General features: G+C 39.8%; 6 protein-coding genes, 1 long non-coding RNA gene and 1 pseudogene across 18 annotated transcripts; 5 read left to right on the top strand and 3 right to left on the bottom strand.

The window, feature by feature from the left end:
• Positions 1-10493: 10493 nt before the first annotated feature.
• On the bottom strand, positions 10494-17334 carry LOC111756275 (uncharacterized). Its single transcript, XR_002790751.2, has 2 exons — positions 16247-17334; positions 10494-14359 (listed from the first exon to the last, which is right to left on the bottom strand). It is a non-coding gene; the product is annotated as an uncharacterized LOC111756275 (long non-coding RNA).
• Positions 17335-26921: 9587 nt separating this feature from the next.
• Positions 26922-42100, top strand: CUNH4orf54 (chromosome unknown C4orf54 homolog). 2 transcript variants are annotated; one of them, XR_010051378.1, is made up of 3 exons: positions 26922-31487; positions 37725-37834; positions 37953-42100. XR_010051378.1 is itself a non-coding variant. In XM_063260533.1 (2 exons), the coding sequence occupies exon 1, from the start codon at positions 27062-27064 to the stop codon at positions 31454-31456; it is 4395 nt and encodes a 1464-aa protein (XP_063116603.1). In that variant the 5' UTR covers positions 26922-27061; the 3' UTR covers positions 31457-31487; positions 37725-42100. The 2 variants fall into 2 exon arrangements, 1 of the variants encoding a protein (XP_063116603.1); XM_063260533.1 differs by having other exon boundaries at positions 37725-42100.
• Positions 42101-48078: 5978 nt separating this feature from the next.
• Positions 48079-97321, bottom strand: Mttp (microsomal triglyceride transfer protein). Of its 2 annotated transcripts, none has more exons than XM_003468040.4 (19): positions 97178-97321; positions 95215-95325; positions 89832-90019; positions 88332-88475; positions 83452-83559; positions 82126-82242; positions 81680-81819; positions 79884-80034; positions 77541-77698; positions 75631-75799; positions 74690-74797; positions 64069-64281; positions 62071-62282; positions 59778-59875; positions 59566-59687; positions 57951-58178; positions 52437-52561; positions 50387-50557; positions 48079-49072 (listed from the first exon to the last, which is right to left on the bottom strand). In XM_003468040.4, the coding sequence occupies exons 1-19, from the start codon at positions 97191-97193 to the stop codon at positions 48901-48903; spliced, it is 2751 nt and encodes a 916-aa protein (XP_003468088.2). In that variant the 5' UTR covers positions 97194-97321; the 3' UTR covers positions 48079-48900. The 2 variants fall into 2 exon arrangements, with proteins under 2 accessions (XP_003468088.2, XP_063116604.1); XM_063260534.1 differs by lacking the exon at positions 97178-97321 and adding an exon at positions 95536-95559.
• An 11855-nt stretch (positions 97322-109176) lies between these two features.
• On the top strand, positions 109177-242647 carry Trmt10a (tRNA methyltransferase 10A). Of its 8 annotated transcripts, none has more exons than XM_063260537.1 (8): positions 109177-109327; positions 113717-113924; positions 114748-114910; positions 115523-115594; positions 116629-116703; positions 119106-119255; positions 121270-121375; positions 242421-242647. In XM_063260537.1, the coding sequence occupies exons 2-8, from the start codon at positions 113737-113739 to the stop codon at positions 242525-242527; spliced, it is 861 nt and encodes a 286-aa protein (XP_063116607.1). In that variant the 5' UTR covers positions 109177-109327; positions 113717-113736; the 3' UTR covers positions 242528-242647. The 8 variants fall into 8 exon arrangements, with proteins under 8 accessions (XP_063116607.1, XP_063116611.1, XP_003468084.1 ...); XM_063260541.1 differs by lacking the exon at positions 242421-242647 and adding an exon at positions 122963-124390; XM_003468036.5 differs by lacking the exon at positions 242421-242647 and adding an exon at positions 122838-124390.
• Positions 139591-171108, bottom strand: CUNH4orf17 (chromosome unknown C4orf17 homolog). 2 transcript variants are annotated; one of them, XM_003468020.3, is made up of 9 exons: positions 170973-171108; positions 168303-168515; positions 162833-163042; positions 160549-160613; positions 147881-148024; positions 143744-143825; positions 142282-142480; positions 141329-141372; positions 139591-139932 (listed from the first exon to the last, which is right to left on the bottom strand). In XM_003468020.3, exons 2-9 carry the CDS (start codon positions 168460-168462, stop codon positions 139736-139738), a joined length of 1101 nt encoding a protein of 366 aa, XP_003468068.2. In that variant the 5' UTR covers positions 168463-168515; positions 170973-171108; the 3' UTR covers positions 139591-139735. The 2 variants fall into 2 exon arrangements, with proteins under 2 accessions (XP_003468068.2, XP_063116605.1); XM_063260535.1 differs by lacking the exons at positions 168303-168515; positions 170973-171108 and adding an exon at positions 163255-163364.
• Adh7 (alcohol dehydrogenase 7 (class IV), mu or sigma polypeptide) lies at positions 170286-196714 on the top strand. The gene is given in 17 exon segments (XM_063224378.1): positions 170286-170474; positions 179938-180074; positions 180188-180370; positions 185532-185607; positions 187395-187446; positions 187449-187495; positions 188327-188483; positions 188791-188887; positions 188966-189042; positions 189045-189166; positions 190252-190456; positions 190459-190513; positions 191622-191652; positions 191654-191756; positions 194539-194589; positions 194592-194676; positions 196606-196714. Coding segments are annotated over 17 exon segments (1776 nt in total).
• Positions 211239-242647, top strand: LOC100732559 (IST1 homolog; annotated as a pseudogene).
• Positions 242648-258267: 15620 nt separating this feature from the next.
• On the top strand, positions 258268-273896 carry LOC100732008 (alcohol dehydrogenase E chain). Of its 2 annotated transcripts, XM_063260532.1 has the most exons (10): positions 258372-258460; positions 259680-259705; positions 262009-262110; positions 262481-262619; positions 264343-264430; positions 264520-264739; positions 267432-267692; positions 269474-269609; positions 270397-270535; positions 273474-273896. In XM_063260532.1, exons 4-10 carry the CDS (start codon positions 262481-262483, stop codon positions 273496-273498), a joined length of 1008 nt encoding a protein of 335 aa, XP_063116602.1. In that variant the 5' UTR covers positions 258372-258460; positions 259680-259705; positions 262009-262110; the 3' UTR covers positions 273499-273896. The 2 variants fall into 2 exon arrangements, with proteins under 2 accessions (XP_003468082.1, XP_063116602.1); XM_003468034.5 differs by lacking the exon at positions 259680-259705 and having other exon boundaries at positions 258268-258460.
• Positions 273897-287215: the final 13319 nt, after the last annotated feature.

Below are 287215 nucleotides of genomic sequence, written 5' to 3'. Positions count from 1 at the left end.
CACATCCATCGCAATAGCATCCAAAAAAATGAAATACTTAGTATTCACTCTAACAAAGGAAGTAAAAGATCTATGTATTGAAATTTAAAGTACTCTAAAAAAGGACATTGGAGAGGATATCAGAAAATGAAAAGATACAACTTGCTCATGGGTAGAAAGAACCAACATTATGTGGCTATGCTCCCAAAATTATTATACAGATTTAATGCAATTCCAATCAAAATACATTAGCCTACCTCACAGTACTAGAGAAAACATTCATAAAATTGATTTGAAACAAAAGAGACCTAGAATAGCAAAAGCAATCCTGAGCAGCAAAGGCAAAGCACGCAGCATCACGATCTCTGACTTGAAACTATACTACAAAGCTACTGTGATAAAATCAGCAAGGTAATGGCAAAAAAAAAAAAAGACACGTTAGAAGATGCAAACACAACTAAAATTACACTCAGCCATCTTATTATTGACAAAGGACTCAAACATGTTCACTGGAAGAATGATAACTTTAATAAATAGTGCTTGAAAAATTGATTCTCTACATGTCAAAGACTAAAACTAGACCCATGTCTATTGCCATGCACTAAATTAAAGTCAAAATGGATCAAAGATCTAAATATTAAAATAGAAACACTAACTTTACTGGAAAAGAAAGTTGATAGAAATCTTGAAGACATTAGTGTAGGTAGAGAACCCATGAACAAAACCCAGACTGCATGGAAAATATTTCAAATAATCATCAACTGGAATCTGATCTTATTAAAAAGCTTTTGCACAGCAAAAGAAATCACCAGTAAATGAAAAGATGACTCACAGATTGGAGAACAATTTTAGCCGATTATCCCTCAGACAAAGTAATTCTATCTTGAACAAATAGAGTTCAAAAAGCTTAGATCTCCACATTTGAAGACCCAATCCAAACATGGGCATCTGAGATGAATACACATGTCTCAGATGAAGAAATACAAATGACAAGTAAATACACAAAAAATTTTCAGTGTCACTGGTCACTTGAGAGATGCAAATTAAAACAACACTGAGTTTCCACCTCAGCCCAGAAGAATGGCCAACACCAAGGAATCAACCATTAACACATGCTTGAGTGCCCTGGAGGATAAAGGAACCCATCTTCCTTGTTGGTGGGAGTAAAGGCTGGTGCAATCACTGCAGAAATTAGTGTGGAGATCCCTCAAAAAACTAGGATTAGGGGTCCACTTTGCTATTTCCCTTTGGATATCTTCCTAGAAGAATTAAAAACATCATGTCACAGAAATTTATGTGCACCCATGTTTATAGTGGCACAATTTATAATAGCTAAATCCTGGAAATAACCCAAATGTTAAATGAATATAAAAAATGTGGTATTTTTATACTCAGCCATAAAGAAGGATAAATTTGAAACTTTTATAGGGAAAGGGATGCATACTCGCAAGGGAAATAAATCAGACTCACATATGTGAACATCCTAGTTTCTCTGTGGTGTGAGAAACCAAAAGAGTAAATAAGGTTTAAAATGTACTAGATATTGTGAATTGGGAAGTCACTGCTCAAATTGAAAGAGAAGCTAAAATGGGGGAAAGGAGAACGGACAGTACGGAAAAGGGAAAAAATGCAAATCAGTTACACTATTACTGTATTTTAGTTCATTAAAAAGGAAAGTTTGTGCTAATGTTGATTGGAGAAATTTTATGCCCGTATCTTGTAACCTATGCTACTTTAAAGATAATATGTAATGTAATGTATTAACTATTGTTATTCTCTCATTATTTTGGTGTGAGATTTTGTTTTACCTTTTTCCACATAATATAGAAAAGATTGTCCTAATCACATGGAGATAACGACTGTTAATGTAGTTAGCTCTGAATCATATGCAAATGTCTTGCCTCTGACAACTTCCTTCTCTTTATCTTAAAGTGGAAGTAATCATAGTGTCTTCCTCATGTGGCTGTTTTATTTCCTGTATATATAAAATATTTTCCACAGTGACTTGCGTATCATTAAAGCATATTTACAATTTTTTACTAATTTTAAAACAAAGTGGCATCAGTCTCTATGTTGCTGTTTACCTGGTGTTTTCCTGTTGCACAGTGTTTGGGGGTCACGTTCTTTACTGTGGTGATGGTATATTTCCATCATCTATACTTTAGTTAACACTTGTGCTGCTTGTTAGGATCCAGCTGTCCAGGGAAATGAGACCATGTTAAGAGTGATAAAGTCTATATTTCTAATTCTCTTTCAACGTTCTTTTGTCAGACTTCTGGCTCTCTTTCAAGAGTTTTCTTCTCATTCCTAGAAACCCCAAAGGACTTGTCCATTCAGTAAATGAACAAATCTTGAGCAGCGCCAGGTGCCAGGCAGCGATCTGGAGATGCCACAGGGAGGGGAAGGTGACTCAGTGGCTGCTCTCTTGGCTTCTCCCATCTTAGAGGAAAAGCCAGGTCCACCTAAAGCAATCACCTGGACACTCAGGGAGGACAGGCGAGATGCTGTCAGAACTAGTGAGGGCCTGACCCACCAGGGCTCTCAGAGGGCCCTGCAAAGGCTTCCAGCAGACCTGGGGAGGGTTCAAAAGGGAGCAGACATTTCTGGCCGAGTGGCAGGTGCTTGAGGATGTGGGGAGATGTACAACAAGGAAAAAGCGTGTGCCGGCTGTGCTGGTAGCACACCACACCTCACTACAAGTGTAAGATTTGTGATTCAAGAGTGGTGCGGCCAGAAAGCCAAGAAACAGTTGTCACTGAAAGGAGAAATTTTTCTTCCTCCCAAGAGGAGGTCACACAACAGTGGAGAAGCCATGTCAGGGAGCTCCAGGGCCCACCAGGGCGCAGACGGGTGAGGGAAGTGTGCAGAGCCCCCTTTCCATGGGAAGGACTTGGCACGTCTTGGAGGAAGGCAGCCTTGCCATCCAGGATGTGCTGAGCATCCCAGTGACGTGATGGCTTCCAGTACAGCCACATCAGTGATGCTCAGGGACACTTGTTTAAGTGTCCATGTCCCAGAGGGAGTGGGGCCATCAGTTAAGCTGGCTGTGACCCTCACAAAAGGATTTTTCACTAATGATGCTGCAGCAGACATATTGTATGCATTATTTTTATAATTTCAATGTCAGCCTCATGAAATGTCTTGTTTTTCTTCTTCTTGTCTGAGGAATGGAGGCTGAGAAGCATGATTAATTTGAGCAACAGATATCAGTCAGGGTAATGACATTGGTGGAGGACATTAACTGGTACTGCTTGTGGTCTCACTGAGCCTAATACTAGCCATGAATTTCATAGAAAACAGAAGATTCATCGTGCATAGATCTATTTCTGCTCTCAAACAAATTTCCAACCCTCAGGCGCTGGGTCCATCCCCAACCTTGGAGTATCTACTGTACGCTCAAACTTTTTGTGGTTTGAAAAAAACATTCTAGCCTTCTGTATTGTTTGGTGGTGTTTTCCACTGTGCCCTTATTCTATTATAAAATAAGACCTCTCTTGCTAAACAACCTTCGGTAAGGACATAGCCTTGTGAACACGGTAAAGAGCAACTATGACTGCAGATGTAACGGCAGCAGTGAGGGGGACAGCAAAGTGCAATGGCCACCCCTTCCCGGAAGCACCAACAGGACCAGCCGTTCACTCATGGAAACACGCTCAGAGGAGCAAAGAACCAGATGAGGGACCACAGCGCCTACAGGGGCACGAAGAGGGTAAGAGAGAGCGCTTCACACTGCCTGTGCCATTCGGCCCCAGCCTGCCACCACAGTGTGGAAAGAGATGCTCTCCCCCAGCGGAGGGAGGCTGAGTAAACACCGGGCTGCCCACCAACCGTGTCTGGAAGTCCAATGAAGCCCAGTCCCACGGCCATCACTGGACCAAGGCCATGGGTCTGGTGACTCATGGAAATGGCCTCAGTCTGTCTCTGCAGACCCAGGATCCAGGTAACCAGCATGTACCCAGACACACACCACTACAACCAGAAAAGAAATAATGACAGGAAACTCCCTAAATCTCAATAAGAAAGTGAATATCCAGATCCATAAAGCCCAAAGACACCCACACAGATAGAGAGATCTTCACCTTCAGGAGAGATAATGGAGTTCACCACTGGCAGACCTTCCTACAGGAAAGGGAGAGAGGTTGCGATCCGGAATTATTGTCACAAAGGAAAACAGCAAGAGAGAGAAAAACAGTAAAATGCAAGAGCACTCATAAAGTATTTAGAAGGAAATTAAAGACTAGGGCTTGGATAGGTGTTCCTACTCAGGGAAATCTCCATCCTCAGCCAGTGGTGCTATGTGCAGGCTGCTGAGCCTCTGGTAAGTGGCGGAGCTTGGTGGAACGTTGTCAGGTCTCAGGACGTCACCTGCAGATCCCGGGAGCTCACTCCTTTCCATATCCTGGGCACTCTGGCTGTGAAGGAAATGGTTTTAAAAGTGCCTGTGCCATGATAAATCAACTCACAAAAGGTTAAGGAATCAGTCCAGACGCTAGTGGACCATGGACTGAAATTTGTAAGCTGAAATAAAGCTTCCCACTCTTTAAAGGTGGTTATCTTGGGTATTTGGGTACAATAACATAAAAAACAGTACTTAATGGCAATAGTAAATCCAAATGTAAATGGGTTAAATTCCCTAATTGAGAGACATAGAATGGCTGAATCAATAAAAAGCAAGATTCAACTATATGCTGCCTACATGAGACTCACTTCACCTTTAAGAACAAATTAGACCAAAAGTGAAAGGATGGAAAAAGTTATTCTATACAAATCAAACCCAAAAAACAGTTGGGTGGCTATGATTATATCAGACAAAGAGATTTTAAGTCAAAACTGTTATAAAAAGGTCACCGTGTAATGATGAAGGGTTAACTCATCCACAGCATGTAACTGGGAGTACCCAACGTCAGAGCACTTAAATGTGTAAAGCAAATGTTCACAGAGCAGCAAGAGCAGGCAGCAAGGCCCTATGAACAGCAGATCCACTTCTAGGGATGCAACCTTCGAGTAATGTGGGCATTGGGAGCCCCCTTCTAACGGTGTAGCTGAAAATAGTTTTGGCTCCTCCTAAGCTATACCACCAGCATGCTGCCAATCAGAAGCCTATGAACACGAAGAGCTAATAAACACTGCTTTGTGTGTTTCAGGTGTTAGATACAGTGAAAAACTTGTGATTAACCATGAAGGGTCGCTTTTTACTACAATATGACGTTTACCAGAAAAGCAAATTGCTCCGATGGAGAAGACTAGCATAACAGGGCATGTTAATCTCACCACAACTGCAAGAAGAGTTGGCCGTGACTCTATGACCATGGCACAGGAGACACAATTCTGAATTTTACCGAGTTGTGAGTTAATGCCAGACTTTTATGTTTGTTTACGTTGCTCACTATGGTGAATAGTACCACATACAATGTATTTGTAGGCAGAAGTTTTGATACACTTACCTTTTTGTGATAGATTTATTTATCTTTTATGTAGCAAATTATAAAATAGATTATAATCTAGATATATTTTATATGATCATAAGGTACTTAATCTTTTGCTCAATTTCTTTGTTATTTCTAGGTTATGTGGTTTATCTATGATTTTTTCCAAACTGTCACAAATCTTAAAAAAGTCTGCATATATGTTGACTTTGACAGATCAAACTCATGGTGTCCAGGGTCAATTATATATTAAAAAAAAGATGAAGTCAATATCTTAAAGAGATATCTGCTACTTTTTTTTTTTACTGCAAATCAAACTTAGGACCTGATGCTTGCCAGGCAGGTGCTATGCCATTGAGATATATCCAGGTGAATAAGCACTGAAGAGATCTCTGCACTCTAGTGTTTTTTGTAGGATTACTCAACTTATGTGTCCATCAGTGGGAGGATGGATTTTAAAAAATGTGATGCGTGATACAATAGAATATTATCCAACCTGAGTACTGAGAGACACTTGGTAAACTGACAGCACAGAGGGTCCTTGTAGACATTGTGCTAAGTGAAACGTGCCAGGCACAGAAGACGAATATTGCCGATCTCACATAGATACGCACTCTAATGAAAGCGAAGTCATAGAAGCAGAAAGAAGTGACTCGAGCAAGGGCTAGAATGTGGAGGAAATGTTAGGCAAAGGGTCCGGGTTTGGCTATGCAAGGTGAATAAGTCTGGAGAGCTCGTGCACACCCCAGCTAATCACAGTGGGAATGTGCACAGTATAGTCAGATAATAATGTGCATCTGTGGTTAATAACACTACATTTTACAGTTAAATCCGACATACTTAGATCTTAAATGCTCTCACCAAACAAAGGCAACTAAGTGAGATGATGAAAATGCAAATTAGTTTGATTGTGTTAATAGTTTCATAATGGGGCAAGCTAAACCAAAAGCTCATGGAAGAGAGGAAATTGTACCAAGATCAGAGCAGAAATCAATGCAATTGAAACTAAAGAATTACAAAGAATTAATGAATCAAAAAGCTGGTTTTTTGAGAGAATAAGCAAAATTTACAAACCTCTAGCCAACCTTATAAAGAAAAAGAAAGAAAAAATGCAAGTTCACGCAATAAGGACTGAAGGGAGAAATTACGACAGATCCCATGGAAATTCAAAAGATCATGAATACCTACTCTAAAAATCTTTACTCACATACAATGGAAAACACAGAGGAAATGGACAGATTTCTAGAAACATGTGAACTACCAAAGCTCAACCGGAAAGATATAGCAATTGTAAATAACCTAATATCAGCTGTTAAAATTGAAAACCATAATTAAAAACTTACCAACAAAGAAAAGCCCAGGTCCTGAGGGATTCACGGCTGAATTTTACAAGAAATTTAGAAAAGATTTGATGCCAATACTCCTTAAATTCTTCAATAAAATTGAAAAGGAAGCAATCCTCCCCCCCCCAAATCATTTCAGGAGGCAAAAACCAAAACCAGAGAAAGACCCAACCAAAAAGGAGAACTATAGGCCAACCTCACCGATGAACACTGATGCAAAGATTGTAAATGAAATACTGGCAAATAGAATGCAGCGAATCATCAAGAAGATTATACACCATGATGAAGTGGGATTCATCTCAGGAATGCAGGGATGGCTTAACATACGCAAATCAGTAAATGTAATACACCACATCAACAGAGCCCAAACCCACACATCAATAGATGCAGAAAAAGCTTTCGATAAAGTCCAACACATGATCATGATAAAAATCCTTCAGAAACTCAGAATACACGGTGTCTGCCTCAATCTTATAGAGGCCATCTATGACAAAATAACAGCCAACATTATAATAAATAGACAAAAACTGAACGCCTTCACTTTAAAATCAGGAACAAGACAAGGATGTCCACTATCACCACTCCTATTCAATATAGTTCTGGAAACACTAGCCAGAGCATCAGATAAGAGAAATAAAAGAAATCAAGATAGGAAAGGAAGAAGTTAAATTATCACTATTTGCAGATGACTTGAAACTCTGTATAAAATACCCAAAAACCCCATTAAAAGACTACTAGAAGTAATAAACAAATTCAGCAGTATAGCTGGATACAAAGTCAACCCTCAAAAATCAGTAGCATTCCTGTACACAAACAAAAAGCTCACTTCAGTGAGAAATTATGGAAATATCACCTTTCACAGTAGCATCTAAAAAAATGAGATGCTTAGGAATCAACCTAATCAAGAACATAAAAGACCTATATGCTGAAAATTATACTACTCTAGAAAAAGAGATTGAAGACGATATTAGAAAATGGAAGGATATTCCTTGCTCTTGGCTAGAAAGAACCAACATTGTGAAACTGGCCATACTCCCAAAACTGTTATACAGATTTAATGCAATCTCAATCACAATACTATTAACATACCTTACAGCTCTAGAGAAAACCCTCCTCAAATTCATTTGGAAGCAGAAGAAATCTAGAATAGCAAAGGTGATTCTGGGCAACACAGGCAAGGCAAGAGGCATTTCAATTACTGATTTGAAACTATACTACAAAGCCACAGTGATAAAATCAGCATGATACTGACAAAGAATACACCTGAGGATCAATGGAACAGATTAGAAGATGCAAGCACAAGTACAAAGACACTCAGTCATCTGATATTTGACAAAGGGGCTAAACATCTTCACTGGAAAAAGGATAGCCTCTTTAATAAATGGTGCTGGAAAAACTGGCTCTCCACATGCCGGTAGACTGAAACCAAACCAATGCCTATCACTATGCACAAAACTAAAGTCTAAATGGATAAAAGACTTAAATATTAAAACAGAAACTAAATCTACTGGAAGACAAGGTAGGCAGACATAGGGGTAGGCAGAGAATTCATGACCAAAACGCAAACTGCACAGGAAATACTTCAAAGAATCAACAACTGAAATCTCATATTATTGAAAAGTTTCTGCACTTCAAAAGAAATCACCAACAGAAAAGAAAACCTAAAGAATGGGAAAGAATTATAGCCAGCAACCCCTCAGACAAAGGACTTATATCCAGAACATATAAGGAACTGAAAAACATCAAGCCCCCAAATTCAGAGACCCTCTCCAAAAATGGGCATCTGAGATGGACACACAGTTCTCAGATGAAGATATACAAATGGCAAATAAATACAGGAAGAAATGCTCACCATCACTGGTCATCTGAGACATGCAAATTAAAGTAGCACTGAGATTGCATCTCACTCTGAAAAGAAGGGCTGCCACCAAGAAATCAACTGATAACAAATGTTGCTAAGGCTGTGGGGAAAAAGGAACACTGCTCCAGTGTTGGTGGGGGTGTAGACTGGTGCAACCACTGTGGAAATCAGTATGGAGAATTCTCAAAAGACTAGGATTGGAAGTTCCATTCAGTCCAGCGATTCCTCTCCTGAGTGTTTTCCAAGAAAAACTCAAAAGGTCAGATCACAGTGATATATGTGCATCCATGTTCACATCAGCACAATTTGTAATAGCTAAATCTTGGAAACAACCAAGATGCCCATCAACCACAATGTGGATGAAAAAGTTGTGGTATTTTTATACAATGAAATATTACTCAGCTATAAAAAGGATGATCTTGAGGCCTTCATAGGCAAATGGAGACAACTTGAGGCTATCCTCATTAGTGAAATAAATAAGAATCATCTTTATAAATATCACATTGTTTCTCTAGTGTAAAAAGTAATAAGAAATGTAGGAGTAAATAAAACCCAAAATGTGTAATTGCTCTTGTAAAAAAGAGAGGAAAAGAAAGTGCTCTAAAGGATATAACTGTGTGTATGTTTAAGTGTGTAGGATTGATAACCCTATTACTAAGTTCTTGTTGGATAGTTGAACAGAACTGTTTGCAGTCTCACTGTTTGAATGCCACATTGTATGCTTCACTTTTGTAACTTGAACACCTATTTGTAAGAGTACAATATGTCATTATCAGCTATTGATTTCTTACTATTTATTTTTTGAAATTATTATTTCTACCCTTTTTCTGTTTTGTCTTTAAAAAAAGTTTCATAATGTAGATGACTATTAAATATCATACTCCACGGCATAACTATTATGTCAAATAAGATCAGTTTTACAAATGTTAATTATATCTCAATAAAAAGCATAAGACAAGTGGCTGAACAGTACAATGTAGAAACAGTGATCTTAACCTTTCGGTATACATCCGGACTGAGCTGACAGCTCTGGCAGGAGGAGGGCAGAAGATGGGCACTGCAGGGCATGCATATAGGCTGCATTTGCTCTCAGAGTTTGGAGGACCCACCCACCTGGGCCCTTGTGGGGGTAAGAAGGCTTGTATGTGTGATTTAACTAAATTTAATGTTAACTAAAGGCTGCACTTTAATTGCAGATACTCTTCCTAATGTAAATTATTAGTCTCCTATGAAACTGTTGGACACACCATGGGCCTACACTCCATTTTCAGAAGAGCATACACAACTTTCATGAACTAATGCCCATCTTCTGCTTGGTGCGTGCCCAGCTGACTCGTATTTCTGTTGACGCCTGGCACTGCCGATCTTGTAGTAAACAGTTACCACGGTCTCTGGAAAGATGACTGTGTGTGGCTGGCACACAAGATAAGTCACTCAGGTCGGTGGCACTGAGAGCTGACCAGGATGTCTTTGTTGTGCGGGGCTGGCCACGTGCTGCTGTCTGGCACTGAGGACACGCGGACTGCAGGCCACACTGCTCACCACACCTCTCTACTCAGTCTCCCTTCTCATCCAACTTTTTTCCATTACCGTACTGCAGTCTCTGCTGAAATTTAAGAAAGACTGAAAATCAGGGACACCTGTTGTCGTTGGACATGGCCGTGTTGTCTGTGCCGTAGTGGCCATCGGGCCTGGCACACCTGTTCAGAGCAAGGCCAGTCAACGTTCACTTCAGCAGAAGAGCTCTCCACTAGGAACCACGCCAGTGACTTTCTGATCCTAGGGGTTGCTGGGGGTGGGTTGGCTTGATTTTCAGAAAGGACATCTTTACACACACTGGCAGTTAACTGAGAAAAATCAAAATGAGAAATTATAAAAGCAATGTGCGTCTATGGAAATATTTTATTCTAAAGTCTAGAAACATGCTTATTGCCTCTTTTGGGTGAATTCCACTTCCAATATCTGATTCTGGTGAAATCAGAACTCCAAAATAGCTGTGGAACTGTCTGAGTAATCTGTGCATTTTCATAGTGTTTCCCCAAAGAATTAACTCATCCATTTGTGATTCCACAATAATATTTTTAGTGATATGTTTCCTCCTGCTAACACTCTTCAGTATTCACAAAAAAGAGCTCTTTTCACTGTCTTTCATTGACTTGTATAATATGTACATAAATGGATTTAAAGCACCTGTGGCTCGGAGATAAAGTTCTTCGCGGACCCTCAACACGTGGACCTTACCTGAGGGGTCAGGGCAGGTGGCACTGACAGCAGCCGTCACCTCCCCACGTGTCTTCCCTCTGGAGAGCAGGCTGTGTGGTCTCCATTTATGTCTCTCTTTTCAGATTTCCCGTGTATCTTAAGCAGCAGATTTCCTGTATATCTTCACGTACACCTTAACTGAGAACAGGACAATCTGTCCTTCTTCTCAGCCCCCCGGAGGAACATCTGGAATTCCAGAGTCATGGGAGGCCCAGGGCGACAGCTCAAGCAGAGTCCAAGACTTTCACATTAAAATGATAACCAAAGATCGAAACACGCTGCGGCCAGAGCTTAAGTCTTTCTGATTCCTGAGCTCATGCCTGTTTCGACTCTCTCTTCAGTCGTTCTTCTCCCAGGTGACTTGCAGGTGCTTTGGGGGCCCTTCCATCATCTGCTGTCTCTGGGTAGCAGCTCTGGGCATCAGATGCCCATCTCCTTGATGTTAGTCCTGGCACTTGGCCTGAGTCTGGGAGGAAGCTACAGCACAGCACTGCTGTCCCTCTCTGGACTTGGCTAACACTTGTGAATCACGTGTGTGGAGACCCAAGCATGACTTTCTACCAGAACTTTCTTAGCGTTGCCACTTCTCAATATTCTGTGGGCCTAAGAAGTATTTTCCTTGCTAAGTTCTTAGTTCCTATTTTTGCTTTCAAATAGTTCTCCAGGGAGGTGATACCCAGGCTGGGCTGGGCCAGGAAAAGTACATTCTAGGAAAAGGAAGAGCACGCTGAAAAGGCGCCCTTGGGAAGGTTTGGTAGTGCTAGTGAAGAAGGGAGGAGCAGGAGCCAGAAGAGGCAGGATCTGGGGTCCAGCCCGAGGAGTTCGGATTTGTGCTGAAGGCTTGTATTAAAGGCTTACCAGTAGGGAATTGTAGGATGGAATTGTGGTTAGATGGTTCACCTTGTCAACACAAAAAATGGGCAGGATGGAGTGGAGACTAACAGGAAGGAGACAGGAGATGGTTACCATGACTCAGAAGAAAGAAACTAAAGACCTGAACAGGGCAGTGACAATGTGGGTGGAGGGGAGCAAACAGACCCCATGGCATTAAACATGCCTGTACCTGGAACGCTTTGTGATGCTGATTGCTGAGCTAGATTAAAATGGCTAAAACCATTTTAGAGCTCATAAAAGACAGTAGATTTCCTATGTGATCAAGCTTCAGGTTTGATTCAAGGTGTATTTCCGAGCTTCTGGTTTTCCTCTCGGAGAACTAGAGAGTTCTAGAGTGTGACTAGAGAGGCCGGCGTGGTGAAACTCCAGCTGAGCTACGGGTGGAGGCTGGAATGTTCTCAGAGCCTGGGACCTGTGCAAGGCCGCAGCCCTCTGCTCTGGTTCAGCACAAACATATGTCCAGAGGTTGTCTGTGTACTGCTGGAGAATGGTCAGGAGAGGTACAGAAGTCCTAGGATCTGGTCTAAGACACCGAAAGACAGTCAAGGCTCAGGCAGCTGGGGAGGACCCCAAGGAAACTCTGAAAGTCCTTGGCATCCAGCAGGCTGTGACAGAACCTCCCTAAGTGTACTGTTGCCTGAATGCTGGAAAATGTCCCATCAGGGCCACTAGCCGGAGCACCCAGTGACCAGGTCAGCTAAGGCCTACACAGGACCTGCAGAGGCCTCAGCAGGGCAGTCCCTGATCTGATCTGCACTGCAAGGGCACAGGCATGTTCTTCCTTCTGTCTGCAGAGGCAGAGAAACACGCAGTTCCCTCACCTCCTATTAGCTCATGACAGTTTTCCATCTTCCAGGAAGCCCTGTGCCCACCCTTTGTGGTGTGGCCAAGCATGTGCAGATGTGGATTGGGAGCAACTTGCCCCCCACTTTACATAGCAGGTTACTTTCATTTGATCCCCATAAGTCTGTAAAGCAGGTGTTATTATCTTTGCTTCATGGAAAAGAAACAGAGGTTCCAGGATCAGCTGACTGAAGGGCTCAAGGTCACAAGCGCCTGTGGTCTGGGTGGCATTAGTTCAGACTCTTTCATTCTTTCTATCACGTGGCAGCCATTTGTAAAAGGTTTCTTCTGAACAATTTGAACTTAAAGCCACTTGTTAAGCATTTCTCTTATAAAAAAGAAAAACGTGCCCTACTTGTCTTTTGTAAAAGAGAGATTTTACGAAAGTGGTGCTCTCATTTTATAGATGCATGAAATCTTAGTCTTCACTTATTTTGAAGATGGAATGATTGACCACATCAAGAGTATGTACACAGGCACCAGCTACAAGAAGAAAAGGTTTTAAAAAGCAGAACACAAAGCCACAGTTCTTTGATTCCACCTGCCCTCTTTGCCCTGTTATCACTTCTCTCACATTTGGATGGCGCTACACCACATCTATCCCATTTCCTATCTCCTTCCAGACTGAAAAGTTTGCTTCTAAAGTTGTTATTCTGATGTGTTTGGTTGGCGTGGTAAACTAAGGAGGCAGAAATTGGCAGAGAGGAGCAAAGGAACTGTCAAGCAGCATTTTAAAAAGGTGGGTGGTGGGAGTCGCGCTGCCTGGGGTCCCGAGTCTGCTCTGTGTAGAACCCAGACAATACGTCCTGAAGCAGGAAAGCTGGCTGGGGTCACAGACGACAAAGCACAGGCCCTGTCCCCCTGGTGCTCGGATTGCTGTGTCCTCTCACCATGGGGACCTTGTCACACTCCCCAGTGGCTCCTCAGGGAGACCTGCTTCTGGTTCCTTCCCGAGCCACACACTGGTGCTTTCTCTTCTGGTCATCTTTAGCAGAGGGTGAATACAGGCCCAGAAATAGGTGCTGGCCGCAGAAAGGGGACCTTCAGTCTCCTTCAGTACCAAAGGTGAGCAGATAGCAAAAACAAGGACCGAACCAGGTGGCCATGAGGCTCCATTCAGTGAGATGCGTTTTTAATAATTGTGTCAGTGGCCACTGCTCAGGGAATTTGTCTAAAGCAGTACCTGTCTCAACGAGACAGGGCAAATCTGTTTGACTGAGAAAGTGACGGCAAGATCAGCATCTCTCAGCTGCCTGGGCTTGATGGCATCTGTAAGGCCACAGGGAGCCTCACTTCGTCTTTGCTTAAACTTCACTCTCATCTACCCTGACCTGAGTCAGAGCTCTTTCTAGTTAATAAATCAGAAGCACTGAGCAGAGGCTGATTCGATGCCAGATTCTAAAATAAAAGTGAATTTTCTGATTGTCAGTTGATAAAGTCTAAGACACAAGTACACACAGGCACGCTTGAGCTTCTGGTGGCAGTGGCCCTGTCTCCCTGCAGGCTCACGATGCTGTTTACTGGAGTTCACTATATTTAGAACAGGCCAGGTGATAGCCGGGCTGGAGACGCCGGAGCCTCTCTTTCGTCAAGGTGCTGGATGAACACGGCAAGTCCGCTGTGGAGAAATAACCGCTTCTACCGCGTGTAGCTCCACTCTTGTGCCCCCGCGTGGGGCTGGTCTCCCCAGAAAGGTTTTAATGAAAGACGTTGATTTACACTTGATTCTGCGAATGGGCCACGGAGCCTGCCTGGCAGAGCGAAAGAAAATAAAGGGAAATTCTTGGGCAGATCTGGCCACCTTCCAAACGCTTCAAGTGACAGGACAACTGGCTTAAGCTGATCTTGTAGGGCTAAAGACCTGCTGAACTTTCAAGGCTAGAAACCCAGGGCTTAAGGGGCAGGCTGAAATTCTGAAAATTTTCTGGTTAAAAAAAAGATATGCTTGAATTCTGCATTTAAAAATTACAAAAATGATGACCTTTTATTTTTGCTTTAATCTATTTAAAAATTATAAAAATGTATGAAAAAACTTTCTGGTATTTGCTGTTGCCTTATGATTCAAGTTGTTTAAAGCAAAAAGATATTTATCCCTCTTGGAAATAAAACGAACTGAAGTTGAACTAAAATAACTGCTATTTATTTGCTAACCATTTATCAGAGATAAGCATTAATCTCAGGTTAGGTATATAAATAAAAATCAAAAAACATTGCTGGACCACAAGGCCTCACGATCTAGAAGGGAACACAAATTGATGCCCATGTAAAGATATGTATCCTAAGGTTTATACTATGGGCATGATGTTGTGGAAACAAGAAGTGGCAACACATTTGGCTGAAGTTGCTGAAGGTTTACCTGGATATTAACATCTAAATTGGCCTTTAACAGAACATTTCCAGGGGCTGGGGATGTGGCTCAGCGTTAGAGTTCTTGCCCTGCATGCACAAAGCCCAGCACCACCAAAGAAAGAAGAAGAAAAGAGACAGAGAAGGAGAGAGAAAGAGAGACAGACAGTGGGACAGACAGAGAACACCAAGAAAGGTTGGGTCAGAGTTGGAGCAGGGCTGGATAGGGACATGGCATCCCGCATTTGCTCACTGCAGTGGGCCCAGAGGTAGGAGCACCCCGCTCCTGCCCACCACTTGGCCATGGCCCAGGGCTCCCACCTGGTCTCCGGCTTCATCCTGACCCTTGTCCCAGAGGCTTTTCTCCACAGAGCAGGGTGGCTCATCCCTTTAATATAGGGCCAGGCTTTTCATAACAGGAATGCACAGGGTGCCAGCTACCTATCAGGCAAGACTTGGAATCTAGACTGAAGAGACACAAGCACAGGAAGTCTCACAAAGGCTGGTAAGCTTCAGGGGCTCATCCTACAGCCGAGGAGGAAGTGAGGAGAGAAAGGACATGGAGAGCAGTGGGGCTGGGAGCAGCTGAAGCTGTAGACGGGACTGAGGATGTGCTCAGCAGCACAGCACCTGACTGGCAAGTGCAAGGTTGTGAGTTCTATTCCCGGAGCATTTGTGGAGGATCCGTATTTCAGGGCAGAACTGAAAAGAGGGCAAGGAGCCAGCCACAAGAAGGATGAGGGCCGGGTAGGAAGGGACAGCCCAGGAAAACAGCAGTGGTGCTTCAAACAGGGCAGAGGCCACCACGTTTTGAGTAATTGGCAAGAGGAAAGAAGCCAGGCTGAGGGGCAAGATGCAGGAGGACCCTCTCACAAAGGGCCAGGATAGCTGAAAGCCAATGGGTTTACTTGGGAGGGAAGAGTTTTAAGAGGAGCAGTGGCATGTTTTGAGTCCTGCAGGGGAAAGGGGGATGCTGGGTGACAACAGCAATCCAGGGAGGAGAAGGAGGCCAAGGAAAGAGGAGCAAACAAAGGAAGTGGTGTGAGGCGGCCAGGGCCCCAGGGCCTGGCGAGGCTGGGCCACGGGTGAGAGCCGGCAGCTCAGGGCACGCACCTGGGCTTTGGCCTGAGCTTCCAGAAGGCCGGGCTGGCCATCTGTTGAAATGAGAAAGACAGCAGGTGTAAGGGGTTGGGGACAGGGTAAGGAATTCAACTGGGAGCATGCTGAGCGCAGGCACCCTCACAGAGACAGGAGTCTGTGTGCACGGCTAGGGTCAGAGCGGGGATCCTCACCTGAGAGTCTGGTGTAGACACTGTGCTGAGTGGTGGAGCCCAAGGTGAAGCAGAGTAGAATCACCTGAGAGCATGGAACTCGCAGGAAAGGCTGAGGAAGGGCAGGTCCTGAGGTGGAAGGGACACCCAGATGATGCAGCATCTTGGAAGTGAAATGAAATTTATAATCAAGATGGGTGAATTCTCTACTCCGCCCAGTACTGCTGGAAAAATGCGCAGACCCAACTGTTGCATGTAGCAATATGCAGCTTATCAGTCATGGTGCTCTCACGAGAGCCGTGTTTGTGGAGCCAGGAGGATAAAGCTCTGGGAGGTAAATCACTCACAGATTCCGCTTTAGACTCGTGACCTGGTGCTCTTGTTCCTGTTTGTCAGGGATCCTCTTGTCTACCTGCTCTGAAGTTCTCCTTTCTAGCTTCCTATCAGGCTCTACGCGGGTGCATTTCCACAGTCACAGCTTTGACTGTTCCCAGCCACACCCTCAGACCGCCTGGCTCAAGCTCTCCTTCTTTCTGGCCCCTGGTTCATTGCTCCTGACTTTGCCCTGGCCATGTACTGCAGGGACACAGCCTCCTGTTGAGTTTCCTTCTCCCATTCGACCGAGTCTGTCACATTTGCCCTCAGGTGTATTCCCAACTTCACTGGTGACAACCGGAGCTGCTCTTCCAGGAGGCTGGGACTGGCCTGTCTTAAACTGGCCACAAGGTCTGATATCTTTTGGTGGCCACTGTCTCCCATGAAGAGATGTATCTTCCTCTGGATTCCAGTGAAGCTATTTGGTACTTTCTATCACAAAAACCATTTCATATTCAAACTTCCACTAAGTTCTGGTTACCAAGAAGAGTTGAGCTATTAATTTATGTTGCTATATGTCAGAATATGCTCAAAGCTAGAGACATACAGATGAGCAGTTGTAAGGGGTTTTCTAAAAGACATTTGTCCTACCAGGAAGCACAGAACTGAAGATCCCTGGGAATGTGTGGCCATTGCACTTTTTATGGATCTGTTAAATATCAGGGTGGGACTGACAGGACAATGGTGGTGAGTGCAAGGATCTACATTTCCTTGCAAATTCAGAGAGTGAGGAAATAAGAATAGAGCATTGCCACACGATTGCCAAAGAACACTTTCCAGGCAAAAACTTAAACTAATTTATTTTTGTCCATGTTCTTTAGTGCAAGAAGTGTATGAAGCTTCTTGAAAATAAACACAATGATTTAGCATGACCTTAGAGAGGCTGGGGATTTAGCTCAGCGGCGTAAGCGCCTGCCTTGGAAGCAGGCAATCGTGAGTTTGATCCCTGGTACCGATAAAAACGAAAAACATACACACACACACACACACAAAAAGAATGACCTTAGAGAAGGTAAACTTGGCTGTGTTCACCTTGTAAGCTATGCTAGCTTTTCTTCACTATAACAAAATACCTGATACTCAGTTGTGGAAAGAACAGGTTTCCTGTGGCTCATAGTTTTAGAGGTTTCAGTCCAGGACCAGTTGATCCTGCTGTTTTGGCCTGTGGTGGCCCACCATGAGGGAGCGGCCCTGGGTCTCACAGCGCCCTTTGGGGACACACCCAGTGATTCATTGTTTCATTTTTTCTTTTTTATTTCTTTTCTTTTTCTTTTTTTGATACTGGGAATCAAACTCAGGACCTTGTGTTTGTCAAGTGGCATTATGCCACTGAGCTACATCCCCGCCCCTCCCCCAAGAGATTGAGAGTTCTTCCATGAAGCCCAATTTGACATTTCTACCACCTCCCCGCAAAGCCTTGCTTTACAAGACCCCGTCACCTGGCCTTGGACTGGAACCCAAGCGACTCTGTCTGAGGTAAAGGGTGGAATCTCTGCAGCCGTGTGCTGTAGTGGCCTCTGTTTACTCCTTCTTACACATGCAAGACTGCGGCTACAGCAACCCTAACTTGATTTCACCGCATCCCACCACCCTCGCTCCTGCACCATTTCCCTAGCCCGTGATGACGTAGGCATGGTGCAGGCATACTTATGACAGCACCCCAGACCAGGGAGCCAACGCAGACAACATTTTAGTGATGAATTTAAGTGTAGTTATTATTTATATTCCTATTGAGTACTCCTTTTGCAGACATATGATCTGGTTTTAAGGTGATAATGAAACACATATGTTACTCTTTATGGGAATGTTCAGCTATATGTTTGGTCAAATATGTCCAAATGTTTGAGGCTAGCTAATGATCCATAGTAGGACTGACTTTAAAACTATATGCAGTTCACTTTAAGAAAGAATAGATTGAGTTTTTGTACCATTGTTAAACATGATTTTGGTTTTGCTTTCTCTACTGAGTTTGACAAGTAAGGAAATGCCATTATCAGTGATCATGACCAGTGTTGTGACCTTGATGCCTATCTTGTCCCCAATTTTATCACCTATAAAGTAAGTGGACCGAAGTAAATGGAATATGGAATCATTATTCCTCCTGATTCCTACTCATCCAGCAGGAAAACTGTAAGCCCACCACTTCTGTCCCCTGCAGGCTAAAAGCTGAAAGGTGTGGCTGAATCCTCTTTGTTTCTGAGTGTGTAGGGTGAATGGCAAGTTCTACTCAGCTTCTTGGATTACTTTGCAGTATTTTGGGTGAGTGATTGACACTTCACCAGATTGGCCCTAAAGGTCTGAAGTCTTCGGATGCTCATTATAATAATGGCAAGAACAGCTGGCCACAGCTAGAGCTCACAGCATGCTGGATGACAGGTTTTACCTCCTGTAACCTTCCCTTAGACCTCTCAGCCATCTCTTCCCCACTCTACAGGGTTGTCCTGTGTCTTGGTAAGGGTCTATGCTGTTGCTTACCAGACACAGGGTGAAATGTTCTTCAGCTTCTCACTATGACATGAGCCCAGCCACTGGGCCATCAGCAATGTATTTTCTTTGACAGTAGCAGAGGAAGGTGAAGAAAGTGAAGCCCTACGAGCAGAAATGACAAGACCTCCATCCATGGCAAAGTGCCAAAGTATGTGGAGGAGTCCATGCCACAGATCTCAGCACTCTGTCTAGGGCTGTAAAACCGAGTGTCCCCCACACTCCACTCCTCCTACACACACTTACACGCATGTAAACAAGGAACTCATACCAACCTCTTCTGTAATTTAAATTTGATTGCGTACCACTAATTAAGGAATAGAAAGCGCAATAGCTTTTTAAAAAACTCTAATACTGTACACAAATTTACTAGGTTAATGAATCATTTTACAGACTAAAAGAAGTAACTAATAGGAATTTGACAATATCAGGGCTGTGGCTGGGAAATAAAAAATGATTTGCCTTTGATAATAAGATGGTGGAGCCTAGATAGCAGCTTCTTGTGGTTGACTTGTCTAATATGGTCAGTGGTATTCCTGAGTGTTTTCACAGAATCAGTGTCTAAGATGCCAACTGTTTCCAAATGGACTTTCCCATGCCTACAGCCGAAAGCAAGGCCTCAGGATGGAAGCTGGAGGTCAGCGGGCATATCCAACTTCTGAGGCAGAGTACTGTCTTGAATTCAACTGCATTTGATTTAGGTAAACTCAGCCAGGGTGGAGTCTCCATAAACGAAACATTTAAAAATGTTACTTTACAAATGTGGTGCGTTCTTTTTATTTTAAAGGGAATAAAACCAAGCAAAATAAAACAATAAAGCAAACAAAACAAACCAATATAAATGACCTAGGACTTCAAAACAATACAAAAACAACAATGGTTACCATAAAGCCCCCTGTTGTCTTCAAAATAGCTGCAGATACATTCAGACACTGTAAAAATCAAACAAAGAGCAGAATAGAACCAATTAAAACAAAACAATGAATGCAATAGAGGACTTCAAAACAAGACAACAGTAAATCCAAAATGGCTACCGTAATATATCTTGATATCTTTGAAATAGCTGCCCAAACCATCAGATATAACAAAATCAAACAAAACAAGAGAATAAAACCCAACCCAACAAAACAATGAAAGTGATACAGGATGCCAAATCAAGACAATAGGGAATCAACAATGGCTACTACCTTCAGAAGGAGATCCTCCCAGATGCCACACTGTGTATACTATTATCCTCTGAATAGACGATCACACCACCGGCCCTAGATTTGCAAAGTCAGTGAAACACCAAATACCACAAGCATCAAATTACATTTCACCCCAATAGCTACCATCTCAGCCTGTGTTTCTTGGGATAAGCCAGTTGCTTATGGGGGCTGGGGCCACGGTTTCTGCTCTTCTTTCCCAGTCCTTGTGTCAGAAGGGACTGGGGTCTGCCCAGTGGCGGCAGCCGTACATGGTACTGATTCCCAGGGAGGGCTTGCTTCTTGGTGGATTCTTGTTCTCTTCTCTTGCAGTCTGCAAATGGCGCTGACTCACAGGAACAGGCTGGGGTCTGGCTGTCCGCCCAGCAGTGGAGGCCCGTGCATGGCACTGGTTCTTAGGAAGGGCTTGCTTCTTGGTGACTTCTTGTTCTCTTCCCCCACAGTTCCCAAATGGCCACAAATGTGTTCATTACCAAATAAGCTTGCGCTATATTTATTGTACATAACTATGTGCATTCACATGAGTATTACATGGGATTGTAAACTCAAAACCCTGAAATTAGACTTTTGAGAGCCTTAAGAGATTTCCAAGGGTAGTTCAGACCTTACTTGATTTTTATTTTAAATTGTGTCTAGGAGTCCGGCCAGTGAGCAGCCTGTAATACAATTAAATGTGAGGCAGAAGGTCCATTAGATGGCTTAAACTGGTTTCAAGTGCTAATCATAACTTGCTTGTTAATAAGTGGAGTCTTTCCCAGCCAGACACTAGAATTCCCAACCAGAAAGAAAACAGGAAGTGAGCAGCTTGTGAGTGTTTTGATCAATTGGAAGGTATTCCCCAGAACTGAGCAGAGACCACTTCGGTTACACTAAGACACTGGGGAGAAGTCAACATGAGAAGACCTTTTAACTGGGAGATATTCCCAAGTCAATGCAGACAGTTCTGTGAGCTCTGAAAATAAGTGTTAACATAGAGAGAAATGTTTTTCTTGCCTCTGAGTTTGCTTCGTAGCTGTGAGGGGCACAGAGACACAGCCAGAACAGCCTCTTCCTACTTCTATTCTTAGAGGCTGTGTGGATGGTGAATACACACTGACCAGCTCATGTCTTCTGGGAGGGAGCATATGCTTTCAGAGACAAAAATAGTAGCACATTAAAATCAGGCAGGTGTTTGACTAGGGAATGTGAAACCATCTTCTCAAGAGTCTCTGGGGGTTTTTATTTAAATCTTTTCAGCAAAATAAACTGTTACTAGGAAAACATGTTGTCATAAACATGAGAAGGGTCTGCTGGCCTGAAATATATCTGGCTGATTCCTCTTTCCTTTGTAATCCCACTAAGCCCAGATGCTCAGTGCTCAAAGTCAGATCTCCTGGTGCCCTTTGTCACCTGTGACTGCTGGCAGCAGACCGCTCTGGTGCAGAGGTCCCAGAGAGGCAAACAGAACGATGAAAGTCTGTGTGTTCTCTGATCTGTGTTGAGCTGGGAGGTCCCTACATGACACATGGGCTGCACTGCCCATAGTAAAGAATTCCACTGCAGGTAGTGATGAGGTTGGTGAAGAGCTGCCTGCGCGGCACACTCCAGAGGCCTCGTCTGAATCTGTCTCAACTGTTGAGTTGAATTACAAAGTCATTATTTAAGATAGATGGATTCTGAATGTGTATTACTTGATAATGATGCATTCAGAATTTTATCTTTGCTTAATTTTAAAATTTTCACTAAGTAAATTTAGAAAGTAATCAAGGTCACGAGGGAATTTTTTTTGCCAACTTTTAAGCATCATTTCTAAGGACTTTGAATGTTACTATTTATAAACAGTATATGAATAATGCTCAGAGAATATAATATTTTAATTCATTATTTGTAAATCATTCTTAGCTACTCAAGGGGACCAGACAAGAGAGGAGACTAAATTGTATTCTCAAAAAATTGAGGTACATTGCCCTAAAAAAGCAAATAATTTCATTTTGGTATAAGTTCTACCTTAAAAACTCATAATGACATTTAATAACCTATTGTTATTGTTTAGATCTAAAATGTCCACCAAAAGTCTCATCCATTGGGAAGGTGATATCTTTGGTTACAGTCACTTTCCTCATGGCTGGTACACGTCTGGCCCCCATAACTTGGAGACCAGGTTGATTCTGGTTCGCACTCTACAGAGATTTCTGTCTGTAGCAGCTGTCTCCAAGGCAGGACGGTATAGGGGGCAAGGAGCACTGCTTGTGACAGAGAGAGCAGAGCAGGATCTGCAGAGGGGACAAAACCTTCCAGGCCACAGCCCCACAACTTGTCTGCCTCTTATAGCCAGAACCCACTTCCTAACTGTAAGTCAGCTATGAGCCCCATGATCCAATCACTTTCCACAGCCCCCATCTATGAGTACGGGGGTCTCTCTGGGACACCTCATCATAAACTCTTATGGTTGGCACATTCCCTGTGCAACCTGCATCGTGCAGGCCAGAAGTACAGACCGAGGTTTTGGGAAAGATGGACCAAGACTTACAGTGGGGCTATTTTAAATGGTCGTTGTTGCATGGAGAAAGCTCTGTCTGCTAACTGATTCACCTTGAGGGATGAATTTGGAAGGGATAAATTTCCTTTATCCAGTACGATTGGAAACGCTGAGACCTCACAGTTCCACTAAGGGAAAGACAGATTCAACCACTACTGCCTTCAATAACAAGCCACAGACCAAGGGAAGAAGAGCAGTGGGGTCAGGAGGAGGGGCAATGCCTGGAGAGCTTTCAGAAAGCAGGAGGTGGAGAAGGGAGGGCAGAAGAGACAGACTCGCTGATACCCCACTAGAAAAGTAAAGCCCGTCTTGTGCCCTCTTGCCTCTGTGCAGCCCCAAGTGTCTGCTAGCAAGTTGTATTTCTGGTAGTGACCTGCTCCTTCCTGCCCTTCCAAGTTTTAAGGTCACAGCTAAGGGGTTGCATCTGCAGCATGCAATTCTCCAGAGATGTTCTCTGTTGCACACAAGAAGACAGTGCTACTTGTTTATCCTCAGGGCTCATGCTGTTTTTCTGCTCACAGGATAGTTTCATACTAATCCCATCTCTGTTTACTCTGTTTCCTGGACTCCGAGGGTGGAGGCAGCTGGTTGAGGCTGTGGAGTGGTATCAATGGCACCCATACACATGGCCCTGTGACCTCCACATCATCAACTGGCTAACAGAGTGTAGGCTGGAGCCCCTCAGAGCTGGGCTCCAGCCTGGGCTCCTTACTGATCATGTAGAGTCATAAAGGGTTCATATCATATCTTCACTCAGCCTCCATTATTTTATCCATAAAATGAGAATAACAACTTTTTCACAGTACAATTGAGAGGACTGATTATTGCTAATACGGGAAGCATTTGTGCCATAACTAAACACCCTTTGGTAGCCTCAGCACGGGTGCTTCTCCTGCAGACATAACTCCTGTATGTGTGCCCACTGGGGCCAGGAGACAAGTAGCTGAAGAAGTAGGAGAAGAGGCTTCCTTCACATTCGAGTGGGCAAATAGCTGTACAGATGTTTTGGAGTTACACAGAACATAGGCAAGGCAAGAATTCCCGTCACCCATCACACCTCAGAAACTTGGAGATGTCCGTGACTGGTGAGCTTCTGTCTAAGTCCAAGTTTTAGCCCAAGTTTAAGTATTTTCATGGCTAGCCCAGAGTTTTACCTTGAATGAAATGGCCTTCTTTTAGAGTGACATCTTGAGTGTACTATGCCACTCTCGAGACCCGAAGTGTACCCATATGCTTTTATAACTAGTGATGTTCTGGCCTTCATTCTTTACGTGTTCAGTCATTTTAAAGTTTTACATACTGTGATGTACCCTACAAGACTTTCAGGGAATGCTAAGAAACTTTCTCTATGAGCATAAAAGTGAGGATGCTGAGTCATTTCCTTTGTTGCTCTTTGAATTCCCATATAAAGTGACCGACCAAGTGTACCTTGCCTGTTCTAGCAAGGGTACCTGCTTACTACAAGTTAATGCTGGCGACATTAGTCACTTTCAGTTGCTCAAGAGCTGAGGTTAGACTGGCATCACTGAGTTCATCTGTAAGAAAAAGATAACACGTCATAGGGAGGGATAAAAGGCTCAATGGCTAGACGTTACTTCAACATATTTGACAGCATCTGTTTTGAGGACAACATAAGTGGACCAGAATTCAGGAAAATACCACAAGACAAGCTGTCTGGAGTTCCTAAGTATTCTACTTTGCTCCCCCTGAAGCTGGTCTTTTGTTTTTCAATTGTGGCATTTTTTTCCTTTTAACAGATAGCCTAATCCAAATTTTCAGCTTGTCATATTTTTAAAGAGAATTTAAGTTTTGAAGTAAAGGCAATATTTTGAAATTTACTTGAAAAAATTCTTCCTTCAGATATTTTCCTACACGGCACTTATTTATGAAGAAAGCAGAAAAGGAGCTGCACTGGCGTCTAGAGGTGAGTACCGGTTTTTAGAACAACCTCTCTGTTTCTTCTCTGGCAGGGGACTAAGGGGCAAGACTCTCGACTGAGATTCTCCTTCCAACTCTGGGTACTCAGTGATTAAGGCTTGACCTACGCCCCACACATCTGACCTTGTAGTTTTATAGTTTTCCTACTGCAGGGCGAGCTCTGCTGAGATCTTTGTGCTATCTTGACAGACAGGGGCATATGGAAAGTGCTGGAACAACTCTTCCCTGGACTGTGATTGCATAATGAGCAGAAACTCTGCCTTCCACTCAGCTACGGAGCGTGCGTGCCTCCCGGAGCTCAAGCCCTCATCAGGTTTACTGGTCTAGGCACTGTCAGCCTCAAAACCAAATTTACGTGGGAACTGAAAATATGCTGCGCTCCTGAAGGTGCCAACTATAATTTATTTATAGGACCATGTTCCTTAATCCCAGAGTTCACAATGTGTACACAGGCTGATAATATGAAAAACACCACTAAGTTGGTTAATTTGTGGCCACACAGAGGCTAAGTCACCCCTAACTGATGATCTGGGTGTCCCGTGAATGCGGAAGTCGGCAAGGGGTGCAGCATCATGATGAAGACGCAGCTCTGCAGCCAGACTGCTTGGGTTTGAATCCTGCTACACAATTCCCTAGCATTTCTGTGCCTCAGCTTCCCCATCCAAGAAATCAGAACAATTATCAAACAAAACATCAGATTCTTATGAGGATTAAATAAAATACACACATTACAAAGTGCTTCCAGCACATACTAAGCAACATATAAATCGTAAATATAATTATTATTATCACCAGGAAACTAAGACTCGGTGCAGCTTCTTTTTCTTCTGACGTGCTCCACCTTGTGTTGAGCTCTGCACCCGCCCCTTGACTCCTTTTGTCTCCATGTTTACTGACACCATGTTTTCAAGCTGCCATTGCAGGGAGACAGGTAGGTGTGTTCACAAACTCCAGTGTGAAAAACTAGGTGCTCAGTGCCAAGGGCCCAGTGTCCTACCTGCCCACACGCAGAGCACAGGAAGGAACGCTTTTCTGTGTAGGGGAGGCATTCAAGTTGGAAGGGGATGGCTGATGGTGTTATTTTTGTGGCCCACAAATGTGGATGTTTAAAATAGGACTTTATTCAATCGGCATTACTGACACATGAACTATGCATAGCGGCAGAAATGGGCCTGGCAGGTGATGAAGGCCAGATCTCATCAAAACCAGGATGTAGGTCTCCACCGACAGTGCCGAGGCTCTGCTCAGAGTGTGGCCAACATGGACTCCCGCTGTGGGTGCTGGCAGACTTGGGCACAGTCACTGGCTCCTCTGCAGTGCTGCAGCCCGGAGCCCACAAGCATGGCTCCTGGCTCCACTCCCAGGAGCATGCCAGCGGCTCAAGTTTCCTCTTTGAGCCTCCCTCCGAGCCGCACTGTACTCACAAAGGGTAAGCATATTCCTTGTTCTTCCCTGTGGACCTGGAATGCCGCCAGCGTAACCCAATCATGAGCCTGAAGCTCAGGCTATATTTAATTGCAAGTTTATTGTCTTGTATCGTTTTAAAGTTTAAGGAACCATTTTTTGAGATGGGTAAGATATTGTAGGGATTTATAGTAGTGTAAGTATTGGTGTAGGTGCTCTTTTTTTTAGTGACCATTACTTAACATTTACCCAAAGTGCTAAGTTTTAGGTCTTTGAAAACTACCCATTTATATTTTGAGCAATGAGAGTAAGGATTATAAGGGGATTCTCCCTATTTTGGAAACAAAACTAAGCCAAAAAACGCAACAAAATAAAGCAAAACCAATGCAAAAGACAAGTTATGGCTCTCAGAGCATAATTTTGCAGAGAAATAGATGAAATATTTTTTTTTATGAAGTTTCGCTATGTTTGGAACTCATCTGAGTTGGCTTTCCAAAAAGAAAGAAAACGTCCAGATTTTGAGGCAAATATAAAACTATTGTATGTAAAACCGGGATTTTTGAAGTATTTCCAGAGCATCCTTAATTAATTGGAAGCACAATACAACGCTTGATTTGTTTCATAACAAGGGGAAAATCCATTTAAATTGGAGACTTTGGAGAGATGGCAACGAGCAAGGAATGCCTGCCTCTGTGCTGCACTTCGCTGCTGCCACAGGCGCCTTGATTTGAACCGGGGCCCACACGCGTCGCCACCCCCGGCCTCTGTTTCCATCTCTCAGAGCCTCCTTCCTTCTATTCTCAAGTGTGGTTTCGATATGTACAGGGAATGGCCACTAAAAATATTTCAGGAATGACGTGACCCTCTCTCGCCCCATTCAGGAACGGGACAAGGCTTTAGAAGAGGCAGCCCATGCTTTCTTTTCATTTCTGGAAGTTCAGGGGTCGACCTACGGATGCTGCTGCTTCCGGGGCTGATGGCACTCGGGTCTCTGGCGGCACACGGTGCCAGGTCAGCTGCTGGACAGGAAGGCTCAGCTGCAGAAGGCTGGCCGCGGTCTCAGCCGGAGCCGCGGCCCCCCGGTGTCAGAGCCCCTCTGCCGCCTGGTCCCTCCGCCTGGCCCCGGCCAAGACACCGGGGCTGAAATCCTTGCAGGCGGCAGCAGAGCCCGAGGTGCTCGCAGCCCCCGCCCACGGGGCCTCACTGTCCCTCCAGGGCAGCTCTGGCACCTTGTACCGCCTCTTCCTATCTCCGGGAGCCAGGAAAGGACTCAGCATGGAAGACACTGGCCGGGCGGCAGCAGGAGACCCGGCGAGCGGCGCTGGGGACCCTGAGGGGCAGCCGCCAGAAAACGCCCCGGAGACGGAGACGGGTGCGCGGCAGGGGAGCCCCCGGGCCGCGGCCCTGCCCACCAAGCCCGCTTCTCCCCTGGCCAGCCCCGCTCCTCCGGACTCAGGGCGCCGCTGCTCCTCCACCTCTACCTCCTCCTCCTCCACAGCAGACGCAGCGGAAGACCGCGGCCTCCCCGAGGCGCTCGGCTCCCCCGCGTCCCCCGGGGCGCCGGCCACCTCCTCATCCTCCCTGGGCTTCGACAGCGACGGCGAGGCGGCCGGGGGAGGGGCGCGGGGGCGCGCGGGAGGACCGAGCGGCGGGGGCGCGCGAGGCCCCCCCGGGCACGAGGACGCGCACTACATCACCACGCGCGGGATCCAGCCGAGCGAAGTGGAGCAGGACGCCGACTTCGACGTGGGGCTGGCCGCCCGCTGGGACTTCGAGGACAACAACGTGATCTACTCCTTCGCGGACTACGCCTCCTTCGGCGGCAGCGACGAGACCCCAGGGGACGTCACCACAGCCACCGAGGAAGACGAGGACAACAGCTGCTACCTCAGCACCCCGCCCAGCCCCGTCGCCCCGCGCTCGCCCAGCCCGGCCAGCAGCGACCCCGGGCGCGCGCGAGCTATAAAGGCGCAAGTCCCGGGGCGCGCCCAGCAGAGCCCCGCGCGCGCCGCCGGGCGTGCGGGCGCCATGAGCCTCCGCGCTCCGGCGGCAGCGGCTCGCTTGCAGCCCCGCGGCGGGGCCGTGCGCGCCCGGGAACCGGCCGACCGTTCCAGCGGGGCCTCCAGCGCTGTGAGCGAGCTGGACGACGCGGACCAGGAGGTGCGCAGTCTCACGGCGCGCGCCTTCCGCAGCCTCGCTTACCCCTGCTTCGAGGCGCTGCGTGTCAGCTCGCGCGAGTCCTCAGTCGCACTCTCCGAGGCCGGCTTCGGACGCTGGTCCACCTTCTTGGACCTGAAATGTGGCGGTGTTGGTGCACGCGTGGAGCAGAGCCTTCGGGGCAGTGCGGCGGGCGCGGCCGCGAGGCTGAGGCAGGATGGAGCGGAGCGGCCGCGCGCGCAGGCCCGGAGGTCGCAGAGCAAGGCGCTGGAGTTCGTGGTCAGTAAGGTGGAGGGGGAGATCAAGCATGTGGAGACGCCGCTGTGTTTCCAGGACGGGCCACGCGTGGTTACAGTGCTGGAGCCGCTGGGTTTACGCAGTGAGAGCAAGACCACCGCCGGAGTAGGGGGCGCCCCCGCCCGGAACAACGCCGCCCCCCGCGCCGATGGCGCGCACTCCAAGTCCACGTTTGCGTCCAGCCTGCTCAAGAATGTTATCTCTAAGAAAATGCGGCGCGAGCACGAGTTCCGCATGGAGCGTGGCGAGGTCGGCGACACGTCCTCAGAGCCCGAGGCCGGTCCGGGGCCCGAGCGCGCGCGCGGCCTGCAGAGGCAGAGCTCGCGCGTGTCAGAGGCGGGCTCTGAAGTCTCGGGCGGCGGGGCGCGCTCTCCCGTATTCCAAGCCCGTGCGCCCCGCGAGGCCGGAAGGGTACCGTCAGACAGCGGCTCCCAGGGTGCCCTGTTGCGCAGCCGGAACAGCGCGTTCCGCTCCTGGGGGGACCAGGACCCCGCGGCGCCCGAGGAGGACGTGAACGCCGGCGAGAGGTCCGGGCCGCGCGCGGCGGGGGATTGGAGGGCGGACCTTGGGGAGATCTCCGCCGGCAAGGCCACCCTCATGTCTCGCCTCTTCGTGCCCGGCATCCAGCAGGCGCCCAAGGACAGGCCGCCGGGGAAGCAGGCTACCAAGCACGCGGCCGCACAGGGACCCCCGGCCGCCGCCCGGGCCCGGGCCCCCGAGATCAAGATCCGGCTCGGCAGCGTGCGGCAGCCAGGGGCTGACTTCAGCATCGCGCAGCTGCTCACACCGCGGCTAGCAGGCGGCGCCCCCAATCCCCCCAGAGCTGGCGACGATGGAGGCAGAGCGCCACCCAGGGCGTTCCGTGGGGATGGTCTGGACAAGGTGCCTCAGTTCCAGGTGCGGGACGTCAGGGACAAGTCCAAGGCTCAGGGCCCACTCCACCAGGTGAGAGACGTGAGGAAGCTCATCAAAGGATCTGGTGACAGCGGCGACAAAGGCAGCGTCACGCCAGAGCAAGGGCTGGCGGCGCCCCGGCCGCACAGGTCGCTGTCGCCCGTGGTGATCACATGCCAGGCTGTGACGAACCGCAAGGACGATGGCACGGGCCGCACGCCAGGGCAGGGCACGGCGTGCGGCGGGGCGGCGGGCGCGACCTCCCCCGAGGGCACCGTCCTGGTGCACCGCGCGTCCGGCAGGCTGCCTGTGGCCACTATCGCGCCCAACAAGCCTGAGCAGGGCTCCTACCTTCCTGTGCTCAAGATCGTCACCAAGGCCTCGGCCCGGAGGAGCCCCGAACGGCCCCGCGACGAGGACGCGCGGGAGGAGCGCAGGGCCGCGGCCCCGGCGCGCGGTGCCTTGGAAAAGCTGACGGCCGCGGTGCGGTCCATGGAGGAGCGGTACAGCCTGGGCGCGAGCTCTTGGAAGCGCAGGAGTGACCCCCTGCCAGGGATGGCCGACAGCCACGTGCTGCCGCTCATCGCCAGTGAGGAGAGGGACGCAGCGGCGGCGCGGCGCGAGGGAGACCCCGGAAGGCAGACGAGGCCCGCAGGGGAAGCAGAGGCGCGCAGCCCGGCAAGCAGGACCCTGCGGCGCAGGAACTCCAACCCCGGCGCCGACAGCGTGTCCGCGCGCGCCGCCGCCTTTGAGAACCTGGCGCGAGAGCGGCCGCGGTCCCTGTACGTCCCTGCGGGAGCCGAGCGCACCCAGCCCCTCGCTCCGCTGCCTGGCGGCCGACAGGTGTCCACAGTGAGCGCCACTGGGGGTGTCGCTGGCAAGTTTCCTCAGGGGTCCTCTGCGGACAGCATCAAGCCTCAGGACACCCGATCGCCCAAACCTTCTCTGTCCACCCAGGCGCCCCCCGACGAGGCGGCCACCCGGAAGGGAGGTTCCGCTCCGGAGAAGGTCACTGGCGACGGTGATAACTATCTGGCTGTGCCCCTACGAGCCGATCCGCCCGGCTCCTCCGCGACCTCCCTCTGCAGCCTGCCCCCACTGAGTGCCCGCAGCCAGGCCCCTGGGAGTCCCAAGGGCGCTCTGGTCAGCGGGACCGGCCGTCCCGCCTGGCGCACCAAGCCGGAGCGCCCCCGGGAGGCTGCAGCCGCTCCCGCAGGCCCGCGCAGCCCTGAGCGCGCTCCCACGGCCGTGTATCCGCAGCCCCCGCCCTTCCCACTGGGCGCACAGGCACAGGTGCTCTGCTTCTCCCCGCCCGGCCTGCCTGGCCCCTCAGGCCCTGCCGGGGTTCCTGCTGGGGTCACCGCCGATCCCTTTCCGCAGCCGGCGGCCCCGCAGACGCAGCGCAAGATGCTGCTGGACGTAAGCACGGGTCAGTATTACCTGGTGGACACCCCCCTACAGCCCGCCACGCGCCGGCTCTTCGACCCCGAGACCGGGCAATACGTGGACGTGCCCATGACCTCGCAGCAGCAGGCTGTGGCGCCCATGTCGCTGCCAGTGCCGCCCCTGGCACTGAGCCCTGGAGCCTATGGGCCCACCTACATGATCTACCCCGGCTTCCTTCCCACTGTGCTGCCCGCTGGCGCTCTGCACCCCACGCCCATTGCGCACACGCCGGGGGGTGGCGAGCTCACTGTAGCCTCTCAGTCTCCCAGCAAAGAGGTGGCGACTGGGGCGGCTTTCCCCGAAGCGCCCTACTTTGTGGCCGCCGGCCAGTCCCCAGCCTCCCCGTCCTCCTCGGCCCCTTCGGCCGCGGCGCAGCTCGTGGGGGCCAAGGGCTTCACCCAGCTGCACCCCAAACCGGTCATCAGCATCACCTCGCAGCCCCTGGGGCCACGCCTCGTCGCCCCGCCCTCCTTCGATGGCACTACCATGAGCTTCGTGGTAGAGCACAGATGACCAGAGCACCAGAGTGGATGAGCAGCTGCTGGTGAGTGTTTACCCCGTGGATCAGGCTTGCGAGTAGGAGCAGCCCAGCTTCTCTGTTTGCAGCCCAAAACATTCACAGCAGGAAAGGTCGCCCCAGAATCAGGCAATTTGGAAGAATGGAGGTAAAGGCCATTTGTGAAGGAGCTGGTGTTTAGGCAGATTGCACCCACCCCTCAGTCCCAGGCCAGCCTCTCTCCTTGTACCTTTGCAGATTGCCCGAGCTTTCTTCAAGAGAAAAGTAGGAGGGAAGTGAACCTTCCACCTGCTCCTGCAGCCTTTGGAAAGTGTTTGCAGGAGAAGGAAGAGGAGCAGGAAGGAAAGAGGGAGAGGGGGAAATCTGGGTTTGTTTCTGGAGGTAGCTTCATAGCCCTGATCCCTAGATCCCAGGGCACACTGTGATCTGCTTGTTGCCCAGCTAAGAAAGGCAGAGGGACACTTTCCTGTTGAGAAATCTGCAGAAATGCTTCTTTTCTTTCCCTTCCCTGTTGGGCTGCAAATACCTTATATAGAGGATTGTATCTGGTTTTCTGGTGACTAGAATACTTTTCCTTAGGCAAGTCCGAGGTCTTTAATGACCCACATGCACACATGCATGTACATACAGAACACGTGTGCACACATGTGCACACATGCAGTTTGATTCCAGGAGGGGTGATTGGGAGTGCATTTGCCCTAGGACAAAGTGACCCATTGGTCTTGGGGCTGCTGTGGCAGAATCCAGTGTGCTGCTGGCTCATCCCACAAGGCCCGTACTTTTACCTTTAGAAGAAAATTCTATATTAACGCTCTTCAGTGAAACCAGACAGAAGAGTTTCCCAACACTTAGGTTAACCTGCACTCTGTCAGGAGTCCTTGCTGTAAATACAGTCCTGGAACCTGATCCTCGGGAGCTGGGACATCTCAGGTCAAACCCACAGAAGGGCAGAGACCTTCAGAGAGGAACATGAGTGGGTCAGAACTGTGAAGACGGATTTCCCCGTCTTACTGCCTCGCTCTTCACAGCGGGAAAGGTTGACACTGTAGGTGCCTCCAGGACTCCTGCTCCTCTGAAATCACACTGAATGAAAAGAGGAGATGGAGACGAGAGAAATCTCATTTACGTTTCTAAATTCGAGATTGTTTTTTCTACTCCCATGTTCTGCTGAAAAGGAACGTATCATTGCTCTTTCGTACAGACAGCTTTACATTAGGAATTAAGGTCACTGAATTCACCAGCGTGACAAACTAGCATTCTTATGTCTCAGGATGTCTTTCCCTCACCCATGCCTGAATGTCAGGTGTATTTCAAGTCAAGAGCCACTTAATTTATTTATGCATCATCACATTTACTGAATTATAAGACAATTTTAGGAACTGTTCAGATATCCTTGGAACTTTTCTAAGAATTCAGATACAAATACTAGTCTCATTTTAGTTGTAATCTAGAAACTGATGATTGAATTGCTCCTCTCCAAGAGTCTGCAGCAGGCACACACTGTGTGATAATCACACATAAAAGAGAAGTGGCAGATTAAGGATACGGAATGTGTACTTATTTGATGTAGAAAATAAAAATTTGAGTATGTGTAGGGTCAGAACCAGAGATGAAGGTTACTTTTGTCAAAGGAAAAGAGTAGATGGTAGGCAAAAGGGTTCTGGACCCTGGTGTGTGCGTGCACCTCTGGAATGGGAGGTCTGGAAGTGCACCTTTTTTATTTTTAGCAAACAGCCCTAAGGATACAAAGGCAAATGCTGGCTTCTTGGTTTACACAGTATCGTTAGAAACTAAAATTTAGCTTTTTGTGTCAGTATAAACAAAACAAAACAAAATGAAAAAACCTTATTAACTAAACTCAGATATGAATTAAAATTGTTTAAAAACTCACTCTCAAGAAAGTTCACTTCCAAAAAGAAAAAGTCAGATAGGTTAGGAAAAATATATAAAGTTGTTTTCTTTGTATAGGTTTTTAAAGTATGGTGTAACTATTTCAAAACACCATAGGGTGCTCCTGCAGATGGTCTTGGAGTTCTAAGAGGTGGCTTCAGTTCAGCGTTTCCTCTGACATCAGCCTTGTTGCAGGAATTTTCCTAGCTTAGCTTTTCTGGTCCAGCTTTCACTGCAGTTCCACAAATAGCTGGATTCAATCACAGTATTTCACAGAGAAATAAATTGGGACTTGGGAAGAGATGGTTTTGCTGAGGTTTGTGTGGGGCTGGCTTTCCTCTTAGCTGCACCACACTCACAGAGGCCACCCTGGGCATCCCTGGTGGGTGTGAGGCAAGGAATAGCTGGCAGGGTAGTGCAGCGAGCACCCCTGGCCAGCGCAGACACCTGTGCCCGTCCCTTACTGACAGCAGGCCCTTGGATGGCTCCGTCTCCATTTGCCTTTGTGCATGTATGCAAAATGCATATTTGAGGAAAATGCACTAATTTCCCTATTCACACCCACCTTCGCTGCAGCAGGAAAGGACTGATCCCACACATGCAGTAAACCTATGTTAGAGGGCTGTTGTAACCTTTAAGGTTCCTTCCAGCCCAGAGAGCAAGTATTTCCTTGCCTATTTTTAGCCCCCATGGCAGCAGGGAGCTTTCCTTTTCTCTTCCCCGTGTGTTTGAGCATGACCCTCTGCCATTTCCTTTCCTGAATGGCTCTAGTGTGAACATTTATGGTCCCCTTTTCTAAGAGCCTGCAACTCTCCATCTCGGTGCTTCCCCGACCTTGCAGGCTGCGACCCGTGTGAGAGATAATTAGTACTGTTCATCTTGTTAACCACTGCTGTTGAGCCTCTTGCTGCCCACCATGGTACCTGCATATGGCTTGCCCCACCTGGCCAGAGGGTCACAGAAGTGACTGTCTGCAGCACACCCCACGCCAGCCATCCCCCAACCCACTGCAAATGTCCCCACTTTGTTTTGTTGGGACTCGAATGCCTTTTTGCTGAGGCTATTTATGTTTTTGTTTCCCGTGACTCCAGGCACGCAGCTGTACTTTTCCCTGCCCTGATAGACTGCCTTTCCTGCCTGCCTACTCTGATGCCGAATTTTTGTTTTGAAATTTTGAGACTTGATACTAAGTACTATTTTCAAGGCATAAAGATAAAATGAAGGTGTAGTATTAACAAAAAAGAAGTTTGAGGCGCTCCCTTTCAAAGACAGGGTATTGGGCTAAGGGAAGTGCAGCTGTCTGGCTCCTCTTGAATGCTCCTGCTTTGTCCGCTAGAGCTTTGTCTGTTCATTTCTGAAAACTCTTTCGGTTGCTCCTACCTCTGCCTTTCCTCCTTTCTTCTCAGTTACTTCTGCCCTTAGAGTAGGATCTGGCGCAGCCAGTATCCAAAGTGGGAGAGAGAGCTGGGCTCCAGGAGTCATTTGTTCTGGGGGTGGAGGTGCCCAGGGGAGTTCTGAGCTCACCAGCTCCAGCCCTTTCATGTTACCATTGCCAGAGAGGCAGTGGAGGCTCCCAGAAATTGAGGGAGCTTCCTTTCGTGCTGCAGAGCTAAGAGCCTGGATTTGGCACTCCGGGGCCTCTTTTGGCTGCTGGCCTTCCATGTTTTTCTCCTAAGACCAGTGCTCTGAGAGCTGCACTCCTGGCGTCTGAGCCACCAGGCCCAGCTTCTTCCTTGTCATTTGCTTTGCTCCCTCACCTCCCAAGCACTGCAGCTTGGCGGACCTCAGGGCCAGGCCTCAAGCTCCCCTGTTTGCTCCTCACAGGTGGGGAGGCTCTTGTGCTGCAGTCTCTCTCTCTTCCTCCCGCGCTGTCAGCTGCCCCTCTTCCCTTACCTGTCTTTTTTGTGTCAGGCCTTTCTTGCTGCCAGACTTCTCTGAAAATATGTCAGCTTTGCATCTTGTCTGTTGGCCAGTCAGTGTGGCACAGAATTACTTATGTGACCCAGTCTGTCCTTGGGACTGCCCCACAAGCTTTTCCTAAGGCTAGCTTCATTCATAGGAAAATAGAAGTCTTGTCCCAGAGGCAGTAAAGCTCCTGGCTGGTTCTTGGCTATGGAGTGTGTGTGCGTGTGTGTGTGTGTGTGTGTGTGTGTGTGTGTGTGTGTGTGTGTCTGTCTGTCTGTCTGTCTGTCTGTGGTCTGAGACAGAGGCCAAGAAAGCAAAGAAGGGACTCGGCTAAAACACTGACCCTGAATCTGAAGGGTATCCAGTATATACACACTAAGCGTCTACCTGTGTTTTTATGTCAGTTAAATAATTAGCTGTCCTTAATCAGAACACTTTCTGTCCTGAGAGGAATCTGAGCCCGTCTGAGGATGTCAGTGGCTGCAGGGTGGTTCTGTGCACAGAGAGTGGAGCCAGGGTGTGGGGTGGGCATGAAGCAGGGACCCTGCTCCCTGCAGGTGAAGCATTTAGCTGAGCGGGCTGTACAGCTTTGACTAAGTAGGAGCACATTGCCCTGATGCCAGGGAGCCCGGCTCACACTCAAATGCTCTGGATCTCTATCTAGCACAGTGTCTTTCCCTCGGGGAGCCTCAGTACCTTGGCAGGCATTGGGGACATCTTTCAGGAGATGTGTGGAAATGAAGCATGGGCTGGTGTGTGGCACTCAGTAGGTGTTTCGATCCCTCAGGACAGAGCCCCTCCCTGGCCTTCTTTCTTCGTGTGCCCAGGCACAGTCCCCTGTCCTGGCATCTGAGGGCAGGTCCCTTGGCTGTGTACTACACTTTAGAGTCCTATGCGTGGCCTTCAGAGGTTACACAACTTGGGGCCTCTCCTGCCAGCTGTTAGTGGGGATTTTCCAGTCCATCCCGTGCAGGCCAGCCTGCCCAGCATCGTGCTGAGCTGTCACGTTGTCTCGGTTCTTAAGCCCTTCGAAGTCATCCTGCCACCATCCAGCAACAAGTGCAGTCGCCCTTTATCTCTGCTCAGGTCTTCATGATCAGCTGTACCTCAAGACATGCACATAATGCCTCCGACAAGTTTTCCGGCAGTTCTTACTATGCTGCCCTCCTGGGAGCTGGAGAGACTAAAGATTTCCAGCAAATTCTTCTGCGGTCAATGGAAGCAGAAACGATTTCCTGTGAATACCCTAATGCAATATCCTTATGCCCACCTGTCACCGAGCGTAACCCCTGAGATCGAGGGACAGATTTCTCTTCCATTTCTCAGACAGCTCTCATGGGTTTATACTACAGAGCCCCACCCTGCCACCCACCTCTCCTCTCTCATCCCCCCCTTCCTTCTTGGTATTTTTTCACTCACTTCAAGTATTTCAAACCTTGACAAGACGCAGCCAGTTATTGTCAAATACTTGACCACTTTGAACCTCTTCTGAACTCACAGTTTCTTCTGCAGATCTTTCCTGTTGTTGTGTCTCAAGGTAGAAGAGCAAGATGAGTGAATGAGAGGTCTTTAAACGCTGCTAGTGTTTTTCATGCTGCAAGTGACTTCTCAGTGTAAAGTATGAAACAGTAAAACAAACATAAAGTATGTGCATGTGAGCTGTAAAACCATAGTTATTCCTAAAGACTTCTTTTTCTTAAACATACATTTAAACAGGTCTTTCTCTAGACGACAGGGATGATTAAAATATCCCTTGCTTTCCTACTCGAATTGCATGCGATTCGTTAGAGAGCTGTTATTTGATGCTCCGTGGCGCTTGTTTTTCACATGATAGAGTCTTCGTAATCCCTAACCTGGACTCCACTCTGAATCTGTCCTCAAATATCAATTTATTGCTGTTAAAAAAATTCCTTTGGCAAAGTTGTAGTAGATGTACCAAAACCTACAGAAGTGGATAGACTATCAGTGCTGACTTGGAATGGGTTTCACCAAGTTATAGGTAGGTTCTACTTAACTTATCTTATTTGGAACAAAATGCACTGAGATCCCACATAATTTTGTTAATGGTCATTTGCTAAAAAATGCTTAGTGTAGTTTTTTTTCCACCATATTAGATTACTGACTCAAGATAAATTCCAACTGTTTGAATTTCATTTAAAAATCAGTTCTGCATGCTGATTTTAGAAATCTATATATTATACTATTTTATCCATGTTATGAATAATTTCAGTGGAGCTACACATTTAACTTATATGGGTTTGCAATAGATGACTGACTTAATTAAGTCAGTGTAATGTGTGGTAGTCTAGAAACACATTTACCAAGCACATTTTAAAACGTAAACTTCATCATTATTTGTAATGATACTAAACCAGTAGTCAGATTATGTTTTGACATTTTTTCTTGCTTCTTTAAAATTAAGATGTGCTTCTACACTAATAACCTTTTCTTTGATTTTTCTTTTTGTAGGAGCAAGACAGAAATACGACTTGATCTGAAAATTGCATCGTAATAAGAATTCATCTGAAAAAGCTCTTTCTTGTGTATAAATTTTAATTTTTGCCTCTTATAAGCTGTGTGTAAGTTGATATATTTTCCTAAACAACTCTCTTAAGCCAGTTTTTATTATTTCAGTTTTAGGAAGGTGCTTGATTACATCTCCCCTGTACAACCATTTCTTTTTGTATTTTAATGCAGGATTTTGCTCTCTGCTCCCTACCCCAATCCTGCACTATTAGGCGGAGACCCCTCGAAGTATACATGGTTCAGCCACACAACCAACCCCACATCAGAATGAAACGGGCTCTGTGCAGACCAAGACAGCAAGTCAGGCATTTGGGTCACAATTTGCCTCATAGGTTCTAGGACTCAACCGAGCCTGACCCGCAGAGTCTTCACCCACAGCAGTAGGCTTTAAAGACGCTAAGTCTGCACTGAGTCCCCATCAGCCAAATCTCACTCTCGGTTGCACTCTGTCTGTCCTTTTACCAGGCTTCGCTTGATTTCAGGTGTAATTGTGAAAACTGCTGGTTTTAACTTTTGTGCTGTTTTAATTTTTCCTATTTGTACAATGCCAGGACACTGTTTGTTGCCCTGAAATAGGAGGGCTTGAGATACTGGAAGACTATCAGTGCTGACTGATACAGTAGTTGCACTTAAAATTATACTGTTAGTCTGAAAAAGGTGTGAGTATGTTTTCCTCTTCAGAATCGAACCTTTGTCATGAGCTCATAGTTTTATCTTCTTCAGTGATTTCCTCTGGTTGTGGCTCCCCTCGCTCGGGTCCTCTGGGGTATGGAGTGCACCCTGTGGGGAGAGTAGTGTGTGGGCCTATGCTGTCCCAGCAGCAGTGACCTAGCATGACTTCTTGTGAGGCAGTCCTGCAGGATGTGAGCGGTCAGATCTCAGGTCTGCGCTGGCCCTGGGTGTTGCCCTACTTGTCACCCTTCTGAGGGCTGTCGGAGAGAGTATTCCCTTGTGTCCTGGAGAGTGGTTGAACAGATGCCTGTTTAGCCTGTTGTGATCAATAATTTCGTCACTGTATACTCAGCCGACATTGTCAAAATATTCTTTATTACTTTCTAAAGGAGTAGCCCTTCAAAACTTGAACATTTTCCTAAGATTTGTTCATGGAATCTCTTTCTTACTTGTTTAAAGCATTGAAATAATTTGTGAAAAGCGTTGTTTTGATTTTAGTGATCATCCATGCTTAGTTTCTGCTTAAAATTTCTCCTCAAAGCCATAGAAATTTATGCTGCTCTCAAGTATGGTTTATATACTTTTATTATGTTGAGGTCATGCTTCCCACCCAGGCTCTTTTAAAAAACACTCGATTTAACTTTAAGGTCCCTCTCTACAGGGATTTCACTCTTTAAAACAAAGCAAGTCCTCCTGGGTAAAGAGAAAGATCTGAGCAGGAAGTCAGCTCTGGCCACTGTCACTCACTTGCTGGGCCGAGGAGCAGTGACACAGAGCGAAGCTTTACTCTCTGTGAGCCATGACACACAATGCTTCGTCTCTGTATATAGGAGAGATGCCAGGAATATGCTCTCTTTACCTAGAAATTTTAGCTGGGCACCTGAATAGATTCACTCCAGAATGTCCTTGATTTTTCATCATTAGTGAAAAATTCCTCTGGGGAGGAATTGGCCAGTGTGAGGCTACTTCATACGCAAATAGGAAATTAGAAGCCACTTCAGAGATCCTACGTCTATACCACTCAAACAGCACTGTGAAATCTCAGGTATCTGTCTGAACATGACTCTTGAGACTGTTATAGGATGGACAGCACCTGAACTAGTACACCTGGTTTAAAACCCACATTGCTTGGGAAACCCCAGTGGCTATGCTGAATCCTCTCCTTTTGTAAAAAAAAACACACATGAGAACGGACACTATGGACCCACAAATGACCACCATCACCAGCAGATGCAAGCCTTAAATTCACACACTGAGGTAAACCAAGGTAGAAAGTGGGAGAGAAAGAGCTGTTCATTGTTTTGGTTTTTATCTAAGAGGCTGAGCCATTTGGGAAGTTGCCAAATATATAGAAATTGTTCAAGTGTTCTTTCTGTGTTCTATACTAGCTATTGATATTTTGGAGTTCTCTGTGCCATAAAACCTTGCAAAGCTGCTAGGCTGCTCACTACCTCAGTCCCCGGGGAAAGAACATCTTGGTGGCCGTGGAGTAAATCTCAGCCTCACGTATCACCTTGTCATTTCTTGAGGCTGTGTAGACATTTGAACAAAGTAGTCAGAACAAAATAAAACAAGTCAGTGAAGCCCTCTGAAACAAAACTATTAACCTCGGCAATGTCCCTTTCACTACTGAACTGCCCTTTTATGACTTACATACATGAAACTCCTAAAGCAGCATGTCCTCAGAGAGCCTCGAGCTTGCATTTGATCAGATTGCAGAGTCGGGTTTTTGTGCTTTCCTCCTCTCAGGGATTCCCAGGCAGCTCAGTTTTCCTAAGAACCACAGGACAAACTATAGAAATCTTGACCTATTTTCTTCTCTTTTTCCCTATCTGTAAAAGGTTTATGTTTAGATAGACCCTCGAATTTTTCTGGAAAATTGCACACATACGTAACCAGGATGAACATTGACTTCACTGGAATGTATTTTCTTGAAAACACTCATTGAACTCACCCTCAGGATCTAAGGAAGCTCAGATATGCAGATAGTGACTTAGCGTATATGCTCTCTAGATAACTTGTCACTGAGTAAATGAGCTAATATAAATTATACTCTGACAACTTTGTGATAAATCTCAAATATTACACCTGCATTTCAAATCTATCATTATTTCATTAATGAAACATTTCTTTCTCTTCATTTCTGACTTGACTTTGTCATACTTGCCTCTTAAAAAGGCCAGCTGCATTTTGATTGTCTTCATCTATCACAGAAACAGACATCTGTGTTTGCTCTAAGTAGAATGCTCATGCTACCTGAAATGATATTTGGACTGCAGGACAGTACTGATGCCTAAGCAGGCTAACTAGGTTAATCTCACGATAAGTCTATATATGTGTATAGGGAAATACATTCAATAATAGTCTGTATTTAAAAGTACCATAGCATACATTTTCCTATGTGGTGCTTGAGGAGTTTCATTCTACAGTTTACAAGGTGTAGATTTGCACCCCAAATTCTCAGGGTATGTTATTTTACCCAAATACTTGAATGAAAAAGGTGCCCTATATGTTATCAGTACTTTTGAGGGGAAACATTATGTGTAAGTTTGTTTGATAAAACTAGTTATAAAAATCAAAGCCATAAGCTGTTTGGCTTTTACATAATTTCTAAAAAGATATATGTATACATAGATAAGATATATTTTCAAGAGAGTGCTTTTATTCTTTAACTTCTGGGTCCCAAGTAGACCTCACAGGTGCATAAACTCATTAATAAAGCATGTAGCATTTGCTAAATGGTGAGTTGAGCTTGAATGTAAGCAGGATTGCAGACCCTGGTCTCCAGAAAGAATCTGTGGCTGTCTGCCACATGTGTGACAATAGAGTGCAGAGGAGGATTCTGAAAATTGCCCTCCTTCATGGGCCCCATGTCTCAAAAGAGAACGGAATGTTCACAGGCTCATTTGTAAGCTTTTGACCTTCAGTGTTTCATGTTGTGACAAGAGGACATTACCAGACGTATTCCTGTTCAGTTCATAATGGTGCAGAATAACACACACACACACACACACACACACACACACACACACACAGAGTTTGATTTTTTCTAACTTTCTGATTTTTTTTTTACAATCTATTGTTAATGACATAAAATCCTTGCCAGGGCTCCCTGATAGCCCTCCTGTACCCATTTTCTAGGAGGTGGTCCTTTTTCTCATCCCTTTGAAGATGTGTGTCCCTGTATTTACATACGGATTGTATTATTGTATGGCAGAGTGGTGGCTGAAAAGAACGTGAAGACAGTAGAAGCTGTGTATGAGTAGAAGAGAGTGTGTTGTGTGACAAATAAGAAAGGACAGTGGATAATGCTGAATTCCAATCTAGTGTATGGAGAGAATGTGAAATTTTCAAAGCATCAATGTAAAACTTGGTGGAAAAGTGTTCACCTGGGTTTGACATGGTTCAGTAATAAACCGAAGTGAGCTTGACTAAGGAAACTTCAGGTCCAGTTCACCAGCTCTGGAGTTGTGTTTTCAGGGAGTTGCACGTGGAGAAACTACTGAGCAGGATTCTGTGACACTAGCCTACTGAACTTTAATTGCCAACGTTTATAAAATGATTGTGCAAATCTTGTGCATTGGTTTATTTTGATTGTTTTGAATAAAAGTTTTGTTTTTTTCCAGTAAAAGTAATTACAAAGAAAACATGCATCAATTGTCTTTATTTTAGCTCAAAAACCAGGCTTTTGACATTTTCATTTTCTTCTGATCTCTAAGTCTTTTGCTTAATTCAAGTATTCTATTAATATAACACATCTAGGTACTATTCATTTTTCTCTTGTCCACACGTTTAGTTGGTTAAGGAAACACAAATCTGTCACCCGACAGCTCTGGAGATCAGAAGCCTGCTGTGGGTTCTGCCCTGTACCCAGTGTCTCACCAGGCCCACCTCTTCCTGGACCCAGGCTGCCTCATGGAATACATTGCCAGGAGCAGAGTTATGGTTTGTATTTGGATGTCCACTGCCTCATGAGCTCAGACGTGCAGCTTTTGGAAGCTAATTGAATCATGGGCATGTGACCTGAACTTAGGCTAGCCACCAGCATATGAACAGGTTCCGGGGTCTTCACACCTCTCCATCTCCAGTTCCCCTCCCTTCCCTCTGCATCCAGTTCATCACTCTAAAAAATATTCTCTCAGACCCCTCCAACACCTGCCTTATTCCAGGTATGAGAACAAGTCCAACAAGCCTGACCTCTTGGCTACTTTTCATTTATTGGTATTCCCTTCTCTTCTTACTGACTTAACCTTATCGTCCATTTCCTTTCTCTTTCTCCCTCTACACCCACTGTTAGTAGTATAGATCAGTCTACATGGAGCACTGATAAAAGTAGGAAATTGTTAAAATATGTTTCCATGTACAAGATTGATGTATGGTTGGAACGTCAGATGTTGTTATAAGTGGGAGGGACTTCTTATAACAGAGTGACCAGGTCTGACCAGATTAAACTAGGTAGGAGAAGTAGACAAATACAAACAACAAAGTCAAGGTCACATTACTAGGGAGAAGAAACTAAAGAAACCCTATCTTAGCAACAAAGGCTTCCTACTCTAACTGATCATCAGCTCTCAGCATACACACAAAACATTAGAAACATGAGAAAACAAGGCAACAAAATGCCTCAAAAGACTCTCAACTTTCCCAAAAGCGATCCAAGAGTCACTGATAGGAAGGAAATCAAAAACCAAAATGAAAAATAGAAAAAACAGTGCTAGATAAATCTTGGAAACAACCAAAATGCCCATCAACCGCAGAGTGGATGAAAAAGATGTGATATTTTTATACGATGGAATATTACTCAGCTATAAAAGCATGACCTTGAGGCTTTCACAGGTAAATGGAGGCATCTTGAGACTATCCTCATAAGTGAAATAATCATGTTTATAAATATCACATTGTGTCTAGTGTAAAAAGTAATAACTGTAGGAGTAATAAATGTGTAGTTGCTATTGTAAAAAAGAGGAAAAGAAAGTGCTCTAAAGGATATAACTGCATGTATGTTTAAGTGTGTAAGATAGCTAACCATTTGCTAAGTTTTTGTTAGATCATTAAACAGAACTATTTACAGTCCCGCTATCTGAATGTCCACTTTGTATGCTTTAATTTTGTAACTTGAACATCTATTTATAAGATGACAATATGTAATTTATCAACTAGTGATTTCTGTTTATTTTTTTGAAATTCTGTATTATTTCTACTCCGTTTTCTGTTTTGCTTTTTTTCCCTTTAAAATTTTAAAAAATTTAAAAAACAGAAAAACCAGTTCTATCATGTGCTCAGCAAACTCAAAGATGATATAACTAAACAAATAATAGATTGAGCAAACACAAAAACATACAGTAAAACCCTAGTTGAGCCAACCAAAATGATTCAAACTATAAATGATCAGTTTGGCAAGGAATTGGAATCCATGGAAATGTACCAAAAAAAACCTAGGAGATAAAAAACACCTTTAGCTGTGGTTAACAAAACCGATAAACATGAAAAAAGGGTATGAGAACTGGACGACGGGCTCCTGTTGTTAACCACACACTCAGAAATCTGTCAGAAAAGGGGCCACAGAAACGACCCAGTAGTTGCTAAATGACACAAATAAGAGCTATCTAAGATTAATTGGCGTTAAGAGAGAAAAATCAGAAGACAATACAGAAGATACAAGTTCTGTTCACACAACTCATAGCAGAAAACGTTCCAAGTAGGAGAAGCCATTAAAATACAGGTAAGTTGGGCACACACAACCCCAAGTGGCCACAACCACAAAAGAATCTTCCCAGGACACAGCATAGTTAAAATCCCAGCAGTCCAACCCGAGGACAGCATCCTAAGAGGCATTACAGAAAAACAACAAAACCTTGAAAAGTTAAAACCATTAGAATCAACATCAGGCTTCTGAACACAAACCTCAAGGGCCAAGAGAGCTTTGAGTGAAGTGTTTCAAGCTGAAAAAGAAAACAACTTTAAGCTCGGACTAATGCAGCCTGCAAAACTATCTTTCAAAATTGATGCAGAAACAAGAACTTTCCCTGGAAAAGAACACCTTGAGAAATTTATGATCCCAAACCAGCACTCCAAAAAATTCTCAAGAACAACCTAGACAGAGATGAGGAAGCTAATGCTGCCAAAGAGTCTAATGGAATGAACACATCAAACAGGGTGAAAAGTTGGAAAAAATGAAGGAAATGGCAACAGAAAAATAATGCAATGATAGGAGTAAATCAGCACCTTTCCGTACAAACTTTCCATATAAACTGCCTTGACTCCTCAGTCAAAAGATACAGCCATTGATGCAATTAGAAATGGAAAGAGGAAATCACAACGGACACTGCCGAAGTCCAGAAGCCCGTTAGTAACTGATTCTAAATCTGTATTCCATTACACTGGAGAATCATGAAGAAATGGATAGAACCCTAGACACAAAAAAATTAACCAAATTTAATTCAGAAGACATAAACATCTTAATTCAGTAACAGATGAAGAAATTAAGGTAATAATTATAATAATAATGAACTTACTATGAAAAGTTCAGTACCTGATAATTCACTGTTGAATTTTACTCTATTTGTACTTCAGAGAAGAACTAATGCAGTACTCCTCAAACTTATTAATGGAATTCAAAAGGAAAGGATACTACCAAAATTACCGTGAGAGGCTAGAATTACATTAATTTCAAAACCAGACAGACTCAACTAAAAAAGAAAACTACAGGCCAGATGCTTCAACAAACATGCACGCCAAAATCTTCAACAAGATACTAGCAAACAGAATGTAAGAAATGATTGAAAAGACTGCACATTGACCACATAGATTTCACCTCAGGGGTACAGGGATGGTGCAACAGTCACAAATCAATAAATGTAACACGTTACCCATGTAGAAGCAAGGACGAAAATCACACGATCATCTTAATAGACATAAAAGAAGCTTTTGACAAAATCCAACTTTCATTCATGATAAGCACTCTGAAGAAAATAGGTACAGACAGACCTTGTCTCAATCAGATAAAAGACATTTATAACAAAGCAAAGACCAGCATTCCATTAAGTGGAGGAAAGCTGAAAGCACCAAAATCAAGAACAATACACAGATGTCCGCTCTCACCACTCCTGTTCAATACTGTACTTGAAACTTTAGCCAAAGTCATCAGGCAAGAGAAGAAAGAAAAGGGATGTGCCTCGGAAAGGAAGAAGCGACAGCACCTTTATTTGCAGACAACAGGATCCTTTACATAAAAGAATAAAATATTTTACCAAAAGATTCTTAGAACCAATAAATAATTTCAGCAGTGTAGCATTGTAGAAAAAAACACAAAAATCAGTAACATTCTTGTACACCAGTAATGAACCCACTGAGAAAGAAATTAGGAAAACAACTGCATTCACAATAGCTTCAAAAACATTACTTGGGAATCAACCTAACCAAGGAAGTGAAACATCTCTACAGAGAAAACTATCTATAGATCCCTGAAGAAGGGTGTCAAAGAGGCCATCAGAAATGGAGTGCTTTTGGATAACTTGCTTCTAAAAGTGGATCCTAATTAAATGTTACCAGGTTTGAAGTTGTTCACTTCTCCTTCCAGAGTTGGATTCCAGGTTCTTCCTGTTTCAAATGAAGAATTGGATGAAACAAGCAAAAAAATAGTAGCAAAGATCATTTGAGAAAGTGAAAGTGAAAACAGAGAAACTGGCTCTGCAGAGCGGGCTTGGGCAGAGGGGGAGTAAGATGCAACTACACCCCGCCTCTGGGAACGCAGCACTGTGGGAAGGAGGATCGCACCACTCCTGAAGCTAACTTCTTTTATAGTGCCCAAATCTCAGCGAAACATGCAAGAACTTCTACACACGGGTTTTGAGAGGCAGTCTGGGATAGCATGCCTCAGTCTAAAGTAAGGTCTAGGGTGTCCTATTGAAAACCTGCTCAAGTTCACATGCAAGTCTGCATGCTCGGCTTTGGGAACTGTTTTGCACAGGTGTCTGGGATCTTATAGTTAACACTTACTTCCCCAGCCAGGTTTTGCCACATTCTAACTTCCTATCTCAGAAGGATATCACCTGTTCCTGGATGGGTGGAGCAAATACTGTCAAAATTGTCATAACACCAATATGGATAGTATAGATTCCATGCAGCCACAATCAAAATGGTCACTGCATTGCTTCCATAATCTGGAAAATGATCCTAAAATGTATCTGGAACCAGAAGAGGCCCAGTATTGCAAAGGAAATCCTATGCAACAAGAACAAAGCAGGAGCCATCATTATCTCAGATTTCAAACTATATTACAAAACTAGAGTGACAAAAGCAGCATGGCACTGGAACTGGCATAAAGCCAGACATGTTAGCCACTGGAACAGAACAGTGGAAGAACAACTCCATTCACATCTGGCCATCTGATTTTTGACAAAGGGGCCAGAAGTATACACTGGAAGAAAGATAGCCTTTTAATACACGATGCAAGGGAAGGAAGCCCCTGGCTGTGAGCTAGCTGGAGCACAGGCCAAGGAAAAAACCAGGAAAGCAGCTACACTCCCACTGTGAGCCAGCAGCTGTGTGGGCCAGGGAGAGAAGCATAGTCCTCACCTCTCCACCTCTAAGCAATCAGCTGATCCAGAATTACAGGCATGCCTCACTTTGCCTGGCCTCCAGCTATTAGAAATTTAAAATTATTTGACTCACATTATATTTGCTTAGACAATGCGGATCTATAGTATAGATATAATACTGCCTGTTAAATGTGATTGTTGTGAGGATTAAATTAGCCTATGTGAAATGCTTTAAAATACCTGGTATATGATAAACTCGAAATAAGTTTGAGTTTAGCAGTGCTTGAAGGTAGCTAGATCTGGAGAAGCAGGGAGCCTCTTGCTCAGGCAGAACTGCCCCTTGGTACAGGAATGACAAGAGAGGTCAGGCCAGGTCCTTAGGGCCGACAGCATGGAGGCCCAGGGATGTGCTCAGTGACCAACGGTGTCCAGACAGACAGTCCCACCTTCAGAACTGGAGGACGGCAGATGAGGCTGACAGCCACTTTGCTGGCTCCAAATGTACAGTATGTTCCACCGCTGCTGTTGCTACCTTGCACACTTGTTTCATCCTAGGTTCCTGGTTTCCTGCTTCCTTCTGCCTGCTGGAGGGGCCAAATCCTGCAGCCTCGAGGATGGGCAGGCTTTCCCGTGGGGGAGGGGTGTCTGGCAAAGTGCTGGTGTACGGGGCACCTGGTGGTTACTTTTATCTCACACTTCAGAGCCAGTGGTTTGCTCAGGACCAGGCTGAGGCCCTCAGTGTGTGCCCTAGATCGGCCTGCCCTGCCTGCAGCCTCCAGGCAAACCTACCCACCACATGCTGCAGCCTCCCTGCCCTCCTCAGGGACACAGCAGCGAGAGCCAGCCCGGTCTCTGGGGAGGCGAGGGGGCCTCCAGTCTGATGTGCCGGGGATGAAAGATGGATGGAATTCACTGAGATATCCACATATTTATTTTATCACCTGTCATTTCAGTGTGCAGCGATTCGTGGGTGGCTAAACTGCACTGTGTCTGCTGGGCAAAGGAGGACCTGTCATTTGTTTTCAGGTTTATTACATTAAACACATCCATTTTGTTAATAAATATCTTAAAATATCCAACACGGCTTTTTAAATTCATACAAATAAAGAAACTCTTTATTTGATTACATATGGTAAAGTCCGAATTCACCAGTGTGTAAAAGCACTGAAGATCAGTGATCCGGCTATGCCACACTGAGGAAGTTGGGGGCTGCTGGGTGTCCCTTACAAAACCAGTGACCACTCGGAGTCTGAAAGATTTGGCATAAGGATGAACAAACAGTGTTCTCACCCTGTGTGCCAAGGCCAGTGCTTCTGGTGCAGCATGGCCGGTTCAGGGTGCCTCCTCCTGAATGCTTAATGCAACCAATAACAGAAGTATGAACATTAATTCCTGAGGCTGGCTAATGAAATCCCTTTAAAAGCCTTATACCCGCCCTCTCCCTGCACCCACTGACCCCAAGAAAAAGAAAAAAAGAAAAACATGGCCCTTTGCCCCCTGCTTAGGCAATGTTTTATAGAAATCGAGCCATACCTAAGGTTCTGTCAAGGGCTTTCTGTATACACTAAAAGTTATTCAAACAAAATCAGTCTCCCCAGTGGGTGGCTTTGTTTTTCAGCAAGTGCTGGTTTCTTCTAAGAGCAGCATATGTTCACTGTGCTTGTGAGAAGAACCGGGACACTAAGGCTATTGTGTGACGTGATGGAAGTGTCATGAGGTGACTGAAGGGACACTGGCTGTGCCGAGTGGGCCCAGATCTAACCAACTGAAGCTTTTTTTAGCTTTCTACAAAACTCTTAAATATGGGTAAACATGTAAACACCATGCTCTCAGGGAGCAAGCACTCAGGCACAGCACATCGTCTCCCTTCTGGGGAAAGCTTCCAGGGAAATGTCACCTGTCAACTTTCAAAACCATCCACTGGAGGAGCTCTCGGGCTGTGGGGCGAACACCGTGTTGCACATGTCGGAGTTCTCCTGGTGCAGAGGCAGCTCACAGCCTGCCAGGAGGCTTTCTCTTCGCTTCCGAGACACGTAGCCTCTGCCTGTGGACAGCCTCTCGTACTTTGTCTCAAATTGCCTGCATGACAACAACATCACACATGTTAAGTCACCCCACACTACCCCCGTGTTCAGGATGCTCCTGAGGAGAGTGGTCTTTCTCTTCCCCACACTCCTACACTAATAGACACACATCACATGCCTGGGAGTGGGGCTGACTTAGCTATCTGGGGATGAAGGCTGAGTTTCTTTCATCTCTGTTCAGCTCTGCAAGGCCAGCTATGTCTCCCAACCCTCATTCCAGAAGCCTGGCTCTGGCCTCTGTTGAGAATGCAGCCAGGAAAACCATCCCAGGCTATGGGTCAAACCATTGAGCCATAGTGTCCAGGTGTTTTGACTACTGCAAAGCTGATTTTTCTTTTCTTTTTTAAACAAAAAGATGTATTTATGGAAGTTGCTTTTAGATACATTAATATATATTAGTGACAACTATAATCCACACATATTCTGTGAAAAATATAACAGATACATACTTAAGTTATTGATGCCTTTTTTATATGCATCATAAAGTGTCACCAAATTTAAACAGTACTCAGATCTAGTGCGGTAATCACAGGAAATAACATTAAGAAGTGGCTTCCTGCACCTTAGGATTAGGTAGTGTCAAGGAGATCTCAGAAGCCACTATTGAAAAGGCAGTGCCCACCTACCCTGAAATCATCTTGTCTCCACAGGATAGCATTGCTACCTATCATGGTTACAAGAGCCAAAGACAGGGTAATAGCAGAGATGTTGGGAAGCTATATGGATAAGATAATAGATTTGGTTTTTATTCTCCTAATATGTTCAGCATCCCAAACTCAAGCTTGAGCCCAAATTTAAACCAAAGGTCAAGTCGTTGTTGCCCACAATACATAAGGATTATACATTCCCTGGGCCCTCGGGCTGTGCTAAGTGGGTGGCCCGGTGTTTTGTTTTGAACTTTTTGCACAGCAGGCAACTGTGTGAAGACACCAGATAGCAAATGGCCAATTCCTGTAGTCAGTCGAATCACTTTGTTTCCTTGAAAGTAAAAGTAATGGAGCTGGAGATTTAGCTCAGTGGCATAAGCGCCTGCCTTGCAAGCGGGCAGTCGTGAGTTCCATCCCTGGTACCGATAAAAAGGAAAAAGACAAAAAAAGTAAAAGTAATCCCTGGACTAACTATGAACTAGTCACTGGATTTGCTTGGTATCCTAGAAGCTGATTTTTCTTAGTTTTATCGATTATTATTTTACTCCTTTAAAGAAAACTTGTCTTTTACTTGATGTTTTTTTTTTTTCAGTTCTCACACTGAATACGACTTCCTGCTGAGCTGGGTGTTGTCCTGGGTCATCCCCTGAACTGCATCTCACCTGAGTGGAGCATCAGCCTTGTCCATCTGTATGCAGACCAAGAAGGGGTACTGGGAGAACTGCACCGTGGAGATGAACTCCAGGCCCGCCTCTGACTCTGCCCTGGCTTCCAGGCCAGCCTTCACGAAGGAGGAGTCCACCGTGACATCCCCAGTTATCACCAAAGCCACCCTAAGATGAGAGAGAAGATTTGAGGTGTCACATTTCACTGGGTTGGCCTGATACAATTTCACAGAGCCTCAGTCTATGACACTGAGAGCTGGAAAGAAATGCTCAGAAATGCAGAGGTGACACGTGTGCTCAGGCCCATTGGAATCAGGGTGTTGGCAGGCAGGGATGGGTCAGGCGAGGCAGCCCTGCCCTGCCTCCAAGTGTAACCATGGGAACAAAGTGTCTATCAGGCATGACGCTATCTGTCATGGCACACAAAGGACTGACAGAAAACACACCTGGAACCTCCTCTGAAGCCTGAGTTATCTTGAAAGGAAGTGTAAACTCCCCAAGATGACAACTGCCCTTACTGACAAGTTTCACATTAACTATCTCTCTGGCTTTGAGGTGGCTATTTCAGTTCCATTTTACTACATTCCGGAGGTGGAAAAGTGCTTATTATGATACTGGAAGAGTCGTGCCCACAGGGGGGCAAGCACAGCAGGTGCCCCAGGCGGGATGGAAGGGGGTTCGCCCTGTCATCCCGAGACCTGCACAGATGGGACAGCCAGGGAGTGGGGCTCTAATGACAAGGAAGAGGAAGAAGGCTCACCTTTAGGGCCGCTCTAAGAATTCTTTAAACCACAGAAAAGACTTTAACTGAATTGTGGGAAACAACTCCCATGATTAAATCAGAGTTGTATGTTCATACTTTTTAAAAGAGGTACTGATTTTTGCTGTGCAAATTAAAAACCCCTTTACTATTTTTGAAAGTATTAAAGTAGGCCAGAGGCTATTTTAATCCCTGAATCCCTTATAGTACATTCTAAGGTCTTCTAATCAACAAAAAGTTAAGAAATATTTTTTAAACAAAATGAATGAATTAATGACGTGGAAGCTAGATTAGTTGCAAGATGGCTACTGGTGAATTGCTAGGGATATTGTGTCCTTTTAAAAGGCCAGAGGGTTTGTCTGTGGGTTTTTTGTTGTTGTTAGTTAGTTTGTTTATTTGTTTTGGTCACTGTTGTTTTCTTCTCCAGATTACATTGAAAACTCAATGTTTAATTTGGAGAAATTTCCATCCAGAAAATACATTGAAAAGAGAATCCAGAGGGTAGAGTCAGTGGAAAGTTTCACATTATGACTGGCTCCGAGGCCCAGTGCCGTTTCTCATTTCTTGGGTCCTTTTGGTCTTACTAGTTGTAATCTTTCACGTTACGTACGCTACCTTTTGAGTGTCCTTTTGGTTCACACAGAGTTGAATATGAATAAGAAGTTAAATTTTATCACTGTTACCCCATAGCTGCCCATTCTATTTTTAAATATCCAAAAGGTTAAAGAAATACATTTTATTTCATCTTCTTCAATTTTATAATAAAATCTCTAGCTCACAGATGTTGTTATATATTCAGAGTAAAACATTTTCATTGGATTAGATTAGAAAAACTAAAGAGGCTCAGAAAAAGGGATGCTGAGGGAAAAACATAAGAACTCCAAGTATTTAGTTTTAATTCCGCAGATGAGATTCTCTTTTTATTTTAATACACTGAGGAGAACAAAAAAGGACAGGTTTTAAACCCCAACAAGAATAGCAGGCTAAAAAATAGGCTTCAAAATAAAATTTCCTGACCAGTGTGAGACACCAAGAGAAGACAAAGTGTTCACTCTTTGGCACAGCTCTCTGCGCATCTCCAAAAGCAGGCAGGTTCTCAGTGGACTTGTATCAAGTAACTGACCCACTCCTCAGAAGCCATGTTGGAATGGCTTCCCACGGGCACTTCCAACTCTCTGACTTCATGATTGCAAATAAAAAACATAGACTTTGAAAAGCCCAAAGCTTAAACAGCTCCCAGAACATATCTCTGTAGTACTGTGTATAGAGTACTGAACACATACTTACCGATTTTTCACTCGAGTTTTAGACTCACGATACCACAGACTAAACTCCATTGAGCCCGAAATGTCAATAGCTAGACCACCCTGGACTTCTATGTTGGCCTTTAGTCCTGATTGCAACTGAAGCTCCTAAAAGAAAAAAAAAGTAACAATAGTAAGTACAATGCAGTTGTTAGGGACACATCAATGACTTGGGTGGATGTAGGAGCCTTTCTCTAGGCTTGGAAAACTGTCCTCATTTTAACCACCAGAAGTAGACTCTGCTAATTTGCTAAGTTAATTAACACACCAGAGAAGGGGCAATTATGAAGGGTATTTTCACGTTCAGTCATTATAAGGCAAAGGGTCCTGGATGTCTGGTCCTCTGAGGAGTAGCATCAGCATCACCAGGAACCTCCTTGTCCCAAGTGTGGGTTCAGAGGTCCTCCCATGCCTTCCAATGATTGGCCCAACAATCTGCACTATCACACATTCTCATGAGATCCAGATTCCTCTAAAATTGAGAACCACGGCACCAGAGAAAATGAGGGAACCTCCACCAGAGATTCCTAAGACCGCTGCATCCTTCTGACAAAAGGCAACACCTGACCTCTGATTCAGTGTACAGATTTTAGGAACTGCCCAGACCAGAGCAGGAGAAGGAGGCAAGCATTTACCTAACCCCTGCATCCTGCCATCTGCCATCTGACATGATTGTGGCTTAATGATCCAACCCAATATGAACTCAACTGCACTTTTCAGAAGCACAGGAATCATTAACAGACACGGCCTATCCTGAGCAATTTTACAGTTGTCCAAAACACACTGCAGTGCATTGTTTTGCCTCCATTTAGCCTTGAAATTTTGCATTTTCTAGATATATTGGGCAGAATGATGCTGACAAAAACATTTTCAGGTGCAATGAAATCAGATTGCCTAGGGACAGTGTTAAGAGTGATAACAATTCTGGAGAAAAGCTCAGCATCTTTACTTTTGATATTTTCCCAAAGAATGTAAGTTCCTAGCAACTGGCAGCACAACTAACATTTTTATGCAACTGTCCTACTCGGATGGAATGAGCCCTGCACTTGCCATGTGGAAACGGCATGATCTCACTTTCCAGAAGGACAGCGTTGGTCTCCCTGAATTCCAGAGAACACTGCATGCAGTCTCAGACTTTCAGCTTGGACTAGGGGCACGTGTTCCAAGAAGATGTGGCAGTGGTGTGACTCTATTTTGATTCTGAAAGACACTTGGGTGAGGTGGAATCACAAACATGGGGGTACTCATGCAATGCTAAGGATCCATTAGGAGACACCACTAAGGATACTGAGGGTCACATGCAGTCTAGAAGAGAAATTTGCTTGCCATAGGACACAGGGGCTGTCTTATGGATCACAGTTAATGTGAAGGAACACAGCTCACCTTGAGAAGACCTCAGCAGGCATGCTCAAATGCTAACACACAGCAATGAGTTACAGGACTGAGATAACCAGAGGCTGCGTGTGCACTGCAGGGGGGACTATGTGTCCGGCCTCGCCTCTCTTTCAGAATCACCTGAAGGGACCTGAGGTGTAGACCTTAACTTTCTCAATGATAAAACATTAAGTAGATGTCAAAATACTGTAAGTGCTGTGACAAAATGCACTTTATAACACCATAAAACACATCTTTGTAAGAAGATAGCATTTTTATTGCAAGGTGATTTTGAGGAGCACTTTGAATTTCTTGGAAGATTTCTTTTCTTTCATGCCAAGTAATCATGGAAAAAATTTTATATGAAGCTACAAAGGAATTATCTTGTGCCAATTTATGAAGGTAGACCACTGACCCATGTAGAAGAACAAGCTACTCTTTCCCTTATAAAAAGAACTAAATCACATAATGCAGTGGTTCTAATTTTTGAGAGACATAAATTTTGAAGCACTTACTATATGTCTAAAGCTCTGCATTGGGTAATTCATTTAATCCTCATACTAACTTTCCCTAGTAGACATTATATTTGAAGACTGAAAGGAAAAATAAAGGTTAGAGAATACACATATAGCTGGAACGAAGAATCAGATAGTTTCTGAGTGTCTTTCTATAAAATGTGATCAAAGTTTATGATGAAAGTTTAATAATATTTCTTACAGCAAAGACACATTCTCTTAATCCCCCCTAAAATACTGCTTCTTCCTTTGAACATACTTATTCCATCACTTTTTTCATTTTCTGATGCAATTCCAGAAATTCTCTTTTGTGAGAGCCTTTGTGAAGTGTGATTAAAAAAAAAAAATACAGGAAGTGCTGCTGAGTGCCATCCCAGAGAAAGACAGCTCATAAAAACACAACGATGTGTCCTCGTCCACCTCACTCCCTGGATCAGTACTGCGCAAAATACCCATGGAAGGGAAACATTCTGAATCCACTCAGGACATCAAAGTAGTTTTGACAGAACAAGATAGTTATGAGGCACACTCATGAAAACAGACTTCTAGAACTGCTTCAGAAAGTGGCAGGAGTGATGGGATAAATGCATTGGAAGTGAATGTCTTTTGCTGTAATAAATGCTATAATAGATTTTTAAAAAATTGTTTTTTACTATAGTTTTTTTATCACATCTCATACATGGCTACTACAAAATCCTAACTCTTCCATCTCCCCATGTGCAGGAAAATCTGTGCTGAAAAATATTACAAAAAAGTAAGACCATAGGTTAATGTACTTGCTTGATTCAGAGTACATTTTAATTTAAATGTTCACCTGAGAACTAGAGAAATAAGATACTAGGACTTAGCATCCATAGCTCACGTAACACTTTTGATCTTTCACTTCTGATCCCCCAGCTGTTTCTTACAGTCACTGATGTCCTACAAATTATCCCAGTGCATCCGTTTAGGAAGATGGGGTCTTCAGTAGCTGAAGAGGGTCCCTTTATTCACTGACTGCATCATACATCCTTCTCTGAAGAGGAACCCCGTGACAGTCAGGAAAGGAGAGGGAGAGACAAAAGGAATAATTCCATCTTCCCCAGGGCTGTAACAGGCCACCCACAGCCAGCATTTCCTTCCACAGCAGCAGGAGACCTCCAGTGCTTGTGTCTGAAGCTGGGTTCCTAGGGGAGCTTGTTGGTGCAGTAGCCATCAGACTCGCTGAACACTTTACACCTACACACACAGACACTGGTTACTTCTAACAGCCAGGCAACAATGTTTCTCCTAAACTATGCCTTGCTGGAGGTTCCTCACTTACTGAATGTTGCCTCACTTACTGAATGTTTAGATGTAAGAGCATCTAAATCACGAGTTGGGAAGCTGTGGCCTCTGAACTGTTTTTGTAAGTAAAGTTTCCAAAACCTTGTAGGCTGCTCCCCATAAAGTAGTGGAGCTGAGTGTTGCACAGAAACCATGGGGCCTGAGAGCTTACGATATCTGCTTTCTGCCCTTTATAGAACCAGTCTGCCAGCCTAGGTTTGGTTATGAGTTAGGTTTGCATCCAGTTTTGCACCAAGCACTGTTCATGGTAGCTGAACACATGCAGCTAGTGCTATCCTATACCTTAAAACGAGGCCTATTCATCAGTGTGTTCAGGCTGCATTTAGAGGTCTTCTCCATTAAGAGAAGGATAGGACTGTGCAATGCAAGCTTCTGATATAATTTAAGAACTGTTTTCCATGCATGGTTTGAGCATTAAAGGATTGAGAGCCACTGTTCCTTTGCATCCTTGTCTTGATTTGCACGAACAGGAATGCATTTCCATTTGCAGTGTGTCTACACCCATGGCAAAACTACCTGCTTCCCTTGCAGCTAGAGGCAGCCATGTGACGGATGCAGCTTTGCCAATAATATCCCTGACAAGGCTTCCAAAAAGAGTTCTTCAAAAGAATTCAACTTTCTTCTCATCTTCCTCCCTGCATGAGGAGACAGTGCTGGAAATGGAATGGCTATCTGTGTCAGAATATGACAAATCAGAGGTCTAAAGCCATAGTAAGATTCACTGAATTGAAGAAAAAGAGCTTGGATTCTGGTATTTTAGGGTTTCCATATTGGCCCTGGGCTACCTACTTTTATATATTTATTACATGATACAAATCAAACTATTTGGTTAAGCCACTCTTGTTTCTCATTTCTGTTATATACATCTTGAACTGATATTAAAATAATAAAGAATTAATAATATTTAGCTACAGCTATTCATGCTTTGGCATAGTTTTAATAAAATTGGGTGCCTAGGATCTTTCCAGCTCTTAAAAACTATGATTTCAGAACCAGAACCTAACATATGAGAATCTTCAAATTATCTGGCAAAGCAAAATAAAATTAAGAAAATCTGTGGACAATCTGTTTCAAATACTTCACTCCACTAGCAGGAAGTCTGAGTTCAAAGCTATTAAGCAACCGTCCAAAAGCCCACAGCAAGAACATAATGGAGGCAAGACTCAAATCCAGGCTATTGACTGTGAATTTACTAAATGACAAAAACAAATATCTGAAGTAATCTCTACAGTCTATAAATTTTAAATTCAATCTCCTTCTATACATCTTCAAGACGGTAAGATGAATTAGAACGCACAGTGATTCTCACAGAGTTTTTATGTACATCTCAGCCTTCCTTCCTTGCTTCCTTCTTTCCTGAGGATCTGGAGATCAAACTCAGAGCCTCAGGCAAACTGCACAAAGGCTCTACCACTAAACTACACCTTCAGCTCACAAATTTTGACATTTTTAGTGTTAGTTTGCTTACTAAAATAGAAAACAAATCAATATTTTTTCTGAACAATATTTCAAGAACAATATCAAAAACAGTATTTCAAGCATCACACATTCACATCCAAAGACTCTGCAGATTAATCCCCTTCTGTTTCTTAGAAATCCAGGTGCACAGACTACTATCATCTCCTGTACGTTGGTCACCTGAAACTTAGTGCACAAAGGACAGCACTGCCAGATCTTTGCACAGTATATTAAGGCCTGGGAGGACCAAGGAAAATTGAAAATTATTCTGAAGTAGGAGGTCCAAGTGAGAACAAGTACTCCTGCTTTCTAAGAATAAATTAAGATTCGATGAGGTTGAGAATTTGGGGCAGAGTCTCCATGAAACTACTGGAAACTCATGGCTGGTGTCACCGCTCGCTTGTCCTCCACTAATCTGGTAGAATCAAAATAAAGCACTCTGTGGGTTGGTGTCATTGTTGTCAGGTGTCACCAGGAACTTAAGGAAGTCGTGTGGTTTGGTCCTACAAGTCCGGAAACCTGAGCCCCGCGTCCAGGGAAGCCAAGTAAGGCAGCAGTGTCACCTCTTTGCTTGTTACTCTCCCAACTTCCATTCTGTTCATTAGCATCTGCATTTACTCACCTCCAAGTAAGGATAGCTTCTAATCAGCTAATAAGTGCAGGAGGAAATGCTGTTTATCCACAGCAAAGGAAAATAGGCAACAATAACCAAAAGTATCAGCTGCTAGAAAGGTGAACTCCAGGGTGGGCTAATTTTATCTTGTATCATGCAGGCAGGAGCACTGTTTAAGAACCAATAAAAACATGCAGACAGAATGTAATACCTGAGAATGGTCTATTAGCAGAATAAGTCCTTTCACCACACTGATAGGGTCACTAGATGCGGACAGCATTTTAGACATCAAATCACTATAGCCATTGAAGAACGTGACAGGCCTGAGCTGAACATCAAAGAGGATGGCAGACAGACCAGCGTAAGAGTCCAGGTTCTCCTCGCCCTCATCCGGAGTGGCTGCGATCAAGGTCTCCAACCCTTGGGCTTCAATGACCACCTGGGGAAAATAGATAAGAATTAGGGGATTATTCTGACACACTAATTTTCCTGTCTGCTCTGAGTGATGCTTCTGGCACTTTTCAAGGGATCAAAATTTATAACCTCTGCAGCAGCTAAACCAAAACCAAAAACAAAATCAAACTAAAACCTTTATGCCTGAATATAAAGCAGGTTGATTTTCTCCAGGTTATCTTTAAAACCATCCTGTAGGTACAGATGATTTCACCCATTTTGTATGTGAGAAAATGAAAAATGCTCCAAGCTTGCTCAGCCAGTACATGGCAGAGGAGGAATCAAACCCCTGTGTGTGTCTGCATAGACTAGGAGCTTTCTGTCCCATGATGCCATCCTGGAGTGAGTCTCCTCAGGGTGCTCACATAGAATGGATCTGCCATTTCTGGGCACTCAGAAGGGAGGTGAAGAGGTTTGCACTGTTCTAAGGCTGCTGCTATCAGAGGGTCCAGGACTTTCTGCACCTGTCCAGATCAAACTCTTAACAAAAAGAAAAAAAGGATAACAAGCACCATGGTGGACGCCACAATAAGCTCACACCCTGACTTCTGCCACCAATAGGAATGTCACATATTTCCTGTCCAGTGTATCCAGCCTTAACCACAGGGTGCGTGGCATTTCAGAGCTTGTATCAGAAAACATATGGCAAGTGCTAGGGACAGAAGCACCTTCAATGTGCAATGTGTGGTGACTTTGCACTGATGGAGTTTGAGTTTCTGTAGGACAGGATGACTCTTAAAGTTCAGACACTTCAATTATGCAGAAGGTTAAAATGTGATATTCATGCAAATTAAAAAGAACATGTATTTCATAAGCAAATTTTATACATCGACAACTAATTTTTGATAGTACTAATGAAACAGAAGTCAGCTAACTGTCAGATTCTACCCTTTATTTTTTCTCCTAGCAACACTGAAGCTACGTAGATTGGCTTTTTAGAACCATACTCTGTTATGCAGTTTCTCTTATGGGAAGCAAGTCTTGTTGCAGAGACACCACAAAAGGCAAATATATCACAGAATCAAATACTTGGGGGCCCTAAGGAATACCTCTGTGAATAAAAATAAAATGTCACAAAATGTTTGAGTGAGAAATACTGGCATTTCAATGTTGTGGATATGTGTACCTTTGAAAAGACAAATGTATACAGAGGAAGCTAGGCCAATCAGATTATTTAGGTTTCCAAATCTGAAGCCATGTCTGAGACCATAAACCACACAGTCTCTTGCAGTTGAAGGAATCTTGGCAACATATGACAGAAACCACCATTAATTTACATCTACAGAGCTATCATCCATATACATGTGCCTATATTTCATCTTAGGCTGATTTTTTATAACCTTTATTAAGCAGAATCCATAGAAAATGTTTACCTGGCTACCATGCAGATCAGCTTTCCCAATGTACTGAAAGATGTTCAGGTTACTCCTCCTTAGAATGCCAGAACCAGAGTAAAGGATGTCAAGGCTGTAAGTGGACGCTGCGTGGGGGCTACCTAAAGACAAAACAGCCATGTCACTCAGCCACAGTTCCACTGTGCCCACTAGGAAAGGTCAGGGAGAGAACTCCTTTTTAGGTTACGTACGGTCTATGTAGCCAGTAAAGACAGAAGACGATCCACTCTTGGAGAATCGGTCATAGTTGTGAGCAACCATTTCCTTTAGAACTCGGCGAACCATTTTGCTGCAACACATAAAAAGAAAACACTGCACATGTGTTGTATGGCTATTTCCCTTGTCAACTTTGGGGCCAAATTTTCCTCATGCCTCTGTGAGCTGGGAGGAGGTGCCAGCTGCACATCAGCACTGTGTCGAGGGCTTTCTTTTCCATTCCTTGGATATCTGCAGGCAGCTTGATTTCAAGATGCCAAGTCAAGGAAGCCAGCTGTGACATGCTTCAGCTGACAGGGACCACACCTCAGGAGCCGGAAGCACATGGGTTTCAAGGCACTGGACTTCTGCTAGACTCATCACATTTAAGGAAAGCTGCACCAAACCAGGAGGCTGCACAGCATTTCTTCTAACATTTTTTTACACCTTCAAATGTCATCATTGGCTAATGATATGTAACTGTCAAATTCCAGGATTTTTCTATATCTGTGTAGTTTCAGCTATACAAACAGCTCAACAAAACCCTAAAAGGAGCCATTGTCTCCTCTAAGTAAGTCTTAACCTTTACTCTATACCACTGTCTTGTCTTTGTATTTAATGTTGTGAGCTTTCCATTTCTTATTATATAATCCTATCAGTAATAATAAAATGACAGTAACATAGCAAAACAAAGACATAATCAACTAAAGTAAACTGAATCTAGGTCTAAGAAGGAAATTTTTTCCTGTTCGTTTGTTTTGGTACCAGAAATTGAGCTCATGACTTCGTACTTGTCAGGCTAGTGCTGTGCCACTGAGCTACATCCCTGGCCCTAAGACAGAAACTTTTCAAGAAGGAGCAGTAATTTTGTAAGCATCTCACCCAACATCCTCTCTGCTATCATCAGGTGCTTGGGCTGAAGCCTAGAAAACTGAAGATGAGGGATATTGGCAGCTGTCCTCCAATATCCACAGGATGTTTATGTGGATGGGTAATCAAGATTGCTTTGCTAGGTTCCAGAGTGGAGCCCAGGCTAACCAGACAGCTCCACAGCACAAAGACACGTGGCCTGGACACCGAATGACTGCACGGGATTCCCAGAGGAGGTGCACTTCAATGAAGTCTGACACCACCTGCCAGAGGCCAGACCCCCACAAAGGAAAGGACACCAATCAAGGCAGCCTTCCAAGTTCCTTGCAGCTCAGAGGGTTTAGTTCTGAGAATCTGCCTGCGATGGCTTCCTCCTATTTCCTAGGCTGTTCTCTGCTCCCTTGCCCTCTCTTTTGTCCCAGAATCTCCACACTCATGCGACAAAGGCAGCACAAATACCCAGGGCCTGCAAGGGTCAGCAAAGCAACGAGAGAGAAGACGGAAAACCAAATTTGGTCACCTAGAAACATGTGGCTGTGGCCTGGGCTGACCTCCTGCCTCCTCCCCAGGTACCTCTTCTTCCCTGTTTCCTCTCTGTCTGGCTCTTCCGTTGGTTCTGCCTCCCTCAGGTTCAAGCTTTCACTGTCTTTTTTCCCACCCTCCCCTATATCTGTTTTCTTCTTCTATGGGGAAGGCACAAATTTGAACCTTGGTGCTCTGCGTGCACCACAGAGGAAATGTGAATTTCTTCTCTGACCCTCTGACTCTGCGGCATCCCTGGATGTGGGGCCACAGACTTGGCAGCAGGAAGGGAGCCATCCAGAGTGATATGCCCTGTGACCTGCCGTCCGAGGGTGCCTGCCTGAGAGCTCACACTCACAGGGCAGATGCCCTGAAGCTGTGGTAAATGAGTTTCAAAGAGTCCTAACATTTGAAAAGTTAAAATGAAAGACATCTGATGTGGACTTAATCATTCTGTGATGTTATTTATAAACGCAGTCCCACTGAAAAATTCGATTCAATTTCAAAACAGTATTAACATTTAGTAATAGTCGTACCTTGGTCCATGAATTTAATTCTTTCTACAATTCTTAGAAAGAGGGCTATGATTATGTTCATCACCTGATGCAGAGTTCACCAAGGGAAACAAAATTTTGCCAAACACTGCTATTCACAAACCAAATCATTCACAAACAGAAGTGTTCGTGAACCGAGGCATTACTTTATATATTACCAGATTGAATAGGCTTCCTAGAGGAAAGGTCATACCCACAGTTTCAAACCACAAGTTGCCAAAGTGACATTCCTAAAATTTCCCTCTTGTGGGAAATTTGTTGCTCTGGTTTTACACAGCACACACCAGCACTAGGACCAACCATTATTACATAGCAAGCAGAGGGGCTATGTGGTGTATCTCACCTTGCAGGCATTTCGAAATGCAGAATGTCTTGAATCATGGCTAGCATGTATTTATTCATTTCTCTGGGAAGCTCTCCAATAGAAAGCAGGATGTTTTTTACCTCCATGTAGGATGGATTGTTCTTTAAAATGACAGCAGCTGCCGTGGTGCGCACAGTCTTTTCGTGAACTTTACGGTTCTGATGATATATCCTGTTCAAGGTCTTCTTCACCTGTTTATAACATGTTCAAACTTAGTGCACATCCAGATTTTAAGAACTGATATTTCAGCAGGAATAGTGCACATCTTTAATGACGCATAGGTGTTACTATGTTCTCCAGGATTTGCTGCCATTGGGTGGAATCACGTGACTGTCCATAAACATAGTCGTGTGGGGCACTTCTAGGCAGAGACAGGTGAAAGCTGGTGTGCCCTCCCCATGTTCCCCCATGACTACAATGAACTTGTGACCTCACCCCTCACTTCCATTAAGCACAGCATGAAAAATAAACTGATGACCTGCTGCAATCTGAGGTCCACTTGTCACTGTGGCAGATGCTGGTCTAACCTACATCTATGGAGTTTCAAGGGCACTATTGCCATGTGGCAATCTGGGGAGACAAGGAAGGCTCGATGACCAAAGAAACGATTACAAGAAAGTATCTCAGAATTCTTCTACTCCTTTTTTAGATGAATACACCTTATTTTTAGAAGAGCTTTTGCTTCACAGAAAAACTGAGTGGGTAGCACAATCTCCTCTGTGTCACCATCCCACACCATGGTGGATGGGATCTGTATGTGGAGAATGTGCTTCTCAGAGGCTCCTGTGCAGAAAGCTTGGTCCTAGTGTGAGAGAGGAGGCCTTGTGGAAGGGAACAAAGTGCTGGCCAACAGCATCACCCTCAGGAAGGCTGGATTCCACAGCTGGAATAGTGCTTCTAAAAGTGGGTCATGGAGGGGAGCATGGCACCCCTGAATTTTTATTCCATAATCACCACCTGCCACATTTACCTGTGTTTCCTGCCACTTGGTATCATTTTCATAACAGGGCATCAGCACTGTGCTCTCCTTAACCTCTAGAACCCTGAGCTAAATAGATATCCTTATAAAGTACTCAGCCCCAGTTGTTGTGTTATAACAACAGAAAACAGACTTCGATAATCATCTGTGGTACATCTGCCACATTGGATGGACTTGGTTAACATACCACTATCAATCACAGGGCCTATTACAGCTTCTTTTCTAAACAAAACATTACACAAAAGAAAATACACCCTAATAATTACAATATGTGGCCACAAGTAACTTAGTGGTGGCTAGCACTGCCTAACAATACATAATGTGTGAGATTCTATAGTAGGCATTTTAAATTATTTCTTTCAGTTGTATTTTGCTTGACTTTTTCTGTCTCCTTCAAATCTCAGCCTTGTTTTTAGGCAGGTAGCAGTTAAGTATCTCACCCAAGAACAAACAATGAGAAAAAGGCAGCCAGAATTTACTCCTAGGTCTGTGTTTTCCAAAGGCTGTACCTCTATCCATCAAGCTTTATAGCCAACACAAAGCTGTTAGAGGGCGAGTGCTTAAGTGCAAACTAAAAAAAGAAAAAAAATTCTCAGTGTTAAACACTCTTCACAGAAACTTTATCTTGAGGTTTATAAAGTTCTCTGCTCTGTGAAAATTTTAATTTAGCTGGCATCCTAAAATGTAGTTATATGAACAAACAAGATCATACTTAATCAGGATTTTTACCAAGTGTTGAAAAATTCAGTAGCATCTTGAAACTTGCACTAGGAAATACGTTTCTGAAAAGCATTTGTTACTCACAGTTACATAGTATGCTTCACCATTTATACTTCAGGACATAGGATATTATTCAAAGTGTGAGACACTTTAGCCTTAAACATAATCTAAGAGCTAGCTCTAAGCAGGAGAGAGGGGTCACCAGAGGGACAGTAAAGACTTGGGGGGAGGAGTTCGCTTTCGACTGTTCACACTGCCTGCATCCCTGGGGAGGCTACCTCCTGGGTGATAAAGGGCACATCATATCGCTGGAGGGCCGTGGTGGCCAGGTGGCTGATGGACCCTTCTCCGGCCTCTGCGTGCTTCAGCAGGAGCGGGATGCCTTCTGGGAGCAGGGCATTCTTCAGTGCCAGCAGAAACATCTTAGTGTCCTCTTTTTTCATTGGCTTTTCAAGTCCTCCCAGGATTAACTTCTTAGCTTCAATTACTGCCTGAAACATCATACATTGAGGCATAGGTGACTATACACAAAATTAAACTTAGGTAAGAAGACAACAAAAGCTTCAGAAAACTTTTGCATTGGTTGCCTGGCTGAAGCAAACAAGTTTGAGAAAGATGTTGCGTTCTTTAAAAAACTACATAGAGTAACACCTTAAGGAGCACTGAATACTGTTCATAACAGGCATGTTTCATTTTGAACACGTTCTGAATGCATAAATCCATTTTAAAATTCCTTTGTGATTATTTTAAAAACTGCCACTTATTAAATTTCTGAACATATCCATACATCTTTTAAGTTAACAATTTGAGCAAAAGTCCTCTGAGCCTGACACATAAAGTTTAGTTGTTTTAAAAGTGTTTCTATTTGACTGAAAATTTAATTAACACTGCCACACAGTTGAAAAATACTTTTTAATGCCTTCTATGTGGCAAATAAGTTTTTCCAATATGTTCTGGAATTAGGAATGGTGATTTTCCTGACCCAGACAAAGAAAATAAAAGAACAAGTAGAAGACAAGTTAACAGTTTAATAGAAAAGCAAATTAGAAATAGGCGCATTCCAGGATGGTACAGGTGGCTTAACCCGGCCACGCCCAGCCACCTCCAAGCAGCAGGCAAGGTCTGGAATCCAGTCCCCAGCGCGACCTTGCACAAGGGTTGAATTTCAGTGTACTGGGAAAACTTGGAACTCTGCTCTGAGGTGGTAAGACATCGCCCTGTGTCTGAAATCACCAAAGGACACACGGACTCCCCGCAGGCCCAACTGGCCCACACCCATTGAGCTCCAAGTGGCGGGCAGTTGCCAGCAGTCTAACTCGGGAGCCAAAAGTGGGCCAGATGATTCCTAGTGCACTGAGGAAGCTTTGAAGCATTGCTCAAAACCCAGAAATAGGCCTGACTCCAGCCGGAACTCAGGAATGCCATGCCGCCCTGGGACCTTGGTCTGGCCGCCACAGGCTTCCTGCACAACTCTCACTGGCCCTGGGGAACGAGTGCTGCCCTCAGACTTGGCTCGCGCAGCCGCCCACTTCCTGAGTGACTTCAGTCAGCACTGAGGAACACCATGCTGCCCTGGCACCTTGGCTTGTGCCCAGCGAATGCCTGGACCCAGGACATCTGCTGGCCCCTCAGGGACACTCCCTAACTCCTGGACCTAATACTGCTATTCACCTTCAGCTCCCACCATTTCTCCCAGAACCTTGGACTACAGCAGATTAACTGTGCTAGCTTGAAGGGAGATTCAGTGACTGCCTCACTCAAACAGAAGATCTCAGCAGGCTCCAGTCAGTGTGGTGAGTATGCCCCTAAAATAGAGGTGCGCAGTGGGTAAATAGGGCCAGGAGTAAAGCTCCCTCCAACTAACTGTAAGATCTTGGTGAGTCCAGCAAGAGTGTGGGTGACCCCTTCCTGCACAGAAAACATCAGGCAGGGTGAGGAGTGTGCCATTAAGGACTCCCCCAACTTGGAGAAAATCAAAAGGGCTTATGAGACACACAGGCACACAACAGGGACACAGTAGGGCCTCAGCTGACACAAACACGATAGACAGGGTGATTTGGTGACCTGGAATAACCTGAAAATAAAGTAATAGCAGGAACTAAAAGCTGACCTACATCAATACTATTAGGCTTGTCAGCCCAGGAAGAATATAGGACTCACCCAACAGGCCCTTCAGGGGAAAGTCAGGTGACTGGCCCATCTCTTATTGAGGGACCCAGCAATTGACCAAATATCAATCTTACATTAGAACCCCAAGATGCCCACTACCAACAGTTGACACTAGTGAGAGACCAAATATTAACTCACAAGGGGAAAATGACAAAACAAAAAAGCAAATCTCAAACATCTAGTCCACTAGTAGCAAGTACAGGAGACAATGAAATAGAGGACTTCAAAAGTAACACACGAAACATCTCTGAAAAGATAGTGAGTGAAAAAAAAAAAAAAACTTCATGAGGCTATAGAAGAAATCAAATTAGAAAGTACTCTCCCATGAAAGGATAAAAATAACAACCTTAGTAAAGGAATTGTCGAGCACAGCTAAAGAAGAAATAGAGAAAAAAGTACAGGAGCATAGGAAACTGATTGAAACCTTGAATGAACATATAGAAAACAAGCAGAATCCATGAAACATACTCAAAGAAACATCCAAGACACAAAAAATTCTATTCAGACCTGGCAGAACCATTTAAATGAAGCTGAGGATAGGATTTCAGACCTTGAGGACAGAATTTCAATTAGTGATTATGAAAGGACAGAATTTTTAAAAATAACAAAGCAGCATGAAATGACAATCCAACAGCTTCAAGATGATGCCAAAAGAAACAATGTAAGACTAATAGGCATCAGTAAAGATGCAAGAGTCAATGCAAATGACATAACTGAAATACAGAAGTAATAGAAGAAAATTTCCCAAACATGGGGAAAAATCTGATATGCACATAAGTGATTCATAAGAATGTCAGTCACAACCAACATAAATCTACATCCAGACATATAATAATTAAGATCCCAGACATACAGCATAAAAACAGAATACTAAAAGCTGTTAGAAAAAAGACACAACTCATGTATCAAAGAAAGCCTATTAGAATCATGGCAGACTTTTCAGCATAAACCCTCAAGCCAAGATGGGCTTGGAGTGAGATATTTGAAGTCCTGAAACTAAACAACTTCCAACCCAGAGTAATGTACCCGGAAAACTTTCTTTCAAATTTAATGGAGAAACAAAATACTTCCATGACAAAGAATAAGCGAAGAAATTTATGCCACCAAAACAACCCTAGAAAGAGTATTGAAAGATATACTAAATAGAGATAAAAATGACCACAATCTCCAGAACAACAACAGAAAGAAACCACCAGGTAGCACAGCAATTAAACAATGGGGAAAAGCAGAAAACAAACAACTGGAATATAACATGGCACAGTTGAGTCAGTATGTATCAGCTATATCCATGAACGTAAATGGCCTCAATTCACCTATCAAAAGGAATAGGTTGACAGAATGGATCAAGAAACAAGATTCCACAATATGTTGCATACAAGAAACACATCTGACCCAAAAGGAAACTCACAGATTAAAAGTCTAAGGATAGAAAACAGTATTTCATGCAACAGGAACCCAGAAAAAAGCAGAAATAACTATTCTATTTGCAGACAATGTGAACTTCAAAACTAAAATGGTTAAAAGAGATAAAGAAGGCCACTACACACTCATTACTGGAAAAATTCAAGAGAAAGAACTAACAATTATAAATATATATGCACCAAATACAGGAGCACCCAACTATATAAGACAGATACTAATGGACATGAAAAATCAAACACACAAGAATACAATTATAACAGGGGACCTCAATAGACCATTGTCACAAAGAGATCAACTAGACAAAGTCTCAGCAAAGAAATAACAGAATTGAATCATACCTGTAAGTAAATGGACTTAGTAGATGTTTATATACTAGAGTAGATGTTTATATACTTGAGTTTATATACTAGAGTATCCCGCCAAACCACATCAGCATATACATTCTTCTCAGCTGCGCATGGAACATTCTCCAAAATAAACCATATATTGCCCAAAAAACATTCTTAAGTAACTGCAAAGGTATTTAAATTATCCCGTGCATAATATCTGACCATAGCGCAATGAAATTTGAAGCTAATGGCAAAAGAAATTGCAAAGCCTGCATAAATACATGGAAATTAAATAAGAACCTTTTGAGCAATCATAGGCTACAGATAAAATTAAAGAAGAAATAAAGCAATATGTACAATTCAATGAAAATGCAGAATAACATACTACAATCTTTGCGATGCAATGAAAGTGGTCTTAAGAGGGAAACATAGAGCAATAAATTGTCATATCAAGAAAACAGAACAAGCACAAATAAACAACCTAATGCTTCATCTCAAGCTTCTAGAAAAAGAAGAGTAAGTTAAACCTAAACCTGATAAATGAGAGGAAATTGTAAAGATTAGAGCACAAATCAATGCAATTGAAATTTTAAAAAAAATCAAAGAATTAATCAAAAATCTGGTTTTTTGAGAGAAAAACAAAATTGACAAATCTCTAACTAACGTTATGAAGAAAGAAAAAACCCAAATTCACACAATAAGGACTGAAATGGGGGAAATTAACACAGAACCCATGGAAATTGAAAAGATCACGAATACCTACTTTGAAAATCTCTGCTTACATAGAGTAGAAAACAGAGGAAATGGACAGATTTCTAGAAACATATGAACTACCAAAGCTCAACCAAGAAGATATAGCAATTTTTAATAACCCAGTATCAGCTATTGAAATTGAATACATAATTAAAAACTAACCAACAAGGAAAAGCCCAGGTCCTGATGGATTCATGACTGAACTGAGAGAAGATTTGATGACAATATTCCTTAAACTCTTCAATGAAATTGAAAAGGAAGCAATCTTCCCCAAATCATTTCTGGAGGCAAGTATTACTCTGATACCAAAATCCATATTACTATATTACTAAGTTTTTGTTAGATCATTGAGCAGAACTGTTCCTAGTCTCCCTGTCTGAATGCCCACTTCTATGCTTTAATTTTGTAACTTGAACAGCTATTTCTAAGATGATAATATGTAATTCATCAAGTAGTGATTTCTTATTATTTTTTGAAATTCTGTATTATTTCTACCCTTTTTTCTGTTTTGCGTTTTTTCTTTAAATAATAAATAAAAAGAAAAGAAAAAAACGGTTCTCCCTACGTGAGAAAGAGGATACATGTACGAAGTGAAGGAAGGAGAGAAAGCACCTGGTAGTGCTAGATTAGCAGTAGAAGTACTACTCTGCACACACACTCTTGTAAACATGTGTACTTTGTCCACTGTAAGTACCCTAGATGTAACGGCACACAAGTAACAAGATGTATCTGGAGTAACATGGTGCATGTCAGCAACTCACTCCCATGTGGACCAACTGACATAAAATAGAATGAAGCCATGCAAAATGCTGAATAGGTAAATAATTGATGAATCTAGATGCAGACTACACAAAAGTCCTTGACAAATGTGTTCACTGGTCCCAGGCACCTGGGGTTTGCTTTGGACTTCTGCATATAATGTACTTCTAGAATGTTCTAGGATCTCTTGGTTAAAAAGTTGAACCTAAGGACAAGTATCACTATTTAAGTGAAACTTTTCGCAGCTCCCTCAAACAGAAAACACTGCTGGATATTCAGTGTTCTCATTTTGCTTATGTTTCAGTGACACAGACATTCACTAGGGACGCATTTTCTCCAATATTCTCAGCTCACAGTTGGTGAAATCCTGGATGGGGAAGCCACAGGTCAGAGGGCCAGCTGAGTATATCTCTTACATTTGATAAACAGGTGAGGAGTTCTTGGAGGGTGGGAGAATATTTTAAGCATCTTAATATTAAAGGATTAGTGATAGCCTTTGGATGTTTTTATAATGCGATTTCTGTTTTCAGTCAAAATATTTAACACTTAAATTACTGAAGTAAGGCAATTGTTACTCAAATAATTATGAAAACTGAAGACTGTAAGAATTCATAATAATTTGGAATCTTCCAGAACAGGAAATCAAATATCTTCAACGCTCCGTATTTTTTTTTCATGCTCAGTGTACATTTTGCTTAAGGGTTGCTGCTCATAGAACTGCTTGGTTTCAAAGATGCTCTCTAAAATTCTGTTTAATAGCAGGCACTGTGTAAGCAAAATAATGCAGTGCTATCCTTCAGTAGTAGAAGAAAAATGACAACTGGATGCTGGCTATAACTAAATATAGGCAGAAGAAAGATTGTTTTTATATATTTACTATGTTTAGTTTATTTACATTATTGAAAAATGGACTATTTGATTTTAATGCACTGGGATTTTGTATATTTAGTTATGTTTATCAAGTGGGTATTTTGTTTAGTGAAAAAATGTGGAAATTCATAGCTCACTCAGGCAAATAAAGAGCTTACAGCAAAATAAATTAAAAAGTACAAATTATAGGTGATCAGAAGTAACAAAATTTTCACCATCAAAACTCAAAACTGCAAACCACGTTCATTATAGACAAAATTATGCTCTAGGAAAAAGTCTTAGAGACCAATATTTCTTTGCAAACAAGAACTATATATACTATTCAAACCCCAAGTAAGAGAAGCTATCAGATTGTAATAAAAGAAGCTAATTCATCAAGAAGATATTTCAATTGTAAATATGTACCCAACATCAAGGAATGTAAATAAATAAACCAAGAATTAAGGGATATAACGAGACAATAGATTGCAAAATTAGAAATTTTAATACCCCATTTTCAACAATACACATAGTCAGACATAAAACCTTTAAGGAAACATTAGACTTGAATGACACTTTAGACCAAACATATCCAGAATATTCTATCAAATACTTGTGGAATAATTATTCTCCTCAAGTTCATATAGAACACTTTTCAGGCTGTATCACAGAACATGTTTAACAAATACAAGAAGATTGGAATCATATAAAATATCTTTTCTAGGCATATTGGTATGAAATTAGGAAGCAAAGATAAGAAGAATCAAGAAAATTAATAAATATTTATAAATTAAATGTTTCCAAACAACAATTCTATTGAAGAAGAAACTAAAGGGCAAATTTTAAAATTTCTTGAGATAAACGAAAATGAAAACACAATATACCTAAATTTAAGGTTAAAGAAAATTTAAGGGTTCAAGGCAGAGCAATTCTAAAAGGGACATGTTTGTGGCTCAGGCCTGTAATCCCTGTACTCAGGAACCTGAGGCAGGAAGATTGCCATGAGCTCAATGCCAGCCTGAAATTCTGTTTCAAAAAAAAAAAAAAGGACATTTTTATCCGCAAATGCCTATATCATGAAAGAAAAAGATCTCAAGTAAACAGCCTAACCTTATATCTCAGAGTACAAGGAGAAAACAATCCCATCTATAATAGTGTCAATAATAATGGGGAGTAAATTTAACCCAGGAAGTGAAACAAGCCCTATAAACTGAAAACTAAGTAAAAATTCAGTAGAAGTATGGAAAGATAAAGATTAGGGAATAAAGAAATGGAAGAAAAACAAAAGATCAATGAGACTAAATTGTTTCTATAAAACATAAGCAAAACTGACAAGCTCTTAGCTAGAATATTTGAGTCTCTCGTAGGAAAAAATCTAAAATAAAACAGAAAACATTACACCCAGTAACACAAACGCAAACAATCACAGGAGACTCCGATTAGCACTTGCTGTACACAAACTGGACAATCTAGGAGAAATGGCTAAATTCTTGAAACATGTAACCAATATGACTGAATTAGGAAGAAATCAAATATCTGAACAAATCAATAATGATCAAGGGGATTAATCACTAACTAAAAGTCACAAATGGTTTAATAGTAGATTTTTTGGGGGGTGCCGGGGATCAAATTCATGGCCTCACATTTGTTTGCCAAGCAGGCACTTATGCCTGCTGAGCTAAACCCCCAGCCTGTTGACAGCTGAATTCTTCCAGCCATTGAAAAAAGACCTAGTATCAGTCCTTCTCAAACTCTTCCAAAAATTGAAAAGGAAGGGATATTTCCAAACTATTTTACAAAGCCAACATTACCTGACACTAGAGCCAAAAGCACTACCAGAGGAGAAAAGCAGAGGTCAATATCCCTGCTCAATACAGATTCAAAACCCTCAACAAACCCTAGCAATAACACATTAAAAGAGCTATTCACTCTGATTAGTTGGGGTTCATGTTGTCTGGGTTTAAACACATGCAGACCATTAAATGTGATTCATTTGAATGGAGACTAAAACCAATAAGACCATTTCAGTAAAAGCAGAAAATGTACTTGATAAAATTTAGCATCTTTTATGATAAAAAAGACAACTTACATATTGAAGGACTATTCCTCAGTATAATAAAGGCCACAGATTAAAAACTAACAGCTAACATACTCAACAGTGAGAGGTGAGGCCTCTCCTCCGTGCCTAGAAAGGAGCAAGACAAGAATGCTCACTAGCACCACTTCTGTCCAGCCCCATCCTGCAGTTCTAGCCACAGCAGCTAGTCAACAAGAGGAGAGAAACGGCACCTAAGTAGGAAAGGAAAGAAGTGAAATCATCTGTTTGCTGACCACATAATTTTATGTGTAGAACATCCCAAAAAACTTTTCCACATCGCTATTAGAACAGTTAAAGGAATGCAGTAAAGTTACAGGATAGAATGTCAACTTACAAAAATATTAACATTTTGATACAATAAGCTGCTATCTGAACAAAAATCTCTACAATAGCATCAAAAGTGGCAGCAGTAAATTTAGGCAAGAAATATTAGGTATGTATACTGAAAATTACAAGACATTGATGAGAGAACTGAAAATAATAGCAATAGTGAAAAGTCACGCCGTGTCCATGAATTGAATAAATATCATTAAATGTCCATACGGCTCACAGTGAGCCTCAGATTCAATACAATCCCATTAACATAACCAATGGCATTCTTTGAAAAACAACTCTAAACCTCATATGGAAAGAAAAAGACTTTGGTGAAAGCAATCTTGAGAATAAAAAGCTTTAGACATTACACTGGTATATTTTAAATATATTATAAAATCCTGTCATGCAAGCAACACAGTACCTGCATAAATGCAGAAACATGGACTAGGATAGAGCTCATAATAACACGCACGCACCTGTGGTCCACCGATTGTCCACAAAGGTCCCAAGAATGTGTAATGCAGAAAAAATAGTCCTTCAGTAAATGGTGCTGGAAAACTGGACTGCCACATACAGAAGAATGAAAACGGGCTCTTGCCTCAAATTTTACATAAGAATTAATTAAAATGGATTAAAATGACAATATAAGGCCTTAAATCATAAAACTACCAAAATAGAAACAGGGGAAACTCCACGGCATCGGTGTGGACAGAGGGTGCAGTTAGAGCAAAAGTGAACAGCATCAAATGAGACTGCACAAAGCTGAAAAGTTCCTGCGCGGCAGAAGCAGCACTGAGAGCGAAGACACAACCAACAGACTGCGAGGAGCTGCTCCCAAATCACACCCCCAGAGCAAAGGGTGGCATCACATACGCAAGAAACTCAAGGGACTCAAAAGAAGAAACCTAGTAACAGTATCAAAATGGGCAAAGGATGGGAATAGATGCTTCTTGGAAGAAAACATACAATGCAGATGATCAACAGGTTTATGAAAAATTCTCAACCCCCTGCCCTGCCCAGGGTTAAGAACTGTATTCAGGAACTTGCTCATATTAGCAAATGCTCTGCCCCTGATCCAGTGTTCACAATCTCCAAACATCATACATACAAATTAAGACCACAATGAGCTATCACCTCACACGTACTCAACAGCTGAAAGACGAGAAGTTTATCAAGGAGGTGCAGGGAAAGTAACACTTGCATACTATTGGTAGTATTACAAATCAGTACAGAGATACTCAAAACCTAACAGTAGAACCACCACGTGACCCAGCAATTGTATTTCTGGGTATATGCCAAAAGAAATAGAATCCAGTGTGCATTTCTGTTTTCATTGCTCAGAATATCCAAGAATTATCATGACATTTAGATACACAGCAGAATACTATTCAGCCTTTAAAAAGCAGGAGATTCTGTCATTCACTAAAATATGGGTAGACCTGGAGGAAATTATGCTGGCTGAAATCAGTCAGGCACAGATGGATAAATACTGCACAATCTCACATACATGTGGAATCCATAAAAACCATGTAAGCATGAAGAGAAGAGAATGGGAGTTACCTGAGGCTGGAGTGGGACAGAAGAGATTTGATCAGGAAAGAGGGGAGGGTGGGTACAAAGGCGTAGTTAGGGGAATAGGTTCTGGTGGTCACACAGCACTGCAATCACAGTTAACAAAATCATTTTGCATATTTCAAACTACCTAGAAGAATGGGTTGTAAATGTTTTCACCACAAAGAAACAGTAAGCATTTGAGAGATGGATGATAACTCACCCAGTGTGATCACCCCACAATGTGTAATGTAAGACACTATCCTATTTTGCCTCATAATGTATCATTTATCAATTGAAAATAAAGCAAAGACAAAAACATCTGAGCATGTAGTGGGCACTCGATGAATATCAATTGGCAGCAAGATTAGTGGACCATTCACTTTCTAGCAAGGATGTGTGGAGCATCATCCAGCACCAGGCTTATACTGAACACTCGGCACCTGCTCCTGTGTGGAGCACACAAACTAGTGTGAGACAGAAGTAAACAATGAGTCTAAAGAAACCTGGAACGGTAAAATACGTTACATGGCAAACTTGAACATGAACAGGAAAAGAGAACAGGGCAGGAGAATCGGGAGCTGCTGGGGCAGCGTGGCGAGGACAAGCAGGGTGGTCCGGGAAGAGCACACCTCGGACTGCATTTGGACTTACCTTGAGTTTGCAGCCTTCGTTCTGACACAGCTTCCTGACAAGGGCGCCGATTACAATCATAACAGTCTCTCTGATATCATTGCTCCCAAAAGAACCTTTGAATTTCCCCTGCAAGCCAAGTGGAGACAGCAAAGTTTCACCAAGACATTTAAACATTTGCTAGGGGCACTTATGATGAAGGATGAGGTAACCAACGACAGGGAAAAGGCTTTCATGTTCATTACTGTTTCAGATTCTCAGATAGGGTTCTTTTCCAAAAAGAATATGAGCTATTCAAATAGATCATAAATGGACAAGTATTTAAAAAATCATGGACTCAAGAGAAATGTAATTCTTGGCTCCAATATAATATTTAAATATTGGAACAACAGAATCCTTTCAATGTATTATGTGTAAATACCATGAAAAAAATTTTGAGGGGGGTTCTTTTTGAGACAGAGTCTTGCCATGCAGTTCAAACTGGCCTTGAGCTCATTTTGTAGTCTAGACTGGTCTCAAACTTGCAATAATCCTCCTGCCTCAGCCTCCAGAATATTGGGATTACAGGTATGTGCTATCACACCTGGCTACCACGAAGATTTTTAAAGTTCCACAACGTCCAGTCTTTGCTAGTTGTCAGGGTTATAAAGACACTAGTGAAGGAATTTACTGCCACATAGTAATTAACGGATAGACAGCAGTCTGATAAAATTTGGGTGTGGCTAATCAGAAGGCACCAGTACACGGCCTAAATTCTGATCAAATGCCTTGTATCTACTGCTTAGATTCTTGAGAGATGTTCCAATTCATCTTCTCTCTCTTTTTTTTTTAATTAGTACTGGGGATTGAACTCACAACTGCCTGCTTGCAAGGCAGGTGCTTATGCTGCTGAGCTAAATTCCTACCCCCAATTCATCTTCAACAGCTAAGAGTCTTTATTTCCCAGGGTCCCCTCCGCTTACGATGAGGGCTCTCAGGAGTTCTTCATCAGGGTGAGAGGCAAATCCGCAGGCATAGAGGAATCTTTCCTGGAGGACAACACTGCTGTCACTTTTGAAGTCCAAAAAGTCCAAAATGGCTTCTAAGGAGGCTGGAGTCTGAGCGGAGGTGACAGCGTCCACGAGCTGCGGGCTGTAAGAAGGGCACAGTCATCAGCACCAGGGCACAGGCCTTGGGGATGTTCAGACACACCATGCCGCCCAGCCTCTCCACTGGGCTGGGTTTCCTGGGGAAGTGATTTTTTAAAAAAAATTGAATGACCACCACAAAGACAAATAAGACTTTCTGAAAAGACTCACTCCCTATTTTATTTAAAACTCTTTTAACTTTTCTCTCTCTAATTTAAACAATGTATAATCAAAATATAAAAATTAGCTTGACTATATTAATGTAAGCCACATATAATTTGATTTCTGTCAGTTAAAATTATTTATAAATTAGGCTTAAATTCTTCTCTATATGAATAATACACAAAAAGGTATGGCCCCTAAAATTGATTTTTTCTCTAAGATTTTTTTCTCTAATACACATATTTCTCAAATGCATAATTTAATTACAGCAGCTTCATTTGATTAAAATATTATTTTAACTTTATATATATCCAAGGGAGAAGTTTATTCTGGTCTCCTTTCTATGACACCACAGTACATGTATAATACATATGATGCTGTACACTATTGGGCAAATCTTATATAGAAAATAATCCATGGAGCCAAACTCCACTGCAAAGCGGCTCTGAGCAGAATTTAAAATTCATCAGTTCGTTTTCTTGTGAGTCTGTCCCAGGCCTAAGCCCCCTGTCTGGAGATTAGCCGCGGATTCATAGTAGGTGAGCCTCTACGAATGACTGGTTCCAGGTGAGACCTGTAGAGGCCTGTGATGCTGTGATGCCTCAAAGGACAAGAGAAGGGAGCAGCTGAAGAAGCTTGATTCCAACCCCAATCAACTTTCAAGTAAAGCAGCCCATTTGTGGTTAATCACATGGAATTCCTATCAATCTTTTCATATTTTAAAGGTAAGTGAATAACCAACACAATCAAAAGCTTTTCAGAAAAACAGTTAAATTTTCTTCTTCTGTGAAATAAAGTCTTTTGAATCAGACCACCATACCTACTGGAGTATGTACACACATGAGTATAAGTTGGACAATTTCCGTTTTCCCTTATGTTAGTAACTAATTTTTATTGTCTGTCAAATTAAGTGAGCCATAGACTGTATGTAAACTATATGATTAGTTAGAATAATTTATATCCTACAGCTGTTTGTACTCAAGAGAAAAATTCTGTATTCAAAAATCTTCTGTATTTACAAAAAACAAATGAATTTTAGAGCTGAGTCAACTCTCTTCAGCACACATGAAAGTGAATGATAGTTTGACCAAATGTCAGATAACATAAAGATTTCTTTGCTGTAAATTCCTTTGGCTATTTAGCTCAGTTTTTAATTTCCTATATAAAATGGGGCTTCACTAGTGAAATCATTTATCAGTGGAAAGTCCTTCTTTCAGCAGAAATACCTTTTTTGTTTGTTTTCCTCAGTTCTGAAATAGTTTCCAGTGTGAATTAACAGCTTAGGAATACAGTTTTAAACACAATGAGGCAGCCCTTAGTGCAGGTGCCATGGGAAGCCCTGGCCTGGCCTCTCTGGGTACTAATCTGGTATCATCCAAACCTGTAAGCACAGAAATAGTCACTGCTCTTGCATTTCTAGCTCAGTGACCATCCAATGATCACACAAGGCACAACTGTGGATAAATCTTTAAGCAGCAGGACAACTGGCTTGGAGACAGGGAAGCTGGCATTAAAGGAGTCCTTTAATAAGAACAGAACCCAGGGCATTTCCTCATGCAGCCACACACTGCTGGGGGACTTACAGGACATCTTGACTCGTAGTTTTCAGGACCTGCAGGATGTCTTCTCTCTTCGCAGTCCTGAGGTGCTGCACGAAGGCCAGGAAGCTCCTGACAGCCTCGGCCTTGGAGAGGTTGTCTGGCTGCAGGTGTTTCTTGACTGACTGCCAATGCTCTGAGAGCTGCAAAACAAGTCCCAGCTCCTGCTCTCATCTGCTGAGCACCCTCGCTTGTTACTTTTATTTCCCCAGCAATAAATCATCCTCATATGTGACAAGAGAAGCCTTTGTGTCTTAGTTCAATGGGAGTCCTGTCTCTTCTGATGTCTAGGCACCATAGAGAGGCTTGCGGCCCCCAGGACAGTCCTGGGATGGACGAGCACTTCTGCTTGTTAGCTGTTTAAGGGACATCTGGCCTCTGGTAGTCACTGGCTTTACACTTGAGGGAAGGCTTTCACTGCCCTAGGGAAACTATGCAGAAATTTAATTCACAGCAGGATATTTTGAAGGAGAAAAATCAGAACTGCTGAAAAATTGCATCAAGCTTCTAATTTACGTATACCTCCCTGAAAATCAGTTTTATTACAGTTTGAGCCCGAATCCTTTTTATTCCACTGTTAGTACAAAATTCAGTATTTTGCTATTACTGGTGCATGACTTAATCATTGTTTGCATTTGTCTAGTAAAATAGTAATTAGATAAAAATAATTCACATGTACCAGCAATTATTCAACAATAGAAAATAATTTAAAATTAGCAAGTAATTGTAATGAGACTTCTCTTGGTTTTGAAACAAGCTAAAGAACTTATTTTTGATACTGTACTCCTTGTTGCCCAGTTGTGCAGAGCATGTTAAATTACATCAGGGATTTCCTACTGTTACATTCCAATAATCACCATGCCTGCAGGTGTTCCCTCTGGTAAGGCATAAACACTTGTGTTTTCTCTTCTGTGAATCTCCTTAGCTATCTAATCTTAAGAAGACATTCCAGTGCAAAATTCCAGCTCTATTTAGCTTGATATTTACTGAGTCATTTCTGGTGGCAAAAAATACATCAATGTGAATTCAGATCTTCTTACAGAATTGCAAGAGTGACATTATACTTAAATAGAAAAGCAAACTCTCAGTGATGTAAATTCTTCCTGCAATAATTAAGATAAAATTATCAAAAATCTTGGAGGGGTCATAATGTTTAAAACCATTGGGAGAGAAATGAACAGTTCACAGCATAAAAAAAATATGTAGTTTCATTAGTCACTTTCCTAAATAACTTCAGTCTCATTAGAAAAATTATATTAGAACATTGACACTTGGAAGAAAAAGAAAGTTTAAAAATGATGTTTTTAAAAAAAGATGTCTTGTGTATCAAAAGACTTTGCTTTTCCTGTAATGGAACTTGGTAAAGTTTAGAAATTAATAAGGAAGTAATGTCTTGTATTTTAAGCAAATTGTGGTAATGGTTTGTAATTCCACCCATAATGCTCAAGGGAAGAGCACTTTCGAATAGCTTCCCACAGAGCTTGAAGCCAAAGGTTTGTTCTCCTGAAAAGTGGTTAAATATTAGGAAATACCAGGCTCTGATGGTATTTTGTAATCATATGTCACATATGATTGATGAAATCTTTGTTGAAATTACTGCAAGATGCTTGGCATAGTGGCTCACGCCTGTAATCCCAGCACTTGAGAGGCTGAGGCAGGAGGATCATTGTGAGTTTAAGACCAGCCTAGGCAAAGAAGTGAGCTTAAGGCCAGCCTGAACTGCATAGTGAGACCCTATCTCAAAAAGACAGGAAAGAAAGAAAGAAAGAAAGAAAGAAAGAAAGAAAGAAAGAAAGAAACTATTACAAGATGATCTACCTTTGCTTTGTGGGACAGGATATTTTATTTCTGGCTGGAAAGCAGGCTGAAAGGCACACATGGTAGGGAAGAGTGCCCTAATTTAAGCAGAGAATTTGAAATCTTCGTTTAGTCCTCACTGGCAAACCTCAAAACACTAAGATCAGTAAAGCATCCTCCCTATGGACAAATCACTAGTAAGTGGTAAGACTGAAGATTCAGACCCTTGTCCATGCTCTTGGCATAACATACTTCCCTCGCTTCATTAGGCCCTTTGTTCTCCCTGAACTCTAGATGTGACCAAAGGACTGCTCTTGAGTCAGCACATTTTGTACAAGAGACGAGGGTGTGGTAATTTTTGTTACATTATGCTTTGTCAAGAATGCACATTTTGGGGGTTACAATCATCCTAACTTTGGTGGCTGTCAGTTCTTCAGAAACTTTCAGCATAGTATTAGTTGCGTTTTCACTGGAGAGAAAAAGAAAATACAATTTTCAACCACTGTTAGTCCTATATTTGTTCACACTTACGGAAGGACATTCTTTACATGTGCTCTGGAAGACCTGCCCCACCATGGGAATGGCTGTGTACTTCGGATCGACAGCTTTGATGACAGCGGCAACCTGCTTGCCAGGATTCAGTCTGGGGCCTGCTTCAGTCGTCTTCAGCTCTAATTTCTGGCTGCATAACACCAAAGAGAAATAGCACTTCATAAATTTTCTTTTGAGTGAATGACATACTAATTGTCATTTTGATGGCAAAAATTCTACATACTAATATATTCAAGTTGTGTAAGTTCAAGCTTTGGCATCTTCAGAGCTAACTAAAAGCTTTGATATAATTGTGAAGGCTTCCTGAACAATAACTTTATTCAAAGATTTGAAACTTTAAATCTTAGCTTTCAAAATATTACATGAAAATATACGAACGAAAATTTTTCTGGATACTGAACAAGATATGGGGTATCAGCTCTTCTGAATTTAGCCTCGGTTTCTGGAAATGATACTTCAGTGCAAACACATGTCACTAATTAACAAAGACAGGAGAGCTTAATTTACAAAAATTACCTCAATATTATTATTGTCTAACATGTTCTTCCAAACCTTAGTGCTTTGCCTTTAAAAGGTGGGATCTGCATCCCTCTCCTTGGAACTGGACAGGACTCAGTGACTACTCCAAGCAGCAGAGTAGAAATTACCTGCATTTGAGCTTCTTAGCTCAAGCACCAGACACATGAAGGGCAACCTTTGAACAATTCCACCCTGGCCAATGACCGCAGCTGCTTAGCAGACATGAGCCAAAGCCAAGTTGGACATGAGAAACAATAGTACAGTGAGTGTTGTATTTTATATCCCTGAATTGGAGCAATTTGCAGTACAGAGGTAGAAACCTAATAGACTTGATGAGTAATTAAAATTTTATTTGTTATAAAAATATATGAAAACAATATGTACTGTGAAGTACAGTACAAAATTCTACTCCAGATGAGTCCTCAATAAAATTTCAAGTTTTTTTTTTTCCTTTTTATCGGTACCGGGGATCGAACTCACGACTGCCTGCTTGCAAGGCAGGCGCTTATGCCGCTGAGCTAAAAACCTCCAGCCCCAAATTTCAAGTTTTTATATTTTGAAGAACTTCTCTCATATTTGTGCATTCATTTGGTTCTGACGCTAGGACAACTTCACAGGAAATTTTGAGGAAGAAGTAGCATAAGATATAATACATCTAGTGATGAGATGTGTTCTTATAGAATTGAAATCTGAAAAGAAAACAAACTTTTAAATTTAAAATTCCAGTTCTCAATCCTATAGAACTATGCTGAACACAGAAATAGTCTCAAGTTGGCTCAACCGACTTAAATACTTAAATGCTATAAATAGCATTATCAATTCTGTCATATCTCTTTACTATGGAACATTTATTTTTCTCAACAATAATTTTAAAAACTTCCCAAGGAGAGGAAATGCATATCCCACCACATCTTAACCTTACTATTAAAAACATTTGACAGAGAAGTTAGAAAATGAACTGGAATAAATGAAGCAATTGCCTTCTTAAAATTTCAAATCAACAAATAATTGATTTTAATGAAATTTTGTTAAAATGATATTTACCATGTGAAGTATTATCATAAATGACTGAAGAGTATGATAAACAGAATAGTATAGTATACACTACAGTATTTCAAGGAACTCATACTTGAAATGAGAAAGTACTGGGCATGCATGTGCACATGTGCGCACACACACACACACCTATTTACAAATCAGATATAATAGTATGTCAACAAACAGCAAAAAAAGTAAATATTTCAGCAATATCTCACTTTGATACTATTCTTCCTTTTATGCTGTTTAGGAAATTCAGCCCAAAAACGTGGATTTCTTCTGCAACCACAGATAACACAAAGCTGTCTTCTATCTTATAGGTGGTAACAGATGTAGTTTTCGTATTGACACCTAAGACCTAAAAAAAAAAGAATAAATAACTGTCTTTTTAAACAAATGATAAATCAGATATTTAGTTACTGAATTGAGTCAAATAGCAAATTATCTTTCAATCTTCAAGATAGCTTCCTGACCTCCCCCACTCACCGGCCTCTCTCGCAGCACATTTAAGTGGGGGTATCCATTTGACCAGTGTGAAGCTACAATCAGCTACAATTTTTAAATACTTCCAAATTATACCATTGTTTTTTTTTAAACATTTTAAAATAATCTCTACAAAAATGTAATTATTTGAACTCCTCTTAGAGAATAATACCGGTCATACCTGATTTTGGGTTGTAAATCCAGACCTCTCTATTTTGCACGAATCTAAGGCCTTTATTTTGACCACTTTGTCCTGCTGGGCCTGGTAGGTCACTTTACAATTACCAGAGACATCTACCTAAAAAGAAAAGCAAGAACATAATGGGATTCAGCATGAACTATTTGAACTCTATTAGAAAGTAGCTTTGAAATTGAAGTCCCTGTATGGGGATTGCTTCTTCTCCCCAGGGCTGACACAGCAGACAGAACTCCAAGATTCCCAATTGCATATGATTCTTTCTCTTCTTCTTCAGTTTAGTCTTATGGAACTTTCACTTTGTCCCACTTTTCTCTATGCCCAATAACAGCTGGACAAGCAGGCAGGCCATCACTGAAACCTCTGTCAAATGGATGATTATGTGTCAAGGAGTGCTGATTCTTAAGGCTGCATCTACAGTGCATGTGTTCCTTTAATGAGCAAAATATTATTAGAAATTTTTTTAAAACTATAGGATTAACTAAATTTATTATTAGCCACATCAGCAATTTGGGTTTAGGCTACTGTACCCGTACAGACTCTGCTTAGCTTCCCTGAGATTTCCCCTGGGCTCCTACCAGCATCACCCCTGTCTTACTCCAGCAAGCTAACCGACATTAGCTGTCAGATATTTTCATCCATTCATGGGCTGGTTGAAAAAGTTGGCCCCAGGAGTGATAAGGGGAAATCATGCAGTTTTTCTAACTAACTTCATTTCCTGCATTTGCAAAATGAGGGGCATTGATAGAGATTAATGGTTCTCCATATGGATAATGCATCCAAATTATCTGAGAAGATTGTTAAAATATCTATTCTTGAATCAAGGAAATCTACATTTTTCATAAGTTGTCCCCTGGAATGGTGGTGCTCAGTGACGTCCAGAAAGCACTGGGATGATCCCCAGGATTTTCTGCATATCTAACTATTTCTACATGTCCCTAGTATAACTAATTCCAATTCCCTTCTCCATGAATTTAAGTCATAAAACATTGGAGTAAATGGCAATTATCTTATATGTAAATGAGATTTGACCACCCAAATTAACTTTTCTGGGGAATACCATACGAGTGACTCATCTGAAGTTATTTTTTTTTGTTGTTGTTGTTGGTTTTTTTTTTTTTTTTTTTTTTTTTTTTTTTTTTTTTTGATGGTACCAAGGGTCTAACTCATGGCCTTATACTTGTCAGGCAGACACACTGCTGAGTTAAATCCCTCGCTCATCTGGAGTTTTACAAGTAGAAATTCTTATAGCAATTTTGCTAATCCTACTGACCATTACAATGACGAAATCTTAGTAATGTTAGCAAGTACCTCATTGGTGGTTCCAGAGCTTAATTGCATCTGAAACAGGCTGGCCAGACCTCTCTTCAGATTTTCTATGGCCACTGGCTCATTCTGATACGAGTAGAGGTCTTTGACCTGTGGGGAGGGGAAAGAAGGAGAGACACAAATGAAGCCAATATGCCTTAGTTATCAGATTTGGCTAAATACATGGCTGGAAGGACCATATTCTCAGCCCGTTAACTCTGGGAGAACATGACCTGTTACTACAAAACTATCACTTCTTTTTTGTGAAAAGAAACCAAGTATCTAAGACGCTAGATCATCTAGATGTGAAATTTAGGGGGGCTGGTGATGAAGGTTTTGACTGTGATCAGCATTGATAGAAAAAGAAAGAGCCCTGACAAATGCTGAGATTTCTATGAAAATGAGAAGCATTGTCCATAGAAGACAAATTAGGGACATTCTCCTTAAACACAGCTCCTGTTCTTAACCTGTTATCATGCTTAAAAAAGAAACTAACCAGAGTAAAAAATAACAGAAAATAAGAGGGTTCTTAGCAGAAAATCACAACCCTGGAGACTCATGAGTGACTCATGCTCTGAGGGCTCTGACAACAATCAAGTAGCCCAAGTGCTGAGGGGGAAAGCTCCAAGGGGCAACATTGCCCCAGCACTCACCTGGCTTGGACAGGTGCTGGAAGACTAGAGGTTGGGATTTTCACCACAAGTACTGCTTTGAGATTCTGTTTAGAAGGTGGAAAAAGGTTGAAATGCTGAGGAGAGCTATGGTCTGGAAGCAATAATATGTGACTTAGCTTGGCTTTCTCCTTGACATTTCAAGCTCAGAGCCTTTTATCATTTTGATAGGTTTAGCTCATGTATAATATAAAGGACGAAACTACAAAGAGACTTTTCTACATAGTAGCCTGTTGGATTTTACTCTGTATTGACTCTAAACACATCATATAGTTTAGAAATAGAGCAATAGATACATCTTCCTTGTAAAAATTCCCAAGGTCTATGATAATTATAGCTGAGCATTTCTACCAAAATATCTTGAATATTTATATTTATATTCCTTTTCTCTTTCAATATAATTATGATTTTTCAAGTAAAATAAAAAGCTCAGTAATTATGCAATGAATTCAATTAATATCAATATGAATAACCTGGCCTACATAAAAGACTCTCATGTTCTAGAAGAAAGTATTTTGTCTGAATTATCCAAACAAGTGTTTCAAATCTCTATTTTTAACTTCCTTACATCTACCCTGCCTCGTGACGGATTTACTAGACACTTTATTTGGCAATCAATTTTAGCTATCACATTGGACAAACCTATAAACGTCGGAATAGTGTTTTTTGTCCTGGTTAAAAAGGAAATGGAATAATGACCTCAGTGTCTGAAAATCCTTGGGATCATATTCTCATACAGATCACCAGCAATTTCTTAGACCCAAGCGGAGTTCGTGATGTTCTCTATAGTAAACAGGGTCCACTTTCCTTTAGCAGTCATGTCTGTGGCAGACACTTGATGGTAGGCTCTCTGCAGGCAGCATGCCTATCAGGGTTTGTAAACGGGCTATGAGAGCCAGGAGAGTCAGAAGGGCTCCCTGAGGGCGGTGCACGTTGGAGTCATAGCCAGTAACTTTTTGATCTAAGTTTTAGATACTTCAGAAAGCAAATGAGAAAAATGTGATCCTGTCACCATTAGCTTCAATTTCCTTCTAAACTACAGAATATACCTGCTTTAAAAGTTTTGTGTAAAAGTTCAGGATACCCAGTGCTTGGATTTAATCTGGAATCTATAAGTACTCCTGTCAGTGACTCACTTCTATGGTGAAGTTTTGATCTCTAGATTCCTAACAAAATGATATTACAATATTATTTTTTTCCTGGTAGGCTGAAAAATGTAAACTATGAGACACAAAGAAAAATTTTTAAAATTGCTTGTGATTTTTTTGTTTCCCTAGAACTGGAAAACAGACAAGATTTTTATTGTTTTGTATGACTGCTACAGTCAGGACCAGAGTTCAGTTCCTTTAGAGCAGAACAAGTGAGAACCAAAGTGAAGACAGCTCTTGTGTGCATCATAGCTGAGTCAAAATTACTTATAATAATAAATCTGAACTTTGCAGTTCAATCCACGGGCCACTGCAGCAGCAATCTTATTTCATTACTTCACAACAGGAACTGAGTAAGTTTTATTATACTCAAGCCATAGAGCTGATTACTTCATTCAGCAATGGAATGAGTTTGGAACAGCTGAGAGCACACGGCTCTTATCTAGACTCACAGTGCGCAGTCTCCATGGAGCAGCAGTCTGTAACCTGGTTAGAGACAGCTCTAAACACAGGAACCTAGCTTAGAGGTGTTGGTGCCTCTTCTGCTCAGTGTGGAATACGGATGCCTCAGTCAAGCTTGTCTCTTAGGGAGGAAATGTTTCCCTGGATACACTCTCTTCCTTATTTATAGTCTTTACTAAGAGGAGGCAAAATTATATGAAGTAGCCAAACAGCAAAAATAAATAAAAAAGATCCAAGCAAGGAATTACAGTTATTTTATCTTTCATATGTACCCAAGAGTGAGGCTAGGAAATGTCATATTTAGAACAACAGTGAAGAAAAGTCTGAAGTTTTCTAGGTGAGTTTGAAAGACATAACCATCCTGTTCAAGATTCATGTTGTAGGGGCTGGGGATTTAGCTCAGCGGCATAAGCACCTGCCTTGCAAGCAGGCAGTCGTGAGTTCGATCCCTGGTACCGATAAAAATGAAAAAGACCAAAAAAAAAAAAAAAAAAAAAAAGATTCATGTTGTACAGAAGTCATAGTAGAGACTCAGAGAGCAAATCCATGCCTGGAAATAGCCCAAAATGAAGGCCCATTCAGCAGCCACTTGATTAATTTAATCAGCACAGATAGACAAACCAGACTTGGGAATCTGGTAATTCTCTAGTTCATTGGATCAACATTTCAAGCTCAACAAGAATTTATGTTATAATTAGAAATACTTTTCACTTGCCAGTGTTAATCAATTTAATGACATAATTATCACATTTCTAACTTAGTTTGTGATTTGTAGACAACAATAGAGTTCTTTCAAAGAAAAAAGAAAACATGTAATGATATGAACTAAGTAATCTGATGGATTCTCTTTCATAATGTCAATGTGGGAGCTTCAAATGGGAGGGGGAAGAGAAGCCCTCTGGTAATAAAAAGATACGTGTAAATAGGCATCCATGTGACCATACAAAGTTTAAGTAAAACTTAACTTCAGCCTCAGGTAAAATGCTCTCAAAGAAAGCTGCCCTGCAGTAGTTTACCCTGTCTTTGCATAATTCCTGTCACAGTAAGTGGAAATAACAGTTAAAGTGATGATATCACTGACAAGGATGCTGCTGAAAGTTCTACTTGACTTCTCTTTCTTCAAGGTCAAGTTTTCCCAAGGACTTCTTGTACAGTTAAGAGATATGCTGATGTACTTTAACCTGTGGTTACCATAAGTCAGCCCACATCACAGTTCCTCCAGAACTGGCCCCTCAACACCACTGAAATGATGTGGCAGCTCCATCCCAGCCTTTGAACAGAGAGGGCATCGAGTCCTTTCGTATGTGTAAGGAAAGACTTTGTACTCCACTGCCAGCAAAGGAGCTATAAAATGATTTGCTGTCACTAAGATTATAAAGGCAATTAATATTTAATGGACTCAAGTGTCTTGCCACATTGCAAGCCCAGACCAACAATATACGTGTTTCATATTGTTAACGAAGTTCAGCCATATGCAAATCAAATAAATGAATTTAGACGGTAAAGAATGAAATAAGGAACACACGGGTCAACCAAAGGCAGCACTTTCTCCAAGTACTTTCCAGGTAGAGCACAGTAACACACTAAGCAGAGACTCTGTTTCAAATGCCAGTTTTTCTACTTGCTGGTTATGTGACCCTAGACAGGTTGCTTAAAGTCTCTTCACCCTGTTCCTCATCTACCACAAGCACTAGCTTCCTAAGGTTACTCCTGGAAGAGGAGAATAACACAGATAAATTCTTCAGTCGGCGTCTGACACACAGTAAGCACCCAATGCATTTTAGCTACGATTAAGTAAACAATGAGCAAACTCTCTCTGAAGCGCTGACTTGTTTTAGCCTTAGATAACTCCATCAGCTCCTCCCTTATTTTCATCAGCCCCCAGATGTAGGGCCCAATACTTGGCAGAATATGTTTGTTTCTCAGTTACAAACATATTAAGATCATTTAAAATAAGCTGGGCTTACACCATAAATAATACAGAATTACAAAATATTCTGATAATATTTCCAATGAGATGACAGTGTTCATTTATTTCTTTGATATATTAAGTGCATTTCATGTCATAGTTCAAAGAATCTGTGATTTTTAAAAAGTGCACCCTACCGCAGATACACTATGCCTTTCTAAAGCTTGAACTACATACTTCAGCCAGGGCTCAGTATCCTCATCAGAATTTAAAGTTAACCTAATCTAATTTATTGTTGCATTGTAATTTGTCTGTATTCCTGAATTTATCTAATCCATCTGACTAGCATTTAATCCAACTTACCCACCATACTATGATGACTTTCTCTGTTACAATGTCTTAGTAACCCTTCCTAATTTAATAAAGATTCACTTTTTAAATTATGCCTCTCATCAATAAAGAAATACTTGATTTTACTACAAAGATTTTTACAAAAATACAAAACAAATTGGCTAGAAAATATAAAAGAGATTTACTGTGGAAACATTTAAATTTCAACTTCTGCTTATTAATTCTTGAAATAATTCCATTTACCATGAAGTCAGTGAAAACACTATATTACTTTAAAAATAACATGTATACAGGAGAGAAGAAAAGCAGGGAGCTGGAGCAAAGACCCGCCCCATCCTTTACCTTTCCACGGATTAGATGAAGGAGCATGGGTCTTTGCAGAGCCTCTACATTTTCCTTGCCTAGGATTTTAGGAGACTTTTTTCCCTTGAAGATGCTCTTCTCTCCTCGCTGTTGATTCACATCTTCAACTTTTACATCTGTCATCTACAGTCATGAAGAGAAGCCAATTAGAAAAACTTCTTGTGTCTGTCTCCATCAGTTTCTTAGAAAATAAAATGGTAAAGAAATACACCAACTGAGATGATCACGTTTCTATCTATGTTCATAGGACTTTGCCATTCCCTTTACAAGAATGGAGGTGACATTTAAAAATTAGATTTTTTAACTATGCAAAAATACCATACTTAAAGAACTCTGTGACTTTGGGTCAATAATGGCCCACTTTAAGACGGTTCTTTGATGTTACTCTTGAACAAGTGCTTTTTGCCTGCTAGCTTCACCTTCTGTACTGTAGTATTTGTCTGAATGGACTTCTGTTCTATTGAACTGCACCTGTGACACTGAAACTAAATGGTGTCGTTATTAAGAAAAGCTGTAGAAAACGTTTTCTGCAGAGTAGTTTAATGTTCTGTTGAGAAAAGCCTCAGAGCAGTGGATGATGATGACTGAATCCAACTTGGGAAAAAAATTTGGAGATACCTAAGAAACAAAGATCACTTGTAATATTTTGCAGTGAACCTCATTAAAAAGAACAGCAGCAAGTTGGGTATGGTAGTGCATGCCTGTAATAGCAGCATGCAGAGGTTGAGTAGTAGGCTTAGGGTGAGTTCTGGGCCAGCCTGGGCTATGTAGTGTCTCAAACAAAACAAAACATATAGTGAAAGTACTTGTTCCAAGTTCTTGGTCTGGTGCAGCTGTGTCATGCTGACATAAGGAATAATAACTTACTGTGCTACAGGAATCTATTGCCTTTAGGTTCTTGAGAAACAAACATGGAATCATCATATGTAAAAGTGGAAAATCCCTATAGATAATCTAATTGGGCTCTATTCCTAATACATGTGTCTATACCATCACAGCTGACCAAACACTGCTGTCAAGGGGAGCACCTGGCTCCTCCTCAGGAAGGATACAGAATAGGTCCAACCTGTCCTTGATAACTCCCTGCTCAATCAAGGAACTCCAAATTTAGCTCTGCTGTCAGTTACAGTGTATCAACTGTTTCTAGCAGATCATGGAGTGCAGATCCTTCCCTCTCCACACATTCTGAGTAGATTCCTGTTTAATGTCCCCATGATCATTACACATGGAACAGGACATTGCACTCCAGCTACTCCCCAACATGTACCATCTACCTTCCTGCTTTGACAGCTTGGAAAATTCAGAACACTTCTGATTAGCAGAAACTTCAAAATTGCGGGTCTGGTACTTACAATTTTATATCAAAATATAACCAAATGATTCTTTAAACAAGTGTGTCACATTTCTCAGAGACTTTGCTGACATCCGACCCCACGTGGGGCTTTGCTGTCATTCTTGCTGTTGGAAGCGGATGCCCACCTTGATTTGGACCAGCTGGTCGTCATCGCCATCAGGGTTCCTCCACAGCAAGACAGCGTCCACGTTGGATGAAATGCGGTAGCCCACACTCTCTTGGGGTTTTCCTTTGCCCTCATCAAGAAGAACTTCTGTGGAGTATGTGAGCCTATATATCCGATCATTATTTAGTGAAAGGCCAGTGGTGTGACCTGCACAATGACAGGGACACAGTCAGGTTTTAACCGGAGGACATCTGTCAGGTTGGGGCACACAGTGTCTTCACCAGCGCCTTTCTTAGCAGGTGTCAAGGGGCTACTGATGTGAAGATAGTGTGAAATGGATAGCTTGAGAAACGTAAGTAAACTAATGAACCAGCAAAAGAAGAAGCCATCGTTTCAGAAACCCTTAGCGTGCCTGTCTCATCACTATTAGGTCATCCAATATTGCTTTGGTTGAACAGTAGGATGTTTTGAAAAAGAAATGCCACTGCTTTACACTGCTTTCCTTTGGTGGTGCAGGGGATTGAGCCTAAAACTCCCACTGAGCCGCAACTCCAGCCCTTTTTATAAGCAGTTTTATTTTGAGGCAGTGTCTCACTATGTTGCCCAGGTTGGGCTTGAATTTGTGACCCTTCTGCCTTGTCCTTCTGGAGTGTTGAGATTACAGGTGTGTGCTGCCGTCCCTGGCTGTGTAGCTAGCTTTTAATTATGTGAATGAGATGAGTTCAAGTAGAGGTCCTGCCAGGAATTGTTTTATAAATTTAACAAGGAACATTGGTAATTCCTAAGAATTTTGTAGTCAGCATATTTTTAAAGCCAACAGCTGGATACCAACACAGTTCTAGAGGTTAGATGACAGTTCTCTAATTTGATATTTAAGGAAAACTCCCCTGTGTAATTTACTCTATTAATTTAACCAAACTTCTAGTACAAAAGTACATTTCAGGGCTATCTACAGGTAAATTTAAATTAGCTGTGACTGAATAAGATGATGTTTTACTGCATAAGATCTCAGCACAGGCATAAATCTGTCCAAGCCAGTTTAACACCAAATGGGACACAAGTCCGTAATGTGAGCCAAAAAATTTGACATTTGGGCATGTTCACACAGCTCCAATTTCAGTTCAATTTATCCCAAGAAACTAAAGAAGTAGAACTGAGCCTTTTCCCGGAACTGACTGGAAGTTTATGGTCATGCAAACTCTTTGCCTGTGCTGTCTACACATGGCTCTCAGGGGGACGGGGGTCAAGAAAGACTTAGCACACACATCTTGTCCCTGGCTTAAGGAGGCTGCTTTATCCAGGAGGTCAACCACTGCAAGCAGCCTAGACTAGCTCTCTTCTTTCAGGAACTGTGCATATGAAAAGAGAATCAAGGAGGCCATTAGGGTAACTAATTTAAAAGTTGGGGGGGGACCACTTCGAAGGCAAAACATCTGAAAAGTCCCTACTATCTACACTGCAACAAACTGTACCACAAGCTCTGCCCGTAGCTAAAGCACCCACTGTTTGGAGGAAAAGTATGGTCAAACAATATCATCTCTGCGTTATTTGACACTCAAAAACCCAACAAGGTAGGGAGTGTTTTTACTCATTTCATAAGGAAATGGAGGTGTGCAGAAATTTACAATTTTCCAGGCTCTCAAAGTCATTAGTGGTGGAAATATGATTTGGACCTAGGCCTAGAAACAACTGACACTGTACACTTGCCAAGTCTTAGATTGAATTCTTTTTCATTCCTAGGAAATGAAGTAGGAACTCATTTAGTTCTCAACAAGATGTGCTGAGTAACTATTGCACTTGGTGGCAGGCTACTTTACAGACGTAGGCTAAAACCACTTGGCCAGAGGACAAAATTTATTCCCTCAGGAAGGTTACATTTAAGTGAGATGATGGTGGGCAATAAAAATATCAGCAAATTATACAGCATACTAGAATGCTAATGAAGAAAATAGAACTGGGAGAGACAGTAGGGCTCTGAGGGAAGGGCTCCCATGAGGAGGTGACAGTTTAGGGGGCCACCTAGACCCCTGCCGTGAGAGCATCCAGAAGGTGTAGGTGGAGAGAGCGAAAGCATAGCACCACGTCATGCAACCTGAGGTCGGAGAATCAGAAGGGGCTTTGGAAGAGCTCTGCAGGAAGGAAGTCCCTGGTCCTCCAGGTCCCCCTCTCCACCCACATACAGTCTGGCTGGGGTTCTGCAGCAAGTACAAACACTGGCTTTTTGGCTGGGAAAGATTTTTGGCAGGAGAGGCCTTTTTCACAACATCTATAAAATTTCCCATGGGGCGTAAAGGAAATGTCTGTTGTATTCAGCAGCCTTCACAGCAGTTCTGAAAGGGGAGCAGCAAAGGACAGCTGGCAGAAGCTGATTCCACGTCCAACCCAACAAGGCAGATATAAAGTTGAATCTGATATTTAAATTTACTGAAATTCAAGCTGTGGACTACGTGAAAGTGGCTTTTGTTTAAAATAACTATGAAAATTTTGCAGGATGGTGGTCAAATTTCAAAGCTTTCAAAATTTTTTTGTTGTTAATTTTTTCATACTGTTACTCTATAGGTCAAAAGAGTATGAAAAGGAACACACAAAAAATGAGTTCTTGACTAGAACTTGGAAGTGATAAACCATGGGGCCGAAAGGGTCTAGTTCTTCAGAAACTTTTTCCTTCTTAGTTTTACAAACTTAACACGCAGTATTTAGCCTGATTCCCAAAAGCCTAAAGTGGTTCACATAGCAGTGTGTGATGGGGCTGTCCCTGGTATCCCTCTCCTTTGGTATTTCTCTGCTCCTGTTATTTAAGGAGCTCACAACACTGGGCACATGTTCCATTTCACTATTGACTGAGTCTCCTTTTTAGGATAACGCTCTCCAGACTGCAGTGGTTTGGGTTCTTTTTGAGACGTAGGAGAACCAATATTATATGACATCGAAAGGGAAATTAATTTTATTTAAAAAAGAATCAGAGCCGGGTGGCTCAGTGGCCCATTCCTGTAATTCCGGCACTCGGGAGGCTAAGTTAAGAGGATCATTTTGAGTTTGAGGCCAGCCTGGGCTACATAGTGAGCTCAAGGCCAGCCTGGGCTACACAGTAAGATCCTGTCTCAAAAAGACAAAAATAAACAATAAGTCAAAACACCTTCACTTTGTCCTTTCAAGTGTATTTAGAACTTTAAGTGACTGAGAAACAGTGAATGTGTAGTTCTGAATGCTTTAGAAATGCGTGAAGAGGACTGGGGATTTAGCTCAGTGGCATAAGTCCTGCCTGGCAAGGTTGTGAGTTTGATCCCTGGTACAGAAAAAGAGAGAGAGAGGGAAGGGGGGGGGAGAGAGACATAGAGAAATGTCTGACAATAGTGTGCATACAACCGCACTGCTGAGAGGCTTAAGCAAAAAGACACAGCAGAGGGCCTCCAGGGTACAGGGCTGGGAGGCATGCCACGGTGATAAAAAGGAAAGCAACAGAGATTAAGAACCCAGCTTAGAATTTCAGAGGTAAGAGGTAGGGGACTGGTCATGGAAATAGCTAAAAAAATAAAGAGATTCAGGGACTAAGGCTGGAAGTGAAGGAGCCATGGGCTACTCAAGGGCAGAGGTGACAAAGCTGATGGAAATGAAGGCCTTAGGTCTAGGAAAACCTGCATGCAGCCCTAAGGACTGACTCACCATGACAACTAACAAAAAGTAGGGCAGACTTCTCTTCCAAATGTTCATATAAACCCTGTTCCACACTCATCTTCATGCTAAGCCCTCCTCCCATGCCACATTCCCACCCAGGTCTTAGGATTTCCTAGACAGTTGCACTGGTAATTTAAATTAGATGCTTGGAAACCCAAAATTTAGAATGATCCCATTTTAAGGTAGATTTTTTGCATGTAATTTGCTAGTTAAATATCAATCATATAAGAGCCAAGAATCTATCATAGAATCATGCTGCTGTGATATCAAATGCTATTCCATCCAGAGCAAACTGTCTTACACTATTTATCCGTAATATTTAGCACAAGGAACTTAAACTAGGAAGCTTATGCTTTGGGGTCCCTCACTGGCCCAGAGTACTTCCAAACAAGACACTGGAAGAGGACACCACAATATATTCATACATCTCAAGGTTGTATCAGTAACCCTTGGAAATGTAAGATTTTTTGTGATTTTCTTTAAGAGACAGCTTCCAAATCATAAGAGTTTTAGGTTCCAGAAATTGGGATTTGCCCTGAGCTTGTATACAAGTTTACCGGGTTCTAAGCACATTTTTGCTATGTGGCACTGTGTGTGTGTGTGTGTGTGTGTGTGTGTGTGTGTGTGTGTGTTTAAAGGCTTTATAAGCATATTTGCAAAAAAAAAAAAAGAAAGTATTATTTCTTTAGAGCATGATTTGCTTAGGTGAAGTAATTTAAATTCAGTCTTCTGTTCATTATTTCAATAATAAAATTTCCCCTTTCTCATGTAGATATTTTTCATACAAAAAAATTTGAGACAAATTTTATTTTATGATCGAAAGCCACATTTCCCCAAAGCAGGCTTTAAGTTTAAAGTGCATTATTTTATATCAATTGCTTAGAATTTTAAAATCTGGACCCTATCATGCTAAATTGTTTGTATGATCCATGGTTTTAAAAGTGTGTCTTAAGAAAGTCCAAATGTAATAATTTTATACAGGGCAACATCCAATGACTTTATAATCTAGATGATTCAAGGTAAGATTCCATATCAATACACTTAATACACCTCTCAAAAATAACTCCTCATAAAATATGAGTTTTTTCCTACTTTGTGGGGTGGTATCAATTCATATATTTCTAAAGTCATTTCATCTTAACATGGAAACTGTTACTAAAAATCCTATTTTTCAAAGATAATGTCTTATTCTTCTTGTATGCCGTGTAGTTTTAGTTTTCTTTAATTCATCACCCAGGGTTATTCTGTCACTTTTGAATGGTAATAGAATTCAATGCATTTCATTCATAATTCTTTAGAAATTTAAATGCCTTTTTTTATTGGGTCTGATTCTTGATGTCACATTGCTAAGCAACGAGAAAGACATTTAAGAACTGGTATTTTTCGATCCTCTTTTACAATTCAAATGAAGAGTTGCATTCAGCATGACCAACTGCAGCAGGTAACAAGGGCTGGCATCTTTCTCCCCGTTTTAAACATAGGCCATCAAAGAAAAACTGAAGCAAGAAACCCTGGTTTGAGGATCTGAAATGAAAAGGAACTTCTATTTTCATAAAACAGAGGTGGAAATTTGAAGTTGGTTTTCATTTCAACATGGTCATGCTTTCACAAACATTCCAAAGTTACATGGTTTTGAAGAAGGTTTAGTTAGAAGTCACACACACGTACTCAAACACTTCCTTTGAAAGTCTGAAGTTAAAGTTAAGCAAAAAGCAAGAAAAACTCACCTTTCACAGACGCTGAGTAGGAGGAGATGAAGCAGAGGAAGAGCACAGCCAGGAGGATCATGCTGAGCGGCTGCTGCACCCGCCGCTCGGTGCCAGCTGAGGGGCCTCTTTCTACACGGGAGACAAGGGAGTGAGCCTGGGGCACCTGCGACGGGGATGTTTATCTCTGGGGAAAGGTCAGATTCCAAATTCCAAAATCAGGAAGAGCTCCTTATTAATGATTAAACACAGGTGGGCTCTGGCTTTCAGTCTCTAATTTTTTTCTTTTTGCTCAAGAAGAAAATCAAGAAAGTTTTCAATTTTGAGAGCTAAGTAGCTTACCTGCCTATAACGGCAGAAGTACTGGAGGATATTCCAAGAGGACTGGTGGGGACATACTTCTCACTGCCATCATCCTCCTGGCACCACTAACTGCCTCTCTTTACATTCAGCCTCTCTGTGTGAGAGGGTGGCAGAGATTCTCACACTCAGCTAACCCTAATTGAATTTTAATAAGCCTTGTATATTCCTTTTGGAATTTGGTACTCTACTTGCACGTTGTTACAAAAGAAGCACTCTAAATTTTAGACTGTAAGTAGAAACTAAGTCATGTCACCATTGAGTACTTTAAAATAATACTAAAGTGATTAGAACTATTGTAGAGGACGCTTCTCCTGTGGGAAACTGTAAGACATCCACCACGTCTGATGGGTCCAGGCTGTGGACAAACTGAGGAGCAGGCACCTAATGGCCTCTGCAGGTCCTGGTGACAAGAGGTGCTTGTCTGGGCCTACAGCCTTGAGGACCGACTCCTGCGCCTTCTGAATTCCACTGGCTGAAGCCACATCTGGGAGCCAACCATTGTCCCTGGAACTGAAGAGAGACCAGATAGAAACAAAACCCAGGGGACTGAGGATTTAGCTCAGCAGGCCGGCGGTCGTGAGTTTGATCCCCGGTACCGATAAAAATGAAAAAGACCAGGGGCTGGGGATTTAGCTCAGCGGCATAAGCGCCTGCCTTGCAAGCAAGCAGTCGTGAGTTCGATCCCTGGTACCGATAAAAACGAAAGAAAAAAAACAAAACCCAGAAAATGCCCTGGGGAGATGGGATGTGGAGCTGTTTCCGAAAAGAAAGAGAAAGGTTGATTGACTGTATTTGAAAATACTTTGGGCCATGTTTCAGTATAAACTGGGCTCTTAAATTTACCTTAGTTTCCCTCAAAATCCTTTTTAAGTGTCCTGACCTAGACATTAAACTTTATTTTTTTACTTTTGGGTAATAATCCAATACTGCTTTTTATCTCTGTTTTAATTTTTAAAATTTTTATTTTAAAGAGAATAAAACCAAGCAAAACAAAACAGAAAAAAAAGCCAATCAAAACAAACCAGTGTTACACACTTCAAAACAGTAGGAAATCAAGAATGGTTACGGTAATGCCTCCCATTGTCTTCAAATAGTTGCAGAAACTTTCAGACACAAAACAGATCAGGATAGAACTAATAAAAACAAAACAATGAATGCAATAAAGGACTTCAAAACACAGTAACAGCAAATTCAAAATGGCTACCATAATATATGTTGTTATCTTTTAAATACCTGCCTATGCTATTGGATATAATAAAATCAAACAAAGCAAAACAGAACAAAACCCAACCCAACAGAACAATAAAATGATACAGGACTTCAAAACAAGACAATAGAGAGAATCAATAATGGCCACTACCCTCAGAAGGAGATCCCCATAGATGCTATACTGCGTATTGCCATCCTCTGAATAGATGATCAGACCACCAGTTTTAGACCTACAAAGTCAGCGAAACACTGAACATTACAAGGATTAAATTGTATTCTACCAAACAGCCATCATCACAGTCTGTGTTTCTCCAGATGAGCCAATCACTTAAGGCGGGAGGGGATCAGGAGTTGGGGTTGGCTCTTCTTGTTTCCTAGCCCTAGTGCCAGAAGGGTCTGGCAGCCGGCTCACCCCCAGCAGCGTGCATATGGCGCTGATTTGCAGGAAGGGCTTGCTTCTTGGTGACTTCTTATTCTCTTCCCCTGTAGTCCACAAATGGTGCTCTTTTACTTCTTGATCACTTTGTCTCTTCTTCCCCTTCTTGTCTTCTCATCCTTCCCCATCCCGAGGCCTACAGAATGAAATTTATAAGTAAAAGTGTCCAAAGTTAAGCATATTTTCTTTTAAAATATCTTTTCTTTTTTTCTTTTTTTTTTTATCGGTACCGGGGGATTGAACTCACGACCGCCTGCTTTCAAGGCAGGTTCTTATGCCACTGAGCTAAATCCCCCGCCCCTTTAAAATATATTTTCATATAAAGAATTGAAGTCAGAATTACAAAGTTAGGCATATTTCCTCTTGAAATAACATTTTCATATAAAAAATTAAAGTAAAAATTATTTATGTTCTACTGGGAGTGGAATTTCATTCACTATCATCAGTTATATACAAATCATGACTAAAGTAGCTAACAAAATTTGTTAGATTAGGAGTGTCACATTAAAGTATAATGACTGCTGGGCATGGCGGTGCATCCTGTAACCCCAGCACTCAGGAAGTTGAGGCAGGATGATTGCTGCAAGTTTGAGGCTATTGTAGGCTACACAAGTTTGTACTACATAGCATGACTAAAACCAAAACCAAAAAGGAAAGAAAAAAGTCATAATTCCTAAGCTTTTCTAACATTTAACAAAAATTCTTAGAAAAAGAGCTCTGTTGAAAGAATATAAGGATTTATGGATAAGAGGGATTATAAATACAAGGTGATGTGAAAGTGCTTTTTCATTTAGACAGACTTCTAATTGTTCCCACATTTAGAAATTACATTTAGTTCTCTAAGTAATTACATACATAAGGATAAGAAATCATTATACCTACTTATACTTCACTTACCCAGCCTTTAAAATTAAGCACTAGTTTGCATATTAATTAATTCTATATGAACTGTCATCAGATGCTCATTGGAGAAGGGTACTGAAACACATTTTCTGACATGGGGGTTGACAGCAGGGCCTTTGCACAGTAAGCCACATCCCCAGCCTTTGTCTTTCTTCTTTTCTTTTCTGCCTTTTTAAAAAAAACTATTTTGAGCAAGGTTTAAGTTGCTAAACTGCCCAGGATGGGCTAGACTTTCGATTCTCTTGCTTCAGCGTCCTAGAGTACCAGCTTGCACCACCACACCCATACATTCATAGGCTTGCAATTTGTGGTGTACGACACCTCCCTGGGTAAAGTACTACTTGTTGTCAGGTATGTGCCATAGTCCAACCAATAGGGGCATATCGCTCTTGCCTAATACAACAAGTGTGATTTCATTGGAGCATGTGATTTTCACTAGGAAGACTGAGTTCCTGTATGAAGTAGTCATTCAGAATAATTATGTTTAAATAAGACTCTTTCTATTGACTATTATAGTGGCACTCTTTTTTATTTTGCTTAAAATTTTTTCTTTTTTACAAAGACACCTGAAAAAAGACTTCTTAGGTTGTTTCTCTAAATAGAGTAAGAATGCCAAAACCAAAGTGCTCCCCTCCTGCTCTGAGGACCATCTGGGGGAGGCCTCTGAAGACAGGACAGCTACTTTAGTGGCATGGAGACAAGGCAGAAGCACAGTGTAAAAGTCCTCCATGGAACAATTCCTATGCAGATTACACTATTTTAAATGTTTTACATTTTTATAGTGTAATGTCCCGATAATCATCTTACATAAAACAGGCTCAGATTAATTCATCAAAGTTATTTGGAGAATATAGAAAAATAAACCTTAAAATCTTGGTCTGAATATTCTTTGCTTAAAAACACTAAAGGTGGGAAGTGGGAAAATTAACTTATACATGACATGAAATTGTCATTAATAATTTAGTAAGCCTATCACAATTTTATATGGAAACTAAAGGAGCCTTGATTTTTATGGTTAGATGTCCCAGCCAACAAAAGGGGAGAAAATTGATTTGTGCCAGTTAGAGTGAAAATCAAAGAATATGTTTCAAAACCATGCTTTTGGCATGAAATTCCTTTGATGGGACATGACACTGAAGTATTTTCAGTACTGTAAGTTTGTCTTAATAAATAAGGGCACTATGAAATAAAGATAGATGCTAATTCCAAAGTACAGTCATGTTTCTTTTGCGTATCATAGGTTGTTAACAGGAGTCAAATTATTTTTCTAGATTAGAAAGATCAATGAACTTTACCCTACTTAAGATTTAAAGGAAATGTATTACTTTGCTAGACACAGCTACAGGAAGTCTGTACGTACAATTAAATGAGAAGAAAAGGTCTATGTATATCATCAGAGAATTTCAGTTTTTTCTTAGAAAGAGGCATGACATAGTCTAAAGGATTTTTGTTCTTGTTTTAAGAAGTATACTGTAAATTATTCCTAACAGGTCATAATAGTTTGAAATCTAATAGTATTTTCAGTTCAAAAAGGGACTAGCATTTTGAAGGACTCCTATTAGAGTAAGAATATCTTTATAATGTAATGATCTCTTTCATATCAACATAAAACCCTAAAACACTACATGCACTGCTATTTTAGCAGGCATTCTAGAATTCTCATTGAGAAAATAGACTCATTAAAGTCTTTACTTCACAAAAGTAAGTGATCTGGGAATGGGGGTACACCCTTGCAGTTCCAGAGACTCGGGAGGCTAAAGAAGGAGGTGCACAAATCCAAGCTCAAGCTCATAAACTCACTTGGTCAGCTTGGTGAGACCCCGCCTCCAGATTCAAACATAAAAGGGGCTGGGATGCTGCTCGGTGGTGGAGCCTGGGGTTCACAATCAGTTTCTCTTTCTGTCTGTCTGTCTGTCTCTGTTACATATGTGTACACACACAGTAGACAAATTTAGGTATAAGATATTTGCAATCTCAGCTGTAAACAAAGTTATTTTTTTCAAAATGGATTTATTACACACATTTTATTCTCTCATTTATATACACACACACATACTTTTGACAAAAAACCCTTTTGCATTATGTTAGTCAACCTAAGAGGATTTTAACTTAATTATTATCTTTTTTTTTTTTTTGTCTTTCTCATTTTTATCCGTACCAGGGATCAAACTAACGACTGCCTGCGTGCAAGGCAGGCGCTTATGCTGCTAAGCTAAATCCCCAGTCCCCGTTAATTATTATCTTTAGCCACTTAAAACTGAGTTGCTAGCACTTAAAGGAGAGAATTGATGGAAACTTTTTCAGAATGGTACTATAAAAATAAAATTTTAAATTTGATCAAAATAATTTTATTGAGTTTTTATCGAAAGAAACTTTAGCACCCCAAATAAAATATTAAATATAAATAGTTTTCTTTTAAAATTGTGTGTATAATACAGACTAATGAACTAATAATAAACATATACTCTTGTTTCCCTGAAAATAAGGCCTATAGGGAAAGCAAGTTGTAACACGATTTTAGAGGCAACAGCCCTTGAAAATACACACTATTTGCATCTTCACATTTTACTCTGAAATGTGCGATATGGTTTATTTTCAGAGGATGTCTCTTCTAAAATTATGCGACAACTTGTTTTCTGGGTAGGTCTTATTTTCAGGGCAACAGTGAAGATACAAAAATGTTATTTGAAGTAGAACCAGAAACCAAATGGTTTTCAGTATCCAAGAAAATAAGAAGACACAAAATATTAAAGAGAATTCAAGAGACATACAGGTTAGAATACAGTGGGGTGAAGGCAATATTATGAGGAAACAATTGGAAGAGTGTTTCAGAAATGCTAAAAATGCTGATTTAGTTATGTGTAGCAGGATAAGAAGTTACTGCAAATTAGTGACTTACCACAGTGAACTTATTCTCCTACGAGGCTGGAAATCAGACTTCTAAGAATGGTGCCACTCATTCACGTTGACTTTTATCTACTTTTGAAGACCTACAATGTCTCCAATGTTTTGGTTTTGTCGGTTTTATTCTTTACTGTTTTGTTCAATTGTATTATAACTAACGATATAGGCAATTCTATTAGAGATAGCGGGAGGCATTATGGTAACCATTGTTGATCACCTTGTATTATGTTTTCACATTATCTATTATGTCCACCCTTTTGACTTGACCGATTCTGTTCTGTTATGTCACACTTGGTTTTACTCTCTTCCAAAAAAGTAATAAGAACCGTGGGAGCAATGAAACCCAAATTGTACAAAAGAGAGGAAAAGAAAGTGCTCTAACTGCATGTATATTTAAGTGTATAAGATAGAAAATGATATCACAGAGTTTTATTGGATCATTGAACAGAACTGTTTGCAGTATCATTGATGGAATGTCCACTTTACAAGCTTTAATTTTGTGACTTGAACAATTATTTCTAAGATGACAATATGTAATCCATTAACTAGTGATTTCCTACTGTTCATGTTTTTTTTTCTGCAAATCTGCATAACTTGTACCCTTTCTCTGCTTTTTTTTTCTTTTCTCCTTAAATAAAATTAAAAAAAAAAAAAAAAAAAAAGAATGGTGCCACTGGGCTGAAAGGAAGGTGTTGGCAGGCTTGTTCCTTTCCTTCCCGGAGACTGAGGGAGACTCCTAGGGGAGAATTGGTTTTCTCCTTTCTGGTGTTTAGCAGCTGTCTGCGCTCCTCGAACCGTGTGCACTTTCTCCATCTTCAAAACCTGCAAGAGCGGCTGAGTCCTTCTCACGCTGTATTACCCTGATCACTTCTTTCATTTCCAGTTTATAAACATTTCGGGATATACAGGGCTCACCTGGGTAAGCCAGGATAATCTTTGTATCTTGAGGTACGCTGTTTAGCAACCTGAATTTTATCCATCACCTTAACATAGTTAGGCGCAGGGTCTGGAGATTAAGACAGGGACATCTTTGGGAGGCGATTTTTCTGGCCGCTATGGCTACCAATAGAGAGACTCAGGGATTCATACACTTCAAGCAGGATAATGAAAAGAAACCCACATATAGACACATCATAATGAGAGTGCAGAATATTAAACAGAATATTAAACAGAAAGAGAATATTAAACAGAAAGAATATTAAACAGAAAGAGAAGATATTTAAACAGAAGATATTAAACAGAAAGAGAAGATATTTAAAGTTAGATAGGTAAGACAGACTGCCTAAAAGGAGTAAGAAGTACAGATACTGCTAGTTTATTAGTAGCAACAATAGAAATTACAGGCCGTATCATGGAGTCTTTAGTGTACCAAGAGAACATGATTGTCAGTTTGTAAGACATGTTCAAAAACTTACTTCAAATCAGGAAAAAAAGTGACCTTGGCTAGAATCTAAGATTAAGATGAATGAAGACCAAAGAAAAAGTTAAATATGTGAGGAAACACAGTGGTCTCTAACCTTAATAATAATGTCTCGTGGAGTTGAGCCTAACCTTCTAAGTATACAAGAATAACCTGAAAGTGATATCACATCATTTTGTGGTACACTGAAAAGTTAGCTATTATAATGTTTATTCAACAACAAAAATTGGTTCAATAAAGTACCTTACTTCAACTCATTTAAAATAATGAAGTATGTTTACATACATGTTTACTGTATCTCAAGAGCAGACACAGGTACAGTGTGAGATCATTTTGTTTGAACACAGATGTGCATATATGTATAGAAAGGCTTGGAATAGTCATCAAACACAGTAACTAGCTCTAAGAGCTGGAAGAATGGTTTACTTACACTTGTTGTATTTCTTGCCCCTATTTATACATCTTAATGTAAAACTAGATTTTATTGTTTATAACATTTTATGTTTACAGAAAATATGTTAAGAGACATAAATATTTCTCATGTAACCTGTACCCAGTTATTCCTATTAATATCTTACATTAGTGTAGCAGATTTGATAACATTAATAAAACAAAATTGATTTGCCATTAATTAAAAACCCGGTTTCCTTTAGGTTACTTTGTTTGTAACTGGAGATCCTATCCAGAACACTGCACCCCATCGTGTCATTATGCACCTTTGTCTCCTCTTGGCAGGGCAACTTCAAGGAATGCTGCTTAGTATTTTGTAAGATGCTCTTCTTCTTTTTTTTTGTGAGACAGTGTCTCACTATGCAGTTCAGGCTGGTTCTGAACTCACTATGTAGCTCAGGCTGGCCTTGAACATGCAGCAATGCTCTGCCTCAGCCTCCCTAGTACTGGGATTATAGGTGTGCTCTACCACGTACGATTTAAAATGTTCTTTTTTAAAAAAGTTAATAAAGTCTAACAAAACAAAACAAAATAAATCAAATCAAACAAAGCATTGAAACTGGTACAGAACTTCAAAGTAGGATAATAGGAAAACAACGATTACCATAGTGTATGCTGTTATCTTCAAAATAGTTGTCCATTCCATCAGATATGGCAAAATCAAACCAAAACAGAAGAAAACCAATCAAAACAGGCTATTAATAAAGCAAAAACAATCAGAACAATACAAGTGAGATGAATATTGGATTTCAAAAGCATGATAGAAGGAAATCCTCCATAATTGCTATATTGTATAATGTTATCTTCACTATAGATGCTCAGACCACCAGCCCCAGGACTGCAAAGTCAAACAAATAATATAAACATTTAGTTGCTTTTTGTAGCTCAGTTGCTATCAACTCAGCCTGCCTTCCGAACCAGCTGGTTGCTTATGGGGAAGTAGCAGGGAGATTCTTAGCCCACTTGCCTGTAGGCTCACAGGAGGCACTGACTTTTCTCTTCCTGGTCCTTCATGGCCTGCGCCGCTTACCAGAAAGGTTGGCTAGTTGGCTTGTTGGTTGGCTCCTTAAAATGCTCTTTTATGGGACTTTCTGAGATAGATTTTCTTGTGCTGCAATATGAATTATAAATTCAGGGGAGGGAACCACAGAGATAAGATGTCACTCTCAACAGACCATCTCTGATGATGTGGGGCATGTTATTAACCTGTTGATGGTGATTTGGCCACCTGCGAGCAGCATTACTAGGTTTCACCCTGTTAAGTTTCACTTTCCTCTCCATCCTGAAGTCTGTGGAAGTCTGGGCTCCTCCTCCAAAGCAGAGTAGCTTTACAAATTGTTTGGCATTCTATATGGAAGATATATTTTCTCTTTCTTTTTCTTTGTTTTTGTTTCCTTATTCATTTTTATCAGCAGGAACTCATAGATATTACTTTATAGTTTGGGCTAACATCCACTACTACTTTATTTAATTTGGTGCTACACTTGTTCATTTTCAGCATTGAGGGCTGTTTCAGTTTGGCTCTGTTAAAGAGTTTTCTGGCACAATAAAGGAGCAGAATATAACAAAAAGTAAAAGTGGCTTTTTTATTTAAAGGACGAGGAGAGGTGCCCACGACCAGCAAGGGTTTGGCTTTTTCCTCTGACCGGATATGTGCGTGTGGGGTATAGTGACCTTTGATGTGGTGCTTGGGGCGGGCATTGATGATGCACGAAGAGCTGATTGGAATTTTCTTCCCACACATGGGGAAAGAAGAAGGAAGTTGTAACAGGGGAAGAAGGAGGAAGTGACCCTCAAGGGTAAGCATCCTGGACTTGGCCTTCCATCATGTTGAATTACTGCCATGTCCTGTAATTTATTCTAGGGCAAAACTCTTTTAGGATCCTGTGTACCTTTGGTGGTTACTATGTCAAAATGCCTGCTTTTGTTTTTGCTTTGGTTTTGCTTTTTTCCTATTCTTATTCTATCAGCTTATTTTTATCGCAATTCTAGAATCAGTTAATTCTCTAAGCACTTCTGGCTCCTCTTACTGAACATAAGAGCATGAGTCATCAAGATCAGAAGGCATCTACCCTAGGTGTGGATGGGGTAGCTCTGTGCTTTCTACAATGTACAATTTCTAATGCATGAGGACATCAGATTCTTTCATTTAGTTATTTTCTTTCATCAGATGTTTTCAACTTTCTTTATTCAGATCATGTACAAATGTTTTTAGATTTATACCTATTTCTTTTTTTTGGTGATTTGTTTTCAATTTCAAGCTTCAATTATGCATTAATAGTACACAGGAAAGCAATTGAATTTTGTGTATTAACTTTGAATTCTAAAACTTTGCTATTATTGGTCATTAGTTTAACAAAGATTTGGGCTGATTTTTAGAAACAGCCATAGGTCACTGGAAAGCAGTTTTGTTTCTTCTCTTTCAGTATCATATTGCATCTGCTAGGACTTCCAGTATAATGCTGAATATAGATGGACCCTTTTATATTTCATGCTGTTTTCTGGATTCTGTTACTCCTTTTAAAACCTTGTCTTGAGTCATCTTGAGTTTTTGTTTTTTGCTGTTCTTTCATAGAATTTATCACTTAGAAATCTATCTGAATTTATTTTGAAGTTTGAGTATTCATTTCCATTGGCTTTACCCTTTGGTTCACTGTTCCTTTTTACTATAATCCTAAGTGGAATTTAGTCATAATTCTTTTCCATGGTATATTTTTAATGAAGTCATTCTGTGTGTTTAAGAATGACTAGCTTCTCTTGCCTCTGGATTCTAGATCCCTTTTCTGATACTTTCATAAAATGACACATCTCTCTCTCTCTCTCCCCTCTCCCACTTTTACTTGTCCCTAATTTCCCCCTCTGCCTCTATGGCCCTTATCTTATTCAATTTGAAATCACTCCTGGAAGTTTCTCCTTAGTCCTACGCTTTGTCTAAGAATGAAGCACCAGTTGGTTGGCTTTCAGAATTTCTAAATGACGCTTCATTCTGGCAACTCTAGAACTTCCTGCTCATCCCTTTACACTAACAGTTTTGTATCTTAGAGTCAGTGACTTCCTAGCCAGTTTGTTGATCTCATATTGATCTTCGTTTGCTTTTTAGCAAATATTTGGTAGGTCCAGGGCCTCCCATTCCCAGGGCTTCCAAAGTTCTGTTGCTTTCATTTTCTCCCACACAAATGCTATTATTAGTTTCTCCCCGCCTGCTAATGTTATAAAGTCATTGGTTTTTTTTAAACTTAGTTATTCTGTGACCACTAACTGGGCTAATTATTGTTTGGCTATTCTAGAGGTTCTGTTTGTTTTTGAGATAACATGATGTTATGGGGTACATATAAGCAAATTAACGTATCTTCTCAGTTACTCACTTTTGATGATTTTCTCATGGCAAGAACAATTAAAATGTGCTCATTTAGTATGAAGGCCACTTATGGAACAATTTCATGACTGACAGCCCTCATGGTATGCATTAGCACTCTAGAGTTGTTCACCCCACAAGTCTGCCACTTGTATCTCTGGCCTACCTACCCCAACTGTTGGTAGCCACTGTTTTGCTGGTTCTATGTATTTGGATTTTTTAAAAAATCTTCCACTGATACATAAAAGAACACAATATTTTTCGTTCTGTGTCTGGCTTACTTAGTACAGTGTCCTCCATGCTCATCCATGTTGTGGCAGAGAGCATTACTGTCACTGTTTTTTAGTGTTGAATAATACTCCATTCCATGCGTTCAGGGCGGGTCACCCTTCATTTGTTGACACTCAGGTTGTTTCCGCATCTTTGCAACTGTGAATAATGCTCTCTTAAACATGGGAGAGCAGACATCTGTACGAGATGCTGATCTCACTTTTTCTGTATGTATGTACAGATGAAGGTTGCTTGGTCACAATGGTTTTATTTTTAATTTCTTTGGTAACTTCCATACTGTTATCTACAATGGCCATTAACAAAATAGTTGCCAATACTTATAAATCAGATTTCACACATGAATTCAGATTTCTGGTTGCTCTTAAAAACCTACGAAAACCTGACGTCATTTAGTTCACATTCACATTTAGAAGCTTTCCTTTGGCTAAAGAGAAAGTACATTCATGTGGCACTTTCCTCCCAGAGTGTTTCTCTCATGTACTTATCCTGTAACCTCCAGACACATAAGCTTGTAATTCACAGACACCTTTTCGTTGGATTAAACTATAAACACATGTCATTGATTTTTAATTTTTTTTTTTTTTGGTACCAGGAATTGAACTCACAACCTTGTACTTGCCAGGCAGGTGCTGTGCTGCTGAGCTACATCCCCAGCTCCATTAAAAATTTTCTGCATGCTCCCCAGAATCCACATATTCAAAATCAAATTTACTACTTTTTCTAAAACCCGATTTTCTTCTAGTTTTCCCTAATGACATAGTTAATAGAGTTGTATTCCCACAGTTGTCCAAACCAGAAAAATCCTTAGCATTCCTTACAGCTCTTTGTCATGTGCAAAACCATGACACATTTAGGTCTTTGCTGCCACTGTGGTCAGAGTTTTAAACCTCTTTTCTGTTCTTGATATCTGGAAAACTCCTATTTACTTTCCAACATGGATCAAAATTACTAAGTACCTGAACTATATCATCTGCCTCAACAAGCAGTTAGTTGTTGCTATTTGCAGGATTTCAAGTACAATATATACTGGGTAGTATTTATTTACTTCTGGCTGCACTACACTAAGGATCTATTAAGGATAGATATTTAGTCATCTTTGTATCACCAGAAGTAAGACAAGCATGGAACTTATCAAATGTGTTAAATAAATGTGAATTTTACAGATTAATGAGCATTTTCGTACCATATGATTTCACCTTAAACATTTTGTATATTTCATTCAATAATGGCACAATATTTTGACGATACTATTTTGTTGGTGACTTTGCATTGGATCTAGACTCTTAAAATTTTGACTATATGACTATAAAATGGTTAAATCAAAAGTAATTTATTGACTCATTAAAAATGTAAGGATTTTTTGTAAATTAAAAATTATCTTAAATATCTAAGGATGCCAGGTATTATGTCTGAAAAAACTTTATAAAACAGATCCCACAAGAGTAACTGAACAGCTGTTGAGATCTGGTGCATTACTGTGCCAGCCTGAATTTAATGACCTACATGTGAAGGGCTACATATTCAATTACTAATCCTCTCTCTGCTACTCTACCCTGATATGGAGGCAGCTGAAACTGATACTCTACGAACAAATCAGAAAAGGATCCAGACCTCATTGCCAATGCTGTTAACAGAGATGAGATTTGAAGTGAATTAGTAAGAGGGGACTCACGTGTTTTATAGCTAAGTTTTCCAAATAAAATTTGCGTTTAAAGCAAGAGTGACTTCAGTTTTCAGAAAACTTTCAGTTCTTTTAGACTCTGAAATTATGAATTTTCTATTTACTGACTCCTCTAAACATGTTCAAATGTCGTCAAGTATCAACAAAAATTATTCAGGTGTAGTGGCACAGGCTTGTAATCCCAGCTGAGGCAGGAGGAACCCCAACCTGGGCCACATAGTGGGTTCGTCACTCTGAACTACATATCGAGACCCTGCCTCAAAAAGCAAAACCAAACCGAAACAAAAATTGAGGTCTTTCTACACTGAGATTTCTACTCAAAGATTCAAACCTCATTTTTATCTTCAAGTTCTACAATTACCTATTACAAATATGATCAAGAAAGAAACTAGATAGAAAACACACTCTACAGGATTGTGTTTTATCTCTCTTTTGGTTCACTTGGTCGATATAACAAAAGACTACATGAGGACGAGCGTCACAAACAATGAAACATCTGATGTTTTGCAAAATAGCACAGGAAAAACTGCTCAAGAATGAATATGATCTGTAAAGCTGTTTTACTTATGTCTCAAAAACTTAGGAATGCCTAATTTTAATTGTTATTTTTTGTTTGATTTAATTTTTTTACTTGAGTTACGTAAACTTACGGATACCGGTAATCTTTCTCTACATAAACCAGAAACAATGTAGGCAAGAAATGCTTTCCTCTGGTCTTGAACTGATTCAGAGCCTTCTCTGTGCTCCGTGTTTTTAAGAGCCAGAACATTTCCATTTCAGGGCTCTCCTCCACTCCCACCCGAGTAAATGAATGAATAAACTCCCACAGGCACACATTTACCTCCAGAAGGGGAAAAAAATCGACGCCACAACAGCCCAGACCCCAAAACCTAAGACGTCACTCAGTCCCCAAGTCCCAACCTCAGGCCCCGCCTCCTCTACATCCTCAACGGACAGGCGTCGGCGCAGAGCAATGACTTCAGACGCAGTAATCCAAGCCTCCAAGAGGAGCTTCCGCCTCTGCTTCTGGGAGTTGAAGTTTCCAAAGGAAGACTCGCAAGCAGAAGCAAGACCCCTCCATAAAGTGTGAGCTTGCTCCACAGTCATCCACTCCTCAGACCGGTAAATTTCCTGATACTTTGGCTGTCTTTCCCCTTGGTATTCTTGGGGGCAAAAAAGGGAACGTGCATTGCCGCTGTCCACTGACAATAAGGGCATCCGGGGAAGACAGCAGTACACCTGAGTAGAGCGCTGCAGCCATCTTTTCCAGGCGGGAGGTGACGTCATAGCGCGCGTTCCGGTCTTCTTGCCCTTCTCTGATTGGCTTACTGCGGTTAAATCCCGGCTCTGGGCAGCGTTCGTAGGGGAGCGGTGCAGAAGCGACGGCATGCATAGCTCTGGCCTCCTGCACTGTGGGGGTCTCCGGTTTGGGTTAAGAAAGTAATTTCTGAGCATTTCACGAGGGTAGGGGGCGAGTTGTGGCTGCCACTTGGCGGCCTCCTTCCCTAGGCTCAGGGCGCGGAGCAGGAGTGAGTTCAGGAAGATCAAAGAGATGCTGCCGTTTACGAAGGACCTACCTTTAAAACTCGGGAGCTCCTCAGAAACAGAGAAGGGATTCCGTCTTCTCTCCCCCACCCTCCCTCCTTTCCCCTCCCACCTCACCGTGCCCCCTGCCCCCTGCAGTTTTGCCGCGGTTAGGCCCCGTCCCGCAGCCGCCCTGCAGTGGTCGGTGGTCGGCGTCTTCTGGGAGGGGCGGCCTAGTGCTAAGTGACCAGGACGTGTATTGTGGGCCGCGTAGTGGAAATGTGGTTTTCTTTCCTGACGTTTTCTGGTTTAGGTTGTGACCTTGAGCTGTAGTGAGAGACAGAAATACTTGGAAGGAATGTCTCCCTCTCCCAAAGTGACTTTAGGATCATCATCCAGTTCGTGTGTAAGCACAGCAGATAACCTGAATCTGAGAATGGGCCCACTTCGTGTCTTTTTTGTTAGAGCAAAATTCCACACGAACATTTATAGTAACTAAAATACTTCCTTTAATATTGAACTTGGCTTAATGAATGAAAGTGTACTGTAACAAACATGCATATCAGAGAAAGACAAAATGCAGAAACAATTATGATCGAAACTGAAACAATTAGAAAGCATGCGTGTTAGTGAAGGGCAGTATTTTGCGTGACAGATAACCCATATAAATTAGTATGGCACGAGGTGTTCACCATGTAGACAGTTGGTGCACAGTAATTTATATTAAGATAGTATAATTTTTCCTGCATTCCACTTTGACTAGCTTATTTAAATCTTATTTAAAGCTTAAAAAATTCACAGTGCAGTTCATTTTCTTAATTGAAAATAGCTTAAATTAACGTTGACTAGTTCGTGGTTTTTCCCTATACTATTTGATAGGCTGTTAAAAACACTACCATGCGATGTAGGTCAAGTTAATTACTTAATTAGAGGTTTCGTATGTTGGAAAGGCAAGTGCTCCCCCTGGTGGGTATGAGATGTAAAATACTGCTTTACATTGCTTTTTACATTCTAACATAGAGCTAACCACTTGCAGTTTTTGAACAAAGTAGAGAACTAGGTAAAAATGTTGATACTAATAAAGAGAAATGTGCTCTTCTGAAATATTAGTTATTTCATGAAAAGAGCATTTCCCTCCTAATAATTTTAATTTTGCTTTTAATTTAATGGGCTGTATGTTTTCTCCATCCTGTATTTTGGATGCATTGCTAAGTTTTATTTAATGTGTATGGAAAGAAAGTAGTATAAAAGTGATTCTAGGCACCACAATATATATTTCACAAAGTTTTCTTTCCAATCTTTTAAAACTGTTTCTCCTGCTTCTGATTGACTTCTGTCTGTCTTTTTGATACAGGGTGTTACTATGCCATTCAGGCTGGCTTTGAGCTCATTTTGTCGCCCAGGCAATGATCCCAGCCTCCCAAGTGCTGAGATTACAGACGTGTGTGCCACCACGCCCAAGTGTTGCCCCCAAATTCTTAAATGCTAACCTTATTTATTTATTTATTGTACCCGGGATTGAATTCACGACCTCGAATTTGCCAAGCAGGCACTTGGGCCACTGAGCTAAACCCCTGGCCAATAGTAACCTTATGCTATAGCTTAAAAAATTAATTTAGGGACTTAGAACTGGAACTATTCTTACATTTCAGTGGTTTGGGTCTCAGAGCCCTCCCTCATCAGAGTTGAAGCAGCATAGCTATGTGAGGCTTGTTTAGGCTTTTGAGACAGGGTCTCACTGTGCAGTTCAGGCTGGCCTTGAACTCAACCATTTTCCTGCCTCTGTCTCCTGAATGCTGGTATTACAGGTATCTGCCGCCACACCTGGCTGAGGCTCTGTTTTTAAAATACGGATTTCATCCTGAAAGTTACTAGAGTTGGATCTGGGTTTGAATCCTAACTCTATTACTTCATTCTTGTATTTTTTGACCAAGTATTTTGAGTATGTGCTTTGAGCTAGATTTGTTTCTTAGGAATTATTTGGTAGCTTTGTAATGCTAGGGAAATTAACCTTACTCGAACTGAGCATGATGCTTTTCAAGATTTTCAAGTTTTTTTGAAAGAATAAGTAGATAGTGAATCCTTTTTAAGTCCAATAAAAATTAGTAAATGTTTCATTATTTTAAAAAATATTTTGTTCTGCAATATTTACTCGTTTATTTGTTTTGCCAACATATAATAAGCATCAAACAATACCAACCCCTGTGTTAGGGCTGACAGATTGTGCCACTGCCCTTTTAAAGAAAGAAAGAACCATATATAAAGCCGTGGATGTAGCTCAGTAACATAAGTGCCTGCCTGGCAAGCCCAAGGTTGTGAGTTCGATCCCTGGTACCAACAAAACAAAACTGTTGTTTAAATTGTATTTGGAAAATATGTTGTCCACTCATTACTTAAATTTTGTTTTTTTTTTTCTTTTATTAGTAGTTTCTGTATATAGATTTATCAGCCAGTTCTTTAGGAAGAATCAAAAAAATGTTTCTTAGATCGGTAAACATTTAATAGCATCATGCTTACTCTTTTGTGAGAATAGGTAACAAATATATTTTTAAGCTTTGGTATAGATAATCTATTGAAGAGAAAAGAAATTTCAGAATTTCTTAGCTTTCCCCAATCTGAAGGCAAGTTGAGTTCTCAGCAGGATTTAAAATATGTGTGGTTAGATTCCAATGCAGATATGTTTGAGATGACCCTAAGTGTTCCATAAAGCCGGACTGATGACAGAATCAGCTTTCATGGATCGTTTTTCAGCCATGACTAAAGTGGAGTATTCATGTATTTATAATCAAATATACTAGAGGGGAAAGCCAGATTTGTTGTCTGTATTATCCAGTCTGTAAATCACGTAACACCTTTAGTTAGAAGCTTATTGTTAGTGTACAACCAGATAATGAAATGTTCGTTCATTCCTCATTCTGCAGCATTAAAGTTACAGAAAAGTTGCTTTTCTACTTTTTTCTTGTTTTTGGCCCCCCACCCCCATCACTGGGTATTGAGGCCGGGACTGTGCATGTATTAGGCAAGTGCTGCAGGTCTGAGCTGCATCATCATTAACCTTGCTCTTTTGAGATAGTCTTGCTGAACTGCCCAGACTGGCTTCAGACTTGTAATCCTTCTGGCTCCACCTCAGATAGCTGGGGTACACGTTTATGTCAGCATGCCCAGCTTCCATCTCTTTTCTAAAATAATTTTTTTTTTGTAAAAAAAACCAGCATTTTCATTATGTAAAACAAAATGTAGAAAACCATGTGTAAGAATTAAACATGTTTATGTGTGTACACTTTAAATAATCCGTGTAATGGATTTGATTTTTTTTTTTTTGTCTTTTGGTATGAGCAGTTGAACTCATGACCTTGCGCTTGCCAGGCAGGTGCTTATGCTGCTGAGCTAAACCCTCGGCCCAGTGGATTTTTTAAAATAATTGGAGTAATGAATATATTCATTCAAAATATAACCATTTCTCCATCATTAATTTTGGAAATATGATTTTTACTGGCTTCTTAGTGTTCTTCATGCCTGTTACAGATAAACCATAATCTATTTGTTCTCCTTTTGCTGACATTTAACTAGTTTCTAACTTTCCATTGCTAAATGTAACATTACAATGTATGTACTCTGGTGCATTTTCCATGTACATTTCTGATTCTTCATGGGAATTTATTATAAGAAAATAAATTATTTGGTTAGTGTTTTAAGGTTTTAAAATTTTTGAAACAAAAAATTGTGCTGCCTACTGAAAAAATTGTGTGATGACCATCACTAGTGTATGAAAACATCCTATTTGCTCAGCCCTTTACCATCATTGCCTGTGAATGATATTTAATTGGTGTTAAATGATGTTAAAATGGTCTTTGGCAACAAATGACATTTTAATTAACATTGATATTTGTTAATGATGTGAACTATTAATCACATCTGTTGGTCATTTCTGTTTTCTTACATTATATGTTTGTAAATTATGTATTCACATCAAAAATTGCTTTTCAGTTTTTCAGTGGCCCCAAATAATGTCATCTGAAATGTCACCAGATTTTACTGAGACTTCTGGTGCCGAAAGAAATCAAGACTTAACCCAGGATCATCAAGACGAGAGACAGAAACTAAGAGTCGGTGAAGGGAATGAGCCAGTATCTAAACGACAAATGAAGAAGCTAATGAAGCAGAAACAATGGGAAGAACAGCGAGAGCTGCGCAAGTGTGTGTTTCATATATACAAATTCCCGGTCCTATTCAGAAATATGGAATGTAGCCCTGCTGTGGCATATAAAAGTAACTGGATTGTTTAAATTGAGGTTATCCATATTGTTAGCTAAGACTGTCAATTGGCTGTTAAATCTGTATATAGTTTGAATTACTACTTTTTTAAAGAAATGTAGAACTTACACTCAACATATTATATTTTCTCACCCATGACATTGTGAGTGGCAGCACAAGTTCTAAAATAATTAATTTAGAAAAGGGATGTAGTTAGTACATCCTAGATGTGGAATAAAAATAAACAGCTTAACATGGATTTTGCTAGAATGAGTTTTTATGAGAATATTTAAACTACAGCTATTGATGATTCCAAAATTTATGAGAAAAATAAACCACAGGTGATATAGATAGGAAAAAATGAATTTATAAACAACTATTTTTCTTTTTTTATGCCTTGTGAGTGCTGCTATAAAACCATGGGAGAAATGAATGATGAAAGAAAAATCCATCATAGTCAAATTTAGTATTACAAGGTCTTCCTAGGGACAGTGTAATGCCGACTGTAAGTGAAATTATTGAGTATAACTAAGATTTAGATAGAAAGCTTTAGATTATTCTTCAAAGTCATATGTTTTCTGTATAAAATTACCAGATTAACTAAAAAGAATTGATAACATTGTATTTGACCACTTTTGACCCACAGAAGTGACAAATTTCATAGGGTTCAATTTTTTAAAAAAGTATTTTGTTTTTTTTTTAGAAGAGTCTTAAGAATATCTAAATATAGAATTAACAAAAATTACATTGATTACTAATTTTAGACAGAAGCGAAAGGAAAAACGTAAGAGAAAGAAATTGGAGCGACAGTGTCAACTGGAGTCAAACTTGGATGGAAATGACAGGAAACGTGCTCGAAGAGAAGTTGTCCAAAGCACACTCCGCCTTATCATTGACTGTAGTTTCGATGAGTTGATGGTCTTAAAGGTATCATGAATCATTGTCAGAAAAATCCAGTGGGTAAATGAGGCTGAATCATTCCTGTTTTAACTTGTAATGCATATATTAAAGTACATTTCTGGTCAAATTTTCAAGATCTGCCTCTTAATAAATTGCTTTGATATATGCATTTATATGTATGTGTGTGTATGAATATATATATATATATAATATATATATATATATATATATATACTGAAGAGTATATATATATATATGCACACTACATGCGTTTCATAGTTAGTGATGAAAGTCAGTAACTGCATATAAATCATAAAGGTCTATGAGATTTTACCAATGCTATTGGTAAAGTGTCCAGTAACAGTAATAGTATGTTACTGAAAGAGTCTTTTTGTTGTCTCTCAAGTAGGTATTTTTCTGAGCGTGCATTTTAAATGGATACAGAATATGAAATAATGGGGCAGGTACAGAGTATTAACTAACAGTGATCTTGATAGTATGTAAGGAAATTGATCAGTATTAACAGTATAGTAGTTGAAAAGCAACATTCTTCCTGACTAGCCAGTGCTTTGCGTACCCTGTTTTTTTAATCTTATGGAATCACCACTTTATGTTTTAAATATCAATGCTCTTTTATAGGACATTAAGAAACTTCATAAGCAAATTCAGCGGTGTTATGCAGAAAACCGAAGAGCACTACATCCTGTGCAGGTATGGCTAAATAATTTTCATTCATGTCTTTTATGACAAAAGATGTAGATGGCTCCGTTTGGCTTTGCATAGATCATCTTGTTTAATGAATATTTGAACCATTTTGTTTCCTACAAAAAGAAAGGCACATATTTTGAACTTGTTTTCTCATGTGTTACTCTCAAGAACATTCGTTGCAGTCCTTGTCAGTCCTCCCCACAGTGCCCTCTCCACCACTGTGTTGTTGAACGTCTTCACTGCAGGATGCACACGGGTTCTCATGCACTTCTTGGCTCCCAGTTCCATCCAGTGCTGGGACATGGGACAGGGCAGGGGCAGTGCTGGGGCCCCCTTGCCTATTGTGTATTCTAGTTCCCATCACATGAGTTTTGTCTGCCTAAAGAACCTTAGTTTCTTTTGGGGTCAGTCATAATTTGAAAAGTATTTCGTAATCTTGGTTCAAGAGCATAGGCTCACTTATGATGTTTGTTTTTACCAAGTGACAGTTATTTTAGTTTTTTGTATTTTGTAATCTTGTATTACACTTCCATGATAGTTGTTAAATCTTTGTTTTTATCCTTAGACCTTTATAACCTTTGATTCAGATGTAAAATAAGTGTTGAGTTTAAAGTGAAAGAAAATTTTAATTTCTTTGGACTGGTAAGAAAGGTAACACTGGTGCCAAAAAAGGAAAGGGGCATTGAGTTGGCATAGGGGCAGTGCGTTTGCAGAGATCTGAGCATTCTGAAGAGCCGATCACAACTACTTCGAGAATTTTACTAAACCACCAATGCAGAGACTTGATCACAACTACTTCAAAGTGGGACTAAATGTAGAGGAATCCTGATGTTAGTGGATCAGGAGAGGCACCCGTGAAACTTCATTTCTACCTGAGATTTCTTGTATGCTCAAAGTATGTCACAAATCATTTTTTTCCAGGTCAGTGAGAACATATTGTGTCTCATTGATGATCAGATGAATGAACAAGGGAAATAAAACATTGGGCTTAAGTGATGATTTTGTCTTTTTTCCTGTGCTTACCCATCCCTTTCCAGTTTTACTTGACAAGCCATGGAGGTCAGTTGAAAAAGAACATGGATGACAATGACAAAGGATGGGTCAACTGGAAGGTAATGAAAACAGCTCAGCTCTCGCATAGTCCCAGGACCTGCATACTTAAAAAGGCCTGCATGGGTTCTAAATGAAGCAACTAAGCACAGTAATATCCAAATCCTCTATGTTGCTGTACATAAGTCTAAAGCTATATTTTGAAAAAGCTGAAGACTGAAAAAGCTATTAATTTGTACCTGCTCTCATTAAATCTGACTTGCTGTCTTGGCCTACCTTAAAACATACTTTCAAAAAGGAAAACTTTTAGAAGTTTTTCTCCCTAGTGAAATAGCTATGTGGTACATATAAGGTAAGAGTGAAGTTACTCTAAAATTTGAAAGGGTGTCTGGATTCTGTTTCTTCTCAATCTGTGCTAATACGTGGCCCATAGGCGAATGTAACTGTTGAACTCTTGAAACATGGTTGTCTTAGTTTTTATTCATCACTGAGACAAAATACCTGATGCCCAAAGTTGGGAAAGGAAAGGTTTGTTTCCTACAGTTTTTGGAAGTTTCAGTCCATACTCAGTTGGCTCCAAGGTAGGGTGGCATGGTGGGACTGCAGTTCATGGCCGCTGCAAACAGCAAGCAGGAACCAGCAAAAGAGAAAGACACGCCTTCTTCCTGCCATTATGTTATATGCTGGCTCCACCCCTAGGTGGGTGTAGCACTGACACCATCAATCCCAGCGCTAGAGAGTGAACCAATCACAAGTGCACAATGCAAACGCATGAGGCCTGGGGGCCACAGACATAAACCAAGACAGTGATGATAGTCTGAAAGGTAGATTGAGATGTGAAATACTGGATTTCAGAGGGGAGAGAGTTAGAGGGAGGGAGGAAGAGAGAGATATCTTTTATCTAACTTAAAACGTTTATTGTTAAGCAAGCAGTTGTGAGTTCGATCCCTGGTACCGATAAAAAAAAAGACCACACAAAAAAAAAAAAAACCCCCCCAAAAAAACCAAAAAACCCCAAAACATTTATTGTGTGTTTAAGTGATAGTATGAGCATATTGTGTTAATAAAATACATTATTAAGATTATTTTCACTGGTTTTCCCCCTCACATTTTAAATGTAGCTACTAGGGGATTTAAATTATAAATGTTGCTTGTAGTTTTTTTCTTGTCCTGACTGTTCTCAGTCACTTGCACAAATAAAAATAGATTGGTTCAAGACCAACCCCTGAGGGACTCATCTCACCAGGGAAGTAGCTGGTTCTTACTTCTCACACAGATCTTTTAATGGCTCTGTTATTTTATTAATAACTTCTAGTATGAACCACTCAAAGGTTTTTTAACTTTACAGTACAATGTATTCACCTGATGTTTTATGTTTATTCCTTTTTCTAAGAAATAGAGTGGTACTTTGGCTCATGAATTGAATTTGTTCCACAATTCTGGGGAAAATGGCCATGTTAAAAAGAAAAATGCAAGAAAGAGAAAGATGACTCCTGTCGTGTTTGTCAGCTAACACAGAGTTTGCAAATACAAAGTTTTGCCAAATGCTTCTGTCGGCTAACCAAATGGTTTGCAAGTAAAAGCATTCGTGAGTGGAGACACCCCCGTAGCAGTAAGAATAGGCATACTTTGAGTTATGTCTTGCTCTGTTTATGATTTGTGCCATCATTTTTCAGAGAAATAGGAGATTCTCTGGCATCTAGTTATGCCTGTTGAGGCCCATATTAAGTGTAGTGTTTAAATTTATACTATACTGTCTTAGAAAGTGGCTGTTGATGAGTAAGTAACTGATACATTTTAGATGTGTGCTGCTTTCTTGATTTCCTTAAAAGTTACTGGGGAAGAGTCACCTGAGACTGGTCACACTTCTGCTCGGTTGATGGCGTTTGCAAAATCCTGGATGCCAACTATTGTTCAGTCTTATGCCTTTGCCCTGAGGGTTTTGGTAGAGACCTTTTCAAAGGTGTATATGTGTAAAAACCGACACGTTTAAAGTTAAAACTATAAGCAGTTTCCTTTTCATGATTGAAACAGAAAGGAAGTAAAAAATTTTTTTGGTGAGAAGCCAATGAGAGTAACTAGAGAATAAAAATGCATTTGTTTTGTTGCAACACATAAAGTTGGAAATGTGCCTTGGGAAAGAATTGCTTAAGTTAAAGAGTTTGAATTTTATCTGTCCGGGAAAGGATACTGAAAGTAGTATTTTTAGAAGTTCACCATAATTGTATAGAAGTAAATTGGAAAGGTCTGAGGCCAGAGACGGGAATAAAACTAGGAGGCTGCTTCAGTAATCCAGGTGTAATACGGTAGGCATTAGAGGAGAGTATTCTAAACAAAGATACTATAATGATACTCTTTCAAACTTCCTTTGAGATGGTTTTGTATGAGTTTGTTTTCAGAAAAGAAGAGAATCCTTTTTGACTAACTTTCACAAAATCCTGTTTCAAACCCTTGTTCTTTAAAGGATATCCACATCAAACCAGAGCACTATAGTGAACTCATTAAAAAAGAAGACCTGGTCTATCTTACATCAGATTCTCCTAATGTCCTGCAGGAATTAGATGAGTCAAAGGCCTATGTGATTGGAGGACTGGTAGATCACAACCATCACAAGGTACTATTAAGTTTTCTTGTTTTGTTCATACATACTTAAAATTTGTATTTCAGCATTTCCTGATAACTTATTGAGCACCTACTATTTTAACCATGCCTTGAGCTAAGCACAGGTGTGTTAACTTCTTGCTCTTGGTACAAGTAAAGTGAATTCAGCATATTTTCCATCTTTATTTCACAGATAAGGGCTCTGAGGCCCCCCAAAATTAAGCTTACAATCTACAGTGGTAGGTGGTGAATCACACTGTTTGAAACAAAGTAGACTGCTCCTAAATCCATGTATTTAAGCACTCTGCTATACTGAGGGATGCTGCTGCTAGTGCACTGCTAAGCCGTTGATATTTATAACAGGTTTTTGTTTGTTTTGAGCCAGCGTCTTGTGTAGTTCAGGCCAGCCTAGAACCCTTAGTAATTCTCTTGCCTCTGTCTCCCAAGCACTAGGATTTCATGTGTGTGCCACCATATCTGGCTTGTACCAGTTTTTTGTTTTGTTTTGTTGGGTTAGTACTGGGAATCTATACCAGTTTTTAAATAAAAGATTTTCATGTGAAGTTTTTCTAGTCCTTTATAGAGTATTTGTAGTTTTCTCTCTTCCCATCCCATACATTTTTTCCAAATGAAGTTATGAAAATCCTTTCTGAGGGATCATCTTGTACTTCGTCAGGTGCTTTGCAGCCTGCTGAGTTCAGCTGAGCTAAGGAAAAAGCATGATTGTTCAGCAAAGCAGTAAGAAGCAATTCCTTACTTCCTGACCCCTGAGCAGGCAGAGTTACCTCGAGTGCTGCCGGTGTTTGCGTCTGCTTGTACGTGCGGAAGCTGTGAGTGTTGAGTGCACGAGAGGCAGACAGACTGAGAGACTGAGTTTGAAGGTGATAATCAGTTTAAATTTAAGTCTTCAGAAGTGGCTTCCAAATGGGATATGTGCAGAACTAGACTTTTTTTTATGTTGTGTGTTTTTCTTTGTTTTTTTTTTTTTGAGACGAGATCTCACTATGCAGTTCAGCCTGACCTTGAGCTCACTTTGTGGCCCAGGCTGGTCTTGAACTTGCAACAGTTCTCCCACCTCAGCCTCCGAGTGCTGGGATTACAGGCGTGAGCCACCACGCCCGGCTTGTGTGTGTTTCTGAACTAATACAATTTTGTTTACAAGAGCACCCCTCTGACTTATTATTTCCCTCCAGGTATGTAGGCTAGTAGTTGAGAAACATAGCTCTCTCTTTCCCTTGTGCTGTCTTGGCCGTGTCAGACCTAGTTAGACATAGACATCAAGATTTTAGTTTAGAGAATAGATGAAATTCTTATTCAACAGATTTTTAATTGGTGGAAAGAGAAAATAAAATTTATGACAGGTTTTTAAATCTTTTCACTAAATCTGTTTTTGTCATTTGTTCCTCTTACTGTTAAGTAATTGAAACTTTTATTTTTTTTTTTACTCATAGAATGAGTGATTGTGCATCTCGTGGCATTCAGTTTAGTTATTTATTTGGGGTTTGGAGGGAATGAACCTATGGCTTTTACACTGAGCTACTTCCACAGCACCCTTTAAAATTTTTAAACTATAATTTTTATTTTGAGATGAAGTCTCACTTAATTGCCAGGATGGAGCTAAAGCTTGCAGTCCTCCTGCTCAACCACACAGGGTTCTGAGGTTCTAGGTGTGCTGCAACACCACACCCAGCTAAGTTTGAGAATTTTAAACAGAAAAACGCAGTAAACAATTGTGAAAACATACTGTTTTCAAAAGGCAAGTGAACTAGATTTTTGTTACAGTTTTTCCACTGAGGACTTCTGTATGAATGTGAATAGACTTGATTTGGCTTCAATATTTGTGAATTGAAAAAGTTAAAACTAATGATCTGAACATTTTAATGGTTAAGAGAATGTTTCCAAATTAGCAGATACCTCACCCTTTTCAAATAATAGCCTCTGAACTAAAGACTTTTCCTGAAGTCATACTGTCATAGACTTCGTAATAATCCAATGTCCTGGTCTAAGCTCTAGCACCCTTGTTTTAGGGATTCACATATAAACAAGCATCAGATTACGGGATTGATCATGCCCAGCTACCCCTTGGAAATTTTGTGAAGATGAATAGTCGGAAAGTTCTGGCAGTTAATCACGGTAAGATGAAACAGATTTCTGAGAGATTTGGACAAATAGTACTACATCTTCCTGGAGAAACAAAATTTTAGCACTTGTAATTTATTCAAATAACGAAGATGATAATGCATGTTTTGGAAAATTTTGATAGTACACAAAAGTATGAAAATAAATAGATACAATCTCATTATTCAGGGATACTTATTACTGACTTTTTGATGTGTTTCTTTCAGTTCTTTTCCCATTCTTATATATGTATAATTGGACTCTTACTCTATTGCATACAATGTTTTTAAATAGTATTTTACCCCATTTATCATTATGTATTTCCATATCACTGAATCATTATTAATGGCTTATATAACTTTCATCATGTAAATACAGACATTCCTCATTTACTGACTGAGTTCCAGTACTGCAATGAGGTTAACTGAATTGGTTGTTAAATGAGTTGTATACAGTATGTATTACAATATAGAACAAAGAGGTGGTCAAAGGAAGCTCCAGCTTGATGACTTTGCTTTTATTTACATAACTTATATGCAGCACTGTACTATATGATAGGACCTAAAACTATAGTACTATACAGTACCATCAACAAAAATTATAATACTGTATAGACAAGGAGTACTATACAAAAAGACATTCAGGCTGTATAAACAAGATGCACAGAACTGGACAAAAACAAAAGATGGGTCAGAAGTCTGAGCAGCGCACCTCTGTCGTAGTTTAGTTATTAAAAAAGATAGGGTACTATATGACAAATATCTTATTCAATAACCATCTTCCTTTTGTTCAAAATTGTTTTTGCTGTCATGCACAATACTGTAATGAACTTACTTGGGCCTGATTCTTAGACTGGAGTCTTGCTTTCTCAAACTTTTTTAAGGAAAGGTTTTAGTTAATATGCAACTATCTAATTGAACCTTAAATATCTTTTTTATAGCAGGCTTTAGGGCATTATAGAAATTATTGATTCAATGGGTGAACAGCCTCTAAAACCTTTTATATGTAATAGAAATTATTTTTCCACAAAATAATCCAAAATTGCTCTTTGGCACTATGTTGAAGTGAGAGTACATTAGAGATATATTGATAATATTTATTCCTTAATGTTAAAACAAATGAAAACAGCAGATGAGAAGCCGTCTGGAGTGAGTGGTTCATTACAGGAAACCTAGAAGAAAATAAGATGAATATTAACCATGTGTCTTTAGCTATGTTAGTACATAGAAATAAAGAAACAAAGGGAATAAAAAGAGGAAATGTGCATTGATCACAGTTGAGGAGCAGCTGTGTAAGTGTCTGTGGCTTGAGAGCTGCCTCTGGAAGCTCGTGAGCCGTGGGGCAGGTGGACCCCGACAGGCAGCAGGAAGAGGTAAGAATGAAGTAGTCGTTATGCCAAACTCTGTACTTTAGAAGACAGAATGCAGTGTTGGGATGGACTTGGCCGAGGAATGTATGGAGTGTGTCTTTATTGCAGTATTTGAGATTATTCTGGAATACCTGCATACAAGAGACTGGCAAGAAGCATTTTTCACTATCTTGCCCCAGCGGAAAGGAGCTGTTCCCACAGACAAAGCCTGTGACAGTTCTTCCCAGCACCAGCAGGTGGCCAGAACTGAAGGTGGATCCGACAGTGAGGGTGACCACAGCAGGGATGAGCCGGATTCACTGCATCCAAAGGAGGCGCACGATGAAGAGAACCACTGAGTCCACAGTGAATCTGCCACGTGGATGCCACCTGGTTCCCTTTGAGCTTAGGGATGCATTAGGAGGAAGTGACAAACGAGGTGCTTCTCAGAATGTCACAGAACACAATGTTATTCTCTCTTATATATGTTGTGAATTTAAAACTCTCTTGGACTAAATAACAAAAACGCTTTATACTTTCAGGAATTTTTAAAGAAGATTTAAACGTGTATATCTTTTTTGTTAAGATTCGAAGAAGAGTTTTAGAAAATTTTACTTTGTTACCTTCATCAGGTAGAGTACCTTCATTTTCTGGAATATGTTTTCCAGAATGTGCCTTCTGATCTTCAGTTTTACTCTTTTATGTTCAGATCAACACCTTTTGATCTATGGCCTGTTTATTTGTGAGGGCAGATGTACTGTGAGTACGCTAAAATGTCTTATAGAGGAATTACCCTCTATCTGCAGATTTCATTTTCAACTTAGGTACTGCAAAGAAATACCATAACACTGGGCAGAAATGCAGTTTGCTGGACGCACCCCATCTCCTCTGGGTTGTGGAGCCTGTCCTGTGTCTCCTTTGTATTGTCTCTTGTGGAAATCATTGCACAAAATTGAGAATTTTTTAATACACTCTTAATTTCTATAATTGTAGTAAATTACTCCAGTTATACATACAAGTGAATGTTTGCTGGCTAGATTATTTTATAAGGCTGTTACTTTTGAAGGATCAATTTAATCTATACTGAATTTAAAATAAAATAGGTCTTTGTTATGCCTTCTATATTTTTTAAAAATAAAACATTTGTTGGTGAATATTGTGCAGCTGCTTCATCATATAGTAATAATCAAACTAATGTAAATGTTTCTGTTTCTGTAACAAATATATGAGAGTGGACACATTGTTGCATTTACATGTTTGTCCCTGTCATTATATGGTTATCGGTTATTAGGTAGTGAAACCTATCAGGACTTACTTGTTTTGTTTGTGTGAATGCTTGTGTCAGACACTAAGAACAATGTGAACCTCATGAAGTGCAGACATTCATCACTGAACATTTGCTTGGAATTGTTGGCAGGGGAGGATGTGTGGGAGGCCAGCAAAGGAGAATTGAGGCCCACTTGGCCTCTTCTGTGGGCAACAAGGAGAAACAGGCTGGGATAATGGCATGTTGTAGGTTCTCGGAAAAGTCAATTCAGCTGAGATTAAGTTGTTACCAGAGCATGTACTATTGGGTACTGCACCGCAGATAAATCTTGTATTACTCAACTGCTTGTATCTGTGTTTGAGTAAATAAAGGCAGGATGAGCCAGATGCTCGAGGCTCCTCTGCCTACTAGAGTCTCCCTGGCTGTCTATATGTTAAATTAACTGTGTCTGTTTGTCTTTCATCCTTATTTGTCCCTGGGTCAGTGGTGACAAACTAGCAGGACTAGGTCCCTGTAAATGGTGCCTGGGAGGGGAAAGACCAGAGCAGGCTGGTTCCCTATGAGTGACTCATGGTCAGGAATTTGGGACCAGTGTAGACCAGTACGGGCTAAAAGGAAGATGTTTTGGCTTCAAATTGCTAACTAGAGGATTATATTTAACATAAAGTGATTATTCTCAATCACAGGTGAAATAAAATTTCAGGAGCCTTCACTCAGGGCTCAAGGGAGATTTTCACAGGTGAGGTTCCAAGGTTAAAGAATGCACATGTGCAGGACATCAGCAGCAACAGCAGGCAGCATGGAGCAGAGCAGAGCAGAGCAGAGCACAGAGCCAGAGGCAGAGAGCTGCCTGCATCTTTATTGTGTAATTCTTAATACAAGTTGTTACCTCATGTTTACATTCTTACATAGTGCCGTCACCAGCGCATGTGTGTTTGCCTGTGCTAAGTCACAGGAATGGAATTACTTCCCGCTGTGCCTCTGCTGTACAGGCGAGGTCACTCGCTCAGGGGTTCTCACATGCCCTTGAGCTTTGAAGCAGTCTCAGTGGTTCCCCACAACTTGAGTTTTGTACAAATCAGTTTATTTTCTTTGAAAACCTGTGATATTTAAACATGAATTCTAGTACATATACATTATATTCAGCTTACACATTTAATAGAAAATTTATTGGGTTTAGTATTGATGTTTACTGACTCTTATTTTTTTTCCCTTTTTCTTGGTACCTGTTATAGTTAACCATTTTAGTAAGGTCTGTAAGGCAGGTAGACCTGCACTTCTCAAAGAAGAAACCTTGTAAGTTTTATTTTTCAAAGGTTCAGACTTCTGTAAGTACGATTTACTGTATGTAATACTGTCTTTTACTTAATCATTTTATGAATAATAGGGCACTGTATAATTCTGAAAGGTGAAGGAAACCATTACAAGTATCACATACTTTAATTTTCATTATTTACGAAAAGTACAAAAAGTATTAGTTTCCTAGGGTTGCCATGAGGAATCACTAAAAACTGGGTGGTTTAAAAATGAGAAATTTATTCTCAAAATAGTTTTGGAGACTGAAAGCCCAGAATCAGGTATTGCAGGGCCATGCCCCTCCAGATGCCCCCGAAGAGCCTTTCTTTGCCTGCTGGCTTTCAGTGTTTGTCACCGATGCCTGCTGTGCCTGGCTTGCAGGTCCAGCCACTCTCTGCTGTTACATGATCTAGCCTCTAGCCCTCTTCACCAGCATCCATTGTGGCCTCATTTTAGCCCGACTACATCTGTGAACCCCCTATTTCCAAATCAGGCACTTCCATTGGTTACCAGATGTCAGGACTTGATTTGTCTTTGGGGATACTGCTCCCCTCTAGTACCTCATACCTTGTCATGGGTTGGTGACCAGAAGGCAGTGACTGTAATCTCTTCTAAAAGAATTAATTTCTGAAGGATTTTTAAATTGGTTTAAAATAATATTTAAGCTTTCTCTTAATCACTTTATCCTTTTTTTCCCAACTGTTTTGGTTTATTTAGATGCATAATTAGCTAAAAACTAAATACTAAAATCATTTGTATTAGAACATAATAAAGATAAGGGATTAGCTAATCCTTAACATAAAAACATCACAAGGCTATTTATCTGCTGAAATAAAAGGATTTCCCCTCACTTAATTTTTTTTTTTTTAATAACATACACTCTTAGTGAAGCAATGTTGTTTATTTTGGTACTGGGGATGGTACAGAGCTATGTCGTCACCTCTGCCCCCTGCCCCGTTTATTTTGAGGCAGTGGCTCAGTAAACTTCCCTGGGGGGATTTGAACGTGTGATCCTCCTATCCAGCCTCTGCCAGTGCTAGGAATGTGGGTGTGTGCCACTGCACCCACCTAAGCCAGTTTATTCTTAAGGAAAGGAGCACTCTTTAGTCTGGTTCTCTAGAGACCCATCCTTGGACTTCTTGTAGCATTTGAAAAATACTGAAAATGGAAAAACTCATGTCTTTTAAGAGGTGCATGATCAATAACACAACCGTGTTGCTAGCGTAAGTGATATTTCAGTTTATAGACAGGGTCCTTGAGATGGCAAAAATTGTCTGTAGAATATTGATGATGTGTACAGATGGCAGATGAGAAGCTAGATAAGAAACAAAAGGGAAGGCTGGGTGTGGTGGTGCATGCCTGTAATCCCAGGACTCGGAGTCTGTGGCAGGAGGACTGCTGTGAGTTTGAGGCCAACTTGGGCTACAAAGTGAGTTCAAGGCCAGCCTGAACTGTGTAGTGAGACACTGTATCAAAAAGAAAATAAAGAGTGGATAAACATTAAGGATTATTAGAATCAAGGCAACGAGGGGCTGAGGCAGTTAACTTTGATTCCAGTTAGGATAGAGATATTTATCTGTTCAGGATCAGATACAAGCTTATAGTGCAAGCCAGAGAGACCAGGACTACACTGAATGGGGAAGAGGAGGAGAAGAAAGGAATAATGGAAGCCTGCTACTTGTTGATCCTAAGGCTTCAGGCAGGTTATTCCACACTTACAGTCTCAGTATCCTCATCTGTAAAGTAAGGTGCTCACCCATGTACTGTATCTTTTATTAATGCTCGTACAAAGTTATACTTGAAGATAAGTAGTAGCTAACTTGGTAATGCTTTTATATTGCCTTTCACTGATTTCTGGCTTCATTTCCTTTGTTTCCTTCTCTTTCTGTCAGCTTCCCCCTCTCTAAAAGTAGGCTCCAGATTCTCAGGAATCCAGGCTTGGGCAAATGTAGGCTCCATGCAGTACCAAATGAACATTAGATAATTTATAGATCTCTTAGTGGAGCATTCATAAAGCAATAAGCAATAAAAACAATACTAAGAAAATATAATAACTTCACAAGACTGTCGTCTATCATAAAATATAAAGGGTCTAAAATCACCAAGATTGGATTAGAAAAGTTGATATATACAGCATTTAAATAAAATTTGTAATGTTGAAGATTAAGGAAGTTCCAATGGTTGGCTTCTGATTTCCTCCATCTCATTGTATAAAGAATTGAAAAAAATCAGACCCCCAAATTCAAAGGCCCAACCCAAAAAATTGCCATTTGAGATGAATGCCCACTTCTCAGATGAAGAAAGACAAAAATGGCAAATAAATACATGAAAAAATTTCAATATCATTGGTCATTTGAAAGTTGTAAATTAGAACAACATTGAGAGTCTCCAGAAAAAATGGCTGTCATCAAGAAATTAACCAGTAACTTATTCCTGGTACAAAAAAAAGAGAAATTAACCAGTAACAAATGCTGAAGCCTGTAATCTCACCATTCAAGAGGCTGGGGCAGAAGATCATTACAAATTTGAGATCAGCTGGGGCTGCAAAGTAAGCTCAAGGCCAGTCTGAACTACATAGTGAGACCCTCTTAAAAAGACCAAAAAAAAAAAAAAAAAAAAAAAATTGAGGGGGCTGCAAGGAAAAAAGAACCCTTTTCCACTGTTAGTGGGAGTGCAGACTGGTGCAACAGCTGTGGAAATTAGTGTGGAGATTCCTCAAAAAAGGAGGATTACAGGTCTCATTTGACCCAGCTATTCCCCTTCTAGATCTCTTCCTGGAAGAATTAAAAACATTGTACCACAGTGATATATGTACACCCATATTTGCAGCAGCATAGGTTGTAGTAGCTAAATCTTGAGAATAACCCAAATACTCATCAACAGTGAATGGATAAAAATGATGTGATATTTATACAATGGAATGCTATTCAGCCATAGAGAATACACTTGAGACTTTTTTATTTTAAAGAGAATAAAAACACAACACAACAAAACAGAACAAAGCAGATTAGAGCAGAACAATGCAAGAGAGGAGCTAAAGATGGTGGATCAATAAGCAGCAGAATACAGAGCTTCCTGAGACAGACAACTCAGATGCCAGAATAAAACATCATGAAGAGGTCCTCTCATCCCAGGAAGAAACTAAAGGGAAAGGAGCTGGTCTAACATGCAGTCCCAGGGCTATCATTTGAACAGCTAAGATTATGTCTGAACTCTTGCCACTGCAACTTGCTCCAGCTGCCCGAGCTCCTGCCATGACTCGCTGCAGCCACGGTTGTACTAGAGTCAGAGGTCAGTGAGCCCTACGGAGAATGGAGTTGGCAAGAGACCTGTATTGACCTGTGGTAAGTGCTGGGAATAAGACCTTCCCACAGGAAAGAGGCAACCAACTGGATAACATGTTGGAATTGGACAGGATGGGAAGGAACAAGGAACAGCAGTGACTTCAGTCAGTTGTTCCCTTCCCAGACCAGATTGGTGGAATCTGCTTGACCTGGGTCATGCCAGGGGCATGGAAGTCATCCCAAGCCACTTCCATATATATGGCACACACTAACACAGTGAAGGCCGCTGTAGGTTGAGTGACGTGGAGGGGAAGGGCTAGCATATGCCACCCCTGTTTGCACCTCAGTGACCAACAGCAAACTGGAGAGGACAGAAATCCCTAGCCAGCGTACTTCAGATGAACCATAACCAACAAGGAAAGGGGCTGGACCTTTTCTATACACCTGTTTGGAAGAAAGCAAAAACATGACAAGAGAAATAAGAAAAAGTGCCCAGGCCCCAGCTCTGAGAACATTGATCCAGGAGAGGTAAATACAAAAAAGATTGAGGACAACAAACATGTAATATCAGACATAGCATCAGTGGACATTAAGAGATATTTTTGGGCCCTCATAGGTGAGCTCAAAAGTGAATTTTTTTATCAGTACTGGGATTGAACTCACAACTGCCTGCTTGCAAGGCAGGTGCTTATGCCGCTGAGCTAAATCCCCAGCCCCAAAAATGAAATATTTAATCAAGTAAAGCAATATATAAGTAGATTAATAAAAGAAATGCTAAGCACCCTTCAAGACACAGAAGAATGGAGGAACACAAAAAAAAAGGAGAGAAACATTGGATGAAGAATGTAAATAAAACCTAGAATACATGAAGCAGATTCAAATAGATTATCAGATAATTAGAAACTCCATTGAAAGCTGGAAAAACTGCTCGAAAGAAACTAAGGATAGACTATCAGAACTTGAAGATAGGTTTGCAATGTGTGATCATGAAAGGAAAGATCTCTTACAAGTAACAAACATGCATTAACAATACAAAGGCTAGAAGTTGGTAGGATCTATAACAAGAGTAAAGAATGTGAATGAAGAAGCAAGGGTAAAAACAAAGGAAATACAAAGGCTATTCACAGAAATAAATAAGGAAAATGTCTCAAGCATAGGAAAAGGAAATGATATTCAGATGTATGAGGCATACAGAACTCCAGCCACCTACAATCAAAACAGAGCTACACCCAGACATAAGATCTCAGAAATTCAATATAAGAACAATGTTAAAAGCCGTCAGAAAAGAAACAGATCACCTATAAAGGAAAACTCTTCAAAATCATGGCAGACCTCTCGACACAGACCATCAAATCAAGAAGAGCTTGGAATGAAGTATTCTAAGCCCTGAAAGAAAATAACCTCCATCTCATATTGATGTACTGTGCAAAATTGTCTTTAGAAATTAATGGAGAAACAAAATGCTTCCAAGACAAAGAGGAACTGGGGGAATTCGTGACCACCAATCCAACTCTACAGAGAATACTGCAGGACATTCTAGAGAGAGAAAACAAGTACCAGGATTTCACGAAGTGTGACAGAGAGGCCTCAATGATAGGGCAGAATGTGGAATGAAGGAGAAGCAGACAACTAATGGCAGAAAAATAGCATAGTAGAAATGAGGCAGAGAAGGTTGGCTATAATCACTAATTTAGATGGCCTTGATACACTAAATAAAAAAAAAAGAATCACAGGCAGAGTAGATCATGAGTAGGGTCCACCAAGATGCTCTGTATAGGAAATATAATTAACATGAAAAAGAGTTTATGGACCAAAATCAAATATGAGAAAACAATGTTCTATGTGACAGGGAACCAGAGAGTAACACGTGCAGATAGGTTGGAAAGACAGGGCTTTGTAGGTAAAGGAATACAACTTGAGATCAAGTCCAGGAATGAGAAGGTTTGGAACCACTTAGGTATATAGCAATCTAAAAGAGGGAGTTGGTGGGACCCAAAAGGGTACCTTGTGAGAGTGAAAGGGGAGGAATAGTCTAAAAAAAGAAGGCAGAGGATATTGTTAATAGTGTATCAGGATTTAAAACCCACATTTTCACACCACTCTGTTTGGATAGATTATATTCTGCTACAGTTTGTCTACTTGCACTAGATTTGAGGGCCCAGACAGCTATCTCAAAAATAATAGAAGATAGTACAGTAATCGTCCTTAACTTCCTATTAACTTAATCTGAAGCCCTGTGTAACTTATACTGTTTACCATGACTGATCCTAGTTGAATCTGGTTTGTTAGATTGCTGTTTGGTATTGACAGATTTTATTCAAATCTGTTATGATTGATAGTATCAAGTCTAAGAGTATAGGCAACTACACTGAAGATGACAAAATTCACTAGGATACCCACTCTGGTTTTATTATTACCTGCTTTTGAAGTTTTACACTATCTACAATGTTTCATTTTTATCAATATTGGTATGTACTACTGTATACAATTATACTATGCCTGATGATATAGACAATTCTATTGAAGATAATAAAAGACAACACAGTAACCATTGTAGAACACCTTGTATTATGGTTTTATATGAATTTTTCATTTCATGTTTTTATAGGAATATGTTGTTTTGTCTTGCTTTGTTTTGTTTCTCCCTCTAATACAGAAAGAATAGAAATACATGTAGAGACTCATGCGTAGAACCTATAAACATTTTATGAGAACTGATCATATAACGCATGATGAAATGAACAACTACTTTGAAGAAAAGAGACACTACAGTATCCAGTGCTGATCCCGTAGCATCATGATGTAAAATCCAGCAATACTAATCTTTGTTCAGAGTAATTTTAGCCTGTTTTGTTTTGTTTAATCTTAACATACATGCAGGTATGGACAGCTATTTTGAAGAGAATGAGAGACACAATGATAGCCATTGTTGACATCCCTGTTTTCTGATCTTGAAGACCTAAAACACCTTCCTCATCTTGTTCAGATCAGTTGTATACCAGGTTGTTTCATGTGAATTCTCTGTAGGAAGATATGGTCAACTATTTGGAAGAAAACAGACAGTATGATAGATAGTGATCTCTGATTGTCTTGCTTTGAAATTTATGTCTCTTACATTGCTTTCTTATGTTCTGTTCTGTTGTGTTCAATTTTACCCTCTTTAAAATAGTAAAAAAAGGAAGAAAGAAGAAATTAAGTCAATTATTGACAGTGCAGATCTTTCCACAGTTGTAACTTTTTAAAAATGTTTTAAAAATCGCAGCAACTGTCTTTCTGACTTTTATACAGTCTTCCTTTGTGGCTGAGTCACATGCTTTGATTTCTTGTTTATTATTTTTGGTTTTTCTGTTATAGTCGTTTGTTTCATAGTTAACACAAGGCCTACCAAAACAATGTTTTGATTACTCAAACTCTTTTTGAATTGTTGAAAATTTAACATGATTGTAAAGATAACAAAGGTAAAAACTATCTTAAAAAGTCTTTATTCTTGCTCAAAAAAAAAAAAAAAACCAAACAATGCAAGCAATATAGGACTTCAAAACAACAGGAAATTAACAGTGCCTACCATAATATCTCTTGTTTTCTTCTGAATAGTTGTCCATACCTTCACACATATTGAAATCAAATAACAGAAACAGACTAAAACCAAGCAAAATAAAGAATAAAAGCATTATAGAACTTCAAAACGAGATGATAGGAAATCAGCAATGGCTACCATAATGTCTCATTTTTGTCAGAATAGCTGTTCATACCATCATATATTATAAAATCAATCTTTGTATACTCTTCTGGGGAAATTGTAGGCATATATATGCCTATACATGTAAGATGGAAAAACAAAACAGAACAAAAATACAAGAAAAACAAAAGAGACAGATAAATAGCAGTAACTATCCAAAACAGGAACAATGTAGACTTTCAAAACAAATTGATAGGGAGGAACATAACAAATGTGATTATTTTGCAGTTATCTTCAAAAGAGTTACTCAGGTTACTAGATATAGATTTGCAAAATTGATCTAATCCTATGAATTTTAATTGTTTTGCCCCAAGAACTAATAGAATTAGAAGTATAATCATGTTAGCTATCTTAAGTGTATATATACAAATTTGTATCTTTTTTCTTTTTCTTTCTCTTTTCCCTGAGTGCTTTTCCCCCTTTGAACAGTTTCTTACCATTTTACAATATTTATTGAAGATTTTGTATCTTATTTAGTCTTTCAGTTTCTTATACCAGGGAGACAATGTGGTGTTTACACATGTGAGTTTGATTTATTTCACTTATGAGTATGGTCTCAAGTCACATCCATTTACCTACAGAAGCTTCAACATGATCCTTCTTTATAGCTGAGTAGTACTCTATTATATTGAAAAACTACATCTTTTTTTTATTCATTCCTTGGTTGATGGGAAATTGGATTGTTTCCAAGATTTAGCTATTACGAATTGTGCTGCTGTAAACATGGGTGCACATATATCATGATTATAATGGTGTTTTCAGTTCCTCTGGGAATATACCCAGAAGTAGAATAGCTGAGTCAAATGGGACTTCCAATCCCAGCTTTCTGAGGAACCTCCAGATTGATTTCCACAGTGATTGTACCAGTTTACACTCTCACCAACAGTGCAGAAGGGTTCCTTTAGTCCCACAGCCTCTACAGCATTTGTTATTAGTGGTTTTCTTGATCCTGGCCATTCTTTCTGGAGTGAGAGGGAATCTCAGTGTGGTTTAAATTCGGCAGTTCTGTAATTACCAATGGTGCTGAACATTGAGCTAGAGACCATCTCTTTCAATTTTCTATAGGTACTTATCATGAATAAGTGTTGGACTTTATTAAAAGCTCTTTCTGCATCTACTGAGATGATCATATGATTCTTACCTTTGGCTCTATTGATATGATATATTATGTTTATTGATCTGTGTATGTTGAACCATCCCTGCATTCCTGGGATGAATCCCACTTGGTCATGGTGTATAATCTTCTGGATGACTTGCTGCATTCTGTCATTTTTTTTTTTTTTGAGGATTTTTGTATCTATGTTCATTAGGGAGATTGGCCTATAGCTCTCTTTTTTGGTTGAAGCTTTCTCTGGTTTTGTTATTAGAGTAATACTTGCTTCCAGGAATGAGTTAGGGAGAATTACTCCCCTTTCAGTTTCATTGAAGAGTTTGAGGAGTGCATTAAGTCTTTCTTAAATTTCTTGTAAAATTCAACTGTGAATCCATCAGGACCTTTTCTCTATTGGTAAGGACTGCTTTCATTGCATCCTACAGGTTCCAGTAAGTTATATTTTGTATTTTTGTATGCTTGAAAATATTGTTTAATTTCCTCTGTGACCAATTGATTTTTCTGGAGTGTATTATTTAATTTCCATACATTTATGAAGTTTTTACAGTTTCTTTTGTCATTAATTTCCAGTTTCATGGCACTATGATCAGGTAATGTGCAGGGGATAATTTCTGTTCTTTGCATTTACTTAAGCATGTTCTGTGGGCTAGTATATAGTCTGTTTTAGAGAACGTCCCATGTGTAGCTGAGAAGAATGTATATTCTGATATTGCTGGGTGAAACACTCTGTACATGTCTGCTGAGTCCATTTGTTCACAAGTTTCTGTTCTTTGCTGATTTTTTTGTCTAGTTGATTGTGCCAGTGAATATTAAAGTCTCTTGTTATAATTGTATTATTGCTCATTTCATTTTTCATTTCTATTAATATTTGTTCTATATATCTGGGTGCTCTCATATTTGATGTATATATAATTAAGATCATTGTTTCTTCCACTTGAAGTTTTCCTCTAACCAGTGTGTAGTGACCTTCTTTAGTTCTTCTGATCGTTCTTAGTTTGAAGTTCACATTGTTTGCAAACAGAATAACTGTCCCTGCTTTTTTTTGGTTCTTGTTGTGTGAAGTATTGTTTTCCATCCTTTGACTTTGAGTATATGAATTTTCTTTGGTGTTTGATGGGTTTCTTGTAACATTGAATGTTGTTTCTTGATCCATTCTGCCAATCTGTTTCTTTTAAGTAGTGAATTGAAGCCATTTACATTAATGGTCATAAGTGATATATGTATTGGCTTGTTTTTGTAGTGTCATCTTTTTGCTGTTGGTTGTTTACCTTTCCCTTTTGTTTGTTTTCCCTGCTTAGTGTTTTTTTCCTGTTGTTCTTAAAGTCATAATTATTTTTATGCTTATCTAGAATATGTTTCAGTATTTTTTGCAGGGTTGGTTTGGTGGTCATGAAGTTCTTCAGCTGTTCTTTGTCATGGAAGTATCTTATTTCTCCATCGATTTTGAGGGATAGTTTTGGAGGGTTCATAGAAGTCGTTTTCTTTTAGGATTTGAAGTACTTCACTCCATGCTCTTCTTGACTTGATTGTATTGAGAAACATGCTGAGATTCTGATGGGCTTTCTTTTATATGATTGGTTTGTTTTTTCTAACAGCTTTCAATATTGTATTCTTATGTTGAATTTATGAGATGTCGCTTAATGCATGTTTGGGTGTAGATTTATTTTGGTTATGGCTAATTGGAGTTCTGTATGCTTCACTTATCTGTATGTCAGTTTCCTTTCCTGTATTTTCTGCTATTGATTCTGTAAATAGTCTTTTATGTCATTTGTGTTGTCACTTTTTTTCATTACACCTATCAATCTTATATTGTTTTTCTTGCACATCTGTCAACTGTTGAATTGTTATATCCTGACTCCCTGTTATTTTTCCTTTCCTGTTCACTAGCTGCAATCTTATCTTTGAGGTCTGAAAGTGTATCTTCACATTCATTCAGGAGTTTTTCCCAGCTTTTGATGGAATATTTGATTTCCTGAATATCTCTTTGAATCTGCCTCATGGATTGTAATTCTGTCTTATATTGTTCATTCAAGGTTTACATCATTTTGCAGTGCTCCTATATTTTTTTTAACAATGTCTTTTTTAGATGTGTCCAGCATTTTTTTCATTACATTTATAATTTCTTGTTTTATTTAGGAGATTGTTTCTAATCTGAATTCCTTTACAGCTTCATGGAATTGTTTCTTTATTTCAGTTGCTATCATTGCAGAAGTTTCAGGTGCATGGCTTACACTTTCTTCTATGTCCATGTCTCCTAAGCTTGTTTTGGGTAGACTGGAGGTTTGTGATTGCATTTTGCTCATCTGTTTTGTCATTTTCCTGTATTCTCCTTGGGCAGCTGAATGCAAAGTCACAGTTGTTTCTTGGGTTAAGGATACCTTTCCTCACTTCAGGGAGGTGGGGTCGTTAGGCAGGCCTTACCAGGTCCCTAGCACACTGAGCAGCTCCCCGAATGGGGGGAGAACGCTGGGCGTACCTTCAGCACATCCCATGTGGCACATCAAAGCTCCTTTGCTGCTTGAGGCTGCTGGGCAGGGCCCTACCAGGTGCTGGGTGGCATACCAAGGCTGCTTGGCTAGGTGAAATTCGCTGAGCAGGCTTTCAGCTAATGCGACTCGTTACACAGAGGCTCTGGGCTATTTGGAGTCACTGCGCAGGACCCAGCTAGGACCCAAATGACATAAGCTCTCTGGCTGTTGGGAGTCACTGGGCAGGGTGCCCTACCAGGTTCCAAGTGAGGTACCAAAGCTGCATGGTTAGGTGAAGTTTGCTGTACAGGCCTTCAGCAAGCACGGCTCAGTGCACAGAGGCTCCCTGGCTATTTGGAGTTGCTAGGCCAACTTGAGACTTTTTTTAGGTAAATGGATGCAACTGGAGACCATACTCATAAGTTAAATAAATCAGAGTCACGTAAATATCATATTGTCTCCTCAGTGTAACTGAAAGGATAAGGTCCAAAGTGTGTAATAGATACTGTGAATAGAAAAAAAATTGTTCAAAACGGAAAAGGAAAAAATAAAAGGTAGTTTGTACTGCTAGTTTTTCTTAGTGCTAATATCATTTGGAGAATTTTTTATGCCCCTATCTTGTACTCTGAGTAATTACTTTAAAGATAAAAATACTTTATGCATTAACTATTGTTATTCTCCTATTATTTTGTTATGGAATTTTATTTTAGTTTTTTCCATAAAATAAAATATTAAAGGTATATGAAGGTATAACCTATTTGCTACTGTTGTTAACTGGATGGTTTGTCTTGTGGATTTGGTTGTAAAATATCCAGATCTAAATAAAAAGCTTCACTGTAAAAAAAAATAGGAAAAAGGCATCCTAGGCTAACAAAAGATAGACAGAAATCATAGTTGTAACATTGGGTAAGTTTTAGCACTTTACTAATAAATCAGAGAAAGAAGGGATGTCATTACAGTCAAGAGTATAACCCTTCATAAAGATCTGCAGTTATGAATATGTATGCACCAGGGAGCATACTATTGAAATTCATTGAGAAAAACTTTGATAATTAGATGAAATAGTAAACAGATTGGTACAAAGAAATTAATTCATATTTCCTGGCCTGTGATAACTCATATAGACAAAGGATAAATATCTGGAAAACACAAATGCTAAAATTAATAATAGATATAATTGATAATATATCACATTTTCTGTAGGTTCAAAACCAAATGTGTGTTGCTTTTCATTGTCTAGGGGACGTTCCTAAAAGTAACCATATTAGAGTATCAGTACAAAGGAAAATAAAGTTCCAAAAGTAGAAACTGTGTCAAGAACTTCTCTGTTAATAATTTGTAAAACTAGAAATAGATGTGGGATATGATAAAGTCCTGGCCACCGATAACTTTTAAATCTTTTCTAAAGCAATTCTTGGATGAAGTCAAATAAAAAATTATAGACTATTTTGGAAATTGAAATAAAAATGAAAAAACAGACCTATAGATTTAACTAAAACTGTGATAAGGGTCATCACCTTAAAGATGTCAATAAAGGAAAATGAAAACAAATTTAAAATATCAACAACAGAGTAAGGCACCTAAAGTAAAAGAAATAAAATTATGAAATAAAAATAGAAAAATTGAACATATGATTAAATACAAGGTGGGTTTTTGAAAATGATGATAAAATGTACAGAGCTAATTGAAACAAGAAAAATTTTAAAATACATTAAATGAGATTTCAGAATAAACAAAAATTAGAATTATGAGAGAAATTTGTCTCAATTCTATGAAAATAAATTTGGAAATTTGGATGAAATGGATGGTTTTTTAGGAAAATATAGACCTCCAAAATACAGAAAATATAAGCTGATACTAGCACGATGGAAATAGTATTGTCAAAGGGCTATTACTGCACAACACAAAACCTTCATGGACGAGGGTGACTTCATAAAATTTCAAGGGAAAATATCTGTACTGCAGTTACAACCTCTCCATAACCCAGCAGAAAATAGTGCTTTTGTATTAACTGTATGAATTTGAACATAGCCTTTCATCTGTTAGCATCATCTAGTGCCAGCTGCACTTTGGGCCAGTTGCTAATGCTTTTAGCTGTCTGTCCAAATCCAGTTTTTCTTTCCATAGTATGTAGGTGAAATGCGGTTCCTATGCAGAGTTTATTGGCTTCCCTTGCAGCTAGAACAGCTCTGAGCTGTGGAATGTAACTAGGAGTGATGTTTACCATTTTGAGGCTGACTTTAATCAGAGGTACCCTCCTTATGGAGAGCACAATAATGATCCCCAGAGATCCAAACCCTGGGGACTGGTGTGCATGTTCACAACATGGAAAGGTGGAATTTAAGGTTGCAAATAGAAGTGAATTGCTAATCAGCTGAGAAGAAGATCTTGGATCACTGTGGATCCCAGTGGACTAGCCCAGTGCAATCACCAGCATCCTTCAAGTGGGAAGAGGCATAACAGTCATCACGAGAGTTTACCAACAACTCTACTGGCCTTTGATGCTACTGGAGACAGAAGAAAGCCACAAACTAAGGAGTGTGGGTCACCTTTAGGGGATGGAAAGGTGAAGAAACAGGTTTGCCTCTACAGCCTGAAAGAGGGGTGCTGCCTCACTGCACCCTCACACTAGCTCACTGTAGCCCATTTCATACCTTCCAGAATTGGAAGAAGATGAATGCGTTGCAATAAGCCCCAAGTTTGTGGTAATTACTTGCAGTAACAAATAGGAACTAATACTTTCCTCTGCTCAGTTTCCCCTTTTGCCAGCTGGATACAAGGACAAGCCCTAGGTGTTGGTTAAGCCAGAGGATGGAAGGCTCCTGGCCTCTCATCAGTCAACAGTGAAGAGCATAGGCTTGCACTCTTCTGTGAGAAATAGACACCAATAGCATTTCCTGCCACTTGCCCCATCACAATGAGTACAGCTTTGCATCTTTTTTCTTATTCTTAAAATGAGAAGAATGAGGGGCTAGGGATTTAGCTCAGCGGCATAAGCACCTGCCTTGTAAGCAGGCGGTCGTGAGTTCGATCCCCGGTACTGATAAAAAGGAAAAAGACCAAAAAAAAAAAAAAATGAGAAGAATGGTAGTAGTTATTACAAGTAGTTATTTTGGAAATGTTACTCTAAAATGTTTGTAATGATTCTTGTCACATAATAAATTTAAAAATGTTACTAAGATTACGTGCACATAGATGGACAAATATATGTACAAACGCATGAATTTGTTCTGTTTCTTTTGAGTAACAGTACATTCTAAATACCCATTGTTTGATAGAATCCAGCTCCATGTAACAGAAGCAGCTATGGCTCAAGAGGAGTTAATTTTAAAAACAGGAAAGAATTCAATATTAGCAAAGCTATTAATAGTGACCATTACAGCATTGGGTGGAACCAGCTCCTTTCTAGATCATGAAGTAGGGATGTTTTTTAACTTCTCTTTTTTTGGAGAGAAAAGCACTTTTTCATAGTAGTCCAATGACACTTATGCACTACCAATTGCAAGTCAGCTCAAAAGTTAAACTTCCCACGCTGTTTTCCCTGCCTCTCTCCCTCCATTCCTTGTGCTTTATTCTGATTATGGCTGATTTATTTCTGATATCAAGGCCCCTATATTAATACTAGTATTGTAAGACTGGAAAATGTTTAAGTAAACATTCTCTTTTTACATGTAGTAATATTAACTACAAATACAAATATTATCTCCATTAATTTATTTTTAGATTATATGCGGGTGTTTTGAGATTTGTATGTGTCACCACATTTGAGGATCACTCAAATCTTTTTTAAAAAATGACTTGATGTTGCAACAATGTGCAGCTCATGTGTGTTGCAGAGTTCCACCGCCTGCAGTTTCTACCTTTAATGGGTTAAAGGGTAAGACATTCTTCGAGAACAGAGATTCAGTCCTTGCTGTGTACTCCTTGCAGACATTGGCTTCGCTGGTCTGCAGTCCCAAGTGTCAAGCCTGAGAGAAGACTTTGGTTTGCTGAAGTACTCTGTGACAGGTATTTTCACCTTGTTGCTTCTTATAAACAGTGGGGGCTTGTGCTCAGCCCCTGAAACAGAAAGAAATCTAAGTGAGACCATAATTGAAACACTGGGCACAGCTTCTGCCTTGTTTTGTAGCAAATGATATTTTAAAAGTATATGAAGTTTAGGTAAATCAGAAACATCCCAAATTCATTAAAGAATGTGTTCTCATCTTAATTTCTTACCACTGCTCATCTTTAGTGAACTACTTATTGTAAATCATTCAGAATACAGTGTTTCACTCTTGGAAACAAATGGGATAGATAAAAATGATTTGTGGCAAAGAGTAAGGTGGATGGGGCCAGGGGGAAAAGGAGAAAATCAGTAGTCCTGAGAGACAGAAATGAAGAACAAAGAAGAAAGGTAAAGCTAATTAATTATACTCATAAGACCCTTCCAAAGTCAAAAATTAGTTGCCCCAAACAGGAATGGGGATTTGGGAAGATGCTGAATATGGTATTAATTGAGAAAATAAGGCGTGATTTGGAGGATTCTCACACAAAAATCTTCTAGGCATCTAGGGAGGGTAAAATATGTTTGAGGCCACAGATGAGGCAAGTTGACTCATACTCCTAGGGTGAGGAGTTTTGGGAGAAACCAGACCAACAGACTATCCTCGGAGTCCTGGCAAGGTTGGTGGGTGCTCTCATTTCTATAAACTATGTGTAGTAGTGCTGGTCAATATCTAGAGTGATTTTGGGGTCTGGTTAACTCCAGTGGAAACAGTTGGGGCCCAGAGTGATTACCGTATCATTCGTGGTATAAGGAGAATTTGGAGAAACAAGAAGATGAAGTTCGCTGGGAGGCTGTTCTCCATCATTATTGTGAGCTTGTTTTAAATCTAGACGCTTGTGAACCAACAGGGCCACTTCCTTAGGCTAACCTGGGTCAGTGTAGGACTTTCCACATTACTAAATGCTTTCTGGCCCAGATTGTCAGCTGGTACACAGCCTTTGGCGAGGCAATGAAACTGCTCCTCCCTACTACAGTTCAACTACCCCTTAGGGAACCTCTGTGGTGTATTTTATTATTTTCTCTGGCCGACTTTGTTTCCAGTGACTTGTTTAACTCCATGACAGTTAACCAGAACTCTGGGATCATTGTCTGTTTTTAGGCCAGTGCAGGGCTCTCTTTCATAGAATTGGCTTGACTGCACCTGTCGTCCTGCTGTCCTGCTGTCTTGCTTCTCAGAGTGTCTGTCCCACAAGAGACATTTGCCTTTAAAAAGGAAGATGAATTTATGTCTATGCTACTAAATCCAGCAAGTATTGTCCCTTAAGAGTTGAATGAGAAATCACTTTTTGTGTTTTATTGTTTTTTTTTTTTCTAAAAGCACAGATTCTTAATGTCTATGCCACGAAGTGGTTAGCACTTACTGGTTTCCTTATACTGGCTCAGTAATTATCACAAACTGTACTTAACCTTTTGGTGATTCCTTATTTCCTTCTGATCCTTGACTTGGCAGTCTAAATCAGTTGGAGAAAGAAAAAAAAATGAATTTCAGACACAAATTAAAATACAGTATCCAGAAATTCTGTGTACATTTATCTTAAATATGTTATCCTAATTCCTTGTTTCTAACATGCATACCAAACTTAATTTACTTCCTAATGAAAGATTCTTCTTACTTTGATTAATCATATGCTGATCATTAAGAAACGAGGCTGACCTTTCTTATCTCCTATTTCTGATTTTATGGAAATATTATAGTAGAGACAACCAAATAAAATTATCTGTCATAATACTTTTTAAAGGGATGTTATATTTTTTTAAATATTAATTTTGTCTAAGTTTTACCCAACTGTTAAAGCAAGATTTTCTTTCCTAGCAGTCTTCAGTAATGTTTCCTCATTACTGAAATTACATGAATTAAATAAAAATTTCTCCTGAACTGATTTCCAATTCCCTTAGCAGTTATTCTCCCCACCCCTGAAACCTCAGAACTATGCCAGAGAAATTTAAGTGAAAAAAATTTGGTTTGATCTTCATTGTTCTACCAAAAAGGTTATATCTGTGTAATATACATTTAATATAATATACAAAATATTCACAATTCTAACACCACAGTTTCAGTTTCTTTGTATCTTCTATTTTTAGTTTTTAAAAATCCCTATTTTCTAAGATTTATAGGTGGCTGTTTTTGCTTTGTCCTTAGTGGCAAGGGGCTTTTCCTGCAAAGAAAAGTTATTGGACAAGAAAGACATAGCCCCTGCTAAAATGTTCTGAACAGCATAAATGAGAACAGTTTTCATATTATATTTACGAAAAAATGAAAGAACACATTGCAAGCATTTACTGAATTAAGACTTAACTCTCAGCATGTTTAGTATTTTGGATGATCATGCACTGTAGGTTCTCCATAGCCATGTAATTACCTGGCTGATTCCCTCACTGCTGCCAGCACTTTTGATTCTGCAGGTGAGTTTGTAGGCGACTTGCCAACAGGAGGCGATTTAGCCATGGGTGGCTTCCCAGGCGCTGCTGTAGATTCCCCTGCCTGGTTCCTTCTGCGGCAAGTTAGGAAGTTTATCTCAGCCAACTCCGAGTGAACCAGGGCTGAGACCCACTGTTTCTCTGATTAAAAGAAAGATTGGGGAGAGTAGTTGTCCTTTTCACATTGGCTGCCAACACAGGATTAGTTCTGTTATTCAGAAGGCCCCAATATAAAAGGCTGGCAGTGTATTCTCTCTCTAGGAGATGCCTATAGGTCAGAACACATTTCTGGGCAAAAATTGGTTTCTAGTGTCATGATGCTATAGGTCCCTGTGCAGATTAATCACAGAGATGCTCAACCCTGAAGAGCAGTAGAACCACTTTACAGCTGTAGCCCTACAAGCTGCTACAGATGTAAGGATTCCTTTTCAGCATAAAGGTAGCTGCACAAAAAGAAGTATGATATGACCCCATTAACATAAAGACAGATAAAAATAGTTACAAGCATATCTAGAAGATATATATTAACACATTCACTGGAATGATGTTCATGGTAATTTTATTGATTATTGTGGGCTTTTTTTGGTTCATTTATTATTTGCTCTCAGTAATAAGCATTCACTACCTGTATAATTTATTGTTCTTTAAAAAGAAAATATTAACTAAAGAGTAAAGATCCATTGCCCCCAAGTACAGTACTTATCAATTGCTTGCAAAGTAATCTTGAGTTCCTGGGGTAAGGTGTTATTTCTAAAAGGGTCCCCAATTTAAAATATTGCATACTGGTTCTGTCCCAGACCAGCATTCCCAGCATCACTGGGTGCTGTATTAGAAGTGCAGTGTATGATGACCAGATGGGTTTGACTGTATGTACGCTACTTGTCGTTGTCCTGCTTGGGAATGGTGAGTGTATTCATGGAGTAGGTTGGAGGTGCCCAAAGGAGGTGGACTGATGATTGAGTTGATGGTTTTGGTGGGACTTGGCAGAGTTTAAAGTCTGGAACATGAAAGGCTGTTTTACTGCCATCCAAGGAGAGGAAGAGGCTCTTGTGTTCAGGGTTCAAGAAGACCAGAGGATATACTCAGGGGGAGCCTGACCGTGTGGAGTCAGGAGGAGAAGCACAAACCAGCTCAAACTCAGAATAAGGCCTCTTCTGGACACTAGTAGTTTGTATCACTCCAGTAGTTTGTATCACTCCAGTGAATTCAGTTGGAAGCATACTGTATTGGATTCATGCAAAGATCACTATGCATATGGCTGGATATATAGGACTATATGATTGCGATGCAGAAACAGTAAGGAAATAACTGTGCAACATCATCTTTCTAATCCAGGGATTTTGGCAGAATCCCAATTTCTGACAATCTGAGTTGAATACCTACAGATGTTTATCTTAATCTCACCTTTTGTACTTGCATGAAGCAGCCACTGTAGAACTTCTGCCAGAGAATCAGTGTGTAAAATGTCACAGAGCTTTGCCAGGATCTGACCGAGAAAAGTAAAGTTACATGTGAGCATGGAAATGATACAGGGCTTCCTTCACCTTAAGAATCTCATCTCCCCAAAATCTATGCTGTAAGTGACACTCAGTGAAAAAACTAAAACTGGCATTTTAGTTTAGGAACCAGATTTCAGTGGTACCCAGTGTAACCGTAGCAAAGCACTGCTGATATAGGAACAGTGTAGGCAGTGCTCTACACGTTTCTTGTGTTGCATCTGTTCGATTCCACATATTCGAGGAGGAGCAATTCACACTGCACCATGGTCACAGTACAGTTATGCTAGTCACAGGATTGACTAATGTGAATGAGTGATATGATCTGAGCCGTCCATCATTGTACCTCAGTTCTTTATAGGTCAAGGGTTGATCCAGTGAGATAGGAATGTAAATCTCTTTAGCCAATCAGAATCATTCATATATATGGCTATAATATAGCTTAAGTATAGGTGATGGCGCTGGAAATATGAACTAATTAATAAAAGTGGACTATAATAAACAATAACATAAAAACAGAGTATTAAATAATCACATCTAATGTAGATTCCAGCTTGAACTTGCATGAAGTGTGGTACAGTGTGGTACTGTACATACCTGGAGTTTGTATCTGTCTCTTAAAACTTCAGTCTTGGGTACCCATTTTATTTTAAATGTATCCACTCATATGTAATTTGAACCCAAAATATCTAAAACTATACCTGTATTTCTCTTCCTAAAACCTGCTCCAAACTTGCTCTCCTGATCTCCTAGGACAGTGAACAGCACTGGCATAGAGTGGATTCTCTACACCAGACACCAGGATCCATTCCAGGCAACTCCCTTGCCCTTTTTTACCAAAAACTACCAACCACTCAGCTCAGGAAATTCTATCTTCTAAAAATTCCTCAAATATCTGTTTTTTTAAAAATCACTACTACCTTGATCCACTCTAAAGCAGCCTCAACTGTTACTGTGAACTTTCTCCTCCTGCCTGGCAGAAATCTTAAATTATTAATTCAATGAATATTCATGCCAATCATTGAGCTAGATTTCTGAGATAACAGAAGTACAGTGAAAGGGCTGAAAAATCAGCTACTGTAAATGGAACTTTATTATATAAGTGATGTTTCTGTCCTCAGTAATACCAGGTCCTAGAAGATCGCACATAATTTGCTCTGAATAGTACAACAAATCAACAACCATAACAACAACAGAAAAAGAGTCCTTAGGGTGGTGGTGACAAACCTATGGCATATGTGCTGCAGTAGGCACACAAGCCCTTTCTTGCCATAAAACCTCAACATTCAGGTTGAATTGCAGTGTTGCCTTTTGGCAATAACTAAGTGGGTTTTGGGTTACAGTTTGGGCACTCAGTCTCTAAAAGGTTTTCCATCACTGCCTTAAGCTATTTTCTAACCTACTCTGCCTGTCTATATTATTGTGTTTTAAAAATCATTATAGTGAATGTACATCATTTCTCATTTTCTCTAATTCCTAGATCACCTACATCCCAGAGGACATAATTATCCTTTTAGTGAAAGGTGTGCTAAGTGGTTGGAGGAAACCTGCGTGCTCTTTGTTTTGGGAACCTAAGCAGGCACACAGTGGACCACAGGAGCTTCCAATCCCTTGAGGCAAAGATTAGTTCTGAGCTAGGGCAGAGTTTACTAGGCTGCCAAATCAGGCGTCAGCGTTCTGGGATGATGTCTGGATCAAGTCTGGGTCAAGTGTGGAGAATTGGAAATGTGCACAATTTGGAGATTCTCTGTAATTCTATCCTGGAAGTCTCCCTCCTCCCCTCTTTTCCTCCCTCCTTCTCTGAAATAAGGTCTTACTGTGTAGGTTTGCCTCAAACTTGCCTGCTTCTGCCTCCTGAGTCTTGAGATTACAGGCATGTGCCACACATCCAGCAAGTTTTTCTTCTATGATTTCTTGAAACAAAGTAATCTTAGGTCCTCAAGGTACTCCAGTTATTCTTTTCCATAGAGTTAACTAAAAAATTGTATATGAAATTCTCCATATCATCATAGTTGGCAGAAATTCAGCAAACTATGAGGGAGGTTTCTGGAACTTAAAAATCATCTGCTTCCAGCTCCAGAGGATGAGTCATCGACATCAGAAATATTCACTGTTGTTCAACAGAGATTCTGAAGGTGCTGGCCCTGATACCTTCATGCAGGTTGATACCTTTATCCTGTCTTTTGCAAGACTTTGCAGTCTCAATCCATCAATAAAATTCTGTAGAATCTTATTTCTGAGTCTTAAACATGTTTCACAAATTAGCAGAATGTATCACTGAAACCCTCCTGTTTGCTGGCGTTTTCCTGGAGACACAAGTCTGTGACCTTTAAGGATGAGTGCAGATTTTAGTAGATGTAGGCATTTCTTAATTAAGCTGTGAAGTGGAACTTTTTCAATTGCTGACAGGGAGAGGAAACTCCCTAGTAACAGACCTCTCAGATACAAATCAGATTCAAAAGTCACCCTCTGTGTGTGTGTGTGCATTCAGAATTTACAGCTGAGTGAGTTTATATAAAGCAGGAAGCTTTTGGACAGACACATCCAAAGCCAGGCTGCAAAGGTCCTTCTGGTCTATTGCTGTGTCTAAGGAAGCAAGAAAGGGTTACTAAAACTATACTCAGTCATGGTTTGCTGAATGTAAGGCTGGTTTTCAACAATTCTACCTTGATCATGGTAGAGTTTTTCTTTTATTTATTCAACATTCAACAAATCTATAATAATTATTAGATATTTAGTGTTCATTGAAGATAAGTAGTGTCCAAGTGAGACAATTATGAGATGCTTACAGGACTAAAATGTGATGAGTGGATTGTGCGGAGAGATACTACTGAAGCAAATAAGTAACTATGATCATTTATACAAAACCTGTGCTCTGCAGAGAATAGCAAAAGGTGTGGCCTAGAGGACGGCTAGCAACTACTGTAGAGTGGGTGGGTGGCAAAGTACTTAAACTGAGACTTGGATAGGGTGGCCACACAGAGGAGCGAGGGACAGAGAATCCTTAGTAAGGTGAACTTGTAAGAACGAACAAACTACCTCAAGGTTATTATGCTTAGAGGATAGTGGGCAAGGTAGGCAGTGATTGTGAGGATTCATGAACTACAAAGTCTTTCACCAGACCATTAGTCACATCTGCAAGGCCTACACCTTCTCCATTTTTTCTTTCATTCTTTCTCCAGTTTTAGTCATCTGCATAAATTATTAAACTAAAGCCATTGTTATACTTTACTTTTAAAATAGTTCCTTCTCAGAATTATTTAATAACCCTCCTTACAACATGCTTTGTTATGTGTGAATGATACTACAGATACTAGTTTCTTAAAATACTATCACAGTCATCATTATGGTGTTTCACCTTTAGTTTACAGTAGTGGGGTAGTGGATCTTATGGTGAGGCAAGGTAGTATTTATCAAAAAAAAAAAAGAAGAAAAAATAGCAGATGACAAGTATCTGCTGATTGAATCTTCATTATCATTCTCAGAAATAACTGGTTGAGGAGAACTTTCTAAGTGGCTGCTGCTATGACATAATAATATTAAATAACTAAGTTTATATCCTCAAGTAGAGAATGTGGGAGGAGATAGTTTTCTAAAGATAAGGAGAGATGAGTGTTGATTGGAAGAGTATCTGTGTTTGTGTATGAATAAACAGGAAGTGGAAAGAAGTTAGGCAGAACCTCTCAAGTATCAGGAAGATGAAGAAAGAGACTTGGAAGGGGAGCATAGGGACAAGTCTGGCAAATGCAGCTTTCTCATAACATCTCTTCTAAGCCAAAGTTTGTGTTTATATAAGTGACAGGATTTCAGGAAAGAGTAAGACTGAAATGAAAATAGGAACAGGTCTTGGATTTTAGGGTAAGGAGTTTTAAATAAATCCACTCCTCATGAGGAACTACCCATGAGTTTTTATGAATTAATATTCTGAATTTGTTTTTTTTTTATGTTCAGGCTTCTCCAAAAATTAAAATTAAAGGATAACAGTGGCTTTAGTATCATAATTTATGCAGGTGATTGTTATGGGTTTAATGAAACTAATTCTTACTTTTATTTCCTGCTCCAGGTAGTTTGGTATGCACACGGTCTTCTCTTTGACATCAGGCCTGGGTAGGCTTGCCTCTGAGGAGTAAGAGCCAGCTGTAGAGCTTGCCTTTGGAGGTGATGGTAGCTTTTTGGCCTTAAATTCTTCCTAAATAAAAGGTACTGCATAATCAGTATACATTTATTTCCACTTATATTTTCTATTCAGATTCAACAGAATTAATGAGAAACATTATAGTTGGTAAACAAGGTCCATGAAAGCAAAGAGAGGTTAGTTTTAATCCTCCTTAAACTCTATTAAACATATGCTCCTGGAAATAAAACAGTGATATCCTTGGTGAATTTAAATTTCAGTGAACTTAAAGCCCTTGATAAAACACCATGATAAAATTTTTCAATACCTACGACTGAACCCAAGGCCTTGTGCATGCTAGGCAAGGAGCTCTATCAGTCACTGAGCTGTATTTTCAACCTAGTAATATTTCAAAATATTTAAATTGGAACTTTAATTTATATTGCAATTTCAGAGGTAACCAACTCCTGATGTGTGAGATATGCTATTTATATGGGAAGAACCTTTTTATACGGCCAAGAAAAGATAGCTGAGAGGTTTTATATGTTGGGAAATGATTATATCATATGAAATGCTACCTCTCTACTGTGCTAAGTGGCGGCTTAGAGATAGAGAGTTAGAAAGGCAAATTTCTTCCCTTGATTAGCAGGAAGAGGAAACAGGCTATTTTCTTATTCTGGGAGGTAAGTATACTATTTTAAAGTGTTTGTCAGAGCTTTAAGTCTGGAAGAGCTACAGAAACCTTAGACCTGTGTGCTTGCTCCAGGAAAGACATTACCAACTTTCAGACATGGCTGACTTACAAAGCCACATGGAAGTGGTGACCCAGTGAGACTATGATGATTAGAATTGATAAAACAATGTTTAACTATTGATGTTTACTGAAACAAAGCTATATTTAGATGCCTTCTTTTTAAAAAGTTTGTACTTATGGAGAAATAGTAATATATATTTTTGGTTTAATCCCTTGTTGAATATAATTTAAAAGGCTGAATTTTTAAAAAGTATGAGTGGGGGTTGAGTTCAGTGATGGAGTACTTGCTTGGCATGAATAAGCAATTGGTTGAGCATTGAGCACTGCCTGTTATTTATTAATAAGGTATTATTTATTAATAAATGAAAGGATTAGAATGAATAATATGGGTATAGACAGATGAGACTGAAAGGGCACAAACTTGAAGTGTATAAACTACAGTGGCAGTTTTTGCTCTGATTTCATTGTGTGATCATAGAAAGTGAAAACTTTCTTTTTAATAGCATAAGAGACCTGAAAAACAGGTTTCAAAGCTTAGGCCACATGGGGGGCCCCTGAGGCTCCTCCTGAAGATGAAGGGGGTGTGGAAGAACAGCAGTGTTTGAAGAGACACAGTAGGTGAGCTAGAACTTGTTTGAAGTTGGTCTCAGATGATGGGGCCTCTGGGTTCCTACAGAAGGCAACGGATTTTTCTCTGGAAGAAAGCCTATTTACCATGTGCTTCAGATTGCTAAAATAATGTTTCATACATAATGAGAATTAGAAAATATTTTGAACTTAATGAGAATTTTGTATAGCAAAAACTGTGGAAGCTAGTAAATTAAGTTACAGATTTGAAGTGTATTAGAAAAATAAGAGTAAAAATGTGGAGAAAAGAAACAAATAAACACAATAAAAATGCAATACAGAGAATTTAAAAAATCACAAAATTAGTTTTGGATTTATTATTAACTTGATAAGTTTCTATTAAAAATAATCAAGAAACCTAAGATGCATTAGCAAAACCAATATGTAAAAGGGTTCTTCTTATAAATCCTGAAGATAATTTTAAAAGAACATAAAGATATTATTTATGACTTTGTCCATAAAACTGACTACTTAAGTAAAATAAAAAATTTTTAAAAAATAATACATTACTAAAATTGATTCACAAAGAAAAGGACAAAATGAAGAAACAAGAGATTTCAAACCAAAGAATATTATCAAGGATGAACACAGTTAACTTTATAACAAAGATCATATCATTAAAGGACATAGAAAACAGAAAACAAGAAGTTTCCAAATAAATGCTTAAGAGAGTCAGAGAAATACAGGAATCTGCAATTATAGTTAGAAATTCTTACACATCTCTAGCATACTGGATAGGAAAAGTGGACATCAGATCAGTAAGACTTCAGGACACTTGAGCAACAGTGTCCTCCAGTTTAACTTAGTCCACATTCTACCCAGCAGCTGGAGAGTAAGAGTTTTATGCATAGGCACATGGAATATGAAGGTTGACCATGATTTATGTAACAATCCTCAATTAATTAAAAAATTCACAGTGCCCAGTATCTTTTTTTACTGCAGTGGAATTAATTGGAAATCAATAACGTAAAGATACCTGGAAATTTCCCAAATATTTGGTAATTAAATGTCATAGTTTTGAGCAACCGGTAGGTTAAAGAAGAAATTAAAAATGAAATTAGGAAGTAATATGAACAGAATAAAGTTAAAACAGTAGAATTTTGAGGATACAGCTAAAGTGGGAAAATTTTTATAAGAAAGTTGTAAGAACTCATTTCTTTTTTTTGTACCAGGGATGGAGCTCATGATGTGGCAGTTGCCAGACACAGTGCAGCTTAGCTATGTTCCAGCCCAAACAACTCATTATATGAGACAAAATATCAGAAATCAATTACCTAAATTTTACTGTGTACTATACAGAAAAAAGCCAAAATCTTGAAATAAAAACAGAAGAACAAACAATAGAGATCATTGATGAGATGGTACATTTATTCATCAAGGTCAATAAACCTTGTAAATTTTTATCACGACACATTGAGAACAGAAGACATGATTTATCAATATCTGGAGTAAAAGAGCAAACATTTGTATGGATCATAAAATCATGAAAAATATTTCATGAATAATTTTATATCAGTCAGTTCAACAACTTAGACGAAAGAGGGATATTCCTTGAAAGTACAAACTATTGAAACTCACTAAAGAAGAAATACCCTGAAAGATCTCTGTAAACAAAGAAATTGAATTTACGGTTAAAAATTTTGACCCAACGAAAACTGCAGGCCTAGACAGCTTCACTGAAGAATCTAGTAAACTATCGTATCAGTTCTACATAGAATTTTCCAGGATATTAAAGAAGAGCTCTTATCTTGTTGGGATTCTGCAAGCAAAGGGAAATAAAGGGTCTCACACACAAAGGGTCAGCAAAATGACTGCCTGCTAAGCAAGTAGCTTTTATTGAGATAAAGAACAGAGAAACTCAAAATGCGCATGCTCAGATTGTATAACTTGTTTGCTTCTTGTCCTTACAGGACCTCTTGTTTTTACCTTGGGGTGGGGGCAGTGTTTCAAGGTCTGCACTTTTTCCCATAACATTGTCTACCAGATGTGTCCGGAACAAAATGGGGTCAGTGTGGCCTCTCTACATCATCTTATTCTATCATTTCCAGTATAAGGCTGGAACCAAAATCAGAAAAATACACTATAAGAGGACTACAAATTTTCCTTAGGAATATGGGCATAAAAGAATGTTGAAGAATATCTTGTGAAACTGAATTTAAAAATATAATAATGACCAAGTAGAGTTTTTACTAGTAATGAAAGATTGGTTAGCATTTACAAGTTAACCAAGTCAAATATGATTCATTATATTAACAAAGAAGAAAAATCATATAATTATCTCAGATGAAGAAAAAGTATTTGGCAAAATTCATTTCCCATATCTAATAAAGCTCTAAAACAGAAAGGGACTTTCTCTGCCTACTTTCTCCAGCACCTGTGAATAAAGTAAACTAACAGGGTGTATAATGATGAAAATCTTAAATATTTTCCTCTGTGATCATGTACAAGGCAAGAGTGTTTGCTCTCACCACTCCTAATCAATATTGCATTAGAGTTTTAAGCATCACAACAAGGCATGATAGAGGTAAACAACATGTAGAGTTGAAAATCGAATAGAAAAATTTTAAAATTTGGGCCTTATCAAATATATTTAATAGGCACTGGTACCAGGAAAAAACCAAACATTTGCAAAATGTACATGTGTGATAATGGCAAAAGATTTATATTTAGAATGTATAAAGAACTTCTCTATTTTATTTTTATTTAAAGGGGAGAAAAAAAACAAAACATAAGGGTACAAGTAATACAGAATTAAAAAAAAAACAGTAAGAAATCGCTAGTTAATAGATTACACATTGTCATCTTAGAAATAGTTGTTCAAGTTACAGGATTAAAGCATACAAAGTGGATATTCAAACAGTGAGACTGCAAACAGTTGTGTTCAAAGATCCAACAAAAATAGTAATATGGTCATCTATCCTAACACACCTAAACACACTTGCAGTTGTATCCTTTAGAGCACTTTTTTTTCCCTCTCTTTTTTGCAACAACATTTACACATTTTGGGTTTTATTATTCCCATAGTTCTTATTACTTTTTTTTTTTGGAAGAGAATAAAACCAAATATGACAAAACAAAGCAGTCAGTCAAAACAAAGGATGGACATAGTACCTGATGTAAAAACAGAATACAAGGTAATCAACAGTGGTTACCATAAAGCCTCTTGCTACCTTAAAAAGAATTGCCGAACTTCCGGGAGAACATGGCGGACACATAACAGCAACTACCGGAGGCTCTCTGAAAAACTAGGCTCAGAAGCCAGATATGGTGCGGACTAAAGAGACATAAGCAGGTGGAGTTATGCTCTGCTGACTCAGGAACGAACTCGGCTGAGAGAAACCAACTTGGAATGCAGTCCTGGTGCTAAAACAGGAACAGAAAAGTCTCGCTGCTGAGGCTGGACCCTGTGCCATTGGAAGCCGCGATTTGGGTTTCCCGCCGCGCGGTGGCTGGCTGCCTCTACATTGGCTCGGCAAGGAGAGAGACGCGCGGAAACTCTGAGAACGGGAGTCTGCGAACGGAGTCGAAAACAGGACGGGCAGAGAGGCATGTTCTGACTTGTGGCGAGGTGAGTGAGAGAAACTGACACTCCACCACAGTTTGACTCCAGCGGACTTTCTGGGCCCGAGCAGTCCTGCGGGAGCAGGGCGCGGTGGAGACTCCAGCCACACATTCCCCTCTCGGGCGGGATTGGTGAAAAGTGCCTGGCCTGCATGACGCTGCCGGCGGACCCCGTAGGCTGGCCCAAACCAGATTCCAGAGCCCGACAGAGGCCGGGAGGGGCGGGTCTCCGCGTAGGCTGCCTGGTGCGCAGCGGTGAGTGGGAACACCTAACCGGCGCAATTCGATCAGGCTGTGGCTGACAGGGAGAGAAGCTGGGCCTCTCATATAAGCTTGCATATATAAGGAACAGAGAATATGGGAAGAGGCAGCAACAAGAAAGGCTCCTCGGCCCCCAATTCTGAGAAACAGGCAATAGTGGACACCGCACCAATACACATAAAGCACCATATAGAGAGCCTCATAGACCAATTCAGGAATGAAGTTATCAACGACCTGAAGCTAGAAGTATGCAAAATAGTTAGAGAAATGCTAAGCCCCACCCAAGAAAAAACAGATGGTGGAGTGGAAGAACAGAAAAAGAGGGGAGAATTGTTTGATGGAGAAAACAGGGAAAGCATAGAATACGTGAAGCAGGTTCAAAGGGACTACCAAGAAACTAAGAAGTCTATCGAAGACTGGCATAACAGCTTGAAAGAAACTAAGGACAGACTATCTGAACTGGAGGGCAGAATTGTAATATGGGAGAATGAAATGAAAAACTTCTTAAAAATAACAAAGAAACAAACAGCAATAATACAAAGACAAGAAGATGATAAGAGGATCCATAACTTAAGGATTAAGAACATAAAAGAAGAAGTAGGGACACAAACAAATGAACTACAAAAGCTACTCACAGAAATAATCCAGGAGAATTTTCCTAATTTAGCAAAAGGTAAAGATATTCAGATGTATGAGGCATACAGGACCCCAGCTACCTACAACCCAAACAGAGCAACACCCAGGCATATAATAATAAAAATTCCAGAAATTCAATACAAGAACAGAATATTAAAAGCTGTCAGAGACAAGAAACAGATCACTTACAAGGGAACACCCATCAGAATTACAGCAGATTTCTCTGCACAAACCATCAAATCACGAAGAGCGTGGGGGGAAATAATTCAAGCTTTGAAAGATAATAATCTCCAGCCAAGACTGAGATATCCTGCACAACTGTCCCTGGAAATTGATGGAAAAACAAGGTGCTTCCAGGATAAAGAGGAACTGGGAGAATTTGCAACCACCAATTCAACTCTACAGAGAGTATTGCAGGATATTCTAAAAAAAGAAAAATACAAAGAATCCAGAAATAGTGGAGGCCACAACTAATGGAGCAGAGAACAAAGTGAAGAAGACAAACTGACAGCTACTGACAGAATAAGAGCTCAACAGAAATGAGGCAGAGAAGATTGGATGATAGGAACAGCTATTTTGGAGAAAATGACATCTTAATAGGTAATACTGATTTAGTATCATCTTGTTTTGAAGTCTCATCTAGCTTTTGTCCTTCTGTCTCCAATGGTCTAAATAGGTTGTATCTTACTGGATTTTATTATGTATGATAGTATAAGCAAAAACCTTTTAAAGACAAGGAGATTATACAGAAACCATTATTCATTTTCTGTTAGTCGATTCTAAATACTCTGTAATGCTGTCATTCTCTTAAATGGTTTTACATTGTTTTGATATACTTAATGCTACAGTATACGAAGTTGTACTCAAGGATTTCAAGGAAAGAGACAATATGGTAACTACTTTTAGGTCAGGATTATCTGGTGGTGAAACACTATTCTGCTTAAATGGTTATGTTTTGATCTGCGCTGTTTCGTTGTTATGCCCTCTTTTATCTCAATCTCCACTCCATTATTTACTTTTTTAATACTTTTTAAAAAATTTTTATCCTTTTAATTAAAGAAAAAATATAACAGGTTACTATATTATAGTAACCCACTTTGACTTTCCATTACCTCGATTTAAAGCCCTGTATTACTCTCACCATCTGGTTTTTAACTGATGTTCCCCTATTCTGTTTTGCTGGATAGTATCAGGTTCGAAAATTTAGGCATCAGCTGTGAAGATAGTGAGATTCATTATAACGCCCATTCTCATTGACTTTTATCTACTTTTGAAGACCTACAATGTCTCCAATGGTTTGGTTTTGTCGGTTTTGTTCTTTACTGTTTTGTTCAATTGTATTATAACTAATGGTATAGGCAATTCTATTAGAGATAGCGGGAGGCATTATGGTAACCATTGTTGATCACCTTGTATTATGTTTTCACATTATCTATTATGTCCACCCTTTTGACTTGACCGATTCTGTTCTGTTATGTCACAACTGGTTTTATTCTCTTCCAAAAAAGTAATAAGAACCGTGAGAGCAATGAAACCCAAAATGTGTAATAGTCATTGTACAAAAGAGAGGAAAAGAAAGTGCTCTAAACTATATAACTGCATGTATATTTATGTGTATAAGATAGAATATAATATCACAGAGTTTTATTGGATCATTGAACAGCACTGTTTGCAGTATCATAGATGGAATGTCCACTTTACAAGCTTTAATTTTGTGACTTGAACAATTATTTCTAAGATGACAATATGTAATCCATTAACTAGTAATTTCCTACTGTTCATTTTTTTTCTGCAAATCTGTATAACTTGTACCCTTTCTCTGCTTTTTTTTTCTTTTCTCCTTAAATAAAATTTAAAAAAATTAAAAAAAAAAAAAAGAATTGCCTATATCATTAGGTAAAATAAAATTGAACAAAACAGTACAGAATAAGACTAATAAACCTAAATATTGGGGACATTACAGGACTTCAAAAGAAGATAATAGTCAAACCAGAATGGGCATCATACTGAATCTTACTGCCTTCAAAGTAGTTCCCTATATTCTCAAACTTGATACTATCAAACAGAACACAACAGAGTAAAATCAGTCCAAACAAGATGGTGGGAGCAATACAGGGCTCTAAATCAAGTTAATAGAAAATCAAAAAAGCTACTGTAATATATCCTGCTAATTTTTAAAATTTTTTCCCTTAATTGAAAAAATAATAATAAATGAATAAATAAATAAATTTTTTTTAAAAATGGGGGATATTGAGATAAAAGAGGACATAATAACATAACAATACAGGTCAAAGCATAACAATTTCAGCAACATAGTGCTTCACCAAAAGATAACCGACTTAATAGTAGTTACCATAGTGTCTGTTTCTTTGAAATATTTGAGTATAACTTTGTATATTATGGCATCAAACATATCAAGACAGTGTGAAACCATTCAAGAGGATGAAAGTATTACAGGATATTTAGAACCAGCTAATGGAAAACGAACAATGGTTTTGCCTATAAACATTTTTGTTTATACTATCACATATAATAAAATCCAGTAAGATACAACATGATAAAACCAATGGGGACAGAAGAACAACAGTTTGGTGGGACTTCAAAACAAGATGATGTTAAATCAGCACTAGCTATTATGATGTCTTGTTTCTTCAGAATAGCTATTCATATCATCACAGGCAATAATATCAAACAGCCCAGAATAAAACCATTCCAATTAATGAGTGAAAACGTTATAAGGCTTCAAAGCCACAAAATGGGGAATCATGATTACCACATACTTTTGTATATTTGAATCATTTCTTACAATACAGAAACTATTCAGTATTCATGCATATGAGTTTGATTTATTTCACTTAGGTCTCAAGCTGCATCTATTTATTTATAAATATCTCAATGTGATCCTTCTTTATAGCTGAGTAGTACTCCATTGTATAAAAATACCACAACTTTTTTATCCATTCCTCAGTTGATGGACACGTAGGTTGTTTCCAAGATCTGGCAATTACAAATTGTGCTGCTATAAACATGGGTGCACATATATCACTGGGGTATGATGCTTTCAGTTCTGGGAATATGCCTAGAAGTAGGATAGCTAGAACAAATGGGACTTCCAATCCCAGTTTTTTTAGAAATCTCCAGACTGACCTCCACAATGGTTATACCAGTCTACACTCCCAGCAACAGTGCAGGAGAGTTCCTTTTTCCCACAGCCTCTCCAGCATTTGTTGTTGATGGTTTTCTTGACCCTGGCTATTCTTTCAGGAGTCAGATGGAATCTCAGTATGGTTTTAATTTGCATTTCTCTAATGACTAATGACACCTATTTTAAAAACCTCTATTCTCATAGGTTTGATAACACAGAAGAAATAGACAGATTCCTAGAAACATATGAAGTACCAAAGCTAGGTCAAGAGCATGTAAGTGCTGAATAACCCAATTGCTATTAATCAAATTGAAAATGTAAAATCCTTACCTACAAAGAAGAGCCCAGACCCAGACAGATTCACTACAGAATTCTACAAGAAATACAAAGACCTAATGTCTACACTCCTCAAACTCTTCAATGAAATTGAAAGGGAAGCAATCCTTCCTAAGTCGTTCCTGGAAGCAAATATTACTCTAGTAGCAAAACCTGAGAAAGACCCAACTAAAAAAGAGAACTATAGACCAATCTCCCTAATGAACACAGATGCAAAAATCCTCAATAAAATATTGGCAAATAGGATGCAGTAAATCATCAAGAAGATTATACACCAGGACCAAGTGGGATTCATCCCAGGCATGCAGGGATTGTTCAAAATACGTAAATCAATAAATGTAATCCACCATATCAATAAAGCCAAAAGTAAGAATCACATGATCATTTCTATACATGCAGAAAAAGATTTTGATAAGGTCCAACATTGACTCATGATAAGAACTTTACAGAAAATTGGAATAGATGGTCTTTACCTCAATATAATAAAGGCCATCTATGACAAACCAACAGCCAGTATCATACTAAATGGCCAAAAATTGAAGGCCTTTACTTTAAAATCAGGCACAAGACAAGGATGTCCTTTGTCACCACTCCTATTTAATATAGTACTGGAAAAACTAGCCAGAGCAGTTAGACAAGAGAGATAAGTAAAGGGTAAAGATAGGAAAAGAAGAAGTTAAATTATCATTGTTTGCAGATGACATGATACTCTACATAGAAGACCCCATAAACTCCATTGAAAGACTCTTAGATATAATAAATAAATTCAGTAATGTAGCTGGACACCAAATCAATACTCAGAAATCAATAGCATTCCTATACACTAACAACAAAATCACAGAGAAAGAAGAGAAGCCACACCCTCACATTAGCAACCAAAAAAAAAAGAAATATTTAGGAATTACTCTCATGAAAAAAGTGAAAACCCTATACAGGGAAAATTATAACACACTGAAAAAAGAAATTGAAGATGATCTCAGAAAATGGAAAGATATCCCTTGCTCATGGATAAGAAAAGTAAATATTGTGAAAATGGCTATTCTCCCAAAACTGTTATACAGATTCAATGCAATCCCAATAAAAATACCATCAATATACCTCATTGATCTAGAGAAATCACTCCTAAAATTCATCTGAGCGAGAAGAGACCTAGAATAGGAAAGACAATTCTAAGCAACAAAGGCAAGACAGGAGGCATCACAATCCCTGACTTGAAGTTATACTACAAAGCAACTGTAGTAAAATCAACTTGCTACTGGAATCAAAACAGAGCCGAAGATCAGTGGAATAGATTAGAAGATACAACCACAACTACATACACACTCAACCACCTTATCTTTGATAAAGGAGCCAAGCAGGTTCACTGGAAGAACAACAGTCTCGTTAATAAATGGTGTTGGAAAAACTGGCTCTCCTTATGCCAAAAACTAAGACTAGACCCATGCCTATCACCATGTACTAAATTAAAATCTAAATGGATCAAGTTCTGAATATTAAAACAGAAACACTAAATCTATTGGAAGACAAATTGGGTAGAAACCTTGAAGACATAGGAGTAGGTAGAGAATTCATGAACAGGACTCAAACCATATGGGAAATACTTCCCAGAATCAATAACTGGGATCACCTCTTATTAAAAAGTTTCTGCATGTCAAAAGAAATCTCCAGCATAGTGAAAAGAAAACCCACAAACTGGGAAAAAATCTTAGTGAACTGTCCCTCGGACAAAGGACTTCTGTCTAAAACATATAAAGAATTAAAAAAAATCAGACCCCCAAAATTCAAAGATCCATTCCAAAAATAGGCATCTGAGATGAATACACACTTCTCAGATGAAGAAATACAAATGGCAAATTTATTTTATTTTTTTAAAATTTCTTTTCAAATTTTATTTAAAGAAAGACTAAACAAAACACAAAATAGGTAGAAATAATATATACGTTCAAAGAAAAAAACATAAACAGTAAGAAATCACTAGTTGATGTTTACATATTGTCATTTTACAAATAGTTGTTCAAGGTACAAAAATGGAACATGTAAAGGGGGAATTTAAACAGCGAGACTGCAAAAAGTTCTGTTGAACTGTCCAACAAAAACTTGGTAACATGTTTGTCAATCCTGTACACTTAAACATACATGCAATTACCCATATCTTCATTTATGTTTAGATTAAACAAACTAAAGCAGGTTAAAATCATCCTGAACAAAGAATAATAGTATTGTTGGATTTCACATCATGACACGGCTCGCCACTCTGTATTATGTTGAATTCTAAGTTGACTGTCTGAGGGAGCTTCTGTAGTCAGTTGTTATCTATCCGCCATCTTTGCTCCTTATAAAGAACTTTTATAATAAATACCAATGACCCAATTTCAAAAAGGGGCAAAGGATTTGAACATACGCTTTCCATAAAAAGACAGATGGATGGCAAGAATATGGAAGGATGTGGATCTCATTAGTCATCACAGATACAAAATTGAAAGCACAGTAGAATACTTCTTTATATCACTACATTGGCTAACATTTATAAAAAAGACTGGCGATACTAAGTTTTGGGAGGATGTGAAGGAAATAAACTCATGTATGTCAGTGGGAATGTAAAACGGTACCATCAGTTTGGAAAACAATTTGATCAGTCTTTCAAATTCTAATCATAAAACCACTGTAAGACTCATTCTACTCTTGTGTATTACCAAAGAGAAAAGAAAAAATACAAATCCAGACAAAGACTTGTATATAGGTGTCCATATAAGCTTCATAAAAAAATTGGAAACAATAGTTGGTTGAGTGGATAAGCAAACTGAAAAAACCATAGAACTGAACACTTCTCAAAATAAAAAGAAATAGACATACAAGATGGACATGCATAATTGTGTACTCATAAGCTGTTGTAAAATAACGATGAGTCAAAGAAACTAATTTAAAAGAAAATTCACCATGTGGTTTTATTGTATGAACATTAAAAAAATCTGTGCTAATCTTTAATCATATAAAGCAGATAAATTTTTGCCTCTCAGAGATGCAGAGTCACAAGGAAACTTTTAGGAGTGATAAATGTGTGCGTGTTTTTGATTTTGTTGGTAGCTTTACAGGTGAAAATATGTATTTGTCAAAACATCACATTGTTCACTTGAAATGTGTACAATTTATATCACATTAATTATATCTTTCTAAAGCTGTAAAAATACTGTGAAACATGGTGACTTTTCAAGAAGCTATGCAAAGAGAAAGGAAATACTAGCTGTCAAAGTAAGTGAGTAAAAATAGCTATTTCCTTACCTTCTGTATTACAAAGGGGTTGTCACTGGAAGTTTTGAAGCACTCATTGACTTTTCTACTGGGCTCTGAAATAAATTGTGGAAACATTTAAACTGAGCTGAAAAAGAATTTCTGTCACATGATATGTGTGTCAGTTGCTGAAATACATAGGAGTATATATGAATTTAAAGTCAACTGAGGGACTTGTTTATAAATATTGAACACAGAATTCCATTATAATCATGTAATAAAAATACACTTATTTTAAAAGTTATATTGCCAAAATGATAACATAAAGTACTTCAAATGCTTTCTTGATCTAGTAAGACTCATTTAAGAGTATGCATCTGACTGTTTGTCTCTGTTTAATGTCCTCAATGTCTGTCATTTTCTCTATTTAAAAGGGAATTGATGTGTGTTATTTGCCCTGAAGACAGAATTTTGTGCTGAGGTATAATTATATTTTTATTTTGTTTCTTATTAACCTCTCAACCCTCCCCTTATTTAATCATCTCACCAAATCCCCTTAAATTATCCTAAAGTGACTCAAAGATTTATTTAATTTTTCTTTACATTTATTTTTTCAGTGGGGAGGGGGTGTTGAGATAGGGGCTTACTATGTAGTTCAGGCTAGCCTTGAACTCACAGTGTAGCCTAGGCTGACTCTGAACTTGCAGCAGTGCTGCTGCCTCAGCCTCCCAAATGCTAGGATTACTAGTAGGATTCACTAGTAGTAAGATTCACTATTGCACTTGGCCTCCTTAAAATTAGTTTAAAGGTATATTAATTTAAAGGTATACTCTATATAAGAGATGCTATCGCTTTACCAAAGCCACAGTTAACACAGTTTTTAAAAAGATGAACAGATTTTAAGCATATTCTCAATGGTAATGGAATCCATTTGCTTTATCTGAAAAAATGTAGGAAAATAATGTTACCTCTCTACAAGTCATGAAAACAATGTGGGTGGTAAGTATATAAGGTCAGTGTTCAGTTGTGGAAACAGAACCTACTCAGTTTCACTAAGCAGGTAAATAACACGGAGGATTAAGAGTTGTTGTAGTGCTATAAGGACTGGTTTTGATCTCACAGATCACACTAAGAGCCATCATGGGAGGTACAGTCTGCACTATGGTTAGAGGAAGGGGCAGGGACGCCCCTGATGCATCCATGAGGGCTCAGGGTAGGCACAGGAGCAGTGCCACAATCAGAAAGCCATGGTTCCTGCAGATGCTATCTACTGACATCCCACAATCGGCACATGGGGATGCTGTGGAAGGAAAAGCTAGTATTTCCAGTTGTGCTTGGTGATAGAAAAGAATAAAAAGACTGCAAGCCCAGCGTGCCGTGGGTCTCACTGGGTGTGGTAAACAGTTCCCTGAAGGAATTCTGTCTCTAAAACGTAATTTTTAGTTTCTAGGTCCTACAAGGTAGGAAAGGGCACCAGAAAGATGGAACAAGACAGGTTTCATCATTTCGAGAAGAAAAGGAGGAAGAACTCGTGGAAGGAAGAGATGAGTTAGTAGGCGTGAAAACCTTAGATGTGTACAACATAGTGAGTATTGGACAAGTTACTACTCTCATTATCATTAGGCAGACTCACAGTTTACATTCTCTGAATAGCTTCAAATGCCCTGAAAGCTTTAGTAATAACATGTAATTATATACGAGCAGAGAAAGACAATTACTTCTTTATTATACAGAACCCTTCTTATTTTGCAGTGTCATTTAGATGTTGCTACATTTTACTTTTACTTCAGTCGGCATTAATGATGGGGACCTGGGCAGACACCAAGGAGAGGGGAATCCCACTGGGATCCTGAAAATGTGAAACTGTCCTGTTCTGTCTTCCAGACTGGCTTTTTGGCTGACATAGTTTCCTTGTTGCTGTTGGTGAAGCATTAATATCTGGCATCTGTTATCCACTTCTGTAGAAATCAGTGATTATGACTACACTGTGTATGTCTTAGACACAGAGCAGTAACAATCTCTATTAGCATTATTATGCTATTTCACTAAGATTAGACAAATCAACATTTTTTTTTTTGTCTTTTTCTTTTTTATTGGTACTGGGGATTGAACTCACGACCGCCTGCTTGCAAGGCAGGTGCTTATGCCGCTGAGCTAAATCCTCAGCCCGACAAATCAACATTTTTATAATGAAACTTTTATAATGAATTTCATACTGAGAAAATCACATGAATATTTAAAAATTGCTACATCTCTTTTAGTAATTTTATAGATACTACCCTCCAGTTAGTTGTAAGAGCCTAAGAAAACATTCCATCACTTGAGAGGTACTCACCAGAATGTGGCCGCAAGAGCATCTTGAAACTGTTTGAGGCTGGCGATACTCCTCGGACAGGGCTCTCTGGGGCTGCAGGAATGGGCAGGTAGTTGCCTTTGGAAGGGGGTGTATCATTTTTGTCTAGGTGGCTGAACTGGTCACCTCCCTGCAGTGTTCTGAGTACAAGCTCATCATCCTTCACAGTACAGATTGGAATATTATTCAAGCCTAGGGGAGTAATGATTAAAAAAAGATCAAACAACCAGATTAGGTCTTTGCAGGTTTTGTTTCAACAAGTATCACTTTCCCAATCAAATATTGTTAAATGTACATAAAACACTGGACATTGTACTGTCCAGTCTAGGTGGACATTCTTTAACTAAGTAGCCAATTTTGTTTGCAAGGCATGCTTCTTCCAACGTTCTGCCATCTTTTCAGACCTGAGAAGTAGGCCCAAATCTTTGATCTTGGTCTGGGAGTCAAAACTTTATCCAAGATTGGCCTATCAGTACCATGTCTCCATCTGTGTCTTATTAGAGGGTTTAGCATTTCTTTTATTAATCTTTTTATATCTTACCTCACCTGGGTTAGAATTTCACTTTTAAGTTTGTCTATGAGGTCACAAAGGTCTTTCTTTATGTCCGCTGATTTGGCCAATGTTGCATGATTGCTGCACTGGTTCTCTTCCGTATTTACCTCTCCTGGGCTTATTTTCCCAGGGTCAGCGGCTGGAAGTTTTTTCTTGTTTCTTTCTCTTGTCATGTTTTTGGTTTCTTTCAGACAGGTGTATGGTGGAGGTCTCAGTTCCTCTCTATATTGGTTAAGGTTTTTCTGAAGCATGCTGGCTTGGTGCTTGCTGCCCTCTCCAGGTTGCTGTTAACCGAGGTGCACTCAGGGACTGTGAGCTAACCACTTTTCTCTGAGCCAGTTAACTGGCAAGTGCCTTCAGCAATTTAGCCTGTGCTTTGCGAATGTCACAAGGATGGGACAGTTTTGTCCCTGGCTGTTGGGTCCCGACCAGGGGTGTGGCTCGGCCCAAGCAGATCCCAGCAGTCCTCTCTGGGCCAGGGGTGGCTGGCTGATGCCACCGCAGCTCCAGGCTCAGGCCTTGCTCTGCCCAACTCCAATATGTCTACCTGCCAGCTACACCTACCACAGGATCCAGTTTCCAGGACTCATCGAGAATTAATGCAGCTGTCTACCTTGGCTCCACTCCACGCTGTGCCGCATCCTCCCGCCAAGTGCCTGGGACTCACCAACTCCTGTTAATGGCGGCCATGGCTTCAGCACGATCTTGAAGATCTTGAATTGTCCAACTCCACGGTGTGCCCAGCACAGCACGGGACTGGTTTCAGTGAGCGCCTCTGGCTCCAGCCCTCCACCCACGTTTTTCCTTCCTCTTTCTATTTTTCTTTTTCCTTTAGTTTCCTTCTAGATCTTGAGAATCCCTCTCCCATTGTCCAGCCCTCTCCATGTTGTGAAATTCCAGCGTCTGAGCTGTTTTTCCCAGAGAGGTTCTCCATTTGGCCACCTATCAAGCTACCATCTTCTTGTCTCAATTATGACAAACTTGCTGCCAACATCATGCTAGTACTGAAATCATTCCCATTAAAATTAGGAATAAGACTGCGTATCTACTCTCAACACTCCTGTTCAAAAATTCAAGCTTTAGCCAGAACAAGTAGGTAAGAGAAAGAAATAAAAGGGTTTTAATAGGAAAAGAAAAATAAAATATCTTTATTTGCAGATGACATGATTCTCTACATAGTGGATCCCAAAAACTTGACTCTTAGAACTAATAAGTAAATTCAGCCAAAGTAGCATGGTACAAAATAAACACACACAAAAATAAACACTTCTATACATGAAGAATGAGCTTCCTAGGAAATAACACAATCCTGTTCACATTAGATTAAAAAAATGTAAATACTTAGAAATTAGCTGAACCAAGAAAATGAAAGACCTGTATAATGGAAACCTTTGCTATAAGAAATTGTAGAGGACATTAGAAAATAGAAAAGGCATTCTCTGTTTTGGGGTAGGCAGACTTAACATGGTCCAAATGGAAATATTGCCAAAAATTATATATAAATTTAACCCAATTTCCATCAAAGTACGATTGACTTTCTTCCACAGAAGTAGAAAAAATAATTCGTAACATGAAAATAGAAGAGACCCAGAATACTCAAAGCAAAATTAGGCAACAAAAGGAGGAATTACAGTCTCAGAGTTCAAGTGAGACGTACTACAAAGCCACAGTAGTAAAGACAGGATGGCACTGACATAAAAACAGACGTATTGATGAATAAAATGGAGTAAAGGATGGAGAAACAGCCTTGAGCATCTCAGACAGCTGATTTTTAACAAAAGAGCCAACAATATATGTTAGTGAAAAGATGGCTCTTTAACAAATGGTGCTGGGAAAACTGGTTATCCACATGAAGAAGAGTGAATTTTGATCCATATCTCTTACCTTATGCTAAAATCAAGTCAAAATTCTAAAGACCCAAACAAAAACACTGAATTTACTGGAAGAAAAAATTGGTATAACACTTGAAGACAGGCATAACAAAGACTTCTTGAATAGAACCCCGGTTACATGTGGTATCTCTAATATGAGAAACCCAAAATATAGCCGTTTTATAAGAGCACAATGAAGTTCATGTGAGCAAACTGGGAGGTAGTCTTGGGAGAGACATCAAAGGGGCCTGGGGAAGAGAGATGGGGCACAGAGGAGGAGGAGTGAAAAGTGATCTGAGTTTATTAGTATCAGCCCCCAAGCTGAATGGAAGCACTGTGTATGACAAACATGTGCTAGTAGAAAAATTTACTAGATTTATAAGTAAAACAGCATGACTTATAAATTACATTTTAAAATTAAGGAGAATAAAAAGTACAAGTTACTAATTAAAATCTTGGTTTAAAAACCAAGTAACTTGAAGTAGTCTTTCTTTTTTTTTTTTTTATACAAAGTCTCCATCAAGAGGGCCACGCATTTGCTGCTGCACAGCTAACCCTACAGCAGCACTGCGTTCGGCTCCCATTTCGTGCCCTCTTGCCGGGCGGTGGTGCCTGGACTTCTGTGAGCCAGCACGTGGAAGGGGCTTGTGGCTCAGTTTCTTGCACCTGATTCTTCAGCCGTGCTTCCCACTCCCTGTTCCAGCTGCTGCAGAGTGTAGTGGGCATGGGTGGAATGGGAAGGCCGGCTCAGTCTTACTAGGAATTTAATGGTGTGGCATCTGTGACACAGAGAAGTGGTGCTGCTTCTTCCTCTTCTAGGGTACTTTTGGGGGATGGCAGAGACACCTGGCTGGTTTTTCTGAGCTTTTTCATTGTCGTGGGTCTTGTTCCTACCAGATAAGTACTCATGTGTCTTTCCCTGAGGGGAACACGGGCTCCGTTGGCTGGAGCGGTCCCTTTACAGCAGTCGGCTGTCTTGAGCTTTGCACCAGCTTCCTTCTCAATGTCTGCTCTAGGCTTTGCTCAAGCCTCTGTGGAAAGGCAGCTTAGCCCCACTCTTGCTCTGCTAACATGGGCACCATGTTCTGTGTCCCCTGCAGCATGGAGGGCTCAGAGCAGGTTCTCCCAAGGAAAGTGTTCCCAGGTCCCTTAGTGGAGTACACAGGCCCCTTAGTGGAGTTCATTTTTCTCTGCCAGTCCCAGTTCCCCCTAACCTCCTGCCCATATACCATGCATGTCCATCTTCTCAGTTTCCTATGCTCTTTGCTGTCTGCCACTGACTGTTCACAGTGTCCCTTGTTCATATCCTTAACCACAACAAAAGTGTGATCATTACTGTCATTTTATCAAGAAGCTTGAGCACCCAGGCAGTCTAGCTCCTGCAGCCAAGCGTTTGTCAGTATTTTCAGCCTGAATATCATGTTGAATACGTGAATGGATGGCGGGGCATCTGCAAGAGTAGAGTGATGGTCACTAGTCATTCCTTTAAGTGTCACTTCTGTGTTGGTGACTCTCAAAGGTGCATTTCTCCTCCTCACTTCCTTCTGAGAACCAGACCCATATCTCCAGCACATGCCCAGTCACTCTGCAGGAGCATGAATTTCACTGGCTCAAATGTGAGCTCCAGACATGTGGGCCCCTCCCACGGCTAGAACAGGTGGGGTACACATCAGAGATCAAGTCAGTCTCTGTGGAGGGAACGATTGCTGTCTTCCTCTCAGCTTTCCAGTTTTGACAGCATTGCACTTTTTAGCCACGATAAGCACAGCTGGAAAGGGACAAGCAGATTCGCCTGGTCTTCACACCTGCACAGCCCATCACCAGGACCCGTGTTCCCTGCAGAGTCTCCGACTTTACAGTGTACCTCCCTCAGTCCCGTTGGGCAAGCGGGGATGCTGGTCCCAGAAGCCTTTGTTTCCAAGCCCTTTGCCCAAAGGAAGGTTCATTTTTATCAGGACAGTGATTTTCTGTGTTCTGCTTTCTGCTACTTCAGTAATACGATGGTGATGGTTAATCTTGATTGTCAACCTGAGAGCTGATTTGGGGTGAGACACACTGTGGGTGTGTCTGGCTGGGTCATGGGGCATGACCTTGGAGCCTTCTGTCCTCTGCCCCTTCCTCTCGGCTCTCCCCGGCACTGCTCTGTGGCAGCCACGAGGCAAGCAGCTTTCCTCTTCAGCCTGGAGTCAGCTGTCCGTGGGTGCAAACCTCTGAAATGTGACCCCAAACAGACGTTTCCCCCCATGAACCATGAATGTTGAGTATTCTCTCCAGCAGTGGAGAGCAGTGGTGCTTCCATCTGTGGGGTGGGGGATGACACAGTGCCTCCTAGAAGGCAATGCAGAGGGTGCAATGGGTGGATGAGTGCCCCCATCCTGGGCAAACCACTGGCTCCACCATCACTCCGAGGCCATCCACCTGTTTTCCCCACACTGCGTGACCTTGAGAAAGCAACTCTCAAAACATGTCTCCTTTTTGCTCAGAACCCAAAATATGTGTAAAAAGTGTACACATAAGTATTACCTTTTTAAGCTGAAGGTAATTTGAGAGAAGATACTGTCATTGTCTAATTTTCAAGAAGTCTATTGTATGAATAGAGCAAAAGACAGGAGAGAGGCAGGAGAGAAGGAAAGAAAGAGAGCCAGATAGTGTGGAGGGAAGGAGAGAGGAAGGGGACAAAGAGAAGAAGGGATACAGTGAGTGCCTCCCTAGGCTGGCATCTAGCACGTAGGTGTGAGTATGGCTGTGTGGGGAGTTAAAAGGCTGACCTACTTTGGAACTTTTTGGTCAGTGCTGTCCCAAGGTCATCTTTCCTTGGCAGCTGGAACCCCTCTTCAGCCCGTCTCAACCTTGCAGCAATTACAGGCCGGTGTCCAACAAGGAGAGCCCCACCACCCTCTGCTTTGGCTTCCCGTTCTGGCCTCTGATCCCAGTCACCAGTGTCCATGCTTTGTCGGTGGACGGTGGCCCAGTCAGTGTGGTGAACCCAAATCACCCAGAGCCCTAAGCATGGCTCTGAGTTCTCTACCTTTGATGTGGCAGACTCTCCTGGGGTGAGGGGTGTGCCTGACGAGAAAGCAGCTCCCACTTCTCCCGCTACTGCGGCAGCCTCTGCTCTTCAGCTGAGTGGATGGCGGGGAGCCGAGGTCCATGGTCCCCGAGTGGCAGTCTCCCTCTCCCTGCTGCATGCAGCGTGCTCCGCGGGTCCAGTGTGCTTGAGTGCACTTCCAAAGCACACGCCCTGAAATCAGAGGCACAGTCATTCCGATGAGAAGCCCGAGCACCCCGCACACCAGCCTCTCTCTATCTTTGCACTGGATTATTCCTCACATCATGATGATAGGAAGCTGTTTGGGTTGGAAATCAAGTTTTTGTAAACATTGAAAGATATAGCCAGGAGTGGAACTTAAAAATTTTCTCTGGGAAAAAAAATCAAAATATGTGTGAAAAGCTTGAAGCATATTATTTTTATGTGTATATAATGTCAGCTTGCGGCTTAGCAACAGAAAGGCATTATATTATCATCAGTTTTGATATGGCAAGTTTAGATGATGGCTGTAAAATACGATCCCCACAAATGTTGTTTATATTAGTTTTCTCTCCCCCTCCCCCTGCTGTTGGCCTGCCTTCCTTCCTTTTCTTCTATCTTTCTCTCCTTTCCTCCCTCTCTCCTCCCTTCTTTTGACGTATTACTTTCTGAGCTGCCGAGGCTGGGATGGAGCTTATGATCCTCCTGCCTCAGTTTCCCAGAGTTTTTGGAATGACTTGTGTGCGCCGCCATGCTCAGCCCTATTTAACTTCCCACAGGGATCTTTCATATTGTACTCTAAGAAAACTAGCATCTTATATTTTCATCACCTTCTGAAAGGATGGTAAAATCTAAAGAAGGAAAAATATCCCAAAGATGATATTACAGCTGTAGGTAACAAAGTCAAGAACATTGGCCCTGTTTTCTGTGACATTCAGTAATATTTAATGTTCCTTTAGTCACTCAACAAACGTTTTTTAGATGCTACAACGTAGTTTGAGGGGATGAAAGGTAATATTACAACTCTTGGTGAATTCACGGCCATGTGGAGAAGAAAATGTGTTAACACGTAGGAAAGAATTCTATAAGCTGTCTTGATGATGTGATATTACTTTCAAGATCTAAGAAGGCTGGTTTTTGGTGGCCTCTGGATGTTTCCTTTCTCACCTGGGAGGCTCATTCATGATGTTAGAATCGGGAATACACCTTTTATTTTAGCTACAACAGAGCATTCTTTTGGCTCAGTATGATTTGCTGTGTTACACATATCCATGTTCTAGAAATTGAACTCTGGGTCCTGCAGGTGCTCAGGCTGGAGCCTGCACCTGTTTTTTCTCTCTCCTTTCTTCAGGGCCAGCATGAGCTTTGTCAGATCCTCAAGCTCCAGTCTCTTACCAGTTTCTTTTACTTTCTAATTAAAACTTTTGTCTATAAAAATGAGATTTATAGACCCAGTTTCACCTTTCACCAGAAGAATGACTGCAAATTAAGTGATTTGTTTTCTAGACTTTGGCTTTCTCATCTGTAACATGATGGGTGGACTCACATGTCAGGGAGTATTCAGTTTTTCTACCATGTGTTTGACGCACCCTGCTTCTCTTGGGTACATTTGAGTTTTAGGGAGGCACTTTAAATTTTGGTATTACAGGTCACCAAGAACACAATGCAGAGGATTCTCTTCTTTTTGAAAATAGCAGTTCCCCTGGAATTCTGAAACTTATCGTGTACTTACACTTTGAAAAGATGCTTTGGTTTGCAGGACATTTAATATGATGTATGGCTTTTCATTTTTTTATGAATAGTGTTTAAAGGATGAAGGCAGTAAATATTGTATGCACATATATCACTAAAATTCTATAAGTAGATTTTCTGTGTGATGGGATCTGGATGTTTACACCCCATTCATATGCTGACCTGTAATCACAAGTGTGAGTGAGAGGACCATGGGGGTCATGGGCCACTTGGGTGGGTGGGCCTCCAAGGATGGGAATAGTGCCTGGAAAGGGGCCCCAAGAGCTGCTCTTCCTGTCCACCTGTGAGGATGCCGAGAGAGGCGCTTATGGCAAAATGCCCAACCCTCCAGGCCCCATGTCTGCAGTGCCATCTTGGACTTTTCCACCTCCAGAACCAGGAGGAATAAACTCCCCCTGCCTGTACCCTGCCCAGCTCATGGTGTGTTGCTATAGTGGCTCAAATGGCTTTCTCTTAAAAGTCCGACTTAAATTTTAAAATATGCATTAAACAACTACTGTTTGTAATGCCCTGTTACCTTACGACAGACTTATTTTATGTTTTCGTTTGAAGATATCTAATAAGATATTTCTGAAAAACTGGTACAGTAATGTTGGTAGAAGGAAGATGTATGGTTTTAATCACAATAAAATATGCTGAGAAACCGTGGAGCAGTCACGCTGGCCTCTGAGGGGGGAAGCCCTGGGCTCTGCCTGAGGAGCTCCTTCCCCGGGGAGGGCAGTGCGGGCAGGCAGCAGCTCCATTGGACTTTCACTGTGCTCTAAATGTCTTAAAAAGGAGATGGACTCGATGGCCATTAAATAACTCATACCTTAAACTATAGAAAAATACTTGATGTTGAATCATGTTGTGGGTGACGAGAGCTCCTGCCATCCCAGCCTCACAAGGCTTTCACCTTTCACCAAAAGGCTGCCTTACCTTTACACGAACCTGGGAATTTTGAATGGCAGAAACAGCCCAGTGTCCAAAGCCTCCAAAGGAACACAGCTGCCTCCCACTTTTACTCCAAGGAGCCTCTGTGGCTCCGTCGACAGGACACACGACACAGCTTAGCGACAAGGTAACATTCCTTGGGAAACCGAGTTCCGGAATTCTGTGCCTGCCCTTCTTACCTACGGCTTGGTGAATCTGCAGCAGCAAGGGATTTTTCTGTTCTGGACATATGTTAGAGTTGCATCAGTTCAAGAGAAAAGCAAGCAGATGCAATTCTGCCTCAGTAACATGATCTGAAGGAATCTAACTTGGCTCAGTGAAAAGTCGTGGGACATGGCATGAGAGATTTGAAGTTTCCCCAGTTACAGCATTCTGGATGTCAGGATGTCCTGCTGCCAACTAGGTCAACAACTATGAAGAAATCCCGAAGTGTTAGTTTAAGACCCTGGAGTCATGTACATGTGTGTCACATGTATCTGGTGTTGCTGTTGGAATTGCTTATACTGCTGCTGCCTAGTATTTTTCTTACAATCTTTGAAAGCAATGTAGTTAATTTCTGATAGGTAAATACACAGGAGAGAGCCTGATTTAGTCTATTTATGTGACTGACCCTAAGAATAAAAGACTTATCATTTCTCTTATCTCTAAGTCATTCAACACTCTTTGATACTTTATTGATGGAGGAATATCGTGGATTTTCTAAAGTGATTTTGGCATTTTGAGAATGTCTTCTTTACACAGCTAGCAGCACAGATCAGAAACAGTACTTTGAGCAAGATAGACATGTTTCTCCTTCACATGAAACAGCTCAACAGACTCAAGTTGGCATGGAAGCTTAGTGGAATCGTTGTGAGCCTTGGGCCCGAGGAGATTACCTAATGTCCCCAGGTTCATTTGGCAGTGCTGCCAGCGTCTAACTAGAGTCTGAGACGACACCTTTGTGTTACCATGTCTGTCTGCCTGGTACACCTTAAATGAGTTGCCTTGAAAAGCAGGGGTAAGGCTGTTTGAAACTGTATGCTCCATGGTTAGTAAGAAAAGTGATGTAGGCCCCCAGACTTCCAACTTGATGTCAGGTGATCCTGGGGTCACGTATCCTTTAAATAGTGCGGCAGGGGTATCAGTGTGCATATGTGTACCTGAGTATGGTGTATATACATGTGTGTAAAAGTCAGCAGCAATCTTAGAGGCTGTTCCTAGTGTTTCCAAGTGGAACCCAGCAAGCCCAAGCAGCTTTTCCCGGGCCACCGAGATTTGGGGCCCCAAGGGAAATGCCCCAGCCCCTCCCAGACAGACCAGACAGTGCCAACCAGCTAAGATAAAGGGAGAGATGGGAGATGTGCATTGGACTTCTCTGAGCTGTGGACAGTAGACAGCATCCTTGGGGTCATCGACAGCAGGATGGCTGGGCTGGGGAGGGCCAAGCAGCCAGTGAGTCTGATCGCTGTGATGCCATGCCAGGCAAGCCCTGGTCCAGAAAGAGGAACTCCAAAGACTCTTCCTCTCCAGGAGCAGTGTTCCACTCACCTGCAGGAGGAGGCTGTAACCTGATATTTTTATCCTAGAAAATTGAAAGAGCTTTCTCTGCCATTTGCATATCTGTGTTAGATTTTTTTTCACATACTGAGTTAAGATGATAGTTTGCTTCTGTCTTTAAAAACTTTAGGAGAATTGTTACAGGAAGTGACCAGAGAAAAGGGACGCCAAGGCACTGTTAGGGCTCCTGAGAAACCGCAGACTGCATGGTATTCAAAGTTGTGAGAGGTGTCTGGGAGGCCTGGGTGAGGGAGGAAGGGTGGGAACCTTTAGATTGCTCTACCCATGCCCTGCTTCCTGAGGGGCAGCAAAGCCAGCCTGCCTCATCTGCCACTGGGTGGCAGCAAGCGCACACAGAAGTCTATCCCCACTGGGAAGAGCCTGGAACCACTGCTTCTGGAGGCAGGAGCTGCACTGCCCTGTAGCTCCTTGGACAGCTGACCATCCAGGCTTCCTGTCACCCTCCAGGACAGTGCTCTTGACAAAGGCAGTCAGCTGTGCTGCTGAGACAGACGCCCTGTGCATTGCCAGTCTACCTAGGCTATGCTCAGTTTTATCATCATTAAGTGGAACTGCTAGTGCCACTGTCCTACTGTAAGGAGAAGCATGATTTCTACAAAAAGGAGAGAAAGGGTAAGAGAAATGTGGGGCCACAGCAGGGTGGCAGTGATTATTTTTTTTTATTTTAAAGCGATTAAGACCAAAGAGGACATAACAAAGCAGATCAGATCAGAACAATGCAAGCAACACAGCATTTTACCACAAGACAACCCATAATTAACACTAACTACCATAATGTCTCTTTCTTTGAAATAGTTGAGCATAACTTTATATACGATAGTATCAAACATAACAAAACAGTATAAAACCATTCAAGAGAATGAAAGCATCACAGAGCTTTCAGAACCAAATAACAGAAAGTGAACAATGGCTACTATATTATCTCACTTTCCATATAAAATTTGTTTATACTATCACATAATAATATGTAATAAGATATAACATGATAGAACGAAGGAAAACAGAAGAACAAAAGCATAGTAGGACTTCAGAATAAGATGATATTAAATCAGCACTGGCTATTCTAATGTCTTGTTTTCTTCAAATTAGTTGTTCATACTATGACAGATAATAAAATCAAACCAGGGTAAAAACCATTCCAACTAATGAATGCAATCATTATAAGGCTTCAAAGCAATATAATGGGGAATCATGATTATCATAAACTCTTATGTACTCTTACCATTTCTTACACTAGGGAGACTATATGATATTTATACATGTGAGTTTGATTTATTTCGCTTATAAGTATGGTCTCAAGTTGCATCCATTTATTTATAAATATCTCAATGTGGTCATTATTTATAGCTGAGTAGTACTCCATTGTATAAAAATACCATAACTTTTTTTATCCATTCCTCAGTTGATAGACACTTAGGTTGTTTCCAAGATCTGGCTATTACAAATTGTGCTGCTATAAACATGGGTGCACATATATCACTGTGGTATGATGTTTTCAGTTCTTCTGGGAATATGCCTAGAAGTGGAATAGCTGGAACAAATGGGACTTCCAATCCAAGGTTTTTGAGAAATCTCTAGACTGACCTCCAAAGTGGTTGCACCAGTCTGTACTCCCACCAACAGTGCAGGAGAATTCCTTTTTCCCTACAGCCTCTCCAGCATTTGTTGTTCATAGTTTTCTTGATCCTGGCCTTTCTTTCTGGAGATGGAATCTCAGGGTTGTTTTAATACGCATTTCTCTAATGAGTAATGATGATGAACTTTTTTCATGTATTTATTTTCCATTTGCATTTCTTTTATCTGAGAACTGTGTATTCATCTCAGATGCCCATTTTTGGATTGGGTCTTTGAATTTCAGGGCTCTGATTTTTTTTTTTTTTTTTGATTCTTTATGTTTTAGACAAAAGTCCTTCATCTGAGGGACAGTTCACTAAGATTTTTTCCCAGTTTGTGGGTTTTCTTTTCACTATGCTGGAGATTTATTCTGACATGCAGAAACTTTTTAATAAAACATGATCTCAGCTATTGATTCTGGGAAGTATTTCCTGTGCGGTTAGATTCCTGTTCATGAATTCTCTACCTACCGCTATGTCTTTAACATTTTTACCTAATTTGTCTTCCAACAGATTTAATGTTTCTGTTTTAATATTCATATCTTTGATACATTTAGATTTTAGTTTAGTATATGGTGATAGGCATGGGTCTAGTTTTAGTTTTTGGCATGTGGAGAGCCAGTTTTTCCAGCACTATTTATTAAAGAGCCTGTTGTTCTTCCAGTGAACATGTTTGGCCCCTTTACCAAAGAAAAGGTGATTGAGTGTGTTTGTAGTTGTGGTTGTATCATCTAATCTATTCCATTGATCTTCAGATCTGTTTTTAACCCAGTACCGTGTTGATTTTACTACAACTGCTTTGTAGTATAACTTCAAGTCAGGGATTGTGATGCCTTCTGCCTTGCCTTTGCTGCTTAGATTGCCTTTGATATTCTATGTCTCTTCTGGTTCCAGATGAATTTTAGGAGTGATTTCTCTAGATCTATGATGTATGTTGATGGTATTTTTATTGGGATTGCATTGAATTTGTATAACAGTTTTGGGAGAATGGCCATTTTCACAATGTTTGTTCTTCCTATCCATGAGCAAGGGATGTCTTTCCATTTTCTGAGATCATCTTCAATTTCTTATTTCAGTGTATGATAATTTTCCCTATATAAGTCTTTTACTTCTTTCATAAGAGTAATTACTAAATATTTCATTGTTTTGGTTGCTAGTGTGAAGAGTGTGGCTTCTCTTATTTCTCTCTCTGTGATTTTGTTGTTAGTGTATAGGAATGCTATTGATTTCTGAGTATTGATTTTGTATCCAGCTACATTGCTGAATTTATTTATTATATTTTAAGAGTTTTTCAATGGAGTTTTGGGGGTCTTCTATGTAGAGTATCATGTCATCTGCAAACAGTGATAATTTAACTTCTTGTTTTCCTATCTTTATCTCTTTTATTTCTCTCTCTTGTCTAATTGCTCTGGCTAGTACTTCTAGTACTATATTAAATAGGAGTGGTGATAAAGGACATCCTTGTCTTGTGCCTGATTTTAAAGTAAAGGCCTTCAATTTTTGGCCATTTAGTATGATACTGGCTGTTGGTTTGTCATAGATGGCCTTTATTATATTGAGGTAAAGACCATCTATTTCAATTTTCTATAAAGTTCTTATCATGAATGAATGCTGGACCTTATTGAAGGCTTTTTCTGCATCTATAGAAATGATGATGTGATTCTTACTTTTGGCTTTGTTGATATGGTGGATTATTTATTGATTTACATATGTTGAACCATCCCTGCATGCCTGGGATGAATCCCACTTGGTCATGATGTATATATAATTTTCTTGGTGGTTTGCTGCATCCTAGTTGCCAATATTTTATTGAAGATTTTTGCATCTGTGTTCAGTAGAGAGATTGGTCTATAGTTCTCTTTTTTAGTTGAGTCCTTCTCAATTTTGGTACTAGAGTAATATTTGCTTTCAGGAATGACTTAGGAAGGATTACTTCCCTTTCAATTTCATTGAATAGTTTGAGGAGTGTCGGCATTAGGACTTCTTTATATTTCTTGTAGAATTCTGCAGTGAATCCATCTGGGCCTGGGCTCTTCTTTGTAGGTAAGACATTTTCAGTTTCATTGATAGAGATTGGGTTATTTAGCAGTGCTACGTCCTCTTGACTTAGCTTTGGTACTTCATATGTTTCTAAGAATCTATTTCTTCTGTGTTATCAAACCTCTGAGAGTAGAGGTTTTCGAAATAGGTGTTGATGATCTTCTGTATTTCCAAAGAGTCTGTAGTGATTTCACCTTTTTCATTTCTTATTGCATGAATTTGAGCTTTTTCTTCCCTTTTATAAATAAGGTTGGCTAGGAGCTTATCGATTTTATTGATTTTTTCAAAGAACCAACTTTTTGATTCGTTGATTCTTTCGATTGTTTTCTTAGTTTCTATTGCGTTGATTTCTGCTCTGCTTTTTATAATTTCCTCTCTTCTTTTGGCTTTGGGCTTGACTTATTCTTTTTCTAGATGTTTGAGGTGTAGCATCAGGTTATTTATTTGTATTCGTTCTGTTTTCCTGATGTGGGAACTCAGTGCAATACATTTTCCTCTGAGGATGGCTTTCATTGCATCCCACAGATTCCAGTAAGTTGTATCTGTATTTTCATTTTCTTGTAGGTATTGTTTAATTCCTTCTTTAATTTCCTCTGTGACCCACTGATTACTCAAGGGTGTGTTATTCAGTTTTCATGTTTTTGTGGGATTTTTGCAGTATCTTTTATCATTAATTCTAATTTTATAGCGCTATGATCCAATAACATGCAAGGGATGATTTTAACTGTTTTGCATTTCTTTAAATATGTTCTGTGAGCTAATATATGGTCTATTTTATAGAATGACCCATGTACAGCTAAGAAGAATGTGTATTCTGATGTTGGGTGGAACATTCTGTAGACATATACAGAATCACGTCCATTTGTTCACAGGTGTGATTCAGTTCTGTTATTTCTTTGCTCATTTTCTGTCTGGTTCATCTGTCCCTTGGTGTCAATGGTGTGTTAAGGTCTCCTGTTACAATTGTGTTACTGATAATTTGTTTTTTCATTTCTGTTAATAGTTGTTTTATATAACTGGGTGCTCTGGAATTTGGTGCATATATATTTAAGATAGTTATTTCTTCCTCTTGGAGTTTTCCCCTAACAAGTATGTAGTGACTTTCTTTGTCCTTTCCGATCATTGTTGGTTTAAAGTTCATGTTATCTGCAAACAGAATGGCTACTCCTGCTTTTTTTTGGGATTCCTGTTGCATGAAGTATTGTTTTCCATCCTTTGACTTTCAGTCTGTGAGTATCCTTCTGGGTTAGATGGGTTTCCTGTAAACAGCATATGGTTGGATTTTGTTTCTTGATACATTCTGCCAGTCTGTTTCTTTTGATTGGTGCATTGAGACCATTTATGTTAACGGTTTTAACTGTTATATGCTGTTTTATTGTTGACATGTTATTTTTCTGCAGTTGCATCTTTATCTTTCAGTTCTGTTTAATTATTTGCTTTGCTTAGTGGTTTTTTCCTTTGTGTATCTAAACTGTCTCTCAATATTTTTTGCAGGGTTGACTTGGTGTTCATGAAGTTCTTCAGCTGTTCTTTGTCATGGAAGTATCTTATTTCACCATCAGTTTTGAATGATAATTTTGCAGGGTACATCAGTCTAGTTTGGAAATCATTTTGCTTTAGGATCTGGAATACTTCACTTGATGCTCCTCTTGACTTTATTGTTTTTGCTGAGAACTCTGCTGTGATTCTGATAGGTTTTCCTTTATAAGTGATCTGTCTTTTCTCTCTGATAGCTTTTAATAATCTATTCTTGTGTTGGACTTCTGGGATGGTGATTATTTTATGTCTGGGTGTAGTTTTATTTTGGTTATGACTATTTGGAGTTCTATAGGCTTACTGAACCTGATGTTGGTTTCTGATCTCATGCTTAGGAAATTTTCAGCTATTACTTCTCTAAATATCCTCTTGACGTCCTTTATGTTGTCCCCTTCTTTTTCATTAATCCCAATCAATCTTATGTTGTTTTTCTTTGCGTCATCTTGCAGTTGTTGAATTGTTATTTCCTGATTCCTTGTTATTTTTAAAAGATCTTTCCTTTCCTGTTCACTAGCTGCAATCTTGTCTTTGAGTTCTGAGATTCTATCTTCACTTTCATTGAGTCGGTTTTGATGACTTTTGATGGAATTTTTGATTTCCTGTATATCTCTTTAAATCTGATTCATGTATTCTGTTATGTATTTGTTTCTTAAATTGTTCATCCAGGGATTCTATCTATTTGTTTTGTTCCTTTAATTTTTTAACTGTCTTCTTTAGATGTGTTCATCATCTCTTTCATTACTTTTATCATTTCTTCTTTTACCTGGGAGATTATTTCCAGTTTGAGTTTCTTTAAAGCTTCCTCGAGTTGCTTCTTTATTTCAGTTGCTAGTATTACAGGTATTTCTAGTGTATGGCATATATTTTCTTCTATGTATGTGGGTTCTAGGCTTTCTTGGAATGGAGGTTTAAGATTGTGTTTTGGTCTTTTGTTTTTTCATTTTCCTATATTTCTGTGTTTCAAGTGTTGTTGCAAGGCTTCCCCTGGATGTGTTGGAAATTGTCTCCTATGCCTTGGGCTCCTGGGAGAGAATGGAGGTTGCTGAGCATGGTCCAAGCAGGCCCTCAGGCCGTCCCATGCCACCTTCAGTGTTCCAGGTAGCTGGGCAGGCACCTAACCAATGTGGATGATGGACTGAAGTGCTCCTCAGGCAAAGATCAATGTCCTGGAACTCACTTCAACTGCTTTCAACTCCCCTGTTTGAAGTAGGTTGCTGGGCATAATGTAGTTGGTCCACAAGACCTCCCAAGGCTAGTGTAGTGTGGGTGTGCGCTGGATGTGTCCTTGAGCTCTGTTGAAAAGAAAGGTTTGTTTTATTTTCTTATCATTTCTTTTTGGTAAGAATCTTTGGATTATGTCTTATATTCTGAGTAATTATTCTGAGGATAATGATAAACAATAACTAGTGTTCTCTTATTTGATTTTTGAAATTCTGTTATATTTTCTCATAAAGTAGCAAATGTTTAAAAACATATCCTGAAGGTATAAAGTGTTTGGGTATTCTAGCCCTATTCATCCAAAATAAATGTCTAACTCTTGTTTTTTGGAGATCATCTTGGCATTCACACGGAAAATTCTTAATGAATTCCTTTTGGAAACAATGACTTCTCTTGCTCTCATGCCAGAATGTTCCAGCCATCTGATATAAATTTTTTCCCATGTGACTTTGCCAGGAGGGAAAGCATTTTACAGAGTTGTTCATGTGAACTGGTGTGTAAAACTGGACTCTACATTCTGCTTCTAGTCGGTCCTGGAGCAGGTTATCCAGAACATCCAAGGCCTCCTCTCTTATAAGAATTGTTTTGAGTTTTCAAATGAAATGACCCACTGTAACCCATGATGCCTTTGTGTCTGGAGGTGGCGTTAACTGCTCATCTTCAGGGTAATGTGTGCCCATCCCGTTCAGAAGTGGCAAATAGCTGGCATCTCTCCTTGTAGGCTGAGGGTCCACTCTCCATAACTGGTGCCACTGCCTTTCAGATTGGTAAGATTTTTTAGTATTACGCCATCCATTGTGTTCCTTATGGAGAATCTGTCCAAAGTCAGGGTGCCAACTTTATGAGTTAATAAATGATTTAATTTAGATAAATTGGTGCCCCCTTGACCAAGTTTCATGATCATGATTGAACTGCATTTCAGAATCAAATCAAAATCAGCAGAAGGATTCAATCACATTCTTTTACTGATTTCACTTCCTATTAAGTTCAGTGATGCTACACTGAAAAGAGGAGATTGCGTGCATCCTGAATCTCCCCTGCAACCATCTACACAGCAGACAGGATCAGCAGCTGGGCACAGCAGCACAGCAGAGACAGCCAGGGAGCTTGGCAGGCTCAGCAGGTGAGCGTGGCAGTCAGAAAGCTAATGAGAACCTTGAGGTTGATGCTTCTTGCAGAATTATCTCAAATTATGGTTTGTGCTTCCTTGTTTCCTCACCCACTTTGCCTTTCAAGGTGCACAGAAGTGATTATCTCCAAAGACCTGCAAATCCAGGTCAGCAGAAGGGCAGGCTGCAGGTTTGGCTTTCCTGGCATCTCTAAACAGCCAGCAATGGCTGTGTGTGAGGGTGAACAAGGAAGGCACTCTGGCGTCTGCAGCTGGAGCCCAGGCCTTTGCTACCTCTTGCATTTCCAGGGGTCAGTGCTTAGGCTGCCTGCCTTGGTAACACTGTTGGTCTAACCTCTCCAGATACATTGTATTTGCAGTTGGTTTTGCATTTTTAATGACAAGCAGCTCAAAAACTCGTGAGTTAACCCTTTAAGACTGAACATTTCTTTGACACTGACACCATGTTAGTCTTAGGGCTTTCCCATGTTTCTACATCCTAGCTTCAAAAAACACAGGCTATGCTTCTCCACTCCTACAGAAACCCAGAGGGACTTCCTGTAAAACAGGGGCTTGTCAGTGTGAAACTGCTCAGGGAAATCTGCTGGAGCAGGAGGGGTAGAGGGTGGGTGAGCTTCTGCCACACCTGCCCCACCTTGCTGCAAGGAGACAAAGTCCCTGCACTTTGTGTGCTAACCTCCTGGGATTTTGCTCAATATTGATGGAGACAAGCCATGAAGGGAATGCCAGGAACAGATAAAACATGAGCACAGTGGACGTTAGGGGCACGATGCACACCTGCCTTGCAGATGCCAGGAATGTTGCAATGTTTGGTGCAGCCTCAGGCTCAGTCTTAGAAAAGCTGTTAGACTCAGCACCTTGGAGCCATGTAAAATATGTCCTCAGCCTGAAGCACAAAAATACTTTTCTATGCTTTTTTTTTATAAGGGAGAGAATGGATGTGTGGAGCTCAATTTTTTTTTTCCCCCTGTAATTCTCAACCACATTCAATTGCAGTTCACATCAGCCGGCACATTCAGGTGGTGAGCTGGGTGGAACAGAGAACTTTTGTGGGCAGCTGCGAAGCCCTTGCCTTGTTACGAAAAATGTGCTTTGGATGCTTTTATTGAGAAGCATTTCCGTGACAATTTTGAAACGATTAAGCACAATCTCATGCACTAATACTAGAGTTGGCTCGGTAGCCTCAGAGAGGATTAGCTGAAGTTCCCATCTTGGGCAGAGCTGCAGGCTTGATTTGGCAATTTCAGTACATCCATCCCTGCTGGGCTTTCACAGCCAAAGGATGAAAGGGCGAATTCTGGCTTGCATCTGGCTCTGTGGTTTATTACCTGAGATTGCAGGGCTGGAGAGAGAAAATGATGGGAACAAAGGCTAGAATATAACCCCACCTGCAAAGTGCATTGTTTGATAAGGCAAGGCCGAGTTCAGCAGCGTTCATGTGCTTTTGGATGAGGAGCAGCTGCACACCACTTGGTGCTCACGTCCTCACAGCTATTTCTGCCATGAAGAATCATTCAGCAGCAAATGGGTTCCATTTGCATGTGAGCACTGGGCCCTTTTCCTTACTCTCTTACCCTTAGGTCTGTGACCTCTTGTAATTTCCATGTCCTAGGCCCTGGGCCTTTTAATTAGCACTTCCAGGCTCGCCTAGTTTCACAACAACCTGCCAGAGCATAGTGTCCTCTTCTGTGAGCTCACACACCTTGTCTTTTTCTAAGCTGGGGCTGAGCAGACGCTCAGTTCCTCTGACTCCCGTGGCATGTAGTCCTCATGAGCTAGGGCTGCTCAGAGTCCCAATGGGGTGTGATGGAGGCTGTCCCTGCAGAGGAGCAGGGCTCTGAGAAAAGACCTGAGCAACAGCAGGAAGGTCGCTCTGTAGACCTTCCATCCCAAAGATGAGAGTGATGCCCAGGGGATAGGTGGCTGACTGGTCCACTGCCTGGGATCCTTGTGGTGGAAACTCTAGATTGTCTACCTCCCTTAAGGCTGGGCAACAACGTAGGTCAACCTGTGGAGATTACATTTGGCCTGTGGCCACCTGAATTTTTCATAGCACCTCCAGGTTTAGAAGATTTTTAGTCCCCAAACATTTAGTCCCCCCAAATTCTAGAGGCTTCTAGGAACCACACTTTATCTCTGCCTGGACTCTAGGACATTTTGCCCAAAGTGGTTACATTTTAAATATTTTGAAAAGTCCAAACAACAAAGCCATAATAAAAAATTCAACCAACCAATGGAAATCAGTTTATGACAATGGCATTTGCTACTGATTATGAACTATCCAAGGTGGTTTATGATCCTTACCATGAGTCCTTAGGATCTCAAGCCCTGTGGCCAGTGCTGTTCCCATACAGGCTGAAGGTGCACATATCTAAGCAGAAGTCCAGGCCCTGAACACGCTTATGAACTCCCCAACCTATGTTTCTAGAGCATACTTCTCAAAGTTCTTCTGCATTCCTCTGAATTCAGACTCTGACAAACTAGAGTTGTGAGTATGCTGAGATCAGTCCTCATGAAGGCCTCTGTGAATTCTGGAAATAGACACAGGTTGAAACAGTGATTGGACATTCAACACCCAAGTCTTGGCACCAGAATTTCATACAAGTACTGTAATACAGTTTACAAGATAAATTCATGTGGTGAGTTTCCCAAGCCTAAAATTAGACATACTAGACATACATGCTATACAGTCAATATGACTATGACCTTTTTTTTTTTAATTGTTAACATTCCACATTTCAACTTTTGTCATTTTATCATCTAGTCAGGTCTCATAGGGATGAATTAGCCCCATTAAGACTTCTTCAGATTTAAACCTCACTTGATATGTTAAATTTGGGAAACTATATTTTAGATTATTGATAATACAAAAGTTTGGCAAGCCCCTACGAAGGAGTTTATCAATTGAGTAATTTTGCATTTGTGCTGACGCCACCTAGGTTGGTACTCTTTCACCTTTGTTCATAAGTGAGCAAGTTTTTGTTGTTGAGACAGAGTTTGATTTCCCTGGCTTTAAGGTTGAGGCCAGAGCGCCTGTCCTTGTCTGTACTTGCTTATCTCTCCATACCTGTAAGACGTGCTTGCAGCCCTCAGAATGCTCTGCTAAAACAGTGGTGCTCAAGCATTAGCCTGACAGACTGGCAATGCTTTTCACTGGGGAATTTAAGTTTGCTAATGAATTAAAATTATTCTAGTTTTGAATTCTGAGTTTGGCATAAATATATTTTAATTTAGATCTGTATCACAATGAGATTTCTGGCAAAGTTTGCATCTGTTTTTCAATGCAAAGTTTTGTTTTCTTTATATTATTTGAACAATAAACTCTTACAAATTTCTTCTCTTGTTTGGTAATACTTTATGTCTGGATTCCATGGTCCAGAGACTTAGGAAACTTGCCTCCTTGAATTACTCCAGGAGTAAATTCTCCTCTCTATAGGGAGGTTGGGGTGTCAGTGCAATCACTATTCACTGTCAAAAATAAGATCTATCTTGGGTAATGTCCTGTTAATGTGGCTTGTAGGTCAAGAAAATTCTGATGCCATTGCATCTTATATTAGGAAATAGTAACTTACAATAATTAAGCAGCTACTTTAGAAGAGCTAAGTTCTTGCCCAAGTAGATGAAGCTCTTCAGAATTCAAGCACTTGTAAGTAGGTGGATCCTAATTCCCTTTCACCCTTGTCTGGGTATCCATGTGTGCACAGATTCACAACCACTGGACACAGTACTGTGGATGGTGTGGCTGGGGACAGGGACAAGTTTTACTTAATTTTCTGACTCCCAAATTTCTAGAAACCATAGTCACTAATATTTACATCCCATATACTTCTGTCTCTCAATTTTGATGTTCTATTTCAATTTATTTTTCATTCCCTTGGACTTATTTTCATTGATAATTTGTAACGTGGGCTTTTGCTGTGGTAAGCCAGTGGCTCCTAAAGGGCCTTTTAATAGGCTGAGTGGCACTGCATGTATCCTTCAGCGTGCAGTGCAGAGCAGGTCTCATGTGGTTGTCAGAAAACATTTGTGCCACTCTCCACAGTGGAAAATGCTAATTTCAGAATGTAAAATGGACATCAAAGTATCATGTTTTAAGGTTTCTTAAGGATATAATTTTTAAATCAAAATATAAATTTGAAAATAAGACTACAGTGGAGGTAAATTATGTTTATTTTGTAAGAAAATAGCAGACTCAACATTAGAAATAACTGATTTTTTTCATTTGCAAGTACATCAGAGTAGTTCCTTGCTTTAAATTGGTACATACTTGCATAAACTGTGAGATGTTTTCATTTATTTCATTCTCATTTAAATAACTTACCTTTATGGAAAAATAACGATGACAGTTGAAGTCTGAGTAATGCAGCTGGTGGAAGCCCTATGATACTAGAATTTGAAATAATTTTTCCAAGAATTGAGTAGAACTGCACTAAAAACATCCTGGTTTGGGTCACAAATTCAGAAAAACTAGATAGCTTGGAGAATTAATTTTTTACTATAGAAGTTATTGGCTCTGCATTGATTGGCTCTACCTTTTAAGATTAATAAATCTCAGAGTTGGAAAGAATCTTAAAATGTTTCACTTCATGAAGCCAACAGAGGCTCAAGAATGAGCTCTGCTGTCTCAGTGAGATGGACATCCAGCCAGTATCCCTCCAATGATGGAGAACCCAGAGGCCTCCAAAAGACTCCTTCTAGTTTGATTAATGGGCAGTGCGTAGCAGCTGTGCAGTTTTGATCTAGAGATAGTCATGTGCTAGTACGGTTTACAGAGGGCTGTTGTAGCCATGGGTTGTGAGAACAATTAGAATTAAGACACAGAATTTATAATATTATTTTATGATGGTCACCCAAAGCTAACACAAGAAAGTGTAAGAAATCTGTCCACAACACTAAAGACGTAGAATATTCAGCCAAGGGCCTGAATTCCACAGCAATGTCTTGCATGAGTCCAGATGAAGACCCAGATTCATGACAGTGCCTCCCACATGTCCAACTGGAGGTCTAGAGCTCACAAGGAGGACACCAGTCTCTTTTATAGATCTTCTCTGGGAAGATCTAAAGGTCAGCAGTGAAAGCTAGAAAGTCTATGCCAGAGGGGTAAAGGATCTGTGCTGGTAGGTTGAGGGCTTTACGCTGGAGCCGAGAAGTCACGCTCATGATAAAGACCAAGGCTGTCCTGAAAAGTACCACAGTGATCCTCAGTGACACAGAGGTCCTCCTGAGCTCTTCCAACAACTTTATATGATTAATTATATCCATTTTTCTGAAAGTGACCTGATTTTATTCCTTGTGGATGAGTAATATTCCACAGTGTATATGTGCCACATACTCTTTATTCACCTGCTAATTAGTACCTAGGTGGATTCCATAACTTGACAGTTATTGATAGTGATGCAGTAAACACAGGTAATCAGTTTTTTCTGTGTTCTGACTCATTTACCTACTCAGGAGTGGTATAGCTGGATCAGATGATGGCTCTGGTGTTAGAGGACTCTCCACACTGGTTTCCATTGTGGCTGTACTCGTTTGTGTTCTCAATAACGCTGTGCAAGGGTTCTTTTCTTCATATTCTTGCCAGCATTCTTATCTGTTTTCTTGGTAATAGCCATTCTGACTGAAGTGAGAAGGAATCCTAATGTATTTTTATTTGCATTTTCCTGATGGTTAAATATTTTGTGCACTTTTTGTATATTTATTGACCATTTGTACTTCTTTTGGGGACTGTCTGTATAGGTCATTCTCCCATTTATTGATTAGATTGCCTGTTCCTTTGTTAACTTTTTTGAGTTCTTTGTGTGTTTTGGAAATTAATTCTCTATCAGACAAACACGTGTCAAAATCATTCTGATTCTGTAGGCAGTCTCTTCACTCTTTTTTTGTTGTTTCCTACTGTTAGAAGTTTTTCAATTTGATACAATCTCATTTGTCAGTTCTTCCTCTTATTTCCTAAGCTTTTGGAGACCTATTCAAAAGCTAGTTGTCTTTGCCTGTATCTCAAAGTGTTTTCTTTAATAGTTTCCAAATTTCAGTTTTAGGGCATTTGATTCTTTTTTTTTTTGGTACCGGGGATCGAACTCACGACCTCGCACTTGCCAGGCAGGTGGCTTATGCCGCTGAGCTAAATCCCAGGCTTCGGCATTTGATTCATTTTGAGATGGTTTTTGTATAGCATAAGAGATAATACTCTCATTTTAGTCTTCTGCCTGTCAAGCTTTCCAGCACCATTTAAGGGCCATTCTGTCTTCAATGTGTGTTTTTTGACACTTTTGTCAAGAATCATTTTACTGTAAGTACCTGGGTCTATTTCAAGCTCTGAAAGAAAATGACTGCCAACCCTAAGCATAGTTTTCCTTTGAAATTGAAAGAAAACAGGCTTCAAGGTAAGCATAAGCTAAAGGAATTCAGGAGTCCTAATCCAGCATCACTAAAGAAACCTGAGGGAATCTGGCACTCAGAAGGGGAAACAAGATAAATGCAATCACAAGAGCATAGGAAAGAACAGCTGTCACTGGAAAAGCGAAAAAGCAAATGAGAATTAGCAAAAAAGTCAAATAGCATTAACCCAATAAATCATCAGACCTCTCAGATGAGAAAGAAATGAACATAAATAATTCCAAACAATAAGAATAAAAGCAAAACTAAACAAAATAAGACAGAAACAAGTTATTTCAAAAATAACTGTAAACATAAAGTCTGAATTCTTCAATTAAACGCTGCAAATTGGTCTTTAATTTAAAAAAATATTAAAAATGGTGATTTTAAGAATAAATATTAACTATGAATCTACCTGAAGTCAGTTTGAGAATGTAGTATAAGTATTCTAAAGTTAACATGGGCTCCTTTTCTAGAATTGTCATTTCATGCATTTAATATCTTTGCAAAAGTTATTTAACCGCCTAAAGGAGTATTAAAGGAACACGCTTGGTGTGTTAATTACTTGAGAAGTAGGAAGTCCTCATTTTGCATCAGGACAACCAGGCCCACCAGCTGCAAAAGCTGGACTAGGTGCCAAACAAGATGTAGAGATACAAAGGCATGAATCATGTCACAAGGAATGTAGTCATTGTCCCAGCCCTGAGCTGTGTACAGTGTGACCATGGATCAATCATTTCATATCTCTAGCTGCATAGCTCCTGTATCCAACAAAGATGCACACAAGATGATTTGTAAAGCTTAATATTCTAGAATTTGCTGAAAATTGTTCTAGGAACATTAGGTTATGTGTGATATTTAGTTCCTATTTATATTATTCAAGAAGTCTATGTATGAAAGCATAATTAGGACCCAGTATAACAACTGCCAGTTTCTTAGGTTATTAAGTGCAAAGCAGCTGTGCTGTGGGAAATGAATAAGCTCTTTTCCATTGAGAAATAGAAATTGGCCCACCACAGGCTAAAGAAGTTCATATTAGGGTGAGAAAGAATCTTGAAGTATATAATCCTGTTTTGCAATCACATTTCTATGAAAAAAAACATTGTAAAATTGGATTCTTAAATAAGGACATGTTTGCCAAACTCTGGCCATTAGCTCTCAGATTACTTCTTGTGTAACATTGAGGAAATGGTCATTCTGCCTGTGAAATTAATGAATTTATTACCTAGTTTTTTAAAAAACCCACATTTTTCTGCTCTATTAAAGCATTCATTTGTCGCATTTTTAATGAAATGTTTGATAAAAAATGATTACTAGTCACGACTAGTGATTTCTTTTAAAATAATGTAAAAATCAGATTGTATCAAGATTAATTTTTACAAAGAGCAAGAAATTTCTTTCTGCTCAAGAAGAAGAAGCTTTGCATGGAGCCTGACTTTGAGTCTGGACGCCACTTGCTGGACAGGCATTGCTGTCAGTCTTTGACTCCCTGCTGTTGCCAGAACACGTGGCGCCATAGACTCTGCCTCTGCCCTCGTGTACTTTCCTGCGTGCCACTTCGGTACCTCCATTAAGAGAGCAGCCGGAGGCAAAGCTGCAGAGCATACTTTCCCATCAGCCTCCTCATGGCATCCTCATTCCAGCGCCCTCTCAGGTGTGGCAGCTGACACAGAAGGGCGTGGAGGAGGGTCAGAGGCTGGAGTGTCATAAACATCTTGAAGATGTGGATCTTATCTGCTGGTTGATTTTAGTTTGATAGCTCCAGGAGTCAACATTATCACACTGATGCTATGGAATAAACAACTGTAATCTCTTCAATAGCAAGCTACATATGGATAACCCTAAACTGAAGGATTTTCTAGTTGGTGAAGTTTCTCTTTTGAATATGGATTTTGGCCACAGGAATCTGTTGCACAGATGACCATGTAATAAAAGGAACAGTGGTATCTAGGTTTCCAGTCATTCTGGGACATGAAGCAGCTAGAGTTGTAGAGAGGATTGGAGAAAGAGTCACTAGGGTGAAGCCAGGTATGCAGATGTCAAGCCAAAAGTCTGAAATGTGTGGGCTTTGATTATCCTACCACAGGAATGCACATGCTAGGAATTACTAGAGAGAGCCTTCAACCAGTTTAGGGAGGTAAAAGGGTTTAATAATTGAGTGGCAGTTACTCAGTAATGCTTAATTGGGAAAATCTCAACTTTAGCAAGTGAACCTTATGATGCTTACAGACCAAAGAATACTCTTTATGAAATGCTTGTGTGTAGAAGGGACTCGATTCATACTTGTGTGTTTCTTAATTGAACAGCATTATATATCATGATGTTTTTCCTTTAGGTGACAAAGTCATCCATCTGTTTCTGCCACAGTGTAGAGAATGCAATGCTTGCTGCAATCCAGAGGGCAATTTTTTCATTAAGATAAGTAGGTTTCAGTCATTTGTACTCTAATGTCACTTCAATTGTTCTTGTGTTCATGTTTAGTTGAATTAACCACTACGGGTATTTGAAAGATTACTGTCTGATGGCACTACCTGATCTACATGCAAGGGAAGACCAGTCTATCACTTCATGAACACTAGCACGTTTACTTAGTTTGTGGTGTGGAAGAGTCTTCCATTGCTGAGGTGGATGGCACAGCTCCTCTTGAGATGGTCTGTTTGATTGGTTGTGGATTTTCCACTGGGTATGGTGCTGCTGTTAAAATAGGTAAGGTAAGAAACAGGGTAGGCACCTTCCCTTCCTCCTTGTCTCTCTCTCTCCCTCCCTTCTTTCCTTCCCTTAATTTATTTTTAAAATGAATTTCTTGGAATACTGAAGATATTTTAAAAGAGGAAAACCAGTTTTGAAAATATGCTTAGTATGTTTTCAAGTTCTTTCTGTATAATACCAAACCAACTAGGAGAAAAACAAAACTCAATAATCTAGATTAAACTTTTGTTTCTTCTACATCTCCTCCTGCTGAAATTTAGATTTTCACCTAAAGCCTATGTTTCTTCTTTCACAAAACACATATAAATGCTTATTTAGGAGTTTGCTGGAACTGAATCCAGAATCACTATTAACAGGGTTAGCTCCTCCTGAGAGGCCCGGGCCTCTCTCTTTGGTAGGTAGATGGCCATCACCTTCTCCAAAGTGTGTCTTCATAGCCACATTTCCCTTTTTATATAGACAGCAGTCCATATTGTTTTAGGGCTGGATCAGTCAGTTTTCTGTTGCTACAACAAAATGCTTGTTGTTGGGTACTTATAAAAGAAAAGAGATTTACTTAGTTCACAGTTTTAGAGGCTGACAACTCAAGGTCAGGCAGCCCCATAGCCCATAGCCACATCACCAAATGACAGATAGATGAGAAGAGGCAGCTGTGTGCAAGAAAGGCTGGGTACAGGGGCAACCTCACCTTGTTCCAATCCTCTCTTAAGGGAGCTGACTGAGGTCCCAAAGGCCACATAAGGCCTCCTGGAGCAGAACCTCAATGACCTGTCACCTCCTACTATCTAGGCCCTACCCCTAATGGTTCCACCACCTCTTTCTCTGCTGCACTGGGGACCAAGCCTCAGCAACAGAACCAATGGAGAAGTTCAAGCCATATCTACTTTGTAGGAAAGGCTCACCTAATGACTACATTTGAGCTCCATTGCCTCTGCAAAGACCTTTTTCCAGTAAGTTCAGACCCTGAGGTGCTTTTTTAGCCACTGTCATAATGACCCTGTGAATTTGGGATCCTGACCCTAGTGGTAATTTATAGGCTTTGCTTTTCAACCCCACTGCTGATGTTTACCAGAGCCTCATTCTGCAGATCACCCCAAGTTCTACTTGCACTGTCTTTGGCCTGGGAGGAGTCGGTCTATTAGTCATCATGGGCTGCAGGTCAGTGGAACCTCCAGAATCATTCAGATTAACCTCAACAAAAGCCAAGTTTCAGAAGGCCCTGGCCATGAGAGCCATGGAGTGCATCATCCCCAAGGACTCCACCAAGCCCATCAGCAAGGTGCTGTTGGAAATGATGACAACAGTGTGGACTACACTTTTATAGTTATTGAGTATCTTGATACCATGGTGCAAGCCAAGATTCAGGGAGCCACAAAACTTACCCATGCTATGAGATATGAGCAAGGTTAACTTTACTAACATAGCTTTACTAACAGTTAAGTATGAAAATTAAGTATTTGTCAGGCAAAAGCTGGTAACCATATAGCAATTCTGCCTAAAAGGTACAAACCTTAAGAGCAGTTCTGCTTGATCAAAGTCACTGTCCTGTGAGCAGAGGGCATGGTAGTAAATACATCTAGATGCAGGGTTCTTAAGTGTTTGTCATCTTCCTTGTATATATGGAGTTCCTGGAAAAAGTGATTCCATCCCTTGAATTTTGTTTAGCAATCCAAGCATCACAAGTGAAGTCTCTTAAGAGAGGTGCAGAAGCAGCGTGGAAAGATGCTATTCTAAATGTTGTCTCACTTCCCCCAAATCTGTGATTGACCTATCTTCTCAATATTTTCACCTAAGCTCTGTTTTCCTCTATCTAAATTCCTTCAGAAAATGGGCCTTTGATATCAAACAATATTCAATATTGGGTATGTTTGTAGGGATTATTGATTTTTATGATACTGTGAAGAACGTTGGTCTCAGAAGTATATACCAACATCTGTATTATGCTCTAGCAAGTATTTAAACATGGCTTAAAGAATGGGCATATGATCAGAAAATGAAGATGCCTCAGAGATACCACTGAGAGACTCCTTTGTTTCACATTTTAAAAAATATTTTAATTTTCAAACTAACATTTTAAACCTATGCTGCTAAAATTCATATTATTTCCCACAGATGACTTAAGACTTCTCTGAAGTCTTGATATCATGCAAAACTCATGAAGATTTCTCCTGTATTTTAATCCCTGGCACACTGGAAACATCACGTCCGCTGGCCATGTTAATGACTGCCCTGTGCTGTAAAGGACAAATCTGTGCAGGAGTGTAATGAATGGCTGAAGGTGCACTGAGAAAAGTTTTAAAAGCAAGTAGGAAGCCTAAAAGATGGGCCTAAGTTAGTTTTAGACTTGGAAGCTGAGCAGCTAATTACTGGAACTATGATAGTTCCTAGGCAAGCTCTGGGCCTGTAAGATCTTAGAAGAGGCATGAGTGGCTAATTTTATTCTTTATTTTAAACTCGGGATGCCCTCGCATCCTGCCACATGAACCTAAGGGACCAGTGTGGTAATGGCTGCTGCTCTATAAGCCAGTGTGCTCAGCTGTGACCCAGTGCTCCTGTTCCCTGGATGCCCATGGAAGGGGGATGTCTTTGGAGGTGAGGATGGCAGAGCCTGGGGAAGCGGGTACTGGGTTTCCCACTCTGGTTTGGTAAATGCAAGCAGCCTACTGTACCCTCACACCTGCTTCAGAAACCTTCCTTCAGCTGGCATGGTGGCTCGTATCTATAATCCCAGTATGATGGGAGCCCAGGCTTAGTGACTTAGTGAGATCCTGTTCAAAAAAACTCTCCCAAAACAAAAACGAAAACAAACAAAAAAGGTGCATATGTAGTTTCAGTGTAAAGTTTCAAACTCTATCACAGAAAAAATTTTCCTTCTATAAAATGAGGAGAATCATAACCACAATAATTCAAAAGATAATTATCTGCACCTTACTTTGATTTAAGGAATTATGGGTGGGCATATTTTTAGTATTAGCACCTGCAATCAAGTTTCCCAAAGGCTAAGAGGCACCAACAGTGCCTCTGCTGGGATGATCCTTGTGACATTATTCTCCACATATACAAGAATGTGTATGAAAAATAAAATTCATTAAATTTCCATTAGCAAAAAATCTGGACCCAAAGCCAAAATATACAGTCAAAGAGAGATTGTCACATGCTGTAGGGACAGTTCAGGCCCACAGCAGAATGACAGAAAGGAGTAAGGATGGGTGGGGTGAGAGCCACCAGGCCACATGAGTGACAGCAGCTCCTCCTCTCCTCCCACTGTCCAGTGTCTTCATGCACTTTTACTGGTGCTTCCGGAGCTCTTCCAACATTAGAGTCTGCTCTGCAGTGTAAGAGAGTAACAGCCCTCAGGTACTTGCTAAAAGTATAGGAAGGAGAATTGTTCTTTGTTTAGACAAGCATGCAATTTAGTGCAGAATGTAAAAACAAATATTAAAGAAATATTAAAGAAACAACAAAAATAAATGTGATAACAAATGTAAAGCAAATAATAAGTGGAATTAGCATTTGTAGGCTACCAAAAATTTTATACAAACATGTTAATTTATTTTGTTTTTTCATAACTGAGATAATTATCCATTGATTATAAAAATAGGAACCACTTTTATTTGGAACCACTAAATCCTTTGCCCCATTTGGTTCCCAACTTGACAGTTGTTGCTTGAAACTGGTTGCTGGGAGGCCACAACTTGTTTTTCTGGTTTTTCCTGCAGTATTCTTTGGGGCACTGCAGTGTGAGGCTGGTTGGTATGAAAGAGCTGGATTGAGAAACAAGACAGTGATAATACACTGGGCCTCTTCATGCCAACCATCTGGGTCATGAGGGGTATTATGGACCTTTCTGGGTACTAGACGTAAAATTCAGTTCTTCAGAAAACACTGAGTGTGTGCTGAGTGCTGGGGATCTCTCCAGGAGCTGGGACACAGCAGGCTCAGGGCTTGCCTGAGGTCTGCACTCAGGGTGTGGGAGAACCTCTCACTTCAGTTCAGAGATGTGATGAGTAAGCAAACACAGTGGGTATCTGATGGTGAAAAGTAACACGAAGCACAGAGCGAGGGCCATAGGTAGTGTGGAGGATGGGATGGGGTGGTGAACAGTGATGTTTTATGATGTTCAGAGAAAGTTCTAGGTAAGGAACACAAAGGCTTTGAGCTATTCACAAATCCCAAGAAAGCATATCCCAGGGAGAGAACGAAGCCAACACAGGGCATGTGGGCAATGCACGCAGCTGGAAGGAGGTGGGCAGAGTGGAGCAGAGGGACGGCACTGAGGCTTTAAGGAGCCCCAGACTCCCTGTTCATGTTCTCCTTCAGACTGCTGTGTGGGAAACACTGCACCAGATGCAAAGGACACAAGCAGGAGACACTTAAGAGGTCATCACAGTGCAGGAAGGAGATGCTGATGGCCTTGCAAGTGACAGTGCTGGCAGGAAATGGTCAGATCTCAGGTGTACTCGAAGGGGCAACACGAGGATTTGCTGACTCACTGCATTTCATTTGTGTACTGTGTGACAGGAAGAGCAGCATCCAAGGCTTAGAGTCTGAGGAGCAGGAATGATGGAAACTTGCTGCTTACCAGGGTGAGTGGCATGGGAGGGACAGGTTGGAGGGGAGTAGAGTCCCTTGGGGTGGATCAAGTTCATGATCCTGTCAGACATGTGAAGAGGGGTACCAGGCAAAGGTGGACCACACAAATCTGTAGCCATGGTCAAGATCTAGGCTGGAAGTGTAGGCAAAGGGTTTCAAGCACAATGTGTTTTAAAAACACAAGGTCAGAGGGAATTATCCTGAGAGTAAATGCAGACCAAGAGAAGAAAAGGTCTCAGGACTGAGACCTGGGACCCGTTAGAGTTACAGGCCTGGGAGATGTGGAAGACTCAGAAAATGTCATTGCTCTGCCACAATGTGGTAATCAGAAGCCACATGAGCAGAGAGACAAACAGGAAGCCACCAGCTCTGTCAGGTCCACCTCTGGGAGCCACTTTATCACTCAGGGATTCAGCGTGGACCACCGTGTCAGGAAGAGGTCAAAGTGATCAAGGCAAGAGCTGTGGAATCAGCACCCCAGAGCCAGACCCTGATCCTGTGGGCTCTGGAGAGAAGGAAGGAAGGGGCGGAGCCAGGAGAGGTGTGTCGGAGACAGCTGCTGTTGTGGTTCACCTGTGAGGCAGAGGACGCGTGGGAAGGCTGAGGGAGACGGAGGGATCCAAGAAGGGCTGCTGGCCTTTGTTTCTAAAGTGAGAGAAATATAGTTCATTTTATGATGTTGGAGATGATCAAATGTGAGGGGGAGTACAGGGAAAAGAAGGCACAATGTAAAATAATGAAACACAAAGGTAATTTAGGGGAAATGCATGCTCATTTATAGATTGGGAAAACAGAAATGATGCACTCAAACTAGTGGCCAAATTCCTGGCAAAAACCTTGACCTGGACCAGCTGATAACCGATGTTTTTCCTTTTAACAAAATCAATGGAGAATCCAAGCTACTGGATTTAGGACAAAGGTATCTGGTTTTTATGGTGATCTAGTGTCTTCCTTAAGGCTACTCTTAAGATCTACTATTTATTTATTTATTTTTGGTGCTGGGAACCAACTAAGACCTGTATTTGTCAGGTAGCCGCTGTATCCCCAGCCCAAAACTCTACTATTTATATGTACTTCTTTCTTTTGTATTTTACTTCTGATTACCGAAGCTAGCCAGAATGATACAGCTACTTACTTCTTCTTTACAGCCTTAATATGCCATTGTCCTATGTCAAATTTTTAAAGTCCTCTCAGGAATATTTTTCTGTCCGACTGATTTCATCTTGGCTATTTTCATTTCATTGTAAAATTTCTAGCTTCTCCAATTCACACCACACAATTCCCTCACCTTACAGTTTTCAAAGTGCTTTTTCAAGTGTGTTTTCTCCTGGTTCTTGAGATCCAGTATCATTCTTGCCATTTTCTGCTGACAAAAACTGAGGTTAGGAGAGATAAATAACAATGGCAAACTCTGGCCTCATGGAAGGCACAGACTCACTGCAAAGCAGGTATCCAGGTCACCACATGCCACACTTAATTTGTAGAGCTCAGCAGGCTCCAGCTACGCGTGGGCCTTTTCTTCTCATGCTAGTGTAGCTTTGGGATAGGATGCAAGAACTGGCACAAGTATTAACTAGCTCTGCCAGTGGATGCCTTTCCAGCAGCCAAAGAGCCTACCTATAAAATGCTAAGAAATTTCATTTATTGGGTTTGTAAATATTTACTGAGCACCCATTATGTATGTTGCAAAGATTCAGATTATATACTAGTAAAAAGAACTCTATGTTTGCCCAAGATCTAAACTTTCACTAGCTTTTCCCAAGTCCTGTTTTCAGTGTTGTGTCTAGTTTCTAAATCTGGCACAATCTACAGAATTATGGTGTTAGGAACATGCATTCAAATTATTTTTAAGCAAATAAACAGTGGCTTCTGGCAGAAAAACTCTCAAAATCACCTAGTACTCTTTCATTCAGATAAGCAAGTTTAGCAACTTTATATGGGCATTTGAAAAAGAGTTACCATTTGCTTCCCAAATAAGTCCTTTCAAAAATTTTGCTGCTAATTTTGCCCTAATACAGTGACTCCCAAATAATGTTTGTAATGAAATCCTTACATTTCCATCTATTTTCTGCATAGCTCCAGTGAATATCCCACATATCTCAGCTTCACCCAGAATCATCCTTTTACTAGTGGTCTCGTCTCACCAAGCACTGTCTTTGCTTCTGCTTTGATGGATGAGAAGCCAGAGCTCCCTGTTTGACTTCTTTCTTACTCATCTGCACCGCAGACAGACCCATGCTAAGCCCCCAGGTGCCACCCTTGTGTCCCCACAGCCTTTTCTCCTCCCGGACCCCTCAGGGCTGCCATCCAATGGGTCAGGGCTCCTTTGGAAGAGTTAGCACAGGATCTGGGTAAGGGTCTTGTTTGTGCTACCTTTCAGCTAGTTTCTAGGCTTAGGCTCTTCCATGTTAATGCCTCAGCCTGGTTTCGAAAGCCCTCAATACTAGTTGAAGCTTATCTTCATTTATCAATTGACCTAGGTCAATTTAGCACCCAGTCTGCTGCCTCTTCTCCACTAAGCTTTCAGGATCCAGTGATACTTTTCTGATCTCTTGGGCACAGGAAGGCTGAGCACCTTGCATAGCTCCTCCTGTTTGTACCTCCTTGACCTGAAAACCTGTTCCTCTCATCAGCCCATTGTGTGTGTACTGATATTTCTAGAATCAACTCAATACCTGAACTGGGAAGCTTCACAAAAACCAGTGAGTGAGCACCTTAAGCCTGCAATGTTTTCCAGGAACATATTACCTGATGTTTTGAAAACACATAAGAAATGTTAATTGTTTAAAATAACTTGTTTGAAAAAAATAGGAGCAAAATCACTAAAAACTCTAATTTCATCTTTCAGCATTCAAACTTTAAGATCCTGGGAGTGGAGCTCTGTGTCACATGATGGGACGCAGACCTTTCCTTTTGTAGTTCTTTCCTCAAAAAGTACAGCTCTGTATCAAACATGAGCAGAGGCAGAAGGTCAGATGCAGACTGAGATGCTTTATAAAGGTTAATAAGTCTTAAGAATTTGAAATCTTACAAACTCTTGGGGGTTAGCATGGGATTAAATAATACTATTAAAATTTTAAATTTACACTGTCTAGATTGTAATTATATTATCTTAAAAAGCATATACCTGGAGTTCTGAGTCAGGATGGGAGGTTTCTCAGAGCCTTAGCTAGTTGCTATGACTTAAAGCAGACATAGCATGGAAAGACTTGGTCACTGTGTTTCTAAATTAATATTCACTGAACATGTTGTGTCTGTCCTTCTCTAGATTCAAATGTAAGTTCTTTGAACAATCATTATAAATTAACTTAAGTTTTGGAGTCAGTTCATTGCACTGTACATGCTGTTTGATTAGATTAAGAAAGAGATTGGGAAATTTAAGGAAAGAGGACATCTTTCAATGTTTAACTTTATCATTACAAGACTTGGTGAAACTAAATATACTATAAGGATACCTGAGACTATTTTCCAGTATATATTAATATTTTATAAAAATATAACATTTTATAATACTACTTAAATGCAAAAGCTTAGCTGGGATCATGTTATTATATTTATCATAATATTCATCTTAAGGTATAAAGCAGAATTAAAAAATCTTTAAGTTTCTAATTTACTTAATAATGACTCATTTAACAAAACAGTTTTAAATTTGGTATAACTGCTTTGGCATATCTATCTGCCATTTATTTACCTATCTATATGTAGGCACATATAGAAAATGTGTTAAAATTCTTAGTAAAATTAAAAGTTTTACAACATGATTTGTGGTGACATAGTTTGATGAAAGATGTACTCTTATTTTGTTATTGAGATTTTACCTGCTGTAGATAAAGTTGAAGCATCTGAAAAACATAAGAAAATTTATAAGAAAAATAAGGTGAGTGGGCATAGCAGAAACTGGAGTTTTGGTGGAAGGACATCATGTAGGTTAGATCATCCTGCCTTGATACATTGCAGAACACCCAGGTGACTATGTGCCACTTTTACATGATGAATATTTCCCAAAGAAAAGTGGTTTGAACCTAAGGGGTAAAGATTTTCTTTTCTCAGAGGGAGTTATTCCAAAATCATTCTGTGAGGCCAGCTTTGCCCTGTTACTAAAATCATACAAAAGCACTAAATTAAAAGTACAGAACAATATTCCTCATAAACACAGATGCAAAACTTCTCAACAGGCCAGGTATGGTGGTACATGCCTATAGTTCCAACATTTGGGAGGCTGAGACAGGAGGATCATTATGAGTTTGAGACCAGCCTGGGCTACAAAGTGACTACAAGGCCAGCCTGAACTGCAATTGCATATCAAGACCCTGTCTCAAAAATATACAAAAAATGAAAATCAACTTCTCAACAAAATACTAGCAAATGGAACTCAAAAGGATGAAAATAGTAAGCAAGCTGTGTCCTAGACTGGCAAAAAAAAAAGTTCAACATGTACAAACAAATAAATTTAATGCATTATATTAACAGAGTGAAGGACAAAAAATATGTGATCAGTAGACAAAATTCAACTTGGTAATAAGAATAACTCTCAACAAATTTTGTAAAAAGAGGTGTACCTTAACCTAATAAAAGCTACAAATGACAAACTCACATCATATGAAATGTGAGAAAAGCTGAAAATGTTTCCTCCAAGATTTGAAACAAGACAAAAATGTATACTTTCATAGTCACCATGGTACTGAAAGTCTTACTAGAAAAATTAGGCAATAGAAATAAAAAGCATCAAAATTAGAAAGAAGTAAGTAAATTATCCTTATTAGCAGATAACCATGAAAAACAATGCTATAACTTCATGAAAGAGCTGTTAGAACTAATGAAAAAAATGTAGTAAAGTTGCAAGATACAAAATCAATATACAATAATTAGTAGTGTTTCTAAATACCAATAGTGAGTTTGCTGAAACATAAATTTCATTTATTTATTTATCTTTTAAAAATCAAAACAGAAAAAAGGACAGAAATGATACAGAATCTAAAAAAAGTGGGGAATTAACAGGAGTTAATATATTGCACATTGTTATCTCAGAACTAGTTGTTCAGGTTACAAAATTTAAATACAAAAGTGACCAATCAATGACAGCACAAACTGTTCTTTTTGATGAACTAAGAGAGATTAGTACTATCTTTAATTTGAAAAATATTCTGTAACAAGCTTATCTCTAAAATCCAACAGTAGAAAATCACAAATTCTTCTGTATATCCTGTACCCTTGCCAAGCATGTCCTCTGATCACGTTTCCATCTCCAAGTGGAGAAACATAGGAGAACAGAGGCAGGGAAAAAAAGAGGCTTTTGGACCTACTACTTAGAACTAGTCTACACTGGAGGCTGCAAATCTCTGGCTCATCTTTTTCATCTATTCTGCAGTTGATAGACATTTTGGTTGTTTCTAAGATTTAGCTATTACAAATTGTGCTTCTATAAACGTGGTGCACATATATTGCTGTGACATGACATTTTTATTTTTTCTGGGAAAATATTCAGAGAGGAATAATTGGATTGAATGGGACTTCCAATCTTAGTTTTTTGAGGAGTCTCTATACTGATTTCCACAGTAACTGCACCAGTGTATACTCCCATCAGCAGTGGAGAAGTGTTCCTTTTTTCCCCAAAGCCCTGTCAACATTTGTTATTGGTTGATTTCTTGATGGCAGTCATTCTTTCTGGAGTGAGATGGACTCTTAATGTTGTTGTAATTTGAATTTCTTGAATGACCAGTGATGGTGAACATTTCTTCATGTATTTATTTGCCATTTGTATATCTTTACCTGAGAAATGCATATTCATGTCAGATGCCTATTTTTGGAGTAGGTTTTTGAATTTGGAGGCTTAATGTTTTTTGATTCTTTGTATGTTCTAGATATAAGTCTTTCATCTGAGGGACTGTTGGCCAAAATTATTTCCTATTTTATGAGTTTTCTTTTCACTTGTTGGTGATTTGTTTTTAAGTGCAAAGACTTTTTAATAAGATGAGATCCCAGCTGTTGTTTCTCTGAAGTGCTTCCTGTGCTGTTTACATTTTGTTCATGAACTCTTTGCCTGCCTGTATGTCTTCAAGATTTCTACCTACCTTGTCTTTCAGAAGATTTAGTGTTTCTGTTGTAATAGTTAGATTTTTAAACTATTTTGATTTTAGTTTAGTGCATGGTGATAGACATGGGTCTAGTTCAGTCTTCAGCATGTGGAAAGCCAATTTTTCCACCACCATTTATTAAGGAGGCTATCTTTCTTCCAGTGAACCTGTTTAGAATCTTTCTGAAAGATAAGGTGGCTGATGTATAGGTCTTTGTAATTGTGTCTGCATCTTCTAATCTGTTCTGTTGATCTTCAGGTCTATTTCTTTGCCAATACTATGCTGATTTTATTACGATAGCTTTGTAGTATAATTTCAAGTCAGAAATTGAGATGCCTCCTGTCTTGTTTTGTTGCCCAGAACTGCCTTTGCTACTCTTAAGTTTCTACTGTTTCCAAATGATCTGATTTTAGGAACGTTTTCTCTAGATCCACAAGTTATGTTAATGGTATTTTGATTGGGATTGCATTAAATCTGTACAGTAGTTTTGGAAGTATGGCCATTTTCACAATATTGGTTCTTCCTAACCAAGAGCAAGGGATATCTTTCCATTTTCTGAGATCCTTTTCAATTTCCTTTTTTAGAGTACTAGAGTTTTCAATATATAGGTCTTTTGCATCCTTTGTTAGTTTGATTCTAATAAGTATTTCATTGATTTGGATGCTATTGTGAAAAGTGTCCTTTCCATAATTTCTCTCTCAGTGAGTTTGTTGTTTGTATACAGGAATGCTATTGATTTTTGAGTATTGACTTTGTATCCAGGTACACTGCTGAATTTGCTGATTAACTCTAGTAGTCTTTTGATAGAGTTTTTGGGACTTCTATGTAGAGTATCATGTCATCTGCAAATAGTGATAATTTAACTTCTTCCTTTCCTATATTTATTGCTCTTCTCTCTTTTGTCTAATTGTTCTTGCTAATGTTTCCAGAACTGTATTGAATAAAAATGGTGATAGTCGACTTCCTTGACTTATTCCTGATTTTAGAGTGAAAGGTTTCAGTGTTTGCCTGTTTAGTGTAATGTTAGCTGATGGTTTGTCATTAGTGGCTTTTTATCAGATTGAGATAGGTACCATCTATTCCAAGTTTCTGTAGGGTTTTTATCATGAACAAATGTTGAACTTTATCAAAAGCTTTTTCTGCCCCTATTGAGATGATCATGTGATTTTTGTCTTTTGCTCTGTTGTTGTGATGTATTACATTTATTGATTTGCATATGTTAAGCCATTACTGCATTCCTGGGATAAATCCCACTTGATCATGATCTATAATTTTTTGATGATTTGATTACTGTCTATTTGACAGTATTTTATTGAGAAGTTTTGCATCAGTGTTCATTAGGGAAATTGGCCTATAGTTCTCCTTTTTGTTGAGTCTTTCTCTGGTTTTGGTATCAGAGTAATACTTGTCTCCAGGAATGAGTTAGCAAGAATTGCTTCTTGGGGCTGGGGATTTAGCTCAGCGGCATAAGCACCTGCCTTGCAAGCAGGCAGTTGTGAGTTCGATCCCCGGTACCGATTAAAAAAAAAAAAAAAAAGAATTGCTTCCCTCTCAATTTCATTGAAAAGTTTGGGGAATATTGGCATCAACTTGTCTCTAAATTTCTTATAGAATTCAGCCTTAAACCCATCAGGACCTGGGCTTTTCTTTGTTGGTGAGTTTTTAAACACATTTTTTCTTTTTTTTTTTTTTAATTTTTTATTTAAAGAAAAGGAAACAAAAGAATACATGGAGATTTTAAAAAAGGGTAGAAATGATACAAACTTACAGAAAAACAAACGGTAAGAAATTGCTGGTTGATAAGTTACACATTGTCATCTTAGAAGTAGCTGTTCATGTTATGGAATTAAAGCATTTAGAATGACATTCATAAAGTGACACTACAAACCCTTCTGCTCTATGATCGAACAAGAGCTCAGTAACATGGTTATCAGTCCTACACATTTGTTTTACTTCTCAAAGAGGGTAAGATTAAACAGAACATAGCAGTTAAAAAAACAATTTAAAGAAATACAGATTTCATAGGAAGCCCACTGGAGATCTTGATTGTCTATCTAACTGTCTCTAGTTTTTTACAAATAGTTGTCCCCTTCTTCATCCACCTTATATACTTAGTGTATATTATAGAACTAATCAAATCATTGAAGACTTTTTAGGTCCTCAAGTACCAAATTAGGGAAGACAATAGTAACTACCAACTCATCTCTCCTTCTCTTTGTGATAGCTGTCCCCATCTCTACATATGCTGAAATTGAACTCAAGAAACCAGTCCAATGTCATTCTAATCAGCAAACATTAGTATTGCTAGAATTTCTATCATAATGCTACTAAATTAGCCTCGAGTTTCTTAGTGTCTCTTCCTCAGAGTATCTGTTCGTTACATCTTACGTTATATAATCTGTTCCCATAAATAATTAAAAAGAAAAAAAGAACCCATGTGTGAATTTCTACATATATATCTATCCTCTCTGTGTTATAGGGACTACCAAGTCATAGCAAGACAGCAAAACAATTTCCTAGAAAAACATGCAATGGATAAAACATTTAAGACCACAATATAGATGATCTTCCATAGTTACTATGTTTCCTCTTGTTATTTTCAATAGATTTGACTACCACACTGGCTTATTATAGTTAAATATAGTATCACCTATTTTTATAAAAACTTAACTTTGGCAGCATTGTAGGGTTTGGAAGCTGTTACTAATTAATACCAGTATGGATATTCTTTACAACTTGTCATCCTCAGAGTAGTTGCCTCTACTTTTAGGGTTGATACTGACAAGCATACCAATTTCAAATAAAATCAGCCATGGCCAATCCATAGTCTTACGATTCAGATTCAATTAAGATCAGTCATAGTAAGACAATGTAAGTATTATAGGATTTCAGTTTAAGTTAATAGGAAAGTAAGGATAGTTACCATGGTATAGCCTGCTATTTTTGGGTCAAGATGTCTGTGTCCTCAAATCTGACATGAGCGGACAGACCAGAACAAATTAAATTCAATCTAAATATGGCACTAGGGCTACTGTGTCTTTTAAATCATTATACACCATTAGCAATGACCTCTGCTTTTTTTTTTTAAATATAGTTTCAGAGCTGTCTATACTAAAGACTAGCTTACCGTCCCTGCCTCATGTCTGCTACTCCACTTTTCTGCTATAATTTGTCCACCTTATTCCCTCATTCCATTGTCTGCCCCGTTCACTGAGGCCTCTCTGCCACTGTTGCTGGAATCCTGGTATCTCTTCCTCTCTTTCTCTGTAATGTCCTTCAGCGCTCTCTGTAGGGTTGGATTGGTGGCCACGAACTCCCACAGTTCCTCCTTGTCTTGAAAGTATCTTATTTCTTCATTAATTTTTAGAGAGAGTTTTGATGGATATATGAACTTTGGTTGCATATTTTTTTCTTTCAGGACTTGGAATATTTCTCCCCACTCCCTTCTTGACTTAAGAGTTTGTGTTGATAAGTCTGCTGTTATTTTGATAGATTTCCCATTATAGGTAACCTGCATCTTTTCTCTGGCTGCTTTTAATATTCTGTTTTTTTGGTGGATTTCTGGGATCTTGATTATTATATGTCTAGGCGTAGATCTGTTTTGGTTGTAGGTAGCTGGTGTTCTGTATGCTTCTTTTATCTGGATATCATTTCTTTTTGCTATACATGGGAAATTTTGCTTTAATATCTCTGTGAATATTTTTTGTATTTCATTTTTGGATGTTCCTGCTTCCTCACTCACATTCTTTATTCTTAGGTTATGTATCTTTTTGTCATCTTCCAGTTTTAGAATTGCTTCTTTCTGGTTCCTTGTTATTTTTAAGAGGCTTTTTCTTTCACGTTCATATGTCCTAAATCTCTCTTCAAGTTTCAGAAGGCTGTCTTTATTTTCTGTCAAGGCATTTTGCCAATGTTCAATGGAGTTTTTAGTTTCCTGATATTCTCTTTGGATCTGTTTCATGTATTCTAGGTTATGCTTAAATTCTTCTTCAGATGCTTCTCTTTCTTTTCTGATTTCCTCAGTTCTTCCATCTGTGTTCTCTTGGGCGGGGCTTGTCATTTCTTTAATTAATCTCTTTATATCTTGCCTCACTTGGATCAGGAGTACAGCTTTAAATTCCTCTATGAGATCATGTAGGTACTTTTTAATTTCAGCTGATGCTGTGTCGAGTAGTGGATGGTTACTGTGCTTGTTCTCTTCAGTGTTTAGTTCTCCTGGGCTTATTTTCTCCTGTTGGGCAGCTGGAGATTTTTTTTTATTTTTATCTCTTGTCATGTTTCTGGTTTCTTTCAGACTGTCCTGGAGTTCTCTGGCCCTCTCCGAATTGCTTAGGGCCTTTCAGAAGCGTGCTGGCTTGAGTTTTTGCTGTCCTCCCCAATTTACTGTTATCTGGGGTAGACTGGGATGCAGGGGCAGTACAGGCTAGTCTCTAGCCTCTGTGCCAGTTAGTTCCTAAATTAGGCTGTACTTTCTGGTTGTCACTGAGTTGTGACTATTTTGTATCCGCTCATTGGGCCCCAAGCAGAGGCTTGGGTTAGCCCCAGTATCTCCTGCCAGTTCTCTTTGTACCAGAAGCAGCTGACTAATGTCACTATGGCACAGGGTCCTGCCCAAATCTCAGCTGTTCTCTTCCAGACCTCTCTGTGTCAGGAGCACCCGCACAGCAGAACTGCCCAAACTCAAGATGTCTCCCACCAGTTCTCTGTATGAGGCTGAAGCCAACACGTACTCAGGCTCTGCCCAATTCCAAGATGCCTTCCACTAGCCCTCCCTACAGGGGGCTCAGTGACGCCACTGAGCTGTAGGTTCTGCCCAACTGTAAAATGGCTGCCACCAGACTCTGTGTTATTGATGTCCCCGTGGTGGCGGGCACTGTCCCGTTCCAAGATGTTCTCTGGCCAACCCCGCAGTCGCAGGGTCTCCAGTACTCACCAGGGTCCACGCCGCCCACCTTTCCCACGTTCACGGCACAGCACTGATCGGTCAGAGATCCGCGCAGCGTGCACTCCCGGTACAGCACAGAATGGTCAGAAATCCGCGCAGCGCCTGGTACAGTGTGGAGTGGTCAGAAATCCGCGCTGCGTGCATTCCCGGTACAGGGTGGAACGGTCAGGAATCCGCGCTGCGTGCACTCCCGGCTCAGTGCGGAACCGTCGGAAACCTGCGCGGCGCGCACTCGCGGCCCGGCGCGGAGCAGTCAGAAATCCGCGCTGCGTGCACTCCCTGTACGGCGTGGAGGGGACAGAAATCCGCGCTGCGTGCAGCCCCAACTCAGTGCGGAACCGTCGGAAACCTACGCAGCGTGCACTCGCGGCCCGGCGCCGAGCAGTCAGAAATCCGCGCTGCGTGCACTCCCGGTACGGTGTGGAAGGGTCAGAAACCCGCGCGGCGTGCCCTCCCAGCACAGTGCGGAGCAGCGTTTGGCTTTGGAGCTCGAGAGTCTTTCACAATCTCCTCTGGTGTAGCTGGGCAGTCAAAAGCCAACACAGCTTTTCCTGTTGCGTCCATTGGTTAAACTGTTGATTTAAAGGTGCGGGATTTGCATCTTCCCGTTTTCAGCCTTCACAGTCTCAGCACGACTTTAAATCCTCCAGCTGCACTGTCTTGGTTAATAAGAATCGTTATCCATTTGTCTGGCCCTCTCCATGTTGTGATATTCTAGCTTTTAATATGATTTCTCCGGAGAGACTCTCCGCCCGATCCTCTAGTTAGTCGCCATTTTCTCCAACTTAAACACATTTTCAATTTCAGCAGCTGATACTGGGTTATTAAAAATTGTCATATCATCTTGATTCAGCTTTGGTAATTCATATGTTTCTAGAAACCTATCCATTTCCTCTGCATTTTCCACTTTATATGAGTAAAGGTTATGAAAGTAGATATTCATGATCTTCTGAATTCCCATGGAATCCGTAGTAATTTCTCTCTTTTCATTCTTTATTGCATGAATTTGAGTTTTTCATTTTTTCTTGATAAGGTTGTCTAAAGGGTTATCAATTTTATTTATTCTGTCAAAGAACCAGTTTCTTGATTCATTAATTTTTTGTATTGTTTTCTTAGTCTCAATTACATTAATTTCTGCTCTGATATTTGTAATTTCCTCTCTTTTATGAGCTTTGGACTTGACTTGCTCTTCTTTTTCTAGATGTTTGAGGTGTAACACTGTGTTGTTTATTTGTGCCCATTCTGTTTTCCTGACATGACAATTCATTGCTGTATTTCCCTCTTAGGACCACTTTCATTGTGTCCCATAGGTTTCAATATGTGGTGTCTGCATTTTCATTTAACTGTAGATATTGTTTAATTTCTTCTTTAATTTTACCTGTTACCCACTGGTGGTTTAAGAGGTTGTTGTTTAATTTCCATGTGTTTATGTAGATTTTAAGGGTTCTTTTAGCACTAATTTTCCAATTTTAGTACACTATGGTCAGATAATATGCATGGAATAATTTCAGTTCCTTTGCATTTACTTAATAATGTTTTATGGGCTAATATGTGGTCTATTTTAGAGAATGTGCCATGCACAGTTGAGAAGAATGTGTATTCTGATGTGGTTGGGTGGAACACTCTGTAAACCTCTACTAAGTAACTTTGTTCACAAGTTCAATTGAGTTCTGTTATTTCTTTGCTTACTTTTTGTCTAGTTTATCTGTCTTTGTGACAATGGGGTATTAAGGTCCCCTACTATAATGGTGTTATTGCATATTTGGTTTTATGTAGTTGGATGCTCTTGTACTTGGTGTATGCATATTAATGATTGTTAGCTCTTCCTCTTGAATTATTCCCCTAACAAGTATGTAGTGACCCTCTTTATCTCTTTTGACCATTTTTCATTTGAAGTTTACATTGTCTGCAAACAGAATAGCTACCCCTGCTTTTTTCTGGGTCCCTGTTGCATAGAATATTGTTTTCTATTCTTTGACTTTTAGTCAATGAGTTTCCTTTTGAGTCAGATGTGTTTCTTGTATACAGCATATTGTGGGGTCCTGTTTCTTGATCCATTCTGTTAACCTATTTCTTTTAATAGGGTAATTGAGGCCATTTACATGGATGGATATAACTGGTATGTACTGGCTCAACTTTGTCATGTTATTTCCCTGCTGTTGGTTTCCAGTTTTTCCTTCTTGTTCAATTGCTTTCTCTGTTTGGTGGTTTCTTTCTGTTGTTGTTCTGGAAATTATAGTCATTTTTATCTCTTTCTAGTATGTCTTTCAGTACTCTTTCTAGGGTTGGTTTGTTGGACATGAACTTCCTTAGTTGTTCTTTGTCATGGAAGTATCTTATTTCTCCATTAAATTTCAAAGAAAATTTTGCAGGTACATTAACCTGGGTTGAAAGTTGTCTTCTTTAAGGATGTGAAACAATTCACTCTACACTTGGTTTAACTTGAGAATTTGTGCTGAGAAGTCTGCCATGATTCTAACAGGCTTTCCTTGATAGTTGAGTTGTGTCTTTTTCTCTAATAGCTTTAAGGATTCTGTTTTTATGCTGAACTGGGGTCTTAATTATTATGTATTTGAGTGTAGATTTGACTATGACTGTTTGGCATTCTGTATACCTCATTTATCTGTATATATGATTCTCTTCTTGTGTTTGGGAAGTTTTCTGCTATTACTTCTGTGAATAGTTTACTGGTGTCATTTGCATTGACTCCTGCATCTTCATTGATGCCTGTAAGTCTTATATTGTTTCTCTGTGCATCATCTTAAAGCTGTTGAATTGTCCATTCATGCTGTCTTGTTATTTTTAAAAGTACTTTCCTATCATGATTGCTAACTGTGATCCTATCCTCAATGTCCAAAATTCTGTCCTCAGCTTCATTCAAATGGTTTTATCAGCTTTCAATAGAGTTTTTTTCTCTCATGGATATCTCTTTGAATTTGTTTCATGCATTCTACTTCTTTTCTATATTGTTCACTCAAGGTTTCCATCATCTTCCTGTGCTCCTGTACTTTTTCATCTATGTCTTCTCTAGCTATGCTGAGCAACTCCTTTATTAAGATTGTCATTTCTTTCCTTACATGAGAGATTATTTCTAATTGGATTTCCTCTGTGGCCTCATTGATTTGGTTCTTTACTTCACTTGCTATCTTTTCAGAAATTTCAGGTATATGACTTCTAATGTCCTCTATTTTGATATCTCCTGTATGTGTTCCCGATGGACTGGATATTTGAGATTGCATTTTGCTTTTTTGTTTTGTCATTTTCACCTCTTGGGTTAATATTTTGGTCTTTTCCATCCCACAAGTCTCAACTGTGTGTCATGTGTGTCTTAGGGTCCTACTGTGTTGCTGATATTTGTTCAATTGCTGGGTCCCACAATGAAGGGGAGGGGCCAGTCTCCTGAATTTCTCCTGCAGGGCCTGTTGAGTGAGTCCTGACTAGCCTAGCAGTATTGATATAAGTTAACCTTTAGTTTATATTGGTACTATGGCTTCAGGCTGTTCCAGGCCACCAGATCTACTTGGCTATAGTGTGCACCTCAGCTGGGACCCTACTGCATCACTGGGTGTCTCATAGGCCCTTTTGATTACCTCCAGGTTGGGTGGGGCCTTGTTGGCACTCTTCTCAACCCACCTGGTGTTCTCTATATGGAAGAAAGACTCACCCACACTCTTGCCAGACTTGCCAAGGTCCTACAGCTGGGGAGGAGTTCATTGCTGCTCCTGTTTACCCACTGAGGTCCTCTATTGGGGGGGGGACTCACCACACTGTTGCAAGTCTGCTGAGGTCTTCTGTGTGGGTGAGGGATTGCTGAGGCTCCCATCAACCCACCAAGGTTCTTCAGGCGGTGGAAGTGTCACTGTTGTCTGTGGCCATGGTGGTTTTTAGGTGGTGGGAGAGGGTGATCGATGATCCCCTAGGTCTGTGGAGGGAGGTAGAAGGGCAAGGTCAATGTTTCTAACAACCAGGTCTGTAGAGAGAGCAGGAAGAGTGAGGCCAATGTCCAGTGACCCCTAGGTCCCTGGAGGGAGGATGAGGGATGAAACTGATGTCCATTGACCCTGAGGTCTGTGGAGGGAGGAGGAGGAGTGAGACCATCGTCCACAGCCCCCTAGGTCCATGGAGGGAGGAGAAAGAGTGATGCCAAAGTTTTCTCCTGCCCCTAGCTCCATGGAGGGAGTGAAAAACAAATTTTAAAAAGAGTACCTTTGAAAATACCTACAAAAATAAATTACCTCAGAGTAAATTTAACCAAGGAAATTAAAGGCAACTACACTGAAAGTAATCAAATACTGACAAAATAAATTGAAGAAGATACCTAGAAAAATGAAAAGACACTACATGTTCATGGGTGGGAATAATTAGTATTGTTAAACTGTTCGTACTTCCCAAAGCAATTTACAGATTCAGTGCAATTCCCCCCAAAATATTTGTGACTTTTTTCATGAAACTAGAAAGAAATCCTGAAATTCATATGGACCCTCTGCCTGAAGAAAAAGACATTAGATAGCCCAAGTAACCCAGAGGAAACAGAACAAAACTGAGGGCAGCACAATCCCTGACTTAGAAGCATATTGCTAAATCATAGTAACCAAGAGAAAATGGTACCAACGTGTATACCAATGAAACATAATAGAGAATGCAGAAATTAGTCTATGTGTGTATATATAACTGGTTTTCAGCAAAGTTGTCCAGAATATACCTGGGAGAAAGTTTCTTTCAAAAATGTGCTGAGGAAACTGAATATGCATGTGCAAAATAATGAAGTTAGATCCTGGCCTTGCATCAGTTACAATTCAAAATGGATCAAATACCTAAATAAAAGACCTGAAACTATGATACTACTAGAAGAAAAAAAAGGGGACACACTTTATATGTCAGTATGGGAAAATATTATTTTGGACGAAACCCCCAAAACACAGTCAGCAGAAAGCAAAACTAAACAAGTGGGAGTCTTCTGCATAGCAGCTCAACAGAGTAAAGAGATAATCTACAGAATAGGAGAAAATTATTTACAAAGGAGTTACTACCCAGAATATGTAAGTCACTCAAACAACTCAACCACATAAAAACAATAATCAAATTAAAAATTAGGCAAATGATCTAAGTGGACATCTCTCAAAAGAAGATACACAACTGGCCAAAGACATATGAAAAACTGTTCAACATCATAAAAGACTTATAAATCAAAACCACAGTGAGATATCACCTCACATCTGTTAGGATGTATCAGGAAAAAGACAAAAAATAAAAATTACTGATAGAGATATGGAGAACAGGCAACTCATACACTATTGGTAAGAATGCAAATTAGTACAGCTAGTGTGGAAAATGATACAGAAATTCATAATAATAATAAAAATAGAACTACTGTAAGATCCAGCAATCCCACCCCAAGGTACATAGCCAGTGGTAACCAGTCAACACAGCAAACAGACCTTTGCACTCTCATGTTTATTGCAGCATTTATTCACAGTAGCCAAGATACAGAATCAACAAAGGTATACATTAACAGATGAATAGATGAACAAAATGTCATTTAGGTGCACAATGGAGCATTTATTATTCCACAGTAAAACAGAGTGAAATCGTATCACCTGTAGCAACATGAATGAGCTTAGAGGATGTTACGTTAAGTGAGATAAACCAGGCGTACAAAGACAAATACCACATGTTCTTTCCCACATATGTAAGCCAACAAAGGTCAATCTCATAGAGACAGCAGACAAAAGCAGTTCTGTGGTGTGGAAAGGGGTGGGGGGAGCAGATAGAAGATGGCTGATGGCTGTCAAATGCAGTTAGATGGGTGGACAGTCTGGTGTTTTCACGGCACAGGAGGGTACCTACAGTTCACAATTTAATATTTATCTCAGAATAATTAGAAGGGAGATTTTGAAGGTCCTCAACACAAATAAATGTTAATTATCCCAACTTGATCATTAGTTATTGCATACCTGTATTGAGTTATCACATTCTACCCCATAAGTCTGTATAATTATTATGTGTCAAATAATTTTTAATTGACACAGGATTAATTTAGGTTTGTGGGAAAAATAGTTGAATGCACCTGAAATATATAAGGAATTCCTTTGTGACATATCTTCATCACTAGCTAGCTTTAGTTATGGAAATTCTCAAAGCACTCTGCAGTGACTCCAAGTCACAGTTTACACACCTACACACACACACACACGCACACACAAACCCACAGTCTTTTGGAGACCTTTCCCCTGTCTAATGTTATTGTCTATTAGCTCTAAGGACTCAATTAATGAAGAAAAAAAAGGAAAAATTTTTAACAAACATTTGTAAACTGAATTAAATCTCATATCTTTGGTCTCAAATTTTGAAAATATGCAAATAAGGACATCTAAAGTCATGTGCAAAAAGAGGGGCATTAAAAATATCAAGAAGGGTACTTAGGTAAGCCTGTTTCAGAAGTCAGTCTTGGAGGTTTTCATACTTGAATTCAGTCAGGAAGAACAACACAGCATGCTGGGCTCTGGATTTAAAGCTGAATGCTTGCAAGTCAATTTGAGATTAGTCATAAACCATCTCAAACTACTTCAGGAAAAAAATAAAAACAGAACTGGCTCAGAAAGCCAGGAAGGAGATTGTTGATTATCTGGCCACTGTGAAAGATGAACGAGCATGGGTCTGAACAGAACACACTATCCAGGAATACTGCCTTGCGGAGGCCATGGAGATCCTGGAGCTGTACTGCTGGCTCACTTTGGCCTCATTCAATCTGTGAAAGAGCTAGATTCCGGTCTGGCTGAACCTGTGTCTACAGTGATGGGCTGCTCCTTGACTCCAGTCAGAAGTGGCCGAGTTAAAAATAGTTTCTGATCAGCTCTGTGCCAAGTATAGCAAAGAATATGGCAAGTTCTGTAGGACCAACCAGACTGGAACTGTTATGCATAAGCTGAGTGTGGAAGCCCCACCCCAAATCCTAGTGGAAAGATACCTGACTGAAATTGCCAAGAATTACGATATTCCCTCTGAGCCTGACTCTGTGGTCATGGCAGAAGCTCCTGGGTTAGAAGCAGATCTTAGTGATGTTGGATTTACAGATGATGGGAAGAAGGGTGATCCTGGAAAAGGAGGTAGCGGGTTCACAGCACCTGTTGAGGGACCTGATAAAATAGTGCCAGTGCCCATGCCTATGCCCATGCCATCTTTTAATATTCCTTTTTCATGTCCATTGCCAAAGGAACTATCAGATTTCTGCCAGTGCAGAATTATCAGGCCTTTCCAAATGTTCATCCTGTTGGGAGCCTGCCATGTTATTCATGAGAGCATATTCATAAGATGGCACCCGCCTGCCGCCTCCGCTGCTCCCCCGCCCATCGTGTGCCCAAGATGGCACACACATCCTGCTTCCTGGTTCTTGCTCGGCTTACTGTCCCCGCCATATATGGTAATGATTGATTGCTTCCTTGTTGCCGCCCAATCGCCTGTCCCCACGTGTAATCCCATGATTGGATAACATTAGCTATATAAGCCCAAGTATAGGAAGTGCCCGACGCACAACACGGAAGAAGCCGTCGAGGACGGACATGTATTGAGGTTGTTGCCCAGTCAATAAAGGTGCTTGCAGAGACAAAGTGTTCGTGTGCTCCATTCCGCGGGACGGAAGCGGCTCCGGACATCATCCCCCTCAGATACCAGCCACTCCCCCATCATATAAATCTGTTTAGGACATTAATACTGAGGAGAAGATCTCTTCTGCACAGATATTGGTTCTGGACCCAAGCCTGAAGCATCTGCAAAAGCCCCTGCTGGACCTGCAGAGAGCTTCAACTCTGTACTGCCAGAGTTGCCATTTGTGCCAGACATACTACTGACTGCATCTGCTGGTGGCAGCACCTCAGCATCCGAAGACAATGACTTTGGTGATCTTTCCCAGAGATGTGAAGAGCTGAAAAAGAAAACATAGGTCTCTTAAACTAGGTAACCTCCAACTCTGGGGAGCTGAAACAGCAGTTTCTCCTTGAACACAAAGAATCTCCATGGAATTCCATTTCAGCTATTAATCATCACCAAGCACACTCTTTCTGGGGCTCTTTCCTACTCTACTAAATTATTTTGCTTCCCAGTTCTCCACTGATCTTAAGAGACTAATGTCTGGACACTCGGAGGCCAGAGTAGCTGGCTCCTGGCAGCTGTGCCTGTTTCCTGTTGGAGGGATCCCAGGTTCCCCTGTGACCTCCTCTGAGAATGGGAAGATGAAGCGCTATGGTGAGAGCTGCCAGAGGTGGCTGAAGAGAGACGAGCACCTCATGAAGTGTCTTAGCCTTGTGTGGAAGTTCCAGACTTAGAAACAAATCCCTCTGTATAGGGCAACTGTGGTGAGACACAAGGGGTGTTTTATCACACTGAGTAAGAGAGAGAGAAAATGGTTCAGAAGTCATACAACAGTTCCTAGAAGCTGGGCCCTCTTCATGGTATGTACACTGCTCTCTGCAGGGTGCTGTTCCACCTGGATCCAGTTGCAAAGTTTATTTGGAAAAAGTTGAAAGCCTGTCTTCGTTCTACTGGATTATCAGGGAGCCCTCTGTGGCCTTTTGCTTCATCTTGAGTGCTGGGTTTCTCTTTTACTAGAAGATAGCACTACAGAAATTTACTTTTCCTCACAGCATGATACTAGCAAAGGAAGGGTACAGGTAACATACTGGATAGAAGGTACCATCTGAGCCTATGGTGGGCTTCTAGCTGCCTTAATAGAAGTACTTAAGTCTCTCAGGTAGTGAGCTGGAGAAGCTACAGAAGAAGGATACCTGTTTTCCTTTGAAAGCTTTATGATTAAAAGAATATTTAAACACTGATCTCAAACTTTGAGTGCCCTTGTGGCTGTAATCCACTGCTTTCCTGGGTGGATGAGACCCTTGCTGTTGTCTCATATCTCCTCTCATGCCCTCTTTGCCCCAAGGTAGGCTTCTGTGTAATGTATCTGTATATACCTATTTCAGGCAATTTTTCTTTAATGTTTTTGATTAGTTTGTATCTCATAGCTTAGTAGCTACTAATAAAGATCTTGTGTTTTGCTTTCTCTATGGTTGGTCAAATGATAAAGTGTGAGTTTATATTTTAGTGGACAGTATTTTAAGCAAGCACCTCACACTGGTGCACAAGCCAGAGGCAGCCTTTACCTTTGGTTCCCTAGTAACACACATACACAGAGCCTTAGCTTCCTCTCTCAATTTAAGCCCAGGCAGCATCTGTGAGTTTTGCTGGTTCCTTGTGTGTGATAGGACACCTCACCAGCCACTTCTTATGATTGTATCTTTACTTTTAGTAAATTGTAGTGAGCTCACTTTTGACTCATTCAGATCCCATCGCCTTCCCAGGACATGGATGATCAGTGTCCTGCTGTTTCCTGCGTGGTAGCAGAGCTGGTTTATCACTGTTGTTATGTTTACAGTGTTATTCCCTTCTAAACAGTGCCAAGGTCCTCACACAAGAACTTGGAGCCAAGGGCATTTTGATTTCTTGGTAACTTACAGAATTAAGACAAAGTTTTATATGTATCTATAAATAATTTCCTAAACTATGCCATGCAAAGATAAACAGTACTAATCAGTGCAGCTTCTTCCTGAATATTCAAATAAAAAAGGAGAAAAAAAGAGAAAAAATTGAGACTTTCTAATTTTTAGAGTAAAAATGTACTAAACATAAAATATGAGATTGTAAACATGTAGTGCATAGTGAGGATGTACCTCTTTAATGATTTACTCTCATACAGAATATTTTTATTTTTACTATTTAGTGGTTGAGAACCAGCTATGGGTCAGTGGCTGCTGAAGATCATTTTCTGTGTTGCAAGACTTTTCTCCCTTAAGGTTTTCCCCTTCACTTTGCACAATTACACTGAAAGCAGAAAAGACATTATATACATTTGTGGGGTGTCCTGTAACGCTGTGGTATGTGTATACACTGTGTAATGTTTTTTATTAGTATGAACTTCTCAAAACATTTATGATTAACCCACTTTGCCTTTTCAAAAAGGTAAATAAAAATAAAAATGCCAAAAGAACTAAATACTTATATTTTTAGCTCACAGGTATTAAAATTAAACCCCCTTTGTGCCAGAACTTCCTACAAATTGCATTTTTACAGATATATTGCATGTATGACCATTTTGTGTATTTGATACTATGAAATTTTGTGAAATCATTCCTCATTTCTAAACTTATTATGGTCAAATAGTGAACAGATCTACATCTTATCAGGGAAACCTGTATATGCAAAGCATTTCTAATTTGCAGGAAATGTTGATTTTTAACAGGTTACTGGACTTAACATTTCTGCATGTGTCTTATTCTTGGCCAGTGAAGCAACAGGGCATTGTCTGAGAGAGATCTTGAATGTTAAAAGATTAATGAGCAAGAAATAGCTACAAGAGTATTAAAATAAATATCCGCTTTTTTAAAATCAGTACTGGGGATTGAACTCACGGCTGCCTGCTTGCAAGGCAGGCACTTATGCCACTGAGCTAAATCCCCAGCCCCAATATCTGCTTATTTAATAAAGTATTTGCTAGGGATTGAAGCCTCTACCCCTGGGGTGCCTCCGGAGCTGGTTAGTAGATTTTGTCTTTTCCATGCATGGATGTTTGTCCATCGCGAGTTCCTCACAGTCCTGCATTCCCTTTACTAAGGAAAGTGACAATCTCTGCTATGCAGGCAGCGAGCCCCAGGCTCCAGTAGTTTTTCCTACTACTTCTCTGACACTCTGTTGCCCCATGAACTACAGAGAAGTAACTAATGCCCTCTCTGAGCCTTCAATCTGTGGGGTGTGTGGTTTTAGAAGACAAGGACCGTGCCTCCCAGCACTGAAGGAGGCTGAGGTGGGAGAATCACAAATGTGAGCTCTATGTGGGCAACTCAAAATCCTATCTCTAAATAAATAAAATGGCTGGGGATGGAGCTTAATATGAGGGCCCTGGGTTCTATCCCCACTACTAAAAGTTGAGGGGGAGACTGTTTTAAGTTCATTCTTAAAATAGTAGCCAGTGGAACAAGATACTTTATGAATACCATGCAAACATTCTTGCTGATTAAACAGTGAACTAAAAGGCTTGCAAATCTGGCTGTGTATGTATCCAGCTCATTAAGTGACTCCTACTAACCAAAGAGTTAAGTAACAAGCGTGTTCTTGGCAAGTACTCTTTCAGGCAAATATTTTATTTTAAATTTTGGGCTTACTTTTCTCTATTGTAAGTGAGTAAGAATCTCACTTAAGTTTTAAGTTAACATTTTTATAAAGATAGTGCATTTTGAATTTGTAATTACACATTTGTAAAAACAGATATAGTGTTTTAACTTTTCTGGCATTTCATACATTTTGGTGTAAGTTTTGGCAAAGAACCATATAATTGTATAACAGCCTGGCATGCGTCAAATGCAGTACCCAGTAAGGCCTTTTACAAAACAAACATTCCTATCAAAAACAGAAAACAAGAAGTACAAATATTATATTCTGGATTACAACATTTGTTGAAAGCATGATGTGGTGGCCCCACTCTGGCCTGGGTTTGATCCCAGTTCCACTTTAACTGAAACTTCAGCACCTATTTCCTGGCCCCACAATTCTGCAAACTCCACAAACTTGTTCTCCAAAGATCTGAATAGAATGGAGCTCTTGAAGCAGTCATAAATTTAGTTTCTCTTCACTTTCAGAAAGAAGATTGAGTATGTTTGCTTGGAATAAAGGGTTTAAAAACACAGGATAGTGCTTAAAAACCGAGAACTCATCCAGTGTTAGTTCCAGTAAATAAGAACCACAGAAAGGCTTCTTCAGGAGCCACCAAAATCCTGGAAGGCACTTGGATAAACTCAAAAGAAATGCTAAAGACAGGCAGCTTGATCCAGGCAGCTTGATCCAGGACTTAGTCTTATCTTAGATCTTAGAAAAAACAAGAAAAACCTGGATTCGAGGATCTCAGCCCTGGAACTATCAAGAGGCCCTGCTTATAAGATGACCAGGATGGCAGAGCTCTAATCTTGATTTGGACTACTGTCCGCTTAAACTTAAGAATATTATTATAACAGCTACACTTTTAAAGCTAATTTCTCTACGTTCTGAGGTTTATTCTATTGGGAGAACACTCAGTCTCGTCTCTTTCTTCACCTTCCTTCAGGTAGTTGTGAGGGTAACGCACGAAGCGGGCCATACCGCAGTACTGAGGCGCTCTGTCAGAGTCCAGTTAGCCCATGGTTTTCAGGCTGAGGAGCTGTCTATATACGTTGCCCACAATGTGCATATAGACCTGTTTGAAGTGCAAACCCATGCTCCGAATTTGGAGATACTAGAGAAACTCCCTTTCCTTTTGCTTCTCCTCCTCTAGAAAGACTGAAGACATAGTGATGTTGAATATACTACACACAGGTAATCGTGGGGTTGTGCCTGAAAGTGTATTCTAAGTTGGTGAAGTCTATTCTGGCCCCTTTCCCTTCCAATCCCTTCCCTCTTCTGTCACATGTGATATAGGCACATGTGTCACACATACTTGATGGAACAATTTTACTTCCAAAGTCTTTTTTTGCAGATGATAGCCTTTCTAAGAATTTTAAAACAAAATGAACAAACCAACTCTACTCCTACTCCTGTCATGCATTGTTAACCTCTTTAATGTCTAGGAATTGAATATTATAAAATTAGGATTCATTTGTCCCATATGTATACAATGTAGACAGTACAGCAAAGTTAAATGAAATGCATGTAACAAAATAGAAATGGATAAGCCAAGAGTTTTAGCACATGCTCACAAACACCCTTCACAATTTCCTCTCTGCCAGCTCGCTCAGTGAACAAGACCACACACTGTTCACAGAGGTGGTTTATAATTTCATTTCCTAACATGATATTTCTGTCAATTTTAAAAGCAATTTATAAAAATGTTCATTTGACCACTTCTAATTTTAAACATATAAAGCACTCTCAAGCCTCTATAACTGGGATTTTTCCTGTTCACTGTACACACAACACTGATAAAATTACAAATGTAACAATGGTTATAATCTCAGGTGTCTTCTACATATGATCATGTTTGTCTTGAACCATTCCCTCCTTATTTCTTCCTCCCTAATTCCAGCCCTGTGGATAAGGACAGGCCTATACAATGCTTGGAGATGGTGGAACAAACTCATATCCAAAATTCACATACAGAGGACAAGCTGTCTTATGAATCTCAACACAAGTGTGTTAAAGGTGCTACCTCTGCGCAATGCTTTTTCGTGCACTGGCAATCTAACTTGTAGGGGCTGGACATGGGAAGTTGAATTTATTTGCTCACTATACACACAGCCAGTCAAAAGCCACGAAAACATAGGAAAATGATGTCTGAAAATGTCTGAGTGCAAGCGTACCGGCATCTCCTCTTTGCTGTCGCTCCCTCTGGCCTCCCACTGAACTAGTAGTCATGGTACACTATTGCTTCCAGAGGCAGCTTCACAAAACATAAGGTTTCATTTGAACTTCAGCAAGAAGATATTTACAAAGTGACATTTTACTACTACACGTAATATATGTTGGATACTTTTAAAACCTTCCACAAGACTAGATGTTTCCAGTAAGGACTGCAATGATATGATCCATTCATAGCAGCTTAAATAAATGGCACGCATGTGACAATAGTCACAATTTGAAAGTGTCTTCAAAATATGAGGATTTTTGCCTAGAACTCTTCTCTTCTTCACCAACCTAGTAGGCAATAAGATGCAAATTTTCAAAGAACAATCATCCATAGAGTGTCTCAGGGGACTTTTTAAAGGCATGACAAAAGATTCATTGTCTACTAACAGTGGACTAAACTGCCTCATCGCCCCTCAGAGACAGACTTAGTAAAGCTGTGGGAATCAGGATGTTCTTAGAGCTACTGTTCATACAGAAGTTTATTCATTTATCAACAGTCTGACTTTTCACTATTCTTTGTGAATGCTGCTGTCCTTTTCCTATTAATTACAAAGAGAACTTTGGGAAATTGAGTGTACTTTGCCTTTTACTTCTTTAGCTATTATCCCAACCCCCATCACCATCCCGAGTGAAGCATCCACAATGCAGATGTGGTCATGCCAGGCCTTGTTGACAGCCCCTCCAGGATTGGCAGGTCTCGGAGACCCTGGGTGGCTGGGTGGCCTCCCACTGCTGCTTAGCTGCCCCACATGGGCTAGCAGCCCTGCAGGGTGTATTCACACCAGCCCTACCCAGGCCCCTTTCCTCCTGGCCTCTTCCTGGTCCTCTGGAGCATCGCTCCACCCCCTGTGTCTCAGCAAATGCCTGGTCTCCAGGACGCAGGATGCTCTTTGCTCCTATACCTCTCCTTTTAGTACTTTATGGCCTCCCTGTCCTCTCAGTAACCTGGCCAATATTTTGTCATTGTGTGCCATATCATGCTTTAAGTTTCTGTTCATGTCTTTGTTCCTTCCTGGGCCTATTCATCTGTCGTCAGCTGCTGGCAGATATGTTAATAAGAGTAGACATTCAGTCGTGTTTCTGAATAAATAAATCCATAAATGAAATATGCTTGAGCCTGCAGGACTGGTCTCTTCTGCAGGACTTGTAAACAGCCAAAGGCAACAGTGCCTGTCTAGGCATGGGAGCAACATGCAAGTACATAATCATGACATGAGAAATAGCCTCTCCCTTTCACTGTGGCTTGGGATGGTTTTGTAGCTCTCTTGTTGGTTTCTCTTTTCCAGTAGAATTCAGGAACATGAAGCTAAAGTATAAATTTTTGTTGGCGGAGGCACCAAACCCTGAATTCCTGGACCAGATCAGGGTTTCTCATGACACATATCTTCTCGCTTTGTCCTTTGGGCACCGAGAAATGCTTCAGAAATTAGCAAAATTGGAAAGAAAGGGTCTGGTCAATACAAAATTATTTTTCCAGCTTAGAACTTCATACACTGACTGAGTTATTGGGGAAATTGCTTAAATCTCCACTGAGACCTTCTGTTTTATACTATTTATACTAGTTACATTATTTATGTCTAATACTATGGGATGATCTCATTCTCCCATTTTACATGTTTTCAAGTGCTCCACACAATCTCATACCTATAGCATCTAAATAGGTCCACACTGAAAGAATGCTTTAGTTTAGTGATCCTAAGCATTTGCTTTGGGGTTGCTATAAACTTCATTTTATTTTCTTTCTGTCCGTATTTCAGTGTACTTTTAACTGAGTAAACCAGAAATTTGAATTTTCTTTATAGCAGTACTCAGGCTGAATGGTCACTGTTGATTGATTTGTACGGCTAACAGCCCAAGGGCAGGAGCTCAGCACAATCAAGTTAGAGTTTAAGCAAAGAAGGTTTTAGTAAAGCTTCATTTCCAGGCAGAGGTGTAGTCAAGGCTAATTACTCCAGTAAGGGGTGGTGAAAAACCCAGGGTTTTGTTAGAGTAGTACTCTGAAGCAGAGGCAAATCTATAAAACTTGATTGCAGGGATTTCCTTTATATCACTAACAACCATTCCTAACCCCATTCCTTTTTAATGATACAGCCTCCTTCTGAACCTCAGATTTAGATCATTTGCCTACCAAACAAAAATTTAAAGTAGTAACTATTTTTTCATTGTTATTAATAAAGACTATGTATAGTCTCAGCTTCTTATCAGTGTAATATAACCAAAGTTACTTGGCTGAGTTTATATGGCCCTGGCCAAAAAAAATAAAAGCAGAAACAATTTGACCTTTTTGCTACCCTGTGTGGTTTTATCAAGAAAAAATATGCTTGCTCAATATTTATATTTATGCTTTGCACTGATAAGACTTTTTTGAAGCAGCAAAACCCTAAGATTAAGAATAATGAACTGATTCATAAAATTGATAAACTGGTATTCCACAGGTGAATTAAATATGAATTTTGTGATTGACTTGTGTGATCACCACCTCCCTTTTCATTATATAACTGCATTGTGTGTTTATATGTGAACAAAGTTAGTATCTTAAAGAGATAAATTATTGACTCAGAACCAGTTTTCTCTTCCATGGTAACCCATTAATAACTGAAGTGCCCTGGGGTCTCTCAGCAGAGCATCACCGCAGCCACCATTTAGTGTGAAGCTGAATGTGTGTGTGTGTGTGTGTGTGTGTGTGTGTTTCACTTAGCACATAGTTCCTTTCCCATGAAAATAGAAGAGAAAAGCCTGCTCTTTGAAAATCAAAGTTGAAACCTTTCATATTTTTATAGCACTACGTTTTAGTGTCTGTTCTAAGCTAATTACTTTATAAGATGTACTTTGGGTTCTGGAACATATACTGGTGAATAGTAGATAAAGATAAACTGTTATGGGCTCCATGTTAATATTCTATTTCAGATCTAGTATCAGCTGGTTCTTTCTTGATTTTTATATGCAAACTTTTTATCACTACTTTGGAAGCGTAGGTGGTTAATCTTGTTTTTGGTTAACTTGGGTTTCAGCTATTCAAAATTCAGAAATGTGGTAAGGTTCACTGGGATAAACTTGTTGGTGGCCTGCAGTGAGGGCTCAAGCTACAGCCAGAGATCCACTAAAAGAGAGGTGAGTACTCCTGAGGGGCTGGGAGGAGTGAGTGGTGAATGTGGATTTAAGAAAACCCTTCTCAGCGTCCCTACTACTTTATAGAACAAAGGTTATGTTAAAGTTCAAGAGTAGTAAAGGAGTATTTCAAAGTGGTTGTTCAATTCACTTGGCACCGGTCTCAGTAGGACCAAGGTGTCCATTCTCCGCGGTCACAGGGAAGAAGCGATGTCTGCTGATGGTGTGTGGAGCTGGGCACCTCCATCATCTTGGCTTCAGCTGGTCACCAAATGAGCAAAGGGACTGAAAGCAAAGTGGATTTTTATTGTCCTTGCATACAGCAGAAGAATTTAACTCCTTTTCCTACCTAGCATTATAGGTTTCACTAAAAATGAGGAGTTCTTTGGAATCATGGAGATTGGAGCCGGGAGGCAATGTCTTTCTAAGAGGCAGGGACATGATTACTGTGTGGGTGGGAAGGGTAGGTCAGGACAGGGGACGTGTTTAGATGCAGTGAGAAGGAAAGAGGCAAAGTCAGAGTCATATCTTCCTCGCAGATAACACTCTTCTTCTAGTTATGGACTGCACATACTCCCAGGCTCATCTCCTCACTGGGGGCCCGTCATGGGTTTCCATTCTCTTTGGGCAGAGGCAGCAGTAGCTCCCCTGAGAAGGAAAAGAAGACAGTGAGGAAGAGGAGCTTGGCTGGAGAGTGCCTTCTGGGCTTCAGAACCTCTAGTGCCCACAGGATGGAACAGTCCAGAGAAATGGTGACACGGGCTCACTTCATGCTGAGCCACCAAACAGGAAGGCATTCTTCCATGTACCTTGTGAACTTACATACAGACCTCACTGTAAGGCCGCCACTGTGGTGGGAGCAAAAGGAAAGCCATGCTGACGAGAAGGTTCATTCTGTTACTGCCTGTTATTGTTGCAGATGAACCAATACCAACCTGAATGGAAGCCTCTTTGCGTAGAGAAGTATGGGAGGCAACTTTATTTTAATGCTGGCAGACTGGAGGGCTGAGTCTGAGTTCAAATTACCAGTCACAAGTTAGTTTAAAGTTCACTTTAAATACATTTTGTGAGCAGAAAGTACAAGGCTGATGTCAGGTTATTACATGATTGGTTACATGAAGTAAATCATAAATTGTCAATCAAGCTAGTTCTAAGCAGACTTACTTAAAAGTAATTGTTTATCATAGATAGGAACATTCTGGGAAGGAGAAGAGAGAGTGTAAGTGGAGCAGGTAGAGTTAAATGCATTGTGAACTGGGTCAGTCTGTCCCAGATATGAACTCCTTGAAGCAACATAGAAAACTGTACATTTTTCTAAGTAAGGAAAAAAACAAGCATTACAAATGGACACAGTCAGGTTGACCTAATGTATTATCTAGGAGAAGCAGCTAAATGCAGACAGTCAAGGCTAACTGAGCTTAGTAGGCTAACTACATGACAAGCAGAATAAGCCTGTCATTAACTGATTTTTAACTTCTGCTACAAAATATGTATAAGTTTGCTGTTCTGTAGTTTTGCCTTTGCATTATTATTTTACTTGTGTATATTTATAAGACAGGGTGTTACAACTTGATGCATGTAAATAGCATATTATAACAATCAGTCAGTTCCTTTCCATCTGTGAAGAAGCTTGTTTTTATGTGATCCAGCTTTGGGCTTAGTTTACACAAGAATATTCTCTCTGTGAACTCACTAAGTGACAACAAAACTCTTTCCACTCCCTTTTTGTTTTATCTCTGTGTTCCTTAACTCTTGAAGTCACATTCCACTAGCCCTGAGCCTCCTCTGTAACCCCCTTATGAATCCAAATGCAAGATATTTGCATTTTGCATGACAAGGCTGGAAGATTGCCCAAATTCCTCAGTCTGAAAATAAGTCAGTTTCAGCAAAACCAAAATACAATTCAGTGGGAAAGAAAACTGAATTGATAATACATGGTGAGCAGGGGGCAAACAGTTGCTAAAGAAAAAAATATTGAAATTATAAACTGTTATTGTAGACAACTAAGTTAGGAAGAAATACTATAAGCAGTCAAGATTAGGCTGGACCCTAGAGAGATAGGGTGAAGACAAAAAGTAAAAACACACAACTGTGGGGAAGACGCATCAGTTAGAGGCCAGATCTCAAGACAACAACAAAAGGACCAGGCCTACATATTCCCCGAGGGATCACATAAGTGGCAACACCTTGTCTAATAAAGTCACGATAGGCATCTCTCACCTCAGTGAACAACCATGACCCCTGGATCCATCGTCTACTGGAGAAGATCTTTGTTCTTTTCACGTACACTTGATATGCTGACTTCCTCATTGGATCAATATTACATCTATCTTTTCATTGATCATAGCTATAATCCTCATTGTATCCACATGTTGAACCCCATAAAACTTCCCTTGAGAAGTAGCATCCTCAGGCAAACCTACTTTCTGGGTGTCGTCTCCTGTCCCTTTCTCGCAAGAGCTTTCTATCCCTTGATAAATATTTCCTACTTTTAACCTCCATTGTTTCTAGAATTCATTCTCCAATTTTAAAGAATACAAGTTATAATATTTCTTTTATATCGTATTTGGATGTTTTTCTATCATTCTTGCATCACTGTGAAACCTAGAAGTGCCTTAAATTTCTTCAAATTTACCACCTTCATTGTATAGGAGAGTAAGATCAAAAGGCTGGCCTGTTGAAAGCAGAGATAAAAAAAAGTTATGGTTTCTTCTTAGCATAGTTTCCCCTCCCCTTGTAGCAGCAAGTGTGTTCTTTCATTCTTAGCTTCAGAACAGATGGTATTGTTATCTTTTATTGGTGAAAAAGTTGTGGAACAGTGTCTACCCTCTCAAGCCCGGAACACTCTGATTTCTGATAAGGAAGAGCTTTAGAAGATATCCATTCAGATCACCCTCCCATCTGATCTTCCATGTCTCCCTCTTTCGTCAGCCAAAGGGTGGTGTAATGTGTGAAAAAACATCTCTGAGCTTGGGAAACCATTAGTGATGCCCATATCTGTGCTCTCCTATGCACAGCTCATCTGGAGAAATTGTCACTACATGACACTCAGCTGTCTTCCTCCAATTTCTCAGTTTGCCCTTGACTTGCCTCATAGGTTCGAAAAAACAATCATTTTCCACATATCAACTCTCCTCAAATGACAGAGGATTATTATCTCTTGCCTTTCTCTGCCTTCATCCCAAGCTTCTTCCTCTGCAGAGCAAACACACCAGTTCTTTCGACAATTTGGTTTTTCTTGATTCAAAGCAGGATGCAAAAATTGTGCAATATTCTAATATCATGTTTGATATCTGGCAAAGACTATGTCCTGCAAGAATTCCTGCTCTCTGAAATGGAAATAATATTTAGAAATGAGGAGGATTCTATGGAATTTGAACTTAGAGGATTTATTATAGGTTTAGAAGGTTTTTTAAACAATCAAATATTGTGATATAATGTATGAATAAGTCTTTAAATTACCATATTTTTGTGAGCATTTAACTTTACACACCAGCACAACAGTCCCAGAGGAAAGAAAATTTCTCTTTAAAAATTCTTGAAAACTCTTGAGAAGAGCATAAAGGAACGTGGTGGGGGTCACCATAGAGCAAGGTGCATGGGCAGAAGGGTGCAGTGCTGTGCCTGGATGTGCCTGCATGCTTGTTCTTCCTAGCCAGGGTGTGTAGAGGCAAGATGTGTTGTAAAAACGTGGAGTAAAGGGCAGGTAATTTCCAAACGAGGAGGATTTAATTTAAGAAGGAATATTGGAATGACTTGAATCCAATACCAGATGTATTGAAAGTGATGCACTGAAAATGTATTAATTCATGGAATGCAGAGAAGAGTGAGGAAAACAAGAAGAACAGGACAGGAGGGCACTGAGACCTTCCCAGTGACTGGGCCCAGAGATGGAACATAGCCTCAGAGAAAGCTTCCTGCGTGTATTACTGTATTCATTCTGTGTTTGCTTCATTTTCTTTCACTGGCTTTCTCCATGTGCCAGGAAGCACAGTAGGAGTTAGTGCCATCCCACCAGTGGCTCACACCCTCTTGATAGTGGGGTTGACATGCAAACACTGGTTTGAGCACCTCTGAGATGTGTAAAGTGATTTGGTGTTCTCCTTCTGCTTCTTTTCTCCCTCTCTGGAATCAGCCACCTCCTGTTTCTCAGGCAACCTTATCAAGTGAAGATACAATTTGTTCAACTCACTACAATTTTAAGGACACACACTTAAAATGGCAACTACTGTTATAATTTGGACCTGGGAGTCCTCCCAAAGCTTCATGTGGCCATAGGTGGGGCTTTTTCAGAGATGGCTGAAGCTAGAGTGTGAGAGGCTGGGTTGAAGGGTGTGTGATTACTAAAGCAGTACACTGGTTTGGCCCTGCCGTAATCCTGGTAGCCTGGATACAATGTAAGGGACGAGAGATGCTGTCTTCTTCCTTACTGCTCTGCTACCTTCCACCCAGCATGAACTATTTCCTCTGCAAAACCACTCTGGTTTGGAGTCAACTGATGATAGATTAAAATCTCTATAAACTGTGAGTTAAGTAAATCTTTCTACCTTTAACTTTGAGGGTTAAGTATTTTGTCTTATCAATGATAGAAAAGTAACTAAGGCAGAATTTGGTAACAGAGACATGGGATCATTGCTATGACTGTACCTGACCATGTGGTTCAGGTGCCTTTGGGGCCAACTTGTAGGAAGTTTCAAAAGGTTTGGAGATGCTATCCAAAAAAGTAGACCTGGAACACTTTAGGCTGTATCTGATGGAAAGTTCTGGTTGTAGCTCAGAAGACTGAAAGGCTAATAGAAATCCTACTGGTAAAGACCAAGCTCAGGTAGTTTCTGCTGGGAAGAAGAACTACATCAGCAGCAGAACTCCAGACAGGGTACATTATACCTTGGCAGAAAGTTTGTCTACATTTTGCTCATGTCCAGAGACTTTGCCTGAGACTGAGATTAGGGACAGCAGACTAATTAATCTTGCACAGGAAATTTTAAGGATGTCTAATGTTGAGGTGATGGCATGACTACTACTAGGGGTTTTTAGCCAGATTTGTGTTGAGAATCAAGAGCAAAGAGCCCAGCAGAATGATTTGAAACATTGTGAGTTTGGCCAGAAAGACAGCTCCAGTAACTGCAAAGATAGAGCAGAGGAGATCTTGATTTCTGAGAAAGAACAGGAGAGTAGAAAAGATAGCCTGAAGATGTCACAAGAAGCAGCAGGACTCTACCCTTTTCAGCTTCAAAATTGCAAGAGTAAAAGATTTTGCTTTGAGAAGCAATCCCCAGAGCACCATGTTCCAGAATGGTGGCAACCTAGTGATGTTGTCCCTTTGGATTTAGTTCATAGGCACTCTCTTCCTATAGCCAAGAGAGAAGAAAACCTAGCTATAGCTTCAACTGATGGCAGGTCTTGGTATCATCTATGTAGTGCTGGTTTTACATGCATGTAGAATGCAAGAGTTGTGGGGTGAAGAAGGCATCCACTCAGATTTCAGAAGAAGGCTTGGAAGACTAGGCCTGAGAGGGCAGTACATGCCGCTGTGAACACGAAGTCATAGATGTAGTGGAGACCCCAGAAGGTTGGAGAAGTCAGAAAGCTGGATCATCTGGGTAAACTACAAGTAGAGACCACAGCCAGCCCAACAGAGAAATAGTGGGAGCTACAATTATCTACAGTGCCGTAGGGATGGAGCCACCTCAGTCCTTTGGAGTTCACAGAGCCACAGATTGCTGGTGATGTGGCACATAGAACTATAGAACTTAATGTTTGCCCTGATTGATTTTGGATTTGTGTTGGTTCCTTTGTATTCCCATTTGTAACTTTTGGAATGGAAATGTCTGTCTTGTGCCATTGTATGTTGAAAGTATTAAACTTTCTTTTCATTTGTACAGGGCCTCGCAACTAAGCATTTGCCCTAAATGTCAGAGGAGACTTGGAACTTGGAATTTTCAGCAATGATGAAACTGTTCAGACTTTGGCAATTCTTAGAGATGGACTAAATTGTTTTTGTGTAAAATAATGTACGTGGTATTTGGGGATCCAGGAGCAGAATGTTATGGCTTGTGTCTAGATGTCCCCTAAAAGCCTCATGTGGTCATAGGTGGGGATTTTTTAGAGGTGGTTGAATCCAGAGTGCGTGCCCCTGGGCAGCAGCCAGATCAGCTGGTTCTCTGTAATTTGGATCAGAAGGAGGGAACATACAGGACAGGACAAAAGTAACTTCTTATGGAATGTATCTGGGTTGTTTTAAGATAATACCAGATGCAAGGCACATTCCTAACATCAGTGTCCAGTTTTAATGCTCCACACATCTCTCTAATGGTTTCATTCATTTATTAGTTTGCTGGGAAAGTATGCAAGGAAATGAATTAGAGTCCCTTTGGGGCAGTCATGGCAGTTAGAACTGCCAAGATCGCCGCATGCATCTCAAACTGAATCCATAAATCACGGTTACAAAAACAAACTAATTAACAAACAAATAAGGATGTTCCAAAAGCACTACCAGTGAATTCTTTGGAATATTTAAGAAATAAATCACACCAATTTGTTACAAACTCTTCAAGAGAAAAAAAAAAGATGGGTTATCTCTTATTCATGTTACGAGTCCATGTGAATTGTAAGAATACCAAAATCTGATAAAAATAACTTACATGCACACATACATAAACTTACAACCAATTTTGCTCACCAAAGTAGATAAATAATATATTATGAATAAGTAGCTTTATAACCTGGGAGACAAATTGGTTTAACATTTGAAAAATTAACAAAAAAGAGAGAAAGCCATATAGCTTTCTCATTGACACCAAGAACATATGATAAAATTCAAATTCCAATCATGATAAAAACTAAACAGAATGTAATATGATTCAAAAGGAACTCCCTGTTCTAATAAAACATGCACATGTCAATCTTCCATGAATATTATACTTAATATTAATCATTGAGCTGGACTCTAAGACAAAGATATTTGAATAAATACAACTTTATCATTTACTGGATGTACTGCACAGCCTAAGAAGACAACAACCAGAAATAAAATATTTAGGAAGTAGAAATGAAAGGATAATGTTTTTATTATTCCCCATGCCATATATATAGAAAATCTAATATTATTAAAATATAATTAAGGTTAAAATAATTTAATCTTAAAAGATTACTGATGCAGAGTCAATATAAAATTAAAATTCAATATACTAGTGAAAAACGAGAACAAAATTAAAAATAAAACTACCCTTTACAGTAAGAGAGAGATTGCTTAGGGAAACAAATTTAGGAAGTCTGTAAGTAGATCCAAATATACAGAAGAATTTAATATATGATAAAATTGACATTTTAATCAATGCCAAGAAGGGAAAACAATTCAATTTTTATTGTAATACCCCATCATATTTTTCATAAATCAAAATAAAAACCAGAATAGAGATTAAGAATACATCCAAAAATGTATACCATTAGAAGTAGAAAGTACATTTAATGATGAGTAAAAGACCATTTAAAATCTTAATTGCCAATGACAACTTGGAAAAATGGTGAAAATTAAATGTAGTAAACATGTCTTTTGCAATGATTTCTTGACTATCAGAAAAAGAATTTCAAAGAAAAATGTGGTGATGAACATGAACTAAAGTTACGTGCAATGAAAACAAATGAGCAAATAACTACATACAGATTAACCTCTATAATTAAGAAAATGAAAATTAGCCAATTGAATTTAAAGATTTTAATTGTGATTGGGACCAAAAAATAGTGTTATACATTGCTCAAGATGTATGGCATAGCATTATAATAAAATCTTCATAGCAAATTAAAGTACAATAGAATAAAAAAAATAAGGTGTTATATATATGAACATTTATGGGCATGGAACTATTCTGAGAACTGATGTATGTGGATTTTAAAAGCACTAACCAGTATAAATCCCACAAGATTATTCACACAAAATTTCTGACAGACAATTCATCAAGAAGTTATTCATAATTATCTTGGGTTGTTGATTTTATTTTTGCTATCATCATCAGTGTTTTAGAGTATTTCAACGAGAATAATATGTACTGTTTTCCAAAAAGTTAATGTTATATCAACAAAGGAAAATTTGAGCCGTGATCATAAATTCTATTCTCAATAGAATAGTTCAAGGAAAATATCTGCTTCAAACATTTCCCTTCTCAGAAATAGCTCACTGACATTATCAGAGAATTATCTTCAGTGGCACACATTTCTTTGGAGTTTGTATGCAGTGTGCACATTCTTTTGGGGTCGTTGATTTTTCTGGGATTTCTTGTAATTAGACAACTTTCACAAACAATATTTATGTTCTTCTTAGATATTATTTCCCCATTAAGTAATAGGTGTTTTGCTTCTTTGTTGAATAATAAACTCAATAGATAACACATTTTTGAATTTTCATACAGGCAGTGCTATAGATTGGTACTCCTTGTCTCCCAAACTGCACCATTCATTTGTTGAACTTCTAGCCCTCAGTGTGACAATATTTGGTATATAATTACGGTTAAGTGAGGGCATACGGATTTGGCCCTGACCATGAAGGATGTGCTTATAAGAGAGGTCACTCAAGGACTTGTTTGCTTTTCTTACCATGGCTCGAAGCTAGCAAGAGAGTCTTTGCCAGAAGCAGAGTCTTTGTCCTTGATCTTGGACTCTATAGCTTCCAAACTGTGAGAAGCCCTCATCTGTGTTTACAATGGGAAAACTAACACTGTATTTGATTATTGAGGAAGAAAATTAGCATTGCCTAGAAACTAATGCTCACAGGAAATTAGTGTCAACTGGTAATTTATTACTTCTTCCTGACCATCTCTTAGACCTTTTGCTACAAATAGGAAAAAAAAAAAAGGTCTCTCCGTGTTACTCAACCTTCTATCACTGTGACAGAATACCTGAGACAATTCAAAGAAGATTTATTTGGCTCCAAGTTCTAACAGTTTCAGTTTGTGGTCCTTTGGCCTTGTTGTCTTTGGTGCTGTTGGCGATGCAGTGCTTCAGAGCAGCAGCGCGTGGCAGCCATGTAACCTGCTTACCTCATGACGGCCAGAAGCAGAGAAAGGATGGAGCCAGTGTCCTACTCTCTCATGCTTTGGGTGACCTGTCTCCTCCTAGGCTTCTCCTCCCCCCAGAGACACCAGGATCAGGTTACCAAGCTTCTAGCAAACGCTCTGGGGGAACACTGCTGATGTGAGCTATGGGCTTCCCTGTAGAGAGAGCCTCAGTAGTTGTAGCATGATAGTAACCTTTTAGTCAGACCAGTTGAGACCACTTTAGGAATGTGACTTAATCAACCTGATTGTTGGTGGGAAGGAGAGAACAACATGACTTCGTATGAAGCAGTGTTGTCAAGGTCCACTGACATGGTGTTTGTCAAGTGCCCATGATGATATTAAGTACTTGCCACCATACTGGACCCTGGTAGGTGCTCAGCTAAGTCCCTTTGTCTTTCAGCTCCCCTGCCCACACTTCTTTCATGTAGACAGAAATAGAGAAATGTTGCTGCCCAGACCTCCCTGATAACACGTGTGGATGTTAATTAGGTTTTGAATGCTTTCTGCTCTTTTTCAGTTTGATTCTATTTTGACTTCTTGATCTCATTCTAAGTGCTTTTCCTGCATGTAGGAGAGAGATTTCAACTGAGGCCTCTGCAAGAGCCACCTCCTTAACAGGGGCACTTCACAATCTCATGCTTGCAGAAGATTTCAGCCATGTTTTATAAAACGTAAAATCAATCTTTTCTCTTTAATACTGAAAACTTTTAATGTCTTTTTCCTTTGTAAAAAGAAATACACACTCTCTAAAACTTTGAGAGTGTGAGGGGAATACTTTGAGATCTACTGTCCTAGCAAGTTTCAAATATACAGGACAGCAGTGTTAACTGTTCATAGCACACTGTACAATCATCTCCAGATGATTGTTTAACCTTCGGACTTAGCAACATCGCCCCATTTGCCTACCCCACACCCAGCTCTGGAAATCACCCTTCTACTCTGTGCATCCATGACTTTGATTTGCAATTTCCCATGTGAGAGAGTTCCATCTCCCTTGGAGTGGCATCTTCCAGGTTCATCTGTGTAGTCACAAGGGCAGCACTCCACGTCTTGGCTGTTCTGAACAGAGCTGCAGTGAACACAGAGGGCAAATATTGCGTCTATGAACTCATTTCATTTTCTTTGGATAAATCTGAGTTGAGACTGCTTGTTGATATAGCAGTTCTATTCTTAATTGAGGAAACTTCAACTGTTTTCCATAGTGGCTGAATAATTTACATTCCAAGCAAAAGTATATCCATATATGTATATCCCTTTCTCTGGTATTGGTATTTTGGTATTGTTTGTCTGCTTGGTAGTAGACATTCTGATAGTTGTAGGTGATAGCTCACTGTGGTTTTGGTTTGTATTTCTTGATTATTAGTATGGTGTGCATTTTTTATATACTTGTTGGCCATTTGTATGTCTTCTTTGGAAAATGTCTATTCAAGTCTTTTACTTATTTTTTGAGATAATTTGTTTTTTTCTCAGTTCCCTATATATTTTGGATATTAATCCTTTCTCAGATTATGATTTGTAAATATTTTTTCTCATTCTATAAATTGTCTCCTCAGTCTATTGATTGCTTCCTTTGTTGAGCATGAGTCTTTTAGTTTGATCCAGTCTTATTTTTCTAAGTTTGCTGTTGTTGTATATATATAATTTGGTGGGCATATCTAAAAAAGCATTGTCCAGATCAATTTTATGGAGATATCCTCCCTATTGTTTTATTCTAGAAGAATACAGTTTTAGATTTTATGCTTACATGCTGAATCTATTTTGAGTTGATTTTTGTACACAGTGTGAGCCACATAGGGACTTTCCCTTAGGTTATTGCTTAAGGGCTGTTGCTTTCCTGTGACATATTCTAAGCATATTTATTGAAATCTGTGGATGATTAGAGCTCTCTGTTTTGTTTCATTTATTTCACGCTAGTAACACACTATTTTAACTAGGTTTTTTTTTTTTTTAGATCATAAAATCCAGCAAAACAAAACAGAACAAAGCCAATCAAAACAAAACAGCAAAATTGGTACAAAACTTCAAGGCAGGATATTAGGAAAACAGCAATAGCTACCATAGTGTACTTTGTTATCTTCACAATAGTTGTCCATCAGGTATGGCAAAATTAAAACAAAACAAAAACGGAATAAAAACCAATCAAACAGAATACTGAATAAAGCAAAAACAATCAGAATAAAGCAAAACAGTGAGAACAATATTGGATTTCAAAGACAAGATAGAAGGAAATCCCCCATATTTCCTATATCGCATACTATCATCTTCCTAAGAAATGCTCAGACCACTGGTCCCAGGCCTACAAAATCAGCAGGCAATGCAAGCATTTAGTTACTTTTTGTACCTGCGGTCAACTCAGCCTGTCCTCTGTGGTTTGCACGGCTTGCCAGAAGGGCTGGCTAGTTGGCCTCTTGTTGAATCCTCCCAGTCCCAGCATCTAACAACTAGTTTTGTAATATATTTTGCAATCATGAAGTGTGACACCTCCAACTTTATTCTTACTTTTCAATAGTCTGGCTAATCAAGATTTCTTGTTCCAAATGAATTCTAGGATTGTACTTTCTATTTTTCTGAAAAATTATGTTGAAATTTTGATATGGATTTTTTTCTGTAGATAATTTAGAATTGTGTGGATATTTTAACAATATTATTTAAATCAATAAACACAGGATATCTGGTCATTTACTTAAGTCTTTTCCAGTTTCTTTCATCTATGTTTTATAGTTTTCAGCATAGAGATCTTTCTTTCCTTTGGTTAAATTTATTCCTAAATACTTTATTCTTTTTGATGCACTGTAAATGGGATTTTTAAAATTTCTTTTTCAAATAGGTTGCAGCTAATATACAGAAACAATTGATATTTGGATGGTGATATTTTACAGATTTGTTCACTAGTTCTGACAATTTTTTTGATGGAATCTTTAGGATTCTCTACATAGGGAAGCACATCATCTGCAAAGAGGCACAATTTTACTTCTATTTGGATGCCTTGTTTTCTTTTTTGTACATGGTGGATCTAGCTATGGCTTCCGATCTTATGTTAATACAGGTGGTAAGAGTAAACATCGCTGAAATGCAGGCAACCTTTAAAAGTGACCTGTAATTAGATCTTGCTTTAAAAATACTTCTGCAGATTAGAACCTTTTTCACACACTATCTCCAGCCAAAGCATGCCCTGTACTGTCCTTTTTGGAAAGGTATTTCTCCACTTTGAATTCTTATGTTCTCTCATCAAAATACATAAAGTCTGGCTTAAATGTCATTTCCTCCATGGACATTTTCCTATCATAGTTGTTTTCTTCTCTAATTACTCTTTCTACATGATTTCTCCGATTTTCGCTACATAACCTTCTGACATTTATTTTCTTTGACAGTAGAAGGCACCTCTTGATATTTTTGTGTGTGAACCAGTATGTGTTGGCTGAACTGAATTTGGTAATGTAAGAAAGCATATCCCTCTTTGTTTCATCTTTTTCCACTCCACTTAGGATTTCTCATATTTAATGATACAGGCCACAGCTACCAACCTCCACCTCCTGTCCAGGGCACAGCACGCCACGCAGAGACTCTCTCTGCTAAAGCCTGTGAGACCTGGCTCCTGTGTTTGCCGTCTTTCACTTTATCCTCTGGAATAACTGTATAATAGTTTCATTTGTTTAAGAGAACAAATGTGGTGGGTGTTTTCTATTCTCTGTTATTAAACAAAATATGCTAAAGGTGGGTACTTCTCCCGGAAAATATTGAATAACCACAGCACTTAAATTAAATTTGTAGTATTCACACATCTCTTCAAAGTTATCTTTGTTTAGAAAATCACACATACTTGACTTTTATTTGTCCATAAAATATAACAATAAATTTGCTCTTTGTACCCTAAATCAGGGTGGAGGAATATTAAATGTCATGCTAGATCAATGTCCCTGCCTTTGGAAAGCAATAAAATGGAACAGAACTGTCTCCTCCCTTTTCTTCCTGAAAGATCATCAGGTTTCCAAATGGGGGTTCAAAGATAAGTAAATAAAAATTTTCTATGCCCCCCTAGTTAGCAAGTAAACACTTTTAATTTTGGGTCTGTGTTTTGGCAGCTAGGAATTCTCATTTGAGGTGCAGTGCAATATTAACTGAATAGCAACTCTCCTCTATGCCGGTGTGAAAGTGAAACACAGTAACAATGCTACAGCTATCGACTGACTATGATTTATTAGTTACATAAATGAAAAACCTGACTCAACCAGTTCTGTCACCAGGCTTGTGTATCTCAGTCTCTCCTTTTCTGTGAAGCTGTTACACTTTTCCCTACTTGCTTAAGTATCTAAATCACAATTTTTCTTATTAAATAATTAAAACTTTATGAATATGAGCTGTTATATAGCTATCTCGCAGTTTTTAATTTCTTCTTTGAGATAGTAGCTAAAGTTTTGTTTATTTATAGGTTGACTGGTTGGTTTAAATCTGTGTAATTAGCTGAACATTAGTCTAGTTTTCTGACGGTATGACTAATGTAATTTCTAGTCTTGGGAACCTCATAGGAATTTTGTTTATAACCTAGTAACTACACATTTTATAAGTCTTTCAGGAATGTTCAAAAACGAGGGTAGTCTGGGTGGGTAGGATATATAACATATATGATTTTCCCTCAGTGACTCTGTTAGCCCAAATCATCACTACATAAGAAGCGTACGTCTAATCATGAGCAAGTCATGATCACATGGTCCACCTCTGGGTCTTGTCAGGACACACTCCTGACTCAAGGGTGCAGGATCAGCTGCCGAGTGAAGCCCAGGGTTGTAGACCTTACTGAATAGCAATGGCTCAAGCCAACTGTTTGGAGACACAGAGGAAAAGCATTCTCCTGGATGGTACCCGATGTGTATGTTTCTCTCCTGTAATCAGATTAGCACTTCCACTTTCCCATTGTTCATATCCTTGATTTTCTCTGTAATGTAACATTTACACTAATTGCACTAATTGCACTTGTGTGAAATTTGTTGACTATGCAGCTCTCCTTTTAACAATGCAAAAACAATCCTTTGCCAGGTTTCATTCTTCTTTGCCTTGAAATATACTCTGATATTTATGAAAAGATCTTGATTTGTTTGCTTGATGTCTCCATAATAAAACATAATAGGTGCTCAAAATATTACGTGAAGGACTAAAGCTTTCATCAGATATTCTATTTCTTTTGAATGCTTTGTTGTTTGCACAAGTGCTTCTTTCTCTTATCTTTTTTCTTTCTTTTTTAATTTTAAAAAGAAAAAAGAAGTCAGAAAATAAAAACAAAAAGCAAAAGAGATAAACAACAACAACAAACCCAAACCAATAACAATATAGGTTTTCAAAACAGGATGAAAGAAATTTAACAATGGTTATTATATTGGTTGTTATCTTTTTTTCAAAGGAAGGAAAGAAAATTTAAAAAATAGAAAAACAAAAAAGGTAGAACAATACAGAATTCAAAAAAATTAACATCACAAGATTGCTAGTTGATACATTACACATTGTCATCTTTTTTTTTTTTTTTTTTTTAATTTAAGAGGAAAAAGAGAAAAACACAAAACAAACCAAAGCGGCGTAAGGGTACACGCAATATAGAACTACAAAACAAAACAAAACAAAACAAAACAAAAAACCATAACAGTAAGAAATTACCTGCTAGTAGATTACACACTATTTTCTTGAAAATAGTTCCTCAAATCACAGTATCAAAGAACACAAGGTGGACATTCAAACAGGGAGACTGCAAACAGCTGTGTTCAATGTTCCAAAAACATTGATAAAGTCAGCTATTTAACACCCCCAAACACACTTGCTGTTATATCCGTTAGAGCTCCTTTTCTTTTTTTTTTTTCCCTCTCTTTTTTACAACAAAATTTACACATCTTGGATTTTATTACTCCTTAGTGCTTATTACTTTCTTTGGGTGGGGGGGAAGAATACAGTCAAATATGGCAAAACAAAGCTGTCAGTCAATACCAAGGATAGACGTAGCACATGGTGTAGAACAGAGTACAAGTTTATCAACAATGGTTATCAACGTTGTCCCTTGTTTCCTTAAAAAGAAAAAAGAATTGTCTGTCTTTACACATTGTCATCTTAAAAATAGTTTCCAAAGTCACAAAATCAAAGCCTAAAAAGTAGCTAGACACTCAAACATTGAAGGTGCAAACCCTTCTGTTCAATGATCCAACAGAAGTTCAGTAATATGGTCATGTATTTTACACACTATACATACCATTATATTCTTTAGAGCACTTTCCTTCCCTTTCACTTTTACAATATCTATTATACTTTTTGGACCCCATTATTCGGTCAGTTCTTATTATTTTTTACACTAGAGAAACAATATGATATTTACTAATGTGAGTCTTGTTTATTTCACTAATGAGGATATTCTCAAGTTGCCTCCATTTACCTCTAAAGGTCTCCAGATCATGCTGTTTTATAGCTGAGTAGTATTCCATTGTACGAAAATATCACATTTTTTTCATCCACTCTGTGGTTGATGGGAATTTTGGTTGTTTCCAAGATTTAGCTCTCACAAATTGTGATGATATGAACATGGGTGCACATACAACTCTGTGACATGACATTTTCAGTTTTTCTGGGAAATTATGCAGGAGGGGAATAGCTGGACTGAACAGAACCTCCAATCCTAGTTTTTTGAGGAATTTCCGTACTGATTTCCACAGTCATTGCATCAGTTTGCACTCTCACAAACAACGGAAAAGTGTTCCTTTTTCCCCGCATCCTCACCAACATTTGGTAGCAGTTATTTTCTTGATGGTGGCATTCTTTCCAGAATGAAATGAAATCTCAATTCTGTTTTAATTTGCAATTCTTGAATGACGAGTGATGTTGAACATTTCTTCATGTATTTATTTATTTGCCATTTGTATATCTTCATCTGAGAACTGTATGTTCATTTCCAATGCCCATTTTTGGAGAGGGTCTTTGAATTTGGGGGCTTGATGTTCAATTCTTTATATGTTCTGGATATAATTCCTTTGTCTGAGGGATTGTTGGCTAAAATTCTTTCCCATTCTGTGGGTTTTATTTTCACTTTGTTGGTGATTTCATTTGAAGTGCAAAAACTTTTTAGTAATATGAGATCCCAGTTGTTGATTCTTTGAAGCATTTTCCATGCAGCTTGCATTTTATTCATGAATTCTCTGCCTACCCCTATATCTCCAAGATTTTTCTATCTATCTTGTCCTCCAATAGATTTAGTGTTTCTGTTTTAATAGTTGGATCCTGGATCCATTTTGACTTTAGTGTATGGTGATAGGCATGGGTCTATTTTCAGTCTCTGGCATGTGGAAAGCCAATTTTTCCAACATCATTTATTAAAGAGGCTTTTTTCCAGGGAACATGTTTATCCCCTTTGTCAAATATAAGGTAGCAGCTGAGTGTCTTTGTAGTTGTCCTTGCATCTTCTAATCTGTTCCATTGATCCTCAGGTCTGTTTCATTGCCAGTACTATGCTGATTTTATTATTGTGGCTTTGTAGTATAGTTTCAAGACAGGAACTGAGATGCCTCCTGCCTTGCCTTTGTTGCCCAGAATCACCTTTGCTATTATAGGTTTCTTCTGTTTCCAAATGAATTTTAGGAATATTTTCTCTAGATCTGTAAGGTATGTTAATGGTATTTTGATTGGGATTACATTGAATCTGTATAACAATTTTGGGAGTATGGACATTTTTACAATGTTGGTTCTTCTTACCAAGAGCAAGAAATATCCTTCCATTTTCTGATATCCTATTCAAGCTGCTTTTTTAGAGTAGTATAGTTTTCAGCATATAGGTCTTTTATGTTTTTGGTTCGGTTGATTCCTAAGTATCTCATTTTTTTTAGATGCTACTGTGAAAGGTGATATTTCCATAATTTCTCTCTCATGAAAACTTTTGTTTGTGTACAGGAATGCTATTGATTTTTGAGTGTTGACTTTGTATCCAGCTATGCTGGTGAATTTATTACCTCTAGTAGTCTTTTAATGGAGTTTTTTGGGGTCTTCTATGTAGAGTATCATGTTGTCTGAAGATAATGATAATTTGATTTCTTCTTTTCCTATTTTTATTCCTTTTATTTCTCCCTCTTGCTCTGACCAATACTTCTGGAACTATATTGAATAGGAATAGTGATAGTAGACATCCTTGCCTTGTCCTGATTTTAGACTGAAAGGTTTCAGTTTTTGTCCATTTAGTATAATGTTGGCTGTTGGTTTGTCATAAATGGCCTTTATGAAATTGAAGTACAAACTGTCTATTCCAAGTTTCTGAAGGGTTTTTATCATGAACAGGTGTTGGACTTTATCAAAAGCTTTTTCTGTATCTATTGAGATGATCATGTGATTTTTATTTTTGGCTCTGTTGATGTGGTGTATTACATTTATTGATTTGCATATGTTGAACCATCTCTGCATTCCTGGAATAAATCCCACTTGGTTGTGATGTATAATTTTCTTGATGATTTGCTGCATTGTATTTGCCAATATTTCATTGAGAATCTTTGCATCAATGTTCATTAGTGAGATTGGTCTATAGTTCTCCTTTTTGGTTGGATCTTTCTCTGGTTTTGTTATCAGAGTGATACTTGCCTCCAAGAATGATTTAGGGAGGATTGATTCTCTTTCAATTTCATTGAAGAGTTTAAGGAGTATTGGCATTAACTCTTCTCTAAATTTCTTATAGAATTCAGCCATAAATCCATCAGGACCTGGGCTTTTCTTTGTTGCTAAGTTTTTAATGACATTTTCAATTTCAGTAGCTGATATTGCATTATTCAAAAATTGTTATATCTTCTTGATTGAGCTTTGGTAGTTCATATGTTTCTAGAAATGTGTCATAAGGTGTTTTCCACCTTATGTGAGTAGAGATTTTCAAAGTAAGTATTCCCGATCTTTTGAATTTCCATGGCATCTGTAGTAATTTCCCTCTTTTCAGCCCTTATTGCATAGACTTGAGTTTTTTCTTTACTTTTCTTGATATAGTTGGCTAAAAGTTTATCAACTTTGTTTATTCTCTCAAAAAACCCAGCTCTTTGATTCATTAATTCTTTGTATTTTTTGTTTGTTTCAGTTGCATTAATTACTGTTCTTACAATTTCCTGTCTTCTATGAGCTTTGGATTTGCCTTTCTGTTCCTTTTCTAGACCTTGAAATGTAGCATTAGATTATTTATTTGTGCTCATTCCATTTTATTGATGTGACTATTTATTGCTACATATTTCCCTGTTAGGACTGCTTTCATTGTATCCTGTAGGTTACGGTATGCTGTGTCTAAATGTTCGTTGCATTATAGGTATTGTTTTACTTCTTTAATTTCATCTGTAACCCATTGGTCATTCAGAAGATTGTTAGTTAATTTACATGTATTTTTGCAGGTTTTTTTGGCCACTGAGTTCCAATTTTAGTGCACTATGGATAGATATTATGCATGGGATAATTTCACTCCCTTTGCATTTACTTAAGAGTGTTTTATGAGTTAATAGATGGTCTATTTTGGAGAATGTCCCATGTGCAGCTTAGAAGAATGTATATTCTGATGTGGTTGGGTAGAACACTCTGTAAAAATCCACTAAGTCCATTCGCTCACAAGTATGATTCGGCTCTGTTATTTCTTTGCTGACTTTTTGTCTAGTTGATCTGTCTCTTTGTGACAGTGGGGTGTTAAGGTCTCCTATTAAAATTGTGTTCTTGTGTATTTGGTTTTTCATGTGCATTAGTATTTGTCTTATACAATTGCTCCTATATTTGGAGCATGTATATATATATGTAACTGTTAGTTCTTCCTCTTGTAGTTTTCCACCTACAAGTAAGTAGTGACCTTCATCTCTTTTACTCTTTTAATCCTATTAAGTTTGAAGTTCACTTTGTCTTCAAACAGAATAGCTACCCCTGCTTTTTTCTGGGTTTCTATTGCATGGAATACTGTTTTCCATCTTTGGACTTTTAGTGTATGAGTTTCTTTTTGAGTCAGATGTGTTTGTTGTATACAGCATATTGTGGCATCCTGTTTCTTGATCCATTCTATCAACCTGTTTCTTTTGATAAGGAGAATTGAGCCCATTTACATTTATGGATATCACTGACATGTGCTGGCTTGACTTTGCCATGTTGTGTTCCTGTTGTTGGTTTCCTGATTTCCTCCCTTATTTCTTGTCCAGTTTGGTGGTTTCTTTCTGTTCTTGTTCTTGAGATTGTGGTTACTTTATTTCTTTCTAGCATGTCCTTCAATACTCTTTCTACAGTTCATTTGATAGATATGAAATTCTTCAATTGTTCTTTGTCATGGAAGTATCTTGTTTCTCCATTAAATTTGAAAGACAGTTTTTCTGGGTACGTCAGTCTGGGTTGAAAGTTGTTTTCTTTTAGGGCGTGAAATACTTCACTTCAAGCTCATCTTAACCTGAAGGTTTGTGCAGAAAAGTCTGCTGTGATTCTAATAGGCTTTCCTTGATAGGTGAATTGTGTCTTTTGTCTAACATTTTAGCATTCTGTTTTTGTGCTGTATGTCTGGGATCTTAATTATTATATGTCTGGGTGTAGATTTATGTTGGTTGTGACTGTTTGGCATTCTGTATGCCTCACTTATTTGTATGTCAGATTCTTTCCTCATGTTGGGAGATTTTCTGCCATTACATCTGTGAATATTTTAGTTATACCATTTACAATTTTTCCTGCGTCTTCACTGATGCCTATTAGTTTTACACTGTTTCTCTTGGCATCATCTTGAAGCTGCTGGATTGTCATTTCATGCTTCTTTGTTGTTTTTAGAAGTTCTACCCTTTCATGGTTGCTATCTGTGATCCTGTCCCAAGGTCTGAAATTCTATCCTCAGCTTCATTTAAATGGTTTTTCCAGCTTTCAATAGAATTTTTTGTTTGTTGAATATTTCTTTGAATTTGTTTCATTGATTATGCTTGTTTTCTACATTGTTTATTCAAAGTTTGAATCAATTTCCTATACCCCTGTATTTTTTTTTTTTTGTCTATGTCTTCCTTGGCTATGTTGAACAAATCATTTATTAAGGTTGTTATTTCTCTCTTTATATAAGACTTTCTAATTTGATTTCCTTTATAGCCTCATGGATTTGTTTGTATAATTCATTTGCTGTCTTTTCAGAGATTTCTGATTTTCTTTTCAGAGATTTAAAGTCTTGTATTTTGCTGTCAACTGTTCTTGCACCTGATGGACTAGATGTTTGAGATTGCATTTTGGTTTTTTGTTTTGTCATTTTCACCTTCTGGGCCAGTGTCTGTTTATTCAGTCCCAATAGTCACAACTGTCAGCAGTGTAACTCTTAGGGTCCTACTGTGTGGTTGATGTCCACCTAGTTGTTGGGGACATTGTGACTGGAACCTGTTAGGGTCCTCTGTATGGGTGAGGAGCCACCAAGTCTCCCATCAAACCAGCACTGCCAGTCCCCTGAAGTTCAACATTCTGGGAGGGAGAGTGGGAGCCAAAGATTCACTGCAGTGCTTGGTCTAAGAGATGGGGAGGGTAGCTGAGGGCAGCAGGCAGAGCCAGGATGGGTGTGGTGGTCTTCTGGGTCAGCACATGGGAGGAGTGTGCTGCAGCATGGTGGTGGTCAGAGCTGGGGTGGAGCATGGCGATCATCCTCAGCCTGCATGCAGGGTGGGGGGGGCACACAGGTGCAGGCAAGGCTCAGCAGGGGTGGAGCCGGGGTGGAGGGCTGTGGTCATTCTCCTGGCCTGTGTGTTAGCCTCTTTTTCTTTTAAATAACTGATTCTAGGTTCTTTGGGTAAGTACATATCTCCAGTTTGTCTTCTAGCTTGCTAACTGAATGTTAAGGATGTCAGTTCTATTCATCACTGCTCCATTTTCACGATTTTATAGCTGCTGTATTTCCAGCTTATTTAAGTCACCCATTTCCCACATATCAGTTGGATCTCAACCTTTACCTCATCCTAATGGGTCAGAGTATCTTTTATTGATGTTTATGCCATTGCTACTGTTGTCACATACCAATGCAGCAATTGATTCTTAAATTATAATTTGTTACTTACATAAGCATTTTGTTTTATATTTTTTATATTCCCTTATACAGCAGTGTCGGGCGCAGGCGCTCAACATACTCCGCCCAGGACCAAGAGCCACGTCAGCTTCTGCAATGCGTTATGTCCCTCTCCAAATAAACTTCTCCATGGCAACTAGTGATGTTTACTCCGTGGCAGCTTGTGATTGGCCACAGTCAGATAGGCAGCTTGTGATTGGCCACAGTCAGATTTATAAGCCAGAACCCGCCTCAATAAAGTGGCAGTTCCTGTTACCACCTGAAGCGTCTCCTGTCTCATTGGGGGGCTGCGCCGGTCAACTGGTGGCCCGTACGGGGAACGAGACCCTCTCTCCAATGGAATGGAGACGATAACAGGTAAAACCGTCAAGCGCCAATAGCGGGGGCTATGCGGCGGGCAGGGGCTGACAGGTTAAACTGCTCAACGTTGGTAGCGGGTGCTACGCAACAGGCAGTGGGTGCTGCCGGGCCGGATGGCGGGGGCTATTGGGCAACCTTGGGCGGACGTGTCGCAAGGGTCGAGGAACTCATAAAGAGAGTTCTGGGGCCGTAAAGAGGCCGGTTTTGGGGGCGCCGTAAAGGGGCGCGGGGACTAAGCTGTCCCTGTTACAAAAAAAAAAAAAGGAAAAAGGAAACAAAAAGAAATAAAGAGAAACTCTTGAAATTCTCCTTAACATGGGTAACACCGCTACTCAGCCACTGTTAGTCGCTTTAAGCGACTTACTGAGAGAAAAGGGATTACAAATGAAACAAAAACAAATTCAAAACTTCCTCGATCAGGTCGATAAGGTAGCACCTTGGTTTGGTCCCACGGGGTCCGTTACCATCCCCAGCTGGGATAAATTAGGGAGAGATCTTGACTTTGCAGCAGAAAATGGCCTCCTGGAGCCAGGAGTCAGACCCCTTTGGGCAGTAGTGAGGAGCTGCCTCGCAGACGCCTCTTGTCGTGACCATATAAGAGCTGGCACCATGGCGCTTGGTTACCATCAGGCAGAATCCTCCCGCGAGCAATCTCGTGAGCCCAGTGTCGCAGGCGAGGCGACCGCACCCAACCCAGAAACAGAGGACTCGTCAGATAATGAGGGGGAGGAAGAAGAAGTACACAAAATGGCGGATGCAGACACCACCGAAAGAGGGGAAGTCACACACACGCAGTCGAGAGGGCTCTACTCTGAGGCCATAAATGAGCTGCAGCGCAGGATTTCTCAGAGTAAATGGGTCAATGAAAGCGAGTACGGGATCCCAGGGCCGCCCCATATAAGACCTACGGCTCTATCTCCCGACCCGCATCTTGCAGGGGGCCCAAGTCGAGCCTGCCGTGATTAAGGGCGCGCTAGCTCGGAGGCCCCGGGGATCCTTCTACACCCCTATCTGGGCAAGGGTCCTCCAGTTTACCGCCTGTGACACCCTGGATGAATACTCCCAGGAGATATCATGGGGATTCTCCCTGGCCACCATAAACACCACAAATATGACTTTTTTAAATTGCTCCACCGCAACCTGTTATATGTTACAATGTTGGGATAACAGTACACTTTCAGCTGTCGTTATGCAGGTACCCCAGTTCGCACCGGTTCCAGTTATGGCGGACCCAGACGAGTTTCCTGTGATCCAGCTCGTGCGCAATAAAAGAAATAGGCAGGAATAGGGGCTCTGGCTACCATGACTACATTTGCCGCATTCGGCAGTCTACTTCTGCTCTGTCGGATTCGCAGACAAAGGAATAGGGACAAAGTAATTATCAAAAAGCATTGCTGGCCGTGGAATCCGATCAAAGCCCAGCAGCATGGCTTGCCATGCTGTGACGCAGGTGTGGAGCAAAGCATCGCAGGGGGTGTCGTCCTTGGCCAGGAGACACCCCGGTCTCCAAGTCGATGAGCATGCAGGTTGGGCTCATAAAACAATACTCCCGCCCCCTCCAAAAGAGCACCAACGAGTAGTGAGGCACTGTCATGACTGCAGCGTGACACCTCACGAGGGGCACCGACCCCTGGAGACTCTGCGTCAGTTATAAAGAAAGGGGGAGATGTCGGGCACAGGCGCTCAACATACTCCGTCCAGGACCAAGAGCCACGTCAGCTTCCACAATGCGTTATGTCCCTCTCCAAATAAACTTATCCGCGGCAACTAGTGATGTTTACTCCGTGGCAGCTTGTGATTGGCCACATTCAGATAGGCAGCTTGTGATTGGCCACAGTCAGATATATAAGCCAGAACCCGCCTCAATAAAGCGGCAGTTCCTGTTACCACCTGAAGCGTCTCCTGTCTCATTGGGGGGCTGCGCCGGTCACAGCAGTATCCTTTTGTAGGCCCCATTTACTTTTTTCATCATTTATATTTTTCTTTAAGTGAAACCTATTCAGATACTGAGTTTAAAAACAGGATGAATAGAATGGTCTTAAATTGTTCTTTGTAACCAAAATTAAATGTCTAACTTATGAATGCAGCTTCTAGCTCATTTCACATTGCTACGCAAGGTACGTCTGTGCCATCTGCTGCTCTTAGTTGAACAATATAATACAGATCCTAGACTTTCTCATGAACTCTTCCCACATTCTATATTAATCCACTTTTGCTACACTTTTCCTTAGCTCACTAGACAACTCAGGGTGACAGGTTCTTTCTTCAGCCTTCTTTCACCCAATATATTGCATCCCTGGAAAAACTGGATGGAGAAAGGAGGGCAGTGAGTTGGCTGGGGATAGTAGCATAGTGGTGGTGGGCAAAGGAAAGCCTGCATAGTCAGTTCAGTAATGGCCAGATTTCTCGGTGGTCAGTAGAGCCCTTCACTTTGAGAGTGGGAAGGTCTGAAGGGTGGAGAGAGGGGAGAGAGGAAGGAAAGGAGGAGGGGGGGGAGGAGGGGGGGGAGGAGGGGGGAGAGAGGAGGGAAAGGAGGAGGAGGAGGGGAGGAGGGGGAGGAGGAGGAGGAGGAGGGGGAGAGAGGAAGGAAAGGAGGAGGAGGAGGAGGGGGAGAGAGGAAGGAAAGGAGGAGGAGGAGGGAGAGGAGGGGGAGGAGGTGGGGGAGAGAGGAAGGAAAGGAGGAAGAGGAGGGGAGGGGGGGGAGAGGAGGAGGAGGAGGGGAGGAGGGGGGAGGGGCGAGAGAGGAAGGAAAGGAGGAGGAGGAGGGGAGGAGGGGGGAGAGAGGAAGGAAAGGAGGAGGAGGAGGAGGGGAGGAGGGGGGAGGGGCGAGAGAGGAAGGAAAGGAGGAGGAGGAGGGGAGGAGGGGGGAGAGAGGAAGGAAAGGAGGAGGAGGAGGAGGGGAGGAGGGGGGAGGGGCGAGAGAGGAAGGAAAGGAGGAGGAGGAGGGGAGGAGGGGGGAGAGAGGAAGGAAAGGAGGAGGAGGAGGAGGGGAGGAGGGGGGAGAGAGGAAGGAAAGGAGGAGGAGGAGGAGGGGAGGAGGGGGGGAGGGGCGAGAGAGGAAGGAAAGGAGGAGGAGGGGAGGAGGGGGGAGAGAGGAAGGAAAGGAGGAGGAGGAGGAGGGGAGGAGGGGGGAGAGAGGAAGGAAAGGAGGAGGAGGAGGAGGGGAGGAGGGGGAGGGGCGAGAGAGGAAGGAAAGGAGGAGGAGGAGGGGAGGAGGGGGGAGAGAGGAAGGAAAGGAGGAGGAGGAGGAGGGGAGGAGGGGGGAGAGAGGAAGGAAAGGAGGAGGAGGAGGAGGGGAGGAGGGGGAGGGGCGAGAGAGGAAGGAAAGGAGGAGGAGGAGGGGAGGAGGGGGAGGAGGAGGAGGAGGGGGAGAGAGGAAAGAAGGATGAGGAGGAGGAGGGGGAGGAGGAGAAGGAGGGGGAGAGAGGGAGGAGGAGGGGAGGAGGGGGAGGAGGAGGAGGAGGAAGAAGAGGGGAGGAGGAGGAGGACACATGAGAAGAGGAAGAAAAGTATTTATTTTTGGTGCTATAGAGTTTCAATCTGTTTGAAAGGGAGGTAGATCTTTTGGAAAGGGAGGAGACCAAGAGGTGGAGGGATGTGGGTGGCAGAGGAGGAGAAGGGAATAAAAAGGAATTGAGATGTGCTGTGCATGTACACTAAGTCTACAAAAGGAAGGTAATTATTGTGTACTGAAACATGGGCTGACAAAAATAAAAACTGAAAAGTGCTTTTAAAAGCAGGTGGGAAAACTATCCTGAAAATAACATATTTATGCCATTTTTTGGTAGTGACTGTTGATTGTGCTGTGTGGTGGTACAGAAGTCAAGGTCACTCTTCTATCATATTGACCCAAGCTGAGCTAGACTAGAGAACTAAGAAAGCCGCAGGGAGACCCTTGTGTGTAAGGAACACCAGCAAAGGCAGTTCCCATTCCAGATGTTTATTCAGCAATATGTGGCTTGACAACGTTGCATAATCTCAGAGGACCTTTGTTTTATCACCTGTAAAAAGTTTAGGCAAAATTATCTTAGCCTGTTAGAAATGTTATCAAAAACTTCACGGTGCCATAGGACAGCAGTGAAGTATTGATTTTTCCTGCAGAGGTTTTAAGTTAGAAAAGCCATGCAGAAAGTTCTCAAACTTGCAAAAAGCATAATACCAAAAATTCATGATATTCTATATAGAATCCTTATAATAATGACATAAATTTAAGTAATTACATGACTCAGATTATAATATAAATAGTTAAAAGCAAATTTTTTTGGTACCAGGGACTGAAGTCAGGACCTCACATTTGCCAAGCAGGCACTTACACAGTTGAGCTAAACCCTAGCCCTTGAAAGCAAATGTTAAAATTTAAGTTTATGATAGAAAGAAAAATAATATTCTTTTGCTTAATTCTGCTTCCTTATATTTTCATATTCTATAGATTTATTTGCTCATAAAAGTTTTACAAATTGGCCTTCTGATAGACCTTTATTGAACTTTCTAGTTAATTAAGAATATTATTTTACAAATGCCAAAACACACTCTGCTATGAATTGGTTAATTGTTTCAACTGTGATAACGTGATTAGAAAGCAACCTGGAAAGCCTTGACTGCGTGGGGCAAGCACTATTCTTGAACTTTTGCCTCTTTCATGTTACTCTGTTGTGTTCCAAGTAGAGTTTAATCCATGAAAACAAGATTATACTTTGGTTTTTTTGAGGGCAGAGACTTTGAAACATAGTAGAAATGTGTTGTGTCATTCTGCCTGGAACATGGCCATGTGGAATGATGAATACTCTTTTTTCTCTTCCATCAGCAGTGGGAACATGTGAGGATGTGAGTTTTCAGCAGTGCAGTGCATGTCTGGGAGAGCATGCCTTGTGGAGACCAGAAGTTCTTCATATATTTTCATGTGGAACCCTTCAGTTAGCGAGCACTGATTTAGCTCAGATTCCATAGTGTCCAGGTGAGAAACAGATGCTCCCACTCCACAGTATGCCCTTCAGGCTGGGGAAAAACGGAATTTGAAAGAAGTTGGATTTCTAGCAATAGGTAGAGCATTGGATGAGAAGTGTTTGCTTCTCTGTGGTACTAACTCCTCCTAAAATCTACTTCTTAATTAACGTGAAACATCCTTATGACTGGGGCCAAAGAAATCTGGATCAAGATAGTTTCTATTCCCTTCCTGACATTTAAAATAGGACTTTGCAGTGAGGCTTCACCTCCTGAAATTAAAAGCTAAGGTTTAGGTGAGAGACTTAGACTTTTAAAAATTCCTATTGCCCCTCTCTCTCACATCCTCAAGAAGACTCAGGTCTTTAAGCCAATGGAAAATGCCTGTCCATCTGCCAGTGACAGCCATCACCTGTGACACAATAATAGAAGGAGGCTGTGCTGAAGGCCAAGTGGGAAAGCTTGTCCCTCTGGTCCTAAGACTAAGATGGAGAGAAGAGGGGCGAGAATAGGTTTGTCTTGACTTTCCCCCATGGTCTCTGGCAGGGTTGGGGGTTAGGAAAGAGCACGGATGCCAAAGGTAAAGGGGAGCTGTTGGGCTTCATTTGGATCTGAGCCCAGAGCCTAATTTGTCAACAAAGGGTGACTAGGCTGAGATTAGCTTTGAATTTTTGCTTTTCAGGACAGCTAAAATATTCTTTATCATCTTACTGCAAGGTAAATCCAGGAAGAAAGAGAAAGATGATGGAGAAATCATGTGGCTTGGGAGCCAGATGACAGCCTTGCCCTTTGGGCTGGGTTGCTGTAACATGACCCCAGCCTTGGTGTTGGGTAGGAAACCAGAGTAGGAGACAACGAGGTCATGTGGTGCATTGCACCAGATAAGGGCAAGGTGAGATCAGTGACCAGAAGAGTAGCTCTGGGCTCTACCCAACCCATTAGCCAGACCGTGAGTCCCGGCAGGTAAAGTCCTTTGCTGCAGCAAGTGCAGCATTTGTGTGGCACTCAAGTAGAAGGCGATCACTGTGAACACAAAGACAGGAAGCAAGGAGAGAGCAGCTGATGGAGGAGTCCACCACCCTGGCAGGGTGGTCCTGAAGCTTTCCTTCCTCTGGTGCCCTAACAACGGGAGACTTAAGAACCTCAAACATGCATTTTTCACAGTGACAAAGAGGAGACAGGGATATAGCTCAGTAGCACAAGCACCTGCTTGGCAAGCATGAGGTTGTAAGTTTGATCCCCAGTACCAACAAAACAAAACAGTACAAAACAAAACAAAAAAAGAAAACAAAGCATAAATGACAAAGAGCACAACCCAGAATGATCATTTAAATCATTGTAGCATTCCACTTTTTAAAGACAAGTTTGAAACACATTTGTTGTATGTCTGAGAAGTGATTTATACAAAATTTCAATTATTATATTTATTAAATAACTGAATGAATGAATCAAATAAGTTATATAGGAAAAATACAAATATGATGCCTAAGATGCTTATCCCCAGTAGAACTCCCCAGCAAAAACATATACTAAGATCTAGATCACTGCTTTAGAACTAAGGTTGTGGTTCCTCCCCAAGTTTTAGACATAGTCAAGAATGAGTCTGGGAACAATTTTACATTATGAAATAGAGATAATTTGTCTTCAGTTCTCCCAGGACTTAATTTTCTACCCAGTGACCTGATTTACTCTATGTTTTTAAATCTTGCAAATACTTTGCTCTCAAGAAAAACTCTGTGAAATTATTGATATTAAATAATGGCAGTTTGGGAATTTAATATTACATTAGTAAGAACTGAATCTAATGTCCATAGTAACTGTCCTGAATTATGGAAAAGATATGGGAGTTAGAAGGAAATTTTCTATTGCTTACTATGTGGCACTGAGCAAGTCCACCTCTCTGAGCCTGTTTTTTTCACTTAAAAAATAATGAAGAGCTAAACTTTCCTTTACCAATCTCACATAGCTTTATAAAAATCAAAGGAGAATACATTAGCGAAAGTGCTGTTACCATTTCACAGCATAGCTAGAGTTACTATGTCAAAGATCAATAGAGATTGTAGGTGTCCAGTGCAGCCTTCAGGACTCCCCTGAGATAGCACTGCTGGCCTTGCTCATGAATTTTTGGTAGGACTGACTGTGAGAAAGAGTGTTCTAAATGCCTATGAGAAGTACTGTGGCTATGTCTTTGTTACTTTTCTCATTGGTGAGACAAAATATCTGACACCTAAATTTAAAGGAAGATGAATTTCTTTTCTTTCTTTTTTTCTTTTAGCAGTACCAGGGATCGAACTCATGACCATGTGCTTGCAAGGCAGGTGCTTATGCTGCTGAGCTAAATCCCCAGTCCAGAGGAGGAATTTCTTTAGCTCACAGTTTGCAGTTTCAGTTCTTAATCGGCTGACTCCAAGGCAGGATGACATTGCAGACAGGCATCACAGAGAGAAACTGTTGATGGTGGGCAGAAGGCAGCACAGCAGCAGGACGGAGGGAGCCTTTCCGAGGTGACTGGATTTAGATTGTGTGGGGCTGGGTCAAGGGTGTATGATTAATAAACCAGTGTACCTACTGGCTTGGCATAGTTCTGGCTAGCATTAAGGGTGTGAGTGCTATTAGGGTGTCTGCATACACCACAAGACAGAAGGGGCTACTGTGCTCTCGCCTGCCTGCTGCTTGCTGTTATTTTTTGTGCAATTCCATCCTGTTTAGGAAATTCTTTCTTACATCAATCACTTCAAATCTTTTACCTATTTTATATTCTAGAAGGTTCAGGGTTTCTGTTTTTATTTTATTTTGGTGTTTTGAGATAGGGTCTCACTGTGTAGTTTAAGCTGGCCTTGAACTCACAGCAGTTCTCTTGCTGCAGCCTCCCAAGTGTTAGGATTGTAGACATGAATCACCATGCCCAGCTACGGTGTTTCTATTGAGTGTTTAGATTTTTGATCCATTTTGACTTTAGTTGAGTACATGGTGATAGATATGGGTCCAGTTTCAATCTTCTGCAAGGAGATACTCAGTTTTCCCAGCACCATTTATTGAGTCAGCCATATTTCTTCTATCATACACTTTGGGCTCTGTTATGGATTAAAAACTGGTGGTCAACTTAACACCAGCGGAAATGAATCACCATGCTGCTGAACGTACATGTTTCACCTGAGCGTACATGTTTCATCTCCATTTATGTTGCCAGCATAAATGGAGACATGGAGGACAGGCATAAAGGTGTTGAGGTGGTTGAGGTGTTGAGGCATTATGGGTTCTCCCACATGTTGCTGTTTCAGCCATTGGTTCTCCTGGCAGAGAGCTCTGGTCCTCACACCAAGCATTGCTTCCTGGCTCCAGAGGGGAAGGCATGTGCTGCTTGGTCTCCAGGATGAACTTGCCATGCTGGCTTCCTGGCATGTGCTTGACTGTGCTTATTGCTGAAGGGGCTCGGGGCCTCTGTGTCACTGGAAATGGCTGTGGTGCTTTTCAGGACAGCTCTGGTCTTTGTTGTGAGTGTGACTTCTCTGCTACAGCATAGGGCCTTCAACCTACCAGCAGAGCTCCTTCACCCTGCTGGCATGGATTTCCAGGCTCCCACCACTGACCTTTGGGCCTTCCCAGCACAGATCCATAAAAGAGACTGGTGTGGGTCCTTCTTGTGGGCTCTAGACCTCCAGCTGGACTCATGGAAGGCATTGTCTTGAGCTTGAGGTGTTCATGTGGACTCATGTGGGAAGTTGCTGTGGGATTCAGGCCCTTGGCTAAATGTTCTATGTCTTTGGTATTGTGGATAGATTTCCTGCATTTTCTTGTATCAACTCTGGGTGACCATCATAAAACAATATTATAAATTCCATGTTCTGATTCTAATTGTTCTCCTCACAACCCCTGACTACACCAGGCTCTTTTCTCAAAGATCAAATAGCTGAGTATATCAGGGGATGTTTCTGTATTCTTTATTCTGTTCCATTGATCCACATGTCTGTTCGTTGTTGTAGTATCATTCCATTTCTATCACTGTTACTTGGTAGTATAGTTCAAAGTCAGGAATTGTGATATACCCTATTTTGCTTATATTTCCAAAGATTCTGGGTCTCTTCTGGTTCCATATGAATTTTAAGATTGTTCTCTCTAGGTCTGTGAAGTATGCTGTTAGTATTTTGATTGAGACTGCGTTGAATATGTAAGAGAGTTTGGGGAGTATGGCCATTTTGACAATATTGGCTTGGCCTAGTCAGAAGCAAGAGATATCTTTCCATTTTCTGTTGTCCTCTTCAATCTCATTTTTCAGAGTACCTTAGTAATTTTTGTAGTGGTCCTTCACTTTCTTGGTTAAATTAATCCATAGGTATTTAATTTTGCTCAATGCTACTGTGAGTGGTATTGTTTTCATAATTTCTTTCTGAATGAGTTCATTATTTCTACGCACAAATGCTACTGACTTTTGTTTGGTAATTTTGTAGTCAGCTAAATTGCTGAAGTGGCTTATTAAAACTAAGACTTTTTTTGACCAAATTCTTTGAGTCTTCTAGGTAGAGTGTCATCTCATCTGGTGATAATAGACATCCTTATCTTGTTCCTGATTTTAGAGGGAATGTTTTTTTAAAATTTTTCCTTTTTTAATATAATATTGGCTGTTGGCTTGTTATAAATAGCTTCTATGAAATTCAGGTATGATCTTCTAGATAGGTATATTAGGTATATTTTCTTCAGGTTCTTATCATGAAAGAGTATTATGAAAGCCTTTTCTGCATCTACTTATATGACTGTGGTTTTTGACTTTGATCTGTTTATATGATGTTACATTTATTGATTACATATGTTGAATAATCCTTGCCTCTCTGAAATAAAAACCTTTTTGGTCATGATATATGATTTTTTTTTTTGATGAGGGGCTGCATTCTATCTTTTTGATAGAATTTTTACATCTATATTTACTAAGGAGATTGGCCTGTAGTTTTCTTTTCTGCCTGAGTCTTTATCTCATCTTACAATCAGTGTAATGCTGACTTCCATACATGAATTTGGAAGCATTCTGTCCCTTTGATTTCACTGAGAACTACTGGTGGTATAATACCTTGAAAAGCTTTGCAGAATCCAGCACTAAATCCTTCAGGTCTTGGCTTTTTTTTTAGTTGGTAGATTCTTTTTTGTCTTTTTTTTGAGATGGGGTCTTGCTATGCAGTTCAGGCTGGCTTGGAGCTCACTGTGTAGCCCAGTCTTGAACTTGCAATGATCCTCCCACCTCAGCCTCTGGAGTGCTGGGATTACAGGCGTGAGCCACCACGCCCAGCTGGTAGATTCCTTAGGTCTCTCTCAATTTCACTGCTCATCATTGAGTTTATCAGCATTTTTATGTCTTCTTGGGTTAGCTTTGGTATTTGTATGTATCTAGGAGTCTGTACATTTCCTGAAAATTTTCCTATTTGTTGGAATACACATAGTTGTTACTATCTTCTGGATGGTGTCTGTTGTGATTTAATTCTTTTCATTTCTAATTTCATCCATGTCTTTTCTATCTTTCTGTTGGTAAATTTGGCCAAGGTTTTATCTATTTTGTTTATTCTTTCAAAGAATCAGTTGTTTAATTTGTTGATTCTTTGTATTGTTTTCTAAAGTCTTGATTTTATTATTTCCATTTTAATCTGTATAATTTTCCCCCTTAATTTGATTTTGTGCCTAACTGGTTTTGTCTGTCTAACTCTATTAAGGTTCCTCATAAGTTGTTTATTTGAGCTTGCTCTATTTTCCTAATGTGAGCATTGACTCCAGTAAACTTTCCTCTTAGGGCTGCTTTTGTAGTACTCTTGAGGTTCTGGTGAGTTGTATAGGCATTGTCATTAACTTTTAAATTTCTCACTTGAATTCTTCTGTGATCTATTGATTGTATTGGAATATGGAATTAATTTTCTGGGTGCTTCTATATTTTCAGCGATTTCTTTTTTTTTTTTTTTTTTTTGGTCTTTTTCTTTTTTATCGGTACCAGGGATCAAACTCATGACTGCCTGCTTGCAAGGCAGGCGCTTATGCTGCTGAGTTAAATCTCCAGCCCCTTATTTTCAGTGATTTCTCCTGTCCTTGATTTCTGTTTTCATTAGTGGTAGTCTTCTTAACAGACTAAATTCTAGAACTTTTTATTTTCCTGTAAATTTTTATTGTTGTTTATTCCTTGACCTTGCAGGGTAAAAATTCATTTTGTCGTTTTTTAAAATCTTTTTCTTTGGTTAGCTTTATACATTTTGTTTTTTCTGTCTAGGCTATTCTTGAGTATTTTATAGAGTGCTAGTTTTGTAGGCATATATATCTTGAGCTGATCTTTTGAATGAAATGTGCTTATTTCTCTATTTTGAAGGACAGATTTACTGAGTATAATAATCTGGTTAGGAAATTGTTTGTTCTTAGGGCTTGAAACACTTCACTCCAAGTTCTTTTGACTGTTAGTTAAGCTTTGGGTTGAGAAGTCGGTAATTCTAATGGGTTTACCTTTATATATGAGCTTTTGTAAAACTTCTTTTAAAATGTTTTTGTTGGATATCCAGCAATTTAATAAAGATTTAATAAAGATATGCTTTGGTGAGCTTTGTTTTTTCATCCTAGTTGTTTGGTGTTGGAAGCTTCACTTGCTGAACTTCTTTCTTATATTTGGAAAACTTTATGCTATGATCGCTGTGAACATATTGATAATTCCACCTGTGTCATTTCTATCTTGTCTGTAACTCTAGTTACCTAGTAGCCGCTGGATGATCTTTTCTTGTCCCGTTATTTGTGTATGTGTGTATCTTCTTTGAGTACTTCTTCATAATTCACCATTCTATCCTCAATTTTGTATGCTCTGTCTTCACATTGGTCATTTCTGCAATTTATGAATTCTGTACAGTTTTTTATTTCAGGCATTTATGCCTTGTATCCTTTTAGTGATTCTATATCTTTAATGACTTTGTCATTCATATTTTGAATTATTTTGGTCAATTTTTCCAAATTTTTACCTATTTTCTCCAAACCCACTTTGAGCATTTTGAGTGTTATTTCCATAAAGTGTAGTTAATTTCCTCTTTAAAGTTGCCTGATTTTTCATCTCTTCTGTAATCTTACCTAAGCATTTGCTTTCTTTTCCATTTGTGTCCCCTTGGTCTACCCTAGGAGAGTTGGGAGAACATGAGGGTCTCCTGTGGCCTTGCTTTCCTCCCATCTGGTATGTATGTGTATCCAACTTTTATTGTTTATGACTCCATGGAAATCCAATGTTGATATAGAGAGAAAACTAATTGTCAGCCACTACTATGCTGCCTTGGCTGTAGTACTAAATGTAGTGACGACGGTGGCATCACATGCCAACCTGCTCTTGATAAGCCCTAGGAACTACTCATGAACAGCCCGGAAGGAGAACCGGAAGCACTTCTGTTTTAGTGAAGGTGATCTGCTGCCCGTATATTTATTTACAGTGGATCAGACTACCAGTTTCTGCTGGATGTAGGCAGCAGTGCCAGAGCTCAATGCACCACCAGACTCCATGCTTCTTCAGGGCTACCCCTTGATGGGTTCACCCTGAAAACCTGGCCTCCCACACCCCAGCATCAGCCCTGTGAACCTCCTGGTCTGGCCCCGGGCCTGTAGGGGATCTCATGGGATCCCTGTTTACTCTCCTCCTCTCTGCTCTGTCTCCCAAGGCTATCTCTCACCTGAACTCTGGTAGTCCTGAAGTGAAACCCTCCTGGCTTGGTCTCTTCTTTAATCGTGTTGATCTTCTGGCTGTCACCTGTGTTGCCCTGTGCTGTGGAGACAGACTGCAGGAGTGGGAGTCAGTGTTGGCTGGGGATAAGGCCCATAGTTGTGGGGTCCTCCTGGTTAGGTGCACTGGTTGGCCCTGGTAGGCAGCATCATCGCCTCACAGGGTTTACATTTAAAGAAATAATGCTTAATTTTTCTGATTGAAAAGGCTGTGATTCCACAAGTAGAGCCACATGTTCCATCAGTGTCTTTGGGTTCAGCAACAGATCCTGCTTTTATCTAGTCAAGGGCAGACCCCAGAGCTCTAACTTAGCTCACACTTTTCCCACATCCCCAGCATATGTACTCATACTGGTTTCCGTTTGCATGGAATACCCTTCTCCATCCCTTTTCTATATATATATATATATATATATATATATATATATATATATGAGTGAAAGTGTCGTGTAGGCAGCATGTAATTAGGCTTTGTTTCTTTACTCATTAACCACATTATATCTTATGACTAGAAAATATTAACCCACTTCAGTAAAAGTAATTCTTAAAAGGTAAGACTTTGCTTGTGAAAGGTCTTTTGTTCTCTTCTTGCTGTCTTCTTTTGTATTTAAGTGATTTTTATCCTATAGATTGTTTTCTGTTTTATTGTTTTTACTGCATTTATGGTTAGAATTTACTTATTGGTGACCATGAAGGTTATAAAATCTTTTAAAGGTTGAACATGTTATTGTAAACTGATAATACTTAACTCTGATGACACACATACCCAAAAGTCCTTTGTCTATAAAATGAATATGAATGAAATTAACTGAGCCTCTTGTCTTTCTGGTGGTTCTCCTTAACCCTTAAGTACACACAGGCTATGGTTGTAGGGAAATAGCTGAGTATTTTCAGCTCTGGTCTGTCTACTGCTTTCACAGCAGGGGAAAGAACAGGAGCTTCTGAAGCAGACAGAGGTGACTTTGGATTCTTCAGCTGCTACTTACCAGCTTTGGGACAGCTTGGAAAGTGATTGTTACACCTACATAACCACCACCCTCTGATTTTAACTGAATGCTTGATGGCCAGACAAAAGAGACAGCCTGGACGCCTGGAAACTGAGTGCTAGGAAGTCTAGTTAAAAGACAGATGAATTAGAGGCTGAGCGCATTCAGAGATGGAGCAGGAGCAGCAGAAAATAAGCCATTAGCATAGTGTGTCCAGCTGTTCAGGATACAGCACATGCTTCCTGTCCTTTGACGACGACCATGTGATTGCCAGCCATATTCACCCTATAAAAATCACATTAACATCATCCTGTACACAGTTCTGTTTTGAATTCAATCTTTCTGTCCAAGAAAGGACTTCTAAAGACCTAGAATCTCTGAGTTTCTCTTAGCTTGTCTATATAATGGGAGTCATAATAAAACTTTCCTTGTAAATTTTCTTGGAAGATTATATGTTACAATGTTGGAAATTCTCCTGCCAAGTTCTGGAAACATAGGAGGTGCTCAACTATTTGTGAGCATTAATTTCCTGCATATTGAGGCTTCCTAAAGAAATCATCAATTTATTATCAAGTCAAATGATATCTGCCACTCTACTCTGTCCATCTAGCCTCTGTAAACACTGCAATCCTGTTAATCTTTCAAAGTGACTGAAACAAAAGAATTCTGTTACCATATAGACTGTTACAAGTAAAGGTGAGGAAGTGAGAGAAAGGTGGAAGGTATTTTTTAGAAGTGATGCCTGTTCAGCTGTCTGTGACCACAGTGCGAAGGAAAACCTTCCTCACCCTCCTGCTGGCTGGTGGAGTAAACACCTAGCATGGCTCTCCACACCTGCATAATTCAAATTGGACAGAGACAACACTAGTGTTTCACTGACAACTCTAGGGAAATACAGAATTTATTGCATCTAATTAAGTAGCTATGTACACTGTAGCTTTCAGGCATCAGTACAACGCTTAAGATTTGAAACAAGTCAAATTCATATTCGTCCTTGAACTCATGACATGAAATACAAGGCAAGACAAATATCTCAATGAGGTTTTTGTTCAGTTTTCCAAAATGATTGTTCTTTAGTCTGTAATTCAAATGTCTACTCACTGCCAAGTCTTTGAGTATTTCAAACAGAATACTCAAAAGAAGCTGAGTTGCTTCCTGTGTGCCTTTTTCCTTTATGAATGAAATTTTAGTTTTATGTGGATTATTTTATTGGTTCTCCATTTTTCAGTAAGTTGGTACTACTACTTATGCTCTATCAGATAAGAAAAAAAACCAAAAAAACCAAAAACCTAAGCCAAAGCCAGTTAAACATTAAGTCCAAATTTGCATAGCTTGTAAGGAAAAGGGTCTAATTTACCCAAGCTCCTGCTGCAGTTGCTGCCCAGATAGCCCCTTGGTGGAGGCAGAGGGCCTCTCTCCCCATCTCATTTGTCCACCCACCTGCAAAGCGAGGTGCCAGTAGATACTGACTAGTATTGTGCACAGAAGAAATGCCAGCACAGTGAGCACCTTTGCTTTGCTATTGGTGTCTGTTTCTCTGCTCCAAAGGAGCATGCTGGAGCTATCAGCATTTCCAGAATCTTGCTCTTAGTTCATTACTCACACTCCTTACAGTTTTATCCTCACTGTACCTTGTGGATTCAAAGTTGTAGTGAGTGAAGACAAAGGAGAAGAGAACTTTAATCTAAGTAGCGCTGGGAGGCGGAATAAGATAAGAGAGGATGTAGGGAGGGGAAGAATAACAGGGGGGAAGAAAAAGAGAGGCAAAGAGGCAAAGTATAAGGAAGTGTTTTACTTAATAAAAAAGTCAAAGTTTTCTGTGCAATTGATGTGTCACAAGTCAGTTTTGAAAGATAGTTCTGTCTCTTTTTCTTTTTGACTTGATTTGAATGAGAATACACTGATAGGCGTAGCTGAAATGCCAGATCACGTGTGTGAAACTGGCTGTTACTTAAGCAAGCTGAACACTTGTGCAACACTTTTGCTTTGTGTACTGGAGCAGGAAAGAAGCCCAGGAATTCATCATTCTGACCTGCAGAGGAGACAAAAACAACGATGAGTACTGCAGGAAAAGTAAGCAAAAAGATTTTACTTTTGGAAGTATATTCTCATTCATGATACATAAAATGATACAGTTTTGACGAGTAATATAAAATCAACATCTGCATTAGAAATAATTTACAGTGAAATATAGTGTACAGTATATACTATGTGATGAATACTGGACTATAACAGAAATAAACTATCCTTGAATATCATTAACCAGAATGTAAGTAATCTGGACTAATGAAGTAGTATTTCCTCCTTTGAATAACAGTTTATTAGTGTTCGTTTATTCCAGACTAACTGTGACTGATTTGTAAGTGTAACATTAGAAAAGTCTTTATTCAAAGTTGTCTTTATATTAATAAACATTAATTTAAATAATATGTGCCTTTATAATCATACTCTTCCTATGAATATATGAATATTAAGTTTTGGAGGAGATACATTAGAGGAATTCAGTTCAGAGGACTTTCTAGAGAAATCTTATAAAACAGTAATTTCTCCAAACAAAAGTCAATCAGATTTTGTGGAAAATTAGTACTGAAAAACTTGAAGCACTTGTTAACACTGGGAACATGGATATTTGGTTCTATTTTTATGAACTTTTTTGTTTACTGTATTTAAAGAACAGAGAGCAGCATGCAGCCATTCAATATAATTAATTCATGCTATTTAGTTGCTTAATTTCAAAAGCCTGGGCAACCCTCCTCAAGACAGTTGCTGTGTGAGGAAAGAGTCACTCCATCTAGCACCTTGTTATGTGAACTCTCTCCACAGTTCTGAGGTGTCAGACACAGTGTGACAGAACAATGTCACAAGACTTGCTGGAAATGACACATGTGGCTGGGTGTCAGTGTTCTTATTCTACCTCACATTACTGGATAGTAATTATAATTTCAAAAGAAAAGTGGTTGTAAAAATAGAAATTAAATTCACCAATAATCAGTTAAAAGGAAATAGTGAATTCCCAGAACAAAATATATAAAAGCACATCAGGGAAAATAATAACTGAAGTGATAAGCCGTCAGTCTTCTCAGATCGCTTAGCTCCGTGGCAGCCCTTCTCATGTACTCCTCTTCTTGCATTTTGTTTTCCTCCAACACTAAATGATGGTGGAAATATCAGTCTCATGAAGAAGTTGAGCCAATTCACTAAATTAGTGTTACAAAGCATATAGAAGGGTATCTTTTCATAGAAATTAGTCACTACATGTTAGTTACTATTGTTATCATTGTTTTTATTTTAGTTTTGTTACATGGTGGCAGAAGAAAGGTAACACTGGATTGATCTCTGTTCTGGAAACATTAATCCGAACAATCAAAGAAGAGAGAGAAATATGAAGAATAAGGATAGGAAATAAAGAAGTTAAATTATCATTATTTGCAGATGGCATGATACTCTACATAGAAGACCCCAAAAACTCCACCAAGGGATTCTAGATTTAATAACAAAATTTGGTAGCAGAGCTGCATACAAAGTCAACATTCAAAAATCAATAACATTCCTGTACACAAACTCACTGAGAGAAAACTTAGGGAAACCACACCACACCTTTCACAACAGTATCCAAAAAATAAAGCGATTAGGAATCAATCTAATGGAGGCAGTAAAACACAAACAAACAAACAAACCAAAAACACCTTTACATTGAAAACTACAGCACTATGAAAAAGGAGGTTGAAGAGAATATCAGAAAATGGAATGATATCCCTTGCTCTGGGGTAGGAAGAACCAACAGAATGAAAATAGCCATACTTCCAAATTTGTTATACAGATTAATGCAATCTCAATCAAAGTTCAAATGGCGTATCTCACAGATACGCCATTTAGAGAAAACAACCACATAATCCATTTGGAACCAGAATAGCAAAATCAAACCTGGGCAACCCAGGCAAGGCAGGGACCCACAATTTCTAACGTGAAATTATACTGAGAAATTCTGATAAACTCAGCATGATACTGGAAAAAAAAATAGACCTGAGAGTCAGAGGGACAGAGTAGAAGATGAAGAAACAACTCCAAACATAGCATGTTATCTTTGGCAAAGGAGCCAAATACCTTCACTGGTGCTGGAAAAACTGGAAAAATCATTCAACTGTTGAATCAATTGAATCTCAACATTTTCATCTCTGAAATAAAGCAGTTCACCATTGCTTTCTCAGTAGCATGGGCCACACTGTGCCTGTCAAAACTAAGGTCCCCAATAATCAGGACCTATGCGTTATTAGTTTATCATTTCCAAGTATCTCATTTTTATTTTTGGATTGACTATTGTGCACATTCTGCAAACAGATTTGACAAATAAATAGTGAACATCAATTGTCAGAAGAACAAATCCCAACTGAATTTTCCTATCATATTTACAGTTATGCTAATTCTCTCTGAAAAAGGGCCCTTTTACTTGCACGTTTTACCACAGTAAAGACAGGTTTTATGGTTTATTTGTAAACACTGAAAACATGCATTCATATTTGAGGAACATTCATGTGGAGGATGAGATATCAAGAAATTCAAATTGGTAGTTTTCTAGTCAGTTTTGAAATAGGTACGTGTGGATAAAAGTTTAATGCATGCACGCACGCACACACACACACACACACACACACACGCACACACACTCACACTCACATAGCTAATACCTCTGCTACTACTACCTTCACCTCTGTAATTTTAGCCTAACTCTAGTCTGGAAATGGCCCAAAACAGCCTGTCAAAGCTGTTTCACAGTAGTAACATAAGAAAAAGTCACACAAAACTGGTACTGAAAGAAAATTCCAGAGGAGACATAAACAAACATAAAAAGGAGAAGTCATCCTTTGCAGAAAGCTTAGTATGAGGTTATTTTAAAATTGGGTCCTGCACTTGGGAGGCTGAGACAGGAGGATCACCGTGAGTTTGAGGGCAACCTGGGCTACATAGTGAGTTTAAACCAAACTGAACTGCATAAGGAGACCTGTCTCAGAAAAAAATAAATTAGTAAAATGAAATCAGTGCCTTTCACGCATGGTGGCTGTAATTCCCAGCATTCAGGAGGTTGAGGCAAGAGGATTGCTGAGAGTTTGAGATAAGCCTGTGCTACATAATAAGTTCAGTGGGCTCAAGGCCAGCCTGAAGTACATAGCAAGATCTTGTTTCAAAAAAATCAGGTCCTTTCAGCTTTTGGCTTATGTAGAAAATTTTGCAAGGGAGAAACAGACATTATATGAGCAGACACTGCCACTGTCAGTAAAGTAATGATAATTAAAACTTTATGTTTATGTTGTAGATAAACCACCAACTCCAGGATAGCAATAAGGAAGTATCAGGAATACTGATGTCCTAAAACCTTTTGAGAAGAACAACATAAGGATAGTTTAAAAGAATGTGTTCTGTTTCATCTCAATATCTTATAAAGATAATTATATTTCTCTATCATTATTCTACTGCTTCTCACGTTTTTAAAGACATTTTATTCTATAAACCAGAAGTTTTATTTCTGAAGAGAATGTGTTAGAAATGGGCGTGGGGCTAGATGTTGCATGTACAAAGGTGAAGAGATACAATCATTGGTAGCATTTTTTGGTCTGATTTTCCAGGTCATAAAATGCAAAGCAGCAGTGCTGTGGGAGATACAGAAACCCTTCTCCATTGAGGAGGTGGAGGTCGCACCTCCAAAGGCCCATGAAGTTCGTATTAAGGTGAAAGCTTTTCTATTTCTATTTTATTTTAGATTTAAGAACTCAGAAAATTTCAGATATTTCTGTGGTGTTAATCTATAAATTTGGTTTCCATAAAAAAGTATGCATTCTTATATATTACATAAAGCAAACATTTCAGGCTCACTCATTTTGCAGGATTAATTATTCTAAATTGTTTAATTCAAAAAAAGAAAGGTTGAGCGTTTTAGATATGTTTGAGGATAATTAACTGTTTTGTATTTGGAAAGAGATGGATTATAAACAAGACCTTGGAACCCTTTAGAAGCAAAACTTCAGGAACTTGACTATGTTAAATCTCCTGAGAGGCAGGGTTATTTCTGGATCTGATTGCCTGCTCTTTCATTTGTAGATGGTGGCCACAGGAATCTGTCGCTCAGATGACCATGTGGTCAGTGGAAGCCTGGCAGCTCGTCTTCCTATGATTGTGGGCCATGAGGGTGCTGGCATAGTGGAGAGCGTTGGAGAAGGGGTGACTTCAGTAAAGCCAGGTATAGAATTCACATCCACCATGTGTGATATGGTTCTTGAGGCCAAGATCATCCAGGCTGGATCAGGAACTGCAGCATCTGAGAAGTAAAAGCTCACACAGGGTGGTGGATGAGCTGGGAATCCAGAGGTGGCCCCTTTCCCTTTCTCTCTGCCTGATTCAGACATGCTACATGCAGATGACCATGTATTTTCTCCTTCAACAATTATTTATTGAGTTTGTAGTCAATGCCACGCACCGGATTAGGGCAGGGTGTCCATGAGGATCACAAGCACACAGGGCCAGCCCCAAGTGGAGCACATGTTCTAATAACCGTATCAGTGCAGCAGATCACTGCCTCTGTTAAGACCCAAACAGAACTACAAATGGGACAAGGAAAATACATAATAAGCCTGTGTCCTGATCTCTGGATTAGTATGTGAAACTGTTCTATTCTGACATCACAAAATGGGGCTGTGATGCAGTGACTGAGTCAAGATCTCTGGTCAGGTGGGGAGTGGACCTGCTTACCACTTCCTCTCCACTATGGCTGCCTTGCTGATCACAAAACGGTCACAGCACTGCAGAGGGCAGGAAATGAAAGAAACAGAATGGGAAGCATGCAGACACAAATGTCATTTTTAAAATGTTACTTATTACTCCTTACAAATTAATAATTGTTTGATTTCAATGCACAATCCTAATTTTATTATGTGGCATTGTATTTTCATAATGAATTAGCAAAACATTTCCATACCATCATCTTCACATAATGTTTGTTTATAAAATGTGATAGTCCAACAACTTTTCTTAGTTTTACTGAAAAGATAGCCATATGATTAAAAAGACAAATTTTATTTAATTCTAAAATATCAGTTTAGCCAATAGATCATTCTCTCTCTCTTTTCCAAATATTTTGTTAAACTCCAAACAGAAAATAAATAGTGTAGTTTTTGTTTGAAGTCATGTTATTTTCTTTAGTTAGAATAAATTTATAATATGTGTCAATTTTTCTTTTGCCCTGCCCTATCTACAGCAGGAATAATAGATTTTTAAAAATAAATTAGTAGCTAAAATTATTTGAATTTCAGTTACTATTCTAAAAGAAAGTACCTGATTTATTGTTAAGATTTTCAGTGGGATCTCTTGAATTCTTTTGTATCATTTTTGTTAGTTTTAGCCTAAAAAAACCATGACTTTTAAAAGCTGTCATTTTATAATGAAGATAAGCATATACTTGAAAGCTAAGAGTAATGATCACACTTTGCATTTTTTAATGTAATCAATGACTGAATCTTTATAATTTTATTGAAATAATTACATTTACTTTTATTTAGTTTTATTGTATAAAATTTGTGAAAAACATCTCATCTTCCAGTACCTCATAAAAATTATATTTGCACTTGCAATTATAAGATTTAAGGTTTCATTAAGAATTTAATGCAATCATGCATAAAGTTTCCAAGTACAATCAGTGTACACAATAACGTTAACTATTAATATAGTGCAAATAATGTTTAATCCATGTTGTTGTCTACACCTTCATTTCCTCCTTGGATATCTTCAGACACAGAATCCAAATGGATAATAATGCTGAAGGCAATGACCAGTGATATTCTTCTGACTGGAGTCTATTTCTTTGAGAAATTTTCAAAGACACATGCTGCTATGTGTAAGCTTTAAATTCTTCATTTATTAATTCTCAGGTAGAAACTAAAAAAATATTTATTATATTTCCCTTCCAGGTGATAAAGTCATCCCGCTGTTTACTCCCCAGTGTGGAAAATGCAGAAATTGTAAACACCCAGAAAACAACCTCTGTTTGAAAACTGAGTAGGTGTATTTCCCTTCCTTTGCTCTGCTGATGAGGTTTCACATTAGTTGTGCTGTGTCTCACATCCTTTGTGTGTTTGTCTCACTAGTTTGTCAAATGGTTCAGGCACCCTGCTAGATGGCACCACTAGGTTCACCTGCAGAGGGAAGCCCATCTACCATTTCCTGGGCACAAGCACTTTCTCTCAGTACACAGTGGTGGATGAGATCTCCGTGGCCAAAATCGATGCAGCTTCACCCCTGGAGAAAGTCTGCCTCATTGGCTGTGGATTTTCTACCGGTTATGGCTCTGCAATCAATGTTGCCAAGGTAGGCGTGGCAGTGGCCAGGGATGCCAGGAACAGTCAGCCTGCCAGCAACCACAGGAAAGCAGTTCCTCCCAGGGTCCAATGATTATTTCATAGATTTGTGGGGTTGATAATTTAGGGAAAAGTAGGGCTGCTGAGGGGAACAGCCAGATGCCAGCCCCTTCCAGTATGTGGGCTGGGAAACAAGAAGAGCCAGTCCCCCGCCCCACCCCATACCTACCCCATAAGTGACCAGCTGATCTGGAGAAACATAGGCTGCTACGATAGCTATTGAGGTAAAATATAATTTGGTGCTTGCAATTTGGTGTTCCACTGACTTTGCGAGTCTAGGGGCTGGTAGTCTGGTCATCTATTCAAGGGATAACAGTATGCAGTGTGGCATCTGTTGGGAATCTCCTCTAAAGGTGATGGCCATTGTTAATTCCCTATCTTCTTGTTTTGAAGTCCTATATCATTTTCATTGTTTTGTTGAGTTGGGTTGTATTTCTGTTTTGTTTTGTTTGATTTTGTTATATCCAATGGTATGGGCAGCTATTTCAAAGATAACAAGATATATTATGGTAGCCATTTGGGATTTCGTCTTGTTTTGAAGTCCTTTACTGAATTCATTGTTCTGTTTTTAATGGTTCTATTCTGTTCTATTTTATTTGATTTTTACTATGTCTGAGGGTTTCTGTAGCTATTTTGAAGACATCAAGAGGCATTAGGTAACAATTGTTGATTTCGTATGGTTTTGAAGTCCTGTGTCACTTACACTGGTTTCTTTGGATTGCTTTTATTCTGTTTTATTTTACTTGGTTTTATTATCTCTAAAATAAAAGTTTTAAAAAAGGGTATAGAAAAGGAGACCCAGAAGGAAACCAAAAACCTGTCCTATGAAATTCACCTGTTCACCACAAATAAAAGTGGTGTTGATAATTAGGTAATGAAAAGTAAAAGTAAAGATTTCATTTTTAATACCTATTTGCTTTCATGAGAATACTGAGTTGTAGATCTTGGGACTCATCTAGTCATTCATTCTACAGTTAGAGTACAGAGATGCACATGTCAGGACAATAGGTTCTGCTAGGTTTGAGGGAGCCAATGTAAATAGCATGTAGGATTTTTTCTACGGCAATTTTAAAAATTAGGAAACAACTAGGCCTGCCGTCCCAAGCTCCAAGCCAACATTTTCCTCCCTATCTGATCCCAGTGAGGACAGCTTAAGATAAACTTGCCTCCTGTCACTGATAGCCAGGCACCAGCAGCTCTGGCCCATGAAATAGCAAGTGACTAGTGACTCTAAAGGTTGTTTTTAAGAGCAAAAAATGTCTGTCTATGCTGTGTCCAGCAATCAGGTAAACTGTTTTCAAAACCTTACTTGAAACAACCTCTGATCAAGGGTCATCTACTCTGTAAACATAATCAAGCATCCCATTTCCACCACTCATTATGAGATTTCAGTGCTCTCTCCCTGGCTCCAACATACATACAGCAGAGTGCTATGTGTTAGTAGAAATTCATTATAGACTCCTCTTCCCAAAATGCTAGAGCATCATTTGCTTTACAAAATAGATCCAGACACATAGTTGTTTACCCACATTTTTACAGTTGGAAAATATTTGATCTGAGACTAGAATCTCTTCTGAAATTTTTATTTGAACTCATGACACAAAATTATTAGCACTTTTAAATCACACTTACGAGCCCTGTATTTTTATGTTGAAAATGGTGTCGTATCTCATAGTATTTAAACACATTTGGTGAAGCAATGAGTGGGTAGTCCTCCTTAAGGGAATTTCACAAGGAGTTCACTTGGGCATCAGTATTTTATCTACTGAAGGCTGACTACAGAAGACTGGGCTCATGTAACAGCCACAGCCAGTGTAAGCCATGCGGAGCATGTGCAGAGCATGTCTTTCCAGGTCTAATTGCTGCTCAGTGGCCTCATTAGTTGTAAAAGGTAGTCTAACTGAGCCTACATCAAACAGAATCAGAGGATGCTCAGGGAAAAAGCTTCAATATTATTAAAATATGAACTAATTTTTGCATTATTTTTCATTAATTTATTTTAAATAACAGGGATAAAAACCCGCAATCATTATTTTGGTTTCAAGTATTAGTTTCTTGAAGTCATATGTTGAATTTCTCCTGTTTAGGTTTTTTATTACAACAAAGATGCATCTTACATGCTTCAGAGCTATTTTCTGTTCTCATTGCATTGCTTATGTCTACCAAAAGTTACTGAACTGAGCAAGGATTTAATTATTGATAGTGTGATTAGATTATAGCTTAGTTGGCTGGAACAACCTCATTCATTTGTATCCTATTCCAAAAATTGTTTTTGTGTATATATCAGAAACTGAAGCGATCAATGGATCTGATTGTATTGGTCACTGATTAGAACTCAGAGATTATCCAATCCACGTCCCAGTGGTATACACTGGACTAACCTGTCAGGGGATTTGCTTTAATTGGAATGCGCTGTGGCAAGCACTCAGATGAGGCTTATGGACAGTCAAGTTTGAGAACCACTGGTTTAGTTCAAGTCCCTCAATTTAAACATGAAGTAACTATAGCCAAAAGAGGCTTGGTGGCAGGTTGACATGAAGTGTAAGTAGCTACCGAGAGCAGACAAGGCCTGGCACTTTATATGGCTTAGGCACTTTCTGACAATCACTATCAACTTGCTTTTGCATTTTCCACAAATGTAGGTCACCCAGGGCTCCACCTGTGCAGTGTTTGGCTTGGGAGGAGTTGGCCTCTCTGTTATCATTGGCTGCAAAACAGCAGGAGCAGCCAGGATCATTGCTGTGGACATCAACAAAGACAAATTTGCAAAGGCCAGAGAGTTGGGTGCCACTGAATGCATCAACCCTCAAGACTACGATAAACCCATTGAGCAGGTGTTACAGGAAATGAGCAATGGAGGTGTGGATTTCTCCTTTGAGGTCATTGGTCGACTTGACACCATAGTATGTACCAAAATTTACTTTTATATCTTACCTTCTGCAATCTAAAATATGTTTGTAGGCAGTACAATGTAAATATTACATGTAAACATATTTTAGAAAGAATATCCTGCTTGTTACTTGGATTGTTAAATTAAGGGTTATGAGAAATCCTTCATTCCATAAGGTAGGAATCCTTCATTCCTTCATTCCCTAATATTTCTTCTTTATTGATGGAAAATGTTTATCTTGTAAGGGAGCCATTACCAATTCATTACCTTGATTTGTAGTAAAAACAGTTCAACAAGAAAATATAAATAACACAAATTCTATACTGAAGGTAGCAAACTTGATTTTCAAATACATTACTAACAAATGTAGTTTAAATTTTTTTTACAGGTACATTTCAATAAATTTTGAAAACTACCCAAAAGAAATAATGGATAAAGTCTGCTACTAATAGAAAATATATCCTAAGGAAGACACTTGCATTCATGAGTTGCTATATTTTACCACAGCCAAACCACCATGCCTGGCACAGAGCAAGCTGAAAAATCTCTGAAAAACAACAGTGTAGTATCACATCCCTTTCCCCCCAAGAATAATGTTTATCTCTAGTACTGTTACGGATTACATGAGTGAATGCCTATGAAATGTTTCTCGAGATGCCATCTGTCACAGGTTGAGCTCTGGATTAAAGTCTGCTGGGACATTAAGATGAAATGCTATTTCCAAGTTTGCAGTGCTTACATCACTCTTGGAATTTATGAGATATTACTTTCACACTATTTGAAGTATTAGTTGCCATGGGGAGAATGCCTCTCCGTCCATGTTTCACCTAACCAGAGTCCTCTGGAACTCTGTGAATTAAGTCCCTTGAGGCCAGAACACCCCATATTTGATTTGGTTCTCCAGGGAATCCCACCTGTGTTGCTATCACAGAACTGCACCTCCAGTGAAAAGCTTTTATAGTTTTGGTCTGGAATAATATATCATATATGATGGCTATTCCAAGAAAATCTAACTTGTTCCGAGGCATTAGCTTTCCTTGTTATGCTCTCTTTGTTCATGTAGAGCTGCACTGGTCCTTTATCTGAAGACTCCAAAAGACTGACATTTTCTGAGGATATCTACTTTTTCAGATTTCATACTTCAAAATCAAAAGCCCAAATCAATTATATATCTTGGGAGATTGTAAACCACCCTTAAAAGGAACATGTTCAAAATACTGCCTTGAGGACAGGCTTTTGGGACTGCCTTTTTGGATTCTAGAATAATGAATATAGTTTAAAATAAAATCAGGATATATTCTAGGAAAGTAAAATGTAATTTAAAACATGTCCTTTTTAGTAATAGATAATAGAGGAATCTTTTATAAACAAAAATTACAAAACCAACAAGAAAGAAATTGTGAAAGGTAATAGTTATGTCTTTTTCACTATCAAAAGGCATGATTGAGAGAAATGAAAAATGAACTCTTATATTACCTGAGAATTATGATAAAACAACCGGCAACCTCTCTGATAACCCAGACTTTACATATTAGTAACAATATTTGACCCCTTACATATTTATAAGGAAGACATTCATTCATCCATTCTTTCATGCAAAAAATGTTTTATAGGCATTTTTCAAAGCAACAGTGCTAGATTCAAGAGAGAGTAAAAGAGTAAAAGATACACTTTTTTTTTGTTCCACACAGTTACAGCCTAAATAATTAAATTTTATATAATACTGTGTACCATGAGTAGGGTGGTCAGAAATCTACTATGAGGGTGCTAAATATGTATTGGTATTTTTTCTAGGCCTCTGCCTTGCTGTCCTGCGAGCAGGGATGTGGTGTGAGCGTCATCGTGGGGGTCCCTCCTAATGCTAAAACTCTCTCAGTTAACCCCATGCTGCTGTTGACTGGACGCACCTGGAAAGGAGCCATCTTTGGTGGTAGGTAGTAAACAGTGAAGACCAAATTTGTATTAACCTCAGAATTTTTTCCCTTTTATAAGTGAGAAGGTCATGTTTTTAAAAACACCATGGTTAAAAAGCAATTAAAATTCCTGTTTTATTGATAGCATCCAAAACTGTTGGATATGGAACAAATGCAGAGAGAAAGCCCCAGGACAGACTTCTGGGGCGCTCAGACTTCTCTGGCACACATTTATGGAATAAATGTAGACAGTAAGCAGGAACTGGCAGTACCAGCTCTTTTCATGCAGGTGAATGCAGATAGCACTACATGTTCTAGTAGGACACACACAGGAAGTGCAGAGCAGAGCTGGCATCCATACTCTTTGCTCCCTTTTTAAAATTTTTTTTATTTTAAAGAAATTAAGATAAAAAAGAATATAACAAAGCAGATCAGAACAGAACAATTTAAGCAACATAGTATTTCACCACAAGACAACTCGATACAACGGGAGCTACCATAGGGTCTCTTTTCTTCAAGTAGTTGTTGCTCACTTTGAAGCAACTGTAAATTTGTTCCTTGATTTGGGGCAGTCACATAATTTCTCTACAAAAGAACTAATAAGGATTGTATGGCTAGTTATGGCCCTAGTTTATTTGAGGCATTAAAAACACTGCGAAGCGATGTGGAAGCCCTCCATCTCATACTTCTCAGTCTGCAGAATGCAGCACTTTTTGTAGCTTCCGTTTACCTTTACTTGAAAGTCTCCTCTCTGGGTCTCCTGCGTATCCCAGTTGAATCTAAGAATGCTGTCTGCATTTTCAGGTTTTAAGAGTAAAGATTCTGTCCCCAAACTTGTGACTGATTTTATGGCAAAAAAATTTCCACTGGATCCATTAATAACCCATATTTCACCTTTTGAGAAGATAAATGAAGGATTTGAGCTGCTGCGCTCTGGAAAGAGGTAAAATTTAAGTTTCTGTTTATAGTAGGGGATCAGCTGACAGAGAGTGAGAAATGAGGCGGGAGTGAAAACGGAAGCACTGTGGTTTTCCACCGTTAGTTCAATCTTTGCACATGGAACACCTAGGGCCTCGTGGTGGGAAGTAAGGCACAGCTGTGAGGTACCTTCTGTCTTGCTGAAGCCAATTTATGTTGCTGTAGAACAAACCTGACTAATGAGAGCCAGCCAGCTTCTGCATGACAGACAGCACACTACTTTTTCCAGAGAAATCATCAGAATCACAAAATCATAATTAGACTGTGGAATCAGTGAAGTCTTCGAGTGACCACTAAATGCTGACCACATATAAGTGTCACTGTTATACAGAAAGCCCCCTACTTACAAACATTCAAGTTGCACACTTTCACACATTCCCAGATACCAATGGACTTTGCATTGTGAACGTTCATAGATGCAAACAAATCGCAGAAGCTCAGATATCTGGTGCACACTGTCACAGCCATGCTGCTGTGTGTTTTCTGCACAGCATGACAGTGCACAGCAGTACAGCACAGTGAGGGACTTAATGTAGATGTGTGCGTTAGGTTTTTTATGCTTTATATTGTATATTTGTGGCAAAGGTGTATAAGACTCTCTGTGTCAGACTTATGAATGAACCTAGTTTACAAGTCAGGGGCTTACTTTCAGGACTTCCCTAAACTTTCATTAAAAGAACACGGAGAATAACACTGATCTTTTTCTATACAGCTGTTACTAAGTTTTCCTATCAGAGTACTATTATTATTTCTTTTTGTAGTTTACAAAGAAGTTGTCACAAAGAAAGTTATGGTAAAGACATGGCTCAAATGCTATTTTAAATGGTTCAGTCTTCCACTTGCTCCAAAGATAGGATAAAAAAGCTAGTATAGTCTACTTTTGACATTGCACTTAACAATCACCTAACCAAATCATCTGGTGTCTGCAGTTGTATGTGTATAGGTAGTAATAATTGCATATAGCCCCTCTGTGTAGCCCCAGAGCACAGGCATTTCTGCTACTTACCCTTCTCGTGAGTTTTATGTCCTCACATAAAATACTGTATCAGATACTTCATCGGACACATATTCCTGAGGGAAGAAAGAAACTGACAACCACGGGAGCACCGGCTGCTTTTCTTACAGCCCACCTGCATTACTTCCCGTGCTTGCCAAACCATGATGATTACTAGACTCAGCCGCACCATTCTGGGGGAGCATTGAGGTGCTGTGAGAACATGGCTTGGCTGAAATCATGCCAGCCATAGTCAGAGGAGACAGAATTCAGAGCTACCATAGCAGTGCTTCTTAGCTTGTTTTCCATGAGACTATGTGGGCTTTTGTCGTTAAAGAGTTATGCATGGTTATTGCTGAATGTTAGTTATTGTTATCATCATCCTCAGGGTGAAGGGAATAATGGAAATATAGAGAAAAATCAGACATGCTGAGCAACAAATGAATTCAGTAAAATGCTTGTCTTCTTTATGAGGATATCTAATATTCAAATATGCATATTTAAGTAAAATAAACCCTATAAATTAGCAAAAATTAAAAATTATACTGTATAGAATTGGTAAGGATATAATGACCTGGCCACTTTCATGTCATGCTTATAGGAATTTAATTTTTATGACATTTGGGAAACTAACTTTTAATTTTATTTTTAAAAATCTAGATTTTTTTGTCCAAATAATATGAAAATAATTATGGAAACATATTTATATGTGTGTTTGTACATATGTAACTGTTATTTGTAGCATCAAAATTAGAAATATCCTAAAAGCCCAACATTAATGGAACTCTTAAATTCCAGCTATATATTAAAAATCAGTGAAGATCTTTAGAAATGATTTTATTACATTAGGAAATTCTCACAGTATTATTTTTGACTCATAAAATACAAAACCCAATTTTATACAAAAAATCAGGGATTTCAAGAAGAATACATATATGTCTAGGAAAACATTGACAAAATTTCCAAAAAAATCCACAATGGAACAATGGTTACCTCCAAACTGGAACAATGGGTTGTTTTTACTTTCATTTTTACACTGCTGTACTTTTAGTTATCTGCATGTATTTTTACATCTGTCTAAACACATGTATGTAATGTATATTATATGTCTCATACATTGTATGTATCACATGTATTATATTATTTGCAAAAATATCCACCTGGAGGATATATAGAAAGGACATTATTTCCCGTATAAATGTCAATTTCCAATATTCCCAAGGATGAAGTTTCTAATAATTATATAAATCAACTTTATTTTCTAATTCTATAACTCCTTAAACATCTCCATATCAAAGTTTTATTTAGCCTTAACGTGATTGCAATTTTATTAAACCATGAGTTCCTCCAGGTAAGCTATTTGTTATCTTCTAATTTGGACAACTTTATATTTGGGTTTTGATCCTGGGCCCCACCTATACTAGTTGTGTGATTAAAGACAAGTTCCAAATCTCTAAATCTCACTTTTTATAATCTCTGGCATGGAAATAACATGAGATCCTATCTCATAAAATTATTGTTTAGTTTGAGTTTTAAATGAAATAATACTTGAAGAAAATCAATAAAGAATATGACAAATAGCAACAACATTTTATATGTTATTACCCACTGTTGTTTTATTTTGCTCATTATGCTAGGCATGGAGGGTCTAAAAGTGATTTTCAAAGGGTAGTAATGTAGAATTGAAGTCTACATTGCAGTCATATATGGATGTTATGAATGAGTTTGAGATTGGAGAAAACAAAAGAGAACCAGAAAAGTAAAAATCACCGTTAGGCTGACTTGGTTTAATCCGCAGGGATAAGGGGTGGGGGGGTGGATAGGAGCACACATAATCTTCACTGAGATACAGTTGCATGGAGAGTGAGAATGACCCAAGTGTTGAACAATCTTTTGCTTTCTCCCTTAGTATCCGCACTGTCTTGACATTTTGAGATGATGCAGATGCCTTCTCTTCAATCGGTTCCCGACTCCTCACATCAGATCATTTGAATCACCAGGCACACATTATTAACTATTTTTTAGCAATGTGATCAATAAATCTCCATTGTATTTGTTATTTGTGTTTGCTTTATGAATACCATGATTCTAACAAAAAATTCTTTAAGATATTAAAAAAATGCTTTACAAGGTATAATAGATTATTTTAAGCTTATAACACTTGAATCACACACAAAGCCAAATCTACACATTAACTCCATCATACCTATTTTGATTTTTGTTGACACAATTTGCATCTTTTATATTATATATTCTTTAACAAATTACTGTGACTGATGTTGTTAATAGTTTTGTCTTTTATGCTTCATAATAAATACATTATATAGTGCCATTACAGCATTAGAGTGTTTTAATTTGAATATGTACTTACTTTTTCCAGTTACTCCTATGCATTCAGATGTTGTTGTGTTACTCATTAACATGCTTTCTTTTGACTTGGAGAACTCCTTTTAACAGGTTTTGTTAAGACAGTCTGCTGATGAACTCCCTTAGGTTTTGGTTGCCCGGGATTCTCTTTATTTGCTTATTTTTGAAGAACGCTTTGCTGGTTATAACATTCTTGGTCACCAGTTATCTTCCTTTAGTTCTTTAAATATACACTTTAACCAGGCCTTTAATGACTTTGCTGGCAAATCTGCTGGTAGCCATATTGAAATTGCCTTGTATGCTTTTAACTCTCTCTATGTTCATGATGCTTTCTTTGTCTCCAAACCAATGTTTGGAGTTCAAATTCAGTATAATATGTTCTGGGGTAATCATTTCTAAACTGCGTCTGATTAGAGATTTTTGACCTTTATGTATCTGGATATTTATATCTTTCTCCAGGTTTGGAAGGTTTTTATACTACAATGTCTTTAAATTTTATACTTTATTTTTCTCTCCTTATTCTTGAAATTATATGACTTGAAAATGTGCTATTTTAATGCTGTCTCATAAATTCCATAAGCTTCCTGTATTCTTTGACTTTTCCGTCTCACTGCCTCTACACAAGTAAGTTCTCTTCAAACTCACAGATGTTTCTAGTCAAGCTTGCTGTCGATGCTCTTTTGCAGTTTTCACTTCACTTATAATATCATTTTAATTTCTCTGTTAAATGTCCCATTCTGGTGATTTATTGTTTGTGTCCTTTCATTGAATTGATTTTCTCTGTTTTGTTGAAATTTGCTGGCTTTCTCACACAGTGCTATTGAATTCTTTGTCACACATTCCATATGTCTCTACTTTCTTAAGCTAGTCACAGGCACTTCAGTTTGACTTTTTTCATGGTGTTCTGTTGCCCCAATTGTTCTTGATCTCTGTGGTTGTGCATTGGTGTACGCAAGTGTGAAGAACTAGTACTCCTAGTCTTCATAGATTGGCTTTGTCTGAGGAGCTCCTTCAGAAGTCAGCCCATCCAGAGGTTCTGGTAGCCTGCCTTACAGAGTAAGGTCTTATTTCTTTCTTTTTTTTCAAGTTATGTTATGTCTTTAAAAAATTTTTAACTTTATTTTTAAAAAAAGCAGAAAAAAGGATAGAAAATGTACAGAATTTCAAAAAAGTAAGGAATTAACACTACTTAATATATTGCATTGTTACTGCGGAACTAGTAAGTTTAGGTTTTAAAACCTAGCTACAAAATTGATAATCAGTGACAGCACAAACTGTTCTTTTTGATGAACTAAGAGAGATTAGTCATATAGTTATCTGTCTAAAATACATATAGATAAATAAATTTATATATGTTTACAAATATATATATATATATATATATATATATATATATATATATATATAATTTTTCCTTCCTTCCTTTCCCCTATCTCAATAGTTCTGTTCTTTGGAGCATTTTCTTGCCCTTTCATTATTACAATATCTATTATACGTTTTGAATCTTATTACTCTTTCAGTTTATTATTATTATTAATTTTTTACATGAGAAACTATGATTTTTACAAATATGAGTCTAATTTATTTCACTTATGAGTATATGAACTGATGGACCTTATCCATTTTTATTTAGCAGGTGGGTAAGTTTGGGGTCTGGATTCCTTTGGGAGCACTCCTATTGATTGAGAGTATGGGAAGGATCTAAAAACTGTATCTTCAGGGACCTTCCTGAAGCATATATTGACTGGACCAGTATGCTGCTAGGCATGCCTGAGGCCTGACTAGGTCTTTCTTAAATAAGTGTTTCTATAAAAAGTAGAGCAGGTTGGACTCTGGTGTGAGAATAGAGATGGGCTTTGTAGATGTTGCAACCCACAAAGAATTCTAGGAATAAAAGACACAGGCTGAAGAGTATGGAAAGAAAATGTGCTTGATGTTTAAGGATTCTTTTGATTATCTCACTTCTCATGTAACTGGAGGTTGGTTTCAATAATTTTATCAACTTGGCCTTTCATAATATAATTAAATAAATTTGAGTACAGAGAAATTTTTCCAAATTTTGGTGTAAAGAAATACAATCAAAAAGAAAATACTATACATATCAGGAAAAGTATTTGTAACATATATGATTAGCAAAGAATTATTATGTATCAAATCCAAATGCTTTCCCTTATTTATAAAAGAAGACTAATAACTGATATAGGGAAATTTTTGTTTCGGTTCACAATTTTGGAGATTTCAGTCCATACTTGGTTGGCTCCATTCATCTGAGCCTTTGACAAGGCAGCCATCAAGATAAGTGGTGTGAATACAGCAAAGCCATTTACCTCATGGCCAAGAGAGAAAGGAGGGAGAGAGGGTCTGGTATACCAGAACTCCCTCCCAGGCCATCCCACCTCAGTGATCTGAAACTTCCTACTAGATCCTGCTATTTAAAATTTCATCACTTCCTGGTAACCTCAAGCAAGAGATGAAGACTTTGATACATGGGCCTTTTACAAAATTCTAGATTCAAACAGTATACACTGAACAGCTTTTAAGAAGTTTTATTATGTCTCTTCAGCTTACAGACAAGGAAATTAAAGGAAAGGACAGTTAAAAAATAAACGTAAGTTAGCACAGTTTGACGTGCTTCACTACTCGTTCACCACAGTTCTGTTTTCCAGATGTGATGTGCTTAGCAGAAACCCATGTGCGTTTGCCCCGCCGCTTCACAGTTGGATCATCCTCTCATTAGAGAGCTGGTGTACTTTTGCCCCACAGGTTTCTCCACGACTTCATTCATTCATTCTTACAGCTAAGTGGCCCATAAGAAAATAATTGTAAATTACCTGAGTGAGTTGAAGAAGGCATAGGAAATCCAGAAAGAAGAAGAGCAATGGAAGTTTGGATATTAGGAAATACTTGACTGAGTAAAATCAAGATGTGATTTGATGTTGGCATGTTGCAAGCAATGTCCAGGTTTAATCACTCATTCAGTGCCCTTTTCATTGTGGAATAGTATTGACTGAATAATACACAGTGGTACAGTTCAAGGGCTCTGAATTGTGTACCTAGAATTGAGTACTGTTTTAAAATTCCAGGAATGCTGAACAGGCAGAAATCTCATACAGCACGCAAAGTGCGCAAGAGAGTATAATGTGAAAGCAGATTATTGCATGTGTAATAGATAAAGGAATACAGAGTATAAGGTCTTCCTGGTAAGACAGCAGAGCAGAGAGAGTGTCCCTCATGTGATTCTCTGAATGAGAAGTATTAGCACAACACAGGAGAAAACTATGCTTTAGTGGGACACTGAGATGGAGATTTCTAGGAGTCAAGAAGGATGTGAAATTATAGCAGCAGAAAATGGCAGTGAGTGCCAGCAGCTCTGCTTCAGGAATAAAAAGGATAAAATCCAACTAAAAAAGAGAACTGTAGGCTAACTTCTTTAATGAACATAGGTTACAAAGATCCTTTCAGTGAGATTAGGTGCAAAAATCCTTAATAGGATATAAGAAAATAGAACGCAGCATAATCAAAAGGTGATATATCATGATCAAGCGGGTTTCAACTCAGAGATAAAAGGATGGCTCAACACACCTAAGTCAATAAATGAATAGCACATTATATAAATGGGAACAAGGTTAAAGTCTACATGATCATGGCAGGGAGCCATTGGGACTCTCCTGTGGGTAATGAGCATGAGCGGGGAGAAGCAGCAAACCCACCTGTGTGCATGCAGGCTGCCCTCAGGACTCTCCCACTGAGTAGCCAGTTGACGAGGAGAACCAGCCAGCCACTCCCTGAAGAAGCCAAGAGTGTCTGGGGAAGCCCACCTCACACCCCGCTGCCTTCCGAGGAACCTGAGTGAGGAGAAACCTAGGTGCCTGACCCATGCCCCTGCACTGCGGTGGGTAACCAAGGCGGGAGGCTCCTAGGATGCCACAACCTGGGCTGGAGGAATCCAGGAAAATACCAAGACGAAGCAGCAAAAGGCAATCTCTGGCCTCCAACTCAAACAGAGCAAGTCCAGGAGACATGGGCAGGGAAGAAAGAGGAAGACACACACCTGAAATTGCTGGGATGATGGAAATGAAGTAAAAAACTACTTCATGAGGCTGAAAAGAAATCAGATTAGAAATAGTATCTCAGGTAAAAAAAAAAGAAATGACAAATACAATAAAAGGGTCGCAGAGCACATCTAAAGAAGACAGATTTAAAAAACAGGAGCATAAGAGAATGAAGGAAACCTTGAATGAACAATATAGAGAAGAAACGGAATGCATGAAGGCTCAAAGAGATGTCCAGGAAAATTTAAAACTCCACTGAAAGCTGCAAAACCACGTGAAAGAAACTGAAGATTGACTTTCAGAACTTGAAGACACGATGAGAAGCTAGTTATTGTGAAAGGAAATATCTCTTAAAAATAACAAGAAACCAGAAAACAATAATGCAATGGGGGAAAGACAATGCAAAGAAAAATAATTTAAGAATGATAAGTGCCAGCAAAGAAGCAGAAGTCAACATAAATGACATAGAGAATATTTTTTTATTTTTTAAAAAAGGTTAAGATAAAAGAGGACATAACAACACAGGTCAGAACAGAACAATTTAAGTAACATAGTGTTTCACCACAAGATAACCCGACCTGACAGTGATTAACATAGTGTCTCTTTCCTTGAAATATTTCAGTATACCTTCATATACTATAGCATCAAACATAACAAGGCAGTGTAAAACCATTCAAGAGGATGAAAGTACTACAGGGTATTTAGAAATAACTAACAGAAAATGAACAATTGTTTCTATATTATCTACTTGTCTATAAAAATTTTGTTTATACTATCACATATAATAAAATCCAGTAAGATACAACATGATAAAACCAATGGAGACAGAGGAACAAAAGCTTGATGGGATTTCAAAACAAGATGATATTAAATTGGCACTAGCTATTATAATGTCTTGTTTTCTTCAAAATAGCTGTTCATACATCACAGACAATAAAATCAAACAACACAGAATAAAACCATTCAAATTAATGAATGAAAACATTATGACACTTTAAAGCAATATAATGGGAAATGATTACAACATACGTTATGTATTCTTACCATTTTTTCACTAGGGATACTATTTAGTATTTATACATGTGAGTTGATTTATTTAGGTTATGAGTATGGTCTCAAGATGTGTCCATTTATTTATAAATATCTCAATGTGATCATTCTTTATAGCTGAGTAGTACTCCATTGTATAAAAATACCACAACTTTTTTATCCATTCCTCAGTTGATGGACACTTGGGTTGTTTCCAAGATCTGGCAATTACAAATTGTGCTGCTATAAACATGGGTGCACATACATCACTGTGGTATGATGTTTTCAGTTCTGGGAATATGCCTAGAAGTAGAATAGCTGGAACAAATGGGATTTCCAATTCCAGCTTTCTGAGAAATCTCCAGAATGACCTTCACAATGGCTACACCAGTCTACACTCCCACCAATAGTGTAGGAGAGTTCCTTTTTCCCCCACAGCCTCTCCAGCAATTGTTGTTGGTAGGTTTTTTGATCCTGGCCATTCTTTCAGGAGTGAGATGGAATTTCAGTGTGGTTTTAATTTACATTTCTCTAATGACTAATGATGATGAACATTTTTTCATGTATTTATTTGCCATTTGTAATTCTTCATCTGAGAACTGTGTATTCATCTCAGATGCCCATTTTTGGATTGGGTCTTTGAATTTTGAGGGTCTGATTTTTTAAATTCTTTATATGTTTTGGACAGAAGCTTTTTGTCTGAGGGACAGTCCACAAAGATTTTTTCCCAGTTTGTGGGTTTTCTTTTCACTATGCTGGAGATTTGTTTTGATATGCAGAAACTTTTTAATAGGAGGTGATCCCAGTTATTCATGCTGGGAAGTAGTTCCCATGTGGTTTGATTCCTGTTGATGAATTCTCTACCTACCCCTATGTCTTCAAGATTTCTACCCAATTTGCTTTCCAATAGATTTAGTGTTTCTATTTTAAAATTCAGATATTTGATCCATTTAGATTTTAATTTGGTACATGGTGATATGCATGGGTATAGTTTTAGTCTTTGGCATATGGAGAGACAATTTTTCCAACACCGTTTATAAAAGAGACTGTCGTTCTTCCAGTGAACATGTTTGGCCCCTTTATCAAAGATAAGGTGGTTGAGTGTGTTTGTAGTTGTGGTTGTATGTTCTAATCTATTCCACTGATCTTCAGCTCTGTTTTTAACCCAGTACCATGTCGATTTTACTACAGCTGCTTTGTAGTATAACTTCAAGTCGGGAATGTGATGCCTCCTGCCTTGCCTTTGCTGCTTACAACTTTCTTTGTTATTCTAGGTCTCTTCTTGCTCCAGTTGAGTTTTACGAGTGATTTCTCTAGATCTATGAGGCATGTTGATGGTATTTTTATTGGGATTACATTGAATCTGTATAACAGTTTTGGGAGAATGGCCATTTTTGCAATATTTATTCTTCCTATCCATTAGCAAGGGATGTCTTTCCATTTTCTGAGATCATCTTCAATTTCTTTTTTCAGGGTATTATAATTTCCCCTATATAGATGTTTCACTTTTTCCATGAGAATCATCCTAAATATTTCATTTTTTTTGGTTGCTAGTGTGAAGGGTTCGGCTAGTGTGATTTTATTGTTAGTGTATAGGAATGCTATTGATTTTTGAGTATTGATTTTGTATCCAGCTACATTGCTGAGTTTATTTATTATATCTAGGAGCCTTTCAATGGAGTTTTGGGGGCCTTCCATGTAGAGTATCATGTCATCTGCAAACAATGATAATTTAACTTCTTCTTTTCTTATCTTTATCCCTTTTATTTCTCTCAGTTATCTAATTGCTCTGGCCAGTATTTCCAGTATTATATTAAATAGGAGTAGTCGTAAGGGACATCCTTGTCTTGGGCCTGATTTTAAGGTAAAGGACTTCAATTTTTGGCCATTTAGTATGATGCTGGCTCTTGGTTTGTCACAGATGGCATTTATTATATTGAGATAAAGATCATCTATTCCAATTTTCTGTAAGGTTATTAACACAGCGAGTGAGTGTTGGACTTTATCAAAGGCTTTTTCTGCATCTATAGAGATTATCATGTGATTCTTACTTTTGTATTTATTGATATGGTGGATTACATTTATGGATTTACGTATGTAGAACCATCCCTGCACGCCTGGGATGAATCCCACTTGGTCATGGTATATAATCTTCTTGATGATTGGCTGTGTTCCATTTGCCAATATTTTATTGAGGTTTTTTGCATCTGTGTTCATTAGGGAGATTGGCCTGTAGTTCTCTTTTTTAGTTGGGTCTTTCTCAGGTTTTGGTACTAGAGTATTTGTTTCCAGGAATGAATTAGGAAGGATTGCTTCCCTTTCAATTTCATTGAAGAATGTGAGGAGTGTCGGCAGTAAGTCTTCTTTGTATTTCTTGTAGAATTCTGCAGTGAATCCGTCTGGGCCTGGGCTCTTCTTTGTAGGTAGGGACTTAATTACATCTTCAGTTAACAGAAATTGAATTATTCGGCAGTTTTTTTAAAATTTTATTTAAGAGGAAAAAGAGAAAACCACAAAACAAAACAAAGCGGTGTAAGGGTACACATAATACAGAACTACAAAAAAAAAAAAAAAAACCATAACAGTAAGAAATCACCTGTTAATAGATTACATATTATCATCTTGGAAATAGTTGCTCAAATCACAGTATCAAAGAATACAAAATGGACATTCAAACAGAGAGACTGCAAACAGCTGTGTTCAATGATCCAAAAACATTAATATAGTCAGCTATTTAACACCCCTAAACACACTTGCTATTATATCCGTTAGAGCTCTTTTTTTTACAACAAAATTTACACATTTTGGATTTTATTACTCCTTGGTTCTTATTACTTTTTTGTGGGGGAGAGAATAAAGTCAAATATGGCAAAACAAAGCTGTCAGTCAAAACCAAGGATAGACATAGCACATGATGTAGAACAGAGTACAAGGTTATCAACAATGGTATCAACGTTGTCTCTTGTTTCCTTAAAAAGAATTGTCTATTTCATTAGATATTATAAAGTTGGACAAAACAGTAGAGAACAAGACCAATAAAACTTAGGCATTGTAAACATTACAGGACTTCCAAAGGAGACAATAATCAAACCAGAATGGGCATCTTAGTGAATCTTATTGCCTTCAAAGTAGTTGCCTATACCCTCAAATTTGATACTATCATACAGAATGGAACAGAGTCTAATCAGTCAAAACAAGATCGTGGGAGTATTACAGGACTTCAAAACAAGTTAATAGGAAATCAAAAAGAGTTACTAATATATCCTAATTTTTAAAATTTTTCCCCTTAATTAAAACAAACATAAGAAATATCTAAATAATTTTTTTAAAGAATAAGGGAGAGATTGAGATAAAACAGGACATAACAATATAACAATAGAGGTCAAAGCATGACTGTTTCAGCATCCTCATGCTTCACCACCAAATAACCCGATTTAATAGTAGTTACCATAGTGTCTGTCTTTTTCCTTGAAATATTTGGATAAAACTTCATATACTCTAGCTTCAAATATTTCCATATCAAGAAGCCCAGAATAAAGCCTTTCTAGTTAATAAGTGAAAACTTTATAAAGCTTCAAGGCCACATAATGGGGAATCATGATTACCACATATTTTTATATATTTGAATCATTACTTACATTAGAGAAACTATTCGGTATTCACACATGCAAGATTGATTTATTTCACTTATGAGTATGGTCTCAAGCTGTGCCCATTTATTGATAAATATCTTAATGTGATCCTTCTTTATAGCTGAATAATACTCCATTGTTTAGAAATACCACAACTTTTTTATCCATTTCTCAGTTGATGGACAGTTGGGTTGTTTCCAAGATCTGGCGATTACAAATTGTGCTGCTATAAACATAGGTGCACATATATCACTGTGGTATGATGCTTTCAGTTCTTCTGGGAATATGCCTAGAAGTGGAATAGCTGGAATAAATGGGATTTCCAATCCCAACATTTTGAGAAATCTCCAGACAGACCTCCACAAAGGCTATACCAGTCTACACTCCCACCAACAGTGCAGGAGAGTTCCTTTTTCCCCACAGCCTCTCAAGCATTTGTTGTTGGTTTTCTTGATCCTGGCCATTCTTTCAGGAGTGAGATAGTATCTCAGTGTGGTTTTAATTTGCATTTCTCTAATGACCAATGATGATGAGCATTTTTTTATGTATTTGCCATTTGCATTTCTTCATCTGAGAATTGCGTATCCATCTCAGATGCCCATTTTTGGATTGGATCTTTGAATTTTAGGGGTCTGAGTTTTTTTAATTCTTTATATGTTTTAGACAAGAGTTCCTTGTCTGAGAGAGAGTTCACTAAAATCTTTTCCCAGTTTGTGGGTTTTCTTTTCACCATGCTGGAGATTTCTTTTGACATGCAGAAACTTTTTAATAAGAAGTGGTCCCAGTTATTGATTCTGGGAAGTATTTCCTGTGCGGTTTGAGTCCTGTTCATGAATTCTCTACCTACTCCTATGTCTCCAAGGTTTCTACCTAATTTGTCTTCCAATAGATTTAGTGTTTCTGTTCTAATATTCAGATCTTTGACCCATTTAGATTTTAATTTAGTGCATGGTGATAGACATGGGTCTAGCTTTAGTTTTTGGCAAATGGAGAGCCAGTTTTTCCAGCACCATTTATTAAAGATACTGTCGTTCTTCCAGTGAACCTGCTTGGCTCCTTTATCAAAGATAAGGTGGTTGAGTGTGTTTGTAGTTGTGGTTGTATCTTCTAATCTATTCCATTGATCTTTGGCTCTGTTTTGATTCCAATACCATGTTGATTTTACTACTGTTGCTTTGTAGTATAACTTCAAGTCAGGGATTGTGATGCCTCCTGCTTTGTCTTTGCTGCTTAGAATTGTCTTTGCGATTCTAGGTCTCTTCTGGTTCCAGATGAAATTTAGGAGTGATTTCTCTAGATCTATAAGGTATGTTGATGGTATTTCTATTGGGATTGCATTGAATCTGTATAACAGTTTTGGGAGAATGGCCATCTTCACAATGTTTGTTCTTCCTATCCATGAGCAAGGGATGTCTTTCCATTTTCTGAGATCATCTTCAATTTCCTTTTTCAGTGTATTATAATTTTCACTGTATAAGTCTTTCACTTCTTTCGTAAGAGTAATTCCTAAATATTTCATTTTTTTGCTTGCTAATGTGAATAGTCCAGTTTCTCTTATTTCCCTCTCTGTGATTTTGTTGTTTGTGTATAGGAATGCTATTGATTTCTGAGTATTGATTTTGTATCCAGCCACATTACTGAATTTATTTATTGTATCTAAGAGTCTTTCAATGGAGTTTATGGGGTCTTGTATGTAGCGTATCATGTCATCTGCAAACAATGATAATTTAACTTCTTCTTTTCCTATCTTTACCCCTTTTATTTCTCTCTCTTGCCTAATTGCTGTGGCTAGTACTTCCAGTACTATATTAAATAGGAGTGGTGATAAAGGACATCCTTGTCTTGTACCCAACTTTAAAGTAAAGGCTTTCAATTTTTGGCCATTTAGTATGATGCTGGCTGTTGGTTTGTCATAAATGGCCTGTATTATATTGAGGTAAAGACCATCTATTCCAATATTCTGTAAAGTTTTTATCATGAATAAATGTTGGACCTTATCGAAGGCTTTTTCTGCATCTATAGAAATGATCATGTGATTCTTATTTTTGGCTTTATTGATATGGTGGATTACATTTATTGATTTGCGTATGTTGAACCATCCTTGCATTCCTGGGATGAATCCAACTTGGTCATGGTGTATAATCTTTTTGATGATTTGCTGCATCCTATTTGCCAATATTTTATTGAGGATTTTTGCATCTGTGTTCATTAGGGAGATCGGTCTATAGTTCTCTCTTTTAGTTGGGTGTTTCTCAGGTTTTGGTACTAGAGTAATATTTGCTTCCAGGAATGACTTAGGAGGGATTGCTTCCCTTTCAATTTCATTGAATAGTTTGAGGAGTGTCGGTATTAGATCGTCTTTGTATTTCTTGTAGAATTCTGCAGTGAATCCATCTGGGCCTGGGCTCTTCTTGGTGGGTAAGGACTTAATTACATTTTCAATTTCATTAACAGAGATTGGGTTATTCAACAGTTTTACATCCTCTTGATCTTGCTTTGGTACTTCATATGTTTCTAAGAATCTGTCTATTTCTTCTGTGTTATCAAACTTTTGAGAGTAGAGATTTTCGAAGTAGGTGTTGATGATCTTCTGTATTTCTATTGGGTCTGTAGTGATTTCACCTTTTTCATTTCTTATTGCATGAATTTGAGCTTTTTCTTCCCTTTTTAAAATAAGGTTGGCTAGGGGCTTATCGATTTTATTTATTCTTTCAAAGAACCAACTCTTTGATTCGTTGATTCTTTGGATTGTTTTCTTAGTCTCTATTGTGTTGATTTCTGCTGTGATTTTTATAATTTCCTGTCTTCTTTTGGCTTTGGGCTTGACTTGCTCTTCTGTTTTCTAGATGTTTGAGGTGCAGCATCAAGTTATTTATTTGTATTTGTTCTGTTTTCCTAATGTGGGAACTCATTGCAAAAAATTTTCCTCTCAGGACGGCTTTCATTGCATCCCACAAATTCCGGTAAGTTGTATCTGCATTTTCATTTTCCTTTAGGTATTGTTTAATTTCTTCTTAATTTCTTCTGTGACCCACTGATTACTCAAGAGTGTGTTATTCAGTTTCCATGTGTTTGCGGAATTTTTGCAGTATCTTTTATCATTAATTTCTAATTTCAGAGCACTATGATCCGATACCATGCAAGGGATGATTTCAACTCTTTTGCATTTCTTTAAATATGTTCTGTGAGCTAATATATGGTCTATTTTAGAGAATTTCCCATGTACTGCTGAGAAGAATGTGTATTCTGATGTTGTTGGGTGGAAAATTCTGTATATGTCTATCAAACCCATTTGTTCACAGGTGTGATTCAGTTCTGTTATTTCTTTGCTCATTTTCTGTGTGGTTGATCTGTCCTTGGTGTGAATGGCATATTAAGGTCTCCTGTTACAATTGTGTTACTGATAATTTGAGTTTTCATTTCTGTTAATAGTTGTTTTATATAACTGGGTGCTCTGGAGTTTGGTTCGTATATATTTAAGATAGTTATCTCTTCCTCTTGGAGTTTTCCCCTTATGAGTATGTAGTGACCTTCTTTGTCCTTTATGGTCATTGTTGGTTTAAAGTTCACGTTGTCTGCAAACAGAATGGCTACTCCTGCCTTTTTTTGATTCCTGCTGCATGAAGTATTTTTTTCCATCCTTTGACTTTCAGTCTGTGAGTATTCTTCTGGGTTAGATGGGTTTCCTGTAAACAGCATATGGTTGGATTTTGTTTCTTGATCCATTCTGCTAGTCTGTTCCTTTTGATTGGTTCATTGAGACCATTTACATTAATGGTTATTACTGTTAAATGCTGGTTTATTGTTGGCATGTTATCTCTCTGCAGTTGCATCTTTATCTTTCAGTTCTGTTTAATTATTTGCTTTGCTTAGTGGTTTTTTCCTTTGTGTATCTAAACTGTCTCTCAATATTTTTTGCAGGGTTGGTTTGGCAGTCATGAAGTTCTTCAGCTGTTCTTTGTCATGGAAGTATGGTATTTCACCATCAATTTTGAATGATACTTTTGCAGGATATATCAGTATAGGTTGGAAATCATTTTGCTTTAGGATCTGGAATACTTCACTCCATGCTCTTCTTGACTTTATTGTTTGTGCTGAGAAATCTTCTGTGATTCTCATAGGTTTTCCTTTATAAATGATCTGTGTTTTCTCTCTGACAGCTTTTAATAATCTATTCTTGTGTTGGATTTCTGGGATGGTGATTATTATATGTCTGGGTGTAGTTTTATTTTGGTTATGACTATTTGGAGTTCTGTATGCTTCACTGATCCTGATGTCGGTTTCTGATCTCATGCTTGGGAAATTTTCAGCTATTACTTCTCTAAATATCCTCTTGACATCCTTTATGTTGTCTCCTTCTTTTTCATTAATCCCTATCATTCTTATGTTATTTTTCTTTGCATCGTCTTGCAGTTGTTGAATTGTTGTTTCCTGATTCCTTGTTATTTTTAAAAGATCTTTCCTTTCCTGTTCACTAGCTGCAATCCTGTCTTAAAGGTCTGAAATTCTATCTTCACTTTCATTAAGGCGGTTTTTACAACTTTCAGTGGAGTTTTTTATTTCCTGTATAT

Source organism: Cavia porcellus, unplaced genomic scaffold, assembly GCF_034190915.1.
Source record: "Cavia porcellus strain 051 isolate PalLab524CR breed Dunkin Hartley unplaced genomic scaffold, mCavPor4.1 scaffold_14, whole genome shotgun sequence".
NCBI classification, from domain to species: Eukaryota; Metazoa; Chordata; class Mammalia; order Rodentia; family Caviidae; genus Cavia; species Cavia porcellus.
This window is presented reverse-complemented; position numbering and strand designations above follow the sequence as displayed.

What these genes read in the sequence shown, in the direction of transcription:
- Trmt10a (XM_003468036.5), top strand. Translation starts at nt 113,737, where the DNA reads ATGTCATCTGAAATGTCACCAGATTTTACTGAGACTTCTGGTGCCGAA. An exon ending in GAACAGCGAGAGCTGCGCAA is followed by an intron (nt 113,925 to 114,747) that starts GTGTGTGTTTCA and finishes TACTAATTTTAG; the next exon opens with ACAGAAGCGAAAGGAAAAAC. An exon ending in TAGATCACAACCATCACAAG is followed by an intron (nt 119,256 to 121,269) that starts GTACTATTAAGT and finishes CCCTTGTTTTAG; the next exon opens with GGATTCACATATAAACAAGC.
- Mttp (XM_003468040.4), bottom strand. An exon ending in ACTACGAGTCAAGATGTCCT is followed by an intron (nt 75,800 to 77,540) that starts GTAAGTCCCCCA and finishes CCCTTCTTACAG; the next exon opens with CCCGCAGCTCGTGGACGCTG. An exon ending in TGCTAATAGACCATTCTCAG is followed by an intron (nt 52,562 to 57,950) that starts GTATTACATTCT and finishes TTTTTCTTTTAG; the next exon opens with GAGCTTCAGTTGCAATCAGG.
- CUNH4orf54 (XM_063260533.1), top strand. Translation starts at nt 27,062, where the DNA reads ATGCTTTCTTTTCATTTCTGGAAGTTCAGGGGTCGACCTACGGATGCT.
- LOC100732008 (XM_003468034.5), top strand. An exon ending in TTGGTCGACTTGACACCATA is followed by an intron (nt 267,693 to 269,473) that starts GTATGTACCAAA and finishes TATTTTTTCTAG; the next exon opens with GCCTCTGCCTTGCTGTCCTG. An exon ending in GAAAGGAGCCATCTTTGGTG is followed by an intron (nt 269,610 to 270,396) that starts GTAGGTAGTAAA and finishes CTGCATTTTCAG; the next exon opens with GTTTTAAGAGTAAAGATTCT.
- CUNH4orf17 (XM_003468020.3), bottom strand. Translation starts at nt 168,462, where the DNA reads ATGCAGCAGGGAGAGGGAGACTGCCACTCGGGGACCATGGACCTCGGC. An exon ending in GAGAGTCTGCCACATCAAAG is followed by an intron (nt 163,043 to 168,302) that starts GTAGAGAACTCA and finishes TTACTCCCCTAG; the next exon opens with GCTTGAATAATATTCCAATC. An exon ending in AAATAAGGAATCACCAAAAG is followed by an intron (nt 139,933 to 141,328) that starts GTTAAGTACAGT and finishes TTTCTGTTTCAG; the next exon opens with GGGCTGAGCACAAGCCCCCA.